The sequence below is a fragment of the Balaenoptera borealis genome, assembly GCF_965194805.1.
Source record: "Balaenoptera borealis genome assembly, chromosome: 11".
In the NCBI taxonomy this organism is placed as follows: domain Eukaryota; kingdom Metazoa; phylum Chordata; class Mammalia; order Artiodactyla; family Balaenopteridae; genus Balaenoptera; species Balaenoptera borealis.
The window spans coordinates 11025413-11269205 of NC_138868.1; the positions used below are offsets into that span (position 1 = coordinate 11025413).

The 243793-nt window shown below is 41.4% G+C and overlaps 7 protein-coding genes, 2 long non-coding RNA genes and 2 pseudogenes across 29 annotated transcripts in view; 6 read left to right on the forward strand and 5 right to left on the reverse strand.

Moving 5' to 3' along the window:
• LOC309605459 (oocyte-secreted protein 2-like) overlaps positions 1-2546 on the reverse strand; it is a 15836-nt gene extending 13290 nt beyond the window's left edge. Inside the window, exon 1 of the mRNA XM_082341333.1 lies at positions 1-2546. This exon is cut by the window's left edge and continues 2524 nt beyond it. The gene's annotated coding sequence lies outside the window, so the exon portion shown is untranslated.
• A 5734-nt stretch (positions 2547-8280) lies between these two features.
• Positions 8281-185076, reverse strand: STX3 (syntaxin 3). Of its 15 annotated transcripts, XR_014231359.1 has the most exons (12): positions 184859-185071; positions 168310-168393; positions 157726-157825; positions 157060-157134; positions 155862-155929; positions 152181-152289; positions 151251-151324; positions 150987-151121; positions 149097-149207; positions 147467-147580; positions 41670-41875; positions 8281-8543 (listed from the first exon to the last, which is right to left on the reverse strand). XR_014231359.1 is itself a non-coding variant. In XM_082341284.1 (11 exons), the coding sequence occupies exons 1-10, from the start codon at positions 184886-184888 to the stop codon at positions 143149-143151; spliced, it is 864 nt and encodes a 287-aa protein (XP_082197410.1). In that variant the 5' UTR covers positions 184889-185073; the 3' UTR covers positions 140888-142138; positions 143130-143148. The 15 variants fall into 15 exon arrangements, 14 of the variants coding, with proteins under 14 accessions (XP_082197410.1, XP_082197409.1, XP_082197402.1 ...); XM_082341284.1 differs by lacking the exons at positions 8281-8543; positions 41670-41875; positions 147467-147580 and adding exons at positions 140888-142138; positions 143130-143226 and having other exon boundaries at positions 184859-185073; XM_082341283.1 differs by lacking the exons at positions 8281-8543; positions 41670-41875; positions 147467-147580 and adding exons at positions 140888-142599; positions 143130-143226 and having other exon boundaries at positions 184859-185073.
• On the forward strand, positions 15895-32117 carry LOC309605463. 3 transcript variants are annotated; one of them, XR_014231372.1, is made up of 5 exons: positions 15895-18137; positions 18539-18633; positions 21109-21287; positions 22937-23037; positions 31835-32117. It is a non-coding gene; the product is annotated as an uncharacterized lncRNA (long non-coding RNA). The 3 variants fall into 3 exon arrangements; XR_014231373.1 differs by lacking the exon at positions 31835-32117 and adding an exon at positions 30900-31821; XR_014231374.1 differs by lacking the exon at positions 31835-32117 and having other exon boundaries at positions 22937-24743.
• On the reverse strand, positions 56327-65925 carry OOSP3 (oocyte secreted protein family member 3; the record flags this gene model as incomplete). The annotated part of the gene is made up of 3 exons (XM_082342206.1): positions 56327-56900; positions 59110-59236; positions 65719-65925. Coding segments are annotated over 3 exons (552 nt in total), but the record flags the coding sequence as incomplete, so codon positions are not given.
• On the forward strand, positions 81815-101681 carry TCN1 (transcobalamin 1). The gene is made up of 9 exons (XM_082341209.1): positions 81815-84844; positions 87406-87585; positions 88640-88780; positions 90494-90649; positions 91926-92113; positions 94279-94465; positions 95755-95941; positions 98184-98302; positions 98475-101681. Exons 1-9 carry the CDS (start codon positions 84733-84735, stop codon positions 98534-98536), a joined length of 1332 nt encoding a protein of 443 aa, XP_082197335.1. The 5' UTR covers positions 81815-84732; the 3' UTR covers positions 98537-101681.
• CBLIF (cobalamin binding intrinsic factor) lies at positions 111053-136518 on the forward strand. The gene is made up of 9 exons (XM_082341329.1): positions 111053-111803; positions 112501-112677; positions 113420-113533; positions 113949-114089; positions 115962-116143; positions 120232-120409; positions 121782-121983; positions 124136-124254; positions 126320-136518. Exons 1-9 carry the CDS (start codon positions 111701-111703, stop codon positions 126379-126381), a joined length of 1278 nt encoding a protein of 425 aa, XP_082197455.1. The 5' UTR covers positions 111053-111700; the 3' UTR covers positions 126382-136518.
• MRPL16 (mitochondrial ribosomal protein L16) lies at positions 136647-140613 on the forward strand. The gene is made up of 4 exons (XM_082341308.1): positions 136647-136839; positions 137202-137267; positions 138935-139083; positions 139931-140613. Exons 1-4 carry the CDS (start codon positions 136785-136787, stop codon positions 140414-140416), a joined length of 756 nt encoding a protein of 251 aa, XP_082197434.1. The 5' UTR covers positions 136647-136784; the 3' UTR covers positions 140417-140613.
• Positions 185077-185235: 159 nt separating the features above from the next.
• On the forward strand, positions 185236-193581 carry LOC309605461. 3 transcript variants are annotated; one of them, XR_014231368.1, is made up of 3 exons: positions 185236-186721; positions 187492-188971; positions 189785-193581. It is a non-coding gene; the product is annotated as an uncharacterized lncRNA (long non-coding RNA). The 3 variants fall into 3 exon arrangements; XR_014231369.1 differs by having other exon boundaries at positions 187492-187657; positions 188835-193581; XR_014231370.1 differs by having other exon boundaries at positions 185236-185960; positions 186556-186721; positions 187492-193581.
• Positions 193582-193782: 201 nt separating this feature from the next.
• On the reverse strand, positions 193783-214270 carry LOC309605407 (olfactory receptor 10V1-like; annotated as a pseudogene). Its single transcript, XR_014249625.1, has 3 exons — positions 214184-214270; positions 201770-201853; positions 193783-196133 (listed from the first exon to the last, which is right to left on the reverse strand). The product of XR_014249625.1 is annotated as an olfactory receptor 10V1-like (transcript).
• LOC309605382 (olfactory receptor 10V1-like) lies at positions 206961-214190 on the reverse strand (annotated as a pseudogene). Its single transcript has one exon. The product of its transcript is annotated as an olfactory receptor 10V1-like (transcript).
• Positions 214271-225474: 11204 nt separating the features above from the next.
• On the forward strand, positions 225475-233013 carry LOC309605392 (olfactory receptor 10V1). Its single transcript, XM_082341242.1, has 2 exons — positions 225475-226205; positions 231599-233013. Exons 1-2 carry the CDS (start codon positions 226174-226176, stop codon positions 232542-232544), a joined length of 978 nt encoding a protein of 325 aa, XP_082197368.1. The 5' UTR covers positions 225475-226173; the 3' UTR covers positions 232545-233013.
• Positions 233014-243793: the final 10780 nt, after the last annotated feature.

Here is a 243793-nt window from a genome sequence, read left to right on the forward strand (position 1 = left end):
ACTTGCGTTCCCCACATTCAGAGTGCAACTGTGATTTTTTTTTTGTATTGCATAATGAAACATGTTAACATTTGGAAGTTCTGCATAACTGAGTGAACCAATATTTTCCAAATAACCAATGCATACTGTGATACAAGCATGCATGTGTAAACATTTCATTCAAAATACAAGAGAGATCAATGGATTTTAATATAACTGAGTATGAAATGTTCATTGATATATTTTCTGTTTCCACACTGCAACTAACCTTGAAGAACTACCTTTTGTAGAGAATTAGTGGTATCAAACAATAGCCACAATTATCTGAAGAGTATTAAAATACTCCTCCCTTTTCCAAATACATATTTGTGTGAGGCAAAGTTTTTTCCACATACTTTAACCAAAGTAACATATCACAAAGTCTTAATGTAGAAGGACATATGAGAATCTAGTGGTCTTCTATTAAACTGGACTGGAGACTTGCAAACATGTAAAACAATGTTACTCTTCCATTATTTTGGAAAATAATTATTTTTTATAAAATGCTTATTATGTGAACACATGACAGGTTTATTGCAGCTATTTAAATTATTTAATAAAGATTTTTAAATTTTACTTTAATTTTTAATATGTAATTTGCATAGAGTAAACCCACATAAACAAATTTCTTTGGAATTCTCAATATCTTAAAGACTATTTGGTGTCAGAGGTCCTGACACCAAAAGTTTGAGTATCATCAAAATCAAAAACTAAATATTAACATATTACTGGCCCTAATCTTCACACCTCTTTCAAATTTCCCCAATTGTCTCATTAATGGCCTTTATAGCAAAAAATAATAATAAAATAAAATCCAGTTCAGACTCACATGTTGTGGTGCATGTAGCTGTCATATCTCTTTATTCTCCAACATTTCTTCAATCTTTCCTTGATTTTTCATGACCTCGTCATTTGTATGTTGTACATTGCACTCAATTTGTGTTTGATATTTCTTCAACATTAGGTTTGCAGGATTATCACAGCAGTGGTGTCCGGTTCTTATGGCATCCTATCAAGTGGTGCTCAACTTCAATTTTTCCCATTACTGATGATGCAAATTTGGTCGCTTGATTAAGGTACTGTCTTCCAGGCTTCTTCACTGTAAAGTTCCTCTTTCTCACTTTGTAATTGATTTATATTTTATGGGGAGATACTCTGAAACTGTAAATATCCTGTTCCTCATTAATCTTTCAACTTACTTGCTTATATTAGTATACACTTGTGATTTCCTATTTTATTATGTAGATTATAACTCTTTACTATCATTATTTATATTTATGCTCAAATTATTTCAGATTTGACCAGGAGGAGCCCCTTGAAATAGTTCCTATATAATTTTGACATTTCTGCAGCATTCTTTGAGCACTTTCCCAATTTTTGGCACCAAAAGTTGTTCCTGGTTTAACTTGTACTTCTCCTGCCCCAGCCCTGGTGTTGGCTGTTACTCCATGGAGCCCTGGTTTAAGTAGAACATGGTATTTAGGAACTGAGATGTGGGTCTAGATGTGATCATTGTTATGGAGGGTCACTATTCCCATGGCCTGTCTGTGGATAAAACTACAAAAACAGACGTATGTTTATATGCATGCTTAGGGAGACACCTGCTCAGGTGGGGATGATTGGCGTCTCTGGCGTTTGAAGCCAACGCTCACAACACTCGAGCTCCACGCAGTAGCAACAGGAGGTGGCTATGAAGTTATCACAGGACTAGGGGAAATCATCTTTGGGGATCTTATGAAGAACTTCTTATGCCGTGTGGCTGACAGGGTCTTGGTGCTCCGGCCGGGTGTCAGGCCTGAGCCTCTGGGGTGGGAGAGGCGAGTTCAGGACATTGGACCACCAGAGACTTCCCGGCTCCACGTAATATCAATCGGCGAGAGTTCTCCCAGAGATCTCCATCTCAACGCTAAGACCCAGCTCCACCCAAAGGCCAACAGACTCCAGCGCTGGTTGCCCAGTGCCAAACAACTAGCAAGATAGGAACACAGCCCCACCCATTAGCAGAGAGGCTGCCTAAAATCATACTAAATTCATAGACACCCTAAAACACGCCACCGGACGCGGTCCTGCCCACCAGAAAGACAAGATCCAGCCCCACCCACCAGAACACAGGCACGAGTCCCCTCCACCAGGAAGCCTACACAGCCCACTGAACCAACCTCACCCACTGGGGGCAGACACCAAAAACAACAGGAACTACGAACCTGCAGCCTGCGAAAAGGAGACCCCAAACACAGTAAGTTAAACAAAATATGAAGACAGAGAAATATGCAGCAGATGAAGCAGCAAGGTATGTGCATGCTTAGATTTACGTAATTTCTATATCTGTTTCTATAACTTGAAAACCATGAGTTCAAATTCAAATCTCCAATTTGAATTCAAACCTATATGGTTCATTTCAGGTTTTTTCCTATATTTTTAAATCCCTTCTCTAATAGTGAGAAGTCTGGCTTCCATTATCTTTAATAAATGAGCTTTTCAGAATGTTTGAATGTGTGTAGATAGATAGATAGATAGATAGATAGATAGATAGATAGATAGATGCATTTGTAGAATTCACACCAAACTGTTGAGAGAGTTTTATCTAGGGGAGAAAAAAAGAGGGATTTGAAAGTAAAGAGTAAATTTTTACCATATGTTATCACTTACATGTGGAACCTAAAACATGACACAAATGAACTCCTTTACGAAACAGAAATGGACTCGCAGACACAGAAAACAAACTCACGTAGCAAGTGGGCTGGGAAAACTAACAAGCTTGGCACATCAATTCATGGCAACATCATGTAATTCCAAAGCTCACCTTGAAGTTTGCATTGCATTTTGTCATTCCTTTTATTTTGTTTTAATTAAAAACTTTTTTAAATTGAAGTATAGTTGATTTTCAATGTTGTGTTAGCTTATTCCCAGCCCAGTTGCTATATAAACAATGTTACCTCCTGTCTTGTGATTCTGGTATTATTAATTGAAAATGGGTGGGCTGTCTTGAATGGATTATAATAAAGGAAAAAATGACCTATAAAAAAAAAAGAAAACAAACTTATGGGTACCAAAGGGGAAAGGGGGTTTGAGGGAGGGATAAATTAGGAGTTTGGGATTAGCAGATACAAACTACTATATATAATATAGATAAACAATAAGGTCCTACTGTAGAGCATAGGGAACTAGATTCAATATCTTCTAATAATTCATAAGGGGAGAGAATATGGAAAAGAATATGTACATACATGTATAACTGAATCACTTTGCTGTACACCAGAAACTAACACAACACTGTAAATCAACTATACTTCCATAAAAAAAAAGAGTGATTTTTATATTTTGTTCTGTATATTTCTTCATTGTTTGCATGTTTTACAATAAGGATGTAGTCATGTAATATATGTGAAAAGATATTTTTATTTCAAAAAAAGACAAAAACATTTTAGGCAATAAAGATAGTTTTAACAACCCCCCCCCCCAAAATAAATGAAATTTTCAGATCAAAATCTCTGTATGAAACAATCTACTATCACCCCCCATCCCCACCATGTATAAACCATAGTCCCCTCCCTCAGGCCCCAGCACTGCCCCCCATGCTGTGACCATCCTTCCCCACGTGGGTAACCTCTTCATATCCCACCAGTGCTCTGAAACCCAAGGTTATGTTGCTCCTCCAAGCAAATGTCCTTCTCACTCAACTAGGAAGTGGATTGAGTTTTAAAACCCTGAACCAAGCCCCTTCACCTATACCCTTGTGTGAACACTATCCTAATACCAGTGGAGCTTCAACCTCCAATTTGGGGTCTTCAAACCCCCAGCACAGAGGCCTACCTTGCTCAAACCTATCTATTGGCATTTGGACTAATTGTGAGGAAGGAAAGAGAAGAGAAAGGAATCACCTAGGACTTGGTGTTAGGTCTCATAGAGTAATAGTAAAGAAGCTGGTCTATGTATTAGGGGCCAGGGGGAGAAGGCATATAATAGAGCAGTTAAAACCTGAATAGGAGAAAAATATGAAATAAACACAAATATGACAGATAGGGTTGGGAGCATATTATTGATATATTGACTCACCCTCTGGAGCAGCTAAATTTGCTTATGGAAAATGAGCACACATGATTTAAGATTTGTTCAAGTGTATCCACAGTTATGCAGCTCTGAGGATTATCAGAAGGAGGAAGTCCTTAGCTTTCAGTTGTAATCAGTCAAGATGATGTGAAAGCCTGGGGAATGAGGCTATAGCACTGGTTTTAACAATGTCGAAGGTGCAATCTCTCTATAGATTCCTAGGGGGAAAAAAAGGCATCTTGAACACATTCACTGATGTTCTTTGCAGAATTAAAACATTCTATTGAGTTGGCCAAAAAGTTCATTAGGCTTACGGAAAAACCCAAACAAACTTTTTGGCCAACCCAGGTGGAGAAAATGCACCAATGGTGATATTAATCAATATTAACTCCAATAGTAGAAGGTTGGCATACTGGAGCAAACTAAGGTTTCTTCTTAAATAGGTAAAAATAATTGTGAAAACAACTTACTTTGGAGGGTGTTCAGTAGACTGGCACTGTTCAAATGCTTTAAATGAATTATCTTATTCCAGCCTCACTGTATCCCTGTGAGAGAGGGATGTTAGCAGTTGGTTCAGCTTAGGCACAGAAACCTCAAGTATCTCACTCAAAGAAATTCGGCAAATAAATGGCAGAGAAATCACAATCTGTACAGAGCCTGAGTGTGTGTGGAGGCAAAGTCATCAGAATCCAATCAAACGCAGCTGTTCATTCCCTTTACTACTTGTTCCAACCTTCAATCACCATAACCAGAGTTAAGAAAGCCAATGTCTTCTCAGTCCTGTAGCCCAGAAATCTCTCCCACCTAAGCAACTAATTCCTAGTTTGGTTAAATTCAGTAACATACATCGTATGACAAGCATGGGACTGAGTATTAGGAGAAAGATGATGACAAAAGAGAATCTACCAAAATTTAAGATGCCTCTGACTTGTTCATAAAATATGAAAATAATATATTGGGATCAGCATGTTAGCTGGTCAGAAGGGAAGGTCAAGATGGCATCCACACAATGATAAAACCATCAATCTGATCGGAAACACGTAGAACTAGCTACCAGTTTACGATCAGGGTAAAGCCCATTTCGGAAAGCCATAAAGGGAACTACTTACACGATTTTTTAAAAGGCCATCATACCACTTAAATCACAACTGCTCTTCTGTATTCTCTCTTATTCATACCTGGTAATAGACCCCATGCAGACCAAATCAAAGAAATAAGGAGGAACGTTTGCTAACAGCACAGAGGGCCTCATCTCCTCTGATGCAGAGTAAGGCCCATTAAGTAAACAGGAAAATGCAATAGACTTGCCACACGCAGCTGACACATCATTTAATGCAGCTTGAATGGTTCTTTCCTCGAGAGTGCTGTATTTTCTCCTAATCATTGTATTACTGGAGATCGCAGGTTCTGATTAAATGAAAAGTGCAGGTAAACAATGTCCAAAGAACCAAGTCTTCTCTGCATCTATGGAGGCATCTGTGGGCATATTCGATAACACAGGTGCCTGTATATCCACTTTTATTTATATTAAACAATTTATAGAATAATTACTTTCCCATTTGTTTCAAAGTATCAGTTGTATGTACCCATTTTCCTAAACTTTCGTGATGTCATTCACTGCTACCAATCACTTCCATGTCTGCACATGTGCCAAGTTTCTGTTTGATTTGTTCCAAATGAGATTGTTTTCTAAGAAGCCTATCTTGGTTTTGTTATGTAAATGAAGACTGACAAATGTGACTATGCCTTGTAACCTTTCTGGTAACTCCTTGAATGAACTCACAGGGTGCTTATTTGGCAGTGAATTCAGATATTATTTGTTAGGGTGGTGATTAACCTGCTTTTCTGAGGAGAGGAGGGCCTCTGTGCTGTTAACACTTCCCCCACCATTTTTTTTCAAGTTTCAAACCTGCAGAAAAGTTGAAAGCATTTACAATGAATACGAATATACCATTTACTTAGATTCACCAATTGTTAATATTTTGCTGTATTTGCTCTCTTATATCCTGTGTGTATGATTTTGTATATTTACATATATAATTCTTCTGAACATTTGCAAGTATGGTGCAGATACCATGACATTCATTCTTAAATACTTGAGCCTGAATCTCCTGAGAACAAGGATACTCAGCTACATAACACAACATAATTATTACAGTCAAGAAATTAAATATTGATACTACTGTCTAATATGCATTCCACACTCACATTTCCCCAACTTTCCACTGTCCTTTATAGTTTTTTTCTAGCCAAGATCCAATCAAGCATCAAACGGTGCAGTCAGTTGTCATTTCTCTTTAGTCTCCTTTAATCTGTTTCCCTAAGGGCTATTTTGCATAATGTATTCAGTTTGGATCTGGCTGATTGTTTCCTTATGATTACATACAGGTTAAACACTTTTTTGCAAGAAAACTATATTGGTTCTCCTCCTTAATGCAGCTTATGTAACAGAAGGTCCATGATGCAAGTTTGTCCCATTATACTAATGGATGTTAAGTTTGAGCCTTTGCTTAAGGTACCAGTTTCTACCCAATCTCTGCATTGTAAAAATGTGTTTTACATTTTGTAATTAATAAATAATTAGGAGGTGACTCTGAAGTTGCGTGTATACCTATTTCCCCCAAACTTGCACCCAATATTTTTAGAATCCATTGATGATCTTTCCCAGAATCAATTATCACAATGGTGGCTGGAAAACTGAGTTTTCACATGTAAATGAAAATCATCAACATATATCAATGTTCCTTTGTAAGGAAGAGTTTTCCCTTAGCTATAGCCATCATATCATTTTGTTTCACATGTACCATTATGGACTTACAGATTTTTTTTTTAATTCAATGCATTATCATCCATTACCATTATTATTCTTTCTCCCAAATTTGGCAGAGACATTTCTTCATAATCAGACATTTCTCCAATAAACTTTGGCTAAAAGTGAAATAATATTTAGAAAACAAAAACTGGGCACTAGATGCGTCACTGCTAATGAGGTGGTATCATTGTTTCTAGGAAATTTCCTGTGGAAATATGCCACATCTTCCTTATCCATTCATCTGTTGATAGACACTTAGGTTGCTTCCATATCTTGGCTATATCATTTTCTTTGGAAATACACCCAGGAGTGGAATTGCTGTATCTCAGGGAAAATGCAAACCAAAACTACAATGAGATATCACCTCACACTCACCAGAATGGCTATTATTGAAAAGACCACAAATAACAAATGTTAGCAAGGATGTGGAGAAAATGAAACCCTAGTACACTGTTGGTGGGAATGTAAATTGGTGCAGCCACTGTGGAAAACAGTATGGAGGTTCCTCAAAAAACTAAAAATAGAACTACCATATGATGCTACATTTTAAAATAATTCCACTGCTCTGATTTCTAATAAGTAAGTTTTTTAAACGGGTATCACTCATCTATGTGAACTGTCTATATACATAATTTTCCAATATTTCTATTTAATGTTTATCTTTTCTTTTTTAAAAAATTATTTATTTATTTATTTATGGCTGTGTTGGGTCTTCGTTTCTGTGCGAGGGCTTTCTCTAGTTGTGGCAAGCGGGGGCCACTCTTCATCGTAGTGCGCGGGCCTCTCACTATTGCGGCCTCTCTTGTTGCGGAGCACAGGCTCCAGACGTGCAGGCTCAGTAATTGTGGCTCACGGGCCTAATTGCTCCGCGGCATGTGGGATCTTCCCAGACCAGGGCTCGAACCCGTGTCCCCTGCATTGGCAGGCAGACTCTCAACCACTGCGCCACCAGGGAAGCCCCTGTTTATTCTTATTATAACATGCCACTGGTATTGCTCATTGTTATGATAGCCTGAGCAGCAGCCCAGAAAGAACATGAAAAACCTTTTCTCTGTTTTCATTCACCTACTATGTGTAGGACATGGAGAGTGAATAGGATACCCAAAGACCTTTCTCTTCTGAAGCTTACAGTCTATTAGGGTAGAACACCCACAATGTGTACAGCATATTATCCAGCATTTTCACACGTTTTCTAATCCTCATAATCCTATGAAGTAATGTCATCCCCATATATGCAGATTAAGGAATTGAGACACAAATGCCAGCGATGTAACCAAACTCAGAAGGTTAATACATAGCAGAGCTAGGTTTGCTTATGCCATTCTAATGAGCCCTTTGTCTTGTTTTGCTTTCCACTATGATTCTGGGATTAACAACTCTAATTATAGAATATATAACAATGTTTTTTTGTTTTTTTTATAAATTTATTTGATTTATTTATTTTTTATTTTTGGTTGCGTTGGGTCTTCGTTGCTGCATGGGGGCTTCTCATTGCGGTGGCTTCTCTTGTTGCAGAGCACGGGCTCTAGATCACGGGCTCAGTACTTGTGACGCACAGGCTCAGTTGCTCCGTGGCATGTAGGATCTTCACGGCCCAGGGCTCGAACTCAAGTCGCCTGCATTGGCAGGCGGATTCTTAACCACTGCGCCACCAGGGAAGTCCCTATAACAATGTTTTTAAAAAAAAAATTATCAGAGGAGTTTGGAGGAAAGATCTGAGAGGGTCTTGAACTAGAAATAGACTTTACTTGGTCTTTATCTCACAAAAGATTATCGAAAATGTGCCCATGTTGTATCAACATCAGCGTAAGGAAAGTTCTAGGAAGATTTTGTTATAGGAGGTTTCTATCACACCAAATGTAAGTATAATAGCATATCCAGTTTATCTCGATTTGCACTGCTTTAACCATGAGGCTAAATATTTTCTGCCAGGAACCTGGCCTGCAGGTCAATGGAAGGAATCATTTGGACAGGTTGGTGTGAAGTTCTTTCAGTGTAGTCTCTTCACGGCCCATAAGTATCGTGGTCTAAGAGCTCCGTTTATGCTTGTTCGGCAGACACCATTGCAGCAGCCCTTAATCCCTACTGTGAGATCTCGTAACTCAGATATGCTCTGCCACACCTGCCATGGAGAGAGCCAAAGGCAGTTGAGCCATTTTAGTGGTTAAAAGCAGCTGTCACTCCTAGAGCCCTTGGCAACACCCTAAACCAGCAGTTATCAAGCCAGGATAACTTTGCCTCCCAGTGGCCATTTGGCAATGTATGGAGACAATTTTAGTTGTCAAATTAGGCAGGATATAGAAATTGCTGCTGACATCTAGTGAGTAGGGGCCAGAGATGCCGCTGAACACCCTACGGTGCCTCCACAATGAGGATTACTCAGCCTAAAATGCCAGTAGGGTCAAGGTTGAGAAAATCACCATACTAAACAAAATCATCACACTTCTCTCCCACCTTGATGTTCTAAGCAGCCTTTCACTGAGGCACTTAGGAACATGACAGCTGAAACAGCCTAAGCTCTGGCTTCATTGCTCTACAATCCAAATGAGGGCTTTTCATATTTTTTAAATTACCTTTTTTCCATCTTACCCATTGATTTGAATCACTGAACCAGATAAATCATTTAGACCCCAGGAAACATATGATTCATTCATGTTATAGCATACTATGCAGCTAATAAATTTATACAATAATTTAAGGACTTGAGAACCTCATGTGGGAGGGAAGAAGTGGGAAAAAAGGTGGTAAAAAAGAAGATAGACATAAAATATATAGTATAATCTCAATAGTATAAACAATGGAGGGCTAATTGGGTGGAAATAAAATAGTTATACAATTAAACTCAGGATGATACGATTATGGGTATTATACCTCATTTACTGATCACCAAACATATTTCACATGTTCCATGTGAGGAGTACCCATTTTATGTTCAGAAGACTCAGTTGGGTAGCACACATGCACAATTTCTAACTCGCTGTCTTCCTTTTGGGCTAATGTTTTCAAGGATTTGGTGAGCAGATCAAAGAGAAAATATATTTTAATTTAGAAATTATATAAATTATTTCAAAACCCCATGATAATTGTCTTTTTTAAAATCCTTTCCTTGTGGAACACTTTTTCTCCTAAGAGGCTGTGAAATTTTTTTCTTTCCTTCAAACTTTGATTTGAGGAGTCCAACGTAAGACTTTCAGTCATGTCCCTCAATTGCCAATTCTATTCAAAATCTTATGCCATGTGTTTTTGTTCTGTTTTCTCCTGAGGTTAAATGCCACTGCTTTGCCAAAGATCACTTTAATTACCTTAATTGGGGTAAATATCCTGATCTCTAGAGGCACTGGAACAGCCAGTTTTAAATTTGAATATAATAAAATATGTTGTGACCAATGAACACAAATTTCAAAGGCCTTTTTTTCCCACCAGGTTTTCTATGATGGAGCTGTCATTCATTCATTCCTGGCTTACCTATAAACCAAAGAATCAATTAATTTCTGCTGAACTTCATTTGGAGTGTATGGTTCCCAGGTTAGTCCAAAACATCGTTTGGCTCCTTCTTAAAATACTAATAGCTTTTTTGCTGAAATTTATCACCATTTATTCAGAGATTTTGACAATCATGATTGCTTTTATATAGCTTCTTAGCTCAACAGTGTGTCTACCAATGTTATTTAATCTTGGCAGCAGCTCACTGTTCAGAGGTCAAGACTCAGGACAAGTGAGTTACACATATTACAAAGCTAGAAATGAATCTTGCTTCTTAATTCTAGATCTTTGATTCTTTCTACCTTCTCTCCTGTAGATGATGAGGACATGCTGCTCAGCCTAATTCAGAACACCAACACCTGACACACAAAAGAAAAAGGAAGGTTTCTTAGGCGTACAGATCGACAGGCTTTCACTCTTCTGTAATTCAAGAGGCTCTGAGCTGTGCAGAGGAGTTGGAATTCGGGAAGTCAAATAAATAATAATCTAATTTCCCCTCTGAATTTGAAATCAGTTAAGTAATAAGTCATAGGATATAGAAGATGTAGATCAGAATGTAGTTTTATTTCTAATAAAGCCAGTTGGCAAATGAAGCTTTAGATCTGCAACTAGAAAACCTCCTACAAGTCCTACCCTGAAATGTTTGCTGACCCAGGGGAAAAAAGAACTGGAAAATTGTAGGTCTCCCCCTTGCCTGCAAAGATTCTTTCCGGTAAGCTGGCCTCCAGGCTGCAGAGCAGACCAGAATGTGACCCTCTGAAGACAGTCTAGCTCCACGAAGAAAGCTACCTATTGGTAGCTGGGCCTGAACTAAGAATGATCAGTTCTTTCTCCCAAATTTACCCTCAGATGCCTTTCTTCTCTGGAAACTTAAAAAATTGAAAGAAAAATAGCACCCAACAGCCGATTTTTAAAAAGAAAAAGAAAATGCTATAGTTTGAGCAGTAAGTATATAATTTCTTATAAGCCAATTGGAATTACACAGAAGTAAAAGTTTGCTAAGCACAGATTCTTTCAGGCAACAGCTTTTGAACAAAAAATGCTGTTTGGCCCTTGCTAATGACAATAATCTCATTTACTGAACATTTACTATGTGCCAACCACAAGTTTACATGAAGTTCAAGCATTTTAATCATCATTATCAACCCTAGGCATGAGTCACTAATATCGCCCCTATTTAATCTTTGAGAAAATTGGTCACAGGCACGTTAAATGAGTTGCTAATGTCACACAGCTGGAAAGCCCTAGATTTAATTGTAGGTAGAATGACTCGAAAACCACTGTTTTACATCACTATCCTCTGCCATTCTTTGTTTGTTAGTAAGCTCTTGTCTCTCAGCTTCCCACCTGACTGATGTAGTCTTTTGAGTAAAAGGAATAGGACTTTATTAGCTCTTTGGAAACCTATTAATAAATTTTGAGAGATGCTAGGAAAATCTTGCCTTAGACCTATTACTGTTTTCAAGAAAAAATTCCTGTTCATATCTTCTTGAAATGGTTTTTCTTAATTTAACAGAGAACAGTCTCTGGGTCCATAATTTATTAGCCCACAGCGAGGATTTGGTGAGGGGCAGAGGGTGTTGAACAGAACAGGATAATGTGTTATTCTTTTTTAAATTTATTTTTTATTATTTTATTTTATTTTATTTTATTTTATTTTATTTTTGGCTGCCTTGTGTCTTCATTGCTGTGCGCGGGCTTTCTCTAGTTGCAGCGAGCGTTGCAGTGTGTAGGCTTCTCATTGCGGTGGCTTCTCTTGTTGCAGAGCACAGGCTCCAGGAGCACGGGCTTCAGTAGTTGCAGCACATGGGCTCAGTAGTTGTGGCTCGCAGGCTCCAGAGCGCAGGCTCAGTTGTTGTGGCGCGGGCTTAGTTGCTCCACAGCATGTGGGATCTTCCCAGACCAGGGCTCGAACCCGTGTCCCCTGCATTGGCAGGTGGATTCTTAACCACTGCGCCATGAGGGAAGCCCTAATGTGTTATTCTTAAAACAAAAAGCTATAGCTGTGAAAGCAAGGCCCATTTACACCTGGGCCCAAAGTTCAATCTCAGGAATGATATCTTAAGCCTCTGTATTACTTTTTAATTCTCTTCGTTTTTCCTTTCAAAGCTCCTGTGTCTCATGTGATGGGCCCTCTAGCAAGACTGAAAGGATTAGTAGCTTAACCACATCCCCACCTGCTTAACAGTGGTTCTTGATACAGTACAGATACTGCGTGAGGTGTGGCCATGCCCACTTGAGAGAACACTGGGTAAGGATGCCTACAAAGGCCAACATTTAATGTGCCCAGTCAGGGATTTTATGATCAAAAAACGTATTCGGGGCAAGTAAGAACAGGTAAGGTCAAATCCCCACTGGGGTCTGAATGGCATACAATTCAGTGGTAGAGTTATAGAAAAGAAGGGTTATATTGAATTCTCTCTCTTGTACTTGTATCACACCTTACTTGGTATTCATATGAGGAAGACCCTATACTTGCCAGTCTTATAAATCTCTACTCACCCTATGGTTTTTTTTCCTTGACAGTAAAGATTTCACTTTACTGTGTTCAGAACTGGATATTGGAGTCCGAAACCAGTGACTGCAATAGAAGGGAAGAGTTGATAAGTTCAGAGGTTGCCAGTTTTGAACATTTTTCTTATCTTTCATGAAGAGACTGACTGACTTAAGGTTAAAGAAAAACATATGAAACTGTCTTTGAAGGAAACATATGAGCTGAGTCATTTGGGTTTTCCCACTGGGTCCAGTTCAAACAAAATTTCAAACATGCACAAGACTCCCTTGAATTTCGTTTTCCTTTTTTCTATAATCTTTAAGAGACAGGATCTGTGTTGCTCCTGTTCTTAAAATCTGAACTATCCCAGATCATCTGGGATACAGTTCATATCTGGGAGTCATAAGAAAGTCATACCCTAAAGCTTACCTTATGTAGTCTTACTCGTTCCATTCCCATTGATATGAGCTCAGAGAACCCTCCTGCTCATTTGAAGTATTTTTGAAACTTAAGTCTCATAATAAGTAGCTGATGTTTGGTATTCAACTTTGTCTTTCTACAGTCAACACCTTTTAATGGACCACACAATTACTCCCTTCCGAGGAACGTGACTCCTCCGTTCCTCTATGAACTGTAGAAGCTGTGCTCTTGGACATCCAGCAGCACCACAGAAGTAACCCAGTTTAACAATGTCATGTGGCATTTTATTTTTATATATTTACATATTTTTAATTGGTTTTAATCGATTATAATCATGATGCCTTTGAGAAAGGCCATATGTGTTTTTAACTTTCAAGGTGGCCACAAGTCCATGAATAAAACTTGACATACTTTATGGTATATCTGTATTTATTGGATTTCTCATGTAGCATTCTAAGCTGCTGGGCTGAGTTACCAGAAAGGTGGGAGCTGGGGGAAAGGTTATTACCAACATTGTTCTCAACAGCTATTTAGCACCCAGGTGTTGAAAACTGGTTCTAGTTGCATGCAGGAATGTGGCCACTAAGCTTGCTTGGAAGAGAGTGAATAGAAATTGAAATCCACTAGAAGCAGAGAGAGCTCAGAAGCATGAGTGAACCAGATGTCTGCTTAGATCCCCCCGCCAAATTATTCTATAATACAAGCTCAGAGGGTTGGATTTTGTCTCTGTCCATGTGTTCCTCCAACAGTCACTTGGTCATACTATGACACATCCCCCAATACAAGCAATATCAACAACCCTCCCATTCTTGGTCCCAGAGATTCTGTGTCAAGTGGCTACTTGCACAGAAAATTCTGAAAATTATGATCATGTCTACTGATACCTTTTCAAAGTTTACTTTTGTCAAGATGTATCACCTTTTAAAATTTCAAAGCCATGTTACCATCAGAGGAATCTCAATCGTATGCTCTGTGGTAATGATCCAAACACAGTCACTTTCTTTGGTATAACATGGTGGAGAAGGGAAAATATCCCCAGATACAGGACAGAGTTTTTCCGAAGTCCAAACTGCCCATTGAGCTTCTGGTCACGGACCTGGATGAGCTCTTAACTGCTTAGTCAACCCTCCCCTTGTAAGCCCCACATATTTTCTGTGCAGACATTACTAATAATAGATATTTTCAATTTGCATGTCTAATTGGCCTGATTTCAAGCCAAGAAAACCCACTCTCTGAAGCTATAGTGGTCCAAGCCCAGGTCCTTTCCACTGTCATTTCTACAAGAAGCAGCTTAGTTTCTCGGTGAGGGTACAGGGCACCTTGATCTCAGTCTGCCTAGGGCAAGACCAAGACTCTGAAAACTTCCCTACATAGGGCTCAGGTATTAAGAAACTGGCCAGCTGAGCCTGCATCCCCTTATTACTTTTTGTGACCATCTTTTTGCCCTGTAAGGAAAACTGCTTCCAATTCAAAAGTATTGCCTTGCTTTGTTTCTTTTACTTCCTCTGACCCATCAGTCTGATTGCCTCACTCAGGCTGTGCATTTATAGGAATGGGACCCACAGCCTCAGGGTCACATGCTTTCCTGAACTCTGTAACATTGGCAACACACCTAAAGAGACCCCCACCTAACCCTGCCTGTGTTCCCAGTGCCAGAGTTCCTGATACTTGACCAGCTAACTGTGCAACTCCCCTTTCCATTATTATAATTTTCCCACTCATAGAATTAACCTACCATCTCCTCCCCCTTACCACCTTACCACCTTTTCTTCTAATGATCTTTTATTTTTACTGCTCTTACCAATGTTTTAGTAAACAAAGCCATTCAGGGAGCAATCCAAACCCCCCGAAAGCTGCAGAAATCATGCATACAAGCCAAGATTCCAAAATAAACCTCCTCCCACCAAAAAATGTGTAGGGATGAATGAATAGACAGATAGATACAAAAATACATATTTTCTAGAACATGCACATTTGAAGAGGCCCACTGCAAGAGGTGCACTGCAAGACTATCCCACACTGTCAATTGACTTCAGCCTAGAAGTCAATTCTATACAAAATTATACTTGAAATAGAATCATCAGTGATTTGGTACTTTAGTTACACTGCCACAATACCATTCATTCAGTTAACCAGTATATACTGAGAGGTTACTATGAGCAAAATATTGTTTCATGCCTAAAGAATACATGAATTTTAAAAACAGAAATCTCTTCCCTTTTTGACCTTATACCCTAATAAGAAGAAACAAACAAAATAGAGAGGTAAAATACAGCGTATGTGTTTAGTGCTAAGAAGGAAAAATAAAAAAGAGGGATATGAAATTTTTTTTTTAAATTTTTTTTAATTTTTATTTATTTATGGCTGTGTTGGGTCTTCGTTTCTGTGCGAGGGCTTTCTCCAGTTGCGGCAAGCGGGGGCCACTCTTCATCGCGGTGCGCGGGCCTCTCACTATCGCGGCCTCTCTTGTTGCGGAGCACAGGCTCCAGACGCGCAGGCTCAGTAATTGTGGCTCAAGGGCCCAGTTGCTCCGCGGCATGTGGGATCCTCCCAAACCAGGGCTCGAACCCGTGTCCCCTGCATCGGCAGGCAGACCCCCAACCACTGCGCCACCAGGGAAGCCCCTGAAATATTAATGTATGTGAAATTTTAGATGGGGTGGGGAGAAAAGCACACATTTCACATTGGACTCAAAAGGTAGTCATTAAATACATTAGAAGAGTCGCCTATGGTGGAGGAGGGATTGATGGATTAAATCAGTTAAATCAAGAGAGGTCTTGCATTGGCCAATGATAACAATGTGTGCTTAACTTGACGCTTGAAATCTCTTTTGGAAGTGTAACTCTACCTAGTTTGATTTTTGTCTAAAATGGGAAGTAGATGAAGCTACTCCTCTCGTCTGTCCCAGATGGATAGCAGACTTCAAACCTGAAAAATTAACTCTAACAGCGAATAATTAGTATCTCAGCATTTCAACCAGAAGGCTTGGCATTCCTGAAATCATCCCACAGGGGTAGCCCCCGACAAAGTAAAGTGGCTCTTGAACTTTACCATGTGTCAGGATCACCTGAGGAGCCTGTTAAAAACACGGATTATTGGGCTTCCCCTCCCATGGTGGGACTAAGAATTTGCATTTCTAACAAGTTCCCAGGTGGTGCTGATGCTGCTACCCCGGGGACCCCACTTTGGGAACCACCCTATAATAGTACTGAAGGTTAGCCTGTGGACAGCACCCTCCCTCCCTGGCACTTCAAAAGTCCTCAAGATGACTCACAAAATGCTTCCATTTGATTTGACACAATAACATCCTGCACTTCATACCTCAGGAGGGTGGAGTTATAAGTGTGTCAAGGGCTTTCTCTTTGTTCTCCAGAGTAATGGGTCATCATATGCATCTAAGTGTGTTATTAGGTATAAACCCACTTCAGGCTTCCCAGCTCCTCTCAACTTCTGATCACCCAAGGTGTTCTTAACCTGGGACCTAGCATAATGCAGGCCCTTGTGGAGTTACCTTCTACTCGTTTCTCTGACATAGACATGTTCTGGGAAAGTGCCAGGAATGAGTGGACTTTGGCTGATAGTAGTTTGAAAGGGTGGTGTCTTGATGACCATGAGACATTGGGCTTCCAGGCTAAGTTTGATTGTTCTTTCCTAAAAGCTGAGAATGGGTGGTTCCAATTAGCCCTAGATATTATCTTCTCGTTGGTTCCAGTCAACATTGTTGAATAACTGATGAGCTCACACTTACCTCCTCTCTCAAAAATATAGTCTGAGGCTCCTCACATTTAACTGGTCTCTCCTCTTACCTCCCATTTGCTCTCATTAAGTCATCCTTGTCCTGTCTGTCCTCCCTTCCTGCTCATGGTTCATCCATTCACCACTTCTCACAAAATTACATTAGTTCACACGTTATCAACTATTCTCCCTTATCTAACTGCCTCTTCTCCCATCTAGAACAATACTATGTAAGTTTTCTTAGCTCCTCCTTAGTCCAATCCTTCCTTTAAATCCAGAGTAACATTTGAATCTGTAAACTGAGTAAAGGAGATTGTCGGCCTAAGGTGGGTGGGCCTCATCCTGTCAGCTGAAGGCCTGAATAGAACAAAAAGGCTGAATAAGAGGGCGTGCCTTCTGCCTGATTGCCTTTGAGCTGGGATATTGGTTTTTCCTGCCTTTAGACTCAGGCTGAAACATTGGTTCTTTCTGGATCTTGAGCCTGCAGGCCTTTGGGCTAGAACTACATTATCAGTTCTCCTGTGTCTCCAGCTTGCCAGCTAAAGATCTTGGGGCTTTTCAGCCTCCATAATCACATGTTATGAATTTGAGCCAATTCCTTACAAAAAATACATACATACATCCTGTTGGTTCTGTTTTTCTGGAGAAACTCAGAGCTTTATAAACTTTGCTCAGTGCTAATATTCAAATGATACAAATTACTCACCTTATTAATCGTTAGTACCTATAATAATAAAATACTAAATTTTAGAAGGTTTTGCTTATAGAGAGTAAAGGCTCTCCCCAGGCTGCCCAAAGTGATGGATTATTGTAGACACCTGACGGGCTTCAGTTATATTAACACAAGGCAACTGGACCTCTCACAACTTCCTGTTCCCTGAACGGATGTTGCCTTGGGGTCTGGCCAGATGAAGGTTTTTCTGGTACTGCGTCTCCTTTCTTCTCTGATTTGGGCTTGCTCTGGAGAACAGCCAGGTATTTACAGAGTAATAGGAGATTTGGTGGGCAATTGATGATCAATAATGAGGCTGCGTCTTTGACTTTCCAGATCTGAACATTTCAATTAGCCGCCACATTGCTAATAGCTAAGGGCCTACACTAAATGATCTGCTTTGGATGGTTGAGGTGGGAATGCCCTCTTTCCCCACCTGCCTTCACCCCTGGCACCTTCCTTTTTCCCATAATATCCTTTTCCCCTTTCCCATAATATCCCTTTCCCCTTTCCCATAATATCCCTTTCCCCTTTCCCATAATATCCCTTTCCCCTTTCCCATAATATCCCTTTCCCCTTTCCCATAATATCCCTTTCCCCTTTCCCATAATATCCCTTTCCCCTTTCCCATAATATCCCTTTCCCCTTTCCCATAATATCCCTTTCCCCTTTCCCATAATATCCCTTTCCCCTTTCCCATAATATCCCTTTCCCCTTTCCCATAATATCCCTTTCCCCTTTAAGGACAGCTCATCATACTCATCATACTGTTAGGAAAATTGGGTTGGTCAATTAACTTTGAACTTCTTCAAAGTTTCCAGATACCTGAGATGGACAGGTTATCCTGGCTTCAGCTGTGGACAACGATGCTTGGGATAAACCTTGGAGAAATGCGTTCACAGTGTATGTGTATGTATCAAATATTTGCCTTTCTCTGTCTGACTGACTTCACTTTGTATGATAATCTCCGGGTCCATCTATGTTGCTGAAAATGGCATTATTTCACTCTCGGTTTGTTACGTTCTGACAACACTGTCCTTTCTGTTTCGGCAAGTCGCCAATCAGGGCCTTTGCACTAAATCTCACTGCCCAGGATAACAAGGGACTTAATGTTCAAGTCACCCTCTTCCTCTCTGTGTAAAGGGAGAATACCTAGTCTACCCACCATACACGAGCCGAAAAGAGAGAATGGACAGGTCAGTTGTGTTTTTTTGTTTTTTTTTTTAACATCTTTATTGGAGTATAATTGCTTTACAATGGTGTGTTGGTGTGCTTTATAACAAAGTGAGTCAGCTATACATATACATACATCCCCATGTCTCCTCCCTCTTGTGTCTCCCTCCCACCCTCCCTATCCCACCCCTCTAGGTGGTCACAAAGCACCGACTGATCTCCCTGTGCTCTGCAGCTGCTTCCCACTAGCTTTCTGTTTTACATTTGGTAGTGTATATATGTCCATGCCACTCTCTCACTTTGTCCCAGCTTACCCTTCCCCCTCCCCGTGTCCTCAAGTCCATTCTCTACGTTTGCGTCTTTATTCCTGTCCTGCCCCTAGGTTCTTCAGAACCATTTTTTTTTTTTAAGATTCCATATGTGTGTGTTAGCATATGGTATTTGTTTTTCTCTTTGTGACTTACTTCACTCTGTATGACAGACTCTAGGTCCATCCACCTCACTACAAATAACTCAATTTCGTTTCTTTTTATAGGCCAGTTGTTTTATGTGGAGTCACTTTCACAACTGTAGGACTGAGAGTCTCTAGTGATTGGAAATTGCTAGCAGCTAAAGATGGCTTTGGGACTGTTAACAGTTTACCCTTAAAAGCTAGTCAGTCCCACCATAGGTAACCTTCTAGTAGTTCTATGCCTGACTATTTTTTTTAATTTTTAATTTTATATTATTTTACATTTTGACCGCACTACGTGGCATGAGGGATCTTAGTTCCCCCACCAGGGATGGAACCCGTGCCCCCTGTGGTGGAAGCTCAGAGTCTTAACCACGGGACTGCCAGGGAAGTCCCTGACTGCCTATTTAAAAGAGCAGATAATTCCTTCTTAGATTTTCCAATTTATCCTCTAATTTACCAGCAGTCCCAAATTACTCTGGGATTTAACTGCCAGATCCTGTATTTCACCACCTTGTTTCTTGGCCTTTTGCAAACTTTAATGTTTCAATTATAAATATTATCTCTTTGATTGTCTTTTTTTTTTTAATTTTATTTATTTATTTATTTGTTTATTTATGGCTGTGTTAGATCTTCGTTTCTGTGCGAGGGCTTTCTCTAGTTGCGGCAAGCGGGGGCCACTCTTCATCGTGGTGCGCGGGCCTCTCACTATCGCGGCCTCTCTTGTTGCGGAGCACAGGCTCCAGACGCGCAGGCTCAGTAATTGTTGCTCACGGGCCCAGTTGCCCCGCGGCATGTGGGATCTTCCCGGACCGGGGCTCGAACCCGTGTCCCCTGCATTGGCAGGCAGACTCTCAACGACTGCGCCACCAGGGAAGCCCTCTTTGATTGTCTTTTGACTGGCAGGGTATAATATATCTCGAAACCACTGGTTCTCTTTGATCCTTTAGAAGCGTCATCTAGAAGACTTCATCTTTGGGCCCTCCTCTTCATCACAAGTCCAAGTTTTACTTCTGTTTAGTTCTCCTAAAACACAGAGCCCAGGGGGGCTCTGTGCCTGCTTCTCACTTTCTCAGCAACAGGCAGTATCGTTCATATATTCATTCAACAAATGCGTATTGAGCAGTTATTGTATTGGCTTATTCTTGGCTCTAAGCATTACAACAATGAACAAAACAGACCAAGTCTCCATTCTCATGGAGCTTATATTCTCATGCAAAGAGGACAAAATTTTAAAGAAAATAATTACTAGGTCACAATTAGTAGTAAGAGAAAATGAAGTATTGAAAAATTGCACTGGGTTAAGCTATGATCACTAGGTTTCTATCCTAGCTTTGTTAATTTTGGTCAAATGACTGTATTGCTTGAGAGAATACCAGGACTAAACAGGGATACCAAGATTAGAGCAAAGGTTTTGCTTTCCAGGAACTTAAATCAGGAATAAAGGTAGTAATTATATTAGTAATTGTCCGTAATTACTAATATAAATGTCCTAAGGGAGATGGTCTTCCACTTAGAACTGAAAAATAAGGCATCTAAGATCTTGTTTGGGTTAATTCTCATCCACACACAGGATCACTCGGATTCTTCTTGGAGATGGGAGGGCATGTGAGTGTTCTAAAGGTAGGACTAGGAAAATAACCTCGAAAATTTGTTCTTCTCTACCAATGGGGGTGTCTTTTATTGTTAACTGGCCCTGAGCTTCCCCGAAGTGGGACCACTGTATTACCTGACACTTTCTCTTTTCTTCCTCCCAATAGTATATGTACGATGCAGCCCCTCTTTGTTCTTGGCCAGGGTTAAGTCAACTGCATTTGATAATGGTCTACCTATGGCTCCTGATGAAGTGTTTCTGGGAGATTGATGGCCTGTAACCTCAGTGTATCAAAGATTTTATGAGTTTCAATACCATCCCACTGATTGCAACATCAGGATTGAGGTAATTAGGTATCCTCCTAATTAACTAAAAAATCTCAGAGACGTTCAGGCTCACCAATTGCATGCCATGGGGGTTTTATTAGTTTTTTTCCCTAATAACAAGCTAAACTGATTTTGCCAAATGTCATATCAAGGCCATGGGCAGTGAAGGAAGATAGGAATGAACAGTATCCACTTGTCAATCAGTTGTACCTCCCTCTAGAGAATGCAAACCTAAATAAGACATGGAACTTGTCCTAATTTTAGAAAAGAACAGGCTTATTTTTTTCTTCTCTATACCAGGGGTCAGCAAATTACAGGCTGCAGGCCTGATCTGGCCCACCATCTACGTTTATGTGGTCCATGAGCTAAGAAAAGATTTTTTAATGTTTAAATGATTAAAAAATAACAAAAGAAGAACAATGTTTTGTGATAGGTAAAAAGTATTTAAAATTCAAATTTCAGGGTGCCTAAATTTTGTTGTATTGGAACACAGCCATGTTCATTCATTCATGCATTTACTAATTGTCTGTGGCTACTTTGACATTATAAGGGCAGAGCTGAGTAGCTGGAACAGAGGACTCACGGCCCATAAGCCAAAAGGGTGTACTATCTAGCCCTTTCCAAAACGTTGCCCATCCCTGCGCTGTAGTGTAAAAGCTAACCAAGTAGCTTCACATCCCTCTAAATTTTTATAGTCTTAAGAAAAAGCCAGTCCCTCCTGGCTGTAGGCAAATGGAGGAAGAGTGGGAGTGGTTGACACATCTGATGCCTCAAATGACTGCCTGACCACTTCCTGACACCTTGGCTCCCACCAGAGCTTCTGGTGCCCCTCCCTGGTTTGGGAGTCAGGCTGGGTAGATCAAGGGCATCAGTCTGAGGAGGGATATGGATAGTTTGAAAGCCTCATAGGTAACTCCGATGCCTTGTGTTCACATGTCATCAATCTTATACCACCCAACCTCCCATGAGAAACCCCGAGGGAAGAGTCATTTCCTTTCACTTTTCTCCCCTCAAAAACTAAGAAACAAAGATTTAGTGTCTTTTTGAAACAAATTTTAATATTATCTTCAAGTTCCTGTAAAAAACATATATATTAGGATGTTGATGAGAATGAATGGCAGGGCCAGATAAGCTAATAAGAGAGTTTCAATTATGTTAAATAATATTGAGAATAAACAAAGAAAAGATGCCCAAATATTCACTGTGGCAGTCTCCGGTTGATGAGATGAAATCTTCATATGGTGTGTACTACATTTTTCACATTTCCTTAAAACACGTTATTTCGGAAGACCATATAAACCTATTTAAAGTATTCTTTATAATTAGACATATCTCTCACTCATCTAATATTCAAATGTTATGTTCAGTATTTTAAGGACTCCTAGAATCTAAAAAGTTTGTCAAGAGAAGTTATAAACTTTTTCCTGATAATAATAAATAACGACTTTGAAACAATATTATTCAAACTCAACCAGCAAGTACTCTCGCCTCGTATGAACCATACCCAAACCAGATGTTAATTCTTCTGACCACTTAGACAACGGTCCTCTCTCCCACTGGGAAGATAACTTTCAGTGTGGGTGTGCCCACTTTTAAGAGATGTTGACTGAACCACTAATTCCTAACAGATTCTTGAAGTCAACTTACACATTCCCTTTGTCTCATCAGGTCCTCCCAGAAGATCATCTCCTTTTTGTATCTAAAATCATCTTTAAGTCCAAGTTCTCAGATCTTGAAGCTTCAATCCCTGTGGCCTGTGCTGTCCCTCAGTGAGCCTGGGATGCCAAACTGATGCCATATCCTCTCAATTGCCTTAGGCTCTTGGAGGAGAGGAGAGCTGAGAGATTAAATTACTATGACAGGGTTAACCAAAGCTTCCTGAGACCCTTTCTCTCTCTTTTTTTTTTTTTTTGTAGGTGAGTGTTTAATTTTTTTTGTTTGTTTTTTTGTTTTTTTTCACACACACACACTGTATTTTATTTTTACAAGAGATAAGTAGACTGACACCAAGCATTGTACATGGATGACCACAACAAAAGCAACAATGATTGCAATTACCAAACATGAAACACACTCATACTATGTCATACTATTGACATTCAGTCCAGTAATCCTCCACTGTAACAGCTCCTTTACTTTGCAGTGAAAATTGATTTGTATATTCTTTGCCTCTGAGTCCTTGTGGGATTTTTTTTTTTAATTCAGACAGAAAGTCACAAAAATTATACTCATCCTCATCAGTTCACTCAGTCCCATGTAATTAATTTTTTTTTTATCTTGATCTTTTGTTAGCACTTTTATGAGTTCATCAGTTTTTCATTAGAGTTCTGAAAATGCTTATTCATTCAGTTCAGCAGTACAGTCAGTTACCAGAAACCTGTACTTGTCAGTCTTTTCCATGAATTTCTTGAAGATGAAAGCCTTTTATAGGAACATATTTGCAAAAGCATCAGAGTACACCCAGAACTGTCTGTAGATGACAAAAGACTTAAAAATGACCACTGTTAAAGATTTGATGAAAGTTCATAATAATGCAGTTGACAAGATAATTAGTTATTTCTGAGATATACATTTTAAAGTAATAACTAGGATTATTACTTATAACATTATACCAGAACATATAAGATTTTTAGAAATTTCATGTAATGTCTGAAACATTTATATTAACATATTTCCATACATATTTCCATACAAATACAAATATAAGATTTTTAGAAATTTCATGTAATGTCTGAAAATTTATATTAACATATTTCCATACATATTTCCATACAAATACAAATATAGGATTTTTAGAAATTTCATGTAATGTCTGAAACATTTATATTAACATATTTCCATACAAATAACCCAATGAAAGTTTAGTATTAGTTGTTTTGTTTGTTTGTTTATACTGCAGGTTCTTATTAGGCATCAATTTTATACACATCAGTGTATACATGTCAATCCAAATCGCCCAATTCAGCACACCACCATCCCCACCTCACCACAGTTTTCCCCCCTTGGTGTCCATATGTCCATTCTCTACATCTGTGTCTCAACTTCTGCCCTGCAAACTGGCTCATCTGTACCATTTTTCTAGGTTCCACACACATGCATTAATATACGATATTTGTTTTTCTCTTTCTGACTTACTTCACTCTGTATGACAGTCTCTAGATCCATCCACGTCTCAACAAATGACCCAATTTCGTTCCTTTCTATGGCTGAGTAATATTCCATTGTATATATGTACCACATCTTCTTTATCCATTCATCTGTTGATGGGCATTTATGTTGCTTCCATGACCTGGCTATTGTAAATAGTGCTGCAATGAACATTCGGGTGCATGTGTCTTTTTGAATTACGGTTTTCTCTGGGTATATGCCCAGTAGTGGGATTGCTGGGTCATATGGTAATTCTATTTTTAGTTTTTTAAGGAACCTCCATATTGTTCTCCATAGTGGCTGTATCAATTTACATTCCCACCAACAGTGCAAGAGGTTTCCCTTTTCTCCACACCCTCTCCAGCATTTGTTGTTTGTAGATTTTCTGATGATGCCCATTCTAACTGGTGTGAGGTGATACCTCATTGTAGTTTTGATTTGCATTTCTCTAATAATTAGTGATGTTGAGCATCTTTTCATGTGCTTCGTGGCCGTCTGTATGTCTTCTTTGGAGAAATGTCTATTTAGGTCTTCTGCCCATTTTTGGATTGGGGTGTTTGTTTCTTTGATATTGAGCTGAATGAGCTGTTTATATATTTTGGAGATTAATCCTTTGTCCGTTGATTCATTTGCAAATATTTTCTCCCATTCTGAGGGTTGTCTTTTCGTCTTGTTTATGGTTTCCTTTGCTGTGCAAAAGCTTTGAAGTTTCATTAGGTCCCACTTATTTATTTTTGTTTTTATTTCCATTACTCTAGGAGGTGGATCAAAAAAGATCTTGCTGTGATTTATGTCAAAGAGTGTTCTTCCTATGTTTTCCTCTGAGAGTTTTATAGTGTCCAGTCTTATATTTAGGTCTCTAATCCATTTTGAGTTTATTTTTGTGTATGGTGTTAGGGAGTATTCTAATTTCATTCTTTTACATGTAGCTGTCCAGTTTTCCCAGCACCACTTATTGAAGATACTGTCTTTTCTCCATTGTATATCTTTGCCTCCTTTGTCATAGATTAGTTGACCATAGGTGCGTGGGTTAATCTCTGGGCTTTCTATCTTGTTCCATTGATCTATGTTTCTGTTTCTGTGCCAGTACCATATTGTCTTGATTACTGTAGCTTTGTAGTATACTCTGAAGTCAGGGAGTCTGATTCCTCCAGCTCCATTTTTCTGCCTCAAGACTGCTTTGGCTATTCGGGGTCTTTTGTGTCTCCAGACAAATTTTAAGATGATTTGTTCTAGCTCCGTAAAAAATGCCATTGGTAATTTGATAGGGATTGCATTGAATCTGTAGATTGCTTTGGGTAGTATACTCATTTTCACAATGTTGATTCTTCCAATCCAAGAACATGGTATATCTCTCCATCTGTTGGTATCATCTATAATTTCTTTCATCAGTGTCTTATAGTTTTCTGCATACAGGTCTTTTGTCTCCCTAGGTAGGTTTATTCCTAGGTATTTTATTCTTTTTGTTGCAATGGTAAATGGGAGTGTTTCCATAATTTTTCTTTCAGATTTTTCATCATTAGTGTATAGGAATGCAAGAGATTTCTGTGCATTAATTTTGTATCCTGCAACTTTACCATATTCATTAATTAGCTCTAGCAGTTTTCTGGTGGCAGTTTTAGGATTCTCTATGTATAGTATCATGTCATCCGCAAACAATGACAGTTTTACTTCTTTTCCAATTTGTATTCCTTTTATTTCTTTTTCTTCTCTGATTGCCGTGGCTAGGACTTCCAGAACTATGTAGAGTAATAGTGGCGAGAGTGGACATCCTTGTCTTGTTCCTGATCTTAGAGGAAATGCTTTCAGTTTTTCACCATTGAGAATGATGTTTGCTGTGGGTTTGTCATATATGGCCTTTATTATGTTGAGGTAGGTTCCCTCTATGCCCACATTCTGGAGAGATTTTATCAGAAATGGGTGTTGAATTTTGTCAAAAGCTTTTTCTGCATCTATTGAGATGATCATATGGTTTTTATTCTTCAGTTTGTTAATATGGTGTATCACATTGATTGATTTGCGTACATTGAAGAATCCTTGCATCCCTGGGATAAATCCCACTTGATCGTGGTGTATGATCCTTTTAATGTGTTGTTGGATTCTGTTTGCTAGTATTTTGTTGAGGATTTTTGCATCTATATTCATCAGTGATATTGGTCTGTAATTTTCTTTTTTTGTAGTGTCTTTGTCTGGTTTTGGTATCAGGGTGATGGTGGCCTCATAGAATGAGTTTGGGAGTGTTCCTTCCTCTGCAATTTTTTGGAAGAGTTTGAGAAGGATGGGTGTTAGCTCTTCTCTAAATGTTTGATAGAATTCACCTGTGAAGCCATCTGGTCCTGGACTTTTGTTTGTTGGAAGATTTTTAATCACAGTTTCAATTTCATTACTTGTGATTGGTCTGTTCATATTTTCTGTTTCTTCCTGGTTCAGTCTTGGAAGGTTATACCTTTCTAAGAATTTGTCCATTTCTTCCAGGTTGTCCATTTAATTGGCATAAAGTTGCTTGTAGTAGTCTCTTAGGATGCTTTGTATTTCTGCAGTGTCTGTTGTAACTTCTCCTTTTTCATTTCTGATTTTATTGATTTGAGTCCTCTCCCTCTTTTTCTTGATGAGTCTGGCTAATGGCTTATCAATTTTGCTTATCTTCTCAAAGAACCAACTTTTAGTTTTATTGATCTTTGCTATTGTTTTCTTTGTTTCCATTTCATTTATTTCTGCTCTGATCTTTAATATTTCTTTCCTTCTGCTAACTTTGGGTTTTGTTTGTTCTTCTTTCTCTAGTTTCTTTAGGTGTAAGGTTAGATTGTTTACTTGAGATTTTTCTTGTTTCTTTAGGTAGGCTTGTATAGCTATAAACTTCCCTCCTAGAACCGCTTTTGCTGCATCCCATAGGTTTTGGGTCGTCGTGTTTTCATTGTCATTTGTCTCTAGGTATTTTTATATTTCCTCTTTGATTTCTTCAGTGATCTCTTGGTTATTTAGTAACGTATTGTTTAACCTCCATGTGTTTGTCTTTTTTACGTTTTTTTCCCTGTAATTCATTTCTAATCTCATAGCGTTGTGGTCAGAAAAGATGCTTGATATGATTTCAATTTTCTTAAATTTACTGAGGCTTGATTTGTGACCCAAGATGTGATCTATCCTGGAGAATGTTCCGTGCGCACTTGAGAAGAACGTGTAATCTGCTGTTTATGGATGGAATGTCCTATATATATCAATTAAATCTATCTGGTCTATTGTGTCATTTAAAGCTTCTGTTTCCTTATTTATTTTCATTTTGGATGATCTGTCCATTGGTGTAAGTGAGGTGTTAAAGTCCCCCACTATGATTGTGTTACTGTCGATTTCCCCTTTTATAGCTGTTAGCAGTTGCCTTATGTATTGAGGTGCTCCTATGTTAGGTGCATATATATTTATAATTGTTATATCTTCTTCTTGGATTGATCCCTGGATCATTATGTAGTGTCCTTCCTTGTCTCTTGTAACATCCTTTATCTTAAAGTCTATTTTATCTGATATGAGTATAGCTACTCCAGCTTTCTTTTGATTTCCATTCGCATGGAATATCTTTTTCCATCCCCTCACTTTCAGTCTGTATGTGTCCCTAGGTCTAAAGTGGGTCTCTTGTAGACAGCATATATATGGGTCTTGTTTTTGTATCCATTCAGCCAGTCTATGTCTTTTGGTTGGGGCATTTAATCCATTCACGTTTAAGGTAATTATCGATATGTATGTTCCTATGACCATTTTCTTAATTGTTTTGGGTTTGTTTTTGTAGGTCCTTTTCTTCTCTTGTGTTTCCCACTTAGAGAAGTTCCTTTAGCGTTTGTTGTAGAGCTGGTTTGGTGGTGCTGAATTCTCTTAGCTTTTGCTTGTCTGTAAAGCTTTTGATTTCTCCATCGAATCTGAATGAGATCCTTGCTGGGTTAGAGTAATCTTGGTTGTAGGTTCTTCCCTTTCAGCACTTTAAGTATATCATGCCACTCCCTTCTGGCTTGCAGACTTTCTGCTGAGAAATCAGCTGTTAACCTTATGGGAGTTCCCTTGTATGTTATTTGTCGTTTTTCCCTTGCTGCTTTCAATAATTTTTCTTTGTCTTTAATTTTTGCCACTTTGATTACTATGTGTCTTGGCATGTTTCTCCTTGGGTTTATCCTGTATGGGACTCGCTGCGCTTCCTGGACTTGGGTGGCTATTTCCTTTCCCATGTTAGGGAAGTTTTCAACTATAATCTCTTCAAATATTTTCTCTGGTCCTTTCTCTCTCTCTTCACCTTCTGGGACCCCTATAATGCGAATGTTGTTGCGTTTAATGTTGTCCCAGAGGTCTCTTATGCTGTCTTCATTTCTTTTCATTCTTTTTTCTTTAGTCTGTTCCGCAGCAGTGAATTCCACCATTCTGTCTTCCAGGTCACTTATCCGTTCTTCTGCCTCAGTTATTCTGCTATTGATTCCTTCTAGTGTAGTTTTCATTTCAGTTATTGTATTGGTCATCTCTGTTTGTTTGTTCTTTAATTCTTCTAGGTCTTTGTTAATCATTTCTTGCATCTTCTCAATCTTTGCCTCCATTCTTATTCCGAGGTCCTGGATCATCTTCACTATCATTATTCTGAATTCTTTTTCTGGAAGGTTGCCTATCTCCATTTCATTTAGTTGTTTTTCTGGGGTTTTTTCTTGTTCCTTCATCTGGTACATAGCCCTCTGCCTTTTCATCTTCTCTATCTTTCTGTAACTGTGGTTTTTGGTCCACAGGCTGCAGGATTGTAGTTTTTCTTGCTTCTGTTGTCTGCCCTCTGGTGGTTGAGGCTATCTAAGAGGCTTGATGGGAGGCTCTGGTGGTGGGTAGAGCTGACTGTTGCTGTGGCGATCAGAGCTCAGTAAAACTTTAATCCACTTGACTGTTGATGGGTGGGGCTGGGTTCCCTCCCTGTTTGTTGTTTGGCCTGAGGCAACCCAACACTGGAGCCTACCCGTGATCTTTGGTGGGGTTAATGGCAGACTCTGGGAGGGCTCATGCCAAGGAGCACTTCCCAGAACCTCCGCTGCCAGAGTCCTTGTCCCCACAGTGAAACAGAGCCACCCCCCACCTCTGCAGGAGACCCCCCAACTCCAGCAGGTAGGTCTGGTTCAGTCTCCCCCAGGGTCACTGCTCCTTCCCCTGGGTCCCGATGCGCACACTACTTTGTGTGTGCCCTCCAAGAGTGGGGTCTCTGTTTCCCCCAGTCCTGTCAAAGTCCTGCAATCAATTCCCACTAGGCTTCAAAGTCTGATTCTCTAGGAATTCCTCCTCCCGTTGCCGGACCCCCAGGTTGGGAAGCCTGACGTGGGGCTCAGAACCTTCACTCCAGTGGGTGGACTTCTGTGGTATAAGTGTTCGCCAGTCTGTGAGTCACCCACCCAGCAGTTATGGGATTTGATTTTACTGTGATTGCGCCCCTCCTACCGTCTCACTGTGGCTTCTCCTCTGTCCTTGGACGTGGGGTATCCTCCTTGGTGAAGTCCAGGGTCTTCCTGTCAATGATTGTCCAGCAGACAGTTGTGATTCTGGTGCTCTCACAAGAGGGAGTGAGAGCACGTCCTTCTACTCCACCATCTTGGTTAATCCCCCCTAGGTGAGTCGACCCTTTCTCTCTTGATGCCAAATTCTTCTGTGTTCTTCATCTCCCAGTCTGCTAATTATGACCAGCGTGACTTTGAGGAAGTTACTTAATAACTCTAGCCCTCAGTCTCCCCAGCTTTAAAGTGGAAATAATACTATCTCTTTCACAGAGTTGTCGTGAGGATTAAATGAGAGAATGCACATAAAGAGATTAGAACAGTGCTTGGCTCATAAAACACGTGAAGGACATAGTAGCTGGTGTATCATTCCATCAGTTAATTCTCTTCAATGTGGTAGAAAGCTGTGTGTAATACTAGCAGGTCTAACTTCACCATATATCTAGTAGCTCTTAGACTAAGAAATCACTTTGTTCCAATTATATGCAGTGTCCATATTACAAATTATACTTCTTATCTCTTAGCCATATTAGATGTTCTGATTAAATCAACAAGGGGCTGAGGGTAGACTGATTACTATGAATTTATAGGCAAAGTAGAGTTTACTAGAATACTAGATTTAACTAGTTAAATGTGAAATATTTTAACTTCATTATCCATGGAATGGGGCTCTTATTGGCTCATTTAGACATTACCTTTGCAGATGGTCTAAGATCATCGAATTTTAAGCTAATGACTTCGATCAGCTAATTGTAAATCTGGTGGTATATTTGGGAAGGAATTCTTTTATATAAAGCTTACTAGGTTCAGTTGTTAAACCAATAACTCAGTTTCTAGAATAAAGACAGGATGACAACATATCGTAATGGTGCGAAAGCAGGGAAAATGAGAAGTAAGGGCTTGGCTTCAGGTTCTGAACCTCAGTCACCAGGACTTGCCAAGATCTTAATCCCATTCCTCTTTCTTTGTCTTCTTTTCTCTTTCTGTAGCCATCCAGCTCCTATAAGAATAATTATAGGAAATGATGCAAATAAACAAGGTGGCCCCTCAAAAAGATCAGGAATAGCAAATTTATACTTTGGAAATACAATCAACTGCCAAGTTAAGGTGAGGTTAGTTAAAGTACATAGATTAATGCTGTTCAAGGATATTTTGTAACAGAAAACAAGCTTTTTACAAGGAAACTGTGTAAACACCTGTGCTTCCAGTTTGGGAAAGGCTGGTTAGGGCACCCCTAGATTACTAGAGGTGTAGATCTTATGGGCAACCCCTTGTCTGTCTGGCATTAATTGGCATATTAACTGGTATTAACCACATGACTCAGATTATCCCTCAGGCACCATGGAGGGTGAGGCAATGAGTGAAACATTTTTACCAAAATCAGTATCAATAGAATATTAAAGAGAAACATTTTAAAATACCAAAACCATAGAACATGGACTTGGGTAAGGTAGATAATCCATGAGAATGTGCACTCAGAAATATCATAAACTCAGACTCTGTCCTGAAAGGATTAAACACCTATCATCTGCCAAGGAGTATATTTCCTAAATTGTATGGATTTTCCTTCCTACACAGCTGAGAAGGAAAATTCTGAACACATACAGATATATTTATTATAAACTTCGGATGTTTATATACTAGCGAGATGGTAAGCACTTTTAAAAATTGGAGATGTGTTATAGATGCTATATTAAACATGTTACATATCTCTGATATATTTCATAGTTAAGAGAAGCAAAAATATTTGTATCCCTAGATATAACTCCTATATTAATTTTCTTAGGACATGATCCCAAACACTACCTCTTTCTTACCTGCCCTCTCCATCCCTCCCTGTGACTTAGGGAGGGACACTAGGTCCTCTGAGACAGAAGGTAGAGAACTACACTAGCAGATGCTGATTCCTTTCTTCTGTTTGCAGAACAACTACCTTAATGTGCAGTTTCACCCCTTGAAAAAATCACACAGCTCATCTTTCTCCACCTGAGACTTTTGAAGCTGACTCAACCCTCTGTAGCACCACTGCACATTAGAAGCTGAATTTCTGTCTAAGGATCCCGTTTGTTATCTTACATTTTTAAATGTTTTAGATGATTTGATTTTAAATGGAATGCCCCTTTGTTGTTTTATGATCCCTTATTAAATAGGGTCTGCCTCTCTCTTTAACCTCATAAGGAATTATAATAAAATGCATTTTCTCCTAATAGGTTATCTATTATTTCTTTACGAACTGTGCTAGGGTGCCTCATCATATGTAAAACTTGTTATATGCAGGCTTATGTTTTCATTGGTTGTTTAGTACTTGTAGTTAAAGGTTAATCCTAGTTATGCTGAATAACATAGCCTAGAAATCCAGCTAATTTATTTAGGACTGGTTAGAATAAATTAAAGAACTGCTGGAAATAAATGAAGTTAGTGCTGTGGGTAAAAATGTTCTCTTTCAGCCCACACTATTTATTTCCAAAATGATAAAGGAAATGGAAGACACCTAGAAATATTCTCATTTTACTGACAGGGCTTCTGATAGGCAATATGGAGAAGGGCTTAGTCCTAGATTAGCAAAGCAGGTGGTAATTGTTAGGTCAAAAATGAGGGTGCTTTGATTACTAGTCCAACACCACCACCAAGTCCAAAATTAAATTAAAACCTTTTCAGTGTCCTCTGAACAGAACTTGTCCTGAATCAGGGGTATGCCTCTTCTTAGGTAATATTTGTAACTATTTCTAGAAGTGACCTGTTAATGATACCATATACATTTCATCACACCCATTCTCCAGGTGCCACCAAATATTTTCACTACCTACGATCTGTAAAAATGTATTAAACAGAAACCTCAATTAAATAGAGTTGGGAGACCCAGAAGGGGGAGCTCTCACGCCCTGGGATGATAAAAGCACAACAGGAAGAAGAAACAATCCTCTTCCTTCCTGGCAGGGACTCAGCCAGTGAAAAGCCATGGAGCCTTTTTCCTCCCTATTAAAGTGTTCTCCTGCCCTTGCTGTGCCAGGACTTGCACGTGGCTCTCCATGGTTCCAGACCCCAGATTACAACTCTCTGCTAGTCCCAAATAAACCCAGCTTTGCTGGAGGAATAGCTAGCAGTCTATTTGTTTTGGGTCAACATATCTAAATACTATAGACCAGCATAGAAGAAAAAAAAGATTTTTTTAGGCAGTGAACATAATAACAGAGTCAAATATCCCAGAGCAGAACAAATATTAGTCTCATACTACATTGGTTAGCTAGGGCTTTCATGACAAAGCACCATAGACTGGGTGGCTTAAAAACAGAAATTTATTTTCTCACAATTCTAAGAAGCTAGAAGCCTGAGATCAAGGTGTGGGCAGGGTTGGTTTCTCCTGAGGCCTCTCTCCTTGGCTTGTAGATGGCCATCTTCTCTCTGTGTCTTCACACGTGGACCTCTGTGCGTATGTGTCCCTGTCCTAATCTTCTCTTCTTATAAGGACACCAGACATAAAGGATTAGGGCCCATCCTAACAACCTCAGATAACCTTAATCAGCTCTTTAAAGACTCTATTTCCAAATACAGTCACATTCTGATCTACTGGGGGTTAGGACTTCAATATGCAATTTTGGAGGGACACCATTCAGGCCATAACAGTTCACCCTCTGGCCCCCCAAAACCATGTCCTTCTCACCTGCAAAATACAGTCACCCCATCCCAACATCCTCCCAAATCTTAACCCATTCCAACATCAATTCTTAAGGCCAAAATATTAACTAAACATCATCTAAATCAAGTATAGGTGAGACTTGAGGTATGATTCATCCTGGGGCAAAATTCCTCTCCAGATGTGATCCTGTGAAACCAGACAGGTTATCTCCTTCCAAAATACAAGGTAGAACAAGCATAGGATAGACATTCCCATCCCAAAAGGGAGAAATTGGAAAAGAGAAATTGGAAAGCAAGTCCAAAACCCAGCAGGGCAAATTCCATTAGATTTTAAGGCTCAAGAATAATCCTCTTTGGCTTCATGCTCTGCACTCCAGGCCCACAGGGGCAGCAGCCCCAGCCCATTGGCCCTGAGCCCTGTGGGCCTGTGGTGGCAGTGTCAGCCCTGCCAAACTCCAAACCACCTTCAGAGTTATTCTTTCCCTTTCCTTGAAGGAAAATGCATGTTCAGAGCTTATAGCTCTATTGCCCTATCCTGTAGAATCCCAGAATTCTGACATCAAAGTGTCAGAAAGATTGATTTTTCCTGGAAGCCTCTTCCCTTGGCTTGTAGATGATCATCTTCTCTGTGTCTCCTTACGTGGTCTTCTCTCTGTGCATGTCTACACCCTAATCTCCTTTTCTTTACAGATGCCAGTCATACTGGATTAAGACCAATTCACATGACCTCATTTTATATTAATTATCTCTTTAAAGACCCTATCTCCATAAAATCACACTTTGAGATACTAGGGGTTAGGACTTCAATACATGAATTTGGGGGGTGGCAGAATTCAGCCCATAACACATACTTAGGTTTGTCACATAACTCCAAGACAACTGCAGGAAAGACTAGGAAATGCAGCTTTCCTGTATGCCCAACGAGAACAAATGAGATTAATAAGTATATGACTAGTCTCTATCAAAGTAGGAGAGATAAAATGTTAAATATTTTATAAGACAAAACAAGATAAGCATTGACTATCTTTTGAATTATCCATAATATGATTCGACAAAGTAGGTTTTAACTATCTATTAGCACACCAATTTGAAAAGACAATCACATGGGTATACACACACACACACACACAATGGAATATTACTCAGCCATAAAAAAGAATGAAATAGTGCTATTTGCAGCAACATGGATGGACCTAGAGATTATCATACTAAATAAGCCAGACAGAGAAGGACAAATATCATATGATATCACTTATATGTGGAATTTTTTTAAAAAGATAACATGAACTTATTTACAAAACAGAATAGACCCATAGACATGGAAAACAAACTTATGGTTACCAAAGAGGAAAAGGAGGGAGGAGGGATAAATTAGGAGTTTGGGATTAACATATATACACCACTATATATAAAACAGATAACCAACAAGGACCTACTGTATAGCACAGGGAACTATACTCAATATTTTGTAATAACCTATAAGGGAAAAGAATCTGAAAAAGAATATATATATATATATATATATATATATATATATATATATATATATATATATACACACACATATACATATATATATATATATATATCTGAATCACTGTGCTGTACACCTAAAACTAACACAACATAAATCAGCTATACTTCATTAAAAAAAAAGATCACATCCAATTTTATCCATGGGTTTGATATAATGTGTCTTAAATTTTTTAAATATTTTTCAATTAAAACATTAAATAAAAATAATCAGCATCAGAAACCGATAGTTTTTTGACCGTTTGAATTCAGAGCATTCTATCCTGGTCAAATTTCTCCATTCGTGATGCCCAGTTTCACCCTTAATATAAATATGCATAAGGTGAGGATATACAGAAACTGGGGGTTGGCAAACTACAGCCCATGAGTAAAATTTTCCTGAAATACAGCCACGTTCATTCATTTACTTAAACTGCTTTTCACTATAACATCAGAGTTGAGTTGCTGTGAAAGAAACCACAAAGCCTAAAATTCTTATTACTTGGCTCTTTCCAGAAAAAGTTTGCTGACCCCTTGTCTTGATGAAGGAAGTGCTACTAAGCCAGTGTTTCAATGTTTTATTTTGTTTGGCACTCCAGTTTTTATTACCCATGCCATCAAAGAATATCACTTGGGTTGGGCAAGAGATATGCCTATATTTGTAAAATAAAAGGACACTGAGAACTCATGTTTATTCTCTGGAAGATCAGTGTTTGGAAAGAGTATACATGGCAGTTGAGACTCTGGAAATTAAATGCACTGAAATTATTGCTGCATGAACTCCCCCTAGAAAGTCTTTGTGTACTCTCACACATAGAAATATTCCAATATGAAGACTGCTGATGGAGATGAAATCCACTGATGGAAATGAGACTCCGTGACCTACCTTAGCACAGTGGTTAAGAAAATAGATTCTGGAAACAGATTACTGGATTTTCATTTCTATGGACTCTTACTATCTGTGTGACATTATGTAAGCTACCTAAACTGTGTACAAATCAATGCAAAATGGGACTATAAGAGTACCTCTCTCATAAGCTTATTGGAAGCACTAAATATGTTAATACAAATACATAATTAGAAAAGTATCTGGCACATAGTAAATGCTTAATATTAGTTATAATTATAATTGAATTTTTGTTTTTTTCTCTTGTCTACTGTTTTGTTCTACTATGTGTTGTAATTGTGGATCTCAGGAGACAGAACTCTGTTGATCATACCCTTTAGCATGGCCAACTAGCATCATTCATCTATGTAAAGACCCTCTTATTATTTTTTTCCTTAATTCAGCATCTCCAATTCCATATCCTACTATATAATGGTCACACTTAAAAATATTTACTATATGTCCTTCCATACTACTTTCCAAAATTTTTAACATATATGTACAAATATGAAAAATATATTTTAATGTACATTTCTAAATAGTTTGGTGCACTATATCTTACAGTTTTCTCTTGCATTTTTCATTTACCTTTCTGTGTTTGAGCTAAATGCATGTTTTTAAATCAAATCAAATGTATTCCTCTTTACTGTTGCATGGTATTCCCTACTATTCTTTTTTTTTTATTTTTTATTTTTTTTACTCTTTTTTTTTTTTTAACTTTGGGTTTATTTATTTATTTATTTATGGCTGTGTTGGGTCTTTGTTTCTGTGCGAGGGCTTTCTCTAGTTGCGGCAAGTGGGGGCCACTCTTCATCGCGGTGTGCGGGCCTCTCATTATCGCGGCCTCTCTTGTTGCGGAGCACAGGCTCCAGACGCGCAGGCTCAGTAATTGTGGCTCACGGGCCTAGTTGCTCCGCGGCATGTGGGATCTTCCCAGACCAGGGCTCGAACCCGTGTCCCCTGCATTAGCAGGCAGATTCCCAACCACTGTGCCACCAGGGAAGCCCCATTCCCTACTATTCTTTCCCACCTCACTGGGGTCCAGCAACTGTGATCTTTCCATTTTCTCAAGCACCCAAAACACCCTCTGTATTAGTTTCCTATGGCTAAATAACATATCACCATAAATTTGGCAACGTAAAGCAATACCACTCATTACCTCACAGTTCTATAGGTCATAAGTCCAAGCAGGCTCAACTGCATTCTCTGTTTAGGGTCCCATGAGGCCAAAATCAAGATGTCGGCCAGGCTGGGTTTTTATTTGCAGGATCTGGGTTTACATCTGCTTCCAGCCTCATTCAGGATGTTGACTGAATTCAGTTCCTTGGGGTTACCTGAGGTCCCTGTTTCCTTGCTGGCTCTCAGCCAGGGGTTTCTCAGCTCCTGAAAGCTGCCTATGTGTCCTCTCACCTGGCCCCTCCATCTTCAAACCAGCAAGAGGGCTGATCCTTCTCACATTTCCAAATCTCTCTAATGACTTCTGCCACCAGCTAGAGAAAACTCTCTGCCTTTAAAGGGCCTGTGTGATTAGATTAGTCCCACCCAGATAATCTCTATTTTGATTAACTCAAAATCAACTGAAAAAAAAAAAATCCCCTTTGCCCTATAAAGTAACATAATTACAGGAATAACATTTCAGCATATTCACAGCTTCTACCACACTAACAGAGAAGGAGTTACACAAGAGAGTGGGCCATTACAAGCCTCCACAACTCCCTAAACCTGAATCAAGAGCTATATGACAATTTAACGGTACTTTCATAGGCCTAAAGATGACAAAGTTCTAGAAACCCTCACATAGTACATTTTGCTTACATGTCCCACTAATCTGCAATTTTGAGCATACAATACTGAACTTTAGGAGGTTGAGCTAATAGGACATTCTCTAACGCTGTCCAAAATGTGGTTAACCACCACCATCTGAGCATGGCTTCGGCTGCTATAACACAGGAAGCAGCTGGCCCCTCACAACGTCCTGTTTCCTGAGTGGGCTTTGGCTCAGGGTTTGACCAAATGAAGGGCTTCCTCCTACTAGGGTGGCTGCTTCTCCTTGTTTCTGAGATGTGGACTAGTTCTATAGGCCAGAAAGGTATGACAATATAATTTCTGGATCTGTAAGTATCATGCAGCCATGAATATTATATACTATTGTTTTGTACATCTTCGTTCATTATTGCTTTTGAGATTTTATTGTATGATCACGCCACAAATTATGTATCCAGTCTTTGCCGAAGGACATTTAACTTGCCACCAGTTGCTAGTTTTCATAATGCTGCTATTTACATCCTTGTACACAGCTCCTCCTGCGTATGTATGAGTGTTCCTGGGCCTTCTAGGGTGCAGTTCCAAGGGAGTGGAAATGCTGGGGTGCATGAGCATGTATATGTGCACACACACAGAGTATACATTTCTACTGTTTCCTAGATAGTTAGCAGCTCCTCAATAAAGTTATTGTACTTGTTTATCCTCCCTCTAGAGTTTCTCCACACCCTCACCAACACTTGGTTTCAGGAAACAATATTTGCCAGTCTGGAAGGGGAAAAGGGTGCTTCTGGATTTTAATGAACTGTGTCATGATTACTAATGAGATTGCTTTTTATCACATTTCCTCTTTTGCATACTGCCTGTTGATGGCTTTTGTCCATTTTATATCAGAATTTGTTTTATTTTTCATTTTATATTGGAGTATAGTTGATTAACAATGTTGTGATAGTTCCAGGTGTACACCAAAGGGATTCCGTTATACATATACATACATCTATCCTTTTTCAAATTCTTTTCCCATTTATATTATTACAGCATATTGAGCAGAATTTGTTTTTCAATTGATTTGCATGACATTCTTTATATATTCAGGATACTAATCCTTGGGGATTTGCAAAGTATTATGTTATTTCTTAACAGTGTTTATGGCAACTTTGGGGACAGAAATGTTTAATTATTTTTTATTGTGATAAAAATATTTAACATGAGATCTACCCTCTTAAAAAGTGTGCCATACAATACTGTTAGCTATAGGCACAATGTTGTACAACAGAGCTCTAGAACTTACTCATCTTGCCTAACTGAAACTTTGTACCTGTTAAATAAAAACTCCTCATTTCCCCTCCCCCAGTCCTGGCAACCACCATTTAACTGTCTGCTTCTATGAGTTTGAATCTTTTAGTTAAACAAATATAACTCTTTCTCTTTTTTGTGTATCTATTATATATCTTTGGTTTCTGGTTACCATGAGGTTTATATAAAGCAACCTATATACATATATGCGATTATTTTAAGTTGCTCATCTCTTAATTTTAAATGCATTTTAACAATCCTTCATTTTTACTACCCTCTCCTCATGATTACTGTTTTTGACATCATACCTTACATTTTTTGTTTTGTGTGTCCCTTAACTGCTTATTTCAGATATCATTTTACTACTTTTGTCTTTTAACCTTCCTATTAGCTTTGTACATGGTTGATTTACTACCTGTATTGTATATTTACCTTTCCTGATGAGCTTTTTCCTTTCCTAATTTTCATGTTTCTAGTCATGGCCTCTTCTTTTTTGCTTAGAGAAGTCCCTTTAATATTTCTTATAAAGCTGGTTTGGTGATGCTGAACTCTTTTAGCTTTTGCTTGTCTGTAAATCTGAATGAGAGCCTTGCTGGGTAGAGTGTTCTTGGTTGTAGGCGTTTCCCTTTCATCGCTTTAACTATATCATGCCACTCCTTTCTGGCTTGCAGAGTTTCTGCTGAAAATTCAGCTGACAGCTTAGTGGGAGTTCCCTTGTATGTAACTCGTTGTTTTTCCCTTGCTGGTTTTAATATTCTCTTGTCTTTAATTTTTGCCATTTAATTACAATGTGTCTTGGTGTGGACCTCTTTGGATTAATCCTGTTTGGGACTCTCTGTGCTTTCTGGACTTGGGTGACTGTTTGCTTTGCCAGGTTAGGGAAGTTTACAGCTATTATGTCTTCAAATATGTTCTCAGACCTTTTTCTCTTTCTCCTCCTTCTGGAACCCCTATAATGTGAATGTTAGTACATTTGATGTTGGCCCAGAGTTTTCTTAAACTGTCCTCACTTCTTTTCATTCTTTTTTCTGTTCAGCATCAGTGATTTCCACTACTGTCTTCCAGCTTGCTGATCTGTTCCTCTGTATCATTTAATCTACTGTTGATTCCTTCTAGTGTATTTTTCATTTCAGTTATTGTATTCTTCATCTGTTTGTGTCTTCTTTATATTTTATAACTCTTCATTAAAAACTTCTCATTCTCACTCTGTTCACCCAGTCTTCTCCGGAGTTCTCTGAGCATCTTTATGATCATTACCTTGAACTCTTTATCTGTTAGATTGCCTATCTATCTCCATTTCACTTAGTTCTTCTTTGGGGGTTTTATCTTGCTCCTTCATTTGGAACGTGTTCATCTATCTCCTCATTTTGCCTAATTTGCTGTTTTTATTTTTATGTATATGGTAGGTTGATTACATTTCCCAGCCTTGAAGAAGTGGCCCTTTGTAGGCGATGTCCTATGTGTCCCAGCAGTGCACTCCCCCCTGGTCATCAGAGCTATATCCTCTAGGGATTCCCCCCCACCATGCAGGCTGTGTGGGTCCTTCTGTTGTGGTGGGCTATGAGTGGTCTTGTAGGCATGGCTGGTCCCAGGTCTGAGTGGTTGCCAGGGCCTGCCTGGAGGCTGCCATTTGCTGGTTGGCTGAGCTAGGTCATGAGAAGTCTGGCTATGAAAACCTGGGGGCCTCTGGGTTAGTGCTGGCTCACTGGTGGGCAGAGCCAGGTTCTGGGTTGGGTGGTTATGGGGCCAGGATTCCCAGATCTAGTCTCAGCCTGGTGATCTCCTGGTGGATGAGGCCAGTTCCTGACACAGCTGGCTGCAGGGTCCAAGGTGTCCTGAAGCTTGTGTCAGCCCACTGGTGAGTAGGGCTGAGATCCAGCAGGTCCCCAGACTGGTGCTGCCTACTGGTGGGCAGAGCTGTGTCCCAGACTCGCTGGCTGTAGGGCCCTGGGATATCCAGTCTAGTGCCTGCGTACTGGGCCAGGTCCTGGGCTCTGTGGTGGACAGAGCCATGTCCAGGGATAGCTGTGGGTTCAGGGGTCTTAAGGCAGCCTGCCTACTAGTGGATGGGGCTGTGTCCCCACCCAGCTAGTTGCTTAGCCTGAGGCATTCCAGTATTGGTGCCTACAGGCTGGTGGGCAGGGCGGGGCAGTCCTGAGGCTAATAAGCTAGAGGGAAGATTACAAAATGGTCCTTGCCAGCACCCGTGTCCATGTGATAGAACAAGCTTCCAAAAATGGCTGCCACCAGTGTCGATGTCCCCAGGGTGAGCTCCAGTTGCCTCCTGCCTCTCTAGGAGCCTCTTCAAGATCAGCAGGTGAGTCTGACCCAGGCTCCTTTCAAATTACTGCTTACCCTGGGTCCCAGAATGTGTGAGATCTTGTGAAAGCCCTTTAAAAGTGGAGTCTTTATTTCCCACAGCCTCTGGGTCTCCTAAAATCAAGCCCCACTGGTCTTCAAACCCAAGTGTTCTGGGGGGCTTGTCCTCCCAGTGCAGGACCCCCAGGCTGGGGAGCCTGATGTGGGGCTTAAACCCCTTGCTCCTTGGGGAGAACTCTGAAATTGTAATTATCCTTTTGTTTGTGGGTTGCCCATTCAGGGATATGGGTCTTGACTACACCACATCCTCCCCGCCTTCTACCTGTTTTGTTTCCTCCCCCCCTCCTACCTGTTTTGTTGTGGTTCCTTCTTTATATTTCTAGTTGTAGAGGATCTTTTCTGGTAGATTCCAGTCTTTCTCATCAATAGTTGCTCTGTAAATAGTTGTCATTTTTGGTGTGCCCATGAGAGGAGGTGAACTCAGGGTCTTCCTACTGTGCCATCCTGACTCAGCTCCTCAGGAGTGTAAATTTTTATTGAAGAGTAACAACTCCTCTGAAAGGAAAGGGAGAAAGAATCGATCAGGGGAAGTCATCAGACAAAGACTGAGACGTGACTGTATCTGTGCTGGTCCAACAAGGGATTCTAAAAGTTGCCCTTTAGAGGAGTCCCAGGTTGGGCAGCAATGGCTAGACCTTTGTTCCAATCTTGCTCAGGCATGGACTGGAACGCCCAAGAGAAGAGTATGATCTCTGCTCAAAGGCTAAAGGAGCAATGGAGTTAACAGCTGGAGGCTGTTCTGGGATGGGCAATGCATCTTTCCCTGAAAGGAAATATGAGCAGCACATCTGTGAATGCCACAAAGAACAAATTGGTTCAACCCTAAGTACAGTCCATAAACAAAGATATCTAAATAGATCTAAAGGCATGTATTTCCTTTTTCTCCCATTTTATCCAAAAAGGAGTTTCTAAAAATTGCCTTTGATTTGGTACTCAAAGAAAAATTTAACAGGCTAAGCCAAAAAGAGAGTGTAAAGAGATTGATTCTGCAAGATGGCTGAGGTAAGGAAACTTACAAGTAGCATTTCTTAATATTGTTCAATGGTCATGAAGCTTTATTGAAGTACCCTGTTTCTAAAGCATTTCGAGAACAGAAATTATATTTTTTAATTGTTTGTATTGGGACACTAACTGGGGTCATTTTAAATAAGAGTTTAACCCCTAAAACTTTGTTTAGAATTTTATAAACGAAACTAAGGTAAAATATCTTTCGATTCCAACATCAGTAGATACCTGGATCCTAAAAATAATATTATTAAGAGTACAAAATGGTGGTTTTGAGTGTGCAGATAACCCACAGTAAAGGGTAACTCAGAAGACTCCTAAAGTTAGGATTCAAAGTCTTCCTAAAAGAATTAAATGGCTGCGTAACAATATGTGTTTTTTTTGTTTGTTTGTTTGTTTGTTTTTTACAATATGTGTTTTGACGATTGAAATTGTCAAGTATCCATAACCATCCATACCACCATGCATATAATCCTATAAATGAATCATTGCTGTCTGAAAGACAGAGTTTGAAAGATAGAACATTCTGTCTCAAGATCTATACACAAACATATACTCTGCTTTTCTTAGAAACAATGAACACAGGATCTGCGCTCTCTGTTCTTGTCTTTTCAGGAATCTATGTACCATTGGCTCATTCCCCTGTGCATCAAATGATGGGCCCTCCCTTCCATGAGAGAGAAATCTGGCCATCCACTTGCATACTCTATGCAAGTTCCTATGCATACTCAGGAACTCTCTTCCTATAGCTGCTTAAGAACTGTGCATCAAACATGCATCAAAAATTAGTAGTATTCAGAGAGCTGTGATTCATTATGCTATAAGCCATCCCTCACTTTAAAAAATAACTTACTTCTAGTCAAAGAGGAAATTAGAAATATCTAGAGACAGGGACTTCCTTGGCGGTCTAGTGGTTAAGACTCCATGCTTCCACTGCAGGAACACAGGTTCAATCCCTGGTTGGGGAACTAAGATCCTGCATGCCACATGGCACAGCCAAAAAGAAAAAAAACCTAGAGACAAATGAAAACGAAAACATGACAATCCAAAATCCATGGGAGGATGCAGCAAAGCAGTTCTATGAGGTAAGTTTATAGTGATACAATCTTATCTCAGGACACAAGAAAAATCTCAAATAAACAACCTAACATTAGACCTAAAGCAACTAGGGAAAGAGAACAAACAAAACCCAAAGTTAGTAGAAGGAAAGAAATCGTGAAGATCAGAACAGAAATAAATGAAAGGTACAATCTCCCAAGACTGAACTAGGAAGAAATAGAAAATATGAACAGACCAATTACAAGTACTGAAATTGAATCTGTGATTTAAAAACTCCCAACAAACAAAAGTCCAGGATCAGATGGCTTCATAGGCGAATTCCATCAAATATTACAGAAGAGTTAACATCTATCCTTCTGAAACTATTCCAAAAATTGCAGAGGAAGGAATACTTCTGAACTCATTCTATGAGGCCACCATCATGCTGATACCAAAACCAGACAAAGATACAACAAGAAAAGCAAACTATAGGCCAATATCACTGATGAACACAGATGCAAAAATCCTCAACAAAGTACTAGCAAACTGAATCCAACAATACATTAAAAGGGTCATACACCATGAACAAGTGGGATTTATCCCAAGGATGCAAGGATTTTTTAATATCCACCAATCAATCAGTGTGATACACCACATTCACAAATTGAAGAATAAAAACCATATGATTACCTAAATAGATGCAGAATAAGCTTTTGGGCTTCCCTGGTGGCGCAGTGGTTAAGAATCCGCCTGCCAATGCAGGGGACACAGGTTCGAGCCCTGGTCCGGGAAGATCCCACATGCCGTGGAGCAACTAAGCCCATGCACCACAACTACTGAGCCTGCGCTCTACAGCCCGTGAGCCACAACTACTGAGCCCACGTGCTACAACTACTGAAGCCTGGGCGCCTAGAGCCCGTGCTCCGCAACAAAGACAAGCCACTGCAATGAGAAGCCCGCTCACTGCAACAAAGAGTAGCCCCTGCTCGCTGCAACTAGAGAAAGCCCACGTGCAGCAGTGAAGACCCAACATAGTCCAAAATAAATACATAAATAAATTTATATTAAAAAAAAAAAGAAAAAGCTTTTGATAAAATTCAACATCCATTTATGATAAAAACTCTCCAGAAAGTGGGCATAGAGGAAACATACCTCAACATAATAAAGGCCATATATGACAAACCCACAGCTAACACCACACTCAATGGTAAAAAGCTGAAAGCCTTTCCTCTAAGATCAGGAACAAGACAAGGATGTCCACTCTCACCACTTGTCTTGGAAGTCCTAGCCAAGACATGGAAGTAACCTAAATATCCATCGACAGATGAATGGATAAAGAAGATGTGGTACATATATACAATGGAATATTACTCAGCCATAAAAGAGAATGAAATAATGCCATTTGCAACAACAAGAATGGACCTAGAGAGTATCATATTAAGTGAGATAAGCCAGACAGAGAAAGACAAATATCATATGATATCACTTATTTGTGGAATCTAAGATACAAATGAACTTATATACAAAACAGAAATAGACTCACAGACATAGAAAACAAAGTTATGGTTACCAAAGGTGAAACGGGGTGGGAATAGCAATAAATTAGGAGTTTGGGATTAACATATACACACTACTATATATAAAATAGATCAGCAACAAGGACCTACTGTATAGCACAGGGAACTGTACTCAATATTTTATAATAACCTATAAAGGAAAAGAATCTGAAAAAAATTATATATATACATATGTGTGTGTGTGTGTGTGTGTGTGTGTGTGTGTGTGTGTGTGTATAACTGAATCACTTTGCTCTACACCTAAAACTAACACAACATTGTAAATCAACTATACTTCAATTAGAAAAATAAAACTAAAGAGCTATACAATGTGGGACTCACTAGGAAGTCTTACATATCTAATAAAACTCAAAAGTCTGTGTTTGGTTCCTTGGAATGTACTGCAAGACAGTTAAAAAGTGTCTATCTGCAGACACCTGACAGAACACAGAAATTTGAATGGAAGTTATTTCATACGTCATGAGAAGGTTTGCATATTTAAACTAAGAAGTTGATAACATTTGAGTGCTCTTTGAAATGACCTTCATGTCTGTTGACTCTCATTTACCTTTCAACCCACTGGGGGAAAAATTATCTTCATATTAAAGGGTCTAGGAAGTTCTATTCACTCAATGAAGCAGAAGTTATTGGATTCAGAGGATACATATGTAAGTTATACAGAGTTTTAAATAGAGCAAGAAAACAATGTTAGTTAACCAAAAAGGATTACTTTAGAACACTAATGTTACCATGTTTTTCAAACAATTTAGCTGGTAATAGATGTCCTCACCATTTGGGGACATTATTGCATGATTAAGGGTATTACTGTAGCTACTCATAACTTATATGAATGATTTGGGACACTGTTTCGTAATGTAAACATCTCATTATTATGATGAAAATGTATCAAGTCCAAAACACCTCTGCAAACACTAAGTGGTAATGATAGTACAGTTGTAGAAAAACACTTCCCAAGAATAAGTTTAGAATGGAAATTAGATATTATAAAATGCTGTGAAGAAGGACCCCAAAAAAGGTTAAGCTCAGAGATGCAAGATGAACACTGCTACAATACAGTTGGTCCTAAGTCAAACTATTGTTTGAATTTAGTATTTTGGGGTGACCTGGAAAAAGGCAACAGTAATACCAAAAGTCTTACTACAAGTATTTATTGTGCTTTAAATTTTTGACGTTCCTCCATTTCTGTCCACCAACACATCCATCTTGTCTTATTTTGTGGGGATAAAAATAAGTCTTTAATTAGTTTTGAAATACGAGATCTGCAGCAAGATTGTTTCCTGCCCTCATCCCACCTACAGTGAGGCTATGGCTAGAAATGCCTAGGGCACCACCTGGGGCCACTGAGAGCTTCCCACAGACATCTCCCCTTTCAGAACCAAGGTCATGTCTGGCCCACTATTGTGGTTTTTCTTAGGATTTCAAGATACCCTCAGCAATAACCATCAGGAAAGTTTGAAAGACAAGGGTTCTTACTCACAGGTCCTGGAGGGTACACAGCATATCTAGGGCCACATAATGAGGTCACAGGTAGAAAGGGAGCCCGGGCCTGGGGTTCTGCTTTTATTGGGGTCCAGGGTTGGGGACCTAGGTTTTTGCAGACACACCCTTTATTGATGAGTTTATAACATTAAGAGTAGGAATTAAAGAGGCCAAATGGTCAGTTATCTAAGTCAATGAGAGATGGGGCCCGACTCTATCTGGTGATGTGTTTTTTTGAGATAGCCATCTTTGAAGTGGATGCATCGGCAATCAAAAGCTTAAGAAGTCAGACACTTGCATTATAATCCAAAAAACTGTCAGGAGTTTATACTACAAAGATATACCTTATATAATGTAGAGCTAGCCTATGTAAGCTAAGTGGGTGAAACAAAACCAAAAGAAGAGTATTTCATGACACATGAAAATTATGTGAAATTCAAATTTCAGTGTCCATAAAAAAAAAGTGTTATTGAAACACAGACATGCTCATTCATTTGCATATTGCCTATTGCTACTTTTGAGCTACAATGACAGAATGGTTGCAATAGATATCATGATTTACAAGGCATGGCTCACAAAACCCAAAATATTTGCTATCTTCCCCTTTCCAGAAAAAGTTTGCCAACCCAACTGGAGTGTCCTGTATAGAGGATACCCCAAGTACATAAATGAAAACGGAAAACTCACTCTTCATCTCCTACTTTAGTAAATGCCCTCATTCTTAGTAGAAAACCTACTTTTCCCTCATTCTGCATTGTTTGAAAGCAAAATTAGTAGCATAGCACCTTATTACAAAGACAAATTCGGAACAAGTATTTGGACTTTATAAAAGCAAAAAGACAAAAGTGTGAGAAATGCATCCTACTCTTACCTGAATCTCAATCTCACAAGCCATGACAGGGTAAAAACAAAACAAAACAAAACAAAACAAAAAAACCCGCCTCAAATCAGTCTGCCAACTCATGGGTCACTGGACCCAAATATAATTCATTGCCTTATACACATTTTTGAGATTCAATCTCCTCTTCCATAACTAAGAAAGTAAAAGAAGTCACATTCTATCCCTGTTGAAATAGAAAAATATCATGTTGCAATTCTGATCCCCTTCCCCAAAAGTACTCAGGGAAACTCAGCACAGCCAGGTGGCAAGAATTAAGAACTATTCCAGTAAAGATGAGTGATCCCCACCCATCGGCACACAATTCTCATTCTTCACACCCTTACTTCTTTTCATCCATTAAACCCTCCCCCTTCCACCAAAAAATTGTACCCTGGAAAAAAGATTCCTTCCCCCTTTTCTGTGTCCATGGCTGAAAATTCCATACAGTGGATGCTCAGTACATGTCTGTTGAAGTGATGAAGCGGTACCCAAGATAGCATAGCCTAACATCAGAACTGAGACTAACACCGGGGTTGTTGGCTTGGTTCAACCTGAGCCCTTGTTTGGCTCCCTCTCTGACTTGTCCAGGATTGTGTATCTATTTGCCTACTTGACATGGCCACTTGTCCAGAATTCATCTTTCTCTGCAAACTGTTCATCATTAAGTGGCATCATAATCCACCTGACTACCCAGGTCCCAAATCCTAGACGTTATCTTTGATCCATTTCCTTTACTCCTTCACCCTCCATACCTAGTCCACCAACAACTCCTGGTCACTGTGCTTTTCAAAAAGATCCCAAGTCTGTCCACCTGTGTGGCCACATTGACTTCCTCTTTGTCCTTGGGTGGTGCCATGCTCTCTTCCATATCAGGGCTTTTTTTTTTTTTTTTTTTCATATCAGGGCTTTTGCATTTTGTGTTCCCTTAGCCTGGAATGCCCTTTCACTGAAGCACTGGTGGCTGGCATGCTCTCATCCTTTCTCAGCTTGGACATCACCCCCTTAGTAGGCCATCCCAGGGCATGCTGCTTCTAAGCCCTGCCCTTCCCCACCCAGTTTCCATTTTTACCCACCACTATCACTTTAAACTACTTGCTGCAATATGAAAGTATCAATTATTTGTTTATGTGTTTATTGTTTATCTTCTATGCCAGAAAGTCAGCTCCATGAGTTCCGTGGCCTTGTGTTTCCTGCCAACTGCATATCTCCTGGGACCTAAAGCAGGGTCTGGCATTGAACAGGTGCTCAAACATTGTTCATTAATATGTGGGAAAGAGAAGAGTTTGACAAGAAAGGAAAAATCACCCTTGTGTTTCCCCGTGTTCAGAGAAGAGAAATAAAAGGCGTACAATATCACTTTGAAGAAAAGGAAAAAACAAAAAGATTTTCTTGGTTAGTGAGTTGGTTCTTGAAGATGAAAATCTCTGCTGGAAGAAAAGACAGCCTCTCAAGCTAGACTGGAAATACCTCAAGGCTCAGACCTTTTCTTTGTACTCTAGATCTTCATTCTCTGCCCCGCTCCCCTGCAGCATAGACTAGGACCCTCCCCTGCCCACTCCACGAATACACAGGCACACACACAGGTGATCCTGGAGAGACAGCAGTGAGCAGTCCCAAAGAGAGATCTCAGTTCCCTGCCCAGGAATTCAACCTGTGTAGCCTGGATGAAAACCAGGAATCCTAGCCACTAGACCACCAGGGGCTAGAGGCTAGAAGCCAAGTTCCCCTGGCTCTTACCCCCATTGAAAGCAAGAGTGTTTCAAGGAGGCAAAAACTGTAAAAACAGGTCCAAAGTTTATTATTAGAGACACAGCATAACATCTGGGAGAGCACACAGAGAAACTTTAAGTCAGAAACAAGGCAGAAAGGATATGGGCGTCCTCTCTAATGAGGAGTGCAGTCCTTCCAGGTCTTTGTTTACATTTGGCCAATTATCTTGTTTCTTTTTCACACCTGACCCGTCCTAGGACTCTCCCCAACATACATGTGCAACTTTTTGCTAAGATGGATCCCACTGCAGAGGCCTATGGGTGCATGTCCACACTTATTATGGGGTGGCACCCCCTCCCCTTTTGTTCCCCAAGGAGCCTTCCCGTGCATGTGCAGACAGGGAAGTTTTCCTTGACCTCAGGAGTGGTCATCTTATCTCTTTATTCCAGCAGAGCTCAGCTTCTGCCACTACCTTTGTCCTTGGAGTGTCTGGGTGAGAACAAAGCTTCAATTTTGCTCCACTTGACAAACTCCCGCTGTCCAGCCCAGGGGCCCATCTATCTCCTACCTCACAGGGAAGAAAAACAAATACTGACTTCTCTGGGGACTTCACAACCAAACCAGACATCATGAGCTGCCTTCCCTGCAGATGGCACTGTTTCATAGGATTAGAAGGAGCCATGAGGGCCTTTTGGAGAAGAAAAAAGTCAGGGTGAACTTCCATTCGCTCATTTAACAAATCTTTGAGCATCTGTTCCAGCTGTTTGCTTGAATCTAAGATTCTTCCAACTTTAGATACACCATTATTTTATGGACCACTAAGATTAAAGAAGCTACCAATTAATCTGACACATTTCGGTACTTAATCTTGGAATCATTCTATGCAAATTAAAAGAGCTCTGTGGACATTTTTAATCATATCACTCACATGCTACATACAAAAACAAATGTAAACAAAGTAGCTGGTGAAAGTAAATCCTAAAATATTTTCATCATGAGTCTGCGTCTTCCAAATCGCTTCCTGGCTCAGAATCATCAGTCCCTGTTTTCTCACATAATTATCATGCTTTGAGCCATCACAAGCATGGATAATGCAATATCTCTTAAAAGAATGCTCCACTCTTATCTCCAGAATTGCCTGTCCATGGGTGACCCCTATTTCTCAAGTTTTCATGCTGACCCTCTCTGATCTTACCAGGAGGTGTCAACAGAAAATTTCAGATCAAATTCTTCATGTGCAAGTGATCGCAGCTACAGCACACCTGTCCGCCAGCCAACTGGAATGTCATTGATTATAAAGCCTCTAAAATTCGGATGTCTTATTATATGAAAAAAAAATGTGCTTGTTAGAATGAGTGAAATATGTTATATGCCAGGTTCTGTTCTAGGCACTGGAGACACAGAAGTGGGGGAAGGAATCTCCTGGAGCTGATACTATAATGAAAGGATACAGAGAATATGAAATAAATAAGTAAAATATATATCATATTAGATGGTGATAAACACTATAAAAGGTTTAGAGCTGTACATGGGATAAAATTTAAAATAATTTTCTCAGTCAAGGAAGGCCTCACTGTATAACTGAATCACCTTACTGTACACCAGAAACTAACACAACATTGTAAATCAACTATATGTCAACAAAAATTTATAAATAAATAAATAAAACTTCACAGCACAAAAACAAAAGGCCTCACTGAGAAAGTAACATTTAAGCAGAGACCTGAAGTTGTCAGGTGAGCCAGCCATAGAAGAATAGGGGGCAGTGAGAATTCCAGGCAGATCATCAAGGTGCCAAGGTCCTAAGGCAGGAGCATGCCTGGCCTATTCAACGAATGACAAGGAGGTCAAACAGCTAAAACAGAGTGAGGGCAGACATAGAGAACAGATGTGTGGTTGCCAAGGGAGAGGGGAGCAGGGGAGGGTTGGACTGGGAGTTTGGGATTAGCAGATGCAAACCATTATATACAGGATGGATAAACAACGAGGTCCTATTGCATAGCATAGGGAACTATATTCAATATACTGGAATAAGCCATAATGGAAAAGAATATGAAAAAGTATACATATGTGTAACTGAATCACTTTGCTGTGCAGCAGAAACGAACACAACATTGTAAATACTTCAATAAAATAAATTTTTAAAAAATAAAGTAGAGGGCTTCCCTGGTGGCGCAGTGGTTGGGAGTCTGCCTGCTAATGTGGGGGACACGGGTTCGAGCCCTGGTCTGGGAAGATCCCACATGCCGCGGAGCAACTAGGCCCGTGAGCCACAACTACTGAGCCTGCACGTCTGGAGCCTGTGCTCCGCAACAAGAGAGGCCGCGATAGTGAGAGGCCCGCGCACCTCTCACTGAAGGGTGGCCCCCGCTTGCCGCAACTAGAGAAAGCCCTCGCACAGAAACGAAGACCCAACACACCCAAAAATAAATAAATAAATTTATTTAAAAAAATAAATAAAGTAGAGTGAGGAGGATGGGGTAGCCTGGTAGGAGCTGAGTGCTGGCACTCCCTAGCCCTCTTCCCTGGAATATAATAAAACCAGACTGCAGAGTGCTTCCTGGGCCATAATTAAGACTGGAGCTTTTACGGTGAGTCAGAATGGACGAATAGGCAGAGCACAGAGGTTTTTTAGGGCAATGAAATTATTCTGTGTAATACTTTAATGGTGGACACATGTCCAAACCCATAAATGTACAAGAGTGAACATTAAGGTAAACTACAGACTTCGGGTGCGTATGATGAATCTACGTTGACACATCAACTGCAACAGAGGTGCTACTCTGGTGCGGGATGTTGACAATGGGAGGCTGTGCCTGGGCGGGGGTGGGGCAGGGGTTTATGGGAAATTCCTGTCCCTTCCTCTCAATTTTGCTGTGAACCTAAAACTGCTTTTAAAAATTAAATATTTTTTAAAATATAAGAATACATATTATCCCTCTCTATTAGTAGTATTTAAAAAAACACCTTTACACATATTTTTTCCTCCCATTCTCTTATTTTTGTGCATGTGATAAGAACACTTAATCTAAGATCTATCCTCTTAGCAAAATTTTAAATGTACAGTATTGTTAACCACAGGCACTATGGTGTACAGTAGATCTCTAGGACTTAATATAGCATTGGGATAACCGGATATCCACATGCAAGAGAATAAAATTGGACCCCTATGGTACACCATTCACAAAAATCAACTCAAAATGGATTAACGACTTAAATATAAGACCTGAAACTGGAAAACTCCTGGAAGAAAACACAGAGAAAATCTTCTTGACATTGGCCTTGGCAATGATTTCTTGGATATGACACTGAAAGCACAAGTAACAAAAGCAAAAATAGACAAATGGGACCACATCACACTAAAAAGCTTCTGCACAGCAAAGGAAACCATCAACAAAGTGAAAAGGCAGCCTATGGAATGGGAGAAAATATTTGCAAACCACATATCTGATAAAGGGTTAATGTCCAAAATAGCATAAATAAATAAATAACCTGATTTTAAAATGGCCAAAGGACTTGAATAGATATTTCTCAAAAGAAGACATACAAATAACCAACACATATATGGAAAAGTGCTCAATATCACTAATCAGGGAAATGCAAAACCACAGTAAGATATCACCTCACATCCGTTAGAGTGGCTATTATCATAAATGAAATATAACAAGTGATGGCAAGAATGTGGAGAAAAAGGAACCCTTGTGCACTGTTGGGGGGAATGTAAATTGGTGCAGCCACTATGGAAAACAGTAGGAAGAGTCTTCAAAAAATTAAAATACAACTGACATAGGATCCAGCAATCCCATTCTGGGTATATATCTAAAGGAAATGAAAACAGGATCTCAAAGAGATATCTGTCCTCTCATGTTCACTGAGGCACTATCCACAATAGCCAAGATATGGAAGCAACCTAAATGTCCATCAATGGATGAATGGATAAAGAAAATATGATATTTACATACAATGTGATATTATTCATCTTTTAAAAATAAGGAAATCCTGTCATTTGCAACCACATGGATGAACCTGGAGTACATTATGCTAAGTGGAAGAAGCCAGACACAGAAGAACAAAAAATACATGACCCCACTTATATGAAGAATCTAAATAACCTAAGTAATTAAACTCATAGGAGAAAGTATAATGGTGGTTACCAGGGACTAAGGCAGAAAGGAGATGCCTTCGTCATCTAACAAAGAGATGTTGGTCAAAGGGCATAAAGTTTCCCATTGGCCTTTGTTATTGGGAGCAAATACTCCTGTCAAAGCCACCATGCTGAAGGCCCGTCACTGGCAATCATTCAATTAAATCACCATCAACCCAATATTTCTCACCTATTTGGCAACAGCCCAGACCTAGTAAAAATCAAGGGACTAAGGAAAAGCAGCTCTCTTAATCACATAGAGGCCTTCATCTTGATAATGAAGACTGCCAGCAAGGACTGTTCAGGAAACAGAAGGTGAAGGTTTAGGAAGCCTCGCAAGATTTTAGGCCTGTGCCTGTGCTCAGGTGCAAAGAGTTATCCACCAAAGGAAAACTTTTACAGCACGATCACTCAGCCTCCTGAAAGGAACATTTTTATGACCGCTCTGGTACTCAAAAGTGTATGTAGGTCTCATACAATTAAACAGCTCTTTTCCATGTTCGTGGACCTGGGGGATCTCTGAAATTCCTGAGAGTTTGTCCTACATAGGTCAAGTGACTTATAGGGGGCTTTGTGGGATCAATTTAGGGATGCCACAAAGCTTTGTCTTAACTGATGGGGTTCTTTGATTACGTACTCGAAGTCATTATTTCAGATTTAAGGTGAATCCTCCAAAAATATTTTGTTAGAATGCAATTATCTCCCTCTGGGGCACTGAGGGGGGCAGCTACAACAGACTTGAAGGCTTTTATCCACCTAGACAGGCAAGTTGAAGGGGATTCAAACCTAGAGGACCATCCTAGCCTGCTATGGAAATAAGCTTGGTGGAATCCCACCCTCCAAAGTGAATTCTTAATTAGCTTCAGATCAACTGAAAGTACTGTCAAATAAGAAATCCAAAACTCATTAGAAAAAAATATTATCAATTTCCCTTGTTCCTAGAATCCAAGAATGAAAATTAACCTCATCCTATTGATCTTGGAGAAAGGTAAAGAAATATTCTTACTACAGCTGTTCCCAATAGGCCTGCAGTGTAGTCAAGCTTTGTATTCTGTCTCCTTGTTGACCCAATGGTGTTCATTTCCACCATGGCTACTAAACCTTTCTTAAAGGACTCAAGCTACCAACAGTAAAGGATTATTATGTTTCTACTGAATTGAAAATATGACGTATCCACAATTCAGAAAACTGCTAAACAGTAGAACACTACTGCCTGCATCTGCCAATATTAATAACATCTGTGGAAGATTAGAGTATAAAAGACACCATTCAGATCTGGCTTTGCTTCTTGCTAGCAAAGTGAACATGGCGATTCCACCTCTTAGGCTTTGTTCTCTGATTTGGAAAGTGAACTTGATAAAGAACACCTTGTAAAAGTGCAGACATACAAGCCAATGTTATTCGGGCTCTATATTCAAGGTGTAATTTATAAGAAAAAGAAAAGAACTTTTCAAACAACTGGAAAATTAAAGGATATAACATTTATATGCCCACCACTCAGCTGTAACAGATTTTAACATTTTTGTGTTTGTTTCAGATATATTTTAGAAATAAAACATTACAGTGGAGATCCCCCCCACCATGTGCCCCTACTTAACGTAATTCTCCTTCCCTCTCCTGAGATAGTAACCATCATTCCCATGCATGGTTTTACACTTTTACTAAATGCGTATATATAGATAGCGTTAGTTTTACAAATATAGCGCATTTGCATATTTTTAAAGCTTTACAAGTGAGGTCATGCTAAAAATATTCTGCAACTCATCTCTAATAGTATTAAACTGACAGACCTATGGCTTATTCATTGTATCTGCTCCATAGGACTTAAAGTTTGAACATAGGTTGTTCTCAAAGTTTTCCATAAATTCATTCATTTAGTCATTAAAACAGTCCTAGGAGGTAGATATTATTTTCCTCCAATTATACAGATGATCAAGTGATACATGGAGGAATTAAATAACCTGCCCTGAGCCACACAGCTAGTAAGTGGCATGTAATCTGCATAGGATCAGACTCTGAGATAAGGGTTCAAAGCTCAAGATTGGTTCAAGAGGAGCACAGTAATACAATAGCTAATATTGAGGAGGGTTCCTGGTGGGAAGTTGTGCTTAATTAAGTGACAGGTGGAACCACTCACTCACCTTTCTGAAAGTCCTTTATCAACTCTATCTTTTCCAACTTCATCTTCACTCACCATAAGAAGTCAAACTAAAAGAATCTGAATGCGTTACCAAACTACCAGTACCTCTGTGAGTGGTTTATTGAATGCTACTAACAGCTGTGTGGGTGACAATGACCCTTCCACACCAACATCCCAGCTTAGGCCCTATTTTGAGGTTATTATTCAGACATCAAGAAGTATAGCCACAAAGACACAACATGTTTTATTTGTAAAATCATCTCTCCATAAAGATTATATATTTATATATATCTTATCATAAGAGAATATGCAACGGCTACATTGCCACTTGTTTATAAGAAACACTTTTTAAAAACATAAAGCAGGGCTTCCCTGGTGGCTCGGTGGTTGAGAATCTGCCTGCCAATGCAGGGGACACGGGTTCGAGCCCTGGTCTGGGAAGATCCCACATGCCGCGGAGCAACTGGGCCCGTGAGCCACAACTACTGAGCCTGCGCGTCTGGAGCCCGTGCTCCGCAGCAAGAGAGGCCGCGATAGTGAGAGGCCTGCGCACCGCGATGAAGAGTGGCCCCCGCTCGCCGCAACTAGAGAAAGCCCTCGCACAGAAATGAAGACCCAACACAGCCAAAAATAAATAAATAAATTAATTAATTCAAAAACAAAAACATAAAGCATTAGGCACTACCTGAACCCTAACTTCTAGATGACCTCTCAGGACGTGGCACAGAAAAGTTCCAAAATCTATAATGATTGGTTTTAAAATTAAAGAATGCTATCGTAACAGAGTTATCAAGATTGCCACAGAATAATCTAGAACAGAGCTACATTTGGACTCTCATGAACTAAAGAATGAGGCATTTTAAGTGGAAGTGACTGATGGGATGGCTTTACCAGCGGAATAAAAAGACAGGGAGTTAATAAACAGCTGCAGTGTAGTTGCTGACACACTCGGTACAGAAGACACATTGACTAACACTCTGACCACTGAATATTGAGCATCTACTCTGTGCCAGTCGTCAGAGGGAATGGTTAAGGAGATTGAGACCCTTGACAAGTTTTATCCCAGTAAAAGCTATTAAAAGTAAATGGTTTGCTTATCAGATTAGGTTTAAACCAGACTGGAGATTTAATAAATCTGATGTGATAACTGGGGTGAGGGAAGATTTATCAATAAGACCAGAACATATATAAACACATGGAAACAGCATTTTTTTCCAAACATGATTGTAATTAATGCAAGACATCACGTAGACACCATTTAAAACAAAAACCAAAAAACCAAAACAAAAACACTAATTAGCAGAGCTTTGGGCTTTTTCTCTCCTTATATCAAGCCCAGCACCTGCTGCCTGTTCTAAGGATCCTCACCGAGGAGTGTTGGAAGTATGGAATCCAAGGCAATGCAAACAGGCAAGGGCTGGTTAAGTTCCAGGAAGAGCAAGAACTGGCAGAGGGAATATCATTTTTGAACTTTGTAAGATTGTTGTTGATAGTGCTTGGAGTGGTATCCAAAAACGATGAGCTACAAGTTTTAAAGAAGAGAAAATCTGCATGTCAGGTTAAATTTAAAAATAAACCATTGGTGGGGCTTCCCTGGTGGCGCAGCGGTTGAGAATCTGCCTGCCAATGCAGGGGACACGGGTTCGAGCCCTGGTCTGGGAAGATCCCACATGCCGCGGAGCAACTGGGCCCGTGAGCCACAACTACTGAGCCTGTGCATCTGGAGCCTGTGCTCCGCAACAAGAGAGGACGCGATAGTGAGAGGCCCGCGCACCGCGATGAAGAGTGGCCCCCGCTTGCCGCAACTAGAGAAAGCCCTCGCACAGAAACGAAGACCCAACACAGCCAAAAATAAATTAATTAATTAAAATAAATAAATAAATAAATAAATAAACCATTGAGTCTCATTTTGGCTGGACTCATTGTTGTCCACCCTACTTTAACAGTCATCGGTTCAAGACCACCACCACGCTGCCCCTACTTGATTTTTTAAAAATTTTATTGAAGTGTAGTTGACTTACAATATAATATTAGTTTCAGGTGTACAATCTATTAAAAATTGCATATTTTTCTAGATTATACTCCATAAAAAGTTGTTATGAAATATTGACTATTTCCCTGTGCTGCACATTACATCCTCGTAAATTATATTATACCTTGTAGTTTGTACCTCTTAATTCCCTTCACCTATGTTGCCCCTCCTCCCACTCCCTCCCCTTTGGTAACCACTAGTTTGTTCTCTGTCTTCGTGACTCTGTTTTATGTTTGTCTTATTTTGCAGAGTCCACCCATCAACAGATGAATGGACAAAGAAGATGTGGTACATATATACAATGGAATATTAGCCATAAAAAAGAATGAAATTTTGACATTTATGACAACGTTGATTTTGGGGGAGGGGGAGTGGGAATAACACTAATTCTTAATAACATTAAGAATTCCCCCTCCGCCTCCCAATGACCCACTATTGAAGAATCTATTCCCCATTGTAGAGAATGTTAGCTCTGATAGCCTTATGAAGAAGTTATCTAAAGACAGCTCTCACTAGCATAAAGTAAGAGTCCTAGATCTTTAAAATTTTCCACTCATAAAATACTAGAACAGTAAAAGGGTTATTTCATTGATCCTTAAAATATAAAAAAAAAGTTTAGGACGTTTTCCCAAAAGCCATAGGGTCATGGTATCTATATTAAACAAGCACCCGAATTCCCTTTTAGAAAAAAAACTTTTTCAATCCAATTATGTGCATTTGGGTGTATAGGATTTATCTAAATTACCCAAATTGGAAAACATTAGGTCTTGTATAGAATAAAGAATTATAAACTGAAGTCAGGATTTAATTTCGTCTAAATGTTTGGCCTTAAAGAGTGGACAATGTGTACTTTGTCTACCATTCTTATTTTTCCAAGCATCTCCAGATCTTTAGAGGCAGCTATATGAGACGGTGTGTTTAGGTCCTGACTTGCCATCTCCTAACTACATGATCTTGAGCGTATCAACCTTTGAGCTGTATTAACCCATTTTACTGTCTTTGTAGTGTTCCCCCAAAGCAGAATCTGACAAAGAGATTTATATACAGGGGATTTATCATAGAAGTGCTCCCAATAAAGCAAAGAGGGAAACAGAAAAGGAAGATAAAGATAACAAAAGTGTGCTATTTCGGTCATAGTCCTAGCCTCAGGAGAACCTGCAAGAAAGCTTTAAAGTCAAATCCTGCCTCACAGTTTGTCCTTGAATCAGGCAACAGAGCCAGGCTTTCATTAATAGGGGCAGAGGAAATTTTGTAAACTCCCAGGCCCAGTTGGGGTCAGTAAAGGCCAAACTGCACAGAATCAAGTGGTGGAGCACACAGAAATGGTGACGACAATCCAAGGGGATCTGGGCAGAGCATCTGCAATGAACAAATGACATGGATAAGTATTTCCCTGGACTGAGGAACTGTGCCCACCAATCATTCTAGGACTTAAACTGCACTGAGCTTCACTCTCTAAACATTTTTTTTTTTACCTCTAAATCTGGATTATTATTATTTTTTAACATCTTTGTTGGAGTATAATTGCTTTACAATGGTGTGTAAGTTTCTGCTTTATAACAAAGTGAATCAGCTATACATATACATATATCCCCATATCTCCTCCCTCTTGCATCTCCCTCCCACCCTCCCTACCCCACCCCTCTAGGTGGTCACAAAGCACTGAGCTGATCTCCCTGTGCTATAAACATTTTACTTTTAACAAGTAGTTCATAGAAAGTAAAATGAGAACCAGCTGGCCCGTGACACTCCCCTGAAAACAATACACCTTAAAGGAATTTTTCCAGTGACTCCTTTGTGCATTATGTTACAATAGAGAACTGAATAAAAAATCACTCCCCTGGAGAAAACCTAATGGGACAAAAAAGACTTTTTTAATTGAAGTATACCATCTCACACAGGAGTTTTAATGAAATTTGAACAAGAAACAAATCAATTCAAGATGTAAGATCTTTACACTAAAGTCTCTTCCCATGGATTCTGAAGAGACTGTTTCCACAAAGACCACTAAGAAAATGGCAGCTCAGGCTCTGGACCATCGGTGCCACCAGTTAGCGTTTCTGGAGACTGAAATTGTGAAATTGAAATGATGAATGGCCAGGCTAGAAACAAAGGCTACAGCTTCTACTTAATAATTTTACTCTGGAGATTTGGCTTTCAAACATTACCACAGTGCTAGAAAGATTACAGAGAAGCACTTGTATTTAAAGCCATAATTGGAGTTTTGTGTCTTCTGACTACAATTCAATGGGGAGACATTCAAAAACACTGTGTTATGGCAAAATAAAAATTTCCATAATCCTAACACAGGGACAACCTCTGTAAACACATTTAGGTGTATACTTTTGCTATTACTCATTTTTAAATTGTCATACTGGATTACCATTTTTCAACCTGTTAATTTATACAATAAATATTCTCATGTAAATAAAATATTTCCAAGGACATTTAATAGACATATAGCATTCAGTAACATGTGTTGCTATTAAATGTGTTATTTCAGTCAAAATTCTATCAATTGTATATAAAGTATGGAAAATGGATACTATGTGCTCCTTATTTCTCTTATTAATTAAAAATGTATTCAATAGTAAGTTCCAGTATAGCAGAATAAAGATCACCAAAAATTCACTTCTCCAAAAGGGAATCCTCCCTACACTGTTGGTGGGAATGTAAATTGGTGCAGCCACTATGGAGAACAGTATGGAGGTTCCTTTAAAAACTAAAAATAGAGTTACCATATCATCCAGGATTCCCACTCCTAGGCTTATGTCCAGAGAAAACTCTAATTCAAAAAGATACATGCACCCAAATGTTCATAGCAGTACTGTTTACAGTAACCAAGACGTGGGAGCAAACTAAATGTCCATCAACAGATGAATGGATAAAGAAGATGGGGTATATACACACAATAGAATATTACTCAGCCATAAAAAAGAATGAATCATTGCCATTTACAGCAACATGGATAGACCTAGGGATTATCATACTAAGTGAAGTAAGTCAGACAGAGAAAGACAAATATCATACGATATCACTTAACATGCGGAGTTTACAAAATGATACAGATGAACTTATTTACAAAACATAAATAGACCCACAGACATACAAAACAAACTTATGGTTGCCAGAGGGGGAAAAGGTGGGGTAATGGATAAGTTAGGAGTTTGGGATTAGCAGACCCAAACTACTATATGCAAAATGGATAAACAACAAGGTCCAGCTGTATAGTACAGGGAACCAGATTCAATATCTTGTAATAACTACAATGGAAAAGAATCTGAAAAGAATATATATATACATATATAAAACAGAATCACTTTGCTGTACGTCAGAAACTAACAACATTGTAAATCAACTATATTTCAATTAAAATCAAAAAACAAAAACAAAAATTCACTTTTCTAAAAAATAAAAGACAAAAAAAAAAAAAACTGGCAGAAACTGTCAAATTTAACTTTCTCACAATTCTAGGAATTAACCTAAGGCTTGCAACCATCCAAGGAGCATGTATTCAAGACTAACGGTGGAATCTCAGTAAGAACAATGAGCTTTGTGACATTCTAACTTGTTCTATGCCAATTCCTATCTCCCCAGCTCCATAGTAGCCATGAAAACCAACAGCCTAGCAGAACCCAAAGAACACAGAACAGTCTGGGGCTCCCTAAAATCCCATCCCCGGAGAATCGTCATTATTTGAGCTCTCTGGAAGTTTTCCTGAAATCCTGGTCTTAATTTGACTTAACTCAAAATATGTTCAATTTGAATAGACCTAGATCAAGTAAGCAGATTGAATTAATAATTAAACACTACCCACAAAGAAAAATCCAAGCCTACATGGCTTCACTGGTGAATTCTAGCAAACATTTAAAGAATTAATACCAATGCTTCACAAACTCTCCCAAGAAATAGAAGAGGACAAAAACTGCTCAACTCATTCTATGAAGCCAGTATTACCCTGCTACCAAAACCAGACATCACAAAAAGAACTACAGACCAATATACTGTATGAATGTAGATATGAAATTCCTTAATAAAATACTAGAAAAGTGACACATAGACAAATGGAAAACAATAGGGAGAGCCCAGAAGTAAACCATTACATATATAGTCAATTAATTTATGACAAGCCAAGAATACACATTAGGGAAAGTACAGTCTCTTCAATAAATAGTGTTGGGAAAACTGGAAAGCCATATGCAAAAAATGAACCTGGACCACTATCTTACACCATATGTAAAAATTAACCCAAAATGGATCAAAGACTTGAACGTAAGATCTGAAACCATAAAACTTCTAGAAGAAAACATAGGCAATATGTTTCTTGACACTGGTCTTGGCAATAGTTTTTTGTTTTGTTTTGTTTTGTTTTGGATCTGACTCCAAAAGCAAAGGCAACAAAAATAAAAGTAAGAATAAACAAGTGAACTACATCAAACTAAAAAACTTCTGCACAGCAAAGGAAGTCATCAATAAAATTAAAAGGCAACCTACTGAATGGGAGAAAGTATTTGTAAATCATATATCTGATTAGGGGTTAATATCCAAAATATGTAAAGAACTCATACAATTCAATAAAAAAAAATCCAATTTTTAAAAACAGGCAGAAGATCTGAATAGACATTTTTCCAAAGACAACATGCAGATGGCCACCAAGTACATGAAAAAATGCTCAATCATCAGGGAAATGCAAATCAAAACCACAATGAGATATCATCTCACACCTGTTAAAATGGCTATTATCAAAAAGGCAAGAAATAACAAGTGTCAGTGAGGACGTGAAGAAAAGGGAACAATTGTGCACTGTTGGTGGGAATGTAAATTGGTGCAACCACTATGGAAATCAGTATGGAAGTTCCTCAAAAAAAATTAAAAATAGAATTACCATATGATCCAGAAATTCCACTTCTGGGTACTTATATGAAGAAAATGAAAACACCAATTCAAAAAAATTTCTGCACCCCACCATGTTCACTGAAGCATTGTTTACAATAGCCAAGACATGGAAACAACCTAAGTGTCTACTGATGAATGAACGGATAAAGAAAATATATACACACACCTACACACACACACACACACAAATGGAATATTATTCCAGCATAAAAAATAAAATCTCACCATTCACAACATGGATGGACCTTGAGGGCATTATGCTAAGTGAGATAAGTCAGACAGAGAAAGACAAATACTGCATGATCTCACTTATATATGGAAAGTATATATAATATACTTAAAAAGCAAAAACAAACAAAAAACCCCAAGCTCATACAGAGAACAGACTGGTCAGATTGGTGATTACCAGAGGCAGGGATTGGGGGTGGGCAAAATGGGCGAAGAGGGTCAAAAGGTACAAACTTCCACTTACAAAATCAATAAGTGATGGAGATGTAATGTACAACATAGTGACTCTAGTTAATAATACTGAATTGCATATTTTCAGTATACTTTTAAGTATATCTTGAAAGTTCTCATCACAAGAAAATGAAATTTTGAAGCTACATGTGGTGATGCATATTAACTAGACTTATCATGGTGATCATTTTGTAATATATATATAAATATTGAATCATTATGTTGTACACCTGAAACTAATGTAATGTTATATGTCAATTATACCTCAATAAAAATTTTTAAAAAGAAAGAAATTCATCCTATAAGTACATTAAAAGATACACAATATCATTAGTCACCAGGGAAATGCAAATCAAAACTACAATAATACCATTTCACACCCCCTAAGGTTACCAGAATCCAAAAGACAGAAAATAGCAAGTATTGGCAAGGATATGGAAAAATTGGACCCTCATACACTGCATGTAAAATGCGACAGTCACTTTGTGAAAGTCTGGCAGTTCCTCAAAAATTTAGCATTACCACATGACCCCGCAATTTAACTTCTACATATTTACCCAAGATAATTCAAAACTTGTGCACAAATGTGCATAGCAGCACTATTCATAATAGCCAAAAAGTGGAAACAACCCAAGTGTGGTATATCCATACAATGAACTATTATTCAGCAATGAAAAGGAATTGAGTATTGATATATACTACAATATGAATAAACTTTGAAAACATGCTAAGTGAAAGAATTCAGTCACAGAAGGCTACATATTACATGATTCCATTTATATGCAATGTCGAGAATATGCTAATTTATAGAAAGAGAAATTAGATTAGTGGTTTCCAGGAGCTGGGGGAAAGGAGACTGTAGAGTGACTGCTAATGGATACAAGGTGCCTTTTGGGGCTGATTAAAATATTCTGGAATTACATAGTGATGATGATTGCACATCTTTGTAAATATACTAAAACCACTATATTGTACACTTTTTTAATTTTTTAAATAAACTCTTCTTCCCTACTCCATGACGTGTAGTTAAACCGAGTGATAAAGCCCTGCTTTTTTTTTAATACTAACTAATGGAATTCTAGATGCTACCCTTTGATGGAAAATCTTCATAATAAATAAAAGTAAACCTGAGAAAGAAATGAAGCCACCAAGGAAGAGATCCTTTGTACCATAAAACTTGTTCAAAGAATCTGACTTGGTAAGGTGTTAAACCAAAATCCCCCTCCCCCACCCCTCCACCCACTCCTGGAACTTGAGAATTTTCAAAACCGTAAACCAAATTGTTCCACACATACAAATCTATCCTTGAAAGTATAATTTCAAAAGGGTCTTGTAATACTGAAAACTTTAAAAATGGTTTTCATGCCCTGAGAAAATAACCTTTAAAGAAATCTGTAGCTCTGATGGATTGTTTCATTTCATAGTTTTTTGTCCCTATAAAAACATTGTAGTTGATCTCTGCATCGCTCTTAGTATCTCTTATTTAATTGTATAAACTTCGTAAAGCCATGCTATCAATCTTTTAGCCTTTGTTGTTTTTTCCCTTATGCCCATAATAAGTCATGCTTTGAAATATGAGAAAGGTACATGAAGGCAAAAGAAATTAGAAATATGCGTACTTCAAAAAAAGAAGTTGAGGGCTTCCCTGGTGGCACAGTGGTTGAGAATCTGCCTGCCAATGCAGGGGACACGGGTTTGAGCCCTGGTCTGGGAAGATCCCACATGCCGCGGAGCAACTAGGCCCGTGAGCCACAACTACTAAGCCTGCGCGTCTGGAGCCTGTGCTCCGCAACAAGAGAGGCCGTGACAGTGAGAGGCCCGCGCACCGCGATGAAGAGTGGCCCCCACTTGCCACAACTAGAGAAAGCCCTCACACAGAAACGAAGACCCAACACAGCCATAAATAAATAAATAAATAAATAAATAAAAATTAAAACTTAAAAAAAAAAAAGAAGTTGAATTAGCAAGTTTTGTGGATGCAAAGTAGTAAATTGAAGGAAACTGGAATTGTTTATATCACTCACAAACCACACACCTCTCAATAGATAGTTGAGTTATTCTCCACATAGTGTTTCTCTACATACATATTTTTTTTAGCTCATGTTGTAAAACCACTGCATGTTAAGTGCAAAGTCCACTTTTTCTTCCTCCACCAAAGGTCAATGTTGAATTGCCTGAAAGTTCCTGTCAGAAAATCCAGGTTCATTCCCGCTCTCCCGTTCCCTAGTTCTATTACCTTAGACAAGTCACCTAGACTTGACTTCACTCTAGCTGTATAACCACAAAGAAAAATGAAAAATAGGAGGTTTTACCACCAAGGCTCAAAAAATTACAATCTTAGCCAATAACTCCAAGGAGTATATTTGAAAGGGCAATTATAGACCAAACTCATTCACGGACAGAGATGTAAAAATTGTCAAAGTACTAGCAAATTCACCTCTCATCAAACATTCTCAGATCTTTCCTTCTGAATCCCCCAGTGCTTTGTATCTCTGACATACATTGTGATCCACAATTTTCCATTGCCTCCTTCTTCCAAAGAAGTATGTAAATCTCAATTTACCAATATCTAAGCTTCAGTCCTTCCTCTTTTGGACAGCTGCATGACTTTGGGTAAATTGTTAGCCTTTTTTAGCCTCAGTTACTTAATATGAAAACTGGGAATGATACCTTCTTCTCAGTGTTTCTAGACTTTAGGAGATCTAAGGACCAAAGATGTACGAGTGGTTGAATAGTCATAATAAAATATACTGCAATGTATTCTTCCCAATGGGCCATGAGCTCTTCAAGGCCAATTCCTGGGTCCCATTGGTCTTTCTATTCTAAAAGCATCAAACTCAAGTGTCATAAAAATGAGCAGGTTCTTCACCTTTGGCTTTGACCTTGACTCCACCCATCTTGCACCAGCTAAGCACAGCAGCCACTGCAAGGTAAGATGGGGGGGTAGTTTGTTATTTTGAAATGGTCACAGCTCTTACCTTTTTCCGAATCCCACACTCAATGACAAGATAATTAAACTCATACCCCTTCTCAGTTATGCTGGTGACAGGAGAGCCAGTTCCCAGAGACACTTCATCAGAATGCAAGAGGTGGCCTTGACCAAGTAGAGTCAATGGAACAACAGCCCAGAATGTAGAAGAAGTACACCCTATGGACACTGTTAAAAGAATCCAAAAAAGAAAGATTCAGATAGAAATTTTTGTCCTAGAGGACACTGAAAGAAAATCTGAGCTTCTTATTATAATATATATAGATAGATACATATATAGATTTATCTATGTATATGTATATATACCCCTTAGAGAACCCTTGACAGATGCAGTGTGATTGTTCAGATAAAGCCATAACAGTTGTGAGTGAAAATTAACCTCAGGTCAGATTTGCAGGCTTATCTGGAGACAACCTCCATCTCCTTCACCCAGTGCCATTTCCTTAAAAACTACAGACTTAAGCTAAACATGGGATGTTGTCTCTGCTTCACTTGCTGTGTGGGACTGCCCCCAGACTGGGGGAGCCTCAAGCTGGTGTGATGGCCTTGGGTCTACATGACAAAGCCAGTGTACCTATATGGGAAAAGAATCTAAAAAAGAGTGGATACATGTATATGTATAACTGATTCACTTTGCTATACACCTGAAACTAACACAACATTGTAAATCAACTATACTCCAAAAAAATTTTTTTAACTAAATAAATAAATAAAAAGAAGGGGACAGGGGATGACCAGAGATAGGGGGCTGGATAATGAGTAGATCAGGATGGGACATGGAAAAGAAAGCTGAAACTCCAAGCATGGAAATCTTTTCCCCCAGGCAGGGTGAATGGGGTGGAGAGCTGCACAGTGGAAAATACCTACATCTAAAAGGAAAAATAAAAAATAGCTCTTGACATCCACCCGAGGGCAGACAGCAGAAGAAAGAAGAACTACAATCCTGCAGCCTGTGGAACAAAAACCACATTCACAGAAAGAACTGAGGCAGAACAGCGGATAAGTGACCTGGAAGACGGAATGGTGGAATTCACTGCTGCGGAACACAATAAAGAAAAAAGAATGAAAAGAAATGAAAACAGCCTAAGAGACCTCTGGGACAACATAAAACGCAACAACATTCTCATTATAGGGGTCCCAGAAGAAGAAGAAGAGAGAGAAAGGACCGGAGAAAATATTTGAAGAGATTATAGTCAAAAACTTCCCTAACATGGGAAAGGAAATAGCCACTCAAGTCCAGGAAGTACAGCGAGTACCGTACAGGATACACCCAAGAAGAAACATGCCAAGACACATAGTAATCAAATTGGCAAAAATTAAAGTCAAAGAAAAATTATTGAAAGCAGCAAGGGAAAAATGACAAATAACATACAAGGGAACTCCCATAAGGTTAACAGCTGATTTCTCAGCAGAAACTCTACAAGCCAGAAGGGAGTGGCATGATATACTTAAAGTGATGAAAGGGAAGAACCGACAACCAAGATTACTCTACCCGGCAAGGATCTCATTCAGATTTGATGGAGAAATCAAAAGCATTACAGACAAGCAAAAGCTAAGAGAATTCAGCACCTCCAAACCAGCTCTACAACAAATGCTAAAGGAACTTCTCCAAGTGGGAAATACAAGAGAAGAAAAGGACCTACAAAAACAAACCCAAAACAATTAAGAAAATAGTCATAGGAACATTCATATTGATAATTACCTTGAACGTGAATGGGTTAAATGCTCCAACCAAAAGACACAGTCTTGCTGAATGGATACAAAAACAAGACCCATATACATGCTGTCTACAAGAGACCCACTTCAGACCTAGGGACACATTCAGACTGAAAGTGAGGGGATGGAAAAAGATATTCCATGAAAATGGAAATCAAAAGAAAGCTGGAGTAGCTATACTCATATCAGATAAAATAGACTTTAAAATAAAGAATGTTACAAGAGACAAGGAGGACAGTACATAATGATCAAGGGATCAATCCAAGAAGATATAACAATTATAAATATATATGCACCCAACATAGAAGAACCTCAATACATAAGGCACCTGCTAACAGCTATAAAAGAGGAAATCGACAGTAACACAATAATAGTGGGGAACTTTAACACCTCACTTACACCAATGGACAGATCACCCAAAATGAAAATAAATAAGGAAACAGAAGCTTTAAATGACACAACAGACCAGATAGATTTAATTGATATTTACAGGACATTCTATTCAAAAACAGCAGATTACACTTTCTTCTCAAGTGTGCACAGAACATTCTCCAGGACAGATCATATCTTGGGTCACAAATCAAGCCTCAGTAAATTTAAGAAAATTGAAATCATATCAAGCATCTTTTCTGACCACAGCACTATGAGATTAGAAATGAATTACAGGGAAAAAAACCATAAAACACACAAATACATGGAGGCTAAACAATACATTACTAAATAATCAAGATATCACTGAAGAAATCAAAGAGGAAATCAAAAAATACCTAGAGACAAATGACAATGAAAACACGACAATCCGAAACCTATGGGATGCAGCAAAAGCAGTTCTAAGAGGGAAGTTTATAGCTATACAAGCCTACTTCAAGAAACATGAAAACTCTCAAATAAACAATCTAACCTTACACCTGAAGGAACTAGAGAAAGAAGAACAAACAAAACCCAAAGTTAGCAGAAGGAAAGAAATCATAAAGATCAGAGAAGAAATAAATGAAATAGAAACAAAGAAAACAATAATAAAGATCAATAAAACTAAAAGCTGGTTCTTTGAGAAGATAAACAAAATTGATAAACCATTAGCCAGACTCATCAAGAAAAAGAGGGAGAGGACTCAAATCAATAAAATTAGAAATGAAAAAGGAGAAGTTACAACAGACAACACAGAAATACAAAGCATCCTAAGAGACTACTACAAACAACTCTATGCCAATAAAATGGACAACCTGGAAGAAATGCACAAATTCTTAGAAAGGTATAACCTTCCAAGACTGAACCAGGAAGAAGTAGAAAATATGAACAGACAATCACAAGTAATGAAATTGAAACTGTGATTAAAAATCTTCCAACAAACAAAAGTCCAGGACCAGATGGCTTCATAGGTGAATTCTATCAAACATTTAGAGAAAAGCTAACATCCATCCTTCTCAAACTCTTCCAAAAAATTGTGGAGGAAGGAACACTCCCAAACTCATCCTATGAGGCCACCATCACCCTGATACCAAAACCAGACAAAGATACTACAAAAAAAGAAAATTACAGACCAATATCACTGATGAATATAGATGCAAAAATCCTCAACAAAATACCAGCAAACAGAATCCAACAAGAGATTAAAAGGATCATACACCACGATCAAGTGGGATTTATCCCAGGGATGCAAGGATTCTTCAGTATATGCAAATCAATCAAGGTGATACACCATATTAACAAATTGAAGAAGAAAAACCATATGATCATCTCAATAGATGCAGAAAAGGCTTTGACAAAATTCAACACCCATTTATGATAAAAACTCTCCAGAAAGTGGGCATAGAGGGAACCTACCTCAACATAATAAAGGCCATATACGACAAACACACAGCAAACATCATTCTCAATGGTGAAAAACTGAAAGCATTTCCTCTAACATCAGGAACAAGACAAGGATGTCCACTCTCACCACCATTATTCAACATAGTTTTGGAAATCCTAGCAACAGCAATCAGGAAAGAAAAAGAAAGAAAAGGAATCCAAATCAGAAAAGAAGAAGTAAAACTGTCACTGTTTGCAGATGACATGATACCATACATAAAGAATCCTAAAGTTGTCACCAGAAAACTACTAGAGCTAACCAATGAATTTGGTAAAGTTGCAGGATACAAAATTAATGCACAGAAATCTCTTGCATTCCTATACACTAATGATGAAAAATCTGAAAGAGAAATTAAGGAAACACTCCCATTTACCATTGCAACACAAAGAATAAAATGCCTAGGAATAAACCTACCTAGGGAGACAAAAGACCTGTATGCAGAAAACTATAAGACACTGATGAAAGAAATTAAAGATGATACCAACAGATGGAGAAATATACCATGTTCTTGGATTGGAAGAATCAACATTGTGAAAATGAGTATACTACCCAAAGCAATCTACAGATTCAATGCAATCCCTATCAAATTACCAATGGCATTTTTTACAGAACTAGAACAAAAAATCTTAAAATTTGTATGGAGACACAAAAGACCCCGAATAGCCAAAGCAGTCCTGAGGGAAAAAAACGGAGCTCGAGGAATCAGACTCCCTGACTTCAGACTAAACTACAAAGCTACAGTAATCAAGACAATATGGTACTGGCACAAAAACAGAAACATAGATCAATGGAACAAGATAGAAAGCCCAGAGGTAAACCCACACAGCTATGGTCAACTAATCTATGACAAAGGAGGTAAGGATATACAATGGAGAAAAGACAGTCTCTTCAATAAGTGGTGCTGGGAAAACTGGACAGCTACACGTCAAAGAATGAAATTAGAACACTCCCTAACACCATACACAAAAATAAACTCAAAATGGATTAGACACCTAGATGTAAGACCAGACACTATAAAACTCTTAGAAGAAAACATAGGAAGAACACTCTTTGACATAAATCACAGCAAGATATTTTTTGATCCACCTCCTAGAGTAATGGAAATAAAAACATAAATAAACAAATGGGACCTAATGAAACTTCAAAGCTTTTGCACAGCAAAGGAAACCATAAACAAGACGAAAAGACAACCCTCAGAATGGGAGAAAATATTTGCAAATGAATCAACGGACAAAGGATTAATCTCCAAAATATATAAACAGCTCGTGCAGCTCAATAGTAAAGAAACAAACAACCCAATCCAAAAATGGGCAGAAGACCTAAATAGACATTTCTCCAAAGAAGACATACAGGCTTCCCTGATGGCACAGTGGTTGGGAATCCGCCTGCCAATGTAGGGGACACAGGTTCGAGTCCTTGTGGGGGAGGATCCCACATGCCGCAGAGCAGCTAGGCCCATGTGCCGCAAATGCTGAGCCTGCATCTGGAGCCTACGAGCCACAGCTGCTGAGCCCACGTGCCACAACTGCTGAGGCCTGCGTGCCTAGAGCCCATGCTCTGCAATGGGTGAGGCCGCTGCGGTGAGAAGCCTGCGCACCGCAGCGAAGAGTGGCCCCCCACTCACCACAGCTAGAGGAAGCTCACGTGCAGCAATGAAGACCCAATGCAGCCAAAAATAAATAAATAAAAAATAAAGTATACAATCTTTAAAAAAAAAAAAAAGAAGACATACAGATGGCCAAGAAGCACATGAAAAGCTGCTCAACATCACTAATTATTAGAGAAATACAAATCAAAACTACAATGAGGTACCACCTCACAGCAGTTAGAATGGGCGTCATCAGAAAATCTACAAACAAGAAATGCTGGAGAGGGTGTGGAGAAAAGGGAACCCTCTTGCACTGTTGGTGGGAATGTCAATTGATACAACCACTATGGAGAACAATATGGAGGTTCCTTAAAAAACTAAAAATAAAATTACCATATGATCCAGCAATCCCACTACTGGGCATATACCCAGAGAAAACCATAATTCAAAAAGACATATGCACCCGAATGTTCATTGCAGCACTGTTTACAATAGCCAGGTCATGGAAGCAACCTAAATGCCCATCAACAGATGAATGGATAAAGAAAATGTGGTACATATATACAATGGAATATTACTCAGCCATAGAAAGGAACGAAATTGGGTCATTTGTTGAGACGTGGATGGATCTAGAGACTGTCATACAGAGTGAAGTAAGTCAGAAAGAGAAAAACAAATATCGTATATTAACACATATATGTGGAACCTAGAAAAATGGTACAGATGAACCGATTTGCAGGGCAGAAATTGAGACACAGATGTAGAGAACAAACGTATGGACACCAAGGGGGGAAAGCTGCAGGGGTGTGGTGGTGGTGGTGTGCTGAATTGGGCGATTGGGATTGACATGTATACACTGATGTGTATAAAATTGATGACTAATAAGAACCTGCTGTATAAAAATAAATAAAATAAAATTTAAAAATTAAAAAAAAAAAAGCTCTTTCCCAAGCATGAGGATAAACTAGAGAAATCACTTGCTTTGGGAGGGTGGGGAGGTAGAGGGCAAAAGAGAGGAAGCAACACCACTACAGAAGTCAGGAAAATAAAATGGCAAGTCACTTCTACTCAAAATAGCACAGAACAAAAGACCCAGCAACCTCTACACCTTCAGCAAAACATGAGGGTTGCTCTTGTACCTGACTCTTGCTCAGAAGAAGCCAAAATTATGCAGAAAAGTAAAGTTGATCGTAACCCCACAGAAGCCTTCACGATGTCAGCTCCCAACCAAAGACCCTGGAAAAACACAGGAAATTGACAGCACCTGGCCTGTTTTGAATAATTTTATAGCCAATGCCACACCCAGCTGACTGCATTTACAAGTCACTTTGTGCTGATTGATTTTATTTTCCAGGAATATGGTTTGTTTTTGCTGATCCAAATTGCTTACTATCTGGAAAATATGGAAAGCACAAAGAACGAAATTAAACTCTTTATAAAAGCCAGCATTTTTTATATTCAGAGAAAGACTTCTTTCTACCCCCTGAAACTTGACATTCTCCTGATCACTCCATTACCGAAATCAGGGATGCAAAGAAAATGCCACCAGCAAATCTTTGAGAACTGTGACTTCTCCAGGCCCTCTGAAGTTCCTGGGAGAAGATGTTCAGAGCGTCAGTGTGTGTTTATTGAATCGTTGGGGAAAGACATTTAGGGAGATCTTTTAAGCCAGTGGTTTTCAAACCTTAGCAGAATCAGAATCACCTGCAGGGCTTGTTAAAACACAGATTGCTAGGCTGTGCCCCAGATTCTAATTCGGGGCTGCCATGGGGCCTAAGAATGTGTGTTTCTGAAAGTTCCAGGTGATGCTGATGTGCTGGTCCCAGGACCACACTTTGAGAACCACTGACTCAGATAATATTACTTTAGAGGACCACATAGTTCAGTGGCTCACAAACTTTAGGTTAATTATCAAAATTAACAGGAGGGTTATTTAAAAATACAGATGTCTTAGTTCCACTCCAGTCCAATGGGATCTAATTGTAGCTGAAAGCTTTAGAGGACATCTGAGTCACTGCAGGTTCTTCTGAAAAAATGTACATTTCCAGAGTCTAAACCAGAGGGACAAGGCCCAGGAATCTGCATTTTTAACAATTGCCCCAGGTGATTCGTGGAGGTTTCTCATACTTTGAGAAACCTGGAGCAGAGTCCATCAGGACTACTGATGAGGGAGGGAGGGAGGGAGGCCTCCAATTCTCCTTCAGTGATTTCCATTTCATTTTCATCTGTTTTACGTTAGAGCCTTCTTTTTTAACCACCAACGTTATAAATCCTCTATGTCCTTTGAAGTGTAAGATCTTAATATTAAATTAAAAACTAGATGTGACTAGAGATTGCTCCATAAATGTCATCTTTGATACATCAATGAGGAATAAAAAAATGATTCCAAATCTTACTTCCCTTCATATATTCTCCTGGTATTTCCAGCACCTATATAATTTAAATGCTGTAAAACATTTATGTTATTTGTGCTAGTAGTTGTGCCCTTTTGAGGATCTGGAATGATCTAAAAGAAAACAGAGAGACCAGTCCAACCAGCATGATATTGGGCCTAATTCCAGAATCAGCAGTCTGAACAAAGCCTTTCCATAAGAGGAAAAAAAAAAAACCTTCACCCAAGGCAGCACTTCCCTCCTCCCAATTGTAGCTTCTTCTAGACATCCACATATTATAATAGGAAAAAAGGGGTGGGATAAATCAGCATGCCACCAGGCCATTTTGTATCACCTCTAGATCTGGGAAGGAAGGACCGCTGCTCACGACTCAGGCTTCAGAGGGCTTCACTCTGGCCTTCTCCACTGTGCCCTTCGCCTGGGGGAGAAGATGTGTTGGATCAAGGTGACAAGCCACCAAGAGCCCAAACCTCCAGAATTTTCTACCCAAATGGCCCTCATTTCACACCGAAGGCCCACATGAGTCTCTCCCCTGAGTCTGTCCTCCCCGGTGTGGGTACCCCTTGGCCCAGTGGGTGACCAAAAGGTAGTTGCCTACTAGAAATATGACCAGAGCTTGGACACGTCATCTGTAGTGTCCACACCCATGCTCTCCATGTGGGGGGGGGCCCCTCACAACACAGATCGGAGTGGGATTGGGAAGAGAGGAGAAATTGGGCCACAGGCTATGGGTAGGAGAGTGAAGTGGAGTGGAGATAAATGGTGGTTCTCACCACATTGCAATGTTCCAACACAGAACTCTGAGGACTCTGAAAATTCCAAATTAAAATCTGCCTTTCTATCTCATTATGAAAGTTGGTTCGTCAAAATAGGAGGTCAGAACATATCTTGTTTAACAGTTTCTTTGATTGATTTATAACTTTTATAAGATATCTGGAACATGTGCTTCCATTTGTACCCTTGCTCCTGTCCCCATATATGCTGGATAGGAACAGACCTGGGCCATTTGGGCTCAGCTCAGAGTAGCTGGTCCTGGGCCATATCTACTGATCTCCTTGGAAGCTCTTAGGACCTTGTCTAGCTCAGCCAATGACCTTGAAGGACCTGGATTTTACTAGACATCCTGGTTCACCCCTCAATGTTCACCTCTAGTAAATCAAGCAAATAAACGGAATTACATAAGTCGTGTTTAACAGCATGTACAGAGGCGAAACAAAAGGAGTACAGATTATCTCATAGTGCATTTACTTGATTAGATAAAGAAATACTGAATAATAGATGACTCTAACGTACTTAATACTTGGGTGACCTTGACTTCAGACCCCAGATGCTTAAATCCTGAATTCTCTCTCAATCTTGCTGGAAACCACCTCAATCTTTTACTTTTATTTTCTAGTTTGTTCCTATGTAAACTTCTAACATTTATTCCAGTGTGATTATAGGTCAATACATGTTATTAATTTATTATTTGGTTTAAGCATCTGGGGCGGTTCCTTTCAGCAAATATTTGACCACCTCTCCCGTAGCAGGCATTTTACATGGTGCAGTAGGAGATACAATGGTGAACAAGGAAGATTTACCCTTGCCTTTGAGGAGCTCACTGCCTGGCAGGGAAACAAACATTAAACAAAGACAGTTAAGAAATATTGATAATTCTTCTGCAAATAACTAATTGCAGTTCTCCTATGTGCTACAAAGGAAAGTACAGAGTGCCAAGGGTGTAGATAACAGAGGAACACAACCAAGTCTGGAGGTGCCAAGAGAGTGTCCCTGAGGAAGTATAGTCCCCCTTAACCACAAGGGATGCCTGAAACAGAGGATAGTACCAAACCCTATCTATACTGTTTTCCCTATACGTACATAGCTATAATAAAGTTTAATTTATAAATTAGGCACAATAAGAGATTAAGAACAATAACTAGTAATAAAATAGAACAATTATAACAATATACTATAATAAACGGTAGGTGAATGTGGCCTCTCTCTCCCAGAATACCTTATTGTACGAATGTAATGCCTTTTCCATTTTAACTAAGCACTTTTCATGCACTGTGGCCTTCCCTTTTGCAGTTTGAGGTGTGACAGCCAAACTAGCACGAATTTCTTTTTCCCTCTTGATAATTTCATGGGTAGAAGATTCGTTCTTACTGTAGACCTTAGCAACTTAAGCATACAATTTTTTTTTCTTTCCTTATTAAGTGGAGAACTTCCATCTTTTCACTTAAAGGAAGCACGTATAGCTTCTCTTTGGCGTATGCGAATTGTTAGCATGGCGCTTTGCTACTCTGGCACTTTGGGGCCACCATTAAGTAAATAAGGGTCACGTGAACACGAGCACTGTGATACCACAATAGTGGATCTGATAACCCTGACAGTTGCTAAGTGACTAATGGGCAGGATACACCTGACAAAGGGATGATTCAGGTCCCAGGAGGGATGGAGCCATAGACATGAGATTTCATCATGCTACTAAGAATGACATGTAATTTAAAACTTATGAATTGTTTATTTCTGGAATTTTCCATTTAATATTTTTGGACCACGGTTGACCACAGGTAACTGAAACCACAGGTAACAGAATAACCATGGATAAGGGGGGACTACTGTGGTATTTAAGCTGAAGGATGAGCAGGCCATTTGAGGGAACAGGAAGCATCGCCACCTGAAGACAAGCACTCAAAAGAGGAAAACCACACATGCAAATACTCCTTGAGGCAGGAAGGAACATGGCACAATAGAAGAACTGGAAAGAGTGAGGCTGGAACCTAATATACCAGACAGTGAGGTAACGCTGGAGAGACAGGCCAAGGTCAGAAGGTACAGGTCCTTAGAGATCACATTTAAAATATGGAGTTTTATTCAAAGAGCAATGGAAGCCTGCAAGGTTTTAACTGGGAAGCAAATAATCAGAATTCTGGCTTTAGGTGTGAAATCGAATACTCCAAGCCCAAAGAATCACAGATATATTTTCAATTCTGTGGGTGTTTAAGTAACTTGTTGAAAACATTACCAGCACAATGATAAAGAATCTCTACAGCAAGGAAAATTCAAAACTGACATTTTCATAGATGAAAAGTCTTAGGAGAGTGGATGTCAAACTGTGTTCCTTGAGAATTCCTTTCCTTTAAATGGGGTCTATGTATTAATCAAGTTTGAGAATTGCTGCTCTAGGAGTTGAATGGAGAATGAATTGGAAGGGGGTACAAGTGGCTAAGACAAAAATTTGGAAGTTACTGTGAGGGTGCAGAAATTATGGTAATTTAAATCAGAGTCGTGGCAGTAACGGCAGAAAGAAGCAGGTTCCAGAAAGTAGAGTGTTTGATTAGATCAGTGATTGAGGGAGATAGAGGTTATCAGGCTTGACAACCAGACTTCAGGTATATACAACTGAGTTGATAGTTATTAGTGAGATAATAAGAGTTAACAATTATGTACTGCCTATTATATACAGGGAACTATTCTAATCACCCTTACAGTAACTCATCAAATTCCCACAAAAACTTAGGGGAGAAGAACTATTATTATCTACAATTTACAGACAAGGAAACTGAGACTCAGAGAGGTTAAGGCACTTTCCTAAGGTCACACAGCTATTATTTAGTAGCAAGGATGGCAGTACTAATGAAGGAGCAAGTTAGCAGCAGAAGAAAAAGATTTCAGTTTTGGATATGCTGATTTTGAGATTCCTATGAGACATCCAAGTAGAAATGTGGAGAAAACATTTGGCCAGAAGTTGGGACTGAGAGAGGAATCTAAGACAGGAATAAAAATGTGGAAAATATTAGAATATTTGAAGGCTTCAACCTGGATGTGAGAACATCTAGAGTACGTAGCATGAGAAAAAATAATAGTTTAATACAAAGCCCTGAGAACATACAACATTTAAGTTTAAAATTATATATATTGGTAGTGAGTACAAAGAAGGAGTAGTCAAAAAACTGGGAGGACAACAGGGGTGGAGGTTGATGCTATTGCCACAAAAGTGATGTGGGAAATGTGTCTCAAACTGGAGAATCAACTATATTCAAAGCTTTTAAGAGTTCAGGTGGAAAAGACAACCCACAGAATGGGAGAAGTTATTTGCAAATCATATATCTGATAAGGGCCTTGTATCTAGAATATATAAGGAACTCTGCAACTCAATAATAAAAAAACAAATGTTCCAATTTAAAAATAGGCAAAGGATCTTTTTGGAGTGATGAAAATGTTCTACAATTGACTGTGGTGATGGTCGCACCTATCTGTGAATGCTCATATCTGTGAATACGTGAAAGACCATTGAAACCACCTGACATGGCTGAAATGTATAGGACGCGAATTATTATCTCAAAAAAAAAAAAAAGCTGTTTTTTCAAAAGGGGGCCAAGTTAAGTGAAAACTGAAATTTGTCCATTGCATGTGGAAACAATTTGTACGTAATGTCAGCTGAGGAGTTTGATGTGATGGTAGAAGCCGAAGACAATTGTAGAAGTTAAGAGAGTCTGCCAGTCACTTGACTACTCTAAGAGCCATTCCCTGCCCTTCCTCTGCTCAGCTCTGAATCAGAGGGCTGATCCCTGCAAACATCTGCCCCACACGCCACCACACCCCTCTCCTAACTGGCTTCCAGTTAGGAGTCATCAGTGGGAAGCCGGATGGTAAGGATTTACAGCTGGGTCTATGGCCTGTCATCTCGCTTTCATGGATGCCTGGGAATCTGACCCTCAGTTAACTCTCCTAATGTTAACTCAAGAAATTGTTATAAATTCACCTATACCAGGTACAAAATAAATGACAATCTAGATAAAGACTACGTATTGCTTTGTTGTTGCTGCCCCCAGAAAGTGAGAGCTAGTCACGTATACTTGAGGAGGTGTATAACTAGGTAGGTATAAAAGGTGAAGAGACCCCAGCACTGCTGGTTTCCTTGAGCCAAGGTTGTCCATCTTACTCAAGCCACTCATGGCCATGCTCATATCAAGCACAGAGTGACCGGAACATCAGAAGCTGTGCCTGGGACTTGTAACGTCTCCTCTATGTTGATATTGTGCTTGCTGGTACTTTCATGTCCTGTATCCTTTCTTATGGCTAGGTAGACTTGATCCTGGGTGAAGCCTACTGTGCCTCATGAGTTTGATCATGAGTCTGTATCCAACCTCACTGGTGTTGGTAGAGCAGAGTAGACATCGCTGGCAGGAGATTGGAGGGTGGGAGAAAAGGAGGATCTAGGGTAGTTCTCCCCCTTAATCTCTCCTCATGAGACATCTCCAGTGAGGGTACCCCTGCCAGGCAACCCTACCTTCCACGGTTCCATGGCTTCCGTTGGCCCCTCCAAGTCTAGGGTAGTGACAGTCTGCAGTTGCTAAACTCTGGGGTGCCTCATCTTCTCCTATTTACTCTTTCAGCTCTTCTAAAACCCCTCATTATTAGCAGAAAATGAGATATTAATAATCTGTGGCATGTGGTGGCATCACACTACTTAATTTGTCACCCATTGCTTCTTACGATGATGAGCCAGCTGAAGGCAAGATTTCTGAAGATCAGTTAGCTTCTGCAGTTGGCTGTGATAGCAACAATAATGATGTAGGAGAACATGGGGTGAGACGGCTACTTCTGACATTATGGATCAGCTTACAGGAATACAATGTTAAGTTCAAGATCTTAAGTTCTCTGTTTGACTTATGTTCAGAAAACCAGAGAACTTCTATACAAGCCTGACAAGATGTCATTATTTCTTATACCCACAGGCCAGAGGAGGCTGAGAATTAATGCCAAGATCTAACTGTACAGCTTGCAGAATTACAAGGCAAGTATAGCTTACAGCCCACCAAAGTCTCTGTTGTAAGGATTTGATCGTTGACTAGGAAGGAGTGGGATCCTAAGAATCAAGATGGGTATTTTGCATATACTTGAAAGGACCTGAGAATCTTAATCATCTAATCAATTTGAAACTTTCTTGTTAAAGGAATTAGCTTCTCCTATCCTGGCTGAACAGCCTAGGCTTCCTTTGCTTAAAGACCCTGTAACAATCTAATTTGAGGCAGTTTTCCTGCAAGGATACGGCTGTTCTCCTTAAAGCCTAGACCTATGACCACTCATTGTCTCTGGAACCATCACTAGGGTTAGATCCCACTATGCCCCAGGAAGACAAATGCAAAGTTTGATCCAACAGGAGACAGCTTAAATACAAAAATAATTACGAGATCTTTCTAATTTACATTTGCAGAAACCTAGGAAAGATATTTGGAATTGGATTCGTGGCATATTAGATCAAAGAAAACAGAATATAATGTTGGATCATGCCAAATATTAATGTAGATGCAGTTACCAGAGACTATGAATTGTGCTAACTTTAGCTATAGGAAGTGACCCCAACATTTTGCTTGGTTGAAAGCAGGACTTAATAGTGACCTACATTAGGAAGAATGAGGGCCAGAAATGCACTGTCAAATGCTTAAGGAGGTGCGAATGTTGAAGAGAATTTATATCATGTGCAACCCACTAACCTAGCCTCTCTCTTCCTTGGGAAAGTCCAGAGAATACTCTCCTAACTATGACATTAGGAAATGAACTAGTGATGGGAAATGGTTGAGAATGATAGTGAGAGACTTGACCATTGAAATTATCTCAGTCAGTCTAATGTGATCCTAAATTAGCCAAGATTAGATGACACTACTTAACCATCAAAGACAAGGTTGGAGCAATTATTATAACTGGTAACAGAACCAGAGTGACAATAGAAGTGTTTTGACTGATAGACATCAGCTAATGAATAATGAGGTAGCTAGAAATGAAACAGATGGTCAGCTTACAAAAGTATTGCTTGAACTATATAACTGGAAAAAATTCTAAGTATCACATGTCAGTTATCGACTGCTGTGTAACTAATCACTCCAAAATCTAGTGGATTAACAATCATTTTCTCACAAATCTATGGGTCATCAATTTGGGCTGGATTTAGCTGGATAGTTATTCTATTAATTTTGCCTGGGGTTATTCATGTTATTTTATTCATCTGGTGGCTAAACTAACGCAAAATGATCTAGAATCACCTCACTCCTTGCCGGGGGTTGGCAAGCTGATGGCTAGACTGTCTCAGTTCTCCACAATATGGCCCTTCCAGCAGGCTAGCTCATGTTCATACACATGGTGGGTCTCCAGATTCACACAATAGAACTCAGTGCAAAAGCAACTTTCAACCTTCCACTTACATCATATTTGCTAACTTCCTATGGACCCAAGTAAGTCACATGACCAAGCCCAAAGTCAAGTCTAGGATTAAGGAGATCTCCTGTATGGAAATATAAATTTTACAAACGTTAGTATACAGGTGTAGCATAAAGCCTTGAGATTTAACGAGATTGCTAAAGGAGAAAGAAGCGTTCCAGGAACTGAACCCTAGAATATTACAACTTTTAGAAAATCAGGCACGTTAGGAGGAACCAGCAAGAGAAAATGAAAAAAGGATCACTCAGAAAGGTAGGAAAAAAACTCCATAAAAGGATGGTGTTCCAGCCAAATAAAGTAAGTATTTGAGGAGAAAAGAGCAATCAATCATCAGGTGAGGTAAATGAGAATTTTAAATTCACAATGAAAGCAGCAGTGTGGAAGTGACTTGTGATCTTGATAAGACCAGTTTCAGCGAAAGGGTGAGGGTATTCAAGTCTAAATAGAATAGTTTTAAGCCAGAAATGAGAAAACAGTTTTTAGCTGCAGGACATTGCTTCTGATATAATAACTAGGAAAAAATGACACATTTTATATTTTTCTAATTTTTATTGGAGTATAGTTGATTTACAATGTTGTGTTAGTTTCAGGTGTACAGCAAAGTGAATCAGCTATACATATACATATATCCAGTCTTTTTTTAGGTTCTTTTCCCATATAGGTCATTACAGAGTATTGAATAGAGTTCCCTGTGCTATACAGTAGATCTTTATTCGTTATCTATTTTATATATAGTAGTGAGTATATGTCAATCCCAATCTCCCAATTTATCCCTCCCCCCCTTAGATTGGAAAACTGTGGAAGTAATGCAGACTGAATGAATTAGAGGTAGTAGAATGTGACCAATAAATGGATCTGTCCACTGTAATGGACAACAGAGGCAAAGCCATCAGTGATCAACATATTAGCATTAGCGGAGGAAAAGATGTCATAATTAAGCCCATAGCTAAGGTGATATATTCTCTTTTTTCCCAACTTCATTGAGATATAATTGACAAACAAAAATTGTATATATATTAAGGTGAACAACAAGATGATTTGATATACATATATATTATGAAATGATCACCATAATCAAGCTAATTAACATTTCCGTCATCTCACACAATACCATTTTTCTGTATGTGGGGGGAGAACACATAAGATCTACTCTTAGCAAATTTCAAGCATACAATACAGTATTATTAACTATAGGCACTATGCTGTACATTAGATCCCCAGAATATATTCATCTTATAGCTGAAAGTTTGTACCCTTTGTCCAACATTTCCCTTTTTCCCCCAATCCCCAACCCCTGGCAACCACCATTCTACCATCTGCTTCTATATAAGTGATATCATACAGTATTTGTCTTTCTCTAATTTATTTCATTTAGCATAATGCCTTCAAGGTCCATCCGTTTAGTCACAAATAGTAGGATTTCCTTCTTTCTCATGGCTGAATAATATCGCATTGTATATATATACCACGTTTTCTTTATCCATTCATCAGTTGACGGACACTTAGGTTGATGCTATAATCCTGGCTGTTGGCAACAACATTGCTAAGAATGTAGGAGTACAGATATCTCTGAGATACTGTAACTGTGCTTGTTTTTCCACCAAAGAATGGTTAATAGTTAAAGCTCAGGAGTTTGATGGACTGGTTCCTGTTTCACTTTGAGTTTTTTGCTCTGTTTCTGCCTTTGTTCTTATTTTTACAGAAATATATGACCACTGACCCATAGAACAGATATGCTGATCTGGACAATGTAATGACCACACTCAGGTTCTAATATCAGCAAAGCACCTCGTGATTAGGGCACACATCTCCGAAAATAGAAGAGCAGCCTACCCCCAGCAAGTAGCCTGCAGCCGTTTCCTGCTTCCCTTCTTATATAAATCCTGGCTAACACTTGAAGAGTTGGGAGTTGGTTCTTTCAGGCAGTAGTCCACTTTCTCCCCAGGTTGTCGGCTTCCTTAAAATAAAGTTACTTCTCCTTTACCCAACACTTGTTTCTCAGTGTTGGTTTCTTGAGCAACAAGCAACAGAAACTGAATTCCATAACAATACTGATTTCATTTCCTTTGGATATATACCCAGAATTGAGATTGCTGAATCAAAAAATAGATCTATTTTTAACTTCTTAAGAAAACGCCATACTGTTTTTCATGATGACTGTACCGATTTACGTTCCCATCAACATGGCACAGGGGTTCCCTTTGCTTCAAATCCTCACCAACACTTGTTACTTCTTTTCTTTTTGATTATAGCCATCCTAACAGGCGTGAGGTGATATCTCACTGTGGTTTTGATTTGCATTTCCCTGATGATAGTGATTTTGAGCACCTTTTCATGTACTTACTGGCTATTTGTGTATCTTTGAAAAATATCTGTTCAGGTCCTTTGCCTATATTCCAGTGGGATTATTTGGGTTTTTCACTATTGATCTGTAGGAGTTCCTTATATATTTTAGATGTTAATACCTTATCAGGTATATGGTATCTAATAAATATTTTTTTCCCATTCCCTAGGCTGCCTCTTTATTTTGCTGATGGTTTCCTTTGCCATGCAGAAGCTTTTCAGTTTGATATAGTCCCGTTTGTTATTTTTTTAAATAAATTTATTTACTTATTTTTATTTTTGGCTGCGTTGGGTCTTTGTTGCTGTGCGTGGGCTTCTCATTGTGGTGGCTTCTCTTGTTAGGGAGCACAGGCTCTAGGCACGTGGGCTCAGTAGCTGTGGCTCATGGGCTCTAGAGCGCAGGCTCAGTAGCTGTGACACACCGGCTTAGTTGCTCCGCGGCATGTGGGATCTTCCCGGACCAGGGCTCGAACCCGTGTCCCCTGCATTGGCAGGCGGATTCTTAACCACTAAGCCACCAAGTAAGTCCCCTGTTTGTTAGTTTTGCTTTTGCTGTTTATGCTCTCAGTTCCATATCCAAAAAAAATCATCGCCAAGACAAATGGCAAGGAGCTTCTTCCCTATGTTTTTTGTACATGTCTGTTAGGTCTATTTATTAGTTTCATTTGGTGGTGTCATGTTTGCCTGCTTCTTTGTGAACACAAGTCTGTTTCCTTTGGTTTGCTTTCTCAATACAGTCCTCCTTGATGGCTCCACTGGCGTTTTACAGCCTCCTACCTGGAACCCATAGTTTCCACATAGGAACTTTTGTCCATGGATGGCTGCTAAGATTACTATTGCTGTGGGGTTATATATGAGAGACCTCCTATTCCACCATCTTGCTGACCCAGAGCAAACATTGTAAAGCCAAACAGAGTATTCTCTAACAGCTTTTGGAAGAACTGTGATAGACAACATTTCCTACATGGAGCATGTAGCATGTAGCACCCTTCCTGGCACACCCAAAATCCACATTTGATGTATATCTCTATGGTTTTCCTCCTGGGCTAGAAAACTCTCAGGGCATCTATCTTAGGAAAAAATCATAGGTCAAAAACCACTATGCTTATGGGCTTCCCTGGTGGCGCAGTGGTTGAGAATCTACCTGCTAATGCAGGGGACACGGGTTCGATCCCTGGTCTGGGAAGATCCCACATGCCGTGGAGCAACTAGGCCCGTGAGCCACAACTACTGAGCCTGCGCATCTGGAGCCCGTGCTCCGCAACAAGAGAGGCCGCGATAATGAGAGGCCCGCGCACCGCGATGAAGAGTGGCCCCCGCTCGCCGCAACTGGAGAAAGCCCTCGCACAGAAACGAAGACCCAACACAGCCAAAAATAAATAAATAAATAAATATATTTTAAAAAAAAAAAAAACCACTATGCTTAAAATTAAAAAAATAATAATAAATTTTAAAAAAACACTATGCCAAAGACCTTCCCATGTGCCAGGCTCCCCCATCCTGCCTGTCCCAACTTCAGACTTACAACTTCTACTTCCATTTTTATACCTTGTCCCCATCAAACTTAATCTCTCAGGAGACATCAATAAAACACAACCAAAGTGGAATGGGAAAGAGAGAACATTACTGAAAACAGTCATTCACATAATTTATTCTCATTGGGCTGAAGGCAAGTAGGGAATATGAATCCTAAAGGTTTGGGATAGGAAACAAAGAAAAATTATTTCCTCATTCTCCCTGACCATACTTTTCAAGTCTTCTTCCTGGTTTATTACGTTATTTGGACAAACACACTTGACCACACCTCCTGACATTACTCAATATCTGCTTGAGTGAAAGAGACTGAGGCAAACTGAAGGAGCAGCTCTCATTACCCTCTGTCCATCACCCAGTAAATAGCCAGCCATGCCCTCACCATTCCTGTACACTGTTGGAGAGATGAGACCATCACACCAGCTGCCCCTGCTGGGGTTGCTATTGTTTTCTCTTATTCCAAGTCAACTATGCCAGATCTGTGGTGAGTATGCTTTGACCTAAAATTGCTCTAGCATGATAGTCTGAAGGCTACTGACAGGGAGCTTTGTGTAGAGTTACCTGAGAAAAGACCCTATTCCAATTCTGTATGCTGTTGGACTCTATGAGTAATGTAAAGGGTGGCAGGAGATGGTGAGGAAAGTTCCACAATGTATGTTGTTTTAAGAGGGATCATAGATTCAACATTAACTTGCCTAACTCTTCTTCCTATGCTAAGATCCTTTCTACCACAATTGGCCTCCCCAGTAACTGTCTATTCTTATTCATTTTCACTGATAGAAAATTCATGACCCAGAAATTATTCAAGATCATGGAAAGGTATCTTTTGATTTTGAGATGCAATCTATTTTTCTGAAGTTCAACCTATGGGTTTTAGGTTAACTCCTTGTTTAACTACGAAGAAAAAAATAATGTTAATAATCTCTTTCAAATAACGAAGACTGCTCTCTTGTCATTATTGAGTTCAGATATTCCAAGCTACACATCTTCTTTTCAACTCTTTCCCACAGGACGTGGGTAGAAACCCATCATCTCTCCTCTGGGTGTAGGCTCCAGAGAGTATGTGATTCTATTTCAAAAATACTAAGAGAAAGAAAAACTGGGGTCAGGTATAGTCTGACCCCTTAATAGCCAAATGATCCAATGTTTCTGAACTTTTTTAGCTTCATCCATAAATGGAGGATAATCAAGGAAGGGTGTTGAAGCAGGTGATTTCTTAAAGTCCGGTATAGCTCACAGGTGCATGATTTCTCTATTATAAGTCTTTACCCTGGAATTGAGCTTCAAACCAGTCCAAAGATGGTGCCACAATGTGGTGTCAGCTGCGGCTACATGTTCCTGGTCTCTACAGCCCACAAGAAGCGATCCATCCCACAGCAGAAACACTAAAGTTCCGAATCTGCCAGCTCTAATTGTTCTTCCTGGCCTGTCATTTCTTCTGTCATATCCTAAGAACAGGGGGTGTCCATGGAGGCTTTGGAGTTTCATTCATTGTACAAAATAATTAACTTTGTTTTTAGTGGTTAAGGAAGCTGATTTGAGTTGTTGACCAGGAACTAAAAAGTCTACTTCAGTGCCAGAAAATCTGCTGAACTGGATGCTTCCACCAAATCTCAGAGGTGACTCACAATTGTCCAATTGTACCTGTAACAAACCATGACCCTTCTACAATCACTCCATTCAGATCTTCCTGACTCTCTCTTTTAAAGTGAAGAAAGGTGGGCAAGGAAAATAACATTTCCTGGACTCTCTAAGTATAGTGATCCCTAGAAACTCGAGTTGAGCTAGAGGTAATAATATGTACAGTATTTTATAGTTTACTTAGTCGGGTTTTTTTGTCCAATATCCATGGAGTAGGTGTTAATATCCACCATTTCAACTGAAGTCAAGAAAGTTACATAACTTGGGACTTCCCTGGTGGCGCAGTGGTTAAGAATCCTGCCAATTCAGGTGGCACAGGTTCGAGCCCTGGTCTGGGAAGACCCCACATGCCGCGGAGCAACGAAGCCCGTGCGCCACAACTACTGAAGCCCGCGCGCCTAGAGCCCGTGCTCCACAACAAGAGAAGCCACCGCAGTGAGAAGCCCGCGCACCGCAACGAAGAGTAGCCCCCACTCACCGCAACTAGAGAAAGCCCGCGTGCAGAAACGAAGACCCAACGCAACCAAAAATAAATTAATTTAAAAAAAAAAAGAAAGTTACGTAACTTACCCCCAGTTATAAGTTAAGGAGCAAAGAATCCAGCCAAGGTCTGCCTGAACTCAGGGTTCAGATTCTTCTCACTATTCCACAAACCCATGAGATAATCTGGAGATGGGTAGGATTTTCTTAAGATTATGGTCGAAGAATATTTAGAAATGTTTTCAGTGATAGTTAACTCTTCTTATTCTCCAGTTCCTGGGAGGTCCGGATTCTCCTTTTACTTCCACAATGTAATGGGACTCCCTCCATCCTTGCCCCTGGGATTTGGACACATCGTAGGCTAAAACCAGAAGGTTTTCCAAAGGGTCCATAATGCTGAATAATGATCTTGATGCCTGGCCAGTTGGGCAATCAGACAATGCAGCTTTGGGCTCAATCACCAATGACATGTAGAATTTTTGCCTTCTTTCTCTTCTCTCTTCTTCTCTTCAGCATTAACCCAAGTGAATTAGAAGAAGATGGAGAAGGAAATAACTGAATCCAGAAAGTAGATTGGGCTAGGCTCCAATTACCATGGTCTCTTTAAGGATACCCTCTCTAGGCCTCAAATTAGGTAACGGTACTAGATCTACCAGTCAGGACTTATATTCTGCCAGGACACAATGGTAAGGCTGAATAGTTGTTAAAATAGTTAACACTTCCATGCTGGTTGGCCAAAAAGTAATACCTGGCAGAGCGGGGCTCCAGACCCACTTTTGTATTGTTACAGCAACACTGCCAGCGGCTACTGGAAGGGTCTATGTCTGTGCCATATCTGTTACTAAATCTTTTAGTATCATTCTTGTTCCTAGCCCTAATATTTTATGAGTGTGTGTTTCTTATTTCCTCCCTCCCTTGCCACAGAGGTAAGCAAAGAAAACTGCTCCTATCTAAATCCTCTAGTAAACACAATGGTAAATTCAAACTATACCAAAGGAATTCAAAGTGCCAACATCCTGTTGACCCTCAGACTTGTTGGGATTCAGAACCAAAGGCTAGAACAACAGCTGACTCAACAAATTCAAGAAGATATGAACAGGAGAGGTGAGTGCCTATATTCACTGGAAGAGTTAGGAAAAGACTTACCTATCTATAAAGATGATCTCCAGTGAGTTCTAAAAATTGTGTGTCCAAAACATCCTTGATACATCAATCTTAGCTGTAGAAAACTTGAGGTGAACACGGGTAGATATAAAATGTAGTACACATGAAACTTATTTAATGTTATGTTACCTAAATGTACCTAAATGTTACCTAAATTTTTAAAAAATCTAACACAAGTATGTAGTGGGGTTTTTTTTTGATAAAGTTCACATGAAATTCAAAAAAAAATTGAGATGACACAATGGTACCTCAAAACATCAATCCCCTGCCACTTACTCTAGAGCTAGGCCTTCCTTCTTTGAGCCCTGAAAATCATATTCCTTCAAGAAGTTACAAGGAAAAGCAAAAGAAATTATAGACTCTCATCCATTAAGACTGTTATATGAAATAGTTGAGTTCATGACCAGAGAGGGTGTGGACCAGAGAGGGTGTGGACCACAACAAAGAAAGCTGACAGTAGAGAGGCAACCATAGAGCAACAGACATATGTACTGAGTTTGAGACCAGATTCCACTTTGAGCCTTTCATTTCAATATCGAGCTTTAGCTTTCTAATGAGTATAAGGGGGAAATATACCACCCCTACCTACCTAACAATATTATTGTGAGAATTAGGAGCAGCCTGAGAGTTTGGACACTCTATAAGGCAGAACATACAAGTCAATTATTCCTATCCAGGAAAGATGGCACCCACAAGGAAAGAAAATTCCAAGGCTTTATTATTTATCTATTTTTATTCTTTGTTCATTTTTATAAGGATTGCATGATTCCAAAAAGAACCCATAATTTCATGGGAAAGATTAAGATCCCGCTTGCATTTATACAGTACTGCTAGAAAAAGTGCTCTGTTTTGGGGATAAAGAAGAGAACAATAAAATATTAGTAAAGAGTAGAACAGGAGAAAGGAGTGACAACAATATAAGTCACAAGGAAGACAGGAGGCCAAAAATATTATAAGCATGTACCTTGTTTAACTTGAATACTTTTCTTTTCAGAGTCAGAGATAACCTCAGGAGAGCTTGCCTTGGTTATCCTGGCTTTGGGAGCATGTAAAAACCTTGATGAAGAGTTTATACGTGATGCTCATCTGGTTAGCAAACTAGGAGAGAAATTCAAAGCAGAAATTGAGAATATGGGTGAGAATCAAATGTTCAGAAACCCTGGACATCCTTTTCTTCTCCTCCACTGATTCAGAACTGTATGATGTTTCCCCCTACTTTTTCCATCTCCTCTTCACTTCATTCATCCCACTATACCTTTTTTTTTTTTTGAAAGGTAATTTTAAATTTATTTATTTATTTATTTATTTATTTATTTATTTATTTATTTATTTTTGGCTGTGTTGGATCTTCGTTTCTGTGCGAGGGCTTTCTCTAGTTGCAGCAAGTGGGGCCACTCTTCATCGTGGTGCGCGGGCCTCTCACTATCGCGGCCTCTCCTGTTGCGGAGCACAGGCTCCAGACGCGCAGGCTCAGTAGTTGTGGCTCACGGGCCCAGTTGCTCCGCGGCATGTGGGATCTTCCCAGACCAGGGCTTGAACCCGTGTCCCCTGTATTGGCAGGCAGATTCTCAACCACTGCGCCACCAGGGAAGCCCCCACTATACCTTTGAAGATCACTTTCCCTTCTTCCTTCTTTCAACATGCATCTTGAGTTTTCTTTTCCAATATGTTCAACTGAGCATTGACCTTACGTAGGATGATGAATGCACACACCAACACACAAACATACAGGTCACAGTTCTCTAGTCCTCCAGAAGCTTGGCATTTAGACAAATTACACCAGAAATAGCTGAGCAATACGAGACACTGTGTCATAAGTATCAAAGCATATACATATGATTCTATAATATTACAAGAGCTAAAGATGGCAAAAAGCACTTTATCACTGGGAAAAATAGGTTGACCATCACAGCTGCTAGTGAGGTACATTTGTGCGTTCTAGTCCTAACTATGTAGCCACCTGAACATCAGGATAGTATTTTTTTTAATTTTTATTGGAGTATAGCTGATTTACAATGTTGTGTTAGTTTCAGGTGTACAGCAAAGTGAATCAGTTATACATATACATATATCCACTCTTTTTTAGATTTTTTCCCACATAGGTCATTACAGGGTATTGCCCTGTGCTATACAGTAGGTTCTTATTAGTTATCTATTTTATATATAGTGGTGTATATGTCAGTCCCAATCTCCCAATTTATCCTTCCCCCCCTTATTCCTTGGTAGCTATAAGTTTGTTTTCTACATCTGTGACTCTACTTCTGTTTTGTAAATAAGTTCATTTGTACCCTTTTTTTAGATTCTACATATAAGCGATATCATATGACATTTGTCTTTCTGTGTCTGACTTACTTCACTCAGTATGACAATCTCTAGGTCCATCCATGTTGCTGCAAATGGCATTATTTTGTTCTTTTTTATGGCTGAGTAATATTCCATTGTATATATGTACCACATCTTTATCCATTCCTCCATTGATGGACATTTATGTTTCTTCCATGTCCTGGCTATTGTAAATAGTGCTGCAGTGAACATTGGGGTGCATGTATCTTTTCAAATTATGTTTTTTTCTGGGTATATGTCTAGAAGTGGGATTGCCAGGAGTATTTTTTATATCTTTAATGCTGAATCTCCTCAGTTACAAAATGAAACGAGTTGAGTTGAATTTGGTGGCCCTTAAGAACCTTTAAATTTCTCAAGTTTGCCGATTCTATGAGCAATATCTCCCCTCTGTTATTCACCTCTCTTTAAATGTAAAGAAATGGAGATAAAGTAAGTAGAAATAAGTTAAAAATGTACTATTCCGGTACCACTTCTGTGAATAAGGTATTTCTTTTCTCTCTGCCAGAAACACACAGTGGCAATCCGCTGACTAACTATTACCAGCTCAGCCTGGCCCTCTTGACCTTGTGTCTGTCCGATGGGAGCTACTCAATCACCAACGTTATTCCTTACTTCACTCCTGAAAATAAAAACTATTATTTTGGTGGCCAGTTCTCAGTAGGTGAGTCATTTAAACCCAATTCCCTTGGTTTCGAGGACATAGACACCAATAGGCCTTGCCCTTTGAATTTTTCTACCAGTAAGTACTTGAATTTTTTCTATCCTCTTTACCCTAGTCTCCTCAGAAGAGAATTTTTGTTTAGAAGAATGGATATTGAGTAGTATTTAAGCCTCTTTATAGATGTGCAGTATAGTAGAAAGACGTGGTTCCTACTCACACTTTTCTTTGAGTAACCAACGGATGTTAACTCTTGACTTTAATTTTCCCATCTTTAAAATGAGGATAGATCATGAGACTCTTCAGATAAGACATCTTAGGAAGTATAAATATTAGAGAAAGGGAATGCAGTGGAATTCATTTATCTCAACCCTGCATCTTTCTCTAATCTATTGGGACCATTTGGATGTGTGGGATTACTTGAATAATACAACCTCTCCAGTGGTCAGGCACAATATTTTGATCAATAAAATGTATATCCACCATGGAGAAGGACCAGAAATTTCCCACTGGATCAGCTTACACATCCAAAAAGAAGTCCCCTTTAGACAAGTAGTGTTGTTGCTCAGTCCCTAGGGGCCCAGAGCCACAAGCTCATTTTTCTCCAAGAAGTTCAAAGAAAACCACCATTCAGTGTCTCAGGATAGTAAGGAGAAAGTGAGTTTTTATACTCCTTCTTCTATGAGAGAGGGAAGGCACCGTGCCTAAAGAACATAGAGAAAACCAAGTAATGAGCCAGAAAAAAAAGACCTTATCCTCCATTCTTCCCATCTCTTGCCTCCTCCTCCCCATTAAGAAGGTTTATTGAATAAACTGCTCTTAAGTGCTATTTCTTAATCAGTCTAATGGAAACCTTGGAACTTTACAAAGACATATTTGTTTGGAGTATTATCCTGGGTTTTCTCAATTTCTTTGCCAATATGGCTAAAAGATAAAAAAGATGAGAGCAACCAGTATGTAAAAGCAGACCATTCATGTGTTTGCACCTACAAATCCATATGTGTTTCTATGACCAAGATGTGAGTTTCTGAGTACAAGGTACATGGCTATTCAACATAAGGAAGGAATCTTGCAATATTTGAGAGGTTAGTGCCAGAGGGATGACTGCTGTACCTTAAAATTCTTCTCTTCCATCATTAACGAGCATGACCCACCATCCCAGTTTGCCCAGATTTGTCCTGTTGTTAGTACTGGAAGTCCCACATACCAGGAAACTACTCAATCCAGGGTGAACCAGGATGGTTAGTCACCCTATCACTGGTGTTTTGCTTCCTGACAGATACTGGAGCAATGGCTGTTCTTGCTCTAACCTGTGTGAAGAGGAGTATAGAAAAGGAGAAGATTGAAGCAGATAAAAAGGATTTAAACAAAACCAATGTTTATATAACATCACTGGTAAACAAGATTCTGTCTGCAAAACATGATGGTCTCTTTGGAAACATATTTAGCACAGGAGAATCTATGCAGGTAAGTCAGAGGGTAAACCAGGAGACAGAGAAGGGATTCATGGAGGAAAGCAACATCTTCGTCCTCCCTTACTGGCCTCCTAAAGACTTATTATCCATTCTGTTTCCTATACTGATTTTGATTTTACTCATGTGATTCCCCTCCCCTGCCTGAAATGTATTCTCCTCTCCTTTACCTTTCCATATCCGATGCTTCTATGAAGCTCTTCCTGACTACATTTAAGAAATTCTAGAGCCTGCTACAATCTATCTTGTTGTTTTATCACATGCAGTTTCACACTTTACCATATACCATTGTTTGGCGTTTCACCTTACCTCCCAAATTAGGTTACTGGTATGGAAATAATAAGTGGTAGTGGCAGTAACAGCAGCTGGTATTTATTGACATTAAGTCATTAATGCACAACCACCCAGTGAAGAAAGAATTATTATCTCTATTTCCTAGGAAGTAATAATAATGAGTGTGAATCATGGAGTACCAGTAACTTGCCTAATAGCACAAAGCCAAAGAGTGATGCAGATGGGGATAGGACTGAAATAATTGGTTTCAAAACTCATACTCAATGCCAACACTATCCTGTATATGTTTCTTGAAGACTGAGAATTTATTCCTGCATTTACTCACTGATCTACTCAACTCTAAGGGGTAGATGCAAGAGGAGTTGAAGAAAGGTTTATAGAAAAAAAAAAAGACTTCACCGAGTCTTTGGTATGAATTTGGGTCTGCTAGGCTGACTCAGGGTGAGAGGACTTTCAAAGGGAGAGAAGAAGCAAGGACAAAGGACAAAGGCACAAAAGAACATTCCGTATTTTAGGAAGATCAAAATGTTCAGCACAGGGTGCTTGGGAAAAATTACAAGATGAGGCTGATGACGTAAGCAAGGGTCCAATCATAAAAAGTGTTCATATTATTGTTACTGTTCACACTTGATAAGTTTGAAATTAATATAAAATCGTGGTTTCCCATTCTGGCTGCACATTTGAATCACCTGGAGGAGCTTTTATAAAATACTAATGTTTACACCCCACACCAACCAGTTAATACAGAAATTTAGGGGTGGGACATGGGCCTTGGTCTTGTTTAAAAACCCTACAGGTGGTGTTCATTCACAGCAGGACCAAGAGCTGCTTACCTACCAGACAGTTTATAACAGAAGATATAATATGATGAGTTTTTTTTTTTTAATATCCCACAAATGCTGGTTGACTACTTGGTTATCTTTAAGAGTCTTCAAGAAAAAATGAAAAGGAGAACTGTCCTTCCTTGAGAAACCACAGAGCAACATCTTCAAGTTTAGTCCATTTTAGTCCTTGTCTTACTAACTCTAATACCCTCTTAGTTTTTCCTACCCTGTAATTCTGCCCCTTCAGTCCAGTTTATATCTGCTGCCTGGATAGTTTCTGTTTAAGAACCTGTTAGACTTCCCACTGTCAAGCAAATGATGGCAGACACCGCACCGTGAAATTCAAGAGTCTACCAATCTGGTCCCAACCTCCTTCTCCAGGCTGTCCTTCCGCAATTGCCCTGAGTGTTCCCTCTACACCAGTTCTCCTAAGCCAGGAGGAATCCTCTGGGGATTTTACTAAAACGCAGATACTCTCATCATGGCCAGGCCAGGCTCTGGCCATTCCTACTTTATGCCCTTTGGTCAGGTTGTTGCCTCCTCATGTCACCTACTGAAATGCCATCATACCACCAAGCCTATTCAAGTACTGCCTTCTCCACCAAGTCTTTCCTCAGTCTCACTAAATGTTTATGAGCTCTTCCTCTTTGGAAAGGCCATGCCGCTAGATGCTTCTCCTAGGGCATTCATCTTAGGGACTCCTTTACAAGAATCTGTTCACACTATTTATGGATTGCCTCCTATATGACAAGTACTGTTTCAGCATCAGTGGTACAAGAGTAAATACAGTATAGAAAGTCTGTTCTCATTGACACTATGAGAGATTGCGTGATTTAACAATTCCCACCTCCCCACCCAAACTAGCTTATAAGCTTCTTGATGGTGGGAAAGGTATTTTAGTGGTCTAAGGTGGTTCCTATGTAGTCAATGTCCAATAAAGGTTTACTAAATTAGTTAGATGCAGGCTTTCCCATTATGTGAAGTTTCTCTCATTTATTCTCATTCTCTCTCTGTCTCTGTCTCTCTCTCTCTCTCACGTTAGGCTCTGTTTGTCTCATCAAACTATTACAAAAATGAAGGGAATTGCCAAGAAACTCTGCACACAGTACTTTACAACATTTCTCAGGGAGCATTCCATCTGCCAATTGCTGCAGCCCAGATTTTACCTGCCCTGATGGGAAAGACCTACTTGGATGTCAACAAAGACTGTTCTTCTGTCTGCAGTCCAGGTATAGCACTAATGAGCAAACCATTTTGCCTTTCAGCATAACACCCAAAGTGTGTGTGACTTAGGTTTCCTCAGGGACCAAAAGTGACCAGTTAAACCTCTAAAGCATAACAGTTCCCAGATAGAACTCAGTCCTCCATATGTGATCATAAGCACCTGAGGATTTGTCCTTAACAGAGTAGTAGATGCTGTTCTTGGTTCAAACACTGATGAACAAGGTAGACTTTATTAAAGGACGTCTATCTCCAAAGGGATGTTTTCTGACTGCTGGATACAGAGATTTTCTGAGCATCATTCCCATCCTAAAAAGTATGGTGTCTCTAACTTTTCATTATGCTCAATGAGTGGTCCCTCAGAGACATAAGACATTAATGTGGAAAGAATATGGCAGTATTATAAGAAAATTGCAGCATGAATCATTAACCAAACAACTGATTTTGCAACAAGGTACAAAGAAAGAAGACTTTTCCTTCTGTCTTGTTCATTTCTGGTTCAGGCACATGTAGGTTTAGGGATCTTAGACAAAATGTTTAGTTTCTAAGCTTCAGTTTTCTACTATAAGAAATGCAAATGATAATAGTATGTAACACAGGTATTTGTAAGGACTGAAGGAGAAAATCCATGTAAAATGATTAGTACAGTGCCTGGCACATAATGTTTTCAATAAATGTTAAGAAATAAAAAGGCCGGGGATTGAGAAAAAATAGGGAAAGGGCACTAAGAGATACAAACTTCCTGTTGTAAAATAAATAATTCATGGGAATATAAAGTACAGCATAGAGAATATAGTCAATAATATTGTAATAACTTTGTATGGTGACAGATGGTTACTAGACTTTCCATGGTGATCAATTCGTAATGAATATAAATGTCGAATCATTGTTTCACACCTGAAACTAACATAATATTGTATGTCAACTATACTTCAATAAAAAAATTAAAAGGCAAAAAAAAAAGGGCGGGGGGGAGCATTATTGTATGCTGCACCAAAGCAAAAAACAAAAATCAGGAGCCTGTGTGGTAAATGGGAGATGGGGCAATTGAATTGCTGAAACAGCTGGAAGTTGACGCAGGCACAAGCCTGCACAAGCCGGTGAGTATGTAGTTTTAATTTGTGCTTTAGTCATATGAGAGATCTGCCCCTCGATTGCTGACCCTTGTTCCTTGTACAAACCTTCCTCTGCATCAAGGGAAAGAGTCGTTGCATAGGGGCTGGATAGGTGTGCAGACTCTAACATCATTTTTATTATTCCTTATAATCATTCTTCTCTGCTTTTCTGTCTCTGCCAGTTAAATTCAACATCTCCACTGACAAGCCTGTGACCGTGACACCTATCATCTCACCCTCGTATATTTCAGTCAATTACTCTGTGCAAATCAATGAAATTTTCAATTCCACCAAAGTCACCGTGAGAAAGGGTTCTGTCTTCCTTGATGTGATGAAGGCAGCTCAGAAACAAAATGAGGCTGCATTTCGGTACGTCTGTACATAACCTAAGGTTAAGGAATTTAATGTGATTATGACTCAGCAAGAATACATCTGCACCTGAATACAATGTACATTTAAAACACCTCTCAGTCAGTACTTTTGCTGTTCACCAACATCGCACGGCAGGGGTTAAAAAAGGGAGGTGAAACTTCTTCCTCTTCTAGCATGTGGCAAGTATTAAACTATTGCTCACTGAATAGATAAATAAGTACCAGGGATCTCTCTTCTGTCAGTAAAACTCCTTCAATAAATAGAACCTCTTAAGTCAGACATTTTGTGTCTGGAACAGTGGTTCTTAACTATTTTTGAATCACTGACCCCTTTGAAAGTCAGATGAGTGGGATTCTCATCCCAGAAAAAGGAATATACACACAAAATGTGTCATTTGTTTTTTTAATTTTAGTTTATATTGGAGTATAGTTGATTAACAATGATGTGTTAGTTACAGGTGTGCAGCAAAGTGATTCAGTTATACCCATAAAAGTGTCCATTCTTTTTCAAATTGTTTTCCCATTTAGGTTATTATAGAATATTGAGCTGAGTTTCCTGTGCTATACAGTAGGTCTTTGTTGGTTATCTATTTTAAATATAGTAGTGTGTACATGTCAATCCCAAACTCCCAGTCTATTCCCCACCCCCGCTACCCTTTACCCTTTACCCCGGTAACCGTAAGTTCATTCTCTAAGTCTGTAAGTGCAAAACTTGTCATTTATGGTTTTTTTACATGTGCGGGGTTTTTTTAATTAATTAATTAATTATTTTTTGGCTGCGTTGGGTCTTCGTTGCTGCACGCGGGCTTTCTCTAGTTGCGTCAAGTGGGGGCTACTCTTCGTTGTGGTGCGCTGGCTTCTCATTGCAGTGGCTTCTCTTGTTGTGGAGCACGGGCTCTAGATGCTTGGGCTTCAGTAGTTGTGGCACGTGGGCTCAGTAGTTGTGGCTCACGGGCTCTAGAGCACAGGCTCAGTAGTTGTGGCGCATGGGCTTAGTTGCTCCGCGGCATGTGGGATCTTCCCAGACCAGGGATTGAACCTGGGTCCCCTGCATTGGCAGGCAGATTCTTAACCACTGCACCAGCAGGGAAGTCCCTAAAACTTCTTATTTAAATCAGAGGTTTTACAAATGCCCAGAAGCTTCTCCATGCCTCCCCCACCTTTCAGGAGGTTCATGGACTCCTAGATTAAGGTTCCCTGGCCTAGAGAGTTCAAATATTAAAATTAAGATATTGACTTTGCCTCTGAAAAATATGGCTTATTTGGCTCCTTAAACCTAACTGACAATAGCTTATTGTGTTTAATAACATGCTGTAAGATGCAACAGAGAAAATCGTATATATATGAAAATATATGTCTATGTGTGTATATATATAACTATAAAGCCTGCTTTCAAGTGTTCCCAGGAAGGTAGAGAAATGTGAGTAAAGAATGTGAAAAAGGGCTTCCCTGGTGGCGCAGTGGTTGAGAATCTGCCTGCTAATGCAGGGCACACGGGTTCGAGCCCTGGTCTGGGAAGATCCCACATGCCGCGGAGCAACTGGGCCCGTGAGCCACAATTACTGAGCCTGCGCGTCTGGAGCCTGTGCTCCACAACGAGAGGCCACGATAGTGAGAGGCCCGCGCACCGCGATGAAGAGTGGCCCCCGCTTGCCGCAGCTAGAGGAAGCCCTCGCACAGAAACGAAGACCCAACACAGCCAAATAAATAAATAAATAAATAAATAAATAAATAAATAATTAAAGGTGCTAATAATTAAAAAAAAAAGAATGTGAAAAAGGCATTGACTATGTCACTTTTTAATAAACAGATATGAATTACTAAGTTATCCTTTCCTGTTCCTCTTTCCTAAGTGCCTCTAGGACAACCAATTAACACTTTCTTGTACTGCTTTAGTGTCTTCATCAGTTACTGTCTTGGGTAGAAGATTCGAAATTGTTGATGGCAAAGTGTCTACTATGGCAGGAAGGAGGGGGAGAAACCAGGGGAATCATTTCACTAATTTTGAATGGATTGTAGAGGGCCTGCATCAGAATGACCTGGAATGTTTATAAAATGTGCAGATTCCTGGTCCCAGCCCAGACCGACAGAATCAAGGTATCTGGGGATAAGGCCAGGAGATGTGTGTATTTTGAAGCATCTTCAAGTGATTCTTAGGTATGTTAAAGTTTGAGAAACGCCCATGGAGAGTTGCCTTTGACCATTCTAAGTTCCTGTAACCCATTCACTGTACCCCACAGTTTCAAAATGGAGGACAGCCCATGGGGGCCCTACATTATCTCTGTTCAGGACATAAGGGCCAACAATAATGACAGAACCTACTGGGAACTTCTGAGCAATGGCCAACCGCTGAGCCAAGGTAAGGGAGAGTACGACAAACAACACTGCAGAGTGAGATGCCCAAAGCATTCAGGTGTGAGGGTGTAAGCTTTGGCAGGGAACGTGCCAAGGATTTGGGAGAGCCATATCCATCATCTGATGATTTGGTGGTCAAATCATTTGACCCGCTTCTCCTTCTTCTTCCTTTTCAGGAGCTGGGAGTTATGTTGTCAAAAATGGAGAATATTTGGAGGTTCGTTGGAGCAAATACTAATAAACCCAAACCATCCTCAGCTGGGTCTAACCCTTTTGTAGTGAGATTCCATGTGGAAATTGATCTTACACCTTCCTTTTCACTTATCTCGATCGCAATAGCATAGTCAATAACCTCTAATTCTCTCTTTGCATGTTCAATAAAAGATCAACAACTATACAAAAAGAGCATGTTCTAATAATTTCATAGCAAAAAGGAATTACTATTAGAGAGAAGACTACCTCAGGAGGAAACAAAGTGAAAGAGATTAGACCCACTTGTCTAATAAACTGAGTTCTACTTAAGGTTCCCCTGCTAACTATCTGGGTGACCTTGGGCAACTGGGGAAAATGGAGATAAAGTTCTAGGTCTAATGGTGCAGCAGCAACCAATGACATTAAGGAGAAAGTTCGTAGGGAGACTGAGCTCTCTGAGACCCAGATGAAAGGGAGGAACTGAGTGGACGTATTGGCCTCATACAGGCAGTGGGTAGAGAGAAAAATATTGCCCTGGAGAAAGGGTAAAATGTGAGGCTTGCACATAAAAGTCAGTCCACAAAGTTTGAGGAACACTTTCATCCCCTCCTCCAGCTGCCTCCCCTGGGCCCCACTTGTCCTCCCACATTTATTTTCCTTTCATTTCACCATAAAAATCACCCTTATAGTCATATCATCAAAATACACATGTAAAAAAAATGACTCCAATGTTCATTTCAGCAGAATTCACTTAAAAAAAAAGTTGAATCATATCTTAGCATGAGCTGGGTTACACCTTTTACTGAGTACCTGAGCTATGTGCACATTCAGTCAGGAACCAGAAGTGCCTTTAAGAAGCCGAAGGACAAAAGGTGCTTCAGATAAAGCATAAAGTAACCCACTTAAAATAACCTCCAAAAGGAAGAGGCCTTGAGGTAGAATTAGTTAACTTATTTCAAAAATGTCTTCCTCATTGCTCCTTGTGTTTTCATGATACTCTTCTCTTCTCCCCCTCCACCAGCAACCCTGATTCATTCATAGTCAGGGTTTGAACCCTCTTCCTACACACTGTTTTCTGGCACTGATCTTCAACTCTCAGGTTCAGGTCTGCCCTTGCCTTCATTAACCGGGTGTGACAGATGCCTTCACAACTACACAGCAAGGGATTCCATCCTCTTGGGTCTGTGTCACATCTTGAAAGCTAAGTGAGAGACAGGGGGATGTCCATGGTGCTGTGAGTGTGCAGTACCAGCTGTCAGATCTATTTGTAGACTATACAATCTATGTGAAATTGAAGGGTAATGGTTTAGGTCACAAATATGCAAAATATTAGGACTGGCATTGCTGTCCATCACAGTGTGACCATACAGTTAATCATCCAACCATAACTCTGTTAAGAGTGAAAGTGAACATTATTGATAAATATACTCAGAAAAAAAAGAGATTAAAAACTGGGATTATCCTGGGAAGACCAGAACATATGGTCAATGTTGTCCAAAAAGGGAGCTCAAGCAAAAAATATAAATACAAATATGTCAAAATAACAGAAAATATTGCCCCTGAAATAACCAATGAAACTGAATCTCAATATAACAAAGTTGGAATAGGTCTCTCCAACATCCCTAACTCTCTCTCAATTATTCTAGCTCATTTTCTGTAATATTCAGTCAATACCAGTAAAGCACCCAATTTGTATTAGACCTATTTTCCCAAATGTGGTACAAGAAATTAATCTCATTGGTATACCAACATGGAGTCAAATAACATGCCATCACAACATTAAAGTCATTTTCTTTTCAATTCTCATTTAATTCTGATTGGATTAAATATCAAACCTCACTTTATGCCACTATGTTTTCCAACACCCCCCTCTAGCACTGCTAACCTCTGTTTCTGACAGAGAAAGATGAGCTTCTCCCAGCCCATGGTCTTTAAGTAGAAGGTAGTAACACTGTTGTCTGATAGAAATGCCTTCAATCTCTGAAACAGACATGAAGGTCAATGGAATAACATTTCTTTAGCATTCCACTAACATTGGCCAGTGAAACCAGCTCTGGCCACACTTGCATTCTGAGAAGATCCTATGGCTTGAGATTATGTCAGAACCTAGACTGAGTCTGAGGGGAGAAACTTACACCTGCAAAGAAGTAATCAACACAAATAAACATTTCAGATGCCCAGAGAAAATCGCAGTGCTTTGATACCAGAAAATTAGGCATAGGAAAAAACAAACAAGGAAATAAATAAGTCCAGTCAAGAGTTAACCAAAGACTGTCAAAACATATTCTTTAAGAAACTATAGAGGAGATTGGTTCAAGATGGCACAGTAGAAGGACATGCTCTCACTCCCTCTTTCGAGAAAACCGGAATCACAACTAACTGCTGAACAATCATCAACAGGAAGACACTGGAACTCACCAAAAAAGATACCCCACATCCAAAGACAAGGGAGAAGCTGCAATGAGATGGTAGGAGGAGCCCAATCACAATAAAATCAAATCCCATTACTGTTGGGTGGGTGACTCACAAACTAGAGAACATTTATACCACAGAAGTCCACCCACTGGAGGGAAGGTTCTGAGCCCCACATCAGGCTTCTGAACCTGGGGGTCCAGCAACGGGAGGAGGAATTCCTAGAGAATCAGACTTTGAAGGCTAGTGGGATTTGACTGCAGGGCTTCAACAGGACTGGGGGAAAGAGACTCCACTCTTGGAGGGCACACACAAAGTAGTATGTTCATTGGGACCCAGGGGAAGGAGCAGTGACCCCATAGGAGACTGAACCAGACTTACCTGCTAGTGTTGGAGGGTCTCCTGCAGAGGCAGGGGGTGGCTGTGCCTCACCGTAAGAAAGGACACTGACAGCAGAAGTTCTGGGAAGTACTCCTTGGTGTGAGCCCTCCCAGAGTCCGCCATTAGTTCCACCAAAGAGCCTGACTAGACTCCAGTGTTGGGTCGCCTCAGGCCAAACAACAAACAGGGAGGGAACCCAGCCCCACCCATCAGCAGACAATCGGATTAAAGTTTTACTGAGCTCTGCCCACCAGAGCAACAGTCACCTCTACCCACCACCAGTCCCTCCCATCAGGAAACTTCCACAAGCCTCTTAGATAGTCTCATCCACCAGAGGGCAGACAGCAGAAGCAAGAGGAACTACAATCCTGCAGCCTGTGGAACAAAAACCACATTCACAGAAAGATAGACAAGATGAAAAGGCAGAGGGCTAGGTACCAGATGAAGGAACAAGATAAAACCCCAGAAAAACAATTAAATGAAGTGGAGATAGGCAACCTTCCAGAAAAATAATTCAGAATAATGATAGTGAAGATGATCCAGGACCTTGGAAAAAGAATGGAGGCAAAGATCGAGAAGATGCAAGAAATGTCTAACAAAGACCTAGAAGAATTAAAGAACAAACTGAGATGAACAACACAATAACTGAAATGAAAAATACACTAGAAGGAATCAATAGCAGAATAACTGAGGCAGAAGAACAGATAAGTGACCTGGAAGACAGAATGGTGGAATTCACTGCTGTGGAACAGAATAAAGAAAAAAGAATGAAAAGAAATGAAAACAGCCTAAGAGACCTCTGGGAGAACATTAAATGCAACAACATACACATTATAGGGGTCCCAGAAGAAGAGAGAGAGAAAGGACCCGAGAAAATATTTGAAGAGATGATAGTTGAAAACTTCCTTAACATGGGAAAGGAAATAGCCACCCAAGTCCAGGAAGCGCAGAGAGTCCCATACAGGATAAACCCAAGGAGAAACATGCCGAGACACATAGTAATCAAATTAGCAAAAATTAAAGACAAAGAAAAATTATTGAAAGCAGCAAGGGAAAAATGACAAATAACATACAAGGGAACTCCCATAAGGTTAACAGCTGACTTCTCAGCAGAAACTCTACAAGCCAGAAGGGAGTGGCATGATATACTTAAAGTGATGAAAGGGAAGAACCTACAACCAAGATTACTCTACCCAGCAAGGACCTCATTCAGATTCGATGAAGAAATCAAAAGTTTTACAGACAAGCAAAAGCTAAGAGAATTCAGCACCTCCAAACCAGCTCTACAACAAATGCTAAAGGAATTTCTCTGACTGGGAAACACAAGAGAAGAAAAGAACATACAAAAACAAAGCCAAAACAATTAAGAAAATGGTCATAGGAATATACATATCGATAATTACCTTAAACGTGAATGGATTAAATGCTCCAACCAAAAGACACAGGCTTGCTGAATGGATACAAAAACAAGACGCATTTATATGCTGTCTACAAGAGACCCACTTCAGACCTAGGGACACATACAGACTGAAAGCGAGGGGATGGAAAAAGATATTCCATGCAAATGGAAATCAAAAGAAAGCTGGAGTAGCAATACTCGTATCAGATAAAATGGACTTTAAAATAAAGAATGTTACAAGAGACAAGGAAGGACACTACATAATGATCAAGGGATCAATCCAAGAAGATATAACAATTATAAATATATATGCACCCAACATAGGAGCACCTCAATACATAAGGCACCTGCTAACAGCTATAAAAGAGGAAATCGACAGTAACACAATAATAGTGGGGGACTTTAACACCTCACTTACACCAATGAACAGATCATCCAAACAGAAAATTAATAAGGAAACACAAGCTTTAAATGACAGAATAGACCAGATAGATTTAATTGATATTTATAAGACATTCCATCCAAAAACAGCAGATTATACTTTCTTCTCAAGTGTGCACAGAACATTCTCCAGGATAGATCATATCTTGGGTCACAAATCAAGCCTCAGTAAATTTAAGAAAATTGAAATCATATCAAGCATCTTTTCTGACCACAATGCTATGAGATTAGAAATCAATTACAGGGGAAACAAATGGAAAAAACACAAACACATGGAGGCTAAACAACACGTTACTAAATAACCAAGAGATCACTGAAGAAATCAAAGAGGAAATCAAAAAATACCTGGAGACAAATGACAATGAAAACACGACGATCCAAAACCTATGGGATGCAGCAAAAGCAGTTCTAAGAGGGAAGTTTATAGCTATACAAGCCTACCTTAAGAAACAAGAAAAATCTCAAATAAACAATCTAAACTTACACCTAAAGGAACTAGAGAAAGAAGAATAAACAAAACTCAAAGTTAGCAGAAGGAAAGAAATCATAAAGATCAGGGCAGAAATAAATGAAATAGAAACAAAGAAAACAATAACAAAGATCAATAAAACTAAAAGCTGGTTCTTTGAGAAGATGAACAAAATTGATAAACCATTAGCCAGACTCATCAAGAAAAAGAGGGAGAGGACTCAAATCAATAAAATTAGAAAGGAAAAAGGAGAAGTTACAACAGACAACAGAGAAATACAAAGCACCCTAAGAGACTACTACAAGCAATTCTATGCCAAAATAATGGACAACCTGGAAGAAATGGACACATTCTTAGAAAGGTATAACCTTCCAAGACTGAACCAGGAAGAAATAGAAAATATGAACAGACCAATCACAAGTAATGAAATTGAAACTGTGATTAAAAATCTTCCAACAAACAAAAGTCCAGGATCAGATGGCTTCACAGGTGAATTCTACCAAACATTTAGAGAAGAGCTAACACCCATTCTTCTCAAACTCTTCCAGAAATTTGCAGAGGAAGGAACACTCCCAAACTCATTCTATGAGGCCACCATCACCCTGATACCAAAACCAGACAAAGATACTACAAAAAAAGAAAATTACAGACCAATATCACTGATGAATATAGATGCAAAAATCCTCAACAAAATACCAGCAAACAGAATCCAACGACACATTAAAAGGATGATACACCATGATCAAGTGGGATTTATCCCAGGGATGCAAGGATTCTTCAATATACGCAAATCAATCAGTGTGATACACCATATTAATAAACTGAAGAAGAAAAACCATATGATCATCTCAATAGATGCAGAAAAAGCTTGTGACAAAATTCAACACCCATTTCTGATAAAAACTCTCCAGAAAGTGGGCATAGAGGGAACCTACCTCAACATAATAAAGGCCATATACAACAAACCCACAGCAAACATCATTCTCAATGGTGAAAAACTGAAAGCATTTCCTCTAAGATCAGGAATAAGACAAGGATGTCCACTCTCACCACCATTATTCAACATAGTTTTGGATGTCCTAGCCATGGCAATCAGAGAAGAAAAAGAAATAAATGGAATACAAATTGGAAAAGAAGAAGCAAAACTCTCACTGTTTGCAGATGACATGATACCATACATAAAGAATCCTAAAGATGCCACCAGAAAACTACTAGAGCTAATCAATGAATTTGGTAAAGTAGCAGGATACAAAATTAATGCACAGAAATCTCTTGCATTCCTATACACTAATGATGAAAAATCTGAAAAAGAAATTAAGGAAACATTCCCATTTACCATTGCAACAAAAAGAATAAAATACCGAGGAATGAAGCTACCTAGGGAGACAAAAGACCTGTATGTAGAAAACTATAAGACACTGATGAAAGAAATTAAAGATGATACCAACAGATGGAGAAATATACCATGTTCTTGGATTGGAAGAATCAATATTGTGAAAATGACTATACTACCCAAAGCAATCTACAGATTCAATGCAATCCCTATCAAATTACCAATGGCATTTTTTACAGAACTAGAACAGAAAATCTTAAAATTTGTATGGAGACACAAAAGACCCCGAATAGCCAAAGCAGTCTTGAGGGAAAAAAGTGGAGCTGGAGGAATCAGACTCCCTTACTTCAGACTATACTACAAAGCTACAGTAATCAAGACAATATGGTACTGGCACAAAAACAGAAATATAGATCAATGGAACAGGATAGAAAGCCCAGAGATAAACCCACATACCTATGGTCAACTAATCTATGACAAAGGAGGTAAGGATATACAATGGAGAAAAGACAGTCTCTTCAATAAGTGGTGCTGGGAAAACTGGACAGCTACACGTCAAAGAATGAAATTAGAACACTCCCTAACACCATACACAAAAATAAACTCAAAATGGATTAGACACCTAAATGTAAGACCAGACACTATAAAACTCTTAGAAGAAAACATAGGAAGAACACTCTTTGACATAAATCACAGCAAGATCTTTTTTGATCCACCTCCTAGAGTAATGGAAATAAAAACAAAAATAAACAAATGGGACCTAATGAAACTTCAAAGCTTTTGCACAGCAAAGGAAACCATAAACAAGACGAAAAGACAACCCTCAGAATGGGAGAAAATATTTGCAAACGAATCAACGGACAAAGGATTAATCTCCAAAATATATAAACAGCTCATGCAGCTCAATATTAAAGAAACAAACACCCCAATCCAAAAATGGGCAGAAGACCTAAATAGACATTTCTCCAAAGAAGACATACAGATGGCCAAGAAGCACATGAAAAGCTGCTCAACATCACTAATTATTAGAGAAATGCAATTCAAAACTACAATGAGGTATCACCTCACACCAGTTAGAATGGGCCTCCTCAGAAAATCTACAAACAACAAATGCTGGAGAGGGTGTGGAGAAAAGGGAACCCTCTTGCACTGTTGGTGGGAATGTAAATTGATACAGCCACTATGGAGAACAGTATGGAGGTTCCTTAAAAAACTAAAAATAGAATTACCATATGATCCAGCCATCCCACTACTGGGCATATACCCAGAGAAAACTGTAATTCAAAAAGACACATGCACCCCAATGTTCATTGCAGCACTATTTACAATAGCCAGGTCATGGAAACAACCTAAATGCCCATGGACAGACGAATGGATAAAGAAGATGTGGTACATATATACAGTGGGATATTATTCAGCCATAAAAAGGAACGAAATTGAGTCATTTGTTGAGACGTGGATGGATCTAGAGACTGTCATACAGAGTGAAGTAAGTCAGAAAGAGAAAAACAAATATCGTATATTAACGCAGGTATGTGGAACCTAGAAAAATGGTACAGATGAGCCAGTTTGCAGGGCAGAAGTTAAGACACAGATGTAGAGAACAGACATATGGACACCAAGGGGGGAAAACTGCGGTGGGGTGGGGATGGTGGTGTGCTGAATTGGGCGATTGGGATTGACATGTATACACTGATGTGTATAAAATTGATGACTAATAAGAACCTGCAGTACAAAAAAACAAACAAACAAAACAACTAATACTAATCTTTCATTGGGTTATTTGTATGGAAATATGTTAATATAAATGTTTCAGACATTACATGAAATTTCTAAAAATCTTATATGTTCTGGTATAATGTTATAAGTCATAATTCTAGTTATTACTTTAAAATGTATATCTCAGAAATAACTAAATTTCCTTGTCAATTGCATTATTATGAACTTTCATCAAATCTTTAACAGTGGTCATTTTTAAGTCTTTTGTCATTTACAGACAGTTCTGGGTGTACTCTGATGCTTTTACAAATATGTTCCTATAAAAGGGTTTCATCTTCAAGGAATTCATGGAAAAGACTCTGACAAGTATAGGTTTCTGGTAACTGACCGTACTGCTGAACTGAATGAATAAGCGTTTTCAGAACTCTAATGAAAAACTGATGAACTCATAAAAGTGCTAACAAAAGATCAAGATGAAAAAAAAATTAATTACATGGGACTGAGTGAACTGATGAGGATGATTATAATTTTTGTGACTTTCTGTTTGAATTAAAAAAAAAAATCCCACAAGGACTCAGAGGCAAAGAATATACAAATCAATTTTCACTGCAAAGTAAAGGAGCTGTTACAGTGGAGGATTACTGGACTGAATGTCAATATTATGACATAGTATGAGTGTGTTTCGTGTTTGGTAATTGCAATCATTGTTGCTTTTGTTGTGGCATCCATTTACAATGCTTGGTGTCAGTCTATTTATCTCTTGTAAAAATAAAATACAGTGTGTGTGGAAAAAAAAAAGAAAAGAAAAGAAAATGGTATAGCTGAACCGGTTTGCAGAGCAGAAATTGAGACACAGAAGTAGAGAAAAAACATATGGATGCCAAGGGGGGAATGTGGCAGGGGTGGGGGGTGGCGGTGGGATGAATTGGGAGATTAGGATTGACATGTAAACACTGATGTGCATAAAATGGATGACTAATAAGAACCTGCTGTATAACAAAATAAATTAAATTAAATTAAAAAAAAAAAGAAACTATAGCCTCTGTGGTTTCTGTTCTGAAAGTTATTTGCTAATGGAAACAACTGTGTCAACATTAGTCTTGAAGCAACCATGGCTGTAAGAAAGAGTATGTTCAGAGAGCAGGCACACCAAGTGTGCACGGGTTATCTCAGGATGGTTATGAGCAGGTCTGGAACCCAAGGTCAGCGCCATGCTGGTTCCTAATCCTGTATTAGATCCTTACTGCTGCTCTAACAAATTACCACAAATGTACTGGCTTAAAACAAAGATAGATATATTCTCCTACACTTCTGGATGTCAGAAGTTTGAACTGGGACTCACTGGGCTAAAATCAAAGTGTTGAAAGGGCTGTGTTCTTCAAGAGTTTCTAGGGGAGAATCCATTTCCTTGTGTGTTCCAGCTTCTGGAGGAATCCTGCGCTCCTAAGCTCACGGCCCCGCCGCCTTCAAGGCCAGCAATTGTATCATGCTGACCTCTGCTTCCTTCATCACCTCTCCTTCTCTGAGTCTCCTGCCTCCCTCTTCCACTTATGGACCCCTGTGATTATATTGGGTCCATCGAGATAATCTACAATAATCTTCCTATTTTAAAGTCAGTTTAATAACGACCTTAATTCCCTTTGTTATCGACCAGGGTTTTTGGCCTCCTTAGTCAGTAGGAATTGATGAGAGGCCAGACAAGAAATTCAGGCAAGGCTTTATTGGGACCCCTGCTACAGCAGCGGGGAGAGAGAACAAGTAACATGTTCCCTTGCTAGCTCACTCACCGAGCAGGAGCAAGCTGGTTCCTTACATGGGGGTGAAGGTAGGGATGTGTCCGGGGATCGGGCGGGGGGGGGGGGGGCGTGGCTAGGTGGTCTGCCCACCCCTTTGGCGGTACTGTGCACAGGAGGCATGCACAGTACCCTGCTTTTGCTCCCAGCTTTTCAGAAGTGCCAGTTGAGCTTGTTTGGTCTTTTTGTATTTTTTGTCCAGAATTTGCCCCAACTGCACATTCATGAAGTTATTTTTAGACCCTTATAGTTTCTTTGTATTTTGTTGCTCAAGGAGACGTTTGTCCAGGTTCAAGCGTTGCAGCTCTGCACAAAGGGTCCCAGGTCCCAGCCTGACTCACCTTTACCATGTAACTTAGCATATTCACAGATTCCAGAGATTAGGATATGGACCTCTTGGAGGTGGGGGAATTATTCTACTCCTTCATATGGCATACAAGGCTCTCTACCATGCAGACCAAAACTGTCTTTCTGGCTTCATCTCCCACCAAATGCTGTGTATTAGTGATATATCGCTGTATAACAAGTCACCCTAAAACTTAATGGCTTAAAACAACAACACGTATTATCTCACAGTTTCTATGGGTGAGGAATCCAGGGACAGGTTACCTGGGTCCTCTCATGGTCTTTCATGAGGCTGCAATCAAGATATCGGCTGGGGCTGCTTACATCGCAAAGCTCAACTGAGGAAGGATCTGCTTTCAAGCTCATTCTCGTGACCCTTGGCGGGATTCTTTCCTCCCTGGCTGTGGGCTGGAAGCTGCTCTCAGTTCTTTGCTGCGCCGGCCCCTCCATAAGGCAGCTTACAGCGCGGCAGCTGCTTCATCAGAGCAAAAAGCAAGAAGAGCCAGAGAGACTGCAAGCAAGACGGAGCCGGTCTACTGCAACCTCATCCCATCACTTTCGCTGCATTATATTTATTAGAGTCAAGGCCAGCCCGCACGCTAGAGAAAGGGATTGATTACATAAGAGCATGAATGCCAGGAGGTGGGAACATGGGTCGATGTTAGAAGCTGTCTAGCACACCCCAATACGTATCCTGTGTTCTCACCTACGAAACCACCAAATTAATCCAAGAAGGAAAAAAAAAATGCTTTTTTTTAATCACCCATGCTATATATTTGTTCATTAATTCATTCATTCAGAAAGTATTCATTTGATAATGCCACTTGGCAGCAACATGGATGGACCTAGAGATTATCATACTAAATGAAGTAAGTCAGACAGAGAAAGACAAATATCATAAGATACTTACATGTGGAATCTAAAATATGATACAAATGAACTTATCTACAGCACAGAAACAGACTCACAGACTTAGAAAACAAACTATGGTTACCAAAGGGGAAAGGGGGTGGGGGAGGGATAAATTAGGATTTGGGGATTAGCAGATACAAACTACTATATATAAAATAGATAAACAACAAGGTCCTACTGTATAGCACAGGGAACTATATTCAATATCCTGTACTAAACAAAATGGAAAAGAGTATGAAAAAGAATATATAACTGAATCACTCTGCTGTACACCAGAAACTAAAAAATAAAATAAAATTAAATAAATAATATGAAATAAACTTTAAAAATAAAAAAAATTTTTAAAAAGTATTCATTTGATTCCCACTGTGAGCTGGGCAGTGTCTCAAGTACCTGGGACAAAGCAGTGAACAGAATAGATTAAGCTCCTGCCCCTTTGGAGCAGACATTCTAGTGGGGAAGGAGACAGACAGTAAGTGAACTACACATAGAGTATGACAGAGGGAGAGGAGCCAGAGCAGGTAAGGGGCACGGTGGGTGTCAGGGGGGTGAGGCTGTCTCATATGGAATGGTCTGGAAGCCTTCTCTAAAAGCTGACCTTTGAGCAGAGACATGAAAGAAGTGAGGGAGCCACCATGAGAGTATTTGGAGTAAGGATTTCCCAGGCAGAGAGGACAGCAAGAGCAAAGGTGGCTGATGGGTTCAAGGAACAAGAAGTGCTGCTGCAGGGAGATCAGCTCTGTGCTTTGTGACCACCTAGAGGGGTGGGATAGGGAGGGCGGGAGGGAGGGAGGAGATATGGGAACATATGTGTATGTATAACTGATTTACTTTGTTATAAAGCAGAAACTAACACACCATTGTAAAGCAATTATACTCCAATAAAGATGTTAAAAAAAAAAAAAAAATCTCAGAAAAAAAAAAAAAAAAAAGAAGTGCTGCTGGAACAGAGTGAACAAAGGAGAAAGTGGGTGGAGGTGAGGTCCAGAAGGAAACCAGATGCCAGATCTTACAGGGCCTGGAGGTCGTTAAAAGGAATTTGAATTTTTTTTTTGCTTTTTCATCATATGGTATATTTTTTCAATTTTTATCGGAGTATAGTTGATTTACAATGTTGCGTTAGTCTAAGCTGGGAGTCACTGTGAGAATGGCCTCCTAAAAGGAGCTACTTAAAATGCGGTAGTTAGAAAAAAAAGTAGACCCCTCCTTCATAATCTCATTATTTCCAGTTCTCTGTGTGAGGGGGAGATATACTTTGCTTTATTATACAGCTACAATTCTAAAAAAGTTTTTAATATATACATATTACTTAATATAGTTCGTTGATCTCACGCTTTGCAATTACTTACTTTAAAAGATAACATCTGAAAGCCCTGGGTGTTTGAAACTGCTTTCATCCCCAGATAAGGAAAGAGAAATCAAACAAAACAATTTATGGCCCACTGCTTTCCCGACATCAAACAACTTCAAAGAGCCTAGGCCGGAACCCAGGTCATGTCAATTTAATTCATTGCATAAAGCCAGACCTCACCTGGCCGATGCTCACCTGAGAGCCTAAGAGGGCGTATTGGAAAGCAAGTGCCTCAGACTGTAAGTGAGGTGGTGCCTTAGGAATCCCCCAAACCTCAATGAAGTGGTTGCCGATAAACAGCCAAGAGGCTGTCTGGGTGTGCAAAGGCTTAGGAGAAAGTCTGTTATACGCACACATTAGCCGGCCTCCCAGGATTTTAGTAAAGGACACTTGGTCATCGCATATTAAGCCCTGAGTGTCTCCTATGACTGTGCGGCCTAGATGTGACCTTCAGGCACCTTGGAGGCTCTATAGTAGGTAAACTTAGATAAGCAAATGGAAATTAGTTTTATCAGGGAGAGAGCGGTCAGCATAAGTGGTTAGGAGTGGCTGGAGGATGGGGGAGGAGGTCAGACTGTTTTACAAAGAGAAGCGTATATAAGAAAAAGTAGAGAAATACTCTATTTGCAAACACTGGGACTTGTGAACGGGAGACATGGACAGGACAGGGGAGAGTGGGATGGCCCGGGTCACCCTCCAACTCCTGCCCCTTCTCTGGGCTATGACTGGGACCAGCACCCAGACCCGAAGCTCATGCTGTGAGTAGAGCATTTTTTCCAAGGTCAGGGAAGCAGTTACCCTGGGGATAGGCAGAAACCTCAGACACTGACGTCTGCTCATGTGGTAGTGCCTGAAAATAGCGATCACTCTAGGAGTTCCAAAACGGGTGAGTCAGGATGTGAGTGTGTGTGGTTCATCTTTCCTGACTTAATAGCAGAAGTTCTTTGAGAGGCAAGTCTATGCATTTTACTTTAAGAGAAATTGAAATACCATTGCAGGAATGATGGTTGATGATACAGAGAAAGACCCTCAGTGGCCGTTCTGACCAGGTACCACTACTAGTGAGAATGTTGGGTACCTGCTGAGGATAGGTCATATCCCAAATCTTTCATATTTTTCATGTAAGAGGGAGAAAAAAATGGATGCAAGGAAACCAGTGACTTCTAGGAACATGCTAGAAATAGCATGAAATGTCTGTGAGCCATAGTGCTCGATGTTACAAAGTGAAAAATCACTTTCTTAAAGATAAGGGTTATTTGGGAAGATGTAGGGACTAATTGGCCTCAAAAGAAAAAGCCCAATGTTTTCCCCATTGCTCTTTAAAAATCACCCCAAAGGGAGCATCCCTGAGGATACCAAGGCTAATCCTGTCTTCTCCTAAGAGACACAGGAAACATGTTTCTGAGACGAGGGAATGAGGATGAGGGGTTTGGTAAATGGCTTTGTCCCTTGCAGCTGTTCCCTTAGCAGAGCAGCCCTTGGTTAATGGCATCCAAGTACTCATGGAGAGCTCCGTGGTCAACTCTGCCTTCCCAAACCCCAGCATCTTGATTGCCATGAACCTGGCCGGAGCCTACAACTTGGAGGCCCAGAAGCTCCTGACTTACAAGCTCATGGCCAGTGACACAGCCGGTGAGAAGCCAGGGCCCCTCTGCCCGCTCCCTGAATCTCCACCCCCAGGGCCCACCTCCATGTCGCCCCACCCCAGTGCTACCTGTGATGGTACCTGAATCACCCACTTTTCCCTGCGTACCTGGAAGGACTCATGTGTGAAGTGAGGGCATTCACACAGGAGGGCAGTAAAGCAGAAAGAGCTCTAGATTAAATGTAAAAGAGTGGATTTCCAGGTCTGGCTCTGCCACTTACTAATTCTGTGACCTGGAACTAGTCACAGATCCCCATCAACCACAAGTTCGTCATTTGCGAAATGCAAATAATTCTAATAACAATAACACTAATAGCAATAACAACAACAATAACAATAATAATAAAATCTCTGTTCTGCCTACCTCACAGGAGTTGCCTTGAGGTTCAAATTAGATAAACTTGAGTAAAGTTAAAATTATCTTGTAACTATACATTTTTTATATAGGAATTTGTATGGGTATTCTTGCTGTTTTTCTAAACAGATACCAGGAATTCCTTATGGGGTTGTCAAGTCACATAGAGGCCACTAGATTAATGGCCTACTTAATGTTTTTCCATACTTCTTCAATGTTTTTCCATACTTCTTTCCTTAAGAAAGATCAAAAAACTAATCACATTATTTAAAAAATCGAAATGATCTGGAAAGAAGCAGAGAGCTCAGCCTGGCCCCTGGTGCTCTCTCCCGTGAGAACGCCTTTGTTTAACTATATTGTTCTCTCTTCTACAGACCTTACCATTGGCCAGCTTGCCCTCACTATTATGGCCCTCACCACCTCCTGCCGAGACCCTGGGAACCGAGTATCGATTCTACAGAGACAAATGGAGAACTGGGCACCTGCCAGTAAGACCTCATCAGAAGGGAGGGGGAAGTGAGGCAAATGGCCCTTCCTGAGAATTTTAAATCTATAAAAAAAAAGGAAGGGAGAGTGGAAGTTTAGGCAAGAGACACAAAGTACCTCTGATGATCCCACAAGTGAGATCTCCACTTCCTATCCAATGAACTAGAATAGACCACTATCCCAGGGAAACAGTTCTATGCCATCATTGAAGAGAGCAGCATCCCTTTTATTCTGTTCTCATGCCAGATGACAGTGTTACTCTGAGACACATGGACGTTATCTCTTGCCATATGGTATCTTTCTTTTTGGACAGGTTTTCTAGCAATGTCTCTTTAAAAGGTTTGGCTTTTCCTTTTTCACAAATATCTTCTTTATGGTGAATGTTAGTCTTATGAAGGCCCTCTATCCCTTTCCAAGGCCTCAATACCCATGCTTCATCCTTCTATGGGCCCAGTCTGGCGATCTTGGCGCTGTGCCAGAACAACCCGGAGACGACCTTACCCATAGCGACCCGCTTTGCCAAGAGCCTGCTGGCCAATTCCTCTCCCTTCAACGTGGGTGAGTAGGTCACCACTTTCACACAGTGCCCTGAGCTGGGAACATCAAGGTCACTGAAGGGTAGAGCTGGAGGGAAAGTGGGAGGGGGGGGAGCTTTCCATGGAAGAGGAGCTCAGGACCATGAAAATGTCTGTAGATGAGAGATACTTGGCAAATATTTGTTGGACATGTGAATTAAGGTATAAATGAAAGAGAGAAAATAAAACAGAAACCAGGACAATACTTGACATGTCTGACAGTTACAGACAAATCAGAATCTCCATTGAGAACAATAAATATGTCATCCAAGTCAGGAGTTGTTCCCAGACGAGTGATTAAATTATTAAATCAGTGTCTGGACTCAGTCCCACCCTGAACCTCCTCTTAAATCGCTGCTGTTGTTTCCACACTCTATTCTTCTCGATGCTTCTCCTTACTACATCCAAATATTCTCTCTCTTTTTTTTTTTTTTTGGCTGTGTTGGGTCTTTGTTGCTGTTTGTGGGCTTTCTCTAGTTGTGGCGAGCAGGGTTGGAGCAGGGCTCTAGGTGCATGGGCTTCAGTAGTTGCAGCACGCAGGCTTCAGTAGTTGTGGCTTGTGGGCTCTAGAGTGCAGGCTCAGTAGTTGTGGCGCACGGGCTTCGTTGCTCCGCGGCATGTGGGATCTTCCTGGACCAGGGCTCGAACCCATGTCCCCTGCGTTGGCAGGCGGATTCTTAACCACTGTGCCACCAGGGAAGTCCCCAAATATTCTCTTTATACTAAACAGCTACTCTCTGAACATTAAACCCATAATGCTCCCCTTCAAGGATGCTCTGGAACCATCTTATTCCTTCATCCTGCAAGCACGTGGCTGCTTGTGAATGGAAGCTCTGTCCTCTACCACACCATGTCCTTCTTCTGCACATAACGATCCCTTCTCTGTATGATGCCCTCTGTGGGGGCCACTGTTATGCCCCTCATTGGTGGTCATCTTTTCTCCTCTACCACTATCTAAGCAACAGTATTATCTCAGGTTTTCACCCCTTATACATGCCACATGAGCAACCTCTCTCCTTTCAGGCTTTATCAGACCAGCACACAGGTAGATATTTACTCAAGTACCCTCCCCATGGGTCAAACACAGACTGGCCTCTGTTTCCCATCTGGGACCTCATGCATTGCTGGGACCTCTCTGCCAGTTCAGGAAATTGGGACTTCTTTGCCAACATTGTCATCCTTAATGAGGTGATGAAATTTTGGTTGGAGATTAGGGTGGGGAGGAAAAGATTGATGAAAAAAGTGCCATCTGGCAAGTCTTTGATTTGTTCTGTTCTCGTCATGCCAGAGTTTGCCCATTCAGTTCATACATAATAAGAATGAAATAATGAAAAAAGCCCTTGTGCTGGGTACTATGGGAGATGAAAATCCCCGCCCTCCCCCCATCCGAGAACACACAGGGCACAGTAACAGCAGAGAGTGCCGAGATTGCAAAACAGGTACGAACAACAAATGCTAAAGGAATCCAGAAAAGAGACTACACTTGTTGTGTGGGGTGACAGAGAGGACTTCAGTGAGAGGTGGTGATGGCTGGACCTTCACCACTGCTGACATTTTGAAAGATAAACATTGGGACAAGAGAAGTGGGATTGAAAATGCTGCTAGTTGACTTTCATTCAAAGCATGAGCTGTGGAGTCATACAGATCTGCATTCAGGTGTGTGGCCTTGGGCAGTTACCTAACCTCTCTGAGCCTCCATTTCCTCATCCCCTAAATGGAGATAATTATAGGTCCTATTTCACAGACTGTCCTGAAGGGTAAAGGAGGTAATGAACCTGAACACAATAAGCACACAAATGTTAGTTGTTCATATTGTGGTGGTGGTGGTTGTCTTATCCCGTGCTGTGATTCTCAGACACAGGAGCAATGGTGACCTTGGCTCTGACCTGTATGTACCACAAGATCCCCGTAGGTTCAGAGGAAGGTTACGGAGTCCTGTTCGGTCAGGTACTAAAGAATACTGTGGAGAATATCAGCATGAGGATCCAAGACAATGGCATCATCGGAGACATCTACAGCACTGGCCTTGCCATGCAGGTAAATGCGTCATGGATGCCCTTCGCTGGGTCCATGTCCCTAAGCCTGGATTGTAGGACCAAGAGACCAGGCTTCTGGTAGTACCTCTGGGGAGGACCAGCTACTGTGAATAGAGGTAGATTCCTTACGGCACCTGTGCCTCAGTTTCTCTACTGGTGAAATGCAGGTAAGTGTTAATTCATCCCTACCTCACAGGTAAAGTATAAAACCAAATATGCATGAACTCTTTTCCCTTCCATGGAAAAATAAATAAATAAATAAATCCAAGAAATATATTGGTTTATTATGAATAATGATCAGTTTGTTCATAATAATTATAGACAATTGAAAGTTTGGTGTATTAAAATATAAGGATATTCAAGGAGGTCCTCAAAAAATATTGAATCTTCTGATTCCATGCTGCCAATCAAGTGTTCTTTTATCAGATCTTTACCTTGATCCAAAAAAAGGTGGGATTGTATTCAAAATGATTAATGAAAATAATCTAAAACTGCCTGGACATCTAGTCTTTGTCAAGGTCTTTTACTATCTCAGTCTCAGTTCAACCTCACAAAGATCCCTAATATATGGCAGCGCCAGATGTGTCTGGTCATCAAGTCTATACTCAGTCCTATGCTTCCCTAGTATAGAGTCTCAGGCTTGGATTGTATAAGATGCTGCTTGATATAGCTCCAAGTACAACCACACACACACACACACACACACACACACCCCTCCCCTTCCATTGATTAGGGCAACATCTTCCCGTGGAAAACACACCAATAATAACGGGGAGAGAGAACCAACTAGAATAAAAAATTAAAGGGTCATCTGTGGCCAAATCCTGTAGTCCAAACTAAGAAATTTATGCTCCAGAGTCTCAAAATGCCCCATGGGATTAATAGAAAAACTACATCATGACCTTCCCAACTTGGAAATCCCAAGAAACAGAGAATCATAATATTATGCTTAGTGAATTAAAACAAGGAAAGAAAGATAAATGCTGCATGATATCACCTATATGTGGCATCTAAAAAATAATACAAATGAATGTATATGCAAAACAGAAACAGACTCATAGATATAGAAAACAAACTTGTGGTTACCAAAGGGGAGAGGGAAGGGGGGAGGGGCAAATTAGGGGTATGGGACTAACAGGTACAAACTACTACGTATAAAATAGATAAGCAACAAGGATATACTGTATAGCACAGGGAATTATAGCCATTATCTTGTAATAATCTATAATGGAGTATAATCTGCAAAAATACTGAATCACTATACCATATGCCTGAAACTAAAATAATATTGTAAATCAACTATACATCAATAAAAAATAAAGAAACAGAACCATGGAGTTACAATGCCAACCCTAAATCTAATTTAGCTCTGGACTAGTGCAGGGGGTTGGAGACTGGTCTGATATTCTATACATTAAAAATTAGTGATGTAATGTACAGTATGGTGACTATTGTTAATAATACTGTATTATATATTTGAAAGTTACTAAGAGAGTAAATCTTAAAAGTTCTCATAACAATGAAACTATGTGTGGTGATGAATGTTAACTAGACTTAAACTGTGACCATTTGACAATGTATACAAATATCAAATCATTTGTTACTACACCTGAAACAAATATAATGTTATATGTCAATTACATCTCAATTTTTAAAATATTTTTTAAAATTAAGATTAAAAAATGAGCAAAGGACATAAATAGACTAGAAATTAGTTCATGTTAAACATAAGAGTAAATACAAAGTCCCCACTCCAATGTGCCATAGGACCAACTAATGAAAATAAAGTTAGTTTCTACATCATGTCGTGGTCAATAAAATTTTGTCAGAGAACAAAACACTGCCAGGGCTCAGGTCTAGAAAGCTTTGTCGGGGAACAAAGGAAGTCTTGAAGAAATCTAAGGCAAGTTTTATTCATGACGCACTTAAAATAACCTTGCTCACCTTAGAGCCAGACAGAGAAGTGTTTGCTTTTGCTAATTTGGTTTGTGAATTCTATTTGGGATTTTAGCACCTGCAGAGTACACCGTGAAAAGCTGTACCTGGGAATTAAAGTTATTCTTTGGAAAAAGGCAGGACCTCCATATCCAGATATCATCCATATCCAGATATCAAAGGCCACATGGATTACTTATCAGTTAGGATACATAACCTCTCCCTACCTGAGTTACGCCAGAGTTTACCCAGGCAGTCTGAAGTCTGAAATCACCAGATATCTACTATATAAACTTTTTCTAATCTAAAATGTTCTGGTGTCAAAAACAAAGGGTTTCTAAGGCTGTAACAACTTGGGTTTGCATCCCAGATTGGCCACCATCTTAGGCAAATATTGAATTTCCTGGAATTTCATTTTCCCCATAATAGCAAAGGTATAAAAAAGTCACAGGCACAATGTGGCATTTAATAATTGTTTGTGATCTCTCCCAGTGGAAGAGAGGTGATATTTAGCTTCCTTTGCAGCCTTCACTCACCCTCTGCCAGCTGTCAGTGCCCTTCAAGTGACCTAGGCCACCCACTTTGTTTCCCAGAGGCATTTCCTCCTCTTTCTTCCATAAATATTCCAACGCTTTCAAGGTTCCTCTGACAAGAACCTAACTTGGGGACATAAACTTCTTCATGCGAAGTTATTATTGACTTCTAACTGGCTAATGCATTACTCCTTTCTAAAGAGTTGGTGTTGTGATGTTTTATCCCAAGGGGATACATCTCACTTAGTGGGATTTGGGATATGAATATGGCAAGTGGACGAGATACAGATACGGTTGCTGGGAAAGCCTAACTGATGCCCTTTAACCAAACTGCCCTGTAAAGGGGCCTCTGGGAAGAGCCATTGTCATGGTTAGGGAGGTTAACAGAGCCTGTCAAAACTGCCTAGTTGCTCACAGTACTGCCTCTAGCTCACAGGCATTTCTGGCTCCCCTCCCTTCTCCCATTTCCCATTCAAAGCTTCAGGTGAATGGGTCATCAGCAACCCCAGCCCATTAACATGCTCTGGTGGATGAGTCAGCACAACCCTAAAGGCAGGGAGGTGCTAAGGACAGCTTCCCAACACACCATTACAAAATGCTTTTGCATAGCATCCCATCTGAACCTCCAATGACCGCCCCAAAGGTAGGCAGGAACTATGATTTCTGTTTTACCCATGAGACAGAAAACTCAGCAAAGTAGAGTGACTTGCTTGGTGTATTCATCAAGACTCATTTTGCAAATAACAGAAACCCAAATAATGTTTGCTTAAGAAAAAAAAATGGAGATTTACTATTTCACATAAACTGGGGGATCCAGGGCTCGATTAGGTGATTTCAGGATTAGTCAGAATAGAGGGCTCAAATCATATCAGGGATCACTCTTTCATCATCTCTCTGCCATAGTTTTTCTCATTCTCTCCTGCTGTATGGCTTCTTCAGAGTGGCTGAGAAAGATGGTCACTAGCACCTCAATGATTACTAACCCCTCAATGATTACTAACCCCAGCAAGGCGGAAGAAATGTTTCTCTCTCCCAATGTCTGTGTATCGTGGAAGGACTCTGATTAGTGCATGTGTCCATCAATCACTGTCACCAACAGGATGGCACTCTACGATTAGCCCAGCCCACAAGTCCACCCTTGTGGCCAGGATCGTGGAGCCTCTAGCTGACAGTACTGACATGATCAAAGAATGTGGGTAGAGTCCACCAAAGGGTGTGTAGAACAACAAAAAACAAAAGAAGTCTACTACTGTTAGCTGGCCAGGTTGTCCTACACTAAATCTGCCCCAGGAGCTTGCTTTGCCAGCTCTCATCCTCCTTCTACATGCAAGAACTGTTAGTAAATACAGCAGCCCTAATAGCACTCCCTGAATCTGAGTGTAGCTCAGATATTTATTGTGTGACTGCTATGTGACAGACACTGAACTAAGCAGTGGGGACACAGCTGTGAATAAGACAGATGTTGTCCTGAACCTCGTGCAGCTTCGGTTTTGGACTCTGGTTGATCACAAAGATTAGTGATCAAGTCTGTCCCTTATAAAGCTAATAAAGGCCAACTCTCAGCTATACCTAATCTGTCTCTCTCTCTCTCCCCACCCTCCCACCCCCACCCCGGCCCCAGGCTCTCTCTGTGACACCTGAACGACCTAACAAGGAGTGGAACTGCCAGAAGACCATGGATTCTGTACTGGATGAGATTAAGGAGGGGAAATTCCACAACCCCGTGTCCATTGCCCAAATCCTCCCTTCCCTGAAAGGCAAGACATACCTAGATGTACCCCATGTGTCTTGCAGCCCTGGTAAGAACTCTTAACATCTGTCTCTCCCTATAAAGTGGCAACTTATGCCAGGAATGATACTTGGACCAATTTTAAGTGGCATAAGGGCTTGTTAAATCCATGACTGCCATGTAGGCAGGGCCAGTTCCTAAGAGTTGTGTGTTAGCATGCAGCCGTGCTGTCCTGCCCTCAGAATTCTGCTCCCACGTCCACTTCATTCAACACACATTTACTGAGCACCTACTACAGGTAAATCATTTTGTTGGATGCTTGTGGAGAGAGAAGATCCATGGTCCTAACAGTCAAATAACATATGACTTCATTCATTCATTTGACAAATGCACCAAACATTAGGCAATATCTTATCATATCTGCTATTTACAAAGTCAGGAGATGGTATGTAGACAAAAACTACAATATTTGGAAGAATGAAATAAGTATTAAGCAGAAATAGAAACCATATACAGTGCAAAAGCAAAGAAAGTATGACCGATCATTGAGTTTGGGAACCTTAGGAGAAGAACAGAGTTGACATTTCAGCCAAGACTTGGAGATATAAAAATGTGCTCACAGCACACCAAAGGGACGGGGTGGAAATCTGGCACATTACCTTTTTATTTGAAATATCTTTATTTTATCCATTTACAAATATAATACAGAGATACTTAAAATTCAAACATGGCAGAAATATACATCTAGAAAGTAGAGTCCTGCAAAAAAATTTATCACCCCAGAGTCTTTGGTATAGAGTCCTCCAACTCTTCTTTCTAATCAAATACTAACATAAAGTATGATTCATCTTATGTTGCATGGACTTCCTGAGATAAGCAGAGATTAGTAAGCTCCTTGTCTATCTCAGTACAGAATCTATAGAGACCACAATTAAGCAATCTGACCACAATCATACCAAACATAGCCACATTCACTAACTCCTTAGGCTGCTTCCCAAAGATTTCCCAACTTGAACAAGGTGGCCATGGAGTCCTTCCTAGGATTCTACACTAGGTGCCCAGGTATTTTGTTAAATGGTCTGAAACTTACTACCTTTGCTTCCAGATTCTTCGGGTTAACAAAAAACCCCAAGTGAACAGAGAGCACCATGTAAAATACATGACTTAGGGCTCACAATCCTCCCTTCAGTTTACAAATCCTTTTAACAAAATAAACGTTCGTTATTAAGCTAGCTGTCAGTTCTTCAGCTACGATCAATTCTCTAGGATGGAAATGAGAGCTTCATAGGTCACACCAGTTCTTCAGAACAATCCACAAAGGACACAAAACCACTGTCATCTCTTGAAATGTGTTCTGGTATAAGCTGCCAATAACAGAGATTTTGTACCTATACTACAAACCCCATAATCTTTAACAAACTTGGCCTCTTTGCTCTTCCCAGGTCATGAAGTGCAACCAACTCTACCCAACCCTCCTAGCCCTGTTCCCACCTCAGCATACAATATCACCGTCAAATACACCATAAATAACCAGCTGAGGGGTGTGGAGCGTCTCTTCAATGAGACCATCAATGTTAGTGTAAAAAGAGGATCAGTGCTACTTGTTGTCCTAGAGGAAGCACAGCGCGAAAACCCCACATTCAAGTGAGTGTTAGAAGTGACATGCACCACTCCTCCCAAGCCCAACCTGAATTCCCATTCTCTCTCTCCTTCCTTCATTTTCTTGCTTTTTTCCCTTCTGATAATGTAACAGATCTTTATTTAATAGCCCTTTGAGGAGCCTGCAATCTAGTAACTAGGCAAGGCTCTCATAAAAATTAAATCATTCAAGTCAATATAAGATGGAGTTTTTAAAACAGGAATTCAAAGGAGAGAGAGCACAGTGTGGATTAGAAGAGTCAAGGAAGGCTGGTGGCTTTGGACCACATTCAAAGAATAGGTACCATACAGGAAGATATGGAAGGATGGTATTCAAGGAAGAGGGGGATGGTGAGGACAAAGCATTCAAGACAGGACTGAGCAAGGAATTTAAGGTCAATGAGTAGACCAGCTTGACTAGACAAGAGAATACAGGACTGAATTAAATGAATGATGTCTGGAAGGATAGATTGGGTGATATTGTAGAAAGCCTGAAATACCAGGCTAAGGAATTCGGACTTCATGTTGCAGAGAAGGGTTGAAAGTTTTTGAGTAAGAAAAGTCATATTGTAAAATGTTAATTGGTCTGGGGAATGAGTGACAAGGAGGAAAGCTAGGGCATGACTACAGAAATGAAGCTGTAAACTGATGAGGACTTCATCTAGGAGAAACGTACTCATACCAAGGAAGATGCCCCAGGGCTCATGAGTGACTGGATGTGGGGGTCAAGAGCAAGAAGCTTCAAAACTATTGGTAGGAGTGTCAGGAAGAAAGAATGTCCTTCAGAGAAAAACCCAATTCCTTTAGATGATTAATTGTTGGCATTCAAAACAGAAACATTAGGAAGCTTTTAGAGGTATAAAGGAAGTCCTAGAAAAAGAGGTCAGGACAAGCAAAAGAGATTGGGTAGTCACCTGATAGAGTTGACGACTGAAGTTAGGGACAGTGTAGTAGGTGGCAGATACAATGCTTCCAATAAACCACGAGACAGATATAATTATTCCCATTTTACAGATAGAACCACTTAGGCCCAAAATGGTTAAGTAATATTCTGAAGATCACATAACATGCAACTAGTGGAATTGAGATCTGAACCCAGATTTGACTGACTCTTATGTTCTTTCTACTACCCAGCTGGGAAAGGGAAAGATATAAAAATAAATCACAAAGGAGAACATTAAACTTTGGGGAATGTTTATAGTTTGCAAAAAGAGGGAACAGTAGAGAAATATGGAGAAGCCTAAGCTGTAGGAGGAGGAGGGGGAAGATGCCAGGTCATGGAAAGGAAAAGAGGAGATACTTTCAAAGGAAAGATGGCCCAATCCAAATTCTGCAGACAGATGTCCAGGAGAAAGACTGACAAAGGCCAAGGAATACACGAGTGACATGGGATCTGTTCTCCAGGGTTAGGATAAGTACACGTGTCTGCCGCCCACAGACCAGCTCCATAACTTCCCTAACTTCTGTAGAACAGGTCAAGATAAAGATTGCATTTCGAGAATACTTAATTTTCCAACAACCTGCTGAATATACTTTACTTCTTCTCTAAGCTTAGCTTTAATTTTGCCTGATTTAACTTTTCCTAACTATAAATGTAATAAATACACATAGAAGAAATTTTGAGGGGGGAAAGCATGAAGAAGAAAACAAAGCATCTATAGTCTATCCACAATATAATCACTGTTGATATTTTTTATAATTTTATAGGTATTTTCTCCATGCATATTACAAATAGTTGTGATCCATAATATACGAGATAGATATTTCTGATACAACGTGTATCCCACATTTTCACTTAATATTATTGCATAAGCATTTTCCCATTTCACTGAAAAATATTGAAAATTATGATTTTCATAACTGCAAAAGAGTCAATCTTGGATATTCATTCCATCACTCACCTAATTTTTTTGCCCATTGTTGGACATTTACATTTTAAAAATTTGCTTATTGATAGTTTTTTTAAAAATCTGTTCATTTTATTTTTATTTAATTCCAAGTGAAGTAATTTTATGTTCATTAGTCATTTGCATTTTCTCTTTGAAACATGATTTTTTCTGATCTTTAAAGCATTTAGAAGGTCTCTGTCCCTTCATCTTAACTTCTTATTGCCTGACTTAAAGTGAGGTATTAATCGTATATGATTTTATTCTTACAGATTTGAAACTACAATGACACCCTGGGGACCTATGGTCTCTTCTATTAACAATATCGCTGAAAATGTTAATCACAAGACGCATTGGCAGTTCCTGAGCGGCAAAACACCTTTAAATGAAGGTGAGAGAAGAAAAGGAATGTGGGCATTTTCTCCATCGTTTGAAGGCTAATTCTTTCATTGCCATATTTAATTTATTCATTTATTTAATCGATAAATAATTGTGAGACTGTATATATATATACAATAATTGTACATATAGCTGTTACATACGTATGTACATATGCAGATATATTATGAATATATATACAGTGTTGATAGATAGATAGAAAGATAGAACAGATGGGTAGCTCTCTAAAATAGCTTTTGAAAAAATCAAGAATCCTAACTCCACTCCGAGCCAGTGGGAAAATATCCAGTGAACAAGAAAAGTGGATTGACCTAAAGTAGTAAGAGCTAAAGAAGGAAAAAGCAGATGTGAGAAAGATTTTTTTTTTTAAGTGTGTGATCTAAGAAGATGGCCAATTTGGGGTTAAAAAATTAAACATGTATGTGTAAAGCAAAAGAACAGTGAATTCATAGCCAGTGGGAAATAAATGAGAGGGATAAGATAACATCTATTAATGTAGTAACGTTATCTTATTTTATACTCACATCAACTCTGTAGGCATTAGTGACTCTTTTTACAACAAAAAAAACTAAGTCTCACAAATAAAAAAGGGACTTGCCCAAGGTATACACGTAGTATGTGGTAGAGCAGATAATCAAGACCACAGCTTCACTCAAAATCCATTCTTCGCCTTCTTTTGTTGTAGTGTTGTTAAAAATCACCAGAAAGAAGAATGTTTGGGTGGGGAAAGTGGGAAGAATAAAACTCAGACTTCAGCAAAACCTTAACAATCTTTAAAATGTTTGTGCAAATACTAAAATATCCTGCAACTTAAAGAGTACTGGTCTATGGTTTTGTCGAAGGATGATGTTACCTAGTTAACCTGATGTTCATTGTCACCGTGCTTTGTCAAGATGCTTCATTATCCAAGACTACAATGAGAGAGACGTTTTTCCTAGAGCCTACCATGGATTTGACAAAAAACTCTGTTCAGAATTTGTGGAATTGAAGCACAGCATTTAAGAAAGATCTTAGAGTCACATAAGCCTTGGTTAGGATACCCTTCTCTCTCTCTCTCTCTTTTTTTTTTTTTTTTTTTTTTGCCACACCATACAGCTTGCAGGATCTTAGTTCCCTGACCAGGGATCAAACCTGGGCCCAGCAGTAAAAGCGCTGAGTCCTAACCACTGCACCACCAGGGAATTCCTGAAGCCCCTTCTCTTATTTTCTAGCTATACTAGGCAAATAATGAATCTTCTCTGAGGCACAGTGCCCACAGCCATAATATGGAAAGAGCAATAACCATTTCTTAGGTTATTGTGAGGATAAGAAATAATGTGTTTGAAATGAGTAAATTCAGTACCTTTTGCATGGCATTTGTTCAAAAATGCTAATCACTATTGTTATTAATTCTCTTACCACCTTCATCTCAAGAATTGCCCTGGGAACTTAAATCAGGCTAATTCTCATGTCTGCCAGTTACTTTTCTTCTCTGGGGAAAAGAAAATCCTCTGAGATCCAAAAAGATTTGGGCCTGAAATTGTCATGCTTTCTGATGCCTGGCTACTTCAGAGTTAATCATCGATTATGTCATCATCTGTGTTTCCTGCCCAGAAAGAAAAGAATTCTCAACCCACTGCCCTTCCTCACTTCTTACAAAATCTTCCAAAATGAACATGAGTTCCTGCCTTGAATGCTCTAAATTTGGCTTACATAAGCCATTTTAATAGTAACTGCTTTCTTGCATACTTATTATGTGTCAGATACTGTATGAGGCATTTGGCAGTCATTATTTCTAATCCTGAAAATAATTCTTCAGCATAAATACTAGTAGTACAATAGTGTGTATGAGGGAAGGAGGCTGGCACAAGATAAGGGGCTTGGCCAAAGATGTGCTCCACATGGCAACTGAGAACCTGGAAACAAGGACCCCTGAATCTCAGTTCCATTCTCCCTTCATACTAATCAACTCTTTGGCGATTTTGTCTCTCTAACCAATTTAATGGGCTGGTCCCGTGGGAGGGTGGCGTGGTTATGGGCACCGTGGGCACCTCGTGTTGTTCTCTGCTTGTTTCCAGGAGTTGCTGACTACAGACCCTTCAACCACGAGCACATCACAGCCAACTTCACACAGTACTAAGGAGGAGAAGGATTGAGCTTCTATCAAACGTCCCCAGAGGACGGCTGGAATTTTTTTTTCACCTCATTTCAAATCTGTGCAAAATAGTCGGTATTTACAATGCTACCATATTCCTGGTTAAAACGTGGAAACCACAATGTAAAATAAATGATGCAAACTTCACTGGAGTTTCAACATCTGTGACCCATGAAAGAAAAAGTCCGGCTTCTCAAGACAATGACGGCCAGTCATCATTTAAACCTACGGTGAGGGGGAAAAGGGGGCGTCTCGCTGATATTTTGGAAGGTCATTCTGATCTTTTTGATTAATTAACCAACACACTCTTTTATTCTATAAAGGAAATGATGTATCTTTAAAACTTCTATTTTTATTTCTTACACCAAGTACTCCTTTTCAAATCACCTAGTGTAAACATATATATGTACACACACATTCATCCATACATAAAGTGACCAAAATTATTTCATATGAAGCTCCCAGATGGTTCAGAACTAGGTAAATCATGTTATCGATATATCACAACTCTCCCCTTCCATTTCCAATATTTGTTCTGCGTAAATCACATTTCAAATATATTTTATATAATTTATATATGTATTTAATATATTAATATGAACATAATGTGTATTTAATATTAATATAAATTTAACATATAATATGTTTTATATATTAAATGTAGATATATAACTGTGTCCCATAAATAATACATATAATATTTTAGATATAAAATATAGATCTATAATCTCACCCTGTCCTACATATGTATATAAATACGGAAGTTACAGATCTTTGGGAGAAAAATTTAAGACAATCAACTGGTAAATTCTGCTTGTTGGAGTCAACACTGGAACAAACTTTCTAGAGAAGAATATGAACATTTGTATCAAAAGACATAAGATATACACTTTGATCCCCAAAAGTCCTAATTCTGAAATTTATAGAAAGGGGGAAATCATAAGAGGACACAGATATATATATAAGAATCTAAATGTCAGCTGGGATGATTAGAGAAAAAAACTTAGATATGCAGCCTCAATACAGTTCCTAAAACTGAAGCCCAGAAGCGGACAGACTTCACGGCCCCATCACAGGCCTCCCCTCCTGGCAACTCAGAGTAAGAACCTGCTCTCTGGTAACAATCTGGCTCCCAGGAGAAAGAGGCGTGAACCACACAGGCCCAGATCCTCACACCCATCACAACTATTAGGTAAGTCACCGTATCCCCGAAAAAGACCAGGACTGTTACAATGGTAGAAACCCTCAGGGAGTGGTGAATAAGTGCTCTCTCATAACATATCATAATGTTTGTAATATGGAAAACATGGAAACAATGTGTATATCCAAAAACAGAGCAATGCATAGGTAAACCCTGGTGGGTCTGTATGATGGGATTCTTATAAGTCACTAAAATTCATGTTGAAGATAAATACTTGATGACATGAAAAGACATTCATGCATAGCCAAGTGAAGCAATCAGACTACACAACATCACAATATCATCCGTCCCAGGGTGTGACAGTGGTTATCTCTGCATGATAGAATGATTAGTGATTGATGTTTTTTTGTTTATTTGTTTCTCTGGTTTCTAAGTTTTCTCCATTCAACACATAATAATTGAGCAATGGAAATGGGGGGAAATTATTTTAAACAAAGATGACTTTTTCTCCTTTAACAAAAAATTGGGCAACCAAAGGAAGGTGTGTGTGTGTGTATTCCACACCCAGCATTTGCTCTAATGATAGAAATTGAAGGAAAAAGAGGGGCATGAAAAACTAGGGGGAATCTCAGGCTGGTTTCATGTATGAAAACCTCGTTTTAACTATCTACCTAGTAATTAACTGTGTTCATCTGTATTGGCAGGGGTGGGGGACAGGGGATTGAGGTTGACAATGGGTCTGCTATGAGAAGTTGCAATTCCCCTTTGAGGAAGCACCTTAATTAAATGTAGTCTGTGTGGGTTCATTTTTGCGTAATCTGTAATGCCCCAGACTGCATTCCGTTGTTTCAGTGACTACAATAAGTGCTTTTGTGACCTCTAGTGGTCATGGCTGGTAAAGGCTAAGCCTCCTTTAGGGAGTGGTCAGTTATGCATAACCACTTTTGCGAAGATGCAGGAGAAAAAGGAAGGAAGATTGCTACCAAATACTTTTCCCCTATTTAAAAATAGTAAGGAATTAACAAAGTGGATATAGAGGGAACATACCTCTACATGATAAAGGCAAGCCTACAGTCAATATCTTACTCAAGCATGAAAAGCTGAAAGCATTTCCTCCAAGATCAGGAACAAGACAAGGATGCCTATTCTTGCCACTTTTATTCAACATAGTATTGGAAGTCCTAGTCACAGCAGTCAGACAAAGAAAAAAGAAATAAAAGGAATCCAAATTGGAAAGGAATAAATAAAACTATCACTGTTTGCAGATGACATGATACTACATATAGAAATTCGAGACATTACCAAATAACTAGAGCTAATAAATGAATTCAATAAAGTTGCAGGATACAAATTAATATAAAGAAATGTCATGTTTCTATATACTAACAACAAACTATCAGAACAATTAAGAAAACAATCCCACTTATAATTGCATCAAAAAGGATAAAATAAGAATAAATCTAACCAAAGAGGGAAAATACTTGTACTCAGAAAACTATAAGACACTGATCACAGAACTAGAACAAATTCTAAAATTTGTATGGAAACACAAAAGACCCTGAATAGCCAAAGCAATTTGAGAAAGAAGAACAAAGCTGGAGGTATCATGCTCCCTGATTTCAAACTACACTTCAAAGCTACAGTAATCTAAACAGTATGGTACTGGCACAAAAAATAGATCAAAGGAACAGACTAGTGGATCCAGAAATAAACCACACTTATATGGTCAATTAAGCTACAATGAAGGAGACAAGAATATATGACGGGGAAAAGACAGCTCCTTTAATAAATGGTTTTGGGAAAACTGAACAGCTATGTGCAAAAGAATCAAATGAGACTACTTCCTCACACCATATACAAAAATAAACTCAAAATGGATTAAAGTTGTAAATGTAAGACCTGAAACCATAAAACTCCTAGAAGGAAACAGAGGCAGTAAGCTCTCTGACATCAGCCTTAGCAGTATTTTTTTGGATATGTCTCCTTAGGCAAGAGAAACAAAAGCAAAAATTTTAAAAATGGGACTACATCAAACTAGAAAGCTTTTGTACAGCAAAGGAAACTATCAATCAAGTGAAAAGGCAGCCTACTAAGTGTAAGAAGATATTTGCAAATGATGTATCTGATGAGAGATTCATATCCAAAATACACAAAGAACTCATACAACTCAACATGAAAAAAAAAACACCTGATTTTAAAATGGGCAGAGGACCTGAATAGACATTTTTTTTCAAAGAAAACATACAGAAACCAACAGGTACATGAAAAGATGCTCAATATTGTTAATCAGCAAATCAAAACCACAATGAGAAACAACCTCACACCTGTCAGAATGGCTATCATCAAAAAGACAACAAATAACAAGTGTTGGCAAGGATGTGGAGAAATTAGAACCCTCGTGTACTGTTGGTAGGATTGTAAATCGATGCAGCCACTATGAAAAACCGTATGGAGCCTCCTTTAAAAATTTAAATAGAACTGCCATACGATCCAGCAATTTCACTTCTGAGTATGGACCTGATGAAGATATAAAAAAATATAATTCAAAAAGATATAAACACTGCAATGTTTATTGCAGCACTATTTACAATAGCCAAGATATGGAAGCAACCTAAGTGTCTATCAATAGAAATCTTACCATTTGTGACAATCTAGATGGATCTAGAGGGTATTGTGCTAAGTGAAATAAGTCAGACAAAGAAAGACAAATATTGCATGATCTCACTTATGTGTGGAATCTAAAAACAAACAAGCAAACAAAACAAAATGAAAACAGATTCACAGATACAGAGAACAAACAGGTGATTGCCAGAAGGGGAGCAGTGAAATAGGTGAAGGGGGTTAAGAGGTACAAACCTCAGTTATATAATAAATAAGTCAAGGGAATATATAGCATAAGGAATGTGATCAATAATATCGTAATAACTATTTATGGGTCCAGATGGTTGCAAGACTTATCGTGGGGAACATTTCATAATGTATGCAAGTGTCAAGTCATTATGTAGTACATCTGAAACTAACATAATATTGTATGTCAACTATATTTCAATTAAAACAAGTTTTAAAAGGTACAAATGAACTTATCTACAAAACAGAAACAGAGTCACAGATGTAGAAAACAAACTTATGGTTACCAGGGAGTAAGGGCGGGGAGGGATAAATTGAAAGATTGGGATTGACATATACACACTACTATATATAAAATAGATAACTAATATGGACTTACTGTACAGCATAGGGAACTCTACTCAATACTTTGTAATGGCCTATATGGGAAAAGAATCTAAAAAAGAGTGGATACATGTATATGTATAAGTGATTCACTTTACTGTACACCTGAAACTAACACAACACTGCAAATCACCTATACTCCAATAAAAATTTTTTAAAAAACCAAAAATATTCCAAAACAACTGACTACAATTAAATTTCACAAGTAAATGATTCTTGTTCCTTTGGGTCTGGGTTTGCCAATCAGCGTTCATACAGTTGCCTGCTTCTGGAACCAAGTCCTTGACTTTGTTTGCAGGTACACTCTTTAGAGTTGTCTCAGCGATGCCAGCTTTAAGCTCTGAAACCTATGCTAATAAATCAATTTCCTGAAATACCATTAAATACATAAATAAATAAATAAATTTTTAATAAAAAATAAAATAAAAACAATATGCAACAGTACTTGCCTTTAACCAGCTATCTGAATGACTTGTAGCAAGTTCATGATTGAAGATAACATGCTGATGAGGAGGTAGAACTAAATACTTGACTCCTCTAGCCCCTCCCAACTGAGAGCCTGTAGTTCTTTGAAACAGCAAAAGCCTTGAGTCTTGCTCAGAAGTGCAAATGATTCTGAGATTAAAATGAACACACACACACAAAAATATGAAGAACAACAATTCTGGCCAAGGAAATAAAAATGGAAAGGGAGAGAAGATGGAATTTAACAAAAAGTCTTAAATTTTATCTTGAAGACCAAACATGCAAAACGTGCCATAATGTTTTTTGCAAAGTAAAGTGCAAAAATGGAGACCTTGACAAGACATATATAAAAATGTGTAATAAAGTAACAATGATTAAAACAGTGTATCACTGGTTTCAGAACAGAGAGAACATGAGAACGGAATAAAGTGTCAAAAGGAATCAAAAAAATTATGTGGGAATTTAGTACATTATAAAGTCACATATTAAATGAGAATTTTCAACTTGGAAAAGAATTATGTTAGATCCCTACCTCTGGCCTTTATAAGCATATGATCAGAGGCAAAAACTCTTAAGAAAATTACTGTCAGATTTTTCTGCTTAAAGAAAAACATAATGGGGAATTCGCTGGCGGTCCAGTGGTCAGACTCCTCGCTTTCACGGCCAAGGGCCCAAGTTCGATCCCTGGTCAGGGAACTAAGATCCCACAAGCTGCGTGACATAGCCGAAAAAAAAAAAAAAAAATCATAATGGTCATGCCTCAAAAAAAAATTAAAAGACATACTGAAAAATGAAAAAAAAATCAAAACATATACAACTGAAGTGGAGTTAATGTACTTATACATAACAAGCAGTTTTGAATTGATAAAAAAATGAACAGTATGATCGAAAAGTACACAAGCAAGCAAATCACACATACAGTAAAACAAACAGACAAAAACATATGAAACCAAAGAGATGAGAAAAAGTTCAACATTGCTAGTTATTTTTTAAAATTTTTATTGCTAGTTATTGCAAACTAAGGGACTTCCCTGGCGGTCCAGTGGTTAAGACTCCATGCTTCCAATGCAGGGACTGTGGGTTCAATCCCTGGTCTGGGAGTTAAGATCCCACATGTTGTTTGGCCAAAAAAATAAAAAATAAAAACAAAAAAGCAAACTAAGTATAACCAGATGTAAGTTAGATCACTAAGTAGAACTCAGAGAAGGCTACCAGAAATCAACTTTAGTTTACCTTGCTACTATTTATCCAAACCAACTCTGTAAGGCTGGGGTTTTTTTTGCATTTTCTCATTACTCTCTGATATTAAAAAAAAAAAGTTGTGTTGTCACTTCTAACCACAGAAAACATATTGATTTCAGTAACTAAAATGTCCAAAACTGTGTAAAAATCAAAACTCTGAATTGCATTTGAAGGTAAAGCTGCTCCCCGCTCCCAGCTCAGCCCAACTCCAGATAGAAAGTGGGGAAAACAAAAATGGAGGCAAGGGAAGAGGTCTCTATTTCCTCACTTCTGCACATTTACCAATCACTTAAGATCTTTTCTGCCCCTGACCCCTCACCTCTGACCCCTTTGGGATAGCTTACCATCATGGCACCTGTTATGAGTTGACTTGTATCCTCCTCTCCTCTGAAAAAAACATAAGTTGGAGTCCTAACCCCCAGCACCTCAAAATGTGGCCTTATTTGGAGAAAGGATCTTTACTGAGGAAATCAAGTTATAGTGAGGTAATTAAGGTGGGCCCTAATCCAATAAGACTAGCGTTCTTATAAAAAGGGGGAATTTGGACACATGACAGACAAACATAGAGGGAAAATGATATGAAGAGACACAGGGAGAAGACGGCCATCTACCAGCCAAGCAGAGATCCTTCCCCACAGCCCTCAGAAGAAACCAACCCTGCTGACACCTTGATTTCACACTTCAAGCCTCCAGAACTGTGAAGCAATAAAATTCTATTGTTTAAGCCACCCACTCTGGGGTACTTTGTTACAGCATCCAACAGTACCGACTCGGGTCCGGGTAGAGTTTAAAGTATACTCTTTCTCTTATGGTGCTTTATGGAGTCTTCAGAGGACACACACACACACACACACACACACACACACACACACACACACACACACCCTAACCCTAACTGCTGAGGACATCTCAGTTCCCTTGATGCAGGCAAATTCACCTCTGCTAAACGTTTGGCTGTTTGCATATAATTCTTCTCACAGGCCCTGGACATCCATCATTACACCTCTTCCACCTTCTTTCTCCTTGTCTGTCCATTGGGTTCCGTTGGACAGGATATAAGAAAACCGTAAACCCACACACTGCACTGGGGTCCGCATCTGGTCAACAGGATATTCACACCTTTGACCTGCCATCAATAGTAATGTGGCTACTTCTCTCTACTCTGATGTCACAGGCTGCTTTGATCAGCCTCCAAACATAGACTTTCCCAAGCCTGTGTCAACACCAACCCCCTTCAAACTGCAGAGGCCTCATATCAAGGTCTCTGCGTGATCTTGAAGTGTCTCTCACTAAGCTTGATGGATCACCTCACCCCGAACCATTGGAGAGAGGAAGTGAAACTCACAGTATATCAGCTCTGTCCAAAGAAATCTTTATTGTCATTGCCAGTTTCCACTTCCTTTCTTGATTTTTCCAGTGCTTTTTACAGGCTGGAGGAGAGTGGGTACCTAAGGAAAGCAAAGCCACTTCCAACCAGCTCCTTTATAAGTCCAGCCTAGGAGGCCCAGCTCCTCACTTTGGAATACGGGGATGTCCACATACCTTGGGCCCTCAGGCAAAACTAAGTCAGAAGCAATTCTGCTTTAAAACCCTGTTATAAACATAACATTGGATGTGGTTTTTCACCTTTCATATTGGCAATGCTCTAAAAGAACTTTCATATCCTTCCTCAGAAAGGGTGTATATAAACAGTCACGCTGACACATTGTTGGTGAAGGCCAGTTTCAAGCAATTTTATGAGGTAAAATGATTTTCAATGAACATCCCTTTGATCCAGTGATTTTTCTTTGGAATTTGCTCAAAAGAAATACCAAAACAGTACGAAAATGGTATGTATAAGGATGTTTATTACAGCATGGTCTATAATAACAGACTTGTAAATAACTTGACTAAGCCACAATAGGGAATCATTTATTATGGTGAAAAAATTCATAGGAATACCACGGATCTAGTCTGTAAACGCCAAGACAAAAGCATGAACAGTAGTTGGCATTGTTCCCTCTTCTTGGCCAAACAATTAGGACTAGACCCATTCTTCGTGCCTGTTGACTTACTCCCTGAGAAATGCTGGAAATAGCTCTCTTGTAAAACTCTATTAACTCCCCAAGTTGGGACTGACTCTAATTTAGCTGGAAAGCCTGGAATATGTGTAGACACAATCATTTTCCTCATGGCAGTAAGGTGTGTATGTGTATGTGTGTGTGTGTGTTTGTGTGTGCCATTTAAGTCAACAACCGGACCTGGGACTGGGCTACAAGTTTCTGTTATCTCTGGATGTTTAAATAAGAAGATTAAAAACTGAGGTGTTAGATAATTTTTATACAGATGGGAAAAATATACATCCCAGTGAATACTGGCCTGGATAGTCCAGAAACAATGCCTTGTACCTATACTCTACTTTTTAAATTTTCAAAGTGCTCATAGAGCACTGATTCCCAAACTTGATTGGGCATTAGAATCACCTGTGGGGCTAGTTCACAATAGGACTTCCTGAACCCCACCTTTAGAGTTTCTTAGTAAGGGGGGACCAGATATTTACATTTTTAACAGAGGCCTCAGGAAAGTCCAAAGACCAACTTTTGAGAGATGTTAGCAAATGCATTCCAATAAAAGTAAGTTCATCAAGGTTCTTAATCCTACTTTGCATCATACTACCTGTGTAGCAAATCGTTTAATCCCTGAACCTCAGTTTCCTACAAATAACTGCCACTGAACTATCAGAAGAGAAGAGTAAATAAAAGAGCTGTGAAAAATCGAAGGGAAAAATGATTTTCTGTGATCAGGGAAGACCTCGGGTCCACCCTTCGATTTTTCACAACCCTTTATTTAAACTTCACATATCTCAACGTTAGCTATTTGTATTCTCATCGTATCATCCCTACATAAATATAAATTCATAAAGGATCACTGATTTTTCATATTTGTATCCTCCATTGTACTTAACACAACTCTTACAAAGAAAAATAGACATTACAGTACTCCTTAAATGTAGAATTTTGAGTTAATTTTTAGTTCTTTTAAAATAAGCAATGAGGTAGAGGTTTTAGGGCACCAAAAGACTTAGAGATCAATCAAAGAGTGATTGTACTGCAGCTTTATTCTCCATCCAAACAATCTTATACAATATTCAGCTTGAGATTTTTAAATACCTGAGTACATTTGAATCTCCCACTTTCGGTGGAAGGGAGAGGGGAGCACAGAAGAGCTGCCCAGAATCCGCCACGGGCTGAGGGGGCGGGGACAGTTTAACCCTTTTAAAACTGCTCTTGGGACAGAAATGACTGGCTGTAATAAAATTCACTAACTCTTTTGATACAGATTCAGTGTGCAAATAATCAAGAAGTACATAAAACTGTGGACAGGGAGAGTTCTTCCAGCAGCTTTGCGAGATTACAGGTTTTATTTGTTGCCATTTACGATATTAATCCTTGGAGAAAGACCACGCACAGATTTAGCATGATTTAAATACAATAGACATCAGCCTCAATTGGTAATCCCATCGGTGTCCTAGAAGCTTGGAAAAAGATACTCCCTCTTTCTAAATGTTAAAAAGCTTCAGGCCCATAAAAATGATTTGCCCAACATTCTCCCAGAATAATTATACCTTTTTTTCATTTTAACTTGATATCGAGTCATATTGTCCGTTCACTGGGGTCTGTGGAGTCACACCGACTGTGCTCAAATACTGATTGTACTGTTTTCCTGCTGTGTGACCCTAGGAAAGTTAAATCCTTTGACCTTCGAGATGGAATCTGCAAAGTGGGTGTAATGACTTACTTATCGCATGGATTCGTTGGGAGGACTAGACGCAAGGATGAGGTACTCATCGCCCGACACATTGCAAGAGCCCAGTAAATGTTAAGACACTGATGAGTCCTTCGCTTTTTTCTAACGTCTTGCGGGAGAGAAAGGGGCTAGAGACGCGGCGTAATGTAGTGAATTTTAAGGAACCAACTTGCCATATGAACCCAGGCTTTCTCAGCATGGTACTTCGCGGAGAGAACTCCCCGCCCTGCCGCCCTCATCTCCGGAGAGACCCCAGAAGGAACGCAGAGCCCCCAACGGCCAAAGGTGCGCCGGGGCGTGACCCGCAGACACCAGGCCGGAACCCAGGTTCCGAGGCTCGCGTTTCTTCCGCTTCCACCCGCCCTCACTGCAGGGGGGACCGGCGCGAACGCAACTTCCGGCCCGACCAGGTAGGGGCCGGAGCCGGTTCCGGCGTGGCTCGAGAGTGCAGCGTTCCCTGCCCGCGTCGAAGTGTCCGCTGCGGTCGCCGTGGGGAGCCCGACGCGACCGCACGCGCGTGACCATGTGGCGGCTGCTGGCTCGCGCCCGCGCGCCCCTCCTGCGGGCGCCTTTGTTAGGTCAGAAGTCCCCTGTTGTTCCCTCCAGGCCTTGCCTCTCTCCACACCCCTCCCCCGCATCGGGTATCTCGCACAGTCCCAAGACTCTGCGCACGGTTGCGGAAGCACGGGGAAGGGGCTGCGCTTTGCTGCCGCCCCTCCCGCCATAAGATTCGTGCAAAAGGGTCAACAGCGTTCGTGCAACCTGGGGATCGGCGCCCAGAGTCCCCGGCTTGTCCTTTGGGGGCGGGGGGCAGTGAGCCCCTTTAGTGGAACCCACGTCCCAAACCCGCAGGACACCTCTGTCAGGAGCATATTTGGCCCAGAGTGTACCAAGCCCTGGCCTTCTCGCCTTCGTCGTTTAACTTGATCTGTCTTTGTAGATTCTTGGGCAGCGCCGCCCGCCAGCGCTGGCCTAAAGACGCTGCTCCCGGTGCCAACTTTTGAAGGTGAGAGCTTATCTGTTTTCCTGTTTGTAAGCCTTTTCTGTGATGGAACCCAGCAGAGGATAGGTTAAGAGTAGGGAGTATTCTTGTGCCCCCTATCCCCATTCACCCATTCAGTAATTACGTATTGAAGGCATACTGATGCCAGGCAGTGTTCTAAGCGCTGGAGAAAAATCGAACAACAAGAGACTCAAAAAGGCTCCTGCTGTCATGGATTATCTCCCCTATGGCCTGCCACTGGTGCGTGGCCCACAGCTGCCCACTCAGCTAAACCTAATTGGCCTCAATTTAGACTTTTGATGTTTGCTCCAAATGAGGTTACACATGTGCAGTCAGTAACAGTATTATGTGAAAAGCATTAATTTGTTAATATAAACAATTAAGGTAAGCCACAATTTGGTATATCTAACTTACCTTTTTTTTTTTTTTAATATATTGGAAATCTCAAAAAAAATGAAAGGGGCCTTGACCTCTGAGGGCCTTATCTTCTACACATAATTGTGAAAGTACTACATGCACTGGAGTACATACGGCCATGGAGGCAAGAGAAAGCATTACGAAGTTTCTCTTTAGCTACATAACAGAAATGGCAGGGGGCAGTTTCTGTAGCCCTTAAAGTCTCCTGTTTGATATTGGACTCCATCACAGAGCCATGCTTGTTTTACTATAGCAATACTTTAGATGACTTACAAGTTGATTTTTTTTTTCCATATTGTCAAAACGTCAGACATGATAAAGACGTAGCATGTCTGGCCCTCCCCCAGCAAGCACATTGTAGTACAGGTCTCAGCATGAAAAGCCCCTGTATATATAAAGAGCACTAGATCAAAGGAGTACTAGGTTGTAAGTTTCCCAACAAGAATGTGGCAGAGCAAGAGAACTTAGGTATTTTGATGTACAATATAGTATCCTTTCCACTACCTCTGTTATCAGAGAGGCAGTGTGGTATTTTTTCTTAAGTGACATACTGTCTAGCTTTGCTGTTTTGACTGGATGACCCGAACCAAATTATAAAATGTCTCTAGGCCTGAAGTTCCTCTTCTATAAAATGGAGATTAAAAATACTACCTGCCTAATGTTCTGTTTCTTGATGTGGATGATAGTTATGTGGGTATGTTTGTGTGTTCACTTTGTGATAATTCACATTTTTTATGGGGCCCTTTGATACATGTGTGTTAAACTTTTAAAGGTTTTAAAATATTAAAAAGGAAGCCCTAAAAGATACCAAGGCTATCAAGTTGTTTTAAAGATTAAATGAGATAATGCATGTAAAGCATTCGGCTCAATTCCAGCACTTAGTAAACATTCACACACACACAAAAATGTTACCTAGTGTTATTTTGTGACACTCTCATATCTCTATACCTTCTCTAACAGTCCCTTTTTCAGTGTTAGGTACAGAGTAGGCATTTTAAAAAAGCGTTTCGGTTTGAAGGTGAAAACTTTGCTCTCTTAAAAGGTTCAAAAACATTTGCATCAACCACTGTCGTAATCAGAAGATTCCAGTGTCAGTGAAAGCACCCACAAGATAAACCTAACACACTTTTGGAATTGTTGTTGAGTGGTAACTTTAAGACTTTGACCTGATTGTTATAAATCTTTCTAGGAAGAAAATGAATCCTTTGAGATGTGTGGTTTGACTTATTCTTGGTTGTCTGTGCTCCTTTTAGATGTTTCCATTCCTGAAAAGCCCAAGCTCAGATTTGTTGAAAGGGTACCACTTGTACCAAAAGTGAGAAGAGAGCCTAAAAACCTGAGTGACATAAGAGGACCTTCCACTGAAGCCACTGAGTTCACTGAAGGCAGTTTTGCGATCTTGGTGAGTCCAGCGTCAAGCGGCTATAGGATGGAAGCCAGGGATTAAAATAGACTCCTTGAGTTTATTCTTGTCTCTTCCTCCACAGGTTTTACTAGAACTGCCACTAGTTGCCCTTTAAACTGATGAGCAGGACCCAGTAAGCATTAAGTCATAAATGTTTTTTGTTTTACGTAGAGTGAGAATAATGTGAAAGCAGAAGGAAGAGGCTACCTAATTTACCCCATAATCAGACCATGAGATTTTCTCAAGCCTCTGGTCAAAATAAAACTATCCATGTTTTAGTACATGGGACAGACGTTTCCTTACTCATCAGGTAGCTTCCGTGAAGCCTTGACGTCAGTACCTACACAAATGGCTGTGGACAAGGATTTAGTTGCCATCAGGCGGCCAGAGTGATGTTTTAATGTCCGATTCCCACAGCCTGCATGATCAGCCCCTGCCAGCCTCTCAGATCTCAGTCTGTTCCCCATTCCTCTCTCTACTCCGGCCACACTGGCTTCTGCTCAGACTCACTAAGCCATTTGCTGCACCAAAGCCTTCGCATACGCCATTCCTCTGCCTGGAACACTCATCTGTTTTCCCTTGGCTGGTTCGTTCCATTCTGGCCTCAGCTATAAAGGTCACGTCCTCAAAGAGGTCTTCCCTGGCTATCCATTGAAGCGGGTCCACCCTTGTTCCCATTTATTACTGTACCCTAGGCTTTTCCTCCATGGTACTTACTAGAACTTATATTTATACTTTCATGTGTATCATTGAAGCCACAGTTACCATAAAAGAAGAGACATAATAGATCCCATGAAGGATATCTAAATCCCCATATGTTTCTAATTCTTCCATTTACTTTTAGGCACTGGGTGGTGGTTACCTCCACTGGGGGCATTTTGAAATGATGCGCCTGACAATCAACCGGTCTATGGACCCCAAGAACATGTTTGCCTTATGGCGAGTACCAGCCCCTTTCAAGCCCATCACCCGCAAGGGTATGGGACAGCGCATGGGGGGCGGCAAAGGTGCCATCGATCACTACGTGACCCCTGTGAAGGCTGGCCGCCTCATAGTAGAGATGGGCGGGCGTTGCGAATTCCAAGAAGTACAGGGTTTCCTCGACCAGGTTGCCCACAAGTTGCCCTTCCCCGCGAAGGCTGTGAGCCGTGAGACTCTAGAGAAGATGCGGAAAGATCAAGAAGAACGAGAACGGAACAACCAAAACCCCTGGACCTTTGAGCGCATTGTCACTGCCAACATGCTGGGGATACGGAAAGTGCTGAGCCCCTACGACCTGACCCATAAGGGGCGATACTGGGGCAAGTTCTACATGCCTGAGCGTGTGTAGTGAGGATGTGAGCAGGAAACGGACACAGGCTATTTATTCCCCTCAGCCAGTCCTTCAAGTCTTCGGGTAGCTCTGATGTCATAACCAAGGAGCAGCATATGAGTAGATGCTTTCTGAAAAGCTGTACATTTTCTGTCAGGTTTTTTAAAGTGCATTATATTTATATTAAATAAAGTTTGAGCATCACCTCAAGATGATGTAACTTCTCATTGGTCACTAATTCCCTTAAATGATTAAGAACCAGGCCTGATTGACCGTTTGTTAGGAGCTCTGATTCTCCCCGGCTATAAGATAAATGTCTTCAAGGCTGAAGCAAATGTTTGCATCTCCCACCTCTGATTCAAGTCAGACTTAATATCTGTACTGCCTTTTATATATACACACTTCAGGAGCTAGTTTCTATGACATTTTACTAGTTACAGACTTTTAATGTTTTTTGGAAAAGCAAAGAAAACAACAGTACGTAGGATGATTGATTCAACATATTTATTTACGCCCAGCTACCCATCTTCTCTCAATCTTAGAAGGGGGGATGTTGGACAATACGGCAACAGACATACCCTTGCCTTTCAGCAAAAGGAACTGATAGAAACAAAACCTGAATTGTGTGGTCCTTCCTAGGCCTGAAGCCCTCCGGGGATGGGGGGTATTTGGCTCTATGTCTGTGTCCCTCCAGGTCCTAGCATAGTGCACGGTGCCACACAGCACTCAAATCATGACTGTTGAATGAACAAGGGCCCTGGGTGACTCAAAGCCCCATGGTTCCAGCTCCCTGTTTGCCTTTAACAAAATTCATCTATTTTTCAGAGCTAGCCAGCAATGGTTTCCATCCTGTATTCAAACCAAAGGAAATACAGATTGATAGGAAAAATATTAAACCATTTGCTTTGAAAGTGGGCAGAAAACAGCACACTGACTAAAATGTCAATTTTTTAAATCCCACTTTCTTAAAAAGTAAGACCTCCGGCAAAGAATAATTTACTTTCAAAAGTACAAATTTAAGCAGTGGTGTGGTCCTCGAGAATTGTATACCGTGATTTTTTAATATATTTTTAGTGAACCTCTTGTACTATAACTAATCACTAAATTGCATTAGAACACACCTGAACCTTGAATTGGGGACAGTGTTTGGAACAGTTTCTTGTACACAAGTTACTGGCCAGCAAAGCCAGTTTCAGCTGGCAGCGTGAATCAGTGAGAAGGGGTGTGAGTGACAGCCTCGTTTTTCTGACCTAACTTTGTCACTTCTTCGTTAGGGTTCACAGAGCATGGTATTCGTGACTGTTGGGCATTCAATCACAGCATAATGTGTTTCTTATGGGGTCCACGTTTAATTACTGAACCACAGTCCTGGGGCCAGCCATCTCTGCAAAGTAAGAGGCCGTTGACAGAACTCTATCACCACCTCCCGTAAAAAAAGGACTTTCAAGTGCATGTTGTGAAAGGGGGGCCTGCTGTGCTTCTGCGTGGGTGGATGGACCATTCCCAGGCATTTCTACACAGGCTGTGACACAGACCATTTCCCACTGATGCCTTAAAGCGTTTAAGAGGCAAGTCCAAGGACTCGGCCATAGCAGAAATGAGAGCTTAATTTCAGATAAAGTCAACAGATTCTTGAGCAGCTATAAGCGGCAGGCACTGTGCTACGTACTGGGGACATAGCAGCGAGGGAGACGTGCCTGGGGCCTATCGTTAGACAATCACCTTGGAGAACGTTGGACCCTGAAGAAGGAAGGAGGCAGAGCGTTGGTCAAAGGTGAGACCCAGAACTGGAAGAGCAGAAGTGACAAGTGCCCTGATCCTGACTGACTCCCAGCAGTTAAAATCAGATCCTGATGAGCCGGGTGTGCTTCAGCCGTAACGTCAGCCTGGGCTCTGGCTCCGAGTTTATTTCCTAAACAGGTACCTATGCTTTCTCCTCTACCCTGCGGTCTCCTTTAACCATCCTCCTAACCTGCTACACAGTGCTGTACTCCCTGTTCCTTCACTCCTGCCTGCCACCCAAGTCCATATTTTTGTAAATCTCCCTTTTCGTAACTTTTAACTGGTAGGTGGTTGAGGTCCTGTGTCCTAAGAGGTTTCATAATGGAAAAAGCTTTTGAGGAATCTGCAGCGGAGAAGGGATGGCACCACAGAGGTGGAAGAAGAATTGAAAATGCCAGGTGAGGATCCATCTGTGAGGACTGAAGGGGATAACAAAAACGGAGGGAAAAAAATCATAGATCATACAGCAAAACGTGTGGGGCTAGGATCACCAAGCCTGTCTACAGGGGTAAGGGACTACTCACAAGGCTGCAAAAACCTGGCCTAACCTCATAAGGGGAAAATTTTATTGATATTTACTTTGGGCTCCCTGTGTGGCCCTCTTCCAAAGAGTTCAGGGTGCTTCTAATGCAGTAATGAATTCATTCTCCTCTGCCGTTCCCACAGGCCAGTGCCCAGATTTCACTACAGGAAATCAACACCCTTAGGCAAAGCATTCTGAACAAAACAGTCTGCTACCAGACCTGCTTACGGGACAGACTGCCACCTTCTGTCTCCCCATTTACCTATTCCCTACCAACTCCCTCTTCACTCATTTTTCTTGGTTTTCTCCAACCTTTATTCCAGCACCCAATCCCACACAGATTAAGGCACCTGGTGACAACCAAAGCCCTCAGGACACAAGCGTCTCGAGCGAAAACAGGCCTGACCCTCCCCACAGACGGCTCACCTGTTTTGTTTTGGCTTTTTCAGGCAAATATGCCCCCAATAGTAGAAGCTAAGATGATCACAAGGATAACACAGCAGATCATGATCATGATCTTCTTCTGCTCATCCAGACAAGGAAAGAAAAAGCACGTGAGAAACAATGTCACTGCAGAGAGGGTTCCAAAGGAAGGGAGACAGGGGAGGGTCTGGGCATGGAAGCAGATGTGAAGGTAAAAGGAGATGGATCTGGCTTCTAGAACCCAGGGTACTAAGAGAAACGTTACTTCTCGGTGAGAGATGCAAAAATCAGATCAACGGCAAGCTCAGAGGATGTTTCGTATGTAACATGTTCTGCCTTCCAGCTGCCATCCTATCAGATTTACCCCACTTCCCCCCAGAGCGAGATACTCTCAGTGAGTCAGCTGAAGTCTTTTGTGGGGGGGGATCCCTTGAAATCTTAAGACTCAAATACAGTTACAATGCACTCTTTGAGAGTTAAACCATTTTCAAGAATTAGAACTTCTGATCCATCTGATCTAGCACATGGTTAAAAAAAAATCTAACCTCTTTCCGAAACCTAAACAAAAGTCACCACATGGTGGCAGCCAGTCACCAAGTGTTTTACAAGGACATCGAGCCAGAACTGTTTCACAATCAATATAAAGTCATTTATTTTTAAATTAGCAATAAAATAATCAAGTTTACATTTTTAAAAAAAGTAAAAAGAAAGAACAAAAATCCCTTCACTTGTATTCCAAACTATAAGCCCCAGGCCTCAATCTCAGGAGAGCAAAGATCTGTCTGTGATTGAAGCTTGTCTGCCCTCGTTGCGGAGCCAGGCCTGTTGGACATCATAGCCACAGGCAAGACGGCGTCCCCTGGGCTCCGTCCAAGTGCTGGGCAATGATGAGGAGTAATCATTCCTTTGCAAAGGAAGCCAATGGACCAGGCCTGGGTCAGGGTGCTCGCCCTATCCTAGAATGCATTAAAGTCAAAGCTGAAATATCAATCCGGGAGGCCGGCAGAGACCAGCAGGGGATCTAAGGGGCTCACACTGGCTCAGCACCGTCACTACACTTAGAAACTTCCTGGCTTTTGTTTGCTCCATGACAAGCGGGGGCGACAAAGAATCTATCAAGCTCGTGAATCTGGGAGCAGGAGGATCTGCTGAGTAGACCCTGGCCTCCCCGAGCTGACTCCGTCCTGGAGACGGGACATCCCGAAGGTCCCATGAATGATAGCAGACTGCTGGGGGATGTTCTCAGGACAAGCCTAGCCCAGGCAGCAAGCGGGGAGAGGTGTTGAGCTTGTCACACCTTCTGTCTGCTAAAAACCTAATGGGGGTCAAGTTAGTCCTCACCCCAACCATCTGTGATTCTCCGAGCGCTTGTGCAGAAAACAGCAGGTTTCCCGATGATGTGGGAAGGTCACATTTCTACTATGATTCATTTGCAGGTAAGCAAATGTCTCTTACCTAATTTTTAGCCTAGCTCAAGTTATTTTTTTGAGGTTATAATATCCTCATTTCCAGTTTCCTACTTCCTGAGAGACACATACATGTATGTACATACATCTCACACACACGATTATAAAAATACACTTGGAACACATGAAATGGCTGAATACTCATACTCGCCCCGGCCTGAAACATTCCCAGAGCCTGAGACTCAAGCACCTCATCCCTGGCCTAATTTTAGTGCCTGGTTATTCTGGGCCTCAAGGCAATGGCTTCACAAAGCATCACTCTAACAGTAAACAGCCAGTTCCCAAGACTGAGACACGGAAACAGTTACTCCATACGCCCAGCCTTTACAGACGGTAACCTCAGACGACTGTCTCATGGCAGCGCCTCCTTGAGTCAACATGAGGGAGTACAACGTAGGCAGAGATCGAGTTGGCCATCGAGCTGAACAGACTGAGAGCTTAATTTGAGGTTGAATTTCAAACAAGAAGTCAGCTTCCAAGACCAGAACGACCTCTGCCAGTCCCTCCTGCTTTCAGGACAGGGACAACCAGCCATGAGCACTGGGGTCCTGCCATGTAGAAGACTCAGGTCCAAGCCTTACTGTTGCCGAACTTGGAAGAATCCCCTTGCTTTGTTAAAGATATCCACCCCCGGCAAAAAAAAAATACACTGCGATTCTGGGGAGAAGAACACTCCATGAGGTAGAAAATACAGCACCTTGGAGAGGTCTCAGGTAGGCTCTCCAAGGTGCGGGGCATAATTTGACACATCAGAGGGGAGAAGGAGAAGCCGGGGCAGTTCCTACAGTCCAGGAAAAGGTGCTTCAGAGTCGGTGGGGCAGGAGAAGGTTCTGAGGGCTTCATCAGTAGTTTAGATTCTCCTGGGCTAGACTGTTTGCTGGGTCAGGTCCAAGGTTGGTTACAAGAAAACAAAGGAACAGGTCCCACTCTCTCTCAGGAAGGCCATTCACACTCCGTTCCCATCTGAAGACAAGGGCGGCCACACCAGGCTGGGGTGAAGTGGGCTCTACTAGAGGCAGGGGGAGGAGGAGCCGGTCAGCGGCCAGGGTGACGGTGAAGAGCAACAGTAAGACTCAGCCACAAGCCACACACCTAGAAGGTGGAGAGGAAAGGTCAGAACCAGCTGCAAAAAGAGAACAACGGAAGACTCAACACAAACCCGAGAAATCCAACAAGCACACCCACGACAGGGCCTGGAATTAAATACCCCACCGCACCAGAAACAAAAAGCCCTGTTACAAGAGGCAAAAAAATAGGAAAACCCCTGGGCCTTTTACAGCCCTTCCCGGGGGCTGTCGCGTTACCGTGGAAGGACTTATGGGAAGAGAGGCACCATCGCTGGTGGAAAACACCTGTTCTGTCTGTGGGGCTCCCATCAACACCTTTCGAATACAAGTTTCAGAAGCTTGCTGGCACTAGAGTCATCTTCTCCTTAGTCCCCCTATCCCCCACTCATCTTAGAAGGCAGAAAGGCACCGTGAAAAAGATGCAGAAAAGTTCAGGCGTCACACCTGCTCTGCCTTGCGAGCGGTGTAGGCTTTGGGCAAGTTCCTAATTTCACTGAGCTTCACAGAGCTTCCCCAATGAAGATGGGGTGATGATGTTATCCTAGAGCACAACTGGGGAGCATAAACATATTCAGAAAAATAATACTTAAGAAGTCACAGAAGTCTTCACGGTGCCAGTAACTAGATCATTCTTGTCATGCTGCTGCTGTACACATGAAACCCTGATTCAGTGGTCAGCTCTATTCTTTTTACCAGATTTTAAAGAAATTAATATCCTGAATTTTAAAGTTGCTATTGGGACTTCCCTGGTGATCCAGTGGTTAAGAATCCGCCTTCCAATGCAGGGGACGTGGGTTCAATCCCTGGTCAGGGAACTAAGATCCCACACGCCACGGGGCAACTAAGCCCGCACACTCTAGAGCCCACGCGCCGCAATTACTGAGCCTGCGCACCACAACTAGAGAGCCTGCACGCTGCAACTACTGAACCCACGTGCCACAATTAGAGAGCCCGTGCACCAGAACTAGAGAGAGAAGCCCGTGAGCCACAACGGAAGTTCCCACATGCCACAACGAAGATCCCACATGCTACTAAGACCTGACACAGCCAAATAAATAAATATTTTTTTAAAAAGTTGCTGTCCTCTAAGGTTCTCTAGACTTTGTAGATGATGATAAATGGCCACCTTGTTTTACAAAGAGAAGCTAGGTCCGCTATTAGCTGTGTGTTCCAACATGCCCGTTACCTAACTTCTCTAAGCCTGAGCATCTTCATCTGTAAAGTAGGGACGATAATAGCACCTGTCTCACGCGGGTGACGTGAGGACTCAGTGATGCACGTGTAGGTGTTTAGTACATTGTCTGATACAACCCAGCCCTCAAAAATGTTAGCTACTCTTATCGTTCGAGATCCAACCAGTCAACCACAAACAAAACCCTACAGACCCAAATCCCGATTCAAAGCTTCATTTACACTGAAAAGGATATGGAAGGCAAAGCCCAAGATACCTGAAAGCCAGTAAGAACTCACAAGACAAACCCCAGATCCCAGACATAGACTGCACCCAGCTGAGGAGGAGCAGGCTTGCTAGGAAAGGGGAGTGAAAATGAGGGGCGGTGTTGAAACAGGACAAAGAGTGGGGACAGAACCCACAGAATAGGAACAAACAGGAGACCCAACCCCTGTATGCAGCCAGGACCCGAGAACAGGAAGTTACACAGATGAAAGAACGCACAGGTACTGAAGTCTCAGAGCGCTCGGTGTGTCCAAGGACAACCACGGGGGGAAGAAGCAGAATTTTAAATCCCAGGCTCATTTCTCAAGAGGGAGCCAATCCAGAGTCCCCGAGTACCTTCCATTTACTTACATTTCAGGGCAGCAGCCTTCCGGGCCGCCCTTACTTCAGCCCAACGGAAAGTCCAATAACCAACGCTAAAATGCCCAGCAACACAACCACTACCACAATGATAATTATCAATTTCTGGAGAGAGGGATAAGAGAAATAAAAACAAGTCATTATTACAAACAACCAGAAAGCCATAGTAAGTCATCCAAAACCCAACCCCTCTGCCTCTACATAGGAAGCATCTTATCAATCTAAATAAATGAAATAAAAAGCCAACATCTCTACATAAAGACACTCTATTAGGATATTTTGTTTCTTAAATTACTTGTGCACTAGCAATGCCAGCAGATGGGAATATGGAGTTTGCATCAGCTCTCAGCTCACACGGTGGCCTTCATGTGCGCAGAGATATAAGGGCAACCATAATGGGGTCTCCAAGCAGCAACAGGCCAAGATACAAGTGACTCATTTGTTCCTTTTCAAGGAGGAGTATAAAGACATTTTTGACATAGTCCTAATTACACACGTCTGTCCATCTCTCCCCCAAAGTACATTCCCACCTGTCAAACCCAGTACAGTGACTGGGGATCAGAAAGTATGGTTACGGTGCTGTTGCAAACCAGCCTGGATTCATCATGTAAAATAACTTCCCAGCTCCCTAGATACCTGCCCAAGCAATAGGTAAAGTTGGAAGAAAAAGAAAGAATTGACGAACAAAAATATCAAGAGCCCAAGAGAAATAGAAAAGAGCAGGCTAAAAAGCAAAACCCACCAGAGCTAGCCGCCACCGTCACTAGGTAGAGAAGCTTACAAGTCCTCAGGCGACAGGGCCACCACAACTAGAGGTGGGGGGTGGGCCGTGGAGACAGGATGGCAACAGCTTGATTGAAAAGCTGAATTTGAATCCTGGTTCCTATGCTTCCTAGGTGGCCCGAAGCCAATTACTTAACCTCTGATTCTCAACTGTTTCATCTATAAAGGAGAAGTAATAGGTGCTCCCAAGATACAAGATAATGTTCACATAGCCATCAGCACACCACTGGGTTCATGGTAGAGAAAAAGAGACCAAGTCGGGCAGGGCTTGGGCTACCGGAGTGGAAGGCAATGAAGGGAAGGCTTCTGAACAGCAGAGGAGTCAAGTGTAACAGCTGAAGGGACCATGAGCTCTGGCCAGGGGCTTAGCAGCAGCACCTGGGCAATGATGCAGAGCTGCCTGCAAATGTGGGTTCTCGGGTAGAGGGCACGTGAGCCAGATCCATGCGAGGCACACCTGGGAAGGAAGGGAGCTATGCTCTAGGGAAAGCTGAGGTAGGCTTTTGGACGAGGCCAAGACGGAGGGAAGGCACGGGCTCAAGGACACGGGTGGGGGCGACCAGAGAGAGGAGAAGCCGGTGGGTCCAGCTGGGACTAAGGGCTCACCCTCCGAGCTTCACTCTGATACTTGACAGCCTTTTTGGTATCTGCCACGGCCCGCTCCACGAAGCCCACTGACTGGTCCATGTTGTTCTCAATACGATCAATCATGGCTCCCTTTCCGCGGATGCAAGAGGTGGGTGCAGCAGAAAGAGGGACGGGGAGAGGGAGGAGAGAAAGAGCGAGAGACGGCGCGCACAGTGGACTCTCTTCTCCGAAGGCAGCAGGAGAGGCTCACCTTCCGGGCCTGACCCTGGTACTTCACGGCTCTTTTTGTCTCCTCCCGAGCCTTCTCCACATGGTCCACCGTGTGCATGACATTCAACTCTATGTTATCTAACATCTCACCCTGCAAAGGACAGACACTAGTCACACCCAGGAAACCCACCCCAGGACAGTCCTAGCTCACACGAGAAAGGGGTTCTCTTTCTTTTCAGCACCAAAAGGAGCATCTGGAAACTTTAACATGCAGCCTTCTGTGGGGCAAACTTGCACAACTTCCCCATGATTACCTGTGGTTCCCCAGGCCTTGGTGGCTGTCACTCATTCCAGAAACATTCACTCAGTTACTTCTCTGTGACAAGCACTGCACTGGGCACCTGGAGCACATTGTCTAGATGCCTGGAATATTCTGAAGGATCCCGCCACCTTTTTTTTTTTTTTTTTAAAGTATGTGAAGAGAGAAGCCAAGATATTGGGTTGGCCAAAAAGTTCGTTCGGGTTTTTCTATAACATCTCACAGAAAAACCCAAACGAACTTTTTGGCCAACCCAATACATCTATCTCATGTTTTTAGGGCATTGCCAGGATGCCGGCTTCTTCCTGGTCATTCAGACCTGAACCAAGTTCATTCGGCCTGAACTGAGTTCATTCACTACTATAGAATAGTGCCCAGCACACAGCAGGTGCTCAATAAGTAGCTGAGGTGGGAACAGTTGTTTTCTCTAAGGTACTCCCAAGTCCCGTAAGTGACAGACATTGGTTTTACCTGAGTTATCTGGTTAAGAGACAGCAGTCTCTTAATAAGATTCCTAACCTTTTCCCAGCTATTACTTCCTGACCAGAAGTTTGGTCTCTCCAATTGATTTCTGTGCATCTTAGGATGGGAATTCCCTTCACCCACCTAGACCTTCCTCAACCCAACCCATGGCGTTATGTCAGTCTCTACACAGAGAACAGAACTTACCATCACTTGAATCTCAAACCAGTTCCTCGGCAAGGCAGTGTGGGGAGAAAAAAGAAGAGTAGGGATGGAGGGGCAGGAGAAATGGTCTCAAAGGCCGCAAGGGGGTGGGAGAAAGGCACCCGAGCCCAGAGCAGGGAACTGATGTCAAAACCAGCCAAGTGGTGCTTGGGCTTCAGTTAGGTTTCCTTCTACAAAGGAAGCAGTTTTCAATCCTCTCCAGGTGGCAGAGCCACTGGGAGTTCATGGTAATAGTGGCACCAAACCATGACACAGTGGCGAATTTAACTGCATCATAAGAACCAGGAGACATGTGACCATGTGACACTGAGACCATGTGCTGGGGACAGGGCCATCCATCCCTGAGCAGGCTTACCCGGGACAAAACAGCCTGTCAAGCTAAGCACTGTGAGAGTTTCAAGTTTCTCTGTAAATATTACTTTGCTGTCCCTTCAATCCTTTTGTTGTCTGCTCTTGTTCCTTAGCAAAAACTGTCAACATTTTTGGAAAAACACACATACAGAAGAAAAAAACAAAAATGGAAAAATACAAAAACCTCTGTTAAACCTAACTTTTCACCCTAAACTGGGGAAAAGGCCCCATGTTTTCAATGTCACCAGTGAAATAGTTCCTATCAGGAGATTGTTTTAAGGCATCACCATGAAGAACCCATATCTCTAATTTAAAAAAGACAACGATCCTGAGGCTGGAGGGAACCAGGTACTTGACAGAGCACATCAAACCCCATATTAATCAGAAATGACTTCCAGGCCAAAGTAACAGGCGTGAATGATGAGGCTGCGATTGCCCAAAATGTCAGCATCTACTTCGCAAGTTCCCAATGATTCTCCCACCCCATCCGGCTTTCCAGGAGTCCCGTCTCGCCCTTCTCAGGAAGCCCCGGGCTTCCTCTCCTCCCTGCCCACGCGGCACCCACTGGGCTACCTGGTTCTCCACCAGCACGGCGATGTCCATGAACATGTCGTGAAGCTCCTTGATGCTGCTCTCCAGCCTCACGATGTCCTTGTGCCGTCCCTCGATCTCACTGAGGGCTTGCTTGGAAATCTGAGAGTCGATGATCTAGGCCCGGCCGCACAGAGACCAACCATCGGCCATCACGCCCGCCGCAACCTCACCCACACCCTGCGGGGCTCCCGCCGCCCCGTCCTCCCTGCCTCTGCAGCCCAGCCCGCCCCCACCATCACTCACCCCCGAGGTGAAGATGGCAGGGTTCCCACTCTCCAGCATCTCCTCCAGCTCCTCATCTGTTGTCTTTCTGCCGGCTTTATAACAAGAGGAGGAGAGCATCAAATATTAAGATCAAAGCTCACCATTTCAGAAGTTCCCTGAAAATGGGAATACAGCAAGTTCACTTTAAAGACCATGGCCTTACAAGCCTCCGGACTCGCCTTTCTCTGGATTTCTCCCCTAATCCAGTCCATCCTCAACATTCTCAGCAGTTACCTTCCTGAAGCCCATGTCTGATTACATTCCTTTCCAGCTCAGAATGTCTCCTGGCCCCCTTCACTCCACCACGGAGTCCAAGGTCCTCAGGACAAGGAGCCAGTTCCTGGGTGAGCCCTCCCTCCATCCGCCTTAACCTCACCCTGCTCCACCCAAATGCGCCCTGTTCCCAGGCACTGGACGGCCTCTCCCTCCTGAACATGCGTGCTTTGTTCTGCCTGCGCCCTTGTTCGTTCGGTTCCTGCACTCAAAGCACTTTCCGCCCTGTGGGGCCCTGCAGTCCGGTTTCTGATTCCTGAAGGGCGTGGCTCTAGTAACTTCTTTATTCCTCATGGCAACTAGCACCATTCTCTGCTGTCAGACAGGCAGCAAAAGATGTCACGAGCCCCACGGAGTGCAGCTGTGTAGCAAGTGCTTCCTTCCATGGATGCAGAAACGCTGGCTCCCACGGCAATCAAACGACTCGGGCCTGGTAACTCCGAGCCATCTTTCAGCCTAAGACGCAACGTCCAGGATGCACCAGTGCTGTGAGGCCTGTCCTCAGCTTGGGCACGAAAGAGAAGGCAGAAGCCACCGGCGGGGCTCCTGCTCCCTCTCCCCGGGCCTCACGACTGGGGACGGACAAGCACGTGGCAGGAAGGGTGAAGGGGCACAGGCCAAACTTCAAACACGCACTGATCTCGAGCTGCCGCTGGATTCGCCCTTTGCTGCGTTCACGGAAGTCCACCTGAGCCTCGTTGTATTTGGTCATCACCTCCACAAACTTCCGGGAGAGGACGGAGTGCTGTGGGAGCAAGGTCAAATGCTGTGAGCCCCCAGGAGGCGAGGGGAGGGAGGGGAAGGTCCACAACTCTTATAGAACCCCAGCCCCGACGCAGGCTCATCTACAGCAGCACTGGTCCTGGAACCAGAAGCCCAGGGACAACTCGTGGTGGGAATGCAAACGGGTGCAGTCACTGGAAAACAGTATGGAGGTTTCTCAAAAAACTAAAAACAGAACTGCCGTATGACCCAACAATTCCACTCCTGGGTATATATCAAAAAAAACCCCAAAACATTAATTTGCCAAGATACATGCACCCCAATGTTCATAGCAGCATTATTTACAATTGCCAAGCAACCTAAGTGTCCATCAACAGATGAATGGATAAAGAAGATGCGGTATAGATATCTACAATGGAATACTACTCAGACATAAAAAAAAAAGAATGAAATTTTGCCATTTGCAGCAACATGGATGGACTTGGGAGGCATAAGTGAAATAAGACAGAGAAAGACAAATACTGTATGATATCACTTATATGCGGAATCTAAAAAATACAGCAAACTAGTGAACATAACAGAAAAGCAGCAGACTCACAGATAAGGAGAACGAACTACTGGTTACCAGTGGGGGCGGGGAGGGCAATCTAGGGGTGAGGGAGTGAGAGGTACAAACTATTGGGTGTAAGACAGGCTCAAGCATGTACTGTACAACACGGGGAATACAGCCAACATTTGGTCATAACTGTAAATGGAAAGTAACCTTTCAAAATTGTATGAAAACGAAAACAGAACAAAACAAAAAACAAAGACCAGGTACAAGACTCAGTTTTTTGGTTTCCTAACTTTACACCGTTGGAAAAGTCGGCTGACCTTTCCAAAGCATGTTTTCAGTATCTATTAACCTGTCTTGCTGAACTCCTATAGTAATTGTGAGGCCAAAGGAGATACCCTGTGAATCTCAGAGGCCCTGCTTTCTAAAGCTGCCGGACTCCCTCCTACATCCAAAGATCCTTGGGTTGTTACTCAAACTGACCTCCCCAACTTTTCTTGCTTCTAACTCAGTGCCTTCAGTCAATGGCCCTGGTGCCTAAACTCAAATCTTTATCATTTTTTTTCCTTACCCACCTCTCAGCATCAAGCCCTACTGGTTTTTCCTTTGCAAAATCACCAATATCCATGCTTTTTTCAAACCAACTACCACCAGGCAAATTCAGACCAAAATCATTGCAAAACCCAACTAGAGACCCACCTGCCTCTTGCCTCTTTCCCACTCTGATCCAGTTTTCAAATGGTTCCCATATTATCTCCTAACAAACTGCAACCCAAAGTAAATGCATACAGGCTACTCAGTCAGATCCAAACTCCCTGGACTGTAGCCAAAGGCCTCTGGAATATGGTGCTATGTTCTCTACCAAAAACTCAACGTCCACTATCCCATGACAAACTTTTTTCTCTAGACAGGCTGCTCTCTTCACGTCTGCCCCTCACACCCACCCCCACCCCCACCGCTACCAACCCACCCAGGCACCCACACACACCACTCCTGCCCCCATGCCTCTAAGGAGAACCTCTCCCCGAGCCTGTCCATGTTGGCATCTTGCCCACCAAGGCCCAGCCTCCTCTGGCCACCCTAGTTTTTCCCGAGATCGTCTGATGCTGGGAGCACATGCATTTGATCCCATCTTCGTACACGTTCTCCTGTGGGTCTTATGTCATAGTTTCCTTGTGCTACTTGAACATCGTGCCAGTTCAAGGACAAGGATCATATCTTTGATGACCACCAAACAGCCTGACTCCAAACTGGACAACTAATGACCAACAGTCTTCAGAGAGAAGACTTCAGTTTCCTCACCTGTAAACCAAGGAGGCTCACTAAACCCTCAGCAGTGCTCTGGGAGCCTCAGGCACCTCCTTAGAGGACAGTGTGAGAGGGGCCACCAGCTGGACTCGGCCCTGTCCCCCACTTCAACCTGGGCAGCTCCCCTCCACCAGTTCTTCAAATTGAGTTCCAAATAGTGGTTGTCGGTTGTTTTTTGTTTTTTGTTTTAAAGGCTCCACAGCTAGAAAAGGGAACCCTCCTACACTGTTGGTGGGAATGTAAATTGGTGCAGCCACTATGGAGAACAGTATGAAGGTTCCTTAAAAAACTAAAAATAGGGTTACCATATGATCCAGCAATCCCACTCCCCATCATATATCTGGAAAAGACAAAAACTCTAATTTGAAAAGACACATGCACCCCAACATTCATAGCAGCACTATTTACAATAGCCCAAGACATGGAAGCAACCTAAGTGTCCATCAGCAGAGGAACTGATAAAGAAGATGTGGTACATATATACAATGGAATACTACTCAGCCATAAAAAAGAATGAAATAATGCCATTTGCAGCAACATGGATGGACTTAGAGATTATCATACTAAGTGAAGTAAGTCAGACAGAGAAAGACAAACGTATCACTTACATGTGGAATCTAAAAAATAATACAAATGAATTTATTTACAAAACAGAAGCACAGACATGCCTCACAGACATAGAAAACAAACTTATGGTTACCAAAGGGGGAAGGGGGAGGGAATAAATGAGGAATATGGGATTAACAGATACACACCACTATATATAAAATAGATAAACAACAAGGATTTACTGTATAGCACAAGGAACTATATTCGATATCTTATAATAACCTATAATGCAAAAGAATCTGAAAAAGAAGCATATGCATATATATATATATATATATATATATATATATATATATATATGCAAAACCAAATCACTTTGCTGTACACCTAAAACCAACACAGTATTGTAAATCAACTATACTTCAATAAAAACTTTAAAAAGGGACTTCTCTGGTGGCACAGTGGTTAAGAATCCGCCTGCCAATGCAGGGGGCATGGGTTCAAGCCCTGGTCCAGGAAGATCCCACATGCCGTGGAGCAACTAAGCCCGTGAACCACAACTACTGAGCCTGCGTGCCACAACTACTGAAGCCCGCGTGCCTAGAGCCCGTGCGCCACAACAAGAGAAGCCACTGCAATGAGAAGCCTGTGCACCGCAACGAAGAGTAGCCCTGCTCGCCGCAACTAGAGAAAGCCCACACGCAGCAACGAAGACCCAACGCAGCCAAAAATAAATACATTTATTTAAAAAAAAATTTTTTTTTTAAATTAAAAAGACTCCACAGCTAAGAAAAAAAAAAAATTAAAAGATTGGACTAGGGCTTCCCTGGTGGCGCAGTGGTTGAGAATCTGCCTGCCAATGCAGGGGACACGGGTTCGAGCCCTGGTCTGGGAAGATCCCACGTGCCACGGAGCAACTGGGCCCGTGAGCCACAACTGCTGAGCCTGAGCGTCTGGAGCCTCTGCTCCGCAACAAGAGAGGTTGCAATAGTGAGAGGCCCGCGCACCGCGATGAAGAGTGGCCCCCACTTGCCACAACTAGAGAAAGCCCTCGCACAGAAACGAAGACCCAACACAGCCAAAAATAAAAATAATAATAATAATAATAAATAAATAATAAATAAAAAAATTAAAAAAAAAAAAAAGATTGGACTAGATGCTTGTTAGACCAGGGAAAATCTCACCTGGGATTTCCGAATCCGAAGGTCTGCTGACGACCGGACCTCGTCTTCTTCAATATGCCTCTCCATGCCTGGATGGGAGAGGAGGTTATTCTAGCAACGCATCTGCTGCTCTCCTCCAAGAAACACACTGTGCAGTGCGGCCTCCTCTCTCTTTCTCACACACCTGGCCCAGGAGACATAACAGCAGGCAGGCCCATCCTCATAAGGTCAGCTCACACCTGAGCCACGGGACACACGTTCCACGACCTTTACTACTGCCGGGTCTTCTTCCTTGGATACCTCTCAGCACAGTGGTTAACAGCATGAGTCTCTGTCACTAAGAGACTCGGACTCAAATCCTTGCCACTGAGTAGCCACGTAACTTTGGAAAAGCCACTTAACCTCTCTTAGTGTTCCTGTTCTCTCGTCTGTAAAATGGAATAAACAGCAGTGCCTCTCTAGCAACACCAACGTGAAAATTAAATGAGAATGCACACAGAGGGCTTGGCACACGATCACGGCTATGACTGGAAGCTGCCACTAACAACTTCCACCTCCACCCACATGAAAACAGGCAGCACAGTCTGTTTAGGGGGAAGAAATGATAAATTAGGCTGAGCAATGCTGCTTTCACTCTCAGACCAACAGCATGCACTTGTCACCAAATACAGTGGGGCAAGAATGCAGATGATAGCCATGGAACTAAGGAACCTTCTGGGCCCCCAGAGGAACTGAATCTACGACAGTGGCTTCACTGAACAATGCCCTAAATTGAGGGGTGGGCATGGGGGTGATGGGAGGGTGATACCTGGCCCCCAAGAAATGTCTCTAGACTCTATAATGCATCTGGCATCCATACATCACTAACATCACTGTTCAAATGTACGTAGGTGCTGGGGAAGGAAATGGGACCAGGAAGAGAAAAGTCGAGGGACTAAGCTAAAGGACCAAGTCACACAAACATCCAATAGCTGAAAGCACACTTTCATTCCCATCTCCGAACTTCAATTCTGGACTCTCTCAACCACAGCCATGACTCAAGAGCTGGTAAACTGTCTGGGGCTATAATAGGTCATTCCAGGGACAGTGCCCAGACCACAAGCAAAGACGGCAAGGGTGGTGTCACTCCCATCAGGAAGAGTTTCGGTCCAGAAGAGTTGGACCCCGGATGCGAGACAGATGGTGGGAGTGCTGCCTGCTCCCTTTGTCCCTTTCTTACTCTTCAGTTTGTTCCGGACATTGTTGGCCCTTTTCTTGATCTCGGTCGTGAGCTGCTCCAGGTCATCCTTGGTTTCTGGGTAAACAAATGCAGGTGGAGTCAGTTAGAAAAGACTGAAAGCTTAGTCAGCTACAACAATCAACAGAGGAGGTGGGGAACTTTCTCAGGTGCCCACTGCCCAGAGCAGTATGTATCCTGGAGGGCTCTCAAGACATCTGTCCTTAGAATCACAGAGAGCTTATTTTTAAAAGGCATTTTTTCCTGGCATCCTACCCCAGAACTACAGAATAAAAACACCTCATGGAAAGATAGGGGGGTACTGGGGAAGCATTTAAAGCAGAGGAAATAGCACAGGGGCAGTGGTGGGTGGGACAGAGATGAGGTATGTGAGCAGCTGTAAGAGCCACTGCCAGTTATGAGAGGGACTAGCTGGGAAGGAGAGGAAAGTTTGGCTAAATGCGTTAAGTGGGACCATGAAGAGAAGAGGTAACAGAAGCAGAGCAGTGAGCCAGGAGAGGGTAGAGGAGAATGGGAGATGACATGGCACATATGTTAGTGTAAGGTAATACACCCCCTCCCCTGCTGCTCACAGAGGGAGGAAACCAAGGCCCAGCCCCAATGGCCAAGGGTCACTGTTGGGTGATTCAGCCCTGAGTCAGCACTCACTTGGCTCTGGAATGGGCGCAGACAGGATGATACTGTAGAGCTTCTTAGCTTCCTCCACGTGCTCTGAGATCTTGTCAATGTTGAATCGAGTTTCCTCGATCTATAATTAGAAAGATGATAGCCTTTGTCATCAAGAGGAAGAATACAGCCATGACTGAGATGAAAACAGAGCTCCCTACCCAGAAGGTGGAAGAAGATGGTGACAGGAAAAGTCTTCTGAGGACCAGTGAGCCCAGTGAGTCCCCTTTCCATAGTCAGAGAAACGAACGTCAACAGAGCAGTCATTGAAGACCCGTCCTCATGGCTCCCTGAGAGGAATACGTTTACTCACCTTGGATGGGAAGATCCCAGCCAGAGTCGAGAAGAGCCAGGACAACCCATGAGGAATAATCAGAGGGAAGGGTCAAGAAACCCTACCAGGCAGATCCTCGGCTCCTCCAAAAGTGCAACAGCAGAAAGTGAGGACAGGAGAGAGGGAAAAAGGAAAGAAAAAAAGTGAAAGGGAGAGAACAAACCTGGAGAGTGAGAAACACAGAGAGAAGAATGAGAGGAAGAGAAAGACAGAAACAGAGATGAGGAAGAGAGAAAGAGAGAGAGACGAAGCAATGACCGTCTCAGGAGATGCTGAGCTTCTCTTGGACACGTGTTCTGGGGAAATGCCTCTTACTAGCTGATCGCCTTAGACAATCAAGACCCAGGAGCTCAAGCCGTGGACCATTTCTGCCCATTTCTGAGGCTCCTAACCGTACCAGGTGTGTATCAGAAAGTACTTCTCGCCGCGCCTCATTCCCAGATGGAACACCGTCCCAGGACGCTGCTGCCTGAGCATTAAGTTCAGCCTTGGCTCCCTCTTCAAAGGCACCGGCTGTCCTGGCACCACGGCCTCTGCTGCGGTGCCAGTGCATATACAGGGAGCAGCACATGCCAAAGAGACCTTAAAACCCACCACATCTACCTGCCTCACTTCCACAATGAGGGGCACGTCAACACGGCCACAGTCAACAAACAGAAACCTTGTAAAATGCCAAAGAGTAGGATCTTAACGCCTGAGATACAACGAAAATACAACTCAATATGCAGCTTCCGGCAGCCCTTTCTTCCGGTGAATAATTCACTTAAAAAAAAAAAAAAGACACCCTGATCTCAGCTCTCCAAATTACAAAGAAATAAAACTTGAGTTCTCTACCCCTCAAATTATTATTTTTGACAGTGGAGCGGGGATTTGACCCTCTACAAATATGGGTTGGCCAAAAAGTTCCTTTGGGTGTTTCCCATAAAATGTTACAGAAAACTCGAACGAACTTTTTGGCCAACCCAATATATTGGCTTTGATGCACCATAGTCTGAGAATAGAATTACTTGCTTAAAGATACAGAATAAACAAAACAAAACAAAAAAGAAACAAATAAAAAAAACCAAAAAAAATGATACAGAATAAATTTTCAGTCTAATAATATCATCAGAGTGTAAATACAAGTAGCTACCATTTACCATACAAGCTAAACATTTGTGAAGTATTTTCACAGCTGGCAAAACAATCCATAGCACTGCATTCAGACCATTACTGAAATGAGGAAACTAAGGGTTAAAGAGGTCATAGGTCACAGGGTTGGTGGTAGGCACAGCACTCAAATACTGCTCTCCAGAGTCCGACTGGGGTGCTTTTTCCAGTAGAGCTAAGACGACAATGTTTTTGGCTTCTTCATACTGCTTCCCTTTTAGCAGCATCCCAAGCTACCCAATTATCAAAAAGGCCTATGTTATCACCTGTGAACGCCGGTGGCTCTAGGCGTGTAACCACCTCAGACTCAGGCCCTCGGGGGACCCAGAAATTGCCACCTTACCCTTCCCTCTCTCTTCATCTCTCCCATCAAACACTGACTCCTCTTCCACCTCCTAAAGTGTCAGTGCATCACACCGTGTTTCCACGTCCATCACGTGACTGTCTTGCCAGAGCACTTACATTGTATAAAACAGGACTGAGAAAAAAGACTTTCTAGAATAACATGTCCTCGCCATTTTAAAATGAATTTTAACAACGGAACTAATCACCCTATTTTAAGAAGCCAGAGGCCTAAGGTTTTGCATGTTCAATGGATTGGATGTCTTAGAAAATAGCTCCTGGAATATTATTTCATCGAGTGAAGAGCATCCTGACCCAAAGATGGGTCAGTGGTAGGAAGACGAGGTAGGAAGCTTTTAGGATGAGACTGCTGGACCCCAAGCTTCGAGTCGCTCCAGGCACTTGGAGACCAGATGGTCAATGGCTTATCTGGCCCGACAGACGGGAGCACTGGGCCTCGGGCTCCGTCCTCAACCTGCCCGCAGAACTTTCCAGGTCAGGGGCCTCCACCCCCAACTGCACTCATCCTCCACCCACGGCGGCTGCTCTCTTCCCTCTGTCCTCAACACCCTCACCATTTGGAGGTATTGCAGGCACTCTGATTTAGTAATCTAGTAATTTAGTCAGTTCACCAAATAACCTCAGAATCCCTTCAGGACTTCAGGATGGGCAACTGGCCGATCACAGAGCTTTTTTTTTTTTTTAACTTTGTGTCTCTGTTTTTTCTTGGAAGTGTTAGTTTTTCTCGAAGGTGACTTTCTGAGTATTTCATGGTAGCAGGTATACATGCAATTAATTTCCTTTTGTGCATTTGCCAGACAACCAAAGATCGGGGCAGGGGGGGACAGGGCTAGCGGGAAATCTGCCAGCGCTGAATCTAAAAGTTCAAGTGCTATTTGTCTGTGTGTCTGTTTGGGGTTGTTTTAAATAGACTGACATTACCCTGCACAATAATATATTTAAGAACTAAACCCGATTTAACATATACCTGTCCCAGAAACAAGGCCCTTCACTGGATGTCTGGGAAGTCACCATCACTATCTCCTTTTTATGCACGAGAGCACTGCGGCTCAAAGAAATTGAGGAAGTCAATCAAGGCCATAACTGCAGAAAGAGGCAAAACCGAGGTTTGAACCAAGGCAACTGTTAAATCCAAACCCTGTCTCCTGAACCAGGTGAAGGTGCAAGAATCACCTACTGGAAGCTCTCTATCTTCTCTCCCAGGTCTGTGTGTATTCAGCCTGTGTCAGGTGAACGTGTGTGATCCACTCACCAGTTCTGTGAGATTGGCTCAGTTACCTTTGACTCACATCATGTGCCTTATTTCTTTGTTCTCCAACCAAGGCTCCCTGTAGAGAGCTTTTTACACAAGGAATGCTCAAGCAAGGTTGCTGACTGAGGGAACCAATCTGCAAGTTTTTTTTTTTTTTAATCACCATGCTAAATTTGCAGCTAATACATCCCCAATGCCCACTTATTGTTTGTTACTTTTTAAAATGTAATTTTCAATGATTTGCCAGTAATGGGGCAATCTAGATAGCACAGTTTAAGAAAATAAGTTAGAATCATATCAGGTTCACATTCTGGCTCCACCCCTTAGCAGTTTTTTGACCTTGAACAAGCCACTTACCCTCTCTGAGCCCCAGTTCTCTCATCTGTGAAATGAGGATTATCATATTTCCCACTTCCTAGAGTTTGTGTGGGCATTAAATGAGATATGTCAAAGGCATAACACAAAGTACATGCTCAATAAACGTCAGATGGTGATAAAGACAAAAATAGCCAGCAACTACTACACATTTATTGTGTGCCAGGTACTACGCTGAGCCTTTACAAGCAATGTCTCACTTAATCCTCACAGCGATGCTAATGTTAACAAAAGGTTCTGTGATGTCAGTAGCCACCCAAGGAAATCCAGTAAGGACAGCAAGTCAACCAACCACTCTTCACATTGGGTGTCTGCCTCATGGAACCAACTATAATTACCACAGTATATAGGCTGCCCTCTGTATCCTCAAGTTCTGCATCCATGGATTCAACTAACCCCGGATCGAAAATACTCAGGGGAAAAAAAAAATTCCAGAAAGTTCGAAAAAGCAAAACTCAAATTTACCACACTAGCAACTATTTAACATAGCATTTACATTGTATTTATAACTATTTACATAGCACTTACATTGTATTAGGTATCATAAGTAATCTGGAGATGATTTAAAGTATACAGGTGTGTGTAGATGATATGCAAATACTATGCCATTTTATATGAGACCTGAGCATCCACAGACTTGGTATCCACGGGGGTCCTGGAACCAACTCCCCCCACCCCCGCAGATAACGAGGAAGGACTGTACTAATCGCCATCATCCAACTAAAAGCAGGGAGTTATTTTCAAGGCATGGATGGCCTCTTCCCTCTGGACCTAATTAGCCAGTGGAATCTAATCCAATCTAATGTAATGTAATCTAATCTAATCTAAAAGCAGAGAAAGTACTACTTTGGAGACCGGCAGATGCCGTGGGGTAAGGTGTAAGGCTTTGTCTCTTCTACCTAAAATGTCTCTGCCTCTCCTAAATTCCCATGTGCCTTGTACCTCTAAGTTAGGCATTAAATCTTACATATTTACTTATTGAAAACTTATTATATGTCACTTTTTTAAGGTGACAAAAGTAATGGGGTTGTAAGGGTCAAATAAATGATTCCTGCTTTGCACAATTCATATACCTTTACTTTTCTCCAAAAATAGCAAAATCCAAAACAGTCCTTGTATTAGAAGTTCTTGGTGAAGTCCTCTTTGATTTGTTTGCTTCTTTGCTTTGGAACACAAACATTGACAAGAAGGGACAGAGAAAGGTCTCAGTCAGCCAAGCAACAGAAGTCAAGTCCCTCAAGGGGTTTTATCAAGACTGAGAGTAGTATTTCAACTCTCCTTTTACGAATGAAAAGAAACATATGATCTCAGAGTCATACTGACCAGTGAAAGGTAGTAGTCTTGGACAATCACCTCAAATCAATTAAGTGTATCTGGGCTTTGCATCACTCAAAATAGGGTCAGGAAAATAAAAACCTATCTAGTTATTTTAACCGAAGTAATTGGGTAGTTTGGGTAGCTTTCCTCCCTCATAAAAGGACTTCTGAGCTCTTCTAGCTGCCCGCTAGAAAATACAGGGAATTCTTGACACAGAGATGCAAGAGCTGAGAAGCCAAACAGAGGATGGTGAGGCACTCTGGCAATGAGCAACAGCAGCTTGGAGGGGCGACAAGGAAGGCAGGGTCACCAGGGCCCCTCTGATGGCAGCCAGACGATGGTGGAGTCAACCGGCAGAACAGGACAATGGAGGCAGGGTCTATGGAGTGAAAGGCCGTGGAGGAGACACGTCTGGGAGGAAAACCACAGCTTCATCCCCCGACCTTGACTCTTCTGCGGTGCCTCCCCTGGGTCAAACACACCAAAAGCCAGCTGGCAAGGGAACCTGGGCAACGAGTACCTTGCAATACAGAGCAGAGTACAGGGAGGGCGGGGAATGGACCTGAGAGTAAACAGGCAAATGACCGGCAAGGGCTTCCTGCCTGCCTATGGAAAGAGCCCAGAAATGCAGAACCTACCAGCTCGCCTAGTCATCCAAAGATGCTACTTCAAGAACGAGTTGGGGGCTTCCCTGGTGGCGCAGTGGTTAGGAATCTGCCTGCCAATGCAGGGGACACGGGTTCGAGCCCTGGTCTGGGAAGATCCCACATGCCGCGGAGCAACTGGGCCCGTGAGCCACAATTACTGAGTCTGCGCGTCTGGAGCCCGTGCTCCTCAACAAGAGAGGCCGCGATAGTGAGAGGCCCGCGCACCGTGATGAAGAGTGGCCCCCGCTCGCCGCAACTAGAGAAAGCCCTCGCACAGAAACGAAGACCCAACACAGCCAAAAATAAATAAATAACTAAATAAAATGTAAAAAAAAAAAAAATCCTTCCTTCTCCCCATCTTTGGCTTGGCTGTGTCTTAAAAAAAAAAAAAAAAAGGAACGAGTTGGAGAGTATTTAACCTGCTAGATTCAACTTAATGCCTAGATTTCCAAGTTACATCTACTTTGAGGATCTTCGTTTTAACAAAAATCACAAGACTGCTCACCTCTCAGTTCCGCTAACCAGCCACGGCTCCACCCGTCTTGTTCCCCTCAGACGCCTGGATCTCCATCACTATGCCAAGCACATGGTGTCCCTCAGTAGAAGCTTGTTCGATGGATAGACAAATGAATACAAGGAACTCCAGGGGTAAGCTTGCTTCATACACCACTGCCAAATTGCCTCATATACCTTTTTTAAGCACATCCAAGAAAGAAAACTTTATAATAGCATTTTCTGAAATCTATTCATTCATCTTGCTAACCGAAGTTACATGTCAGAAGGGGTTCTATGAAAAAAATAAGTGTTGAGATAGGTAAGGCAACCACGTTTCTTTATTATAGGACTTCTTAGAATCTTTAATAAGTTCATGTGCATTTTCAATCTCCATGGGAGGAAAAGAGTATGAAGTGTTTCTCAAACATGTTTGATCACAGAAGTCCTTCTGCATCTCATACTGCCATCCAAATAGCCATCCCCACCTGCCCCTGCCCTTTCTTGTTAACAGAACTCTGATTTGGTTTGGGCAGCCATGTTGCCAGCCCCAGAGGATGCATCATGATCGGTTCTATGGCAATCCTGACAACCCTGCCCCTTTGCTAAGTTCTCACTTTCCTGGTCTCCATTCTAGAAAAGAGTGGCCATGACCATGCGATCCACTGCCGGCCAAAGAGCCACAGGGGAAGTCAGTGTGGAGGACTTGGGTAGTTTTCCTCCCTGATCAAAGGATTTCTGAACTTTTCTAGCTGCCTGCTCTCTCACTGCCTGTGATGCTGGTGTAGGGTGATGGCATATGGAGCTGTGACTCTGACGGTTTTAAAACATGGCACAAATTCTTCAATCTCCTCATTGAGAGGTGGTATCTATGTACTGCTCTCTTGAATCTGGCGGGCTTGTGACTGCTTCGACAACAGAGTATGATACAAGTGATGGGCTGTATGACTTCCACAGCTACAATGCTTGTCTTGGAGCCCTAAGCCTCCTCTACCAAACCGATGACCCTGAGTTGGTCATGCTGAGGAGCCCATGCCACAGAAAGAGGTCAAGTACAGGTGCTCCTTTGAGTCACCCTAGTTCAGGCACCAGATGCTTGAATTAAGAAGTCTCTGAGATTCCAGGGACTTCTCTGGTGGTCCAGTGGCTAAGACCCTGTGCTCCCAGTGCAGGGGGCCCGGGTGCGATCCCTGGTCAGGGAACTGGATCCCACATGCCACAACTAAGAGTTGGCATGCTGCAACTAAGAGTCTGCAACCTGCAACTAAAAGATCCCACGTGCTGCAACTAAGACCCAGCACGGCCAAATAAATAAATAGATAAACAAATATTAAAAAAAAAAAAGAAGTCTCTGAGATTCCAGACTCTGGCTATTCAAGGCCCCAGAAACTGTGCAGCAAAAATAACCCACCTCCGGGAGCTCCCTGGTGGTCTAGTGGTTAAGAGATTCGGCACTTTCACTAATGGGGCCCATGTTCAATCTCTGGATGGGGAACTGAGAGACCCCACAAATCGCGAGGGCACAGCCCCCGCCCCCCCCCCCCGCAAAAAAAAAACACCTTCACTGGGCCCTGTCTGAATTCCTAATCCACAGAATCCATCAGTATTACAAAGTGGTTGCTTTACCCCACTAACTGGTAGGGTGATTTGTTACATAGCAGGCAGACTCCATCTCTCAATCCCAATCCTGCCCTCTCAGGCAGGCTCTGTCTCCTCTAAAGCTCTGCACTCTCTGCCGACTGAACAAAGAGACCAAGGAAAATACAGACAACTGCAAATTAGACAAAAAAATCTAAGGTTTATCATTTACTAGACCCTGGCTTTTTAACAGCCAAGGAGGCCTAAACACCCAAGGGTCAACTCTTTTCTATAATAACTGGGAGGCTGGAGAAACCATTTGAGTTTTACAGGGCAAAGCACATTTTGAAAACATCCTGATCTTGTGACTTCATCTGCACCTTGCAAATGCCTCTCTGACCAAGCTGTGATTCACACCATCAGTCCTCAGCAAATAACCAGGGGTGACCCACTTGCTGAAAGCAGTCCAAAAGGTACCTTTTATCACAAGAGTGCATTCCCAAGAAATCTACACAGCTATCAAGGTATCCTGCAGGATGTACTGGGTGTATTCCTTAGACACACAGAGAGGGAAACCTTTTCATTTCCCCAAATCCCTATTATCTGGAATGCACTTTAACCCACCTTCAAGGATATTTCCAGACCACATTCTCTAAAGTAAACTTTGCAGTCTATTTATTCACAAATACACTGGGGAACAGAATGGTGATGAGAACTAAAATTTACTGAAGACATACTTACTGTAGGTCAGGCACTGTGTGGGTACATCCGTATACTTTCTCATTTTATGTTTATAACAACCAGCAGGTAATGCCGCTAGGCCTGTTTTAGAGGAAACTGGGGTTTAGAGCAGTTAAACAACTTTTCCAAAGCTATACCACTGTAATGGGCAGAGCTGAGATTTAGACCAGGATCCGTGGGGCGCCAGAGCCTGCACACAATCTCTTCCCATGATGGGCTCCCTCCTGCCTCTGCCCCACTCCAATACTGATCCTCTCTGTGCTCTATCTACATGAGTACAGAGGAAGGTAACATTTACCTAAGCCCCCTCTAAGCACTTTCCGAGTGCTGGCTCCTTTCATCCCCAACAAATCTGTCTGGTGAATATTTTTCTCCCCATTTCACAGCTAAACCCACAGAGACTTAGAGAAGTTAAGGCATGTGCCCAAGATCACACAGTTAGTGGCAGGTAGGGAATTATGTCCAAAAAAATAATGCTGTTTCCACCCCACCATGCTGTCCCCTTCTCCACCCTAAATATGATAGGTCTTTTTTTTGTCCTAAATGATAGAAAAGCATTTAACTAAGAGAAAGCAATAAGAAAAGCAGCAGCCTTCGAGACCTTGTTAAGTCCCCCAAAATAACTACCATCCGTCTGGTGCTGTTCTGTTCAGATGATGCTTTCCAGATGTCCAATCTTCATGTGATCTCATGTGATCCTCACAACAGCCTTGAAAGGTAAGTACTGCCATTCCCAGTTTCCAGAGCAGGAATCAAAACCCAGCTGGGTTAAGGAACCTGACCAAGGTCAACTGCTATTAAAGGCCTGAGGGATAGACCCAGACCAGGTCTTGGAGGCCAAGGCCCACCATCTTCCCACCTCACAAGGAGCACTGCCTCTCGGGGCCCCTCTTACGGGTTAAGAAAAGAGGTAGGACACCGTTAATGGAGAAGAATCCTTATCCTAGGAAAGAAGTTAATGTAACTGGTTCTCTAAGGCAAGTTCAGAGGGATGAGCTACAATGATGTCATGCATCTCCTCAAGTCCACCCCCAGCACTGAACAGAAAGACCCTTTCCTTCCACAGTCCACACCTAGAACAATACTGGACTCACAAAACTCAAGCATTGTTTGATCTCACTATGACTCCTCCACCAAAGGGATGGACCCACGCACGGAGAGGGTGGGGATCTGTGCAGTATTCACAGCCAACTTCCCAATCAGGTCAGCACACACTCAGGTTCGCTCTGAAACCGGCTTGTGACTCTCACAGATGAACTGGCATAAGCCATCAAGTCCCGCTCCACTCCCCTTAGAAAACAACTAGAGGGTGGCTTTTCCACACTCACAATCCAGACGACCGGAAGCACGCACATCTCCCCTGCAAAAACAATATGACGCCTTTTTATATATGCAATAAAAAGCCTAAATAAAGAAACCATAACATGGTGGCAGAAACTTCAGTGCCGGAACTTCTTGTGGTTTGGTTTGGTTTTATTGAAACACATGTACGTCAGTTGCTATGTGGAATGTTTTAGAAACACTAACCCATTTAATCCTCCTAATAGCCCTATGGGGAATTACATTATCAATCCCAACGTACAGATAAGGAAACCAAGCCTGTTAAGGAAACGTTCACAAGATCAACAGCTGTCAGAAGCAGGGCTGAGATTTGAATCCAAATTTCCCTGGCTTCAAAGGCTGTGTTTCTGTCCATGATACACAATGCCCCCCAACCCCCCACCCAAGCTTCCCATCACTCACTGTCTACCACAGCACCTTCCAACAGTACCCTCTACATCAAAGACTATGTGAATCTGTACACACGGGACACCCATGTTCGCCTCTGCTGAATTTCGAAAAAAATAAACTGGTGGTTTCTTGGTTTCTCAGTTATCACCAGAAAAGTCAAAGGGATTGCATTTTTGGAAACAACAATTCTGATCTACCCAAATCACAGGCCTAAAAATGCAATGAAATGCGATTTTTTTTTTTTTTTTTACACACTTGTGGCTGGGCCCCCAGGGTTGGTTCTGTATTTAAAATATGTAATTCAGGCAAGAAAGGATATCATTAAAATGTTGTCATGTAGCATAAGACTTTAAAAGCATCTCTTTAATATATATAATTTACCTTCTCCTGACTTTCTCAGTAAGATTAAAAATCCTTCCAAGTACTGAAGAAACTCTCCTTGTAACTTCTTGGTGTGTCCATTCCACCCCAGCAAAAGACTGACTTTCCTCTGCTACCCTTGAAAGATCTGGGGGTTTTTATTCTTTACTAAGGAAGTTGTGTTTCCTTATGTCCATTCAGAAAAAAAATACCGGAAGGGCACCTACCTCAGAAAAGAACTCGTCCATGAAAGCTGTGTTGTCAACAGCAATCTCGACCTCATCGGCATCGTCATCCTGTGTCAGCTGCTTCTGTGAGAGACAAAAAGGAGGAGGGTGAGACCAAAAGCACCGGAAATAACGAACAGCACTGAATGCTCGCTAAAGACGAGAAGCTATATCTGTAGTGAACATTTTACATACATAATCTCCTTTAAAACTCAGAACAGCTCTGTGATGTATCAAACTCTGATGTCACACTGTCTGAGTTTAAATCCTAGCTCCACACTTACTGATATTTTACAGGGGGATGAGGGGAAGAAGGGAGCAAGTTACTAAACTCGCTGTGCCTAGGTTTCCTTATCTGTAAAGTGCTAATAAGAACACCACTTACGTCATAGGTTCGTTTACAAAATAAATGAGATAATGAATATAAAACACTTTGGCACAGTGCCTAGCATACTGTAACTACTCAATAAATATTATGTTTTGGTGGTGGTGGTGGTGGTATTGGTGATGTTACTATAACTCATTCCAGTTGGAGAATGTAAAACAGAGAGGTTAAGTAACTTGGCCGAAGTCACACAGCTAAAATGTTGGAGACAGGCAGATTCTAGCTCATCCTTTGGATTTGGACCATATGTTCCTAAAGTCTTCTCCACAACGTTCAGATGCATGACCTACCCTACCGGGGATCTGTATTAAAACAGTCCCAATTCCTCCAAAGCACTAGCTTCAAATCATCACAGTAGGAGCAAACATTTTCCTGTTTTCAGAAACCACCTACTGCAAAGGAAACAGCACTGTGTGCTGTTCCCTGTCAGAGCTCACGTTTATGGGGAAAAGGAAGCTCTCCCGGCAGCCCCCAGCAACCCCGGCTTTCATAACCTCATTCAGCTACCTCTACAAAAGCACAAAACGGCTATCTAAACGAAGTGCTTCCCTTCCCACCCAGCTAAAGGGCCTGAGCGGCTTCTGCATTCTTCCCAGATGCTCCTCCCAGACGACTGCTGCATTACACACAGCCCACCTCTGAGCAAGGAAGAACTGGTTGTTGGGAGTGGAGGTGGGGAGGGGGTGAACCCCTCGACACCTGCTTCTCCACACCCTTCAGTGGCCTATGGCCTCCTAAGCCAAGACATGTCACTCTCAACATGGGAACTCCACCAGCAAGGAAAGCCACCAGGGAACTCTCTCCTTCCCCTGCTACCATCCCCCTGACCTGCTACAGCAGATGGAGTTACCGGGAATTCCCACTGAAATCTGGGACTCTCCAGCCATCCGGGGAGCCTCTTTTGACGGGCTCCTCTGTAATCTCATTCTCTGGCTTGTCTGCAACCATCAGCCACCCAAGCTTAATAGCCACGTTCAAAGGAACTGAATTTGAGGACACTGCTACAGCCCCCAACAATCACCTTCCTAAAACTTAGGACTGATCCCGTCCTTTTGCCACTTAAAGTCGTTCAATGATAGTTCATCTCCCAGGATTGAAAGTCCCAAAGCCCAACAGAGCACATGGGGTCCCTTAAGATCCAGTCCCGCCCACGTTTCTCCCTCTATGATGCACCTCTGGACCAGGCGCCTGGAAACTCCTAGCACTTCCTGGACACACCATTCTTTCATATTGCTGAGCTGTCACACAAGGATTTCTTCCTGAAATGCATTTGTCCAGCTGGCAAAATTTTATTGAGCCTTTAAAACTCCATCTCGAACAAACTTCTCTGTCTCCCTGATCTGACACTCCCCGACCCCCCATGCAAACCCGAAAACCTCCCTCAGTTCCCAATGCATTTTGTGCAAACCTTCCACAGCATTAATCCCAGCCCTCTCTATTAATTATCCCTTCACTTATCTATCCTTCCCCACTGACTGTAAACTCCTGGAGGGTCAGGGTTGCCTTACGTATCCACTGGAGAAGATACTTTGAGTGTGTGCCTGCCCAGAACACCTCCCTTTGTGAAGATAACCCCGACCTTCCCCACATGATTCTGGGAAGGTTATCAATCCCCACCCAAGCTCCCTGAGGATTCTGAATGTGAAATGAACAGAGCCGAGTCAACCTATAGCAGCACCCAACAGAGATACCTGCTTGGTTCCCAGGGCTACCCTTGCTTCCATCCTCCCTAAGCCACCCCTTGGCTTAGAGCTAGTTCTACACATCTTCCCCAGTATTCTTTCAATGAGCCCAACAGTATTCTTGTAATGCTGTTTTTATTCATTTAGCCAGAACTGGCTTCTGTCACTTGTAATTAAAATTACTTGTACTTGGGAATTCCCTGGCGGTCCAGTGGTTAGGACTCGGTTCTTTCACTGCTGAGGGCCTGGGTTTGATCCCTGGTGGGGGAACTAAGATCCCACAAGCCATGGGGAGCGGCCAAAAAAAATAAATAAGTAAAATAAAATTACTTGTACTTGTCATTAATTAACTCATTCCGCATGTATACTGAGCACTTACCATACGCTATATATGTAACGGAAACTTAATCAATTCTAGTTGAATAAATAACCCTTACCAGAGACCAGCAGCCTGGATCCACCCAGCAGTTTCTAAAGTGTGAGATAAAATGCTCCTTTTATCAACTATCATCAATACTTGGGCCTCTCAGCAGCCTCCAGAGAGCTCCATCTCCCAAAAAGGATCTCGGAGATCCTCACTAGAAAATAGGAACCTGGTCTCCCTCCAGGAAGGTGAGTTAACAAGCATTTGTTGAGTTTCCTCTCTTTGGAGGTCTTGTAGAGACCCCCACTGAGGGGATATATCCCATGTCTGTGTGTGTACAGACACACATGAGGGTGTCAACTCAAGTTTTCTTCAAATCAGTGCTATGGAAATGGGATGAGGCTGCCACCCTGGGATGGACTAAGGGAAGGTTTTGGAAGCTGGGAACACGTGAGTCCTGAAGCATGGGCACAGGCCCCTAGCCCTCCATCCTAACATGCACTCGTGAGACCCCTGGAATCTGTACAGGGATTCCCCACCCAAGACGGCCACATGTTGGCTTTGAACAGGCTCTAACAGGGCAGCCTGGGCCACCTCCAGTGAGAGGACATGTGAACTGGGAAACAAGAAGCCTTGGGTCACCCACAACCGAGGTCCAAAACCTGTTATTACCAATTACTGGCTGTGAGACCTCTGTCAAGTCCCTTACTGACCTGAGTTTACCTGCAAATGGTAATAACACCACATACTTTATGACTTTTACGAGGCTTGGAAGAGTTCACACGTGGAAAGCTTCTAGCACAACACAGGGCACACAGTAGTGCCTAATAAGTGACAGTTTCCCCATCACCTAGTCGTAAAGAAGTGATGTCTAAAAGTGTGTGTTCTGGGCTTCTTCCCTTGTGGCGCAGTGGTTAAGAATCCGCCTGCCAATGCAGGGGACATGGGTTCGAGCCCTGGTCCAGGAAGATCCCACATGCCGCGAAGCAACTAAGCCTGTGTGCCACAACTACTGAGTCTGCACTCTAGAGCCCGCGAGCCACAACTACTAAGCCTGCGTGCCTAGAGCCCGTGCTCCGCAACAAGAAGCCACCGCAATGAGAAGCCTGCGCACCGTAACAGAGAGTAGCCCCCGCTCGCTGCAACTAGAGAAAGCCCACGCGCAGCAACAAAGACCCAATGCAGCCAAAAATAAATAAATAAATAAATAAATTTAAATAAATAAAATAAAGGGCCTGTTTAAAAAAAAAAAAAAAGTGTGTGTTCTACTCCGCGGAAAGTGCTCACACAAAGAAGTTCAATTCTGCAGCATCAGGACCACCAGGGTTCTATAACTGGCTCCACCTCATGCTAGTCACTGAGCCTTAAATACTGGGCTCAACATCTCTGAGCTTCAATTTCCTTATCTACAAAACAGGAACAAAAGTGTCCACCAGGACTTTTGTGAGGATTAAATAAGATAATAATTTTAAGCTCCTTACACAACAAATAGCACATGATAACATCTCAAAAAAACAACCATACATAAGATCCAGCAAAGTCATCTTCTCTATAGCTTTAATCTGGATCTAAGTACCCTTAAACAGGAAAGAAAAAAAAAAAAGATACAGAACTTTTAGAGCTGAATGCAACCCTACCGACTCTATCATCAAATTCTCTCACTTAAGAGATGGGTAAACCAAGGCCCAAGACCAAATAATGAGTTACTGGAGCAGCCAGGAATAGAACCCAGGTTTCTTGATTCCCATCTTCCCATGCAGAGTTTTTCCCACTGTAGCGTGCTGCCTCCAAAATATAAAATAACAATGGCAACAAAAGCAACAAAGTTTAGTCCAGATCAGAAAATTCCAGAAAGAGGCCATCATCCCAGGTTATCTGAGTCACGTGACGCTGGAACCAGGCTTCTCCGGAAGGGGATCTACCAGATCCCAAGGCAAGGGTCCTTCCCCTCTGACACATCTGTGCTCTTACAGACCAAGAGGCCTCAGGGACCCCAAGGGCAAGGAAAGCACATGATGCACTTTATCTTCAGCCCACATGAGTGGGCACAGCCAAGAAGAGAACTTTGGCATCTTTATCAAAGCATCAAGGCATGTGATAACAGGAACTTCACAGTAGCTGCAACATCAGCTGCAGTAAAAAACGTACATGAGAACCACAAGCCCCACCATCCACTTCCTCTCCCCCGACCTCCTGCTGTCTCTCCTGCCAAGAGATGGGAGATACCACCAATGACTCAGGCAGCACTGAGCTCGAATCTGGGCTCCATCCCCCGCCCCCCACCCCTCACATGCACCCCAACACTCAGTGAGGACAGCCAGGGCTATGACTCCCTCTCTGGACACAGTGGAAAGAGTTCAGGGGCCCAGGACTCAACTCAACCTGCAATTCCTCTCACTCAACCTCACTGCCTTTCTCTCAACTGCCTTCTCGTCATCCTTAGTCTGTTCGACTGTGGGTCCCTCCTCATCAGCTCCTTTAATAAAAATAGTTGCCACCTGCAGAGCCCCTAGGAGGTGCTAGGTGGCCGCCACACTCTGGCTGCTTCACGTATGCTGTGTCAATGAACCCCTCCTAAATTCTGTCACTGAGAACCTGCAGGGCAGAGAAGTTCTCATTTATTCATGGCCTCCCAGCTACTGATGTGCAGAGTTGGGGCTCACGCTTCCGTTGCTGGTCCTGAGCCCCTGTTAATTCCACTGCACCCCACTCACAGCAGCCCAGCCCTGCAGAGAGCGGAGCCGAGAGAAAGGTGCTGGGGGCCTTGGGGACAGCACTTGTCTCCACTAAGCCTTGGTTTTCTCACCAAGTAAGGAGCTTAGCTTTCCAATGCGGCTTTGTGGAACCCCAGACCTCCGGGGTGCCTCAGAAACCACGCCGGGGGGGACTTGCCTGGTGGCACAGTAGTTAAGAATCCGCCTGCCAATGGAGGGGACACAGGTTCAAGCCCTCGTCCGGGAAGATCCCACACGCCACGGAGCAACTAAGCCGTGCGACACAACTACTGAGCCTGCACTCTTAGCCCGCAAGCCACAACTACGGAAGCCCACGAGCCACAACTACTGGAGCCCACGTGCTGCAACTACTGAAGCCCGCGCACCTAGAGCCCGTGCTCTGCAACAAGAGAAGCCACCGCAATGAGAAGCCCGCACACTGCAATGAAGAGTAGCCCCTGCTCGCCGCAACTAGAGAAAGCCCGCGCACAGCAAAGAAGACCCAATGCAGCCAAAAATAAATAAATAAATGTATTAAAAAAAAAAAAAGAAGAAGAAGAAGAAACCACCAGGGGAAGTCAAGCAGGTTGGCCCGCACCCCCCCTTCAATCTGCATAGCTTCATTTTCATCTGCTTTTTACACTGAGGTTGAATATATGATTTCATTTTCAGAACGAGGCCTCTTACCAAGAGAGAAAAAGGAAGGGAGGAAGGGAGGGAGGGAGGAATATAGGGAGGGAGGACTATAGGGAGGGAGGAATATAGGGAGGGAGGAAAATAGGAAGGGAGAAAGAAAGAAGCAAGCTTAGCTAGCTGGAAAGCCACCAAAGTAAATGAATGTATGCCTTCTAAAGAAAAGGGAAAGAAGAGGGCATCCTCTCTCTCCTTTACAAGTTAAAACACGGCTGCAACGTACGTTTAAATCATCAGCAATTCCTTAAGGATCATTACAAATCAGAGCGGCAAGATGGAAGGGACAAAGAAAGAGACAAAAAAAAAAACAACAACCGCCATCCCAAATGAAGAGGTCACGTTTACTGGCTCTCTGATGCCCTCCCTGCCTCAGGTGTCAGACCCCAGAAAGATGAGAGGGTCCCCGGACAAGAGGGGAGACCCAGGAGCCCTCGGGAAAGTTTTGGGGCGAAGGAAATAATAACAGAAAGGATGGGACCAGCAGTCTGGACTAGGAAGGAGCATCTGGCCCTGATTTCCCCCTGTGGGGTATTAAAGGGTTGTGGCCGGTGGGAAAAAGTGAGCACAAATTCCCGCATCTCCTCCTCTGAACATGTAAATAGCTCTTTGCTTGGGGGTATAAACTCTTCTTTATAAACCCAGATCTTCACCCAATAAATCCGATTCAAAGAGACAAGGACGCGTGATTTTTCTTGTCCCTGCAGCCTACTTCGCCCACCAGCCTCCTTCCAGGATGAGGGACTGTGGATTCCCAAAGACAAATACCACCACGTCCAAGGATTCCAAACACACACTCATGCCCGTGCACCCTCGGCCCAGCATCTGGTTTTTCCAGTCTCTCTTCTCTAATTAAAAGAGCCAGAAATTCTGAGTAAGTGTCAGCTCTGAATAGGCACTCAGTGTTCTCTGTTCCCCATTTGAGAGTCAGAGGGACCTTCTCCTATGCCCCTTCTCCCTCCTACACTGTGGTCTCTTCCAGCAAAACCCTCCCAGAGGGAAGGTTCCCAGTGGAAAGGGGAAGGTTTGCTTCCCCTTTCCACTGACTGCCTCTTCCCTAACACCTGCGATAGAGGAAATCAAGCGATAATGGTACCCTGGGTAAGCCTCGCACTTTTACTTTCAAGATGTTGTTCTGGCTGAACAGTTTGAGGCAAGAAATGGCCCCATTTGGAAATGAAGACACTGAGGAATAAACCCGAGGCCAGTGAGTCGCTGGACAACTGAACAAGAGCCAAAGTCCCTGATGGCCCTGCTCCTTGCGTTCCGCCATAACAATGATACCACCAGATAATATGTGTATTTTGTTGCAGGCACTCTTGTGGTTTCACACATATTATTTAATTCTCACGGCAACCTTATGAGGGACAAATAGGACTTTCCCCATTGACAGCTGAGACAACTACTTAATTAGATTAAATAACTTGTCCCAGGTGATTCAGTTAATAAGTGGCAGAGTTAGGACTCAAAAGCAGGTCTGTGGGAGCCAAGAGCCCCAGTTCTTACCCTCTACACTCTATTCGAAGATGTCCTTCCCATGCTGGATCAGAAACACGCCCTCACTTATTTCAGGGGATGCTGCAATGTCAGTACAACTAAATTGATCTAATCTATATGCACGAATGAAAAAGACAGCAGTGCATATAATCCCATGAATGTGCAGGTATGTGGAGATACATCTGACTGCCTGAGTTGAAAACGCAGCTCTGCCACTTAAGTAGCTGTGTGACCTTAAACAAGTGGCTTAACCTCTCTGAGACTTGGTTTCCTTGTTTGTAGCATGAATAATCTGCTCATAGAACTGTTGTGAGGATTAAATTAGTGAATGCATGTGAAGTGTTCAGAGCAATGCTGGGTACATATTAAACTCCCAAGACCACGCCATGCAGACAGTTTTCTCTAAAAAGTGTTTCTGCAAAAGATGCAACTCTAATGCCAATTCTCAGAAGGTGGCAGCAGGACCCTTAGAATGAGCTAAATTGTAGTTCATTTATTTGAATGAAGTCATTTCTCTACTATATGGATTTAAAGAAATAAACCTCCTCCTGAATTTTGCTTCTGCGACATTCTCACAAATTTTGACCTCTACTACTCTCATTATCATTCATTTCTAAATAGTCTGTCATTTCCACTTTGGTTTCTTTTGAACCCAAGTGTTATTTTAAAAGGTGGTTTTAAATTTCCAAAGCGGGTAAACCTGGGGAGGACTCTGATTGTATTGTTAATTTCTAATTTTATTATATCAACATCAGGGAGCATGGCCTATATGACTTAACATTTTGTGGAATTTGACATTTATGTCTTAATACATGTTCAGTATTTTTTAATCTTCTATGTGTGCTTGAAAAGATCTTGCATTCCATTTGTTGCATACAAAAATCATCAAAGTTTCATCCCCACATGCCACGTTAATTCCTCTGCTTTTGTTTCTCAGGACCTGAGCTAGGTCTAGAGAAGGAGCAGTGACAAGGGATGGAAGTTCATCTAGAGAGAGGAAGGAGGAAAAACAAAACAAAAATGCCCTGTGGGCAGGTGTTATCTATACTGATGAGTAATCTGTGGTTAGGGAGGTTAATTCATCCAGAATCACATGGCTAGTAAGGAACAAAGCCAGGGCTGGAACCCTGCTTGGTCCAACCCAGTGTTCACAGTGGATTATTTTGAAGAAGGATCTTGGGGTCTCATAACCAGCCACCTCGCCTACTACATTCTCCTTCTCACTCACTACAAGGTCCCATCCACAATAACAGATCCATCTGTCCATTTACTCAGCCAACAGTATTTATTGAACATCTATAATTTCCCAAGCAATAGTACAGAACGCTGGAGAAACACAGACCAAACTCAGCACCCCCTGCCCTTCGGGACCTCATGGTCTCAAATGGGAGGCAGACAGGCACACAGGTCATTGCAATGCCACACGGTAAGTGATGACAGCACTTAGCACAGGAATTGTACACCCAGGAGAAGATGGGGCACCCAACGTCACCTGAATTCAAGGCGGAGCCCAGGGAAGGGGGAGGTATTAGAAAATGGATGCAAAGGTGACTTCTCGGGGAAATTTTGAAGGTTGCATGAATTTACCCAAAGGATACCTACAGGAAGGCCATTTGGGGCGAGAAGACCACACCTTTTCCTGCTTTCCCTCTCACCCCAGGAGCATTCAAGGAGATTCAAAGATGACCCTCTTCTTCTTCCTCCCCTACCACAGCCTTCTCCACTTTTTCCTGACTTCCTCCCCCTCCTCCCACCCCTCACTGCCCCCTCAGCACCCCACAGTATCCAGTTGCCAAGGATACCAAAAGGAGAAAGGAGCTCAGAGTGTCTTCTCTAGTCCGTCCTCAGCCTCCTCCTCAACTTCCTTTCAGCCTCTGTCCCACAAGCCCCTCGCCCTCAGGATCCTCCCAGAGCACTTCACTAATAGTTACAATACCTAACAGTTACTAAGCAGCACCCTGGGATGAGGATTCTAAGATATGTGCCTTATAGTTATTTCCCAAGGCACTTAATCTCTACGAGAATCTTCTGGGGACCCTCCCCGCCTTACAGCTGAGAAAACTAAAGCATAAAGATGCAAGCAACCTCCCCAAGACCATGCAGACAGTGAGTGCCAGAGCCGGGAGGAGAGCCCAGGCAGTTTGCTGCAGAGCCCTTGTTCTCCACCACCATGGAGTGATGCCTCGTAACAGCAAACCCCACCCCTAGCTGTAGCCTGCAGCCCGCCCCCCTCCACCCCCGCCCCCCCGCAAACATCCAAAGCACTAAGACACAGATGCTGTACCAAAGAGGTCGTGAAAAACAAGGAAAGCCTGAGAAACTGTCACAGCTCAGAGGACGCTGAAGCAACATGACAGCTCAATGAAATGCATTATCTTGGGTGGGATCCTAGATCAGAAAAAGGGACATCCATGGGAAAACAAGTGGAATCTAAATAAAGTCTAGAGTTTAGTGAATAGCAATGTACCAAGGTCAGTCTCTCAGTTTCGACAAATGTACCATCATAACTTGAGATATTAACAATGGAGGAAACCCAGTAGACAGGAACTCTCTGTACTATCCTTGTAACCTTTCTGTAAATCTAAAATTAGTCCAGAGTAAAACGTTTATTCCTAAAAAAAGCAATCTTGCCGCCGCACCGCGTTGCCCTGACCCAGGCAGCTAAACATACCCAGATAGTATACGCTCCACTAGTCTCTTTGGGTGGGGGCTGAACCTTACTCACGTCTCCAGATGGAGACAGGAGAACGTTGCCATGGACACGGCCCAATGCCAGAAAACAGGCTGACCTAACAGCGGAGACAGTAATGAGGGGAGGAAGCTACAAAGGGGCCTAATACAAAAGGCTGGAGGTAAGGCCCCTTGGGACTACAGAATCTCCCAGCAAGTTCATTTGTAGAACATCCCCGTTCATCCACTGGACAGCAAGGTTTACAGCTTTCTGAGCTGTGGGCTGGGAAGTGAAAACACAAGGGGAATGAGGCGTGTGTGGTCTGGGCCCTGAGAGAGGAGGAGTTAACATAACATCACGTGGCTGCTTTTACATATCGACAAAAATAAAGATTTGTGGAAGCCCAGGGAAGGCCTGGTGAATGCCAGATCTGGAAGCTTCCCTGCAGCGATGACACTGGGACTGAGCCTTGAGGGACATATAAGATTTTCCAGGGGAAGAACGAGGCTGCTAGATTTTCACCGTGGTATCCACATCTTCTCCTTCACGGTCTTTCTGAAAAGGGGCAGCCCTCCTTGAGGTGTTGGGCTGGGGTACAGCTAGGAGCCTTGGAACTCATCCATCCTCATCCTGGAGGACGGAACAGTGACCTCTGGCTTCGTCAGCAAATTCATGGGTTCCCTGAGTAAACGCTGCACTTCAAGCAGGTAAAGTTTCACCAACCCAGAGGGGACGGAGTGGGAAGAGCAAGTCCTAGTGATGAATCAGGGGTGTGTAAGGGCCAAGGTGCCGTTGCTCAGTCAATGGACAAGTGTTTACTAGAGAACTACCATGCAGAGTGCTGGCCCTGGGACCCCAGAAGAAAGTCCCATCAGCCACCGCATCAAGGGCATACAGTGTAGTTGGGGAGATGATTATATACAGTGTAGGGTGATATAAATAAGCAAGACAGACTTGTTCAATTCTTGATCTCACCACTTCCCAGCTGGGGAATCTCAATCCAATCTGAGCCTCAATTCCCTTAGTTGTAAAATGGCAATAATATATAACACCATCGTGCCTTGTGGGGGTTCAGACGATTAGAGACAAGGTGTGTAAGGCACCGAACACAAGTCCTTTCCGACAGTGAGTAGCAGCTCAATAAATGATCATTGTTACTGCAGTTGATACGGTGACACCAACAAGTAATAGAGCCATCGATCTTAAAGACAACGGGACCTAGGAGGCAAAAGAGTCCAACCCATAAAAAACAGATGGAAGGTGGTTTCAAGCCCACTCCATGGTAAGAAAAAACCCCGCTGACTTAACAGAAGTATCAATATTTCACTGCAAAGCAACATGCAGCCCATGAGGGCTGCCGGCATGGAGGGGGCATATTCTAGGCTGCGTTTAGGGAGCGTTACCTGTAAAGTTTACCTGTAAAGTGAGTTTCGGAAGATGGGCAGGAATTTTGACAAAAGGGGAAAGGAGCCCTGAAGGGAGAGAAAACAACATGAACAATCGTTTCTCCCCGGGCTCTTGCCAGCCCCCCACCCCCGGCCTCCCCCCACCCCCTCCCAGGAATAAAAATAACACTAATCCCCTGCTCTCAGCCAAGCATTTTCTCTCTGGCCTCTGGCTGATGGGTCTGTAATCCCTACTCAATCCCTATAACTCTCATCTCAGCCCTGCTCATGGCAGAACAGCTCTCCCAGGGGATGAATCCTGCCAGAGAGAGGGAGGAGGTGAGGAAGGAACCACCGACCAGTTAGCTCACAGGGGATGAATCCTGCCAGGGAGAGGGAGGAGGTGAGGAAGGAACCACCGACCAGTTAGCAATCTTATCACCAAAGGATGGAGTCCCAATGCAGAGAGTCTCCAGGCAGGGTGTTACAACCTGGCCGTGATCCAAAGCACCTGGCACGCAGTAGGGGCTCATTAACTAGTCTTGGAAGGAATTAAGCTCTAAAGGGGACGTACAGTTCCATGTTCCTGATGGTTATACTATAACCGTGCTCCTGAGGAACTCAAATGGGGGAACTTCAAATGGGGAAGGAGGCCAAGGACAAGCCATTTAAGATGCAGCAAGACACAAGGCAGAACAGAAAGAGTGAAAAAGTCAGTCTGGTCTTTAGGGCCTCAGGTGGTTGATTTCATTAGCGTGTCCTTAATGGCGCCCGCCGGCTGTGGAGGAACCAGTAAACCCCCAGATGTTTCCAGTTCTCTACAGATCAATCTCCACAGGGATCCAAAGTCCTGGCCCTCCATTCCATACACCTCTGCTTCCCTATGAGCATTATCTACCTTTGATGTTGGGGGTTCTCTTTTCATGGAATATACCCCTTTGTTTTCCCTATATGACCATGTATTCTTTCAGACCAGGACTCTGTATAAGAACTCTGCCTAGAATTCCCTGGCGGTCCAGTGGTTAGGACTCGGTGCTTTCACTGCCGTGGCCCGGGTTCGATCCCTGGTCGGGGAGCTAAGATCCCACAGCCATGCGTCGTGGCCAAAAAAAAATAAATAACTCTGCCTAACAGGATGGCCAGCAGGATGCTAGGCACGTAGAGGTCAAAAAGCACCGATCGTGTTGTCTGTGTGAAGCACTCGCCAACGGGAGAATGGCTGAGAAAACCCAGGATCCTTGCCTTTCTTCATAGGAGACTCCCCATGCCCCTGACGGAATTGGATTTCAGCCTCAACACGGACTTGAGCAGAAGCATCACTTCTTCTGGGAAGAGCCCCCAGACCCTAATGCCCTGTCCCCAGGGGCTGGCCAGCAGGGTCTTCCTGCGGTTGCTTCTGTCCCAAGGATGGGACACTGTGTCTGTTTCTTGTGTGTCTCCCTAGCTGACTGTGACCTCCCTAAGGCCCAGGAGTATGTGTTCATCAGCATTACCATCCCCATCCCCAGCACCTATCAGAGGGCTTAGGCCATAGTAGGCGCTCGGTTTTTTTGTTTTGGATTTTTTTTTTTTTGGTCTGCGTTGGGTCTTCATTGCTGCGCACCGGCTTTCTCCAGTCGCAGCGAGCAGGGGCCACTCCTTGTTGCAGAGCACGGGCTCTAGGCATGCGGGCTTCAGTAGTTGCGGCACGTGGGCTCAGTAGTTGTGGTGCAGGGGCTTAGTTGCTCCGCAACATGTGGGATCTTCCCGGACCAGGGCTCAAACCCGTGTCCCCTGCACTGGCGGGCGGATTCTTAATCACTGCGCCACCAGGGAAGTCCCTCCGTAAACATTTGCTGGATGAAAAGAGGGCCAGGCAAGAGGTTCCTGGATGGGAATTGTCTGGACTCAGCGGATCCAAAGTTCAGCTGGTGAGAAATCAGGAGGAACCGCCTTGTGAGACAGGCTGGGTGTAGGCACCGCACATTCCTGGCAAGCCTGTCTGATGTCACTGAAAGGGCAGGCTGCTGGGATGGCCAGCCAGGAGGAGCCATGCAAGAGATAAGATGAGTCCGGGCTTGTGACTGTAGCCTCAGGAAGGTGCGCCCTTCAGTGTGGATGCTGCTCCCAGCAGGTCAAGTTTGGGGAACTCGAATTTACTGTGGTGGGTGATTATCACGGATTATCTCGTTTCACCCTCAGTGACCCTATAGGGAGGGTACGACGATCCACTTTACAGGAGCAACTCTGAGGCCTCAGTCCTATGGACTTCAGAGCCTCCCAGTGCTTGGGACAGGCTCACAATGAAGCATTTCTAGAAACACACATCCTCAGAGTTGATGGAGGCCTTGAATCTCCTCATGTGCTTCCCCTCCCTCCAAGAACACTCAGATTCCTACAACATTCAACATCCCAACAAGCTTCTTGCCTCCCTCCCATGTCCTGCCAGCCCAGCCCAGCCCATCCTCGGGCAGCTCTGACTACCGAAAACGCTTTCTACAGAGACCTCACGTCTGCCCATCAGCCTCGCTTCTTCACGTCTTCTCCTCCTATCTGCACGGAGCAGAGCTAATCCCCTGCACGTGACAGCTCTCCAGCTATCTGGAGGCAGTTAACGCCTCGCCTCCCCCAGAGTTTAGAAAGAGCCCCACAGACGGAGATTGCACCAGCGCTCAGGGTAAAATTGGTTTCATGCAGGTTAGCAAACGTTGATAAAAGGAATCAGAGAGACAAGATGGTTATTTTGTTGCTGGGGGGGGGGGGGGTGTCTCTCTCCCAGGGGAAGGAGGGGCTGGTTAGGGGAGGTGGGCCAGAAGCCAAAAGCCATCTAAACCTTAACAACAAACAGTCTTCAAGAAAAACGTTAATATTGCGGGAAGGGGCTTCTGAGATTAACCAAACTCCTAGCGTTCCAAAGGGGGATTGGAGGAGCAGAGAGGTAAAGTGACACCAAGGAACACAGCTCTTAAAGGGCACAGCCACAATTGGAATCCTTTGAACCCACAGCCGGGGCCTCTTGCACCGTGTTACCACCCGTCTCCCTGCTCCACAAGGCTGGAACAGCACCTGTGATGTCAGAACAGCACTGCCATCATAACGGCGCCGTCTACAATCTCACTTCCACCACATCCCCAAGAGGGAAAGGGAGAAACACAGCATTAGCTCCATTTTACAGAAGGTAACAGTGAGGCTCGGAGAAGCAAAGGGACTTGCTTGGGTTCCCCGGCAAAGTGAAAGTATACTTGGAACTCAAAGCTCAGGGAAGGCTCTGTGCTGTTTGTTGGCAATGGCCTTTGAAAGGGCCGTGGGAGGGACTTCCCTGGCGGTCCAGTGGTTAGGACTCCACGCTCTCACTGCCGAGAGCACAGGTTCCATCCCTGGTCGGGGAACTAAGACCCCGCAAGCCGGACATGGAATGGACTTCCTAACGCAAGGAAGGGCGCCACCTCCACCTGCTGTCCAGTTCTGCATTGTTTCGGGACCGCCGGCTGCGCGCTCCAGGAAGATCTTCAAAACCACGCTCTTCTTCCCTTTCTGCCGCCCCAGTCAGCGTGCTCCAGGGCAAGAGGGGTCAGCGGCCTGGGTTCCTCCCCCGGCTGAGCCCTCACCAGCTCTGTGACCTGGGGCGTCCCTCCTTCCCAGTCTGAGCTCTAGCTTCCTCATCTTTAAAAACAGAGGCAATCAATTCTGCCCTGACAGTAAACGGGATGATATGAGGCTCAAATGACAAAGAGCAAGTAGGAGGCTGGGAGGCTCACTGCCACCATCGGCGGCTGCCCCTTGGCCTCCGTCACTTCCCCATCACCCCCGCCTCCTCCGCAGCCCTACTACCTAGAGCAGGTGAGAGGGTCAAGAAGGTCTCAGCCAAGACAACGGAGGAGAAAGAAAAATAACTGTGACATCAGCCCAGAAGTCCCTCACACTTGTACAAGGCTTTATTTTTCCGAAGAGCTTTCGCAGGGACGAGCATAAGATTTACCGTTGCTTAGTCCTGTATGTGCCAGGCACCATACCAAGGGCTCTGCATACTCTCTTGGGTTCAGTCCTCACAACTACCCATTTGACAGATGACAAAACTTCGGCTCCAAGGTTAAGTAAGGGATGGCTGGTAAGTAGTGGAGCCAGGAGGCAAACCCAGTTCTATCCAGTCCCCTGTTCCCCAACCTTCAATGTGCTCATGATCACCCGGGGAGATTTATGAATAATCAGATTCTGATTCCATAGGTCCAGAGTGAGGCCTAAGCTTCTGCGCTTCTGACAAGCTCCCAAGTAGATGGACTACCTTGTATCTCGGGCTAGATTTTAAATTCCGTTAAGACAGAGCCTGAGTCACCCAATCCCCGGGGCTTAGCACTGGGCCTGCCCCATAGAATACACTCAATAATTATCTATTCAATGAATGTTGGACTTAACCCATGCTTTAACACTTCTCTATACTAAGCCCCATTATATCATTTGATCTCATAACAAATCTCTAAGGCATATCACTCTCCCTTTGACAGATAAGGAAACAGGCTCAAAAGAGTACGTAGCCTAAGGTTTCACAGCTTTTGTGCAGCAGAGCTGGACACGATCCACCTTCAGATCCTTGGCCCTGACCACAGCTGTCCCAAGGATGGGGGTGGGCGTGGGAGGGGGGAATTAATAATTACAGACAGCTGGGTAGTGAGGCGCTGGCCCCATCCAGGCACGTGACCAGCTCACAGCTCGGGAGGTCACCCACTAGAGCTGCTCTCCGGGGGCGAGGGCAGTCGTCTCAGCGTCCCCCAGGAGAGAAACTAGGAGGAGCGCGGGAGGAGGCGGGTGCTGGGCACAGTGCCAGGCAGCACTGGGCAGGTGGTGAGTGACCCCTGACCTCACAGAGAGCCCCGCTGGGCCCAAGCACCCACCACCTCCCGAGGATCCCATCTCTAGACGGACGCTGTCCAGCTTGGGGGGCGGGGGTGGGAGGAGACTAGAGGCATCCAGGGGAATTGCAGCCTAGCGATGAATCACCCGGCACATGACCCCAGAGAGGAGGGGTGGGTGCGTCTGGAGCTTGGGGAGGACAGGCCTTGCGCCCGCCCCACACTCCCCCCCCCCCGCCCGCCTCGATTTGGGGGAGCGAGGGAAGCCCCTCTCCCGCGCAGCTCCACCCCCGCAGCCCCCGGCCCGCCCGCTTCCCGGGTGCGGCGAGACTCACGGCCTTCAGCTGCTCCAGCCGGTCCTTCATCCTGGTGCCCAGGCGCCCGGAGGCAGGTGAGCACGTCCCAGGTGAGCGGCCGGAAGTGGCGTCCGGGCCCGGCCAGGACGAAGGAGCAGGAGGCGGGCGGCGGCGGCCGCGGGCGAGAAGGAGCGTCCGAGGCCACTGGAGGCTCCGCCGCGCCGCCCCCTCCGGCCCAGCCGGCGCCGCGCGCTCCAAATCCGGCTCCCCGGCCGGCGCCGGCGCGCAGCGCTGATCCGCCCGGCGGACCCGCCCCTTACCTGGGCCGCGCCCCGCGCTCCTCCTTAAAGGGCCAGTGCTCCCGCCGCCGCCCGGCCACCCTCCGCGCCTCTCACTCCACCTCCCCTAGCTCCAGGTCCCCCGATGGACCAGCACTGGGAGATCTCGCCGCGAGTGGGTCTGTCTGACCTCAATTCCAGCCTTTCCATTCAACAGCCATTCACTACCTGTGCCGGGCTCTGTGCTAGGATCCAGCCCTCAACAGACTGATTCATTGCTAGGCGGCGCCAACATCCCGTAAACGAGGAACTCTAAGACAAAGTGATTTGTGCTATAACAGGTGGGGGAACTCTAAGACAAAGTGATTTGTGCTATAACAGGTGGGGGAACTCTAAGACAAAGTGATTTGTGCTATAACAGGTGGGGGAGAGAGAGCAATTAATTCTGCCTGGAGGAAGGGTATTCCAAGTAAAGGAATGCGCACGGTCCGGCGGACTGCGTGCTGGAGCTGAAAGAGTGTGCTCCTCGTGGAAATAACTGGAGGTGAGGCGGGGTGGGGAAGGCCGGGACGAAGAATTTGGATTTTATGATGTTGGCAATGGGGATCCTTAAGAGAAATGCAAGCAGTTCAGTGATGAAGTCAGAACACCTGCCACTAACAAAGTGTATACCTTTGGAAAGTTATTGTTTCTCTAGGCGACTCCGTTTCTGTATCTGTAAATCAGAGATATTACCCACTTCCCAGTTTTCTGTGAGGCCTTGTTGACAGAGGAGGAATAACTGATTCGTCACCTGTGGAGCAGAGCTGTAAGAGAAGGATGTGTGTATTGGAAAGCTTAAGCTTTCCGACCTGATCCCCTAGGTGAGTAGTACCTGATCCCACTTTCTGAAAAGTGGGCGGTTTCTTCGCACTGCCCCTCCGTCTTTCTCCCCTCCCCTGCCCCACACCTCCACCCTCTCTTCCGTCTTCCCTATTTATCTTCCTTCTTGGGAACAAATGACATATCCAGCAGATATGGAGTGGAGCTCAATAAATAGGACTGACAGGCCTAAGATTCAATCCTCAAATCAGGGAAAGAATCTGAGCTATGCATCCAGATTAAAGGGCTGTAGGACTTCCCTGGTGGCGCAGTGGTTAAGAATCTGCCTGCCAGTGCAGGGGACACGGGTTCGAGCCCTGGTGCGGGAAGATCCCACATGCCACGGAGCAGCTAAGCCCGTGCGCCACAACTACTGAGCCTGCACTCTAGAGCCCTCGCTCTACAACTACTTAAGCCCGCAACAAGGGAAGCAGCCACCGCAATGAGAAGCCCGTGCACCACAACGAAAAGTAGCCCCGCGTGCCGCAACGAAGACCCAATACAGCCAAAATTAATTAAATAAATAAATATATTTTTTAAAGGGCTGTAAATATTTTCATAATTCTAACAGAACTTTGCCCTGTTCTGCAATCTTAGCGCTTGCTCCGTGCTGACTTCATCGCCTCCCATGAAGATATGGTCTGTAATCCTCGCTGTAGTCCTGCACACTTCCTTCTACCCCAGGCGTTCGCTAGGTGAATTAATTTCCAGTCTTTGGTAAAGGGAAGGCTCCTGCGCCCCCTGGTGGTCAGAAATGGAAACGGTAAGCTAATGAGAAATCGCATTCCACCTCCTTTCCTTAACAAAAAAAAATTTTTTTTTTAAAGTTCTATAGATGGATGATGGGGATGGTTGCACAACAATGTGAGGTTTTTTGTTTTTGGGTTTTTTATTTAATTTATTTATTTATTTATTTTTGGCTGTGTTGGGTCTTCATTGCTGCATGTGGGCTTTCTCTAGTTGCGGCGAGCGGGGGCTACTCTTCGTTGCGGTGCACGGGCTTCTCATTGCGGTGGCTTCTGTTGTTATGGAGCATGGGCTCTAGGCGGGCGGGCTTCAGTAGTTGTGGCACGTGGGCTCAGTAGTTGTGGCTCACGGGCTCTAGAGCACAGGCTCAGTTGCTCCGCGGCATGTGGGATCTTCCCAGACCAGGGCTCGAACCCGTGTCCCCTGCATTGGCAGGCACATTCTTAACCACTGAGTCACCAGGGAAGTCCCAACAAACTTTTGTTAATGGGGATAGCTAAGTTTCCGCGCTTCAGGAAAAGACAGTCTTCTGAGGAGACAGATATGTGAACAACTCTTCACATTAGACGTCTGAAAAGGACCACAGGAAATGATCAAGGATGGCCATTCAGCCTCTGCCTGAATGCATTTTAATTTTTTCAGTTTTTTCAAACACTCTCAAGCATCTTCTCTGGTTGAACAGTTCCAACTGTTGTTTAAAAGTGTTTTGTTATATGAAACAAAAATTTTCCTTCCTGTAACTTCCACCACTGTTTCTTGCTTTTTGCCTTTGTCCAAACAATTAAGAAATTTAATCTGTCCTTCACAAGACGGGCTCTCCATGAAGGGACAGTAGCTATGGAGCCACGGAACAATTGCTGACACATAGCCAGGAGGACTGAGTTCTAGACACAGTTTCTGCCACAAAACAGCTGTCACTTGACATCGCACAATCTATTTTCTCATCTGTGAGGTAAGGAGGCTGATCAAAACTAGTGATTCTCGAACTTTTCAAGGTCAAGAACATCATACATTCTTTATTTTCATTTGTGGATGTCTTGTTTTGAATGATTCCATATCCCTTAGAAAATACATTTACTAGGTAGAATTTGGTTTCCTCAAACTCATAGATACAGAGAACAGATGATTGCCAGAGATGGGGGGCTGGGAGCAAAATGGGTGAAGGGAGTCGAAAGGTACAAACTTCAAATTATAAAAAAAGTAAGTCCCGGGGATGTAATGTACAGCATGGTGACTATAGTTAATAATACTGTATTGTATATTTGGAGTTGCTAACAGAATAGATCCTAAAAGTTCTTATCAAGGGTCCTCTCTGCTATTGTCAAACTTGTTTTTATAAACTCCTATTTTATATTTTATTTTGGTATATCAATCTTGAGTACTTTATTGTCAGGTCTTCATTGGTAAACCCCTTCCCTATGACAGTACAGTGTGTACTCAATTTTGGAGCATGGAAAATACATGTACTTGTTCTGTACCTGTAGTTTGGATATATAATTGACATCTTTGTGCTTTGGTCTTTCAAAAATTTTAAGGCTGTAATGAGGAGTCACATTTACAATCATCAATATATTCTCTACAGTTCTCTACAATGAATATGCTCCCTTAATTAAATCATGATGCTGGGAAAAAAAAAGAAGTTCTTATCAAAACAAAAACAAAGTTGTAACTATGTGAGGCGATGGATATATTGTGGTCATCATTTTGGGATTAACATATACACACTACTATATAGAAGATAGATAACCAACAAGAACCTACTGTATAGCACAGGGAACTCTATATTCAGTGGTAACCTATATGGGAAAAGAATCTGAAAAGGAATGGGCATATGTATATGTATAACTGAATTACTTTGCTGTACACCTGAAACTAACACATTATAAATCAACTATACACGAATAAAATCTTTTAAAAAATCATTATGTTGCACACCTTAAACTAATGCAATGTTATATATCAACTTATATCTCAATAAAACTAGGAAACAAAAAAGAAATTTGGTTTCCTATGAGAGGATGTTTCCATGAAGGGAAAAAAAAAAAAAAAATGACCTTTTGGTTAGCCTGTGTGGCCATAACAGAAATGACCATTTGATTTTCCTTAGCTTTTTTACACATTGAAAACAGCATAAAGAGCGCTCTTAACTGCACGTGGAGCCCAGGAACCCAGGAAGGGAAGCATCAGCAGAGTTCTCTTCTTATGACGTTCTATTCGAAGGGAGTTGTCACAGACTTCCAGCCTTTTTTTTAAAAACTCCTATTAGGTATGAACCCTATTTTGTTCATTTTCTATGAATATTTGCTCTTCCATGACAGGCAGAAGTCTGGATGGCAGCAGCTAGTTGTGTAAAATAAACTGAAGAAAGTCAAGTTACTGAGGGACAAGGGACCTGGGTGAGGAGAGGCCATGGGCTGGTGAGGAAGACTCCGACCTTGTGCCCAAGTGGACTGTAGGGTCTCCACGTAGACCGACAGTGACTTAAGGTTCCAGGCATAGTAGGATCCCCTCCTCTCTGATGTATTTTTATTTTTCTGCTCTACCAGGGTACTTGGTTTCCCACCATGTCTAGTGTGTAGCTGTTTCCCCACTAAACAAATATAGCAAGATTAAATCAAGTGTTTGCATTTTGCCTATAGATAAGTCAGCCAACACTTCATTTCACCTTTACAAACAAACCAAAAAGAGGATCCTGGGGTTTGGGGCTCCGCTTCCCTCTCTCTGTCTTTCCTCTAAGCCTGTATCTTTCTCACTGGAGAAAAGCACTGAGCCTTACCCCACCTTGACCCTCAGGGCCTGCTGAGGAACAGGTGAGACCACTTTCTGGCTATTGTACCTGGAGGCAGTGTCCCCAGGGTGCGGTGTTCAGTAGAAAGAGATAAAGGAGCTAGAAAATGGAAGGGGAAGGTCCTTTCTGTTCCCCACAGCAATTCTTCCCCACTGCAGGGAGGATGGAGAATATACTTCCTGACTTGTAGTTTTCACCCCCCTTACAGTTTGTATTAGTTATCTATTGCCACATAACAAATTGCCCTAAAACGGCTTGAAACAACATTACCCTCTGGTTTCTGTGATTCAGGACTCCAGGTGCAGTTTAGCTGGGTGCCTCTGCCTCAGGACTGCAGTTAAGGTGTTGGCTGGAGGCTGCGTCTCATCTCATGGCTTGACTGGGAAAGGATCTGCTTCCAAAGTCACATGGTTGCCAGCAGGATTCAGTTCTTCAGGGGCTGTACTTCACCCCGTGGGCCTCTTCATAGCGCAGCTCACAACATGGCAGCTGAATTCCATCAGCCCAAGCAGGTGAGAGGGATAGAGAAAGAGAGAGAAAAGCCAAAGTGTTTTTGTAACCTAATCTTGTCTGTGACATCACTTTTGCCGTACTGTATCGATTAAAAGAGAAGCGCTAGGTTCAGCCCCCACTCAAGGCCAGGAGATTACACAAGGGGATGGAGACCGAGAGCCATCTCAGCAGCTGCCTAGAACACAATTCAAATCCCAGATTCATGCCAGAGTTATGCTCTTTCACCTACTTAGAGCTCTCTTCTCCCCTGTATCTGAACTGGACAACCCTCACCCATTCTAGGATTAAGTGTCCCTCAAGCATGCTTCCCTGACAGCCTGGACTTCATTATAGCCCTACCACACTGTGTAACCCGGTCTACCTCCTGTACCTTCCGTGAGCTCTGCGAGGTCAGCAGCCTGGTCTCTCCTTTTCACTAATGCGAACCCAGACCCCAGCCTCGGCCCCAAAACGTCGTTGTAGGCACTCAGTTAGGGTTTACCAAATTAATTAAATGAATCTTCTTGTCCTAGGGCTCCATTATGTCTTTCTTCTGATTAAAATTCATCAGTGGCTCCTTATTACAAGATTAGGGAGTCCAGACTCTTCTTAGGATGTCATTCAAGCCCTTGCACAGTCTGGCCACAGCCCCAGGTTCTGTCACTCCCTGACACACACAGCCCCACCTTCAGCCTCCTCAAACACTCACCTCTTCTCTGCATCTAATATGCCCAGGATTTCCCACCCAGCTCTGCCTGATTTGTCCTTTTTCCCTTTCATGTCTGACAAATCCCTACTCCTCCTTCAAGACCGAGGCCTTCTCCAATTCACTCAGGTGGTCTCCTTGGCCCTCTGCCCTCCCGCCCCAAACAGTACTTGTTCAGATCTATTTTAAAAGCAAACCCTGGGTTGTCTTATACCTCGTTGCTTACATATCTGTTGAGAGCGACGACCAGGTATTATATTATTCACCTTCCAGGGGTACTGTGAGGTAGCTGCACTGCAATTATTTGGAGGATAAATCAAAGAATAGTTGACTACTATTCTTATGTAGTGTGTGACTACACATACACACACATACACACACTCACACACACTCACACGCACACTCCCTAGGGATTCTCCTCTCCTCTCCCTAAGGAGGAAAGAAGATCCTTCCTGGATCTTAAAACTAAATGGAATTTCAACTCCCTGTGTCACTGAACGGTGTGTTTAAAATAATGTATTTTAAAGACATAGAGAACAGACTTATGGTTGCCAAGGGCGGGGTGGGGGGGTGGGGAAGGGATGAAGTGGGAGTTCGGAATTAGCAGATGCAAAATATTGTATATAGAATGGATAAACAACAAGGTCCTACTGTATAGCACAGGGAACTCTATTCAATATCCTGTAATAAACCATAATGGAAAAGAATATGAAGGATGTATATATATATATATATAACTGAATCACTTTGCTATACATTAGAAATTAATACCACATTGTAAATCAACTACACTTCAATAAAATAAATTTTTAAAAAATAATGTGCTCTGTTTATAAAGATGTTTTATATCATGTTGTTCAGATGTTTTTCCTAACACGAATCTCCCTATACCACATACCTATGCCTATGATTTAACAATATAAATAATTTGCACCATATTCATTCATTTTTGTGTTTATACAAACTCCTCAATCCCTGGAACCCTTAAGCATATAGTTCTCCGAGGAGCCTGGTAAGGTAAGTGGGAAGACTCAGTGAGGAAGCCTCATGCAGAGAAGCCTGCTGTTACTTCTGAGCTGCAGAAGACATGCTTGTTTCTTACAACACCTGTGAAACACCTAGCAAGAGTAACAGGATAAACATAGGGAAACCTTAGGTGAAAGGAATTGAACACTTATGTCTTTAAACTTTTGGTATTTAAAAAAATGAGCCATCTAGTGTATTCCTCCATGTCGATGTTTGAATAACCGTGCTGCATCTTTTATTATCCTTTTACAGTTTGGGGGTTTTTTTTCCTTGGAGATCTCACAATAACTCGGGGAGACAGAGTAGATAGTATTGTCCCCATTTTATTATGCAACTGAATTGTCAGAAAAATGAAGCGATTTTCCCAAGCTCTAATTGGACAGTCATAGCATGTTGGGAGAGTGGTTTTTTTGCCCAGGCTTTGGTGACCACGCTGCCCAGGTCAAATCTCAGTTTTATGTTTACTGGCTATGTGACCTTGAACAAGTTACTTAGCCTCCTTGTGTCTCAGTTTCCTTATATGTAAGCAGAGATAATAATAAGACACATTTCATGGGTTACTATGATGATAAATGGGTTGATATATGGCAATCATTAATTCCCTTATTCACTCACTGGAAAAGAAGCCTGCTAACTCCTAACTACACTGTTTTCTCAAAGAGCGTGGGGAATTGAAAAGTGCCTGGAATATTTCAATCACTAGTGAAATCGCCCTCTTTTTATCCAGTCAGCCTTAGCCACGGCAGCATTTTCCAAAGTAGATTCAACACGATAAAATATTTCCTAAGAGATTCCAAGGAATAAAAGAGTTTGGTGGTGACAATTTAGAAAACATGCAACATGCGTCCCTCATCTTGAAGAGTCATGACTGCACGTTTGCACAGTACAGGCACTGAATAAACCTGCAGTAAACCACTAGTTTTATTTTGATCAGCACAGTATTCTTCACATTTGTTTGACCGTATAATGTTTATTTCCCCCAAACACCTATTATTCAACAGGATTGGTGTCCTACAGATAATAACACTGACCCAGTAGAATACTGCAGTAGAACATAGGAGGAGAAGCAAGCCTCTGTAAGTGAACCAAAGAAGATCCTTTTGGGTTCTCGTCTTTTAAAAGAGTAAGGTGACATTTCAGCTTCATGTAATATGACTTCTGGTCATTGTTTCTACCCTATAGGCCTGTGACACACGTCAGAAAAAATAAAAATGTCATGGCACACGTGTTATGCTTTTCCAGGTAGGGAAACAGAGGTTGTTTCCCTATGTAGCTGATTCCCTTGTTTTTGGGCCCTCACAGTTCCCTCCTCCAGAAATGCCCTTCCTGCCCCTCTGCATACACGCAGACCTGAAGACCTGGCATGGTGCAGCTCATGTGCCACCTTCCCCAGCAAACTAACCTGGATTCCCTTCACTGACCGTCCTTTGGTGGCTCATAGCATTGTATCACTTGACACTTGGTGTAATCGTGGTGTATGTTCTCATATACTGCTAGACTTTTAACTTCCTTCCAGGCAGGAGCTGCCTCTTACTTACCTTTCCATTTCCTGTTCCACCTACCACAGGTGGGAGCGTAGTACACAGTAGAGTTCAATAAATCATTGCTTACTGTCTCTCTCAATGTTGGTGAATAAATAAATCCCTCAGTAATCAACAGGTAGAAGAATGAATGAGCTTCCTCTGCCTTACAGAAAGATAGTAAAGCATCTATGTTCTGCTGCCGTTGTCTTGAGACAAATGATCATCGTCAGAACGATTATCATCCTACGGAGACCGCTCGGAACGGTATGAATGAGTTCTTTCACCTCCTCAATGTATCCAGTGTTTGTCTTCACAGAATTAGCTCTGTTTTACCTGAATCCAGATTTTTTTTTTTTTTTTTTTTTGCTTTACCTTTTTTTTTTTTTTTTTCCACACACACACTGTATTTTATTTTTACAAGAGATAAATCGACTGACACCAAGCATTGTACATGGATGACCACAACAAAAGCAACAATGATTGCAATTACCAAACATGAAACACACTCATACTATGTCATAGTATTGACATTCAGTCTGAATCCAGATTTGAACCCACACTACCTCTTTTCTCCACCAAGGGGCTTAGTGAAGAAAGCAATTTTCCCATATTATGCATACTTAGCATAATGCATACACTAGGCTTAGTCCATTTGGGCTGCTGTAACACAATACCACAGACTGGGTGGCTTTATAAACAACACAAATTTATTTCTCACAATTCTGGATGCTAGGAGTCTAAGATTAGGGTACCGGCATGGTTGGGTGAGGCCCTTTTCCAGGTCACAGACTTCTCATTGTATCCTCACATGGCGGAAGGAGCTAGGGAGCTCTGAGGGGTCTCTTTTATAAGAGCACTAATCCCATTCGTGAGATGACCTACCCTCATGACCTAAGCACCTCCCAAAGGCCCCGTCTTTTAATGTCATCACACTGGGCATTAGTAGTTCAACATGTGAATTTGGAAGGAACACAAATATTCAGACCATATCAACTAGGGGTAGGCAGAAAGGGAGACTATGAGATAAATGTGTATGCGTGTGTGTGTGTGTGTGTGTGTGTGTGTGCAAGAGAACGAGAACGAGAGAAGAAAGGGACAGAGAATGGGGAAGAGAACAAATGGATAAAGGGAGAGGGATTTGGAAGCAGACTAATAGAATCAGAGATTGAGATGGAGACAGATTAGCTCCAGGTATAAAGTTAAATAAAGAGAACCTAACAAAACTTTAAAACTCTAGTGCTTTCCCTATCACTTTTCCCTGGAAGATAATTTAGGATGAAAGACAAATAATTCAAAGCGGCACAAACTCAGCATTTACATAATGGGAATCATGATTGGGATGGTCCTGGTTTGATCTGCCTCTTATTCTTGGCTCTGCCCCTGCCCATATGTGCAATGCTAAGAACCTGAGACCTACATCTGGAGAGAAGTCCAAAGCAGAACACAGACTTTTCACTTGATGCTGAGGTTAGTGATAATGATGTACACTGCTACATCTCCCTCTAAAAGTCACAAAGTAGGGACTTCCCTGGCGGTCCAGCGATTAAGACTCCATACTTCCACTGCAGGGGGCGCAGGTTCAATCCTTGGTTGGGGAAATAAGACCCCCCATGCCCTGCAGCAAAATAATAATAATAATAAATGGAAGTCACAAAGTATTTCCACTTAATATATCTTTTGATCATGATAACTATCCCAGAATTTAGGTCTTGTGGGCATTTTAATCCCTATTTTAGAGATGAGGAATCTAAGAATGAGAAAAGGACAATGACTTTTCAAAAATAATATAACCACGAAGAAGTAACAGTGTAAAACCAATGACCTCTTAGCCCCTGTCTCCCGTCTTTCAGAGAGCATACCCATTCGTCTCTACTCAGCAATGTTACACAGGAACATCCAGGGTGTTTGTTGCGTTTAGGATGACAGGACCCTCATCAATGCTCTCTTCAAAGCATCCTTAAGCTCTCCGTTCCTCATGCTGTAGGTCAAGGGGTTCAGCATAGGGGCGATGAATGTGTAAACCACAGACACTACCTGGCCCCTCCGTGGAGAGTAGCTGGAGCCGGGGCACAGGTAGATGAGGCTCGCACCTCCATCCTGGAGGAGAACCATGGCCAGGTGGGAGGAGCAGGTGGGGAAGGCCTTGTGCTTCCCCTCCACAGAGCGGATCTTCAGGATGGCAGGATGATGGACACATAGGACAGGGTGATAAGCAGGAAGGGGATGGTGAAGACAGTGCCACCGACCACAAACAGAGTGGCCTCGTGGACCCGGGTATCTGTACAGGCCAATCTCATAACAGGAAGGACATCACAATAGAACACACCGATTTCTTTGCTCCTACAGAAGGGGAGTTGGAAGATGAGCACAGTCAGCTGCATGGCCAAGATGAACCCCAACACCAGAGAGCCCAGGGCCAGTCGGGCACAAAACCACCAGTTCATCGCGAGGGTGTAACGCAAAGGGTGGCAGATGGCCACGAACCTGTCATAGGCCATGACGGCCAGCAGAATGCAGTCAGCGCTGCCCAGGAATATGAAGAACATCTGGGCACCACAGCCAGGCAGGGAGATGAGGGTTTTCTCCATGGACAGGGTGCTTGCCAGAGTCAGAGGGGCAATGGTGGAAGAGTAGCAGATCTCCAGAGCTGCCAAGTTTGGCCAGGAAGAAGTACATGGAGGCGTGGAGAGAATGGTCAATCCAGAGGATGAGAGAAATGGAGAGGTTGCCGCTGATGCTGACCAGGTACATAATCAGGAAGGTCACGAAAATCAGCATCTGTACCTCGGGGAGTTTGGAGAAGGGGTGGAAGTGGAGGTGAATCATTCCGGTCTGGTTTGCACCCTCCATGGATTCAATGCATCGGGCCAGCTGATGGCACAGGCGCTGCCCCCTGAGGATAGATAAATGTCAGGACACAGGGCTCCTGCTGGATGACCCGTTCAGCTCCTGACCTCTCCCTTCCTTCCTCAACGAAAACCATCTTTACCTCCAAATTCAGCAACTTACTTCTACAACAGCTTTTTTGTTGTTGTAATCACCCAGAAGTAGCTCCCCACTGAAATCTTTTTTTTTTAATTGTGGTAAAATATACATTACGTAATATTATCATTTTAACCATGTGTAAGTGTACAATTCAGTGACATTAAATACTTTCACAATGTTGTATAACCATCACCCCTATCTACACCCAAAACTTTTTTATCATCCCCAGCAAAAACTCTACCCAATAAACTAATGATCTCCTCCACGATCTCCTCCTCCCAGCTCCTAGCAACCTCAATCCTACTTTGTCTCAGTGAATTTGCCTATTCTACGTACCTCATGTAAGTGGAATCATATAGTATTTGTCCTTTGGTGTCTGGCTTATTTCACTAAGCATAATGTTTTCAAGGTCCATCCATGTGGTAGCTTATATCAAAATTATGTTCCTTTTCATGGCTGAATAATATCCCATCGTATGTGTGTATGCCACATTTTGCTATCCATGCATCTGTTCATGGACACTTGGATTGTTTCCACCTTTTGGCTATTGTGAATAATGCTGCCATGAAAATTGGTGTATGAATATCTGTTCAAGTCAGTGATGAAATGTTAACCCACAGTATACTATTCCTAGACCACAAATCTCTACGCCCTCAATCCCTTGTCTGGTTGTCATTGACCAACAGTATGACCTTGAACAACTTGCTGAAGCCTTCTGCTTCAATTTCTTCATCTGTGAAGACAACAGTAGGACACAGCAGGTAGGATTGCTGTGAGAAGTAAATGTGTCTGGCCCCTGGGAAACTCTCCATAAATGTTAGCAATCATCATTAATACTATTCTTCTTCCACCTTTTCAAGACCACCTTTGATGCCTCCAGTTCCCTCAAATAAGCCTCCTTTGGGCTTTCCTCCCTGCCCCATCCAACCAAGATCTATGGTCCATCTCTTCCATCAGTCTTTTACCAATACTGTCACTGTCTTTGGCTCCTTGATCTTCTGCCAACTCTGTTACCTTCTATAATATCCAGCATCTTCATTCCAGGCTGAACATGACTAAAGAAGATCACAAAATTCTGCTGACTGGTGCCACGGTAGGGATAGAGAGGTATTATCAACCCCAGTGCTGTCCCCAAGACTCTGAGTCAGCTGCTCCTTTGGGTCCCCACCAAGACCGGGGCAAATTTCCCTGGTCTCTTTAAGACCTCTCTTCTGCTACCTCCTCTCTCACCAACAGTAATGACCCAGCCTCCAACTTCACTGAAAAAAATAACAGAAGCCACCTGGAGGCAACTCATCAACATGCTCACCAGCTCTAGACCCACAACATTCTCCCTCCATATACCCATAGCAAATCCCCATATGCCTCTCTAGAAGTGTCCCCTCTCCTCTGCAAAGTTGTGGTCTCAGTCCGTCCTGCTTCATCTGTGATCTTGCTTCACAATCATTCAGTCTGTCTCCAGTATCTGCCTCTGCTCCCTCATGGCAAAAAGCAACTTCCCTCTACACCTCATGGCAAAAAGCAACTTCCCATAATCTTATATCATCCTCTAAAGGCTCCCTGTCTCCTTTACATTTCAACCATTTCCTATTCTTTCTTTAGCACAGTCTGGTTCCAGTCTTACACCCAGAGACCACTCTAATGAAGGTCACCAATGACTTCCAAATTGCTGAATCCAGTGGCTACTTTTTGACTTGGTCTCTGTTGCACTGGAGGCTCCCTTTTCCTTGAAATTCCTCACCCAAGGACTCTGTGATGCTATTCTAGCCAAATTTTTTTCCCACCTCTCTGGACACTATGTTTCCATCACTTTTGGAGACTGCTCTTCCTCTTAGTGATACGCAAAGGGAAGGTTTTGTTGGTTAATCTAGGTCTACCCCCCCAGATCCACGCTCCACCCTGATCTGCCACCTGGGAGGCTGGTCTCTAAGGACTGAATCATCTGAGTTCATTCACCCTATGGCTTCTGGTTGGATGTGGTCAATGAAGGTACTTGAAGGAAAATAAAGAGTAGCACAAAGGTCTGTAGGGTATTTATCCCTCTTCCCATACACATACCACTACCCCCTTCTCCCTCTACCATGATGGTTCTATGACCACAGCTCTTGTTGGGTGGCCCATCTTCCACAGCTCCAGTTTTTGCTGGGCTCCAGTAACAGTATTCTCTCACCTTGTCACTTCAGGCCCAAGGATGCAAACAGTTTCCTACCATTGCTAGCCCTGAGTGCCTCACCATCCCTTACAGTGTAACAAGGAAAAATAAATCTGAGTCCATATTGGATCTTTTTCTTTTCATTTAACCTTTGTTTTCTATTGTTTTTGCTACAAATTAATCACTAAAGTGTTGCCTATACGCTTAAAGTATACATAATGGCCCATCTCTGGGAACCCTGCCTCCCATGCCTGAGCTTAAGCTAAAGTACCTTTGTTTAGCTCACAGGAAACATCCTGACCAGGCCCACCCGTGAATGGCTGCAGGAAAGAAGAAATTAACACCTTCTTGGGAACCTGGCTGGAACCAGGAAATATTTGCAACAATTTATTGCCTTTTTTACTTTATCTCCTCATCTTCCCCTCTTTGTTCTATAGAAGAAACTGGCATCCAAACCGTAGCAAGATGGTTCTTTGGGACACGAGTCCACCATCTTCTCTGTCTGCTGGCTTTCTGAATAAAGTCACTGTTCCTTGCCCCAACAAGTCATCTCTCGATTTATTGTCCTGTCTTGCGGTAAACAGTCCGAGCTTGGACTTGGTAACAGTAAGTGCCCTTAATTCTGTCCTCACTTCTATAAATGGTCCCCAAATTAAATGCCAAGTCCTGTCCATATGACTAGCATAGAGAACGTTTTAACAGATGATTGTTGAATGCATAAAGGAAAAGAATCTTATTATTTTAATTTATTTTAGAATCTCTTTATCCAGTTTTCTTTCTGCTGCCCATGATAGGTAGGAAAGAATTTCAGGGCAAGCGTACATGGTATCCAAAACAACATACCCTGACTACACACACACACCAACACATCATATCTACTGTAGAAACAAAAGCTGATACTTGGCCTTGCGTCCAATGATTAAGTGTCAATACTTCACATGCCACAGTAAGTGGGGTCGGGGGGGGACACTTTGCACCCTGAGTTAAACCAAAACTAACAGGATCACCTGACTGGTTTTGTCCCCCCACCAAAGAATGTATTTTTGCTTACTTTTGCTGTGCTGATGTCTGAAGATCTATCACAACCTTTATGAATATGATAATCATGTAAGGACATTGTTGTTTTCCACCACAAACAGAATAATGCAACCTTAGTATTCTTGCTGATTTGCAATTTTTTCCTTTGAATGTTTGTTGTGTTTTTTATTCTGGCAGGCCGGTACTTTTAAAGTCTGGCTCCCTGCATGTTTTGCAAGTTTTTCTTTCCTTTTCTAAATGCTTCTGCCTCTGTACTGTCATCTGTTGGGCACAGCCTTGTGTGGGTAAGAGGGTTGGAAGATGGGTGGAATCATAGTGGGAAATTTTTCACTTGGAAGTTTCTAAGACTATTGTTCCTTGAGAATTTTAATTCCTTTTCTAGGAGCAGCATTGGAGCACACACCTGCCTGCCTCTCTTTCTACTTTGGGTAAAGACGACCAACACACCCTCTACCCCAAATAATCTTCGTGAATTAGACATTAAGGGGACAAGTCAGGCACAAGAAAGAGAACTATTATCTATAACCAGGGATCTCACCACTCCTTTAATGATGTGTTTGCCTCTGTGATCACTTGTGTATCTCTGTCCCCTCCTCATCTCCATGAGGGCAGGGACTGACTGGATTCTGTTCTTCACTAATACCCAGGACCTAGCACAATACTGGGTACCATGTAACTCTGTACTGACATGAACACTGGAGAGTTACTGAGGTTCTATCAATGTCAACGACTGCTCCCCAGTACTTTTGAAGTAGAAGTAATAATCTTCAGTTTAGTACTCTGATGCTAAAAGAGCATATCCCTTCTAGAAAGAAAATCAGCAATTTTCAAGAAATTATATGTATTGAATCACTACCCTCACATTGAAGGATCTGTCCTGAGGTAATAATCTGGAATATAGAGCCAAATACACAAAGATATGTGCAGTGTGCTTTGATAATAATTTTTATAAGGAAACAAAACAAATGCTTAACAAGAGGTGACATTCTAGTCACTTGAGGTGTATTAATATGATGAACTGTTGTATTGACATTAAAATTGTTATAAGGTTTAATACAGTGAGAAAGTGCTTACAATATAATGTTAAATGAAGAAAATGAAAAGGCAACATTGCATGCGGAACATGACACCAATTCTGCTACCAGTCTAAAAGGAAACAATAAACTCTCAATGGTGTTTTAGAGAAAAATGGGAGATGACTATTTTCTTCATGCTTTTCTCCATTTTTCAAACTTTCTGTGAAGAATATGTGTTTATTTTTAACATTACAAATGTTATTGCTTTTTAAAATGCCCATTTGAAAGGCAAGGACACTGAAGTACATAACATACCCCTAGTTATACAACCAGAAATTGTCAGAACGAGGATTAACACCTAAATATAGCCACAAAATCTGCACACTTGCCAATGATGTTGTCCAAGATTGTGCTAAATCTAGTCATTTATTTATGTGCTTGTTCATTTCCAGACATACCACAACCTTGACTTGGGCTGAGTTTGTTGTTAAGTAGTTAACCTTCCTTCCTTCCTACCTTCCTACCTTCCTTTCTTCCATTCTTCTTCCTTCCCTTTCTTTTCCATCCCTTCCCTTTTCTTTCTTCCTATTTTCCTTCCCTCTCTCTTTTTTTTCTTTACCTTCATCTCTTTTTAAAGTCAACCTTTCAGACTTAGCTCATCATTCTAGCCCATTGAGATCTTATGAAGAATGACAATTCTTTACTCCAACAAATAATCAATTTCTCCCCATTGTCATCTACGACTCTAATGAACATGCTTCCCAAAGCTATAACTGTGCATTAGACCATAGCTCAAGGAAGCCACATCCCTCAAGCATACTGCCCTTAATATCCCTCAAAATTTTCTTCAGAATATCAGTCAGTTTTCAAATCAATTTAAAAATACAAGGCTCTCTGTGTGGAATATCTCTGGAACACTTAAAAACTACAGTGAATTCCACTGCAACAAACAATCACATTGTTTATACAATGGATGTTCAACATACCTGGGATAAAGACTCACCTGACTTCTCAATGCATTCCCCACACCCTCACCCAGACACATACATTTCTCTCTTAATGAACACACATAAGTCATCCTACTTGTCTGTGAGAGCTACAAAATTCGTTTCCCTTTTTGCCTTAGCTGCTAGGAAGCCCAAAACTAAGTTTTATATTCAATCGCTTAGCATTTCTCAGCCCCAATATCTTCATTTCTATTTAACTTTTGTCTTTTATACAGCCTTTTATAAGTTGATCTTGATCTCATTGTAGCTAGGGTTTTACTGTAAGGCACTCTATTTTTAGGAGCATTCAAAGAATAATAAATATATTATACAAATTAAAAATTATTCTTGCCTTTTGTGTCTTCATCCAAGGCATTGATGAGTGAGTGAGAAATCTCTCCCCTCTTCACTCCCAAGTTTACTCCTCCTCTGGGGTCTTCTCAATGGGATAAAAATAACAATACTGTGAGCTTTGGTTGTGGTTAAACGTTCTCTTCCACTGTCTGCTTTATCCTGCCTTTGCTATTGCACAGTTCCTTGCTACGTGAATCAGGAAATGCCAGACCTCTTCTTACCCAGAACTATAAACCCTCAGTAACACTGCATGCTCTTTGATGAGTCTCTTTTGTGGCACCAGCACTGCCTCCAAAGACATGGCATTCTTCACACAGAGAGCCCTTCCTTTTCCGCAAAGACCTTTGCATACTCATCTACCTTCTCCCCTCACTGAGTGTAATTAATAGGACTGTTCATGCATTCACTTATTTGACAAGAATTTATCTAGCAGCTACTATCAACTAGGCATTGGGTGTGTAACTTGAAAACTCAGCAGATTACACTATGTTTTCTGGGTGTCCCAACAAAGCATGTAGTCCTCTTTGAACAACTCTCTCATACCCGTCTCAGACAACCTGGGAAATGGGACACATTTCTATCTCTCTAGGGAGAGACAGAGTTCCTTCTCTCACCCTCAGCAGTGGAGTGTCTTTTGAAGATCTGCTTGTTGTTAGTATATTTGACATCAACAGTGTCACATCATTAGCTCCAGGAGGTTAAACTAATGTTCCAATTCATTTGTATCTATCTCCACATGAGGAAGCCCCTCACAGGATCAGGAAAGCCCAAGGTCAGTAGGGTTCATTGGTTCATTCCCCAGGGTCTAGACCACACAACAACTCAATCAGCCTGGTCTTCCCTTACCCTCCTTACCTTCTGCCTAGAGAGGCTGGCAGCCACATCCTTCCCTGAGGCTGAGTGAAGCCCAAGGTGGAATCCTCTTCTTAATACCTTGGGAACCATTGAGACTGAATCTCTGAGAAACGACCCAGAGAACTGAGGAAAGCACACATCTAGATACTGTTAATCCTTCCCTGCTGCTACATCTCAAGGGAAGAACATGGGACTTTGGGATTTGCAGAGTCAGAATTCTGGGTTCTTTCTCAACTCTCACCCCTTCTCATCTCATTTCTGGAGAATTCCCTGCCTACTTTGGTTCAACCAAGCCCCAAGAGGCTATCTTGGCTTTTAACTTGACCATCCTCTGTAGGTCAATATTTGAACACAAACAGGAATTGTTTAGGGACATGATATTCTAAACTGGTCTAATTGTTGCTAGACTTAGCTATATTTTAATTATTGCCTAAATTTTTACTCTCCAAGTTTGAGGTAGTTTAGAAAGACATACAGTTTTTTTTTTAATTTATTTATTTTATTTATTCATTTTTGGCTGCATTGGGTCTTCGTTGCTGCACGTGGGCTTTCTCTAGTTGCTGCGAGTGAGGGCTAATCTTCGTGCGGTGTGTGGTCTTATTGCGGTGGCCTCTCTTGTTGTGGAGCATGGGCTCTAGGCGCGCGGGCTTCAGTAGTTGTGGCACGCGGGCTCAGTAGTTGTGGCTTGCGTGCTCTAGAGCGCAGGCTCAGTAGTTGTGGCGCACGGGATTAGTTGCTCCGTGGCATGTGGGATCTTCCCGGACCAGGGCTCGAACCCGCGTCCTCTGCATTGATTGGCAGGCGAATTCTTAACCACTGCGCCACCAGGGAAGTCCAAGACATACAGTTTTAATTTATTCAATTAGAGGTTAATTTTGTGTACCTAGACAAATTCTACGGATCCTTCAAAACTCAGCCAAGTGTCACCTGTTACATGAAGCTTTATTGTGATACACACACCTTCCCCCACACTCCTCCAAAAACGAAGAATTACTCCCTGCTCCATGCTCCATGGTGGCTTTGGGCCCACCCCAATTATGGCATTTATCACTCTGCATTGTGTTTATACACTCATTTTTCAACCTCTACTAGGATAGGTCCTCAATGGGAGTGACTAGTTCAACTCAGTTCAATTGCATCTCATCACCTAGTATGGAGCTAAGCACCTAATGGATGTCTGGTATTCACTGATTGCAGAATGTTATAGCACTGAGCATTCCTTTATTTATTCACCAATATCATCCAAGACCCTATCACACTCCCTATAAATTATGTGTTTTATACCAGCGGCCACTAGTGCTTTTGGTCAAGGCCATTATAAAATGTAGAAACAAAATTTTTTCAAAGTTTGGCCATTCATGAACAACCTTCATGATTTATGTTTTATCTAACTTATCAGTATAATTTACTTAATGTTTTTCTTTACTTAAATTCAGCTCACTCACTTTTTAAAAAAAATTTATTAGGGCTTCCCTGGTGGTGCAGTGGTTGAGAATCTGCCTGCTAATGCAGGGGACACGGGTTCGAGCCCTGGTCTGGGAAGATCCCACATGCCGCGAAGCAACTAAGCCTGTGAGCCACAACTGCTGAGTCTGCGCGTCTAGAGCCTGTGCTCCGCAACAAGAGAGGCCACGATAGTGAGAGGCCCGCGCACCGTGATGAAGAGTGGCTCCTGCTTGCCGCAACTAGAGAAAGCCCTCGCACAGAAACGAAGACCCAACACAGCCAAAATAAATAAATAAATAAATAAAATTAATTAATTAATTTAAAAATTTTATTTATTTTTGGCTGCATTGGGTCTTCATTGTGGTGCGCAGGCTTATCACTGCAGTGGCTTCTCTTGTTGTGGAGCACAGGCTCTAGGCACACGGGCTTCAGTAGTTGTGGCACGAGGGCTCAGTAGTTGTGGCTCACGGGCTCAGTAGTTGTGGCACACGGGCTTAGCTGTTCCGCGGCATGTGGGATCTTCCCGGACCAGGGCTCAAACCCGTGTCCCCTGCATTGGCAGGCGGATTCTTAACCACTGCACCACCAGGGAAGTCCTTCACTCACTTTTTTTTTTTAATGTAACAGCATCATTGTACTGGCTATATTTTTTATCCCTCACTTTTAAATAAATACAAAAAAAAGGTTTAAATGCTCATGTATGTATCACCAAAAACTTTCATCTCAAGGACAAGTAGCTCTGAAAACTCTGGAAATATTGTTGAAATGAAGGCCTACAGGTGTATGTGTGTGAGAGAGAGAGAGATTGAGAGAGAGAGAGAGGAGAGAGAGAGAGAGAGAGAGAACTTGGCAGGAGTTAGTCAAAGCAATCTTGAAAGAAAAATGCAAAACAATTCCAGAAGAAACAATCACCAGCCACTTGAAAGTCTAATTGTATGTGTACTGAGCTGGGACGTATTTTAGCAAGTATCAGTGGTTGACTCAGAGAAGAACAAACAAAGCCACTCTGTTGCTCTGGAGCAGAGGCTGCCAGCTGCTGACCCACACGCTACACATAGGCGGTGGATGGCTTTTCAGACGCTTTGTGTTCAGCAGTTTTGTTACACTGCTCAACACTTCAGAATGCTATATAACAGAATAGCTGCCGTGCTGGGGCTGGAACTCACTTTATTTGGAGTCTAGACCCTTTCCACTGCAGCCAGAGCCACAGTCATCTCTGACACCACAGGCCATATCTGGCAGTCTACTTTTTAATTCCAGCCACACAAAATTTTTTTAACCTTTCTTCTTTAAGTTCTCCATTTTTGCCTCCCAGTTCCATTTCTCCCTCTCTCCATTTCTTTTGCCTTTCTTTCTCTTCTTTTTTTCCTAGTCCCCTATGATTTTCTATTTGCTGAATTTAATGTGCCTATACCTTACAGGTGCTAAGTAATTATTCATGTTTAAAAGGCTGCAAGGAGAAAAATCTACTGACTCTGAAACCATGCCCCATAGGGTTAACAGAAATTGGTGACTAACAGAAATTCTTGAACCTGTCTTAAAGCTTGCTAAAAACCCCTCTGCCTGGTGCCTGCCTTCACTGAGCAAGTTCACCTTAATTATTTTGTTGCAAATTGCGTACCCTCCAAGCTTCACATAGCCTAAACAGTAAGATGTTTGCCCTAGGAACTTGGAGTCAGCTGTGTGTAGTTCTACTTCTAGCTGGCTAAGACTGGTTGGGACCACTGACCCTAAAACTGGGCCTGTGCAGGTGTCTAATGACCTTTTAACATCAGAAGGCCAAAAACTCCACCCTCAGATCATGCTTAACACCACCATTTTGAACACACATCCCATGAAGAAGCATGTAACTCAGATATGCCTGCGCAGAACACCAATTACTTCACCTTTTCCCTACCGCAAATCGCCTTTCCCCATGTCTTAGACCACCTTGGTTCTTTTCTCTTTTTTTTTTTTTTTTTTGGCTGTGTTGGGTCTTCATTGCTGCACGCGGGCTTTCTCCAGTTGCGGTGAGCGGGGGCTACTCTTCGATGCGGTGCGCGGGCTTCTCATTGCGGTGGCTTCTCTTGTTGTGGAGCATGGGCTCTAGGTGCTTGGGCTTCAGTAGTTGTGGCACACGGGCTCTAGAGCGCAGGCTCAGTAGTTGTGGCACACGGGATTAGTTGCTCCGCGGCATGTGGGATCTTCCCGGATCAGGGCTCGAACCCATGTTCCCTGCATTGGCAGGCAGATTCCTAACTACTGCACTACCAGGGAAGTCTACCTTGGTTCTTTATCCCATAAATATGTCAGGCCCCTGGGCTTCAGGGAGATGGAGCTGAGACTGGTTTTCCTGTCTCATCTCCTTTCTTGGCTGTCTTGTGAATAAACCTTTTCTTTGCTGCAAATCTTGGCATCTCAGTGTTTTGACTTGCTGCATGTCAAGCAAACAACCTGGTTCGGTAACAACTCCTTAGTGACACTAGCTTTTAGTCATCTTCTGATACTTCTTCTAGAATCGGACTCCACGGAGTTTAGATGAGAAAATGGCTGTACCCAGTGAGGCCACGAAGCTATTTCTATGACCAATGCATCATTTTCTCCCAGGATGCTCTCTCCACATTCCCCACTGGTTCACTGAGTCTTTCCAGCTGTTACCGAACCAAAATTTGGGTCCGCTCGCCCACACACAGTAAAGCCAATCTACTGACACCAGGTTGTGGTGAAGGAAAGTGCAACGCTTATTGTAAGGTGCCATACAAGGAGTCCAGGACAGCTAATGTTCAAAAAGCCAAACTCGCCGATGGGTTTCAGCAAAGTCATTTTTTTTTTTTTTATAAATTTATTTATCTATTTATTTTTGGCTGCGTTGTGTCTTTGTTACTGCACGCGGGCTTTCTCTAGTTGCGGTGAATGGGGGCTGCTCTTCACTGCGGTGTGCGGGCTTCTCATTGCAGTGGCTTCTCTTGTTGCAGAACATGGGCTCTAGGCGCGTGGACTTCAGTAGTTGTGGCACAGGGCTCAGTAGTTGTGGCACACGGGCTTAGTTGCTCTGCGGCATGTGGGATCTTCCCGGACCAGGGCTCGAACCCGTGTCCCCTGCATTGGCAGGCAGATTCTTAACCACTGTGCCACCAGGGAAGTCCAGCAAAGCCATTTTAAAGGCAAGGTGAGGGAGGGGAGTCCCAGGGTATGTGATCAGCTCGTGCACAATTCTCTGATTGGTTGAGGTGAGGTAACAAGGCAGTGTCACAGGGGTTAAACATTATCAATCCACGAAGACATGAGGCTACGTGCTCATGGTCATCAAGTAGTTAATTTCTTCCATTTGGTGGTGGGTTTAGCACCTGTAAAAAACTCAGGAAATGTGCATCAGATACTATTATCTAGGTACTTCAGAAAGGAGCTAAAGCAGAGGATATGGGGGAGAGGTCTGCCCTGGGAAGGCCCCCTAGGGTCCTGCTCAGGTACACAGCTGACCCCAACATTCAACCTGGTTCTCCCAAATGCAATTGAAAACCACAGTGGACATAGTTGACAGGTACGTGCAGTGTCTCTGTGGGCTGAAGGGGGCTAGTGAATCCTGCTGTTTCTCAGTGAGGCCTTGACCTTTATCCTGACCCACATCTCACCTCTCCAGGAAGAGGAAGCGGAGACATGCTCCAGCAAAGGCTGTGTGGCCCCAAAGATCTTTTTTTTTTCCTAAGAGGAAAGATCAATAGTGGCGAGGTCTGAATGTCACTACAAAAAAATCGTTTCTTCTATTTGTTCTTGAAGTTTTTTTAGTTCCCAGGTCAAACTTATCTGGGTAACAATCAAATCTTAAAATATATCTGAAAGGATTTGTGTTTGGTAATGTGAAGAGGGTATGGGTCCTACTGGCTGCATTTTCTTTTTTTTTTTTTTTTTTTGACTCAGCAATTTCACTGCCAGGAATTTATTCTACAGATTTACAAGTATGCAAAGATTTGTGGACAGGGACACTCATTGCAGCATTATTTATCACAGTAAAACAAATGCCCAAGGGGTGGGATAGGGAGGGTGGGAGGGAGACGCAAGAGGGAGGAGAAACGGGAACACATGTACATGTATAGCTGATTCACCCTGTTATACAGCAGAAACCAACACACCATTGCAAAGCAACTATACTCCAATAAAGATGTTTTAAAAAAAAATGCCCATCAACAGGGGGACCAATTGAGTAAAATCAATACTCTGCATCTATTAAAAAGAATGAGGTAGATCTATACGTGCTGATATAAAAAGATGTACAAGATACATTAAATGAGGAAAAGGGCAGAAGAGCCTTGTAACACTATCCCATTTGTGGATTTTTGAAGGAAATTGACTATACCTATATCTGTACTGTAATAGAAAATCTCTGGAAAGATATACACAACAAGAAACTGTGAATGGTGGTTACCACTGGGGGAAGCTTTATTTTTAATTTTGCATTTTTCTCTACTGCTTTGAATTTCTTTTCATGAACACGTATTATTTTTAAAATGTAAAAGAAAACGTTTAAAGAAGGAATAAGGGACCAATGAAAGGTAACGTATCAAAAATTAAAGAAGAAATTTCTCAAACTTACCATTAGAAGGCAAATTCAGCAATAGGACCTGAGGTCAGTAAGACATGGTAGCTCACTGGTGAACCCTTCCTGACCCAGCTGACTTGGCAGTATGAACATGCTGCCCTCCCTCATTCAATTTGCTCACCTGTTTTACTTCCTCACAGCCTGGTGTCTGTTACAACAGACTCATTTCATCAAGACACTACTTGAGTAAAATAGTGTTTGCGAAAGCGCTTCTGGAAAGACATGCTTGCCAATCAGGTTCTCATAGTTTTAGGTTTATTCCCTAAGCTAAAATCAAGTTAGAACATCAGAGAGCTGTGTTCTTTAGTTGACTGTGATCATTCCTTCCAGAACTGTGTTAAGTGACTTGAACGTCAGTGTCACTCCATCCATTTACATTGAGAATTAGCCCTAGAAAATTCACTTCAAATTAACTATATGTTATACTGGTTAAGGTCACAGTGGAATGAAACTGTGCCAGCACTTACTGCCTGTGTGATCTTGGGAAGATGACTTAACCTCTCAGAACTTCAGTTCTTTATGTGTAAAATGGGGATAATAATGGTACCTATCTCCTAAGACTTTGTGGAATTCAAGTAAGTTAATGTGTACTAAGCACCTAAAACAATATCTGGCTCATACTTCAGGGCTCAATAAATGATAGCTAGTGTTATTATTATAATTGTTGGTATGTTGTTAAATGTGCTGTATTCGCTTTTGAAAAGCAGTAAGAAAAGATTCTTTTACATCTGAGATTTAACCCCAAAACAGTGTTAAATTTCTCCCTATGTCTAGAAATTATATGACCTTTCAAACTCAAATTTGATTGTATTTTATTTTTTACTTTGGCTACTAGGAAGTTCAGATACCTGTAGGTGACCACTATTATAAACTGCAGAGAAGCACATGGTTTACATTTCTTTTTTTGTTTGTTTGGTTTTTGTTTTTATTTTTGGCTGCGTTGGGTCTTCATTGCTGTGTGCGGGCTTTCTCTAGTTGCGACGAGCAAGGGCTACTCTTCGTTGCGGTGTGTGGACTTATCATTGTCGTGGCTTCTAGGCACGCAGGCTTCAGTAGTTGTGGTGCGCAGGCTTCAGTAGTTGTGGCACACGGGCTCAGTAGTTGTGGCGCATGGGCTTAGCTGCTCCGCAGTATGCGGGATCCTCCCGGGCCAGGGCTCGAACCCGTGTCCCCTGCATTGGCAGGCTGACTCCCAACCACTGCACCACCAGGGAAGCCCATGGTTTACATTTCTGCATAGAAATCTTACTACTATATTCTTCCTGAATTTTGCCTTCACCCTGATCTTCTTGACTATGTGGGGGGTTTTTGTTTTGTTTTGTTTTTGTTTTTTTTATTTTTGGCTGCGCTGGGTCTTTGTAGCTGCACGTGGGCTTTCTCTAGTTGAGACAAGCGGGAGTTACTCTTCGTTGCAGTGCACGGGCTTCTCATTGCGGTGGCTTCTCTTGTTGCGGAGCACGGGCTCTAGGTGCTCCGGCTTCAGTAGTTGCAGCATGTCGGCTCAGTAGTTGTGGCGCACTGGCTTAGTTGCTCCACCGCATGCGGGATCTTCCCAGAGCAGGGATCAAACCTGTGTCCCCTGCATTGGCAGGCGGATTCTTAACCACTGGACCACCAGGGAAGTCCTGACAATGTGTTTTTAACTTTTGTATTCAATGTATTTCTAAGCCGCTTCACATCTTTTGTATAAGGATATTGGGAATAGAATAAATTAAAAATAATTAGAGAAATAACATTAATTTCAACAAATACCATTGTTATCAGTAAAATATTTATTGACTCTCCACACTAGCACTATTCAAAATTCTGCATGCTCCTGTACCTCTTAATGTTGCTGTCTGGCCAAGGGTCCCAAGAATTCTTGTCATCAGGTTTTCATACTGTTTTTCCCCTTTTTCCCCTTTCTTCTGTGTAGCACAATCAGATATGGAATAGGGTGGCTTTAATCATCTATTGCATTTGCAACATCAAGAGAAGAATGGGATTCTTTTCTTTTTCTCTTTAAGGATGGTATCTTGGAAATATCTTTCCCTGCTCTCAGTCCTCCTTCTGGTCCTCTCCACCAGTCTCCACGACAGCCCTGCTCATTGGCTACTGCTGTTTTGGGATTCTCCTGCAAGGATCACAGGAGCCAATCTCCTGCCATGAGAAGCAGATGACTCTACTGAGATAGGCTGGGACCTGGGACCCTTTACCAGAGTGCTTGCACCTGGACAAACATCTCCTTGAGCAACAGAATACAAAGAAACTATAAGGGACTAAAAATAACTGCAAGCATGCACAGTTGGGGCAATTATGAACAATAGGATACAAAAAGGCCACAAACCAACTGCCACTTCTGAGGTGCTGGGAGCAAAAGCAGGGTATTATGCATGATCCATGGGCATGGCACTGCCAAGTGGGTGGGCAGACCACCTAAGCTACACCTCCTGCCCAACCCACGGACCTGCCCCCCCTTGTTACCGCATTTAAGGACCCAAGCAGCTCCTTTCTGGAGCAAGCAAGGGCACCTGTTACTTATTTTCTCTCCCTCATGCTGCAGCACAAGCCCCAATACAGACTTGCCTGAAATTCTCGTCTGGCCTCTTATCAATTTCTATTGATTAAAGAGTACAAGGGCCTGGGTCAGTAACACTACTGTTACAAAGAAGAACAAACCTGACTCCATATTGAATCTATTCCTTTAGCTCTAAACTTTGTGCTCTGTTGCCTGTGCTTAGTCATGCTGGCTCTGCACCTTTGTAAGAGAATGTTACCTATAGCCTGAAATATACATGATGGCCCATTCTCAAAACATCTACTTTATCAACTGCTGTCATCATCTTATCCATCCATTCAATCATTCTCTTCTTCACTGACATTCCTGAGCTAGTCCTTATGCTAAGCACTATGGTGAGAGAGGAGGCTGGTTTTGTAGGCAATCCAGGGTTTCATCATCGGAATCTAATACAAAGTGGATGAATTAGTACTGATTAGCATTTCACAGGCGAGACAACCATGGGACAGTCCTCTCTCCACTCCCTCCTTTTTCCTTTTGAGCTTCCTGTCCTTAAGATCATGTCCCTACTTCTGATTTGAGGAATATTTTTTCTAAGAAGGATTATTTCTGGCTCCCTGATCAAGTACATTCTTGCCATAGTCTCCTCACTGCATTAGTCACTTCTTGATTCCTTATGCTATAGACCAAGGGGTTCAGCACTGGTGAGAAAAAGTTGTAGACAACAGACACTGCCTGGCCCTCTTCTGGGGAGTAGCTAGAGTTGGGGCAAAGGTAGATAAGGGTACAACACCCATACTGCAGGAGAACCACCATGAGGTGGGAGGAACAAGTGGAGAAGGTCCTGCACTTTCACTGGGCCAAATCCATCCTCACGATGGTGGCCACAATGCAGCCATAGGAGAGGCAGATAAGGAGCAAGGGAATGGCCACAGCGGCCACACTGATGGCATAGAGAGCTGCCTCGTGCCTGTGGGTGTCTGCACAGGCCAGGCGCATAACGGCAGGTGTGTCACAGAAGAAGTGATAGATTTCATTGTGGCCACAGAATGAAAGGTGGCAGATCAGAATGGTCAAAGTCAGCACCAACAGGAATCCCAGACCTAAAGAACCTAAAGTCATCTGCCCACAGAGCTGCCAACTCATGATGAGGTTGTAATGCAATGGATGACAGACTTCCATGTACCTGTCGTAGGCCATGACAGCAAGAAGGACACAGTCAGATCCCCCAAGAAGGATGGAGAAGAACATCTGGGCTCCACAGCCAGGGTGAGAGATAAGCATCCTCCCCATGGAAAGGATGCCAGCCAGAGTCAAGGGAGCAAGGTTGGTGGAGTAGCCAATCTCCAGCATGGCCAGTGCAAAGAGGAAGAAGAACACTGGGGTATGGAGGGAGTGGTCTCACCAGACTGTGAGCCCAGTGGTGACGTTTCCAATGAGGCTTCCTGGGTACAACAGCAAGAAGGCCATGAATATGAGGGACACCACTGCCTGGTCTGTTGAGAAGGGGTGGAAGTGGAAACGGACCGCTCCCGTCTGGTTGTGCTCTTCCATTAGCCCTGGTACCAGGAAGGACATCATGGGCAAAGTGTTCCTCCTGTGTCCTTGAGCTTGCCTGTGTTAGAAACACAGTTTGCAATCATTGATTCCTTACCTTCATTGCTTCCTTTGGAGTTCAGTTCAGGTGATCTTGCCTCCTGCACTGCTTAATCTACTAGCTGTGTGACCTTGGAGAAGTTATGGACATCAGCGTTCTCCTTTTAAACATGGGAAGGGTGTGACACACACCTCGGAGAGGCGGTGTCTGAGAGTGCCATGCCCCATGCCAGCCATGCAATAGAACAGTTCTCAACAGGGTTTCCTTCCAATTGCATTTTTTCCTTGATCTCCATTCCTCTTTTTTTTTTTTTTAATTTTTATTTATTTATTTATTTATTTATGGCTGTGTTGGGTCTTTGTTTCTGTGTGAGGACTTTCTCTAGTTGTGGCAAGCGGGGGCCACTCTTCATCGCGGTGCGCGGGCCTCTCACTATCGCGGCCTCTCTTGTTGCGGAGCACAGGCTCCAGACGCGCAGGCTCAGTAATTGTGGCTCATGGGCCCAGCTGCTCCGTGGCATGTGGGATCTTCCCAGACCAGGGCTCGAACCCGTGTCCCCTGCATCGGCAGGCAGATTCTCAACCACTGCGCCACCAGGGGAGCCCCCCCTCTTTTGTTTTTTAAAGCAAACCTTCCTGAACATTCTCATGCCTCTTCATTACTATGATTGTCCAATCACCCCCAGAACACCTTAAAAGTACATATTTGTACAAAGAGCATATGATTCTCATATCAAACCTAAAAGGCTGGCAACACAGGTGTTTCCTTTACCTGTTTTACAAAGGTGGAAACCAGAAGCCCAGATAAGTTAGACAGCTCACACTGCTCTCCTCCCCATTCCCAAACTGGCAATTTTGGTATCGTATTTTTTGTTTTTTTGTTTTTTCTTAAGCTTTGAACAATCCAATTTTGTTCTGTTTTGTTTTACCAAATACTAACCCTACTCTTGTTTTACCTTCTTTCTCATATCTGCCTTCATTTGCATCATTACGGTGTCCACCCTAAATAAGGCTTTCATCCCCTCATGTTTAGCTCACTGCCCACCAACCCAACTTATCATACTTTTAGATTAACCTCTCTTAAACACTTTTAAAATCATATTACTCTACTCTGACCCTAAACTTAAAAAGCAAAGGAACCTCAAATTTATTAGTCAATTATACCTCGATAAAACTGAAGAAAGAATAATAAAGGAATCTCTTATTCTTGTGATATCACATACAATTATCACAAAATAATTTTATAAGTGAAACTAGCATAACTTACCTGGGGTATAACTTCAGGAAATCCCTCAATGACCAAAATCCACTGTCCCATCTCACCCACCACACCTTTGCTCTAAATCGCCCAGTCCTTATGCAAGACTCTTAAATTTTGTTTTAATTTGCTGCAAGGTAGACTTGCATATACGCAAAAATACTTTCTTGTGTTTATGGATTACCTTTGCAATGATATTCAAACAGCCAAAGGTAGCAGCCTACAGAAGGGTCTTTGCATTGATCTTCTCAGGGGGATTCTCAGAGAGGCTGGGCCATGCCAAAAACACTTTCCTGCTAAAATAGAGGGGTAGGGCCAAAAACATAGGCAAATTACAATGTTCAACCACCACTGTTTTTTTGGTGTAACAAGTGAACCAAGTTTTACCATTGTGTTTTCTTTTGGTTTAGTTGTTAACAATGATCCCCAGCACTGGCAAAGTTGTGGACAAGTGAGCATTACCAAGCTCACTGGTGGAGAGGTGAGAGGTTCAACACTTTAGGAAAATAATAATATTTTTAAATGCTTATATTTTGTCAAAATATTGACAGTTTTCCAAGGTGAGTAATGCATACCTAAGTATTCATAGTACTATCCTCTTAATTTGTGTAGATTTGAAATTTGCCAGATAAAAAATTAGCATTTGAGTTGGGGCTTCCCTGGTGGCGCAGTGGTTGAGAATCTGCCTGCTAATTCAGGGTACACGGGTTCGAGCCCTGGTCTGGGAAGATCCCACATGCCGCGGAGCAACTGGGCCCGTGAGCCACAACTACTGAGCCTGCGCGTCTGGAGCCTGTGCTCCGCAACAAGAGAGGCCGCGACAGTGAGAGGCCCGCGCACCGCGATGAAGAGTGGCCCCCACTTGCCACAACTAGAGAAAGCCCTCGCACAGAAACGAAGACCCAACACAGCCATAAATAAATAAATTAAAAAAAAACAAAATACTTTAAAAAAAAAAAAAATTAGCATTTGAGTTTAGTTATCACACTTCGGGAGTCTAAAATTAGAAATTAATCTGAAATTAGAATGACAATGACAACAACAAAAACCTTTATATACAAGGTAAAAATCATAGCATAATTTTAATAGGGAATAATGAAGACAACTTAATACGGAATGCTAGATTCAGTTGATGAAATACTATGCAATTGTTTAAAGTTATATTTATGAAGACAATGTAATAACATGAAGATATCTGTGATAGAATACTAAACAGAAAATGAGATTTAAAAAATTAGGATCACCACGCTGTAGAAAGAATGTACTCTGAGTGATGAGGCTGAAAAGTGTTTTTCCTGTGCTATATTTTCTAAGATTCTTTAATAAACATCAATACTGTTATCATTTTAATTAATTGCAAACTTATAACACGATAAAAGGAGAAACAAGCAGTGTTGTCCTCAAACTGTGGAGTACAATATTTTGCAAATTTTTAAAGCAAAGTAAACAATTTATACAGAAATTAAGAAAAGAGTTTGTCTAACCACAACTGATCACTATATTTTCGATAAGAAAAGTGTCATTCCATGAATGCACAGTTCATCCTTCATTCAGGTAACTTATCATCAATCACCCCTGGAACGGAATTGGAGGAAGTTTGTTTTTCTAGCCAGGCTGCTTTCCCGGAATGCTTACTGCAGAACAATCCCTGTGCATCAGCTATTCTGTGGAAACATCTGAACCAAAGCCATCATGGCCAGAAGCACCAAGCACCTCAAAGGAAAGTGCTGATTTGGAAGCTTGAAACTGGCTCTTTCACACTTGGTACATGGTCAACACATTCCTTTCACTCTACCCTGTTCACTCTTGAGTTATCTGTGTATATGCCTGTCTCCCTGGCTGCACAATACACTATTAGCATCTTTGAGGGCAGCTTCTATATTTCGTTTTCCTTAACACACATACTCACACATAATTTGCATATAGTAAATGCCACTCAATTTTTTTAAAATAATGAAGCCAACTTGACAAAGCCAAGTATCCTGAGTCACAGCAGGGAAAACTGTAAAACAAAATAAAACTAAAATGCCAGCTAACAGGTATTGAGTGCCTCTTAATGTCCACTGCATTACAAATAATAATGACTGACATTTATTGGGTGTCAGGGACTACTCCAAGCACTTTATGCCAATTAACTCATTTGCTCCTCAAAATAAACTTATGAGGTAGGAGCCATTATTGTCCTTATTTTACAGATGAGAAAAACCAAAGCATAGACTCCAACCTTGGCCAAATACTGCAGATTGTACACACTTAACCACTACTCCGTGTTGGCTTGCCATGAACATGTCCTCATATTTGTCTCCTTTGCAGGTTTCAGCTTTGTGTATATGGACTTGGGGAAGAATAAAGATTTGCTATATTCTATCTATAGGAGACAGTACATCATCTCCTAGTTGGGAATCTTTTAAAAAAAATTAGACACAATATTCCTACTGCAGGGAATTAATTCTAAAGAAGCAAGTCAAAGGGATGAAAAAGGTATTCATATAAAGCTATTTCTAGTAGTATTGTTTCTGTATCTAAAAGAAAGAAGCAGATCACACAACATATAGGGAATAAAAATATCTAACTGTTCTATAGTCATTAAATAATACAGTGTATGAATTCAGTGCATTAAAAGGCCTTCACTAAGAAAAGAATCCAGAAGTAGTGATGAAAACCTTAATGAGGAGGTAAAAGACCCATACACTGAAAACTATAAAACAATGATGAAAGAAATTAACTATGACACAAATAAATGAAATGATAACCCATGTTCATAAATTGGAAGAATTAATATTTTCAAAATGTCTGTGCTACTCAAAATTATCTATAGATGCATGCAATTCCTATCAAGATTCCAATGGCATTTTTCACAGAAGTAGAAAAAACAATCCTAGAACTCAAATAGAAGGAACCACAAAAGATCCCAGAGCAAAAGCAATCTTGAACAATAAGAACAAAGCTAGTAACTGACTGTACTGCTGAACTGAATGAATAAGCATTTTCAGAACTCTAATGAAAAACTGATGAACTCATAGAAGTGCTAACAAAAGATCAAGAAGAAAAAAAAAATTAATTACATGGGACTGAGTGAACTGATGAGGATGAGTATAATTTTTGTGACTTTCTGTTTGAATTAAAAAAAAAAAAATCCCACAAGGACTCAGAGGCAAAGAATATACAAATCAATTTTCACTGCAAAGTAAAGGAGCTGTTACAGTGGAGGATTACTGGACTGAATGTCAATATTATGACATAGTATGAGTGTGTTTCATGTTTAGTAATTGCAATCATTGTTGCTTTTGTTGTGGTCATCCACGTACAATGCTTGGTGTCAGTCTATTTATCTCTTGTAAAAATAAAATACAGTGTGTGTGTGTGAAAAAAAAAATACTAGATGTGAAGAAAAGATAACTAAGATAAACTAACAAGAAGATCTTAATTTAATTCTCAATTAATATACTTTCCAAAGTCTGGACACCCTTCCACATAAATTAACTTTAATAAATTTAAATGGTCATATCTTGTAAAAAAAAAAAAAAAGAACAAAGCTGGAGATATCACACTTCCTGATTTTTTTTTTAATCAGTCATCAATTTTATACACATCACTTTATACATGTCAATCCCAATCGCCCAATTCAGCACACCACCATCCCCACCCCACCGCAGCTTTCCCCCTTGGTGTCCATACGTTTGTTCTCTACATCTGTGTCTCAACTTCTGCCCTGCAACCCGGTTCATCTGTACCATTTTTCTAGGTTCCACATACATGCGTTAATATACGATATTTGTTTTTCTCTTTCTGACTTACTTCACTCTGTATGACAGTCTCTAGATCCATCCACGTCTCAACAAATAACTCAATTTCATTCATTTTTATGGCTGAGTAATATTCCATTGTATATATGTACCACATCTTCTTTATCCATTCGTCTGTGGATGGGCATTTAGGTTGCTTCCATGACCTGGCTATTGTAAATAGTGCTGCAATGAACATTGGGGTGCATGTGTCTTTTTGAATTACGGTTTTCTCTGGGTATATGCCCAGTAGTGGGATTGCTGGGTCATATGGTAATTCTATTTTTAGTTTTTTAAGGAACCTCCATATTGTTCTCCATAGTGGCTGTATCAATTTACATTCCCACCAACAATGCGAGAGGGTTCCCTTTTCTCCACACCCTCTCCAGCATTTGTTCTTTGTAGATTTTCTGATGATGCCCATTCTAACTGGTGTGAGGTGATACCTCATTGTAGTTTTGATTTGCATTTCTCTCATAATTAGTGATGTTGAGCAGCTTTTCATGTGCTTCTTGACTGTCTGTATGTCTTCTTTGGAGAAATGTCTATTTAGGTCTTCTGCCCATTTTTGGATTGCGGTGTTTGTTTCTTTAATATTGAGCTGAATGAGCTGTTTATATATTTTGGAGATTAATCCTTTGTCCATTGATTCGTTTGCAAATATTTTCTCACATTCTGAGAGTTGTCTTTTCGTCTTGTTTATGGTTTCCTTTGCTGTGCAAAAGCTTTGAAGTTTCATTAGGTCCCATTTGTTTATTTTTGTTTTTATTTCCATTACTCTAGGAGGTGGATCAAAAAAGATCTTGCTGTGATTTACGTCAAAGAGTGTTCTTCCTATGTTTTCCTCTAAGAGTTTTATAGTGTCCAGTCTTACATTTAGGTCTCTAATCCGTTTTGAATTTATTTTTGTGTATGGTGTTAGGGAGTATTCTAATTTCATTCTTTTGCATGTAGCTGTCCAGTTTACCCAGCACCACTTATTGAAGACACTGTCTTTTCTCCATTGTATATCTTTGCCTCCTTTGTCATAGATTAGTTGACCATAGGTGTGTGGGTTTATCTCTGGGCTTTCTATCTTGTTCCATTGATCTATGTTTCTGTTTTTGTGCCAGTACCATATTGTCTTGATTACTGTAGCTTTGTAGTATACTCTGAGGTCAGGGAGTCTGATTCCTCCAGCTCCATTGTTTTCCCTCAAGACTGCTTTGGCTATTCGGGGTCTTTTGTGTCTCCATACAAATTTTAAGATGATTTGTTCTAGTTCCGTAAAAAATGCCATTGGTAATTTGATAGGGATTGCATTGAATCTGTAGATTGCTTTGGGTAGTATAGTCATTTTCACAATGTTGATTCTTCCAATCCAAGAACATGGTATATCTCTCCATCTGTTGGTATCATCTTTAATTTCTTTCATCAGTGTCTTAGAGTTTTCTGCATACAGGTCTTTTGTCTCCCTAGGTAGGTTTATTCCTAGGTATTTTATTCTTTTTGTTGCAATGGTAAATGGGAGTGTTTCCATAATTTCTCTTACAGATTTTTCATCATTAGTGTATAGGAATGCAAGAGATTTCTGTGCTTTAATTTTGTATCCTGCAACTTTACCAAATTCATTAATTAGCTCTAGCAGTTTTCTTGTGACATCTTTAGGATTCTCTATGTATAGTATCATGTCATCTGCAAACAGTGACAGTTTTACTTCTTCTTTTCCAATTTGTATTCCTTTTATTTCTTTTTCTTCTCTGATTGCCGTGGCTAGGACTTCCAGAACTATGTTGAATAATAGTGGTGAGAGTGGACATCCTTGTCTCGTTCCTGATCTTAGAGGAAATGCTTTCAGTTTTTCACCTTTGAGAATGATGTTGGCTGTGGGTTTGTCATATATGGCCCTTATTATGTTGAGGTAGGTTTCCTCTATTCCCACTTTCTGGAGAGTTTTATCATAAATGGGTGTTGAATTTTGTCAAAAGCTTTTTCTGCATCTATTGAGATGATCATATGGTTTTTATTCTTCAATTTGTTAATATGGTGTATCACATTGATTGATTTGCATATACTGAAGAATCCTTGCATCCCTGGGATAAATCCCACTTGATCGTGGTGTATGATCCTTTTAATCTCTTGTTGGATTCTGTTTGCTAGTATTTTGTTGAGGATTTTTGCATCTATATTCATCAGTGATATTGGTCTGTAATTTTCTTTTTTTGTAGTGTCTTTGTCTGGTTTTGGTATCAGGGTGATGGTGGCCTCATAGAATGAGTTTGGGAGTGTTCCTTCCTCTGCAATTTTTGGGAAGAGTTTGAGAAGGATAGGTGTTAGCTCTTCTCTAAATGTTTGATAGAATTCACCTGTGAAGCCATCTGGTCCTGGACTTTTGTTTGTTGGAAGATTTTGAATCACAGTTTCAATTTTATTACTTGTGATTGGTCTGTTCATATTTTCTGTTTCTTCCTGGTTCAGTCTTGGAAGGTTATACCTTTCTAAAAATTTGTCCATTTCTTCCAGGTTGTCCATTTTATTGGCATAGAGTTGCTTGCAGTAGTCTCTTAGGATGCTTTGTATTTCTGCAGTGTCTGTTGTAACTTCTCCTTTTTCATTTCTGATTTTATTGATTTGAGTCCTCTCTCTCTTTTTCTTGATGAGTCTGGCTAATGGCTTATCAATTTTGTTTACCTTCTCAAAGAACCATTAGTTTTATTGATCTTTGCTATTGTTTTCTTTGTTTCTATTTCATTTATTTGTGCTCTGATCTTTATGATTTCTTTCCTTCTGCTAACTTTGGGTTTTGTTTGTTCTTCTTTCTCTAGTTTCTTTAGGTGTAAGGTTAGATTGTTTACTTGAGATTTTTCTTGTTTCTTTAGGTAGGCTTGTATAGCTATAAACTTCCCTCTTAGAACTGCTTTTGCTGCATCCCATAGGTTTTGGCTCGTCGTGTTTTCATTGTCATTTGTCTCTAGGTATTTTTTGATTTCCTCTTTGATTTCTTCAGTGATCTCTTGGTTATTTAGTAACGTATTGTTTAGCCTCCATGTGTTTGTGTTTTTCACGTTTTTTTCCCTGTAATTCATTTCTAATCTCATAGTGTTGTGGTCAGAAAAGATGCTTGATATGATTTCAATTTTCTTAAATTTACTGAGGCTTGATTTGTGACCCAAGATGTGATCTACCCTGGAGAATGTTCCATGCGCAGTTGAGAAGAACATGTAATCTGCTGCTTTTGGATGGAATGTCCTATAAATATCAATTAAATCTATCTGGTCTATTGTGTCATTTAAAGCTTCTGTTTCCTTATTTATTTTCATTTTGGATGATCGGTCCATTGGTGTAAGTGAGGTGTTAAAGTCCCCCACTATTATTGCGTTACTGTCAATTTCCTCTTTTATAGCTGTTAGCAGGTGCCTTATGTATTGAGGTGCTCCTATGTTGGGTGCATATATATTTATAATTGTTATATCTTCTTCTTGGATTGATCCCTTGATCATTATGTAGTGTCATTCCTTGTCTCTTGTAACATTCTTTATTTTAAAGTCTATTTTATCTGATATGAGTATAGCTACCCCAGCTTTCTTTTGATTTCCATTTGCATGGAATATCTTTTTCCATCCCCTCACTTTCAGTCTGTATGTGTCCCTAGGTCTAAAGTGGGTCTCTTGTAGATAGCATACATATGGGTCTTGTTTTTGTATCCATTCAGCAAGCCTGTGTCTTTTGGTTGGAGCATTTAATCCATCCACGTTTAAGGTAATTATCGATATGTATGTTCCTATGACCATTTTCTTAATTGTTTTGGGTTTGTTTTTGTAGGTCCTTTTCTTCTCTTGTGTTTCCCACTTAGAGAAGTTCCTTTAGCATTTGTTGTAGAGCTGGTTTGGTGGTGCTGAATTCTCTTAGCTTTTGCTTGTCTGTAAAGCTTTTGATTTCTCCATCGAATCTGAATGAGATCCTTGCCGGGTAGGTTCTTCCCTTTCATCACTTTAAGTATATCATTCCACTCCCTTCTGGCTTGTAGAGTTTCTGCTGAGAAGTCAGCTGTTAACCTTATGGGAGTTCCCTTGTATATTATTTGTCATTTTTCCCTTGCTGCTTTCAATAATTTTTCTTTGTCTTTAACTTTTGCCAATTTGATTACTATGTGTCTCGGTGTGTTTCTCCTTGGGTTTATCCTGTATGGGACTCTCTGCGCTTCCTGGACTTGGGTGGCTATTTCCTTTCCCATGTTAGGGAAGTTTTCGACTATAATCTCTTCAAATATCTTCTCTGGTCCTTTCTCTCTCTCTTCTCCTTCTGGGACCCCTATAATGCAAATGTTGTTGCGTTTAATGTTGTCCCAGAGGTCTCTTAGGCTGTCTTCATTTCTTTTCATTCTTTTTTCTTTAGACTGTTCCACAGCAGTGAATTCCACCATTCTGTCTTCCAGGTCACTTATCCGTTCTTCTGCCTCAGTTATTCTGCTATTGATTCCTTCTAGTGTAGTTTTCATTTCATTTATTGTATTGGTCATCTCTGTTTGTTTGTTCTTTAATTCTTCCAGGTCTTTGTTAATCATTTCTTGCATCTTCTCAATCTTTGCCTCCATTCTTATTCCGAGGTCCTGGATCATCTTCACTATCATTATTCTGAATTCCTTTTCTGGAAGGTTGCCTATCTCCACTTCCTTTAGTTGTTTTTCTGGGTTTTTTTCTTATTCCTTCATCTGGTATATAGCCTTCTGCCTTTTCATTTTGTCTATCTTTCTGTAAATGTGGTTTTTGTTCCACAGGCTGAAGGATTGTAGTTTTTCTTGCTTCTGCTGTCTGCCCTCTGGTGGTTGAGGCTATCTAAGAGGCTTGATGGGAGGCTCTGGTGGTGGGTAGAGCTGACTGTTGCTGTGGTGGTCAGAGCTCCGTAAAACTTTAATCCAATTGACTGTTGATGGGTGGGGCTGGGTTCTCTCCCTGTTGGTTGTTTTGCCTGAGGCAACCCAACACTGGAGCCTACCTGGGCTCTTTGGTGGGGCTAATGGCAGACTCTGGGAGGGCTCATGCCAAGGAGTACTTCCCAGAACCTCCGCTGACAGTGTCCTTGTCCCCACAGTGAAACAGAGCCAGTCCCTGCCTCTGCAGAAGACCCTCCAACACTAGCAGGTAGGTCTGGTTCAGTCTCCCCTGGGGTCACTGCCCCTTCCCCTGGGTCCCGATGCGCACACTATTCCATGTGCGCCCTCCAAGAGTGGAGTCTCTGTTTCCCCCAGTCCTGTCGAAGTCCTGCAATCAATTCCCACTAGGCTTCAAAGTCTGATTCTCTATGAATTCCTCCTCCCGTTGCTGGACCCCCAGGTTGGGAAGCCTGACGTGGGGCTTAGAACCTTCACTCCAGTGGGTGGACTTCTGTAATATAAGTGTTCGCCAGTCTGTGAGTCACCCACCCAGCAGTTATGGGATTTGATTTTACTCTGATTGCGCCCCTCCTACTGTCTCACTGTGGCTTCTCCTCTGTCCTTGGATGTGGGGTATCCTCCTTGGTGAAGTCCAGTGTCTTCCTGTCAATGATTGTCCAGCAGCCAGTTGTGATTCTGGTGCTCTCGCAAGAGGGAGTGAGAGCATGTCCTTCTACTCCGCCATCTTGGTTAATCTTCCTGATTTTTAATTATAATACAAAGGTGTAGAAATTAAAATAGTATGGTACTGGCACAAAAACAGACACATTGACCAATGGAACATATATACATTAGTCAGCCTAATAAAGAATGAAATCCTGCCATTTGTGACAGCAAGCATGAACCTGGAGGAGATTATGCTAAGTGAAATAAGCTAGACACAGAAAAACAAGTGGTGGTATCACTTATACGTGGAATCTAAAAAATAGTTGAACTCATAGAAACAGAGAGTAGAAGTGTGGCTACCAAGGGTCAGGGAGTAGGGGGAATAGGGAGATGTTGGCCAAAGGGTATAAGCTTTCAGTTATAAGATGAATAAATTCCAGAGACCTAATGTACAACATGGTGACTAAATTTAACAATAATGCATTGTATACTTGAAATTTTCTAAGCGAGTAGATATTGTGTTCTCAACACACACAAAAAAACAACTATATGAGATGAAAGTTATACTAATTAGCTTGATCGTGGTAATCATTTCACAATGTATAACAAAATGTCACATTGTACACCTTAAATACGTACAAATTTTATTTGTCAATTATGCCTCAACAAAGCTGAAAAATAAAATATTGAGCATAAGTATCTGTACTGGAAGGAAGGCTGAATAATCGGTAGCTCTTAACATTCTCTGCACCATATGAATTTTACAGTGTTTTCTCCATAAACCCCACAATAATCCTTTTAAAGCTAATGAAGTGTTATGTAACATAATGAACACTGCATGTGCATTATCTCATTCAATCTCCACAACTTCTCTATGAGAGGGAAACAGTACTATCATTGCCACTTTACAGATAAGGTAACCAAGGCTTAGAAAATGTAATTAATGTACCCAAGGGCACACATATAGTCAGTGGCTGAGCCAAGGTTTGCATCCAAGTCTGTCTGAATTAGACCTACTCTTTTAACCGTTCTTATGTATTGCCTCCAACCCCCAAGTTTTGAAAATTACTATCTGCCTAACTCTATCTTTTAAACAAACAAAAAACAAAGAGTAGTAGTGATAATAATAACAATACATGTATAGATGTATCCCAAGAAAATGTATGACATATGCTAGGGCTTTTGAAATATTAAAATTACCTTGAAAACTCCATTAATAATCTTGAAGGCCCTTTGAGATATGGAGATCCAAGATATGGTCACCCACTACATGACCTCTAAAATCCCTTCTAGTTCTATGATTTCATGAAAAACCTTAAAAAAAATTTTTTTTTTTAATAAAAAAAGACGCTCTAGATGGTCCCCATTTCTCCAAGAGACACTGAAAGAAAACCATCTCTTCAGGTGCTTTACATGAAATTGAACGAAGCATTAGTTTCATCAATGTCAAGTAAAATTTTTTTTTGGCTGCGTTGGGTCTTCGTTGTTGCAGCGAGCAGGGGCTACTCTTCGTTGTGGTGCACAGGCTTCTCATTGCAATGGCTTCTCTTGTTGCAGAGCACGAGCTCTAGGGCACGTGGGCTTCAGTAGTTGTGGCACACGGGCTTAGTTGCTCTGCAGCATGGGGGATCTTCCCCGAGCAGGGATCAAACCTGTGTCCCTGCATTGGCAGGCAGATTTTTAACCACTGCACCACCAAGAAAGTCCCAAATGTCAAGTAAATTGAGAGACTACCATCAGGATTTGAATGGTTCAATACAGAACACCTAAGTAGATGGTGGGTGAAAAGTTCTGGTTTTGATATGTTAAATGTGAGATACTTACTAGGATCCAAATAGTGATGTCAGCTAGACAGTGGATATACTAGTCTGGAGTTCAGGGACAAAGTTAGGCTGCAAATAACATATCTGAGAGTTATCAGCCTGTTTTTGTATTTAAAGACAAACAACTAAACTGGATTACCTACCAAAAAAATGTAAATAGAAAAGAGGGCCTGGGGCCAAGATCCAGCCTGAGTGGGAGTTAGGGCAAGTATAGAAGCTAGCAAAGTAGACTAAGAAGGAATATCAGAGATATGAGAGTAAAGTCAAGAGGAATTAATTTCCCAGAAGCAAAGAGAAAAGGGGATATTGCAGAATATGGAAAAGAACAAAAAAAACAATGAATAATGTAGACTAAGAAGGAATATCAGAGATATGAGAGTAAAGTCGAGAGGAATTAATTTCCCAGAAGCAAAGAGAAAAGGGGATATTGCAGAATATGGAAAAGAAAAAAAAAACAATGAATAATGCCACATGTGGAAATTTTCTTTTTTGAATATTATTTCAAGGTAAATCAAGTGAAAATAGTAATTTTTCTTTTCCCCAACTGACCTCATCACTGAGTTCATCAACAAGTGACTAAAAAATAATCCTTAGGGAAGCTGTACCAATGGAATAATCCTGATGCAATTTTAACTCTTAGGAACACTGAATTTAATCTTGTTGTTTTATGCTTCCCAAGCAGACCTTCCCAAGTCATCTCAGGGGACCAAGAGCGTCACTTTAGCCAGCTTAGTTATTATGAATGTCATTATTTGATGATAATTTCAAGTCCAAATATCAAGGGAACTTCAAAGGTAAGTTCCAGGTTACAGAGATATAAGTATAGACAGATGTTACCTTATACAAAGAAGAGGCAGGATGGACCATACTCTCAGTCCCAGAATTGATCAGATAGGAATCAGATCTAGTTTGAGAAGAGCTTTAACATAGTGCCCTGAATCAGTGAGATACATGAATCTAGAAGTGGTAAGCATGCCAGCCCACAGATCTTCTGAGGACAGACCACTGGGGCCCTCAGCATTTAGCAAAGGATTCATGTAAATCTGCAATGGCTTACAGTCCACAGGAGTACATTAAAAGGTAAGAATCTCCTTCCAGACTCCAGATTTTAGAAGATTAGGAAAATCCCTAGCTTGTAACCAGGACAAGGCTTGCTGTGGACATTGGCCAAGGAACAGAAACTAAATATGGAGTGGAGCTTTTCCCAGAAAGAGTCAAAGTTCAGTTTTGACTCAGAACCAGCGTCCTTTACTAGACAGTTTAAGGAGAATTCAAGAATGCATACTGTGAAATCCATGTTCTTCAAAATGATTAATGGCAAGAAGGAGGCTCTGTCCAAAATAGTCAAGGGATCATGCTCTAGATCAGATTGAGTCCGAAATTAACTGGCCTTGAAATATAATGTCAGTACTTTCAAGGTTTCTCCAGTTTAAAAATATATCTGTCATCCCAAATGTCAATAGAAGCTGAAGAATTAGAAAATATCTACTTCTGTTATAAAAGGAATGGCTAGAAGATTTCTTCTCATTAAGAATCCCCCATATGTTCCGGTACATACAAAATGAAATTTGATTTTCTCCTGTTAAAAAAAAAAAAAAAAAAGAATCCCCTGTATGCATTAAAAAATAATTCTAATTACATGCAATTTTTCAAAAAGCATTTTTGGAAAAGAGAGATACGCCTGCACTTTCCTAACACATTGTCCTTTTACAACAGCCCTTAGCTGAATTTGACTTGTATTCTTTTTATTACTCTATCTCTCATTCAGTTTTGGCCTCTTTGTGTATTGACACCCCCTCTCATTCTCTACACTTTTCCCTCTTCTCTAGAGCTATACCTTACATAGGGAGGGGTCTTAATAAATATTTTTTAAAGATTTATTAAAATAAATATTGATTAAATGAGTAGTTGGTGAGAGAGGATGAAAAGAAGGAGCAAAAAGGAAAGAGAGAGAGATTACAAATCAGGGCACTGAGCACTGACTTTGTAAGGATCTGAGAAAGGCTTGTGGCATGTCACTTTACAGTGAAATAGTTTGTAGATAAAGGACAATTAGAATGAAAGGATTTGTCTTTCTAGGACACCTATCAGTCAGCCTTACACGCAGTGCATTGTTCAGTGAGGTACAATTTATTTTTGTGATAGAAGCTTAGACTTGCTTCTGACTGACCTAGGAATTGTGTTACTTTGCCATTTACTAGCTGGGCAAGTTGGTTAAAACTTTAAGCCTGAGTTTCTTCATCTGAAAAAACTACGGACAATAAAGGTACATGTTGCATAGGACTGAAGGACCCCTTAAGTGAAAGGATGCCTGTAAAATGATTAGCATGGTGCACAGTACCCAATAAATGTTACCTATTATTATGCAGTAGGAGAATAATAACTTTTTGTTGAGTGTCTGAATATGTCATTTGATATACTCAAACTATGCTTGTAAAAGTATTATGTTGAAAAGTATTATGTGCGATTGCCTATATGCTACCATTATTGACTTTCAGAAGCAAATTCTATATGACTCAACCTATTAACAGTAAAGGGAATGATCCAGCAACCCCACTCCTGGGCATATACCTGGACAAAACTATAATTCAAAAAGATACATGCACCCCCATGTTCATAGCAGCACTATTCACAATAGCCAAGACATGGCAACAACCTAAGTGTCCATCAATAGATGAATGGATAAAAAAGATGTGGTACATATATACAATGGAACACTACTCAGCCATTAAAAAGAACAATTCCCCCACATTTGTATGCTTTTTTTAATGAATGCATTCTCCTAAAATCTGGTTGTATAATCAAAGAGACAGTTTACTGACTTAGTTAAAAGATCACCTTTTCACTACCTTTTTCCCCTTGTTATTAAATGTTGTGTACAATTTAAATTGAGAGAAACTGACAAGAGAGGGTGGAAGGTGTTGCAAACAGAACAAGAATAAGGGAAAATCTGGCTGACAGTCTTGTCTCTATGACTCCATGAAATAGACGGCATCTCAATCATCTTTGCATCCTCTACAGTACCGTGTATATTTAAATGATGAATTAAAAAATGACCTACTGGGGCAACCTTGAACAAGTCAGGCATTCTCTTTGGACGAGATGGATCATATAACCTGGCAGAGCTCCGATTCTGTGGGTATGTGTGATCTTTCATGTCCACTAGTCAACTTGTACAGGGTTTATGTGAAGGACGAAGAACTCATGAAGCTTTGTTCTTGGTCGCATGATTGTAAACAGTCTCAAGAGATAATAAACCATCTTTCCAAAGACTAGTTATCCCCTGGGAGTTTTCTCTAGGCATACCGATCTTAGAAAGTGTTGACTACTACTTTAGTTGTGTTCTTTGGAATAATAAAGGAGGGGGTGTTCCAAGTCAAGATTTTATATTTGGGAAGTTTGGGGAATTATATATTCCACTGAGTAATAGCCAATCTAGGGTCTAAATCTGTACTTTTAGATCTTTTCTACTTAGGTAATCTAATTAGCACGAGAGACGATTTACATTCCTAAGGACTTGGTGATCAGCCACCAAGAAATCTCTCGGAAATCTTATGTTTTTATCTCCCAAAATTCACGCAGATCTTTTTTCTATGCATACTATTTCCACGTTTTTATTTTTTTATATCCAAAAATTTTCACATTAAAATTGACTTTTTAAAAAAGCAGTGCTATGTTGATCCTAGGACTACACTTTGTTCTGGACACAGCTCTGTACCGTCTAGATTCTAGAATATATACATTCTAGTCTAGGAAGCACAACATGGATTCAAATAATCCCTACCATCCCTCCAGATTTACATAAAGAATGAAGTAAGCAAAGCACTCAGTTATTTGTTTGCATGATGCCCGACATTTGGTTCAATATTTTGGCATCATTTAAAACAAATATGTTCCAGACCATCTTTTGAAATATGTGTCTAGTTGGTTTCTTCTTTGCAATAACAAAAGCACTTCATATAATCTAAAGTTGAGATACCTTCCAGATAAAACATAACTTACAGCTTTATCTTGTCACAATGAAGAGACCACAATGAGTGAGAAACTTTCTTTTTAAATAAATTTATCCATTTATTTATTTTTGGCTGTGTTGGGTCTTCGTTGCTGCGCACAGGCTTTCTCTAGTTGTGGCGAGCGGGGGCTACACTTCGTTGCGGTGCATGGGCTTCTCACTGCGGTGGCTTCTCTTGTTGCGGAGCATGGGGCTCTAGGCGCACCAGCTACAGTAGTTGTGGCTCTCGGGCTCTAGAGCACAGGCTCGGTAGTTGTGGCACATGGGCTTAGTTGCTCCTCGGCATGTGGGATCTTCCTGGACCAAGGCTTGAACCAGTGTCCCCTGCATTGGCAGGCAGATTCTTAACCACTGCGCCACCAGGGAAGTCCCCATCGTTTTTAACCAAACACTTCCCCTCTGCTCCTTACGAGAGAAAGAAGGGAGATTGTTTTTGTTGCATTGGCAAGGGCAGTATTTACTAGATAAACCACAGTCTAAATTATAATTATGCTTCTCTTGCCTGGAAATACTGTAATCAAACATTTTTGGTCTCAGATCTTAGGTGCTCTTTTTCCAATAGACCATCCAGAGTTCTACCTATGGCTGAACTATAACCTATCAAATAACAAAGCCACTTAGGAGATATAAAGTATAGGCGGAGGCAGTGTAGTGTAAACAAAGATTAAGGACAAAAGCTGTATAGACAAACTTTCAAATCCCAGCTCTCCCATTTCCAACTTATGTGACTTCAAAGCACTTTTTAACTTTTTAAAATCCTGTATGTCTTCATCTGTAGAATGGGGATGATAATAGTACATGCCTACTAAATTGGTTTAATGGATGAAGTAAGCTAACGCATTTCAGTACTTTCACTTTGCCTAACACTTAGCATGGAATAAATGATAATTTGTCATAAGACAGAGCCCTCGTCCTCCAGGAACCTAGAATATAATTTGGGACAGAACATACAGATACAGTAAAGACAGTATGTTAGCTCTAAAATCATAACATTATGAGTGACATAGAATTTCAGAGAAAGGAGAGAGAGATTTAAACTGGAGTGGCCTAGAAAGACTTTGCAAAAGAAGAACATAACCTAGAATTTTAAAAGTGGGCAAGATTTGAATCAGACAACAGAGAGAAGACTTCTAGCTAGAAGGAAAATAGAATTATATGAAGCAGAAAGGAGAATGATGGATAAGAAGCCAATGAGTAGACCATATGGTATATAACAGGGATAATTGAGGGCCATAGTGGGATTAGCCTAAAAAAGTCTGATCCAGGAGAGACTGGAATAATCAGCAGAGGAGTGAGAAAGCTGTCATTTAATAATTAGGAAGGCATTGAAAAATTTTAAGCAGATGAATAATATGATAATGGACAGCAGGATGTATTATAGAGAGAAACAAAGGGAAATGGAAGATTAGATGGGAGGCGATCACAAGAATCCAAATGTAAGGTAACAATGGATAGAACTGATAGGGCAGTGGGAAGGGACCAAAGTAATAGATATGAGAACTTTAAAAATTTTTTATTTTATATTGAAGCATAGTTGATTAACAATGTTGTGTTAGTTTCAGGTATACAGCAAAGTGATTGTTATACATATACATCTATCTATTCTTTTTCAAATTCTTTTCCCATTTAGATTATTACAGAATATTGAGCAGCGTTCCCTGTGTTATACAGTAGGTCCTTGTTGGTTATCTATTTTAAATACAGCAGTCTGTACATGTCAATCCCAAACTCCTAATTTATCCCTTCTTCCCCACTCTTCCCCCCCGGTAACCATAAGTTCACTCTCTAAGTCTGTGAGTCTGTTTCTGTTTTGTAAACAGGTTCATTTGTATTATTATTTTTTTTAGATTCCACATATAAATAATATCATATAATGTTTGTTTTTTGATATGAGAAAAATTTGAAGGACCAACTATCAGTATTTAGGGACAAATAAATACTGGTATTTATTGGATAAAGGAGAGGAAGCAAAATGAATCAATAAAGTCTCTAGGTTTTGAGCTAAATTACAGAGCTTGTGATGCAATATCACAATGTACCTCTAGCACAATTTTCTTTAAACTATGACACACAGGTATTTATACATTCCTAAAATTTCACATTTCAAGTTTCCCATAATGAATTGATACCCTATTTTATCTATTTTGTAACTTTGAACTTTAAATTGACTTTATTCATTAATTCATTCAGCAAATACTTCTTGGAAAACTTTCTCTATCAGGGACTATGCTAGGCACTGGAATTAAAGCAAAGATCATCAAAATCCCCACCACTGAGGATTTCTCAGTCTTCAGTACTTGAGGGTAAAGGTGGCAAATGTACAAATTTTAATGTTCCATGATCTGCTTTAAAATGAAAGTGTGCACATAATTGCCAAAGTACTTCCGTCAATGGAAACGTTGGGAAAGCATCGTATTAAATGAGAGGTACCTAGAGACTGTGCCATCTTCCCTTTTCGTAGGTCCAATGCCGTACCCATGGAAGAAATAAATAAAACTGCAAAGATACAATTCTTCTTTCGTCCATTCTCAGCTGACCCAAAGGTACAGGTGGTGATTTTTGTGGCCTTCCTGGTGATGTACCTGACCAGCCTCAGTGGAAATGCCATCATTGCAGTTATTGTCAAGATCAACCACTCTCTCCACATCCCCATGTACTTTTTCCTGGCCAACTTGGCAGTTCTGGAGATCTTCTATACATCTTCCATCGCCCCACTGGCCTTGGCAAATCTTCTTTCAATGGGCAAAACTCCTGTTTCTATTACTGGATGTGGCACCCAAATGTTTTTCTTTGTCTTCTTGGGTGGGGTTGATTGTGTCCTGCTTGCAGTCATGGCTTATGACAGGTTTATAGCAATCTGCTACCCTCTACGATACACCCTCATCATGAGCTGGCCCTTGTGCGTGCAGTTGATGGTAGGATCCCTGGTACTGGGGTTCCTGCTGTCACTACCACTGACTATTTTAATCTTCCATCTCCCATTCTGCAACAACAGTGAAATCTACCACTTCTACTGTGACATGCCTGCCGTCATGCGCCTGGCTTGTGCAGACACGCACGTTCACCAAACTGCTCTGTATATCATCAGCTTCATCGTCCTAAGCATCCCCCTCTCAGTGATCTCCATCTCCTACGTCTTCATCGTGGTAGCCATTTTACAGATCCAGTCAGCAGAAGGGCACCACCGAGCCTTCTCCACCTGCTCCTCTCACATCTTAGTGGTCTTCCTGCAGTATGGCTGCACCAGCTTTATATACTTGTCCCCCAGTTCCAGCTACTCTCCTGAGATGGACCGGGTGGTGTCTGTGGTCTACACTTTTATCACTCCCATTTTAAACCCCTTGATCTATAGTATGAGGAACAAGGAATTGAAAGATGCCCTAAGGAGGGCACTAAGCAAGTTCTAGGTAGGATGGTTCTATGACTTATTTAAATCAGGACACTTCTGAGAATGAAATGGGATGCGATTAATAATTATGCTGCGATGATATACATGAGCCAGGACTGTCCTCAACAAACTGAGACATAGTATTCTAGAAGAATAATGAATGCACTGGAGGAAATGAGTACTACTAATTGAAATAAAGCTTTATCACATAGGGCAACATGACATCTTGGGCATGGATGGAGGAGCTTCAGCATTTATTTATTGGACCTCTACTGCGTACTAGGTACTTTATGTGGGTTATCTCACTCAGCCTATAATAAGTATCATTGTCTTCATTTTTAAAAAAGAAAACTAAAATAGCTAACAAAAGACATATCCAGGATGAGAACACAAGTATTGGGAAATCTAAAGACTAAGCTGTCTTCACACAATGACGCTCCCCTTGTTCTAAGCTCGCTCTGCCAGTAGGAATATACGTTACCTCGTGCAAGTTTCTCCATCTCTCTAGGTTTCAGTTTCCTTATTTCTGAAGTGGCAGAGATGTGTTCTTTCCAAGGTCATAACATTATGTTTTAAATATTGGCCCAGCAGACCCTGAATGGGAAAAAAAAAAAAAAAAAGAGGCTTTGCAGTTAGCCAAAGGAAGGAGGAATTTTTTTTTACATTTCCTGTTTTGTTAACCAAAATGAAAACTCATGATTCTGTTCATAACGTTTAAAGAGCACCCCAGTAATAAAAAGCATAGTAATAATGGAGGAAATGTTGTTTAATTTAATAAGTGAAAACATAGGAGAGGAAGAAAGTGGGCATCATTGAATTTGGATTCCTTGAGGATCTCTTCTATCTCAGAGAGTGTTACAGACTCTGCTTGAGCTTCCAAGGAGAGAGGTCATTAACTTGTAAGACACTCCATTCCTCGCTGGACAATTCCAGTTATTAAAGTACTGTACCTTATCTTGAGCTAAAGTCTGTCTACAAACAACTTCCTCCCACTGATCCTGTCTTTCCCCTCTAAGAGCTCTCTTCTACATGACAGCTCTTCACATGTATTAGGACCGATTGTGCATCTTCTATAAGTTTTCAGTCCTCTTTTCTCTAGAGCAAGTACTCCATCAACTTTTCCTCCAGGAGATTACATTATTTTTTTGAATTTTTGAATTTTATTTTATCTATTTTTTTATACAGCAGGTTCTTATTAGTTATCTATTTTATACATATTAGTGTATACATGTCAGTCCCAATCTCCCAGTTCATCCCCCCACCCCCACCGCTCCCACCACTTTCCCCGCTTGGTGTCCATACATTTGTTCTCTACATCTGTGATTCTATTTCTGCCCTGCAAACCGGTTCATCTGTACCATTTTCCAGGAGATTATATTTGAACTCTCTCATCATACAAGTCACCTTCTAGATTTTCTCTAGCTCCATATTCTTCTACAAATTTTCAGAAATAAACAAAATACACTGGGAATATTTTGTTCTGGGGAACTGCTACTTTTACCTGTGAACTATATTTCTATTAATTCATCTTGATCATTTTAGTCTCATAAATATGGTATCAAATATAGTTTTCATATGGCTTTCAATGCTGCCTGACCATAATTTATTTTACTAACATACATGGAGGACTTTTCATTTAACACTGATATATTGTGTTTTTATTAGTTTTGGCCAAGTGACTAAACTGACAAGTCATCTTCAGGATTTATTTTATTCATCATAATTTTGTGTCATGGTCAAAATTGCGATCATATTTCATTTCCTTTGTCTAAGTCATCAACAAATATCTAAAATAGGACAGGATGAATGCAGCATCTATGGTAGTCCTCCTCTTTGAGAACTGTTGTCCAACTAGATAGAAACCTGCTCAGTTAACACCATCTGTGGTACACTGTCACAATTATGAGCCCCACCCCCTGTCGACCCCATCATCCTGTATCCATGTTTTTAGGTGACCCCTGTCACCCACGGATATGTGACTTGCTTTGTTGCAGGCAGAGGCTTTACCCTTACCCTTTGGTGCCTGTCCTCTCTTCCTGCCCTGAGACTGACATGTGAAGAAACCAGGGCTAGAATGACACCTTGTAGAACACAAATTGGATGTCAAGTTGAGGCTCCCTAGACCAATTTCAGTCAATCCACCAATGACTGCAGTCACATTAGTGACCCCAGTAAGACCAGCAGAAGAACTGCCCAGTTGAGCTAGGCCAAAATGCTGACCCACAGAACCCTGGGCAAATAAAATGATTGATATTTTAAGCCCTTAAGTTTGGAGTGGTTTCTTTTGCAGCAAAAAATAACCAATTCGCCATCCAATCTATAATAAACCATCTCTCCAAGAAGGACATCATAGGAAGCATATCAAATCCTTTCATACAATCAAAATACACTGCAGCACTTGTATAAACTTAACCATTTAGAAGCCTTATTTTTAAATTGAGGTGCATTTGTCATAATTTGTCTTCAGTAACTTCCTATGGGCTCTTAGTCATCACCAGGTTTTTCAAATGCTTACAAGTTATCTGCCCAATCATGTACTTCCAGAATTTTACTAGAGATTGGCATTGAGATAGCTATTTTATTGTTTGGAAACCCACTAGTAAAATAAGTCAGAAAGAGAAAGACGAATATTATATGTTATCACTTACACATGGAATATAAAAAATAAAACAAACTAGTGAATATATCAAAAAAGAAACAGACTCACAGATATAGAAAACAAACTAGTGGTTACCAGTGGGGAGAGGGAAGAAGGAGGGGCAAGATAGGAGTAGGGGATTAGGAGGTACAGACTACTATGTATAAAATAAATAAGCTACAAGGATATATTGTGCAGCACAGGGAATATAGCCAATATCTTATAATAACGAGTATAATCTATAAAAATTGTGACTCACAATGTTGTACACCTGAAACTTAAATAATATTGTAAATCAACTATATCTCAATTTTTTTTAATTAAAGGAAAAAAGAGAAATGAGCGCTCCTTTTGCAGCACATATACTAAAATTGGAATGATACTGAGAAGATTAGCATGGTCCTTGTGCAAGGATCCCATGCAAATTTGTGAAGTGTTCTATATTTTTAAAAACAAAAAAGCCAACTCATAGATACAGAGAACACATGGGTGGTTGTCAGAGGTGGGTGGGGCGGGGGGAGAGGAGGCAAAATGGGTGAAGGGAGGGGTCAAAAGCTACAAAATTCCAGTTACAAAAATAAATAAGTCCTAGGGATGTAATGTACAGCATGGTGAGTATAGTTAATAATACTGAACTGTACATTTACAAGTTACTAAGAGAGTAGAACTTAAAAGTTCTCATCATGAGAAAAAGAAATTTGTAACTATGTGTGGTGACAGATATTAACTAGACTTGTTGTGATGATCATTTTGCAATATATACAAATATTGAATCGTTATGTCTCATACCTGAAACTAATATAATGTAATATGTTGATTATATCTCTATAAAAAATAAAGAAAATTAAAAATTAAAGAAATGTATATGATAGCAATGTGGACAGCAGATAACCAGCTAGGCTGTGTGTGTGCATGTGTGTGTGTGTTAGTTATAAATTACAAACTTGAATATTCTCCATGTGTTTGACTAGTATGGGACAATTTTCTGATCTGTATTTTGCCAGTCCAATTAGACAGCCTACCTACCCAGGGGTACGGTACTAGATGGTCTTTGACTTTTGCAGTCGATGTACAACTTGTGGAGGCAACTTGGCCTGTACATAATCTGTCCCAACCACCATCTGGTGAGTGTTCACAAACTTCAGAACCTAAAAGGATTTAGACTTCCCAGACACCCTAACAACTTAGGATGTTATTTAATTTCCACCAGTCAGATGCAGTCCCTCAAGACATGAATTAAAACTGAGTAACCTGGAGAAAGAAGTGCCCTGAGCATGAGGCTTCCATTTTTGCTGCTGGGAGTCTAGCAGATGAGATGTGGCTCTGGAGCCAAAAATTCCATCAATGGGGACTCCTTGATCACCCAGACTCTTTCAGATAAATGTCATGTTTCCTCTGGGTGTCCAGTTCTGTGCTATAAAGTCTTTCCTAGAGTCCCAGCCTAGAGCCTGCTTCTCCATCCCTTTCAATGATTTGGTAAGCACACATCTCACTACATCCAATCTTTTCTGTTTAAAATACAGAGGATTGTTAAAACCTAAACAATATACCTCCATGCTTTCCTATTAGATATCTTGTAAGGATATGTATTTTTATTGAGCTATTTAGCCCAGCAACATGTCATCTAAAAAGGCTTTCCTGACCACGCTTCCCATGCCAGAACAAGTGACCACACTCTCCCCCATGCTCCCTCTGTACCTTGAGTATAACTCCATCACAGCATCTGTAACATTGTAGTGCTCATGTACACTCTGACCTCTTTGGAGGAAGTAACTATTTATGTTAGCTTGGTGTCTAGAGATTTCAAAAACATCAAATTAATCCATTAATCATTAATTCACAGTCATTCTTTCAGGGCCAGCTCACCTCCACCGTAAAGCTTTACCTGACTCTTATTGTCCCTCTGTCCTCAACTATGATAACATCACTTTCAAGGGACAGTCTCACATTGGACTTCATTATTAGGGAAACATTCCTGGCCTGTGTGTTTTATCTCCCAAGTCAGATGTTGACCTCACTGATTCCAGAGACCCTACCTAATATATCTTCAAATATCTCATAAATTTGCCACAATGAATGGGTGACACTCAAAAAAAAAAATCATCTGGAGAAGTACAGGTTAAATAACCTAATGGAAGAAACTGAACACACCAATCAAAGCACAGAAATACTCCAAAGACTAACACAGACCATATAAAATACTGTCTTTCTTAGTTATCCACCACTGCTCTTTATTAAACATGTAGGAAGATGCACTATGCTCAGGGTCTAACATCCAACTCTTCTTTTGTGACGGTCTTTCAAGATTCCCAGCCTCTTTGTCATCCTTGCTTTCAGTGATCCCAGCATGGGGAAAGCCCCCAGCTGTGCACAGAAAGAGACTTTCTTTATCCTTAGTAGCTAGGTGCTTGTGGTTCAGTGACAACCTTTCGATAGAGAAAGTCTGAGTCTCCTAGAAGTAACTTCCTAGCAATATACATTACCAACCTATTTACACATCTTCCAAGATGAAACTCCAGGCAATATCATTTTATTCACACTTCACGGGATGCTTGGGGATATTATTGTTTTTATTATTGAAAGAATGGAACTAGGGAAGGAAGGAAGGAAGTAATGAAGGAAGGGAGGGAGGGAGGAAGAAAAGAAAGAGAGAAAGAAAGGTGGGAGAGAGGGAGGGAGGGAAAATGAAATAGAGCCCAGGTCAAAGGCACTTTCTCTACTACCTCTCTTTAGAGAAAGCATAAAGTATATTCTATTTATAATGTAATGTAATGAGTTAGTTCTGCTCCAGTTGCAATGATCCTCTGAGTCTTGGTTACAACAATCAATAATTCCTTCCTTCATTCATTCAATGGGTATTTACTGAGTATCTACTATGTGTGGCATCCTGGAACATACTGGGAATGCAGCAGTGAATGAACAGAGAAGATCTTTGCTCTCATGGAGTTTACAGTCTAATGGGAGAGACATAGAGTAAACAAAGTAATTACATTTCAAGATGGAATCTCTGTAAAGGGTTGCTCAGTTGAATTAAGGTGAAGGATTACATAAGATGCTATTAAAAGGAGTTGGGGTTTTGAGCACAAGCCACCTGTTCTCCTTGCTTGGCCCTGCAATAAACCTTTCTCTGCTCAAAAAAATAAAGAAAAAGAAAAGATGCTATTAAGAAACAGGCCTATATGTGATGCTTCATTGTGAGTTCTGGGAAGAAGCAGTGGCTCTAAATTTTAACCAGGATCCCCTGGTATATAGAGAAGTAAGGAAATGAAAGATGCAATGAAAACAGTCTTTGCCTACTGTACATTTTGGTGTCAATTTGCTAATAAATTAAATTCTGGTGTTAAAACAACAGAAAAGATAATTATAGACTGTGATAATTGCCATAAAGGCAATCAACATGATAACACAATAGGAAATAAGTGAGTGAGGAATATCTATTTTAGATAAGAATGAGTATGTACACACTGTACTCAGTTTCCCCTATTGTTAACATGACTAAAGTACATTTGTCATAACTAATTAACCAATATTGACACATTCTTATGAACTAAAGTTCTTACTTTATTCAGATTACTTTATTTTTAACCTAATATCCTTTTTCCGTTCAAGGATCCCATCCAGGATACCACATAACATTCAGCTGTCATGTCTCTTTAGGTTCTTCTTGGTTGTGAGTTTCTTAGACTTTCCTTGGTTTTAATAACCTTGACAGTTTTGAGAAGTTCTGGTCAGGTATTTTGTAGAATGTCCTTCAAATTGAATTTGTCTGACAGTTAGACAAGGGGTTATGAGTTTTGGGTAGAAAGACACGAAGGTAAAGCATCATTCTCATCACATCATGTCAAGGGTACATACTGAAAACATGACTTCACTGTTGACGTTGACTTTGATCACCTGACAGAGGTAGTGTTTGTCAGGTTCTCCAGTGTAAACTTACCCTTTTTTCTCCCTTTCCAAATTGTATTTTTTGGAAGGAAGTCACCACTTAAGTTCACACTTAAGGAATAGGGAGTTATTCTCCCCCAAACTGAGAGGGAAGTATCTACTACTTGGAACTCTACTGTATGGGAGATTTTTCTATTCTCCCCCTTTAATTTTATTCAATTATGTATTTGTACAAGCAACTAATCATGAATATTTATTTTTGTCCTTTAGGTCATAATCCATGTACTGCTTTATATTTTTACACTGTGGATATTTTTATTTATTACAGGTAAGAATAGGGGGAAGATAAAAGAAAGGAAGGAATGGAGAAATGGGGAATGGTAGGAAGCAAGAAAAGAAAAGAGATGAATAATAATGAAGAGACTTCTTGGCTCTGTCTTTTGAGCATACATCCATTTCAGAGAAGAGATGCAGGTCAAAAATTAGACTAAGTGTTCAAGCACTGAGTTCCTCCCCCTCTCTTCTGATTTCATCCCATATCCAACATCAGATATAGTATGAGATCTTGAGACCTAACTGTGGAAAAAGACATGCTCCTCTCTTTAAAGATCTTATAGTCCAGAGGGGGTAACAAACATGATAACAAACCACCATGATTTGATGCAACAAAGGCTAAACTGAAACATGCATGAAGTACTATGAGAGGCATGGTGGGGAGTGAATTACAGTCTGGGGTAACCAAGCAAGCCTTCACAGAAGATGTGGCATTGGAGCACCTGAGGAAGGATGAGCTGGAGTTTTCTAGGAAAATATTTGGAGAAGCGCACTCCAGAGAGAGAGATTGACATTTGGACTGCCGTGAGGAACTAATAGAATTGCTTAATTTACCATTAGGGGAAAAAGTATATTTATTTCCCCAAGGCATCAAGATTACAAGGAATGAAATAATCAGGATACTAGGGCTTTGTAAGACATGAGAAAGAGGGAAAAGAATATAAACTGTGCAGTCTTATAAATGAGTTGTGTCAGTGCATGAAACAAGAAAATATCTCTGAACTATTGGCCCCAATATTTGAGAACTGGCATACTTTATTTAGATGTGTGCTAAATCTTTGTTTCCAGTTGTTATCAGAGTTCTCTTTGTTAGAGTTAATTTAATACAAATTCAACTTTATTCTTGAGTCAGATAATTATGCCTTAAGGTGACACAGTGCCATCAGAGAATTATTATAACATGCCCACATATATATCCCTAAAGGTTCTAACTCCATTTAATAAGCCTCAGGGTAATGAATCCAGGGAGTGGATAATCACTGAGCTGAAGCCCTGGTCTCCTGACAAATCTCTTGCTCCAATGTCAACCTTCAAAACTCCAGCTTCCATTTCTGGTTCTTCTCCAGGTTTTGAAACTAATTATTTCTTTTATTTACTTTTTCTTTTTTTTTTTTTAACACCCATGGCCTTTGGTTATTCCCTTTACCAGCTTCATTCATTAAAATGAGTGAAAAGAGGCAATGCTATACTTTCAGATGACTCAACCCTGATCATCAAAGTAGAGACTTTGCATGTGTACAGTACTTTTCCATAAGCAAGGTTCTTCCAAGAATATTATCATTTTTATCCTCTTAACAGAATCCCTATGAAACGGACATTATAATACACATTTGTCAAATTGAGAAATGGAGCATCAAGACACTTAAGGGATTAGCCCAAGGTCACCCAGCTAGTAAGAGACAGGAGTAGAATACCAACTTAAATGTTCTGATTAAGTCCAGCTCACATTGAAGGCAGCAATACAAGTTCCCAAAATGATGTTTCAGTATATTGTGTGGTTCTAAATATGAAACTCCATGATCTACTCTGTCATCTACATTATGAAAACTTGGATTCCACATTTTAATTGGTCCATTTCCTCTCACCAGAATTGCACAGATTTGCATGAATATCAACCCAGCAGACAGTAAAAAAATCAACCTAATTACTGTAAGCAAATGCTGACATTTTGCCATCAGTTGTCTGTCATAGATAGAGGACCCTATAACATCATCTAACCCAACCTCCTAATTTTTACAAAAAAAAAAAAAAAGTGGAAAGGCCTCTCAGAATGTTACAAGTCTAGTTAATGACAACAACAGACCTAGAACCCAAGCCAACCCGGTCATCAGCCAAGTACTCTTTCCAACTGACCACATGAAACGAAAGAACAAGACAACTTCCCACAGCCTGCTGTCTAAAACATGTTATCATGGTTATCAACCTTCAGATTCTAGCTGAGAAACTGGTCTCAGAAATAATAATAATATCTTACAATTGTATGGTAAGTTTCCATTTACAAAATGTTTTCACGTGCACTTGATCCTCAAGACCAAAATGTTCCTAGTTTGCTATTATATTATCCTCATTTGGCAAATGGGGAGTACACCTAGGTTCTGTGAGTTTGAGTGATTTGCCCAAGGTCTTCTGATGGCAAGTATATGCTCTTTCTAGTTTTTTATGCTTCCTTTTCAGTAAACTAGTAATAAGAATATTAGGGAAGATTGCATATCCAAATAGGTAAGATGCCTTGCCCAGGAATTTAAGTTTATGTCTAAATTTGAATTTGGCATCATTATTTTCATTATAAATATAATCCATAATTATTAAAGAAAGTGTTTAAGGGGATAAAAATTAAAAGTTCTTAAAAATCACATTTATTCCCACTACTAAAGAAAAACTGTTATTAACATTTTGTTAAATTTCCATTTGATCTCTTGTTCAGCATGTTTTTAATGTACCTGTAGTCATACATTATCCTCTTTCACTTAAAGTTATATTCATTTCCTATGTCATTACAGACCTATTGTAGACATAGTTTTTGATAACTAAGATTCTATCATGTTCTTAAGAAATTATTTGTTCAAGGGATTATGGCTAATGCTTTTTAAAAAAAATTACCTCTTAGAGGTAGATCCTAAAGTATGTGGTATCTAGGAGTTAAAATAGCCCAACTAGGGGAGTGAATGGAAATATAGATGAAAGAAGGGAAGCCAGGAGTTGATGACTGCTGAAGCTGAGTGATGGGCACCCAGGGATTCATTGAACTCTTCTTGCCACTTGGGTATTTTGACATTACCCACAATAAAAAGTTTTTTTTTAAAGAAAACATCTCACCATGTTGCAGGGAAAAGTGGGGGTATCAGAGGACGGTAATGTCCCAGGTCTCAGGCGAGTCCTGGGACAGCCCCCTAGTGTGGATTCTTGGCTTTGCACAGGAAAGAATTCAAGAGTGAGCCATAGTAAAGTGAAAGCCCATTTATTTAGAGAGATATAGATTCCATAGACAGAACGTGGTCCATCTCAGAATGTGAGAGCGGCCCTGGGAGAAACACATTCCCCAGACAGAGTGTGGGTCATTTCAGAAGGCGAGAGGCCCCGAAATATGGCGTAGTTAGTTTTTATGGGCTAGGTAATTTCATACGCTAATGAGTGGAAGGAGATTATTCCAACTATTTTGGGGAAGGGGTGGAGATTTCCAGGAACTGAGTCACCACCCACTTTTTGGCCTTTTATGGTCGGCCTCGGAACTGTCATGACGCCTGTGAGTGTGTCATTTAGCATATGCTGATGTATTACAATGAGTGTATAATGAGGCTCAAGGTCTAGTGGAAGTCGACTTGTCTGCCATCTTGGACCTAGTTGGTTCTAACCAGTTTATGTTTTGTCCTCAATGGCCATGTCATCCTTTTAAGGACTGTGCCCTGCCCCCTTTCTGTCTCAAGCATGTGATTGTAAAAGTGTGCTGTAGATTTAGATTGTCATTCTCAATTCATTACTCTCTCCCTCTGTCACATAACCTGGCTGTACCCTAAAGGAGGCAGAGTAAATTGGCGGGCTCCATTGACGTCGGTCTTGGTCATGTGACTCTCTCTGACCAATGGAATGTTAGCACACATGATGGAGCACAGATTTCAGACATGCTTGCTTGATTTGACTAATCCCCTTACCTTCCTGTATCACAATGAGAAAACCATGCCCCAGGAAGCATGACCCTTCAGTTTGGTCCCAAAACAAGACATGTGCAGAAGATCTAAACACAATCTGAAGCCTGAAGCCAAGTCTATCCAACCTTCATCCTGAAGCAGAGCTGCCCAAGCTGGCACACAATCACCTGCACAATTTTTTTAAGTAGATAAATAAATTCATGCTTATAAGTCACTAGGTTTGGGATTGGTTTGCTATACAACATCTTTGTAGCAATAGCTGATTAACAAAGAGTCAAACCATTCTCCCCAAACTAAACATTTTAGGTATTTCCAGTTTTTTAATAATACAAATAGTGGACATGTTTTTGTACATAAAACTGCTCCACTTTTTCTGATCATTAAGTTCAGATATGCTGTTATGATGCTGTTTATGTGGGTAGGTTGAGAAAGTTTTGTTTGTGGATATTTTTCTAAAAAGGACAATTATGAAAAGAATTAGAACAAACTCATACTTTGTTTCTTGATGTCAGAAAGATTGTAAATATAATTTTGTTTTCTTTCTTGACATTCAAAAAGATTCTTTCCTCTTTCTCATGGAACTTGCTAAAACTAGCTCATCTGTAATCTTTCTCAAGTTCTGTCTCTTTCTTTCCAAATTCCAAGAACAAAAAAAGTACAGAGGCCTGATTGTGTAATAGTAGCATCCAATGTTGATGTGGGTGGGCTTCATTGCAAATAAAAGGGCCCTTTAGTTTGATTTTCTAGAGATTGATCGATCTTAAT

Coding starts and splice junctions, on each gene's coding strand:
- TCN1 (XM_082341209.1), top strand. CDS start 84,733: ATGCCCTCACCATTCCTGTACACTGTTGGAGAGATGAGACCATCACAC. Junction 84,845..87,405: donor TCAACTATGCCAGATCTGTG/GTGAGTATGCTT, acceptor CCCTTGCCACAG/AGGTAAGCAAAGAAAACTGC. Junction 87,586..88,639: donor AGAAGATATGAACAGGAGAG/GTGAGTGCCTAT, acceptor TTTTCTTTTCAG/AGTCAGAGATAACCTCAGGA.
- CBLIF (XM_082341329.1), top strand. CDS start 111,701: ATGGACAGGACAGGGGAGAGTGGGATGGCCCGGGTCACCCTCCAACTC. Junction 113,534..113,948: donor GGAGAACTGGGCACCTGCCA/GTAAGACCTCAT, acceptor TCCCTTTCCAAG/GCCTCAATACCCATGCTTCA. Junction 120,410..121,781: donor CCATGTGTCTTGCAGCCCTG/GTAAGAACTCTT, acceptor TGCTCTTCCCAG/GTCATGAAGTGCAACCAACT.
- MRPL16 (XM_082341308.1), top strand. CDS start 136,785: ATGTGGCGGCTGCTGGCTCGCGCCCGCGCGCCCCTCCTGCGGGCGCCT. Junction 137,268..138,934: donor CCCGGTGCCAACTTTTGAAG/GTGAGAGCTTAT, acceptor TGCTCCTTTTAG/ATGTTTCCATTCCTGAAAAG. Junction 139,084..139,930: donor AAGGCAGTTTTGCGATCTTG/GTGAGTCCAGCG, acceptor ATTTACTTTTAG/GCACTGGGTGGTGGTTACCT.
- STX3 (XM_082341271.1), bottom strand. CDS start 184,888: ATGAAGGACCGGCTGGAGCAGCTGAAGGCC. Junction 168,394..184,858: donor GGCTGGAGCAGCTGAAGGCC/GTGAGTCTCGCC, acceptor TGTCTCTCACAG/AAGCAGCTGACACAGGATGA. Junction 151,325..152,180: donor CCAGCGGCAGCTCGAGATCA/GTGCGTGTTTGA, acceptor CTTGTTATAAAG/CCGGCAGAAAGACAACAGAT.
- LOC309605392 (XM_082341242.1), top strand. CDS start 226,174: ATGGCTTACAGTCCACAGGAGTACATTAAAAG. Junction 226,206..231,598: donor CCACAGGAGTACATTAAAAG/GTAAGAATCTCC, acceptor CCCTTTTCGTAG/GTCCAATGCCGTACCCATGG.